At 48.9% G+C, this 269,729-nt stretch overlaps 2 protein-coding genes across 3 annotated transcripts; one reads left to right on the top strand and one right to left on the bottom strand.

Moving 5' to 3' along the window:
• Positions 1–89,686: 89,686 nt before the first annotated feature.
• RPA2 (replication protein A2) lies at positions 89,687–136,496 on the bottom strand. Its single transcript, XM_069760523.1, has 9 exons — positions 136,301–136,496; positions 112,045–112,142; positions 109,244–109,345; positions 101,913–102,026; positions 101,667–101,741; positions 97,446–97,559; positions 95,870–95,989; positions 91,069–91,163; positions 89,687–90,182 (listed from the first exon to the last, which is right to left on the bottom strand). The coding sequence occupies exons 1-9, from the start codon at positions 136,314–136,316 to the stop codon at positions 90,098–90,100; spliced, it is 819 nt and encodes a 272-aa protein (XP_069616624.1). The 5' UTR covers positions 136,317–136,496; the 3' UTR covers positions 89,687–90,097.
• A 412-nt stretch (positions 136,497–136,908) lies between these two features.
• UBXN11 (UBX domain protein 11) lies at positions 136,909–248,386 on the top strand. 2 transcript variants are annotated; one of them, XM_069760522.1, is made up of 14 exons: positions 136,909–137,001; positions 137,579–137,728; positions 189,822–189,890; positions 189,990–190,084; positions 194,932–194,989; positions 197,505–197,584; positions 207,475–207,562; positions 207,665–207,879; positions 207,970–208,047; positions 234,504–234,621; positions 242,670–242,773; positions 245,481–245,551; positions 247,917–248,042; positions 248,117–248,386. In XM_069760522.1, exons 2-14 carry the CDS (start codon positions 137,671–137,673, stop codon positions 248,277–248,279), a joined length of 1,323 nt encoding a protein of 440 aa, XP_069616623.1. In that variant the 5' UTR covers positions 136,909–137,001; positions 137,579–137,670; the 3' UTR covers positions 248,280–248,386. The 2 variants fall into 2 exon arrangements, with proteins under 2 accessions (XP_069616623.1, XP_069616622.1); XM_069760521.1 differs by lacking the exons at positions 136,909–137,001; positions 137,579–137,728 and adding exons at positions 147,589–147,784; positions 147,869–147,909.
• The last annotated feature ends 21,343 nt before the right edge of the window (positions 248,387–269,729 follow it).

Raw genomic sequence — 269,729 nt, 5'->3', positions numbered from 1 at the left:
TTTAGCATTATTTGGGCAACCTCAGTATTATTCGGGATTTCTTTAGCATTGTTATTTTGGCACTCTATTGTTCCATTATTTGGGCACTATTTTAGTACTGCTTTTGGGCTTTCTTTAGTACTGTTATTTGAGCACTCTATTGTATCATTATTTGGGCACTATTTTAGTATTATTATTTGGGCACTCTATTGTAGCATTATTTTAGCATTACTCAGTATTATTTGGACATTATTTTAGTACTATTATTTGGGTACTCTATTGTAACATTTGGGCACTCAGTATTTATGGGGTTTTCTTTAGTACTGTTATTTGAGCACTCTTTTGTATCATTATTTGGGCACTATTTTAGTACTGTTATTTGGGCATTCTTTAGTACTGTTGTTTGGGCACTCTGTTGCAACATTATTTGTTCACTATTTTAGTACTGTGATTTGGGCACTCTATCGTAACATTATATGAGCACGCAGTATTATTTCGACATTATTTTAGTACTTTTATTTGGACACTATTGTAGCGTTATATTGACACAGAATTATTTGGGCATTATTTTAGTACTATTATTGAGCACTATGGATCACTATTATTTAGCACTGTAGTTCTTTATTATTTGAACAGTAAATGGCATTAATGAACACATTATTAATTTATTAATTTAACCAGAGGGAGAAATCTTTCAAAAGTTTCCAATGGAGCCCAGGATTTTCTAGTTCGGCCCCAAATTAATTATATAAAGGAGATCTCTGTCTAGGGTTGCAAAATAATTCAAAAGCAGGTTTGTCTGCAAAAAAATATTTGATTGTAATAATGAATTTTTCATCCTTTTTCCACTGGCAGATATTAATAATGATATCATAATATTCAATGCAAGAAGGTGACAATCACCAGTAAGAAATGGGTTAAAAATCACTGAGGATTAGTTATATTATTTTTGTGATGGCCATTTCCTGAAAATAAGAATTCACCACAGGAAGCCTCCTCCTCACGACTTGAGTAGAGACTACACAGCGCTGATATGATCTGTTACAATGAGGTACTAGTATGTAAGCGCGTGTGACAGCGATAGACCGCGGCTCATCTATAGTAACGCCAACATGATAACCACATAAAAGTCAGAACAAACAGTAGCAACGATACCAGAATATCAAGAGAAGGGCAAACATAAAAGGACCAGTACACAGGCAGCATTAATCAACACAAAGAATTAATGCTCACATTACATTTTATTACATACTATAGAGTGTCAAGTGAAATACATAAAAGCTCATTAGAAAGGAGAAAACGCAGTATGAAAAGGTGGGTCACATCGATTGATACAAACAGATTGATATACGTATATACATAACCTTAAGTGGTCTTAGACCAAATGATCGGTTGAATGTATAGCACAGGCTATGTATAGTAATATCAGTACATTAATCAAATATAGCATACAAGTATAAGAATATACATGTTAAGTAACAATCCTCATCAACAGACATAGGTCACCTATAAAATACATTGTAGTCATAGTAATCATTAGTTTTTAAGCTGCTAAGAGGAAGAAATCATCATTTATGGCACAAATTCATACCCATAATTAAGGCAGATGTATGTACCAATGTCAAGGTCCACCCTAGAGATAATCCCAAGGTGCATTTCGCAATGTTCAGTAACTTGCTTCAACTGAGGGGGTGGATGTTGCACCCATCGCTGCACCCTTAAAGCAAAAATACTATTGATCTTTTCAGAAAAACATCTCAAACATAAATAATACAATATCAGAATGTGAGAAACAAAACTGCAGCGATAAATTGCAGCTGTCCTTGTAGTACACTTTATTAGCTGGTTCGCAAAACATGTATCCTTGGTAACATTTAGGAATTAACAGCATCATTAGTTAAACAATCTCCTAACTTACAGTGAACAGAACAGTCTGTGAACTGGAACAAACACTGAAGTCGCCAATTTTTCCCTTTTAGTGGTGGTGTTCGAATGCCTGATGCCTCCTACTAATAACTTGACTTCTTTGTATCTCTGGATTTTCACTGCTATGGTAAGTCCAGAACTGTCTGCTTTTTTTTTGGCTTACCTAACTTGAAGACCTGATTGACCTAGAGATGATGTGACCAACACACAGGCTCCGCTGCACTTATATACAATACACATGCCAGAAATTGTAGGAGCTGGTAATACCAAGGCCTGGTGACATTGACAAATAATCTAGTAGGCGGCTTTCCATGAGGCGATATGCATTTTTGGCTATGGGATAAATGAGTCTAGAAAGTGTCCTCTCTCATTCATTTTTGCCCTTTTTAGCACCGTCAGTGACTGTCCAGGGATTGTCCTGGAGTAGGTCTTAAACAATCTTATAAAAGTAAATGCTTGGCAGATGCTTCAGGAATACTTCATTTTTGCAGGTCTGAACAGTTCTGCTCATGTCTTGTTTGTTTTTTTGTTTTTTTAAATCTGTGCAATCATATTTCATTTCTATCAATAATATTTTTTGCCTTTTAATATGTTCTAATGTTTTAGTTTTTTCATGTTTTTTGGTATTTTCTCTGTTGATTTAAGTAGAACTAAAGGATATTTAGGGAGTTTCCAACCTATGGGCTGTTTGATGGTCTCGTGAAGAACAGGAATTGAAATATTTGAATCCTTTACCTGCCGCAAAATAAAAGATCAGATCCTGAATCCGTTAGAAAAAAAAAACTAACTGAGCATAGAGGGACTTTAAGAGAATGGTAGTAGATGCATTTATTCAAAGAGGATGCATTCATTACATAACCATTGATGGTAAAACCTCTCACCACTGCACGTAGTGATAATCATAATAATCAAAGGGGAAATAATCCTAAAATATAATTTTTATTTAAACACTTAAAGTTACCATATAATCACAGAACACTCTGTAGGGTCGCTTGTAATTATCAATCTTATTGAAATATCATGCTAGGGAAAAGAAAACTATTTCGAAAGGTATGGTGGAAGTGTACTCGCCCTCATTCGCCCTAACTTGCCGCGGAGGTTGGCACCCTAAGCTCGACACTGCGCCCCCGCTCAAAGTCGGCTATCAATAAGTGACCCTAATAGGAAATAACAATCCAAAATTCCCCCCAAAAACAATAAAGTGTTACAGTGCAATATAATAGCTTATACAGTGAAGGAAATAATTATTTGATCCCTTGCTGATTTTGTAAGTTTGCCCACTGACAAACACATGTACAGTCTGTAATTTTAAGTTTAGGTTAATTTAAACATTGAGAGATAGAATATCAAAAATAAAATCCAGAACATCACATTGTATAAATTATATAAATTAATTTGCATTTTGCAGTGAGAAATAAGTATTCGATCCCCTACTAACCATTAAAAGTTCTGGCTCCTACAGACCAGTTAGATTCTCCTAATCAACTCGTTAGCTGCATTAATGACAGCTGTCTCACATAGTCACCTTTATAAAAGACTCCTGTCCACAGACTCCATTAACCAGTCAGACTCTAACCTCTACAACATGGGCAAGACCAAAAAGCTTTATACGGACATCAGGGACAAGATCATAGGCCTGCACAAAGCTGGAATGGGCTACAAAACCATAATTAAGACGCCGGGAGAGAAGGAGACAACTGTTGGTGCAATAGTAAGAAAATGGAAGAAATACAAAATGACTGTCAATCGACATCGATCTGGGGCACCATGCAAAATCTCACCTCGTGGGGTATCTTTGATCACAAGGAAAGTGAGAAATCATCCTAAAACTACACGGGGGAACTTGTTAATGATCTCAAGGCAGCTGAGACCGCAGTCACCAAGAAAACCATCGGTAACCCATTACGCAATAAAGGTTTAAAATCCTGCAGTGCCGCAAGAAGGCACATGTGCAGGCCCGTCTGGAGTTTGCCAATGAACACCTGGATGATTCTGTGAGTGATTGGGAGAAGGTGCTGTAGTCCAAGGCTGCCACTGGAAATTTCAGGGCCCCATACTGGCAAAATTTCCGGGGCCCCCTTGAGACTCCACCCAGGCTCCACCCCAGCCCCGCCTCCACGCTCCACCCCTCAAACTGTCCACAGTCCCACCACTCTTTCTTGGAAAAACTCCACTTCTCACCTATCACACATTAACAGTTCCCATCACCAGATCACACATACAGCCGGCAGCTTTTGTTTTGACCAAAAGATTTTTTAAGCCACCAAAATGACAAGGTAGACACTTTTGGCCGGGCCCTACTCTACTGTAACCTATTAAATATTTGTTAAAATATGCAAAATAATTTAGGTATATTTTAATTTATTTATCAATTTTTAAAATGACCTATAATACCACATACAAGGAACAAATACCACAGCATCATGACCAGACCACATATTACCACCACCATATAGTGACTGAATACTACAATACTGATCAATAATAAATAAAAACACGATACTATCACCATCAGTGCCATTATACACAGGAGATCTGTACTTAGTATGCAGTGTCTGTGTACAGGTAATACAGTGATCACCAGTGACATTATACACAGGAGCTCTGTATATAGTGTATAGGTAATACAGTGATCACTGGTGACATTATACACAGGACCTCTGTATATAGTATACAGTGTATAGTGTCAGTGTATAGGTAACACACACACTCACCAGTGATGTCTCTAGGTGAAGTTCTTCATCTTTCATCCAGCACAGACCGCCATCACTTCATCCAGCCAGGACTCGTCTCTACAGGAAATAACACCGTTATCTCGAGTTCCACTTGCAGAACACATTACTTAATTTTCCCAACTTCTACATTACACCACATGAAGAAGGCGACATAGTATCACTCTACACAGTAATAGGACCGCCCCCCATTTAGAACAGTATACTAAAAAAATTAAATAAATACATCACTGCAGTAATAATATCCCTAAATTAGCCCCTATGGTAATAATATTCCCCATCCTGGCCCCCGTGTGTCTCATTCCTGGCGTCAGCCATATGTTCTCCCATCCTGCCCTAATGAGTATCCATCCTGCCCCATATTATCTCCCCATCCTGCCCCATCTGTCTCCATCGTATCCATCCTGTCCCATGATCCTGTTCCATCTGTCTCCAATCCTGCCTCCAATGTCTCCAATCATGCCCGTATCACCATTCTGCCCCGTCTCCAATCATGCCCCGTGTCTCCAGTCATGCCCCAGTGTCTCCAGTCACGCCGACATGTCTGTCATCCTGCCCCCTGTGTTTCCAATCATGCCCCGTTTCTCTATTCTGCCCCTGTGTCCAGCAATCTGCCCCTGTGTCCAGCTTTCTGCCCCTGTGCCCAGCTTTCTGCCCGTGTCCAGCTTTCTGCCCATGTCCAGCTTTCTGCCCCTGTGTGCAGCTTTCTGACTGCCCGTGTCCAGCGTTCTGCCCCTGTGTGCAGCATTCTGCCCCTGTGCCCAGCTTTCTGCCCCTGTGCCCAGCTTTCTGCCCCCCCTGTGTCCAGCTTTCTGCCCCCCCTGTGTCCAGCTTTCTGCCCCCTGTGTCCAGCTTTCTGCCTCCCGTGTCCAGCTTTCTGCCCCCCCTGTGTCCAGCTTTCTGCCCCTGTGTCCAGCAATCTGCCCCTGTGTCCAGCTTTCTGCCCCTGTGCCCAGCTTTCTGCCCATGTCCAGCTTTCTGCCCCTGTGTGCAGCTTTCTGCCTGTGTCCAACGTTCTGCCCGTGTCCAGCATTCTGCCCCTGTGCGCAGCTTTCTGCCCCTGTGCCCAGCTTTCTGCCTTCGTGCCCAGCTTGATGCCCCCACTGTGTCCAGACTTCTGCCCCTGTGCCCAGCTTGCCCCCACTGTGTCCAGCTTTCTGCCCCCCCCGTGTCCAGCTTTCTGCCCCCCCCCCGGGTCCAGCTTTCTACCCCCCTGTGTCCAGCTTTCTGCCCCCCTGTATCCAGCTTTCCGCCCCTCCCCTGTGTCCAGCTTTCTGCCGCCCCTGTGTCCAGCTTTCTGCCCCCTGTGTCCAGCTTTCTGCCCCCCCTGTGTCCAGCTTTCTGCCCGTGTCCAGCTTTCTGCCCGTGTGCAGCTTTCTGACTGCCCGTGTCCAGCGTTCTGCCCCTGTTCGCAGCATTCTGCCCCTGTGCCCAGCTTTCTGCCCCTGTGCCCAGCTTTCTGCCCCCCTGTGTCCAGCTTTCTGCCCCCCGTGTCCAGCTTTCTGCCCCCCCTGTGTCCAGCTTTCTGCTCCTGTGTCCAGCAATCTGCCACTGTGTCCAGCTTTCTGCCCCTGTGCCCAGCTTTCTGCCCATGTCCAGCTTTCTGCCCCTGTGTGCAGCTTTCTGCCTGTGTTCAGCGTTCTGCCCATGTCCAGCGTTCTGCCCCTGTGCGCAGCTTTCTGCTCCTGTGCCCAGCTTTCTGCCCCTGTGCCCAGCTTTCTGCCCCTGTGCCCAGCTTGATGCCCCCACTGTGTCCAGCTTTCTGCCCCCCCCTGTGCCCAGTTTTCTGCCCCTGTGCCCAGCTTGATGCCCCCACTGTGTCCAGCTTTCTGCCCCCCCTGTGTCCAGCTTTCTGCACCCCCATGTCCAGCTTTCTGCACCCCCGTGTCCAGCTTTCTGCCCCCCCCAGGTCCAGCTTTCTGCCCCCCCTGTGTCCAGCTTTCTGCCCCCCGTGTCCAGCTTTCTGCCCCTCCTGTATCCAGCTTTCCGCCCCCCCCTGTGTCCAGCTTTCTGCCCCCCGTGTCCAGCTTTCTGCCCCCCCTGTGTCCAGCTTTCTGCTCCTGTGTCCAGCAATCTGCCACTGTGTCCAGCTTTCTGCCCCTGTGCCCAGCTTTCTGCCCATGTCCAGCTTTCTGCCCCTGTGTGCAGCTTTCTGCCTGTGTTCAGCGTTCTGCCCATGTCCAGCGTTCTGCCCCTGTGCGCAGCTTTCTGCTCCTGTGCCCAGCTTTCTGCCCCTGTGCCCAGCTTTCTGCCCCTGTGCCCAGCTTGATGCCCCCACTGTGTCCAGCTTTCTGCCCCCCCCTGTGCCCAGTTTTCTGCCCCTGTGCCCAGCTTGATGCCCCCACTGTGTCCAGCTTTCTGCCCCCCCTGTGTCCAGCTTTCTGCACCCCCATGTCCAGCTTTCTGCACCCCCGTGTCCAGCTTTCTGCCCCCCCCAGGTCCAGCTTTCTGCCCCCCCTGTGTCCAGCTTTCTGCCCCCCGTGTCCAGCTTTCTGCCCCTCCTGTATCCAGCTTTCCGCCCCCCCCTGTGTCCAGCTTTCTGCCCCCCCTGTGTCCAGCTTTCTGCCACCTCTGTGTCCAGCTTTCTGCCCCCCCCCTGTGTCCAGCTTTCTGCCCCCCCTGTGTCCAGATTTCTTTCCCCCCCCCGTGTCCAGCTTTCTGCCCCCCCCCCGTGTCCAGCTTTCTGCCCCACCTGTGTCCAGCTTTCTGCCCCACCTGTTGTGAATTCTGTTGTCGGGCTCCCTCCTGTGGTCATGAATGGTACTTCGGCTGGTTCTGTCCATGGACTTCCTCTGGTGGGTGTTTCTGAGTTTCCTTTCTCAGGTGACGAGGTTAATTCGTTAGCTGGCTGCTCTATTTAACTCCACTTAGATCTTTGCTCCATGCCACCTGTCAATGTTCCAGTATTGGTCTAGTTCACTCCTGGATCGTTCTTGTGACCTGTCTTCCCAGCAGAAGCTAAGTGACTGCTTGTTTTTCTCTGGTTTGCTATTTTTCTGTCCAGCTTGCTATTTTGATTGTTGTCTTGCTTGCTGGAAGCTCTGGGACGCAGAGGGAGCGCCTCCGCACCGTGAGTCGGTGCGGAGGGTCTTTTTGCGCCCTCTGCGTGGTCTTTTTGTAGGTTTTTGTGCTGACCGCAAAGCTACCTTTCCTATCCTCAGTCTGTTCAGTAAGTCGGGCCTCACTTTGCTTAATGTATTTCATCTCTGTGTTTGTATTTTCATCTTTACTCACAGTCATTATATGTGGGGGGCTGCCTTTTCCTTTGGGGAATTTCTCTGAGGCAAGGTAGGCTTTATTTTTCTATCTTTAGGGCTAGCTAGTTCCTTAGGCTGTGCCGAGTTGCATAGGGAGCGTTAGGAGCAATCCACGGCTATTTCTAGTGTGGTTGATAGGATTAGGGATTGCGGTCAGCAGAGTTCCCACGTCCCAGAGCTCGTCCTATATTATCAGTAACTATCAGGTCATTCCGTGTGCTCTTAACCACCAGGTCCATTATTGTCCTGACCACCAGGTCATAACACCCACCGTATCCAGTTTTCTGCCCCCCTGTGTCCAGCTTTCCGCCCCCCCTGTGTCCAGCTTTCTGCCCCCCCTGTGTCCAGCTTTCTGCCCCCCTGTGTCCAGCTTTCTGCCCCCCCCCCCCCTGTGTCCAGCTTTCTGCACTCCCTGTGTCCAGCTTTACTGCCCTGGGCCCCCCCGGATCGCTGCTCTCAATAAAAAAAAACAACAAAAAAAAAAACAAGTTCTGCTTACCTGCCACGCTCCTGCTCTCTCCACGCAGCTGCAGCGTGCACTCGCCGGCGACTGACAAGGACGTCAGACGCCAGCGACCTGCATGCTGCGGCTGACGTCAGCTGCCAGCCTCAGATTGGCTGGCGGCTGTTATCTATTGATGTGCGGGCACAGTAATGCCCTGATGGCGGCCCTGCTGTAGTCAGATGAGACAAAAATTGAGCACTTGGCATTAACTCAACTCGCCGTGTTTGGAGGAAGCAAAATGCTGCCTATGACCAAAGAACACCATCCCCTCTGTCAAGCATGGAGGTGGAAACATTATGTTTTGGGGGTGTTTCTCTGCTAAGGGCAGAGGACTACTTTACCACATCAACGGGAGAATGGATGGAGCCATGTACCGTAAAATCGTGAGTGACAACCTCCTTCCCACCACCAGGACATTAAAAATGGGTCGTAGTTGGGTCTTCCAGCAAGACAATGACCCAAAACATACAGCCAAGGAAACAAAAGAGTGGCTCAAAAAGAAGCACATTAAGGTAATGGAGTGGCCTAGCCAGTCTCCAGACCTCAATCCCATAGAAAACTTAGGGAGGGAGTTGAAACTCCGAGTTGCCAAGCGACGGCCTCAAAATCTTAATGATTTACAGATGATCTGCAAAAAGGAGTGGAGCAAAATTCCTCCTGACAAGTGTGCATTATAGAAGGCAAAGCAAGAATCCAGCTCACCTGATGCGGCTTGTGGTGTGGGGAAGCACGGAGCACATGTAGTTGCACGCTGATAAGATCAAAGTAAAAAAAGGATTGTTCCAGCTTCCAAATAGTCCTAAAAGAGTAATTTATTTGCTTGCATATAAAAACCAGACTTGCAAAGACAAGTTAACATGACCAAATAGCAGCGTATAGCTTTGAAAAAGAACACCCGGTGTGTTTGAAACGCGTAGCTGCTATACGCTGTTATTTGGTCATGTGAACTTGCCTTTACAAGTCTGGTTTTTATATGCAAGCAAATAAATTACTCTTTTTGGACTATTTGGAAGCTGGAACAATCATTTTTTTAAACTTTGAAGTGCACATTGTGTTTGTGGGGCAGAGTTCGTAAAAATATTATATCTGTGAGGCAGGATCAAAAAGAATCACTGTGTGTGAAGCAGGACCAGAAAGGGTCCTTGTGTCTGTGGGTTAGGACCAGGGAGAGTCACTGTGTCTGTGAGGCAGGACCAGGAAGAATCCCTGTATCTGTGGGGCAGGACCAGGGAGAGTCACTGTGTCTGTGGGACAGGACCAGGGAGAGTCACTGTGTCTCTGGACAGTCCCTTTGTCTGTGGTTCAGGACCAGGAAGAGTCCCTGTGTTTGTGGAGCAGGACCAGGGGGAGTCACTGTGTCTGTGAGGCAAGGCATGGAAGAGTCACTGTATCTTTGGGCAGGACCATAGAGAGTCCCCATGTTTGTGAGACAGGGCCATGAAGCGTCCCTGTGTCTATGAGGCAGGACCAGGGAGTATCACTGTGTCTGTGAGGCAAGGTCTGGAAAAGTCACTGTATCTGTGCAGAAGGACCATAGAGAGTCCCCGTGTTTGTGAGGATGGACCAGAGAGAGTCACTGTGTCTGTAGGTCAGGATCAGAGAGAGTCACTGTGGCTTTGGGTTAGGACCAAAGAGGGACAAAGAATGTAGCTGTTAGTTTCTGCTGATTGATCAGTGTGGTTGTAGCGCTGCTGCAATTTAAATCACAGCTACACTTCTATTCAGGTAAATTTTAGGCTTTGGAGAAGTTTAGATATGCAGCAAACCAATTCATTGCAAATAAAACTTCCTAGAAAAATTTGACAAAGTTGGATGTGATGAGACAGCATTTATTCCTAATTATGCCAGATGAATTTTCCAGTAGGTCAAGAGAGGAGCAGCACTTTTAGACCTAATACTATCTAATAGACCTGACAGAATAACAAATCTGCAGGTGGTCGGGCATCTAGGAAATAGCGACCACAATATTGTACAGTTTCACCTGTCTTTCACTAGGGGGACTTGTCAGGGAGTCACAAAAACACTGAACTTTAGGAAGGCAAAGTTTGACCAGCTTAGAGATGCCCTTAATCTGGTAGACTGGGACAATATCCTCAGAAATAAGAATACAGATAATAAATGGGAAATGTTTAAGAACATCCTAAATAGGCAGTGTAAGCGGTTTATACCTTGTGGGAATAAAAGGACTAGAAATAGGAAAAACCCAATGTGGCTAAACAAAGAAGTAAGACAGGCAATTAACAGTAAAAAGAAAGCATTTGCACTACTAAAGCAGGATGGCACCATTGAAGCTTTAAAAAACTATAGGGAGAAAAATACTTTATCTAAAAAACTAATTAAAGCTGCCAAAAAGGAAACAGAGAAGCACATTGCTAAGGAGAGTAAAACTAATCCCAAACTGTTCTTCAACTATATCAATAGTAAAAGAATAAAAACTGAAAATGTAGGCCCCTTAAAAAATAGTGAGGAAAGAATGGTTGTAGATGACGAGGAAAAAGCTAACATATTAAACACCTTCTTCTCCACGGTATTCACGGTGGAAAATGAAATGCTAGGTGAAATCCCAAGAAACAATGAAAACCCTATATTAAGGGTCACCAATCTAACCCAAGAAGAGGTGCAAAACCGGCTAAATAAGATTAAAATAGATAAATCTCCGGGTCCGGATGGCATACACCCACGAGTACTAAGAGAACTAAGTAATGTAATAGATAAACCATTATTTCTTATTTTTAGGGACTCTATAGCGACAGAGTCTGTTCCGAAGGACTGGCGCATAGCAAATGTGGTGCCAAAATTCAAAAAGGGCTCTAAAAGTGAACCTGGAAATTATAGGCCAGTAAGTCTAACCTCTATTGTTGGTAAAATATTTGAAGGGTTTCTGAGGGATGTTATTCTGGATTATGTCAATGAGAATAACTGTTTAACTCCATATCAGCATGGGTTTATGAGAAATCGCTCCTGTCAAACCATTCTAATCAGTTTTTATGAAGAGGTAAGCTATAGGCTGGACCATGGTGAGTCATTGGACGTGGTATATCTCGATTTTTCCAAAGCGTTTGATACCGTGCCGCACAAGAGGTTGGTACACAAAATGAGAATGCTTGGTCTGGGGGAAAATGTGTGTAAATGGGTTAGTAACTGGCTTAGTGATAGAAAGCAGAGGGTGGTTATAAATGGTATAGTCTCTAACTGGGTCGCTGTGACCAGTGGGGTACCGCAGGGGTCGGTATTGGGACCTGTTCTCTTCAACATATTCATTAATGATCTGGTAGAAGGTTTACACAGTAAAATATCGATATTTGCAGATGATACAAAACTATGTAAAGCAGTTAATACAAGAGAAGATAGTATTCTGCTACAGATGGATCTGGATAAGTTGGAAACTTGGGCTGAAAGGTGGCAGATGAGGTTTAACCCTGCTGTTCTGTTTGGTCTGGGGAGACCTATTTTGAACTTTGGTATTTTTTGGGGTGTTCAAGATGCGGTTCTGAAACTTGTGGTTGATTGACTTAAATGAGGATGGGTCGGACGGCCACGGGTTTCAGAGCCGCATCTTGAATATTTTAAAGAATATTGAAGTTCAAAGTCGGTCATTTTTGACCAACAGAACAGCAGGGTTTTAACAATGATAAATGTAAGGTTATACACATGGGAAGAAGGAATCAATGTCACCATTACACACTGAATGGGAAACCACTGGGTAAATCTGACAGGGAGAAGGACTTGGGGATCCTAGTTAATGATAAACTTACCTGGAGCAGCCAGTGCCAGGCAGCAGCGCCAAGGCAAACAGGATCATGGGGTGCATTAAAAGAGGTCTGGATACACATGATGAGAGCATTATACTGCCTCTGTACAAATCCCTAGTTAGACCGCACATGGAGTACTGTGTCCAGTTTTGGGCACCGGTGCTCAGGAAGGATATAATGGAACTAGAGAGAGTACAAAGGAGGGCAACAACATTAATAAAGGGGATGGGAGAACTACAATACCCAGATAGATTAGCGAAATTAGGATTATTTAGTCTAGAAAAAAGACGACTGAGGGGTGATCTAATAACCATGTATAAGTATATAAGGGGACAATACAAATATCTCGCTGAGGATCTGTTTATACCAAGGAAGGTGACGGGCACAAGGGGGCATTCTTTGCGTCTGGAGAAGAGAAGGTTTTTCCACCAACATAGAAGAGGATTCTTTACTGTTAGGGCAGTGAGAATCTGGAATTGCTTGCCTGAGGAGGTGGTGATGGCGAACTCAGTCGAGGGGTTTAAGAGAGGCCTGGATGTCTTCCTGGAGCAGAACAATATTGTATCATACAATTATTAGGTTCTGTAGAAGGACGTAGATCTGGGGATTTATTATGATGGAGTATAGGCTGAACTGGATGGACAAATGTCTTTTTTCGGCCTTACTAACTATGTTACTATGTTACTATGTTACATAGGCCGTTGTCCATAAGAGCCTGGAAGTTGATTCTTGAATTGATATTTGCTGTAATTTATTGTGCTGCTCTCCTTGGAAGAGCAGGAGGAAGGGTAATTGAACAATCGATGTTTGCTAATATGTTATTTATCCATTGTATTAATCCATGCAGCTTCTTGACCTGCAAACAGTGAAGGACAAACTATGCAGATCAATTGAATTCTTGAACACTGAGAGATGACCTCATTCCAGCTGACCTGTGGATGATGGCCAGAAGGACAGTTGTGAATATAAAAGAGGATCTGCCTCTGTTCCCAGGGAGACTTTACAGAACAGCAGCCATGGAACCATTGCTCCAACAGGAGGAATACAGATTAGAAACTCTCTACAGGATGCCAGATTTAGGCCTCTTTCACACTTCTGTCGGTACAGGTCCGTCGCAATGTGTCGGGCCAACGTACCGATGGACGTTGTGAAAGTTTTGCACGATGTGGGCAGCGGATGCAGTTTTTCAACGCATCCGCTGCCCATTCTGCAGTACAGGGAAGAGGGGGCGGAGTTTCAGCCGCGCCTGCGCGGTCGAAAATGGCAGACGCGACGGACAAAAAAATGTTCACTTGAACGTTTTTTTGTGATGACGGTCCGCCAAAACACGACGGATCCGTCGCATGACGGACGCGACGTGTGGCTCTCCGTCGCTAACACAAGTCTATGGGCAAAAAACGCATCCTGCGAGCACATTTGCAGGATCCGTTTTTTGCCCAAAACGACGGATTGTGATGGATGCCAAATGACGGAAGTGTGAAAGAGGCTTAAGGGACCTTAGCCCCAGCTGGAGGAATACAGATCTGGTCCATTGACCATCACTGAACCAATGGAGACTTTCGGAGAAGCCAGGTTGGGACAATCAGGTCATCTAGCCATGTATCACAATGGACTGTCAGCTTCCTAAGCTTGTCGTTACCTCTTCTCTGTGGGTACCCGCCAAAAGTGGGGTGCCGCTGGTGCATGTGTTTGGCCCTGGAAGCCCCAAAGTCGCAATTGCTCTAATCCTGGCGAGTCAGTGGAAGGGTGAAACGCTGTCATTTGCACCATCCTGTGCATTTACTGAGACTGTACTATATGTTATTGTCTGCTGGTGGTTCAATAAAGTATTGCCGCACTGCGTAACCCTCACCCTGCGTTGTCTGAGTAGTATTCTGCCAATGGGAAGGGGGTACAAGCGGACAGTGGGATAAGCCTTGGTCCATGCGGTCTTTCAAAAGACAGCCAGGCCAGGGGACGAGAGCACTCACTGACCCTTGTGTCTCCACACTGGAGAATTCAAATTTCAATAGATTGGCTCATCTCCACCATCCCCGACCTCCGCAGAGATGGTAACACTAAGACCACTCTATCCAGTGATGGCTTCCTCCTCACCGTGACCTCACTGGACAATCTACCAGAATGACTTCTCCACTGAGCACCAGGAGGACGTTTGGTTAATTCATCTTGTTAAAACGTCATCTGACGTGACCTCTGCTAATTTTACGCTTCTCATTAAATACATGGCGACCTCTGTGATGCAGAGCTTCCTCTCCGTCATATACTGAACCTTCTTGCTGCCTCCAGCACATGGACCGACCTGATCTTTATCAAATGTGGACAAGTGGGGAAATAGGACTGTTCATATGAATTTACTCAATCATTGCAGCTTTGTAGTGACCCTCTCTCATCACGTCATCAACATGCTTGAGACAGCACAGAAGAGGAGTGTTTTGATCTTTTAGGATGTCATAGCCTGAGAGTAGTCTATTGAAAAGTGCTGGGGTCCCCAGCAGCACAAAGTATTTAAGCACAGGAATATGCTGATCCTGAGGGTTACAGAGGGGAAGCACTGGAGCAGCACAGAGTATTTCAGAAGCAGAGTGCCCCCTTCATGTCATGCAGCATGTCAGAGAATTATCTGCCTCTAGCAGCAGTGCTGCTGTTAACCTCTTAAATGCTGTCTGTCCAGAAAGTTCGGGCGCCCATTGGCCTCCCCGCAACAAGATCACAGGGAGCTGATGAATTGCTATAACAGCCATCATGTGATCTCTTCTATCTAATTTATCTTTTTAAAAATTAAAAGAAATTATATAGAACTTGAATCTCCCCCTTTTTTCCCAATTAACGTTAAACAAATGTAAAAAAATCTATACATATTTGTTATCACTGCATCCAGAAAATCCAATCTATCAAAATATAAAACTGAATTAAACAGATCGATAAACGCCAGAATTTCGTTTTTTCAATCACAAAAATAATGCAAAAAATGTTATAAAAACTATAAATACATAGTATATATCCAAAATTGTTTATATAAAACCACTAAAACCACCAGTTTGCCACGTGACAAACTGGCCCCTACTCAGCTCCATTGATGGTAATAAAATAAAGCTTTGGGTCTCGGTATATGGCAGAGACACAAAACATTTTTTTCTTTACAAAATTCTGACATTTTTAAGCCAATAAAGTAGTAAAACAAACCTGACGAGTTTGGCATCTATGTAAGTGTCAGACACGGAGAATCACATTTCCATGTCAATTTTACTATACTGTATAATGAATCACGTAAAAATAAAAACCCCAAAAACCAAGGAGAAATTGTGGATTTCATCACCATTTGGATTTTTTTGCAATTTTTCTTTTACTCTATATGGTAAAATAAATAGTGTTATTCAAAGCTACAATCCGTCCCGCAAAACAAAAACTAAATCAGCGTCACACGTCTATGTGAGTGCAACAATAGACAAGTTATGGCTGCAGGAAAAAGTGAAAGAAAAAAAATTAAGATGTAAAAATAAAAATTGGCTGCGTACTTAAACTCTCTTGCAGGGTTGTAAGCTAAATCTTTGTGTCTTTTTACTAATTATTAACTTTTTTTTTTTAAGATATAAAACCACAACCCTCATCGTTCTCCGACATCAAAGTCCATGTAGAATGATAACATCAAAGGCAACAGGAAAGTAAAAGTCAATTTCTGGTAGTTTCGCACATTCTTCGTATCTGACGATAATTCTGCAGCTTCCCCTGTACGTGTCTTGCCTCCCCCGACCCCGTTTGGCTACTACCGAAAAGTTCCTGATGAAATTACAGTTGTAGTTGTTGGCGAAACCCAAAAACCTTTGTAACACCTTCAAATCCTCAGGATGATCCCAATCCAGTACTGCCCAGACTTTCACCAGATCCATGCAAAAACCGTTGGACGATAACACATCCTAGAAAAGGGATCTCCTCAAATGAGAACAAACATTTATCCGTTTTGACAATTATGCAAATTGTCTCTTCAGAGAGGAAGAGAGCTAGAACTCTAGTGCCCCCTATTGGAAGGTAGCAATCCTACAAGTCAATGTTGACTCTTTAAAGAGCCTTGTCACATGACTTAGGATAATAGCCAAACCAGAATCCACAATTTGCAGACACTGTGTTTCGGGGTACTGCCCCTCGTCAGTGAGAGTTCCCATCTCTTCCTCTCTGAAGAGACAATTTGCATAATTTGCATATTACCCAGAGGTACATTGCGGCTTTGAGTCTCCTTATCTCAGCATGCTTAGCATGTTGATCTCCGCAAGGAGAAACAATACTTCCGTTTTGACAAATAACTTATTGTCTGTGAGTATCTGAAAGACCTGCCTGACATGTATCTGATGTGACTCAAGGTCAGGTGAATAAATGAATATTTCATCCAGATAGATAACCACAAATCTGCCTATAAGGTGACTAAAGATGTCATTTACAAAGTGCTGAAAAACGGCGTCAACCCAAAAGGCATCACCAGGTTCTCATATTGTCCCCCAGGCATATTAAAGGCTGTTTTCCACTCATCCCCCTCGTTAATGCGAATGATATTATACATCCCCCCTGAGGTCCAGTTTTGAAAACCATTTGGCTCAAACAATCTGAATAACGAGGTCCGGGATGAGAGGGAGCGGATATGGATCCCAGACTGTGATCTGATTTGAGTTTGCGGAAATCTAGGCATGGGCGTAACCCCCATCTATCTTAAAAAAAACCTCACAACAATGGGGAATGAGGATGGTCTGACATAACCCTTCGCCAAACTTTCCGCGAAATAGTCCTTCATGACCTGCCTCTCTGAACCAGAGATATTATATAGTCTACTCTTAGGCAGCTTGGCACCAGGAACAAGATTAACGGCGAAGTCATAAGGACGACACATCCCCAAAGTCAGACAGGTATTTCAGCACAGACTGGGTATCCACCCTTGCAAGCCGGGTTCCCAAGCAGTGTCCTTGTCAATACTCACTTCACTTTACCACCTCCCGAGTCTTCCAATCAACCACAGGATTGTGCAGAGTCAGCCAAGGAAGTCCAAGAACCACAGGAGAGGGCAGACCCTCTAGCACATAACAGTCAATTACCTCAGGGTGCATGGCCCCTACCTGAAGATGTAACCCTCGGACGGCTTGAGTAAAATACCCCTGTCTCAACGGGGTGGAGTCGATGGCGATTATGGGTATAGGTCTGGACTCTGTATGTGGATTGAAGCACTGGACCTGGGTGAACCTAGCGTTGATCAAGTTAAACTCCACCCCACTGTCCAGAAAGGCTGACACAACCACCTTAATTTCACCCAGATGAATCTCAGCTGGCAGAAAAAATTGTGTCCTACCCACGGAGGTGATGACTACACGCAGATTGCTTACCTCTCTGGAACCCGGGCTTCTTCGTTTTGTGGTGGCTGTTTTACTGTGAGACCAGGAACTACACATGCCCACGAAATGGCCCTTTTTACTGCAATAATAACACACTCTCCTATTGCGCCGAACAACAGACAACTTTCCAGGATATGACGCACCCAACTTCATGGGTTCCTCCGATGACTCAGACCCTATCTCCCTTGGCCCCGGACCTCCCGCACATTGGGGTGTCTTCCTATGTCTCTGGCGATAAAGGTTGATCAACCCAGATAGCCATAGACATGGCCGCCTCGAGGGAGAATGGAATCTAAGACATCCTTCATCCTGTGTCCCTCACAGAACTGGCTACGGAGTGAGGGGTAATTCCACTTAGTGTCTGTGGACTACCTCCGAAACTCAGAGCTATTATCCTTCACCGGCCTTCTTGCTGAAGCTGACGTAGTGTGGACTCTCCACCATCTGTAGCGACTGGGAATCAGATGGGAGAGAGAATGCCCATGCTTGGGGGTCACCTGAAGGAGCGAGATTATTATCCCCACACATTGCCCCTCGGTTCCTGAGGAACCAGGATGTAACCTAAAGTACAGTTTACAGGCCTCCGTGAAAACAACAAACTTGTCACGTCCCCCAAAGAACCTGTCAGACAAAGAGATCTTGGGCTCCACTAAGGGTTGACTGGGAAACATGGTTCACAAACCTAATATGTTAGGATTCTGTAAAGCAACAGTGCGTAGATCTGCCACCTCTAGGCTGAGCTGCTGCAGTTGCCCTGTCAGAGCAGTGATAGGATTCATAATAATGATTTAAAAAAAACGGTTTCGGTGAGAGCTAATGTCACGACTCTGTTGTCAGGTGACCCAGGACGAAGGGCTCCGTCCTTGTCTCTAACACTAGGGGGCACCCAGGCTCGCTCTGTTTCCCGAGTTCCTTCTGAAGGTGAAGATGCCGGCTCCACCTACCTTGCCTTATCTTCTGAATCAGCCCTCCCTCTGCTTCTCTCCTTCAGCCAGGGAAGAGGGGAACAGCTGTGAACCGCAGTACACCAACCAGACAAGGTAACTCAAACAGGGGAAATGGAAAATAGCAGGCATACAAATATACACTCACATGTAACAGAGGAATGGGGTAAAAGCAAAGCAGCAGAAGGAAAGGGAATCATCACACTTACTAAACCAAGCAACAGTCCCTGATAAACCCACCAAACACCTTCTCATATAATAACCAACAACCTGCAGCCATGCAGCATAAGCTAACTCTGACGATGTGTGTGGATAAGTAATGTATGTACACAGTGACTGCTCCAGCAGAATAGGGAGTGCAGCTCTGGAGTATAATACAGGATGTAACTCAGGATCAGTAATGTAATGTATGTACACAGTGACTGCACCAGCAGAATAGCGAGTGCAGCTCTGGAGTATAATACAGGAGGTAACTCAGGATCAGTAATGTAATGTATGTACACGGTGACTGCACCAGCAGAATAGTGAGTGCAGCTCTGGGGTATAATAAAATATGTAACTCAGGATCAGTAATGTAATGTATGTACACAGTGACGGCACCAGCAGAATAGTGAGTGCAGCTCTGGAATATAATACAGGATGTAACTCAGGATCAGTAATGTAATGTATGTGCACAGTGACAGCACCAGCAGAATAGTGAGTGCAGCTCTGGAGTATAATACAGGATGTAACTCGGGATCAGTAATGTAATGTATGTACACAGTGACTGCTCCAGCAGAATAGTGAGTGTAGCTCTGGAGTATAATACAGGAGGTATCTCAGGATCAGTAATGTAATGTATGTACACAGTGACTGCACCAGCAGAATAGTGAGTGCAGCTCTGGAGTATAATACAGGATGTAACTCAGGATCAGTAATGTAATGTATGTACACAGTGACTGCACCAGCAGAATAGTGAGTGCAGCTCTGGGGTATAATACAGGATGTAACTCAGGATCAGTAATGTAATGTATGTAAACAGTGACTGCACCAGCAGAATAGTGAGTGCAGCTCTGGAGTATAATACAGGATATAACTCAGGATCAGTAATGTAATGTATGTACACAGTGACTGCACCAGCAGAATAGTGAGTGCAGCTCTGGGGTATAATACAGGATGTAACTCAGGATCAGTAATGTAATGTATGTAAACAGTGACTGCACCAGCAGAATTGTGAGTGCAGCTCTGGAGTATAATACAGGATGTAACTCAGGATCAGTAATGTAATGTATGTACACAGTGACTGCACCAGCAGAATAGTGAGTGCAGTTCTGAGGTATAATACAGGATATAACTCAGGATCAGTAATGTAATGTATGTACACAGTGACTGCACCAGCAGAGTAGTGAGTGCAGTTCTGAGGTATAATACAGGATATAACTCAGGATCAGTAATGTAATGTATGTACACAGTGACTGCACCAGCAGAATAGTGAGTGCAGCTCTGAGGTATAATACAGGATGTAACTCAGGATCAGTAATGTAATGTATGTACACAGTGACTGCACCAGGAGAATAGTGAGTGCAGCTCTGGAGTATAATACAGGATTAGGGTTGAGCGACCTTGACCTTTTTAGAGTCGAGCCGTGTTTCGCGAAACCCGACTATCTTAGAAGTCGAGTCGAGTGGAATCGGCCGATTATCGCGAAAAGTCGGGTATCGACCGAAACACGAAACCCAATGCAAGTCAATGGTGGAGCATAGTCGGCAGTGAGTGGAGGCCAGGAAAACACCTACACTGCCCATTTTAATGGCAAAACCATCCATTCTTGTTACAGAAGCTTGTCAATCGTAATTTACCTTATAATAATTGGAAGGCATTTGAAATTGGGGGTCATTTGGCTAAAGTTGTGGGGGGTAGGGCTGGTTCAAGTAATTAGTGGGCCCAGGAAATCTGGACCACGTCACGGCAGTGGAGCAGGGAGAGGTAAGTATTTCAACTTTGCAAGTGCTGTGATCCTGAGCAAGCAGGGGGGGCCCACTCGTTGGCATTGGCACCGGCACAGGGCCCCTCAAAGTACAGCGGTGTGTTTGCACGGCGGGGGCGCCTCCCACCGGCAGCAACACTTTTGCGTACTATGAGAGGCCCTGTGCCAGTGATGTCGCCAACTAGTATTCCTCCCCCCACCTGATGAAGGAACCTGCACTTTCATCTGCACCTTCCTCTTTGTCCCCGTGTAAGGTGGTATGGTATGCGGGAAGGGGGACCTGACTTTCAGCAGGGTCACAATCTTGCTGTGTAGCGTGCATGGGGAATGTTGCGTTATGGGTCAATGTACCAGCAGACTCATCTATCACTGGCTGGGCAATGGGCAGGATGAGGAGGAAACACAGATATAGGCCCAAAGAATAAAGTTGGCTAAATGCAGTTCAAAATTGGTAACACAGGACTAACCAGGGGGCATTGCAGTGGAGGACAACTGGAATGAGAGGCTGACACAGAGAGTAGGCCCAAATCAGTAAGTAGTCGAAATGCAGTTCAAAATTGGCAACCGTAGTAAACAGGCGGCACAGCTTTGTTCAGTGGAGGAGAACAGCAAGGAGTGGCAGACACCGATAGTAGGCCCCAACCCAACTAGTAGGCCAAATGCAGTCTAACATTAACAACTACTTAACGAGAGCCTGAAAATGGAATTTCAGGACAGGAAACCAGGAGAACAGCAAGGAGCGGCAGACACTGTTAGTAGGCCCCAAACCAACTAGTATGCCAAATGCAGTTGTTCCATTTAACCACTATTTAACAAGAGCCTGAAGATAGAAGCTCAGGAAAGGCAACCTGGAGAACACCTTGGAGTGGAAGACACCGTCTCTACACCCCATACCCAATTTGTAGGCCTAATGCAGTGTAGTTTCCAACAACTACTAAACGAGAGTCGGAAGACCGAAGCAATGGCGAGGAAACCTGGGGAACACCTTGGAGTGGAACACACCGTCTCTACACCCCATACCCAATTTGTAGGCCTAATGCAGTGTAGTTTTCACCAACTACTAAACGAGAGTAGGAAGATCGAAGCAATGTGGACGAAACCTGGGGAACACCTTGGAGTGTAACACACCGTCTCTCTACACCCCATACCAAATTTGTAGGCCTAATGCAGTGTAGTTTGCAACAACTACTAAACGAGAGTAGGAAGATCGAAGCAATGTGGACGAAACCTGGGGCACACCTTGGGGCGGCAGACACCGTCAGTAGGCCCTACCAAAGTTGTAGCCCCAATGCAGTTTTAAAATTCCTAGAGGCTGAAAACAAGACTATTGACGCTCAGCTTTTTTCAAAGGAACACAGCTGTATTGAGTGGGGCAGACAGACACAGGTAGTAGGCCTTAAACCAAAAATGTGGCTCACTGCAGCTTAAAAAAGGTTACAGGGGTACACAGGCAGCATTGCTCTGGGCAGTGGAGGACAATTTCAATAGTGGACCGCAGACAGACTTTGTACGCCTACTATTAAAAAAAGGATGCTCTATGCAATTAAAATTAGGTTCCAGGGGTACACGGGCAGCAGTGGTCTGGTCAGTGGAGGAGTAGTAGAAAGAACGGGCCGCAGACAGGCTTCGAAGGCCTAACATAAAAAAATATTGGGCTGTAGGCACTTTAACATTGGTTCCAGGGGTACACGGGCAGCAGTGGTCTGGTCAGTGTAGGAGTAGTAGAAAGAACGGGCCGCAGACAGGCTTCGAAGGCCTAACATAAAAAAATATTGGGCTGTAGGCACTTTAACATTGGTTCAAGGGGTACACGGGCAGCAGTAGACTGGTCAGTGTAGGAGTAGTAGAAAGAACGGGCCGCAGACAGGCTTCGAAGGCCTAACATAAAAAAATATTGGGCTGTAGGCACTTTAACATTGGTTCCAGGGGTACACGGGCAGCAGTAGACTGGTCAGTGTAGTAGTAGTAGAAAGAACGGGCCGCAGACAGGCTTCGAAGGCCTAACATAAAAAAATATTGGGCTGTAGGCACTTTAACATTGGTTCCAGGGGTACACGGGCAGCAGTAGACTGGTCATTGTAGTAGTAGTAGAAAGAACGGGCCGCAGACAGGCTTAGAAGGCCTAACATAAAAAAATATTGGGCTGTAGGCACTTTTAAATAGGTTCCAGGGGAACACAGGCAGCAGTGGTCTGGTCAGTGTAGGAGTAGTAGAAAGAACGGGCCGCAGACAGGCTTCGAAGGCCTAACATAATAAATTGGGCTGGCTGTAGGCACTTTTAAATAGGTTCCAGGGGAACACAGGCAGCAGTGGTCTGGTCAGTGTAGGAGTAGTAGAAAGAACGGGCCGCAGACAGGCTTCGAAGGCCTAACATAATAAATTGGGCTGGCTGTAGGCAATTTAAAATTGGTTCCAGGGGTACACGGACAGCAGTGGTCTGGTCAGTGGAGGCCTATTGGAAGGAGGGACCGCAGACAGGCTTCGAAGGCCTGACATAATAAATTGGGCTGGCTGTAGGCAATTTAAAATTGGTTCCAGGGGTACACGGGCAGCAGTGGTATGGTCAGTGGAGGCCTAGTGGAAGGAGGGACCGCAGACAGGCTTCGAAGGCCTGACATAATAAAATTGGACAGGCTGTAGGCACTTTATAATTGGTTCCAGGGGTACACGGGCAGCAGTAGACAGGTCAGTGGAGGCCTAGTGGAAGGAGGGACCGCAGACACGCTTCGAAGGCCTAACATAATAAAATTGGGCTGGCTGTAGGCAATTTAAAATTGGTTCTAAGGGGTACATGGGCAGCAGTGGTCTGGTCAGCGGAGGCTGATTGTAATGAGTGTCTGCCAGTTAGTAGTCCAAAACAATAAATAAATGTGAATGTCTCGCATTAAAACAAAACGAAAACACTAAAGGGTGCAATCATTAGGTACAGGGGTGGGATCCTCTGCGTAGTTTCAGACCTACTAATTTGGCGCAAAGTATTTACTTTGGTAAATAGAGGACACTGCCCCTGACTATGTTAAGTACCATCATAAATGTCAACACAATGGTATTGTCAGTGGCAGGAATGGAAGGATGTCAGCGCATAGACTAAACATTGGTGGAAGTGTGAGAGATAATTGTGGAAGTGGTAGAGCACTGTTTGACCTGGGGGTGGGTGAACTCTCTTGTGGCCGGCGGTACAGGCCCAGGGCCCCTCATGTTACAACAGTGTGTCTGACGTTGGGTGCGCACCACCACCGCCAGAGACACTTTATTGTACTATGAGGGACCCAGTGGCAGCGCTGTCGACCAAAAGCGGGCACACCCACCTCTTCAGACAAACAGCACTCTCACGGGTGCTTGCGCCAAGTCGCGATACCACGGCCCCGTGTGGGGAGTTTGGCCATTTAGGGAGGTGTAAACATGTCATATGCTGGACAATCAGCTGCAGCAAATTAAGACATTAGAAAAGTAATTCACAGTAGTCCACAGGCAAGAGCTTTTCATAGGAAAGCTAGGTGTCGGCCGGGCAAGGTGGGGCAAAAGAATTCGAAATCCAGTTGTGGTTCATTTTAATGAAGGTTAGATCATCTACATTTTGGGTAGCCAGACGAGTCCTTTTTTCGGTTAATATTGAACCAGCAGCACTGAATACTCTTTCTGATAGGACACTAGCTGCCGGGCAAGCAAGCTCCTGCAATGCATATTCTGCCAATTCTGGCCAGGTGTCTAATTTGGATGCCCAGTAATCAAATGGGAATGACGGTTGAGGGAGAACATCGATAAGGGATGAAAAATAGTTTGTAACCATACTGGACAGATGTTGTCTCCTGTCACTTTCAATTGATGGAGCAGTACCTGTCCTGTCTGCGGTCATAGCAAAATCACTCCACAACCTGGTCAGAAAACCCCTCTGTCCAACGCCACTTCTGATGTGTGCACCCCTAACACTCCTGGTCTGCTGGCCCCTGGAGCTCGTGTGAGAACGATCACGGGCGCTGTGTGCTGGGAATGCCTGAAGCAAACGGTCAACAAGAGTTGATTGTTTGGTTGCTAATATTAGTTCCAAGTTCTCATGTGGCATAATATTTTGCAATTTGCCTTTATAGCGAGGATCAAGGAGGCAGGCCAACCAGTAATAGTCATCGTTCATCATTTTAGTAATGCGTGTGTCCCTTTTGAGGATACGTAAGGCATAATCCGCCATGTGGGCCAAAGTTCCAGTTGTCAAATCTGCGGTTGTGATTGGTTGAGGGGCAGTTTCAGGCAAATCTACGTCACTTGTGTCCCTCAAAAAACCAGAACCCGGCCTTGCCACGCCACCAAGTTCCAGTGCCCCCGGGAAAGCTTCCTCATTAAAAATATACTCATCCCCATCATCCTCCTCGTCCTCCACCTCCTCCCTGACCAGACAATGGCTGACTGTCATCAAGGCTTTCCTCTTCCTCTGGTGCAGACGCCTGATCCTTTATGTGCGTCAAACTTTGCATCAGCAGACACATTAGGGGGATGCTCATGCTTATTATGGCATTGTCTGCACTAACCAGCCGTGTGCATTCCTCAAAACACTGAAGGACTTGACACATGTCTTGTATCTTCGACCACTGCACACCTGACAACTCCATGTCTGCCATCCTACTGCCTGCCTGTGTATGTGTATCCTCCCACAAAAACATAACAGCCCGCCTCTGTTCGCACAGTCTCTGAAGCATGTGCAGTGTTGAGTTCCACCTTGTTGCAACGTCTATGATTAGGCGATGCTGGGGAAGGTTCAAAGACCGCTGATAGGTCTGCATACGGCTGAAGTGTACAGGCGAACGGCGGATATGTGAGCAAAGTCCACGCACTTTGAAGAACAGGTCGGGGAACCCAGGATAAGTTTTCAATAAGCACTGCACCACCAGGTTTAAGGTGTGAGCCAGGCAAGGAATGTGTTTCAGTTAGGAAAGGGAGATGGCAGCCATGAAATTCCTTCCGTTATCACTCACTACCTTGCCTGCCTCAAGATCTACTGTGCCCAGCCACGACTGCGTTTCTTGCTGCAAGAACTCGGACAGAACTTCCGCGGTGTGTCTGTTGTCGCCCAAACACTTCATAGCCAATACAGCCTGCTGACGCTTGCCAGTAGCTGGGCCATAATGGGACAACTGGTGTGCAACAGTGTCAGCTGCCGATAGAGTGGTTGGGCGACTGCGGTCTGTGGAAGAGCTCTCGCTTCTGCAGGAGGACGAGGAGGAGGGGGTGCGAACGCCTACAGCCAACTGTTTCCTAGACCGTGGGCTAGGCACAACTGTCCCGAAATTGATGTCCCCTGTGGACCCTGCATCCACCACATTCACCCAGTGTGCCGTGATGGACACGTAACGTCCCTGGCCATGCCTACTGGTCCATGCATCTGTAGTCAGGTGCACCTTTGTACTCACAGATTGCCTGAGTGCATGGACGATGCGCTGTTTAACATGCTGGTGCAGGGCTGGGATTGCTTTTCTGGAAAAAAAAGTGTCGACTGGGTAGCTCGTAGCGTGGTTCAGCGTACTCCATCAGGGCTTTGAAAGCTTCGCTTTCAACTTACCGGTAGGGCATCATCTCTAACGAGATTAGTCTAGCTATGTGGGCGTTAAAACCCTGTGTACGCGGATGCGAGGATAAGTACTTCCTTTTTATAACCAGAGTCTCATGTAGGGTGAGCTGGACTGGAGAGCTGGAGATCGTGGAACTAGCGGGTGTGCCGGTGGACATGGCAGACTGAGAGACGGTTGGAGACGGTATTGTTTCCGCCGGTGCCCTAGAAGCAGTATTTCCTCCTACAAAACTGGTGATTCCCTGACCCTGACTGCTTTGGGCTGGCAAAGAAACCTGCACAGATACTGCCGGTGGTGCGGAAAATGGTGGCCCTACACTGCCGGAAGGGATGTTGCGTTGAGGACTAGCTTCATTGGCCGAGGGTGCTACAACCTTAAGGGATGTTTGGTAGTTAGTCCAGGCTTGCAAATGCATGGTGGTTAAATGTCTATGCATGCAACTTGTATTGAGACTTTTCAGATTCTGACCTCTGCTTAAGCTAGTTGAACATTTTTGACAGATGACTTTGCGCTGATCAATTGGATGTTGTTTAAAAAAAATGCCAGACTGCACTTTTCCTAGCATCGGATCCCTTTTCAGGAATTGCAGACTGAGCTTTAACCGGATGGCCACGCTGTCCTCCAACAGGTTTTGGCTTTGCCACGCGTTTTGGGTCAGATGCGGGCCCGGCAGATGGAACCTGTTGCGATGTTGATGCCTGCTGCGGCCCCTCCTCCACCTCCGCTTCAGAACTACTGCCGCCTGCACCCTGTTCCCCCAATGGCTGCCAATCGGGCTCAACAACTGGGTCATCTATAACCTCCTCTTCTAGCTCGTGTGCAACTTCGTCTGTGTCACCGTGTCGGTCGGTGGTATAGCGTTCGTGACGGGGCAACATAGTCTCATCAGGGTCTGATTGTGGATCAGTGCCCTGAGAGGGCAATGTTGTGGTCTGAGTCAAAGGACCAGCATAGTAGTCTGGCTGTGGCTGTGCATCTGTGCACTCCATGTCAGATTCAACTTGTAATGGGCATGGACTGTTAAGTGTTTCACTTTCTAAGCCAGGGACGGTATGTGTAAAGAGCTCCATGGAGTAACCCGTTGTGTCGCCTGCTGCATCCTTCTCTCTTGTTGTTGTTTTTGCTGAAGAGGACAAGGAAGCGACTTGTCCCTGACCGTGAACATCCACAAACGACGCGCTGCTTTTACATTTACCAGTTTCAGAAGAGGAGGCAAAAGAGCTAGAGGCTGAGTCAGCAAGGTAAGCCAAAACTTGCTGTTGCTGCTCCGGCTTTAAAAGCGGTTTTCCTACTCCCAGAAAAGAGAGCGTTCGAGGCCTTCTGTAGCGACGACGAACCTGGCTCCACAGCTCCAGACTTAGGTGGAATATTTGTTTTCCCACGACCACCTGATGCTCCACTACCACTACCCTCATTACCAGCTGACAATGAACGCCCACGGCCACGACCTCTTGCACCAGACTTCCTCATTGTTTTAAAAACTTAACCAAAGTAACTTTATTTGTTGCTGTCAAACAACTTACACGGTGAGCTATAACTTCAGTATGACTTCGATATCCCTTTACAGGTTGGTGAGACCGCAAGGAAAATCAGGCACAATGTTACACACTCTGTTTTCTGTGGCACCAAATCACAGAGATGCCACACACGCAGTACTGTCACTCAAGCACAAATGTCAATATTAATCTCCCATTTTTTATTTTTTTTTTCAGGGAGACTTTAGAAACAAAATAAAATAAAATGATTTTTTCAGGAAGAATTTAGAAACCAAATAAAATAAAATGATTTTTTCAGGGATAATTTAGAAACCAAATAAAAAAATAAAAATAAAAAAAGGCTTTCTATGCCCCACTGAGTGAGAGATGGCACAGACAGGAGTCAGGAGTGGCACACAAGCCCAGAGGCCAATATTTATCTCCCACTGATTGATTTATTGATTTCTTCAGGTAGAATTTAGAACCCAAATCAACCAAAAAAATAAATAGGCTTTCTATGGCCCACTGAGTGAGAGATGGCACACACAGGGATGGCACTCTAGCAGAAATGTCAATCTTAATCTCCCACAAAAAAAAAAAAACAGGGACTGTCCTACAATTACTATCTCCCTGCAGTAATCTCAGCCAGGTATGGCAGGCAGCAATAAGGAGTGGACTGATGCACAAATTAAATAAAAAGTGTGGACAAACAAAAAAGATAGCTGTGCAGAAAGGAAGGAACAAGAGGATTTGTGCTTTGAAAAAAGCAGTTGGTTTGCACAGCGGCGTACACACAGCAATGCAGCTATCAGGGAGCCTTCTAGGGCAGCCCAATGAGCTACAGCGCTGAGGAAAAAAAAATGTAGCCTCCACTGTCCCTGCAAACAAAGGTGGTGTTGGACAGTGGAAATCGCTACAGCACAAGCGGTTTGGGGGTTAATGGACCCTGCCTAACGCTATCCCTGCTTCTGACGAAGCGGCAGCAACCTCTCCCTAAGCTCAGATCAGCAGCAGTAAGATGGCGGTCGGCGGGAACGCCTCTTTATAGCCCCTGTGACGCCGCAGACAGCAAGCCAATCACTGCAATGCCCTTCTCTAAGATGGTGGGGACCAGGACCTATGTCATCACGCTGCCCACACTCTGCGTTCACCTTCATTGGCTGAGAAATGGCGCTTTTCCCACAGGGGTCGGGTCCGGTTTCATGAAACCCGACTTTGCCAAAAGTCGGCGACTTTTGAAAATGAACGACCCGTTTCGCTCAACCCTATACAGGATATAACTCAGGATCAGTAATGTAATGTATGCACACAGTGACTGCACCAGCAGAATAGTGAGTGCAGCTCTGGGGTATAATACAGGATGTAACTCAGGATCAGTAATGTAATGTATGTACACAGTGACTGCACCAGCAGAATAGTGAGTGTAGCTCTGGAGTATAATACAGGATGTAACTCAGGATCAGTAATGTAATGTATGTACACAGTGACTGCACCAGCAGAATAGTGAGTGTAGCTCTGGAGTATAATATAGGATATAACTCAGGATCAGTAATGTAATGTATGTACTCAGTGACTGCACCAGCAGAATAGTGAGTGCAGCTCTGGAGTATAATACAGGAGGTAACTCAGGATCAGTAATGTAATGTATGTACACAGTGACTGCACCAGCAGAATAGTGAGTGTAGCTCTGGAGTATAATACAGGATGTAACTCAGGATCAGTAATGTAATGTATGTACTCAGTGACTGCACCAGCAGAAAGAGGGGGGGCTGTATGGGGCGCAGCTAAAAGGAGGCCCCCACATGACTGCGTTGCCATGGGAGCAGTGCAGTAGGTTTTCTTTTAAAAAATAAAGGTGTTATTGAGTAAAGGAGCCCGGGGATTGGAAGAGTAGGATTTGGGGTGGGGATTTATGCAAAAAGGGAGGTGGGGGCTTGGGAAAGTGCGGGAAAAGGGGAGATCAGTTACCTTAGACGGGCGAAGTGAGTGGACCTGCTGCCACATCCCTCTCACCATGTCTTCTGTGGACAGCCTGGTAGCTCAGCTTCGTCGGGAGGCCAGTTCCAGGAGGGCCGGATGGCTGGAGGAGCAGCTCACAGGGCTGCTCGGAGGCAGTGGGAGCCAGGACAGCGGGAGCCGGGGCAGCAGAATCAGGCGGTCTAGGCCGCCAGACAGGCTGTCCCCCGACACTACACCGCGCGGCAGGCGCAGGCCGCGGAGCCCCTCCAGGGACCCTGCGGGGGCTGGGGGACGCGGCCGATCCACCTTGCCCGCCCCCTCCCCCGGCAGGAATCCACCTGGCGGCCCTGCCGGCGCGAGGCGGCGCGGTGCTGGGCGAGCGGTGCAGACGCGGCAGGACGCCGGCGCTGCACAGGATGTCAGGGCCGCACTTCCGGTGCGGCCTAGCAGAGGGCGCGGCGGCGCCGCAGCACCGATAGCAGCAGCTTCTACCCGCCGGGGAGCACCTCCCGCGGTGGCGGCAACACGAGCAGGGGGACGGGGAAGGAGCCCAGCGGCGGCGGCAGCATCCACCAGGCAGGAGCCGGGGAGTATCGCGGCGGGCGCAATTGCGGCGGGGGCACCCGGATCCCATCCCCCCAGTGCACCTGGCTCTGCGACAGGACGGCAGAGCAGACTATCGGGCAGGACAGCGGTGGCATCACGGCAAGGAGCGGGTCGCGGTCGGGCCGCAGGAGCGGCGTCCAGAGGAGACAGTCCAGCGGCTGGAGGCAGAGGAATCACGGAGCCGGACAGATCCAGATCCAGCAGGAGGTCGAGGGACCGGTCGCCTTCGCCAGTCTCGGTCCCCCCTGGTGACGTGGAGGCCAGGGGCGCGGGCCTGGGGCAGATGAGCGGCAGCGATGATTCCGGGAACGAACATCGCGACGAAATGGACCAGCAGGATTCAGGAAGCACGGCTGGTGGGGACACAGCACCTGCGCAGCCACGTGAGTACATGTCCAGTCTTTCCCCAGTGCCGGGTGTTTCGGGTGTGGTGGAGCGGGGTGGGGGCTGTAATGAGGTCCCGGGGGTCAGAGAACTTCTAGCGGGTATGTCGCAGATTTTGCGTAGATTGGATGGGGGCGGGGGTAGCTCAGTTGCTAACAGTGTGGGATCGTCGCCCGCTGGTGCCTGGGTGTCAGTTGCCGGGGGCGTAGCAGGGGGTTCGAACGAGATTGCGAGCTCGGGTAGCGGGACACCTGTTTCTGTGGCGGGGGTGTCGGTGTCGGTACAAACGGAAATGGGAAAAGGTGATACCGTTAAGTTAGACGACAGGGCAAAAGGCGAGGTATATGTGTGTTTTGAGGGTCCGCTGGGGGCCCATTTGAAGAAAGAAGTCAAGGAAAAGATTTGGAAAGATGAATACGTAGAGATTTTCTCTCTCCTTCCTTTAGAAAAATTTAACTTGGATAAAGGAAAGAAAGACGACAGCAAAAAGGAAGAGGAAGAAAAGAGGCGTTGGCGCCTTATTCCTCAGACGTTCGTTAACTGGCAGCAGGCCTTTGCCATTCTAGCGAGTGTTATAGGGGAGAAATTCCCCGAGAATTGCTCGGGCCTGTTTTGTTATTTGGATGCTATTGGTGAAGCGCATCGTACCTACGGGGGCCAGGCTTGGCTGAGATACGATGAACAGTTCAGGCAGCGAAAAGCAGTGAGGCCGGAGATAAGGTGGGACCAAAAAGACATCGGGTTGTGGCTGAAGGTGATGGCTCCGGTGCGTTATGGGCAGTCCTTTCAGGGGGGAGGGGGGGTAGCAGTCAGCAGTCAGGACAAAGTGGAGGACACGGGTCTCAGGGTTCAAAGGAAAAATCTGGGACATGCTGGCAGTTTAATGAGGGCCAGTGCAAGTATGGCACCACTTGTAAATTTAAACACGTGTGCTCCCATTGCAACGGGGCCTCTCACGGAGCCGCTAAGTGTTTCAAGAAATCACGTGGTAAGCCATCAGTGGGTGGCGGTCAAGGGGGTGACTCCGGTGAGGGTTCAAAAGATGGCCCCCTATCTAAGTAGATACCCGGATGTTAAAAAGGCGGAGGTTATTAGGGACGGTTTTCTTGAGGGGTTTAAGATCCCTCACCCGATGCATGTTGTTCCTTTTTCTACAAAAAATTTGAGATCAGCTGGCTTGCATGCGGAGGTGGTTTCGGCTAAATTGGCAAAAGAGGTTGAGCTGGGAAGAATGGCGGGGCCTTTTAGTTCGTTGCCCATGGCGGGTGTAATTGTTTCCCCGCTTGGGGTGGTGCCCAAGAAGGAGCCGAACAAGTTCCGGCTAATTCAGCATCTTTCATATCCCAAAGGATCCTCGGTTAATGACGGGATTGCGGAGGAGTTGTGCTCCGTTGTTTACACATCGTTTGATGCGTCTGTTCGGTGGGTGTGAATGTACGGGCCTGGAGCATTACTGGCAAAAACGGACATCGAGTCGGCATTTAGGCTCTTGCCGGTGCACCCGCAGAGCATTCCTTTATTAGGTTGTTGGTGGGAGGGTGGTTTTTACTTGGATAGGTGTTTGCCTATGGGATGTTCTATTTCCTGTGCATTGTTTGAGACTTTCAGTACCTTTTTAGAGTGGGTAGTGAGAGATGTATCGGCCGTTTCTTCTGTCATTCACTATTTGGATGATTTTTTGTTTGTTGGTCCACCGGATTCAGCAGTGTGCTGTCATTTACTTGGGACCATGGAATGGGTGGCCGGACAGTTTGGTGTTCCTTTGGCACAGGGAAAAACGGAGGGCCCCTGCACGGTCTTGAGTTTCTTAGGGATTCTCATTGATTCTGAGAAAATGGAGTGTAGGTTGCCTGATGATAAGTTGGAGTTGCTTAAGCGAGAGGTGAGTCGGATTGGAAAATTGCGGAAGACTTCATTGAAGGAGTTGCAGTCGCTGCTGGGCCGCCTGAATTTTGCTTGTCGTATTATGCCAATGGGCAGGATATTTTGCCGCAGATTGTCCAGGGCGACGGCTGGAGTTCGGTCGGCTCATCATTTTATTCGTTTGGGTAGAGAGCATAAGGAGGACCTTCTTGTTTGGCAACGTTTTTTGGAGGGCTATAATGGCAGGTCGCTTATTCAGCAGGAGGATCTGAATGCTTTTGATTGCGAGATCTACACAGACGCAGCAGGTGGAGTTGGTTATGGGGCCTACTGTGGAGGAAAATGGAGCGTCGGGGTGTGGCCAGAGGATTGGCGAAAGAAGGGGCTCACCAAGAATTTGGCATTGTTGGAGTTGTTCCCGATTGTGGTGTCAGTGTTTGTTTGGGGTGACAGCTTTCGTGATCGGCGAGTACGTTTCCATTGCGATAACTCGAGCGTGGTGGCCGTGATTAACAGCTTATCTTCTTCTTCCCCTCCAGTAATTAGGTTGGTCAGGGAGTTGGTACTGAGATGCTTGGAGTTGAATGCATGGATTACGGCGGTGCATGTGCCAGGAGTTCAGAACAATATAGCTGATGCTTTGTCTCGTTTGCAGTGGGACCGATTCCGGGATTTGGCTCCAGATTCGGAGGCGGCAGGAGCAGCATGTCCTTTGCATCTGTGGCAGGTGGTTACGGAAGGGGAGGCCGATTGATCCAAGCCTCGGTGTCAAACAGGACATGGTCAGATTATGCGGCGTCATGGGCCATGTGGGAAAGTTGGTTGTTTCAATGCGGCTCGGCTGAGTCAGATAGCGACAGGGCAATGGCGTTATTGGCACTGGTAGGTAAGGTCGTGGAGTGGGGTTGGTCCGTGTCTAGGTTAAACAAGTTTATAGCAGGTTTGGCTTTTGGTTTTCAGTTGCAAGGATTGAGGGACGTCACAAAGGACTTTGTTATACGGCAGGCGTTGAAAGGTTTTCGTAAGGGTAATTCGACTTTTGATAAGCGCAGGCCCATTTCTTTTGGGTTGTTGCAGCGGTTAGGGGAGGCCTTGGGCGTAATTTGTTCATCTCAGTTTGAGGTGGTACTGTTTCAATTGGCCTTTTCTCTAGCGTTTTTTGGTGCTTTGCGTCTGGGTGAATTGGTTTCCCCGAGCAAGGACAGGTCAGGTGGTCTTTTGGCGGAAGATGTGTTTTTTTGGGAAGGGGGAGTTGCCTTTTGGATAAGGCGTTCAAAGACGGATCAGCTAGGTAGGGGAAAGAAAGTAGTGCTAGGAAGGGTGGCGGGTAGCGGGATGTGTCCGCAACGCTGCTTAGAGGCATATTGGAATTTGTCATCAGTCAGGTCAGGCCCTCTGTTGCAACACCAAGAGGGGGATTTCTTGTCACGTTTCCAGTTTGTAGCCATTTTGAAGAAGGGCTTGGGTTTGCTGGGTGTTAACCCGGAAAATTTCGGCTCGCATTCTTTTAGGATTGGGGCCGCATCTGAGGCCGATGGTTTGGGCCTTGGGCCGGAGGTGATCAAGAAAATAGGCAGATGGAGTTCTAATCGTTACCTGTCTTATGTGCGGCATTAAATCAACAATGCGGGGTGAAGAGGGACGTCTTTGCGGATTGTTAATTATGGTTGTGTTTTTCAGGTCGTACCCCTCTTTTGGCGTGGATTGTCGGACACTCTTTCGTTTATTGGGGCGCCCTCCGGGCCGATGCGCGCGCGAATGGTAGGCAACTGGGTTTCGGCCGAGAGGCAGTGATCATCCGTTGGATGGGGACTCGTGGTATGTCGTGGCGTAGTTTTTTGCCGGAATTCTCCCGCGCCGCCCGTCTGGATCGCCCTCCGGATATTTTAGTGGTTCACTTGGGGGGTAATGATTTGGGGGCAAAACCCGTGAGGGAACTCATTCGGGATATCCGTTATGACTTGTTGAGGCTGTGGGTATCTTTTCCCGGTATGCTGACTGTGTGGTCAGACATTGTGCCGCGGAAGACGTGGCGGGAGGCCCGTTCCCATAAAGGGATTAACAGAGCCAGGGTAAAATTGAACAGGATGGTGGCGAGTTTTGTGTCCCGGAATGGGGGTATTGCCGTGAGGCATTTCGAGCTGGAGGCCGGGGTCGGTAATTTTTGGAGGGATGATGGAGTGCATCTTAACGAGATCGGGATGGATTTATGGGCGCTCGGTCTACAGGAAGGAGTTGAAAGAGCTTTGGCGGTGGTGGGGCACTCACGAGCCTGAGGTGGTCAGGGCTGTTCGTGTGTGGCGGGGGGTGGGGTTCTTGGAGTTGGTGATGATGCTGATAGGGTTGATCTGGCTTTTGGTACGGGCTCTGGACGGGGTGTTTACCTCGGGAGCTTTGTGGTTGGTTTGCCCGAAATGGGTTACATGGTGCCCTCGAGCTGGTGGTTACGGCTGAGGGTAAATACGTGTTTTTTGTAAAAATTTTGGGTAGGCTCTCTGCCTATTATGAGCCAGATTTTTTAGCTCCAAGAGCCCCCCCCTCGAGGTTTTATATATTTACTGTTTACATGTTGTTATTTATGTATTTGTTTGTTAATAAAATGGCCACTGTGGCCAAATTATCCAAAAAGAAATTAACGTGGTGGTGTGTTTTCCTGGGTAATAGATGGAGGGGTTAAGAGGGGCAAGGTAGTTGGGGGTGGGGGATGCTTTATGGAAAGGATCCTTTATTGGCCATACGCGGTCAAGAGGGGGGGCTGTATGGGGCGCAGCTAAAAGGAGGCCCCCACATGACTGCGTTGCCATGGGAGCAGTGCAGTAGGTTTTCTTTTAAAAAATAAAGGTGTTATTGAGTAAAGGAGCCCGGGGATTGGAAGAGTAGGATTTGGGGTGGGGATTTATGCAAAAAGGGAGGTGGGGGCTTGGGAAAGTGCGGGAAAAGGGGAGATCAGTTACCTTAGACGGGCGAAGTGAGTCCCTCCCACCCTCCCTGTTTTAGCGGTTCTATGAGGCAACGTAGCTTTAGGCAAGATCGGCGAGTTCGTCAATTCTTAAGGTAAAAAAAAAAAAAAAAGGGGTCTTTTGAATTATATTTCTTTTCTGTTGATTTATTGAAGGCAAGCATTCTGTATTATTGTCACAGTGGCGTTGGCGGGGGGTGGGGTTCTTGGAGTTGGTGATGATGCTGATAGGGTTGATCTGGCTTTTGGTACGGGCTCTGGACGGGGTGTTTACCTCGGGAGCTTTGTGGTTGGTTTGCCCGAAATGGGTTACATGGTGCCCTCGAGCTGGTGGTTACGGCTGAGGGTAAATACGTGTTTTTTGTAAAAATTTTGGGTAGGCTCTCTGCCTATTATGAGCCAGATTTTTTAGCTCCAAGAGCCCCCCCCTCGAGGTTTTATATATTTACTGTTTACATGTTGTTATTTATGTATTTGTTTGTTAATAAAATGGCCACTGTGGCCAAATTATCCAAAAAGAAATTAACGTGGTGGTGTGTTTTCCTGGGTAATAGATGGAGGGGTTAAGAGGGGCAAGGTAGTTGGGGGTGGGGGATGCTTTACGGAAAGGATCCTTTATTGGCCATACGCGGTCATAGTGAGTGCAGCTCTGGAGTATAATACAGGAGGTAACTCAGGATCAGTAATGTAATGTATGTACACAGTGACTGCACCAGCAGAATAGTGAGTGCAGCTCTGGAGTATAATACAGGATGTAACTCAGGATCAGTAATGTAATGTATGTACACCGTGACTGCACCAGCAGAATAGTGAGTGTAGCTCTGGAGTATAATACAGGATGTAACTCAGGATCAGTAATGTAATGTATGTACACAGTGACTGCCCCAGCAGAATAGTGAGTGCAGCTCTGGAGTATAATACAGGAGGTAGCTCAGGATCAGTAATGTAATGTATGTACACAGTGACTGCACCAGCAGAATAGTGAGTGCAGCTCTGGAGTATAATACAGGATGTAACTCAGGATCAGTAATGTAATGTATGTACACAGTGACTGCACCAGCAGAATAGTGAGTGCAGCTCTGGAGTATAATACAGGATGTAACTCAGGATCAGTAATGTAATGTATGTACACAGTGACTGCACCAGCAGAATAGTGAGTGCAGCTCTGGAGTATAATACAGGATGTAACTCAGGATCAGTAATGTAATGTATGTACACACTGACTGCACCAGCAGAATAGTGAGTGCAGCTCTGGAGTATAATACATGATGTAACTCAGGATTAGTACATTCTATTAACCATGTCAGTAAGATTCTTACACCATTTATAGATGAATGTAGTTCCCGTTTCCTTTTCTCACATACCTGTTATGGGATTTTGGTGACATTATGTCTTTTCTCAGTGAACTACACATAACATACAGTTTCTCAAAACATTATATATGAAATAGGATAATATTAGACTAAATATGAAATGTTAAAGTTAAACAATATGAAACAAAAAATCAGACTATGAGACTAGTTAATACTAAAAAATACAGACAATAGAGGAAAATATTAACCCTTCAATATCAATTTCCCCCTTTTGTAAATGGTTTAACCTTTACTACAGCCAGGGTCAGTCGGTGTCCACACAGGAGCTCATGGGTCTAGTACCCTTAGGGGCTTCCTGCCTGCTTCGCCCACTCACCCACTCTCCGTCAGCAGTGGTTATCTGGGGTCTATAATACACTACTGATGATTTCGTAGTGGAACTATTAACTTATATATTATGCATTGCTGCAATCTGAGTAGTGACGAGAGCTTCCTGTCGGTCACCGATATCTCAGTAATATCAGAACTTAATGCGGGTCCCTGAGAGCTGCCTACATGTGGTACATCTAACTCTCCTCAGTAGTGGTCACAGTTTCCTTGAGGTTCTCAAAACTTTATTAGTGGCAAGAGCTTTGTGTAGGCCCCTGATATCTCAGTATGACTGAGAGCCTCCTGTAGGTCCTGGCATGCTCAGAAGTGTTGAGAGCTCCATATCGGTCCCTAATGTCTCAGTATTGTGGAAAGTTTCCAGTAGGTCCCTGTAATCTCAGTAGTAATGGTGAGAGTTTTCTGTAGGTCCCTGTAACCTTAGCAGGTCCATGATACCTCAGTAGTTAGGAGAGCTTGCTGTGGGTCCCGTATACCTCAGTAGTTAGGAGAGCTTGCTGTGGGTCCCGTATACCTCAGTAGTTAGGAGAGCTTGCTGTGGGTCCCGTATGCCTCAGTAGTGGTCAGAACAACTTCCTGCAGGTCCCTGATGCTGTAGTACTGGTCAGACCTTCCTGTTGGTTTTTGGTATCTCAGTAGAGGTGTGAGCTTAATGGTGATTAGATATTCCAAGGTAATGTTGTGAGCTTCTTGTAAGTCCTCAGGGGCGTAACGATGGCTGCGAACGGATCCGGCAGATGAGGGGCCTGCCAATGCCAGGCCCTACTTCAGCTGGATGTGTGTCCTCGGGCACACATTCTGCTGAAGTGTATTGCAGCGTACAGACCCTTCAGGTCCGTAGGCCGCAATACACATTGCCAGCCAATCAGAGGCTAGCAGCTGACATCGGCATGTACGTGACCAGGTCACATGGTGGTGACATCATGTGCTCCCATTTCCTGCTGAAGTCAGCTGCCAGTTGCAGAAGCAGATACCATAGAATATCATAGAATCTCACGGCTTTCAGTATCGTCTCTATGCTGATGACACACAGATCTACATCTCTGGACCAGATATCACCTCCTTACTAACCAGAATCCCTCAATGTCTGTCCACTATTTCATCCTTCTTCTCCGCTAGATTTCTGAAACTTAACATGGACAAAACAGAATTCATCATCTTTCCCCCATCTCACGCGACCCCCCCAACGAACCTATCCATTACAGTAAATGGCTGCCCTCTCTCCTCAGTCCCACAAGCTCGCTGCCTCGGGGTAATCCTTGACACTGATCTCTCCTTCACTCCGCATATCCAAGCCCTTTCCACTTCCTGCCGACTTCAACTTAAAAAATATTTCAGCAATCCGTACATTCCTAAACCAAGAATCTGCAAAAACCCTAGTCCATGCCCTCATCATCTCCCGCCTCGACTACTGTAACCTCCTGCTCTGTGGCCTCCCCTCTAACACTCTCGCACCCCTCCAATCTATTCTAAACTCTGCAGCCCGACTAATCCACCTGTCCCCCCGCTATTCCCCGGCCTCTCCCCTCTGTCAATCCCTTCACTGGCTCCCCATTACCCAGAGACTCCACTACAAAACCCTAACCATGACGTACAAAGCCATCCACAACCTCTGTCCTCCATACATCTGTGACCTCGTCTCCCGGTACTTTCCTGCACGCAACCTCCGATCCTCACAAGATCTCCTTCTCTACTCCCCTCTTATCTCCTCTTCCCATAATCGCATACAAGATTTCTCTCGCGTATCACCCTACTCTGGAACTCTCTACCACAACATATCAGACTCTCACCTACCATCGAAACCTTCAAAAAGAACCTGAAGACCCACCTCTTCTGACAAGCCTACAACCTGCAGCTACCACCGATCGACCAAACCGCTGCACGACCAGCTCTACCCTCACATACTGTATTCTCACCCATCCATTGTAGATTGTGAGCCCTCGCGGGCAGGGTCCTCTCTCCTCCTGTACCAGCTGTGACTTGTATTGTTCAAGATTATTGTACTTGTTTTTATTATGTATACCCCTCCTCACATGTAAAGCGCCATGGAATAAATGGCACTATAATAATAAATAGTAATAAACGGGTAATGGTAGGTGACGGTCACAGACATATAAACGCAGGGGTGGACACAGACGGCTTGGGGACCCTGTGCAGGAAATATGCCTGGGTCCCCTCTCTAAGGTGACAAAGCTATTATATATATATATATATATATATATACACACACATACAGTACAGACCAAAAGTTTGGACACATCTAATTTAAAGATTTTTCTGTATTTTCATGACTATGAAAATTGTACATTCACACTGAAGGCATCAGTGAATTAACACATGTGGAATTATATATGGAGCGCTCCGTCAGGGCAAGGGTTACTCGGTACCGGGTCCTGCCATTCACAGGGGGATGTCACGGTGGCTGACCCGGTCCGTGGCCCTGGGAAAGGTCTTTAAAGGGATAAAGTTTATGTTCGTGATACCACCTGTGGTATTCGGTCAGGGTGACCGACGCTGCTTTAAGGGGTCCGCTGGGGTGATGTTATGGCAGCTAGATGGTATACCTTCCCACAGGTGAAGTATGTCCCCAGGGATTTCCGGTGTATAGATGGTGAATGGTGAGAGGTGCAAAGAAGAACGAGGACACAGGGTTGCAGTTTCTTTACCTTTACTGAAGACTTCAGCATCCACAGTCCAGAGCACCAGACCACAGGGCAGGCAGAGTCCGGCCGGTTTGGAGGCAAGTCGAGTCCCTTATCCAGGTGGAGAATAAAAGCCTTTCCTCTAGTGCCGTGGTGGTGTAGTCCCTTACTGCTAAGCTTCTCATAAGGTCCTCACAGATGTTATCTCTCTCTGTCCCCCGGATTGGATAGGACATACCCGTATGACTGGTGACTTGAGGCGGTTTATAGGGACTATAGCACGCCCCAGCCTCTAACGTTGTCAACGTGCCTTCTGGGTGTTAGGTTGGACAGGTAACGTAGAGTTCAGCTGTCCTGCCAGTCTCTGATGAAAGTTATAGAGGTCCTTCCAACCTTGGTGTTCCGGCTACCGGTCTCAGAGCCTCAGAAGGAGGCAGCCTGCTCGGGGCTGGTCCCCTTCTGATATCCTCTCCTGTGCTTCCTCTCCTGCACGCTCGCTGCAAACAATTCGGCGTTCAAAATGTCTCTTTCTGGGAGCTGCAGCTCTTAGGGCATGCACAGCTCCATGGACCCTCTGTCCTCCTCAGACTACCAGTTTATATATATATATATATATATATATATATATATATATATATTAGAGAGAGAGAGAGAGAGAGAGAGAGAGTCAAAAGTAAATAGGATCAAAAGCTCCCCCTGGTGGCCTGGAGTGTGAAATATTGCATGTTTATGGTACCTGGATGCAGTTATCCTTCCTTGCCTCCAAACGTAGCATCACTCTTCCCGGGAGGAAAGCAACACTACTGCGACGACCAGGACCCTGAGGCGCCGCATATATTTAACAAAAAAGTGTGAAACAACTGAAATTATGTCTTATATTCTAGGTTCTTCAAAGTAGCCACCTTTTGCTTTAATGACTGCTTTCCACACTCTTGATATTCTCTTGATGAGCTTCAAGCGGTAGTCACCGGGAATGGTTTTCAATTCACAGGTGTGCCCTGTCAGGTTTAATAAGTGGGATTTCTTGCCTTATAAATGGGGTTGGGACCATCAGTTGTGTTGAGCAGAAGTCTGGTGGATACACAGCTGATAGTCCTACTGAATAGACTGTTAGAATTTGTATTATGCAAAAAAAAAAAGCAGCTAAGTAAAGAAAAACGAGTGGCCAGCATTACTTTACGAAATGAAGGTTAGTCAGTCCAAAAAATTGGGCAATCTTTGAAAGTGTCCCCAAGTGCAGTGGCAAAAACCATCAAGCGCTACAAACAAACTGGCTCACATGAGGACCGCCCCAGGAAAGGAAGACCAAGAGTCACCTCTGCTTCTGAGCATAAGTTTATCCGAGTCACCAGCCTCAGAAATCGCAGATTAACAGTAGCTCAGATTAGAGACCAGGTCAATGCCACACAGAGTTCTAGCAGCAGACACATCTCTACAACAACTGCTAAGAGGAGACTTTGTGCAGCAGGCCTTCATGGTAAAATAGCTGCTAGGAAACCACTGCTAAGGACAGGCAACAAGCAGAAGAGACTTGTTTGGGCTAAAGAACACAAGGAATGGACATTAGACCAGTGGAAATCTGTGCTTTGGTCTGATGAGTCCAAATTTGAGATCTTTGGTTCCAACCACCGTGTCTTTGTGCGACGCAGAAAAGGTGAACGGATGGACTCTACATGCCTGGTTCCCACCGTGAAGCATGGAGGAGGAGGTGTGATGGTGTGGGGGGGCTTTGCTGGTGACACTTTTGGGGATTTATTAAAAATTGGAGGCATACTGAACCAGCATGGCTACCACAGCATCTTGCAGCGGCATGCTATTCCATCCGATTTGCGTTTAGTTGGACCATCATTTATTTTTCAACAGGACAATGACCCCAAACACACCTCCAGGCTGTGTAAGGGCTATTTGACCAAGAAGGAGAGTGATGGGGGGCTACGCCAGATGACCTGGCCTCCACAGTCACCAGACCTGAACCTAATCGAGATGGTTTGGGGTGAGCTGGACGCAGAGTGAAGGCAAAAGGGCCGACAAGTGCTAAGCATCTCTGGGAACTCCTTCAAGATTGTTGGAAGACCATTCCCGGTGACTACCTCTTGAAGCTCATCAAGAGAATGCCAAGAGTGTGCAAAGCAGTCATCAAAGCAAAAGGTGGCTGCTTTGAAGAACCTAGAATATAAGACATCATTTCAGTTGTTTCACACTTTGTTTTGTTAAAGGGACACTGTCACCTGAATTTGGAGGGAACAATCTTCAGCCATGGAGGCGGGGTTTTGGGGTTTTTGATTCACCCTTTCCTTACCCGCTGGCTGCATGCTAGCTGCAATATTGGATTGAAGTTCATTCTCTGTCCTCCATAGTACACGCCTGCGCAAGGCAAGATTAATTTGTGCAGGCATGTACTACGGAGGACAGAGAATGAACTTCAATCTAATATTGCAGCCAGCATGCAGCTAGCGGGTAAGGAAAGGGTGAATCAAAAACCCAAAAACCCCACCTCCATGGCTGAAGATTGTTCCCTCCAAATTCAGGTGAGTGTCCCTTTAAGTATATAATTCCACATGTGTTATTTCATAGTTTTGATGCCTTCAGTGTGAATGTACAATTTTCATACTCCTGAAAATACAGAAAAATCCTTAAATGAGAAGGTGTGTCCAAACTTTTGGCCTGTACATCTAATATATAAAGCTGAATGTGTGTGTGTGTGTGTGTGTGTGTATGTGTGTGTGTATGTATGTCCGGGATTGGCATCTGCACCGTCGCAGCTACAGCCACAAAATTTTGCACAGTCACACGTCTGGACCCTGAGAGCGTCATAGGCTATATTGTGAGGCGAAATTTTAACCCTGCACTTTCCAATTCACCAAACAATTTTGCCCCTATCTACATAATGGGAAAAAATGAAAGGAAAAGTGTAGGAGGCAAATTGACAGCTGCCAGATGTGAACAAGGGGGACTTAAAGAATGAGAGCGATGGCGCAAAATAGTATATACCGTACAGTTGCTAAGGTGGGGCCCTGACATGGGATACTCACCACACACGGGGATATGAACACACACACAAAGTGCGCCACACACTACCACGTGCTTGAACACATATTACCCTCAGCACACATTTCACCACACATACACCAACCTCGCCACATAAAAGTCGAAACACAAAAGTCGCCGCTCAAAACTCACCACACGCAGAACTCACCACATGCAAAAACTAGGCTCTTGCAAAACTCGCCACAAGTGCAAAACTCACCTCTTAGAAAACTCGCCACACGCAAAACTTGCACACGCGGAAAAATTGCCAGATGCACAAAAGTTGCAACACATGCAAAAGTTGCCTCACACAAAACTTGCACACTCAAAAGGCACCACACATAAAACTCGCCACGCGCAAAACTCGCCATGCGCAAAACTTGCTGCACACAACTTGCTACACTAACCTGTCACATGCAACCTGACACACAAAAAGTTGCTACACGCATGTTGCCACACAAAACTCATCTCACAAAAGTCGCTACATGCATGTCGCCACACGCAACTCAACACACACAACTTGACAAACGAAACTCGCCCTAAAACACACACAAGTCTGGTATTAACCTTCAAAAATAAAAATCTGATTAATAAGCAGACAAACTACAACAAATGTACCATATAGGAAATACGGCAGCTGTCAGTCACATGACCTGTCTATTATGTGTATGTCTGAGCTAATATATACTGCCAGGGGGAGGGCTTCCTGTTGGCTGGGGATTTATCAGGCTGCCAATTTAGCTAACAAATACTGAGGTAAAAATACTGAGCAAATAACGTGTGAACGAGGTCTAATACAGGAGGAGATGACACACAGATATGTACTATATACAGGAGGAGATTACACACAGGTATATACTATATACAGGAGAGATGACACACAGGTATATACTATATAGAGGAGGAGATGACATACAGGTATATACTATATACAGGGGAGATGACACACAGATATATACTATATACAGGAGCGATGACACACAGGTATATACTATATAGAGGAGGAGATGACATACAGGTACATATATATACAGGAGGAGATGACATACAGGTATATACTATATACAGGAGATGACACAGGTATATACTATATACAGGAGATGACATACAGGTATATGCTATATATAGAAGATGACATGCAGGTATATACTATATACAGGAGGAGATGACACAGATATATACTATATACAGGGGAGATGACACACAGGTATATACTATATATAGGAGATGACATTCTGGTATATACTATATATAGGGGAGATGACACAGCAGGTATATACTATATACAGGGGAGATGACATACAGGTATATACTATATACAGGAGATGACATACAGATGTATACTATATATAAGGGAGATGACAAACATGTATATACTGAGGTGATGAGGTGAAAATGAGAGGTGTGAGGTGAAAATGAAAAGGTGTGAGTGCAAAATGAGAAGAGTGAGGAAAAATAGTGGAGTGAACAGAAAATGACAGATGTGAGGTTGAAGTGACAAGTGTTAGGGGGAATGAGAGGAGTGAGGGAGAAAATGAAAGATGTGAGGGAGAAAATGAGAGATGTGAGGGAGAAAATGAGAGGCGTGATGGGAAAATAAGAGAAGTGAGGTGCTATAACTAACCACAGATATTTACTATGCCCAGGCAACGCCGGGCTCTTCAGCTAGTATATATATACAGTGGGGCAAAAAAGTATTTAGTCAGTCAGCAATAGTGCAAGTTCCACCACTTAAAAAGATGAGAGGTGTCTGTAATTTACATCATAGGTAGACCTCAACTATGGGAGACAAACTGAGAAAAAAAAATCCAGAAAATCACATTGTCTGTTTTTTTAACATTTTATTTGCATATTATGGTGGAAAATAAGTATTTGGTCAGAAACAAACAATCAAGATTTCTGGCTCTCACAGACCTGTAACTTCTTCTTTAAGAGTCTCCTCTTTCCTCCACTCATTACCTGTAGTAATGGCACCTGTTTAAACTTGTTATCAGTATAAAAAGACACCTGTGCACACCCTCAAACAGTCTGGCTCCAAACTCCACTATGGTGAAGACCAAAGAGCTGTCAAAGGACACCAGAAACAAAATTGTAGCCCTGCACCAGGCTGGGAAGACTGAATCTGCAATAGCCAAGCAGCTTGGAGTGAAGAAATCAACAGTGGGAGCAATAATTAGAAAATGGAAGACATACAAGACCACTGATAATCTCCCTCGATCTGGGGCTCCACGCAAAATCCCACCCTGTGGGGTCAGAATGATCACAAGAACGGTGAGCAAAAATCCCAGAACCACACGGGGGACCTAGTGAATGAACTGCAGAGAGCTGGGACCAATGTAACAAGGCCTACCATAAGTAACACACTACGCCACCATGGACTCAGATCCTGCAGTGCCAGACGTGTCCCACTGCTTAAGCCAGTACATGTCCGGGCCCGTCTGAAGTTTGCTAGAGAGCATTTGGATGATCCATAGGAGTTTTGGGAGAATGTCCTATGGTCTGATGAAACCAAACTGGAACTGTTTGGTAGAAACACAACTTGTCGTGTTTGGAGGAAAAAGAATACTGAGTTGCATCCATCAAACACCATACCTACTGTAAAGCATGGTGGTGAAAACATCATGCTTTGGGGCTGTTTCTCTGCAAAGGGGCCAGGACGACTGATCCGGGTACATGAAAGAATGAATGGGGCCATGTATCGTGAGATTTTGAGTGCAAACCTCCTTCCATCAGCAAGGGCATTGAAGATGAAACGTGGCTGGGTCTTTCAACATGACAATGATCCAAAGCACACCGCCAGGTCAACGAAGGAGTGGCTTCGTAAGAAGCATTTCAAGGTCCTGGAGTGGCCTAGCCAGTCTCCAGATCTCAACCCTATAGAAAACCTTTGGAGGGAGTTGAAAGTCCGTGTTGCCAAGCGAAAAGCCAAAAACATCACTGCTCTAGAGGAGATCTGCATGGAGGAATGGGCCAACATACCAACAACAGTGTGTGGCAACCTTGTGAAGACTTACAGAAAACGTTTGACCTCTGTCATTGCCAACAAAGGATATATTACAAAGTATTGAGATGAAATTTTGTTTCTGACCAAATACTTATTTTCCACCATAATATGCAAATAAAATGTTAAAAAAACAGACAATGTGATTTTCTGGATTTTTTTTTCTCAGTTTGTCTCCCATAGTTGAGGTCTACCTATGATGTAAATTACAGACGCCTCTCATCTTTTTAAGTGGTGGAACTTGCACTATTGCTGACTGACTAAATACTTTTTTGCCCCATATATACACATGGATACACATGGATACACATATACACACACACACACGTATGTGTTTGTGGCTATATATATAGCTCCGCTGCCATTGTCTCTTGCAGGCAGCAGAGCTGCAGGGATTGCTCCCTACCCGCCGCAATCTGGCCAGGGGCCGCGGAGCCTTGGGGCCGAATAAACTGGCCAGATTGCCCTCATTATTAGCCGCCGTGCAGGGGCCCCACGGAGCATCCAGACTCCAGTGCATCCGCAGTGGTTGAACCGCCGGAATCCTTATCCTTTGCAATGTAAAACACGGACAGCAAATGGATGACATACACGTGCGGTCCATGTTTTTTCACGGACCCATACACCTGGATTCCAAGAGCTGTAATGTTATAATTTTTCAGTCAATGGAGCTGTGTGACAGCTTATTTTTAGCAGGGCGAGACAATGTATTATTGATACCATTTTGGGATAGATGACATCTTTATATCTTCTTACAGCATTTTTTGTGATAGTTTTTTGCAGCAACCAATAAATGGTAATTTTGGTGGTCTTGTTTTTTGGGGGGAGTTTTTGGTGTTTACCAATTGGGTTATTTTTATATTTTAATTTTTGTGAATTTTTTTTATCTTTTCACTATTCATAATTGCAGCTGCAATTGTCTGATCGCTTGTGCTATATACAGCGACGCCACCTCATCGCTGCATATAGTGCAAATCATGGTCTCATTGAAACCCGGCTACAGGCAGGGTTACAAAGGAGCTCCATAATGACAAGAATGGAGGTCTTCAGGGGGTCTTCAGGAGACCTTCTGCTGTCATAGCATCCCATTGGTGAGCCGCAATCACATCATTGGATGCCAATGTGCACTTAGAAGGATGGGCCCATCTGCCACCACATGTTTGACGTGGCTGTGAGTTTGTCAGTGGCGTTTAACAGGTTAACAATCGTGGTGGAGCGGCAGGTTCAGCCATTACCTGCTGGGCATGGGGAGAGGTCACAATACGCTCTACTTGGGCTGTACATGCGCAGTGCATGCTATGAAGGGGCTAAAGGGTTGTATATTTGGTCAGTATGAGACCCATGTTCAACAGACAGAAAACGGACCTAATAATCACCAGTGCCCCAGGGGTCAGGAGCGATTCTTCATACGACTTATGGTCTAAGTGAAAGAGATCGCAGCGGACAAAGACCAGGCAGGTGCATGTGACTAGCGGCCACTGTGCCCAGAATATGAGGATATGTCACTTTCCTTAGGTCTCCGGCATTAGTGATAAGCGAACGCGCTCAATTAAGGCATTATCTGAGCATGCTTGTGCGCTGAGTGACTTCGGCGTGCTCGAATAATATGTTTGACTCCCGACCGCTTCATGTCTCGCGGCGGCTGTTCGACAGCTGCCACACATGCAGGGGTTGCCTAATATACAGGCTATCCCCACGTGTTGCCACTGTCAAATAGCCACGAATCATGGAGCAGCGGGGACTCGAACATACTATTAGACTATGCTGAAGATGCTACATTAGCACTTGAGCATGCTCAGATAACGCCTTATCCAATCATGCTCACTCATGACCAGTAACCACTACTCCCAACATCATAGTAGTAGTTCATATATAAATTGTTGTTTCTTTGTTTTTCAGAACAATACTGTATTGTCTGCTTACAAAATGTCCACAAGGCAGCAAAGATCCTGTCCCCAACCACCCCCTATATAGTGGATTAATCATTTTAATACATTTATTCCTGGGGGGCCGGCCCTTCCCCTACCTAGACCAGTGATTCATTCATTCCTCCCCTCACCGCCCCCTATTTTCATGTGTAATGTAAGGACATAGTCCCGCGGATCACGGAGGCTCTGGGAAGAGTGCGTACGTGCACAGCAGCAGTGAGGCACAAGCAGAGCCGCAGCTTCAGTGACTCGCTGTGACTGAGAGTCCGTCTCCCTCCCTCGCCCTCACTCCTCTCTTCCTGTCCCATCTTCTGCCACCCGTCGCCTCACCGCAGACCGCACCAGTGACAGCTGGCCGGACAGCAGCATAATGTATGCTAGCAGGTATTGACTGTTATATCACACTAGATGGTAGCCCGATTCTAACACATCGGGTATTCTAGAATATGTATGTAGTTTATTTATGAAGATTTCAGAATAATGCAATGAATACACAGCATTCGGCCAACCGCGACCAATTAGTGAAGCGTTGATCAACTCCCGCTCCAATTCGCAGCCAGACTGCATCTGTTGCTGATTGTTCACACCCGGCCGGCCGCGACCAATCAGTGAAGCCAGGGCCGGCTCCAGGTTTTTGAGGGCCCCGGGCGAAAGAGTCATACAGCCCACGTAGTATATAACACAGCCACGTAGTATATAACACAGCCACGTAGTATATTGCGCAGCCACGTAGTATATTGCACAGCCACGTAGTATACAGCACAGCCACATAGTATATAACACAGCCATGTAGTATATAGCACAGCCACATAGTATATAGCACAGCCACGTAGTATATAGCACAGCCATGTAGTATATAGCACAGCCACGTAATATATAGCACAGCCACGTAATATATAGCACAGCCCACGCAGTATATAACACAGCCTACATAGTATATAACACAGCCCATGTAGTATATAGCACAGCCCATGTAGTATATAGCACAGCCCACGCAGTATATAGCACAGCCCACGTAGTATATAACAGCCCACGTAGTATATAACAGCCCACATAGTATATAGCACAGCTACATAGTATATAGCACAGCCACGAAGTATATAACACAGCCTACATATTATATAGCACAGCCAACACAGTGTACAACAGCCCACGTAGCATATAGCACAGCCCACAGTGTATAACACAGCCCACGCAGTATATAACACAGCCCACGCAGTATATAGCACAGCCACGCAGTATATAGCACAGCCACGCAGTATATAACACAGCCACGCAGTATATAACACAGCCACGCAGTATATAACACAGCCACATAGTATAGCCTGATAAGAAAAAAACTACAAAGTCCTAGATAACCCCTTTAATGTATTTTCTGCAGCCATAACAAATCCAGCACAGAAATTTAACTAAATGAGAACATGAGTGAAGCGACACTTGGAGAACAAATAACTTACACCCACGAGCCCTCACAGAGCAAAGTTTAATTACTTCTGTAATGGACATTGCTGACACAAAGCCAATTTACAGAGGATATAAAATGTCTACGCTGCCTTGTTAGAATGTCAGGTTTTTGTGATGTCAAAAATCTTTTCAGGTAGAAAAACAAGAATAAAGAGCAAAACAACTATAATTGCATAAATGTGCACACCCTTAAACTAATGCTTTGTTGAAGTTCCATTTGAATATATGAGCGCATTCAGTCTCTTTTGGGTCGGACTCTATCAGCGCGGCACAGTGTACTGCCAAGTTTTTAACACTAAGGTTGTTCTGTCCCCACATGAGGCGAATGGAGGTGTGGTTGATTAATAAGTGTTGTGAGAGAGAAACGTACCTCCGTATTTCTTCGATGTGAGGCAGACAGGACCAATGCTGCTCAGCGTCCAGAGAGATGATGCACTCCAGGGATTGTGCAATCCAGACTTGTTTATTTTGTAGATCTGGACATACAGCGTATAACTGGTAATACAGAACTTCTCCAGAAATGCAGGGTAGACAGGGTACAGTAAGATGTAGCACCAAATGTGTCTGCAAGTGTGAGCAGCATGAGAGAGTGGTCGAAAGACTGATGCCTTCCTAAGCCCAGTTCAAAAGCACGTCCTCTCACAACAGAAAGTAAACTGGAAATGGCTGCCAGAGGAAGAGAAGATTTGACCCCTGAACCGGATGTAAGACATGCCCACAAGAAATACATGAAAAACAAGCTGCCATACAGAAAAAGGCCATTGGGTGGCAGCAGAGTAAAATATAACAACATACATGGAAACTGAGGAATATACATGGAACAGCACACTCCCCGTCTGAAATTCCGAAAGGGATTTCACTATATTAATGTCCGTGAAATAAAGTCCAACCTAGAAAATGAAACCAAACATGCATGCAATGCAACAATAACTTTAAACAAGACATTAAGTCAGTTCCTGAGATAATCCAATGGAAAACCCATCTTCGGATCAGAGAAGCCGCACTAGGCCAAACTATCTCTGACCCACTGTAATCCAATGGACAAATAGTAGTGCAGTGTTCTGTTCATAGTTTATCCTACCGGAATGTCCTCGATTGGTAGTACCAGTACGAGCTCGTGGATAGGCCTCTGAAATGACTTAGGTTCACCTTTCCTAAGGACTTTCAGCTCCACCTTCCGGACCTTACCGTCTTCACTAGGGAAAGTCTTTGTAATGATTCCCATAGGCCAGTCAATCCTTTGAGCTTGTTGTTCCTTCATTAACACAATATCTCCTTCCTTCAAGTTTGGTTTACTCTGTTGCCATTTTCTTCTTCCTTGCAGAACCACAAGGTACTCCTTTCTCCATCGGTTCCAGAAGTAATTGGCGAGGTACTGTACGCGTCTCCACTGCTTCTGGTAGGAGTTTGCGTGAGTAAACTCTCCACTGACTGTTAGCGGGTTCCCGATCTTTTGGGTAAGAAGAGTAGCCGGCGTAAGAATAGTTGGCGTTTCAGGATCCATTGACACTGGGACAAGGGGTCTTGAGTTGATTATGGCAGAAACTTCAGCCAGAAGAGTAACCAGGGTCTCATGCGTAAGTCTTGAAGAGTTTATGTCCATAAGCATAGAGTTCAAGATGTTGCGTGAGATCCCGATCATCCTTTCCCAGGAACCTCCCATGTGAGAACTATGCGGAGGATTGAAGATCCAGGTGCAACCTCTTTCTGCCAGTTGATCCTGAATTGGCTTGATGTCAATATCCAGCTCTCGACATGCACCGATGAAGTTGCTTCCGCGGTCGGACCTTAACTGTTTCACTGGTCCTCTGATCGCTAGAAACCGCCGAAGAGCGTTAATCAGGCTGGATGTGTCCATAGATTCTATCACTTCTATGTGAACGGCACGGACACTCATGCAAGTGAATAGTACGGCCCAACGTTTACTGTTGGCATGACCTCCACGAGTCCTGCGTGCAGATACCATCCATGGCCCAAAGACGTCTAGGCCAACGTAGGTAAAAGGCGGTTTGGTGCTCAGTCTGTCGAAGGGTAGGTCGGCCATTTGTTGATGTACCTGTTTTCCTCTAGTTTTGCGACATTGCACACAGCGATGTATTGATCCCGCTACACGTCTTTTCATGCCTATGATCCAAAGTCCCGCAGACCGTATCTTGCCCTCTGTGATCTGCCTTGCCTTGGTGTTCAGTTTTTTCATGAAAGTGCCGAATCAGTAGATCGGTGATGTGATGTCTACTGGGAATGATGCAAGGATGTTGCTCTGAAAACTCTAGCTTGGCTCCACTTAATCGACCTCCGACTCTCAGCAAACCGAAGCTGTCCATTAGTGGATTCAAATGGGCAATGGGGCTTTTCGGAGGGATCTGCTGCTTGTGGTATAAGCATTCCCATTCGGTACTGAATACACTCTGCTGGACATAAAGTATTATAAGAGACTCACAGTGAGAAATGTCCTCAGCAGAGTGGTTTTTGGCAGACGTGCCAACCATGACAGTCTTTGTCTCCATGTGAATTGTGATAAGATCTCGCAATGTGGACTAACCTTGCAATAGTCCTGACGAGTTTCATCCAATTGGAGAAGCGTTCGAAGCGCTGACAACCGAGGGTGGAGGTTGGTTTTGCATTCGTGGCCAGAGCACTGACCTCGGAGCGGACTTCTGGATCATCATCCGGATCCTGGATGCTGAAGAATTCCTGAACACATTCACTTCCCTTCTGTTCCAGCAGAAACTTTGGACCTGAAAGCCAAGAAGAGTTAGCAAAGGAATTTATAGACATAGGTCTAGTGGCATGGTCGGCTGGATTAAGTTCAGATGGGATATAGTGCCACTGTTCAGGTTTGGAAGACCTTCTTATTCTCTCAATGCGGTTACTGACGTACACGTAGAAGCGCCTTGTTTGGTTGTAGATGTAACCTAAGACAACTTTACTGTCACTGTAGTATTGTACGTCATCTATGTGAGTGTCCAGCTCATGCTGAATAAAGTCTGCGAGTTCTACTGCAAGCACAGCCCCACAGAGTTCCAGCCTGGGAATAGTGTGGTCAGGCTTGGGAGCCAACTTAGCTTTGCCGAAAACGAACCCAACATGATCTTGATTGTCAGATCCCGATACCTTCAGGTAGACAACAGCTGCAATGGCCTCCGTGGATGCATCCGAGAACACATGGAGTTCCGTCCTAGTGCTAGCAGCAAGTGAGATTCCAGCGTAGCATCTCGGTATATGGATTTTATCCAAGGCACACAAAGACTGCTTCCAGGTTTCCCATTTTGGTTCCTTATCAGGAGGTAGAGGGGTATCCCAGTCCTTGACAGTTTCGGACAACTGTCTCAGAAGGGATTTACCTTGTATGGTAATTGGTGCTACGAATCCCAGTGGGTCATACAGGCTATTTACCACTGACAGGACACCACGTTTAGTGAATGGTTTGTCTGTACAGTTGATTTGGAATCCGAAGGTGTCGGCTGACAGGTTCCACCTCAGGCCTAAGCTTCTCTGCACAGGCGGACGGTCTGGTCCCAGGTCTATGTCCTTGAATCCAGGTGCGTGGTCACTTGACTCAAAGGCTCTCATGACAGCCGGGCTGTTTGAAGCAATTTTGTGCAGTCTAAGCTTAGCTCGGTACAGCATATGTTGGGTCCTTTTGAGTAGGTCGATTGCAGCTTCTTCTGTAGGTAGAGATTTTAGTCCATCATCTACGTAGAAGTCTTTCTCTACAAAGTCTCTGGCGTCTGTTCCATACTCGGACTCTCCTTCTTGTGCGGTTCTCCGCAGGCCATATGTTGCCACAGCGGGTGAAGGGCTGTTCCCGAATACGTGCACCCGCATGCGATACTCCACCATCTCTTTGCTGGGGTCATTGTCCTTGTACCACAGGAACCTGAGGAAATTCCTGTGGTCCTCTCGGACTATGAAACAGTGGAACATCTGTTCAATGTCGGCGGTGATGGCAATGGGCTCTTTCCTGAACCTCATCAACACTCCTACTAGGTTGTTTGTCAGATTAGGACCTGAGAAGGACATCATTGAGAGATACGCCTTGATGTTTGGTGCTTGAATCAAAGACAACTCTAATTTGTTTAGGTTTCTTCGGGTGATATACTCCAAATGAGGGTAGGTACCAGCACTCCTCGTTTTCCTTTAAGGGAGACGCTGGCTCCGCATGGTTGTTATGGAATATTTTGCCCATAAAGGTGACAATGTGTTCTTTCATCTCCGGTTTATTGCTTAGCGTGCGCTGGAGAGAGTTAAATCTGGACAAGGCTTGTTCACGATTGTTCGGGAGCCTTACCCTGGTAGCTCGGAAGGGTAAGGGGAAAACCCAGTGATTGGTTTCGTCCTTAAGGAACTCATTGTCCATTATCCTGACAAATTCCTTGTCTTCCATAGATGGGGCTACTTTGTTGTCATCCTTAGTGGTATGAAACACCAATTTTCCCAAGTCGTCTGCATAGGGAGAAGGGATAACATCAGGCAGCTGTACAGAATCTGGAAGCTTTTCCTTCACCTCATAGTGATGAGGACATGGTTTGCAGAAGGTAGTGCGCCCGTCTCGGCGTACGTACATCTTAAAGGAATGGACTCCTGTTTGGTCCAAGCATACATTTCCTATGACTACCCACCCCAAGTCAAGTCTCTGGGCGTAGGGGGCGTAGTCAGGACCATTACACTGTTGGCGGACCTTATGTATCCTCAAATTGTCTCTGCCGAGCAGAAGTAGGATTTCAGCATGTGTCCAAAGGTGGGATAACGCTGGCTAGGTGCCTTAAGTGTGGTTGGTGGAAAGCAGCTTCCGGGGTAGGGATCTCATCCCTTTGGTCTGGTATTTGATCGCATTCAATTAGCGTAGGTAGGGGTATTTCTAAGTCTTCATTGACAGGAGAAGCGATGAAACCTTGTGCTCTTCTGCCGCTAGTCTCTATGCGCCCCGAGCAAGTATTCAGAGTGTAGGGCGTTGCTGGTCCCTTGATTCTAAAGGCTTCAAAGAACTTAGGTCCAGCTAGGGATCGATTGCTCTGATCGTCAATGATGGCATACATTTTTACAGCCTTCTCTGGTTGCCCTTCTGGATAGACTCTGATTAGGCATATCCTGGCACAGCATTTAGCACTTTGATTCTCCCCACATACCTCTGAGCATGAGCAGGACACAGCTGTGGTGGACTTGGCGTGATTCTGTGGCTCCCCGCCATGGTTTGTAGCGGGACCAGAGGTAACTGCGACTGCTGGATCGCTGGTGGCTGAGCCTGGGTGCAAGGCTGATGGGTGTCTGTCGCTATGACACTCTTCACACTTAATGGCAGATTTACAGTCCTTGGCCATGTGTTCTGATGAAGCGCAGCACTTGAAACATACCCCAAGTTCGTTGAGGATTTTCTTGCGCTCCTGCATGGTTTTGGACCTGAAGCCTCTACATTTGTTCAGTGAGTGTGGTTTTTTGTGAATGGGACACTCACGATTGAAAGACTTATCCCTCGACGGAATAGTGTACTGCTTGTCGGCAGGTACTGCAGGTGATGGCAGGTTAGTCTTTCTGACGCTTACACTGTTCCTTGAGTCCTTGCGTCTATGTGCGACGCTTTCATACCTTGATGAAGGTGTTGCTGGAGCTGCAGTGTTAGACTCCAGGAAGTCGAGGCTAGGGTCGTTCCTCATTTGGGCTTGTTCGTCAATGAACTTGCAGAACTGAATGAACGGAGGAAAGGTGACGTCATGTGACCTTTTATACCTGGAGACACACACTGCCCACTTCTCTTGCAGACTATGTGGCAGCTTTGAGACGATTGGGTTCACCCCATGGGCAGTGTCCAGGTAGCACAGTCCTGACAGACGAGGGTCTCTTTTAGCAAGTTCCAGCTCCATAAGCAGATCACTTAAGTCCAGAAGCTTGTGGGCTTCCTTAAGGTTGATCCTTGGAACGTTCTGCAGTCTCTTGAATAGGGACTTTTCTATGGCTTCAGCGCTGCCGTAGGTTCTTTCGAGTCTCTGCCAGGCAGCAGCGAGACCTGCTTCAGCTTGCCCCACATAGACGGTCCTAAGACTCTTGATACGGTTTGTGGATTCAGGACCCAACCATTTTACCATGAGGTCGAGCTCCTGCTCCACGGATAGGTTGAGATCAGCAATGGCGGCCTTGAAGGTTGCTTTCCAGGCTCTGTAGTTCTCTGCACAGTCGTCGAATTTTGAGAGGCTAGTGCTGATTAGCTCCCTGCTCACCATGAACCTGGCAAACTCGGACATGTCTGATCCTTCACTCCTTGTTACCATATTAGCTTGTGGTGCCCCTCGGGCGTATAAGCCGTGTGGCGTGGAAGGGTGAATTGTTCCCGGGTAGAATAATGTCGCTGCAGGGTTGAGCTGTGGTTTAACCTCTAGAGATTCCGATGACTGCTGCTTGAACTGTGGAGGCGGGCTGGAGTGTGCCTTGTGGTCGTCTTGCGATGATGATTGTTCCTGAGGGGGTACATCACGGCGTTGGTCTTGGGTCTCTGTAGGGGCTGTGGGCGATACTGGCACCATAGGTTGGGCTGACTTGGACGTTTCCGCAATGTTGGGTTGAACGTCACTGGAGAAGGTGTGCGCTGCAGGTATCTGTTTCTGCACGTAGTCTCTGGTACGAACAGCTGGGTCGTCTTCTTCCTGTGGTGGCAGGCAAATTGGGTCGAGGTTTTGCTTCAATGCTTGCTCGAGTATTTTTACTTCGGCTAATGCAATTTCTTCCTCCATTTCTGTTTGAAGAATCCTTGCTTGAGCCTCTGCTTCTGTTTGAAGAATCTTTGCTCGAGCCTCTGCTTCTGCTCTCTTCGCTTCTGCTTCTGTTTGAAGAATCTTTGCTCGAGCCTCTGCTTCTGCTCTCTTCGCTTCTGCTTCTGTTTGAAGAATCTTTGCTCGAGCCTCTGCTTCTGCTTTCTTTTCGGTGTATGAACGTCTTAGTTTGGACCGCTCTGCATTTAAACGGGCCTCTAGGATTCTGTCGCTGAGGGCTGAAGTTCTTGAGCAGGATGATTTGTATGACCGAGCAGAGTGTTTAGACGAGGCTGACCTGTGCGATCTAGTTTCTTGCAGATGGGTGATACGAAGCTCCGCTTTATCTTTGGCGTCTTGCACGGCGGCGTCCCTTTCTCTGTCTGTGGAATCTGCCTTGCTTAACTCTGATAGGGCTTCGTCGATTTTAGATTCTTTTAGGAAGGCAGCATACTTTGTGGACAGTCTCTTGTATCTGCCGTGGGCCACGTCTAGCTGTCTTATAGTGTCCTGTAAACCCGCTGCATCATTTTTATGGCGTTGGACGCTTGACATAAGGGAGGCAACTCGTTCCCATAGGTCGTCCAAGTTGTCATTGAACTCATCCCTTGTGGAACAGTAATTCTCGAGGACCTTTAATGTTGGCTTGATGGAACGTACTGGTCGTGCATCTGGGTCTGCTGTGGAAGCGGGCTCTGCTTCCTGGTCTTCATAATGGACAGTATCAGGTTGTATTTGCTCTGTTTAAGCATTGGGGAACTGTGGAAGGTCCTTTTCGGCCATTTTGATTTAAGGTGCGCTGTCCCTTTAAGAAACTGAACCTTTGAATTGGGGGCTGGAAATTGCGGTGCAGCTTAGTTGCGACCCCCTGATAAGATTCCCAAGGTGTTGTTGGAGAATTGTGGGGTTCTGCGGTCCGACGATCTGCAGCAGTGTGGTATAATACACAGAGAGTCTTTATGTACAATGCAGTCTGAGGTGACGCTGCAGGAGATTTCTTAGCAGAGCAGGGCTGCAGTATGTGAGCGGGCAGAGAGCGGGCACGTGAATAGTAATATAAGGGTGATTCTGGCCGGGCTTCAAGGCAGTCTTTCGACTGTTCTGTCTCCACATGAGGTGAATGGAGGTGTGGTTGATTAATAAGTGTTGTGAGAGATAATCGTACCTTCGTATTTCCTCGATATGAGGCAGACAGGACCAATGCTGCTCAGCGTCCAGAGAGATGATGTACTCCAGGGATTGTGTAATCCAGACTTGTTTATTTTGTAGATCTGGACATACAGCGTATAACTGGTAATACAGAACTTCTCCAGAAATGCAGGGTAGACAGGGTACAGTAAGATGTAGCACCAAGTGTGTCTGCAAGTGTGAGCAGCATGAGAGAGTGGTCGAAAGACTGATGCCTTCCTAAGCCCAGTTCAAAAGCACGTCCTCTCACAACAGAAAGTAAACTGGAAATGGCTGCCAGAGGAAGAGAAGATTTGACCCCTGAACCGGATGTAAGACATGCCCACAAGAAATACATGAAAAACAAGCTGCCATACAGAAAAAGGCCATTGGGTGGCAGCAGAGTAAAATATAACAACATACATGGAAACTGAGGAATATACATGGAACAGCACAAAGGTTTGGATACGGCTTTAACCCTCCGTCACATACAACTGATCTGACAGGCGCTTCTCTTTTACTTTCATTTCTCCTTCCTCACCAGATTGTGAGGAAACCCCCTCCCTCCAGGTAGTCTCCTGTCTCTTGAAGGTCTGTGAAACCTGATATCACAGTTGGATTTCAGAGCTTCAGGGGAGAGGATATAGCTGCACAGATCTCTCAGGCTCATTGTATGTGAATACGTCACATTCAGTAAGGTTGGTATTTTATGTTTTTATTCATCACAATAGTTTATTTAGCTTGTTTTATGAATGTATAGCACAAAATGTGAGGATATTTCATAGAAATAAGGGAGATTTTATAAAAGAAAGTGTGCTGCTCAGGCATATACAGTAGTTCCCTAACATATTCCTTCTCTTGCTTCAGATTATCTGCTGAAATGGAGAGGAAAATGTACAATTTATCCAAACAACTTGATGTTGAGGAAGTAACAAACATGCTGTTAGATGATAGAGACCTCACACTGAATGAGGATTTAGGAGAGGAAAGTGAGATTGATTCTCATGATGAGGTGGAAGAATGTGTCCTGGATTCTGAAACAGAGCAAGATGGTGACAGTGGTGAGGATGAAGAAGTTGGATCATATTATATTGGAAAAGATAAAAATACTAAATGGAACAAGAAGCCATTCCAGAAAAAACGTAGGGAACCTTTAACCCCTTCATGACCCAGCCTATTTTGACCTTAAAGACCTTGCCGTTTTTTGCAATTCTGACCAGTGTCCCTTTATGAGGTAATAACTCAGGAACGCTTCAACGGATCCTAGCGGTTCTGAGATTGTTTTTTCGTGACATATTGGGCTTCATGTTAGTGGTAAATTTAGGTCAATAAATTCTGCGTTTATTTGTGATAAAAACGGAAATTTGGCGAAAATTTTGAAAATTTCGCAATTTTCACATTTTGAATTTTTATTCTGTTAAACCAGAGAGATATGTGACACAAAATAGTTAATAAATAACATTTCCCACATGTTTACTTTACATCAGCACAATTTTGGAAACAAAATTTTTTTTTGTTAGGAAGTTATAAGGGTTAAAATTTGACCAGCGATTTGTCATTTTTACAACAAAATTTACAAAACCATTTTTTTTAGGGACCACCTCACATTTGAAGTCAGTTTGAGGGGTCTATATGGCTGAAAATACCCAAAAGTGACACCATTCTAAAAACTGCACCCCTCAAGCTACTCAAAACCACATTCAAGAAGTTTATTAACCCTTCAGGTGCTTCACAGCAGCAGAAGCAACATGGAAGGAAAAAATGAACATTTAACTTTTTAGTCACAAAAATTATCTTTTAGCAACAATTTTTTTATTTTCCCAATGGTAAAAGGAGAAACTGAACCACGAAAGTTGTTGTCCAATTTGTCCTGAGTACGCTGATACCTCATATGTGGGGGTAAACCACTGTTTGGGCGCACGGCAGGGCTTGGAAGGGAAGGAGCGCCATTTGACTTTTTGAATCAAAAATTGGCTCCACTCTTTAGTGGACACCATGTCACGTTTGGAGAGCCCCCGTGTGCCTAAAAATTGGAGCTCCCCCACAAGTGACCCCATTTTGGAAACTAGACGCCCCAAGGAACTTATCTAGATGCATAGTGAGCACTTTGAACCCCCAGGTGCTTCACAAATTAATCCGTAAAAATGAAAAAGTACTTTTTTTTCACAAAAAAATTCTTTTAGCCTCAATTTTTTCATTTTCACATGGGCAACAGGATAAAATGGATCCTAAAATGTGTTGGGCAATTTCTCCTGAGTACACCAATACCTCACATGTGGGGGTAAACCACTGTTTGGGCACATGGTAAGGCTCGGAAGGGAAGGAGCGCCATTTGACTTTTTGAATGAAAAATTATTTCCATCGTTAGCGGACACCATGTCGCGTTTGGAGAGCTCCTGTGTGCCTAAACATTGGCGCTCCCCCACAAGTGACCCCATTTTGGAAACTAGACCCCCCAAGGAACTTATTTAGATGCCTAGTGAGCACTTTAAACCCTCAGGTGCTTCACAAATTGATCTGTAAAAATGAAAAAGTACTTTTTTTTCACAAAAAAATTATTTTCGCCTCAATTTTTTCATTTTCACATGGGCAGTAGGGTAAAATGGATCATAAAATTTGTTGGGCAATTTCTCCCGAGTACGCTGATACCTCATATGTGGGGGTAAACCACTGTTTGGGCACTCGGCAGGGCTCGGAAGGGAAGGCGCGCCATTTGACTTTTTGAATGGAAAATTAGCTCCAATTGTTAGCGGACACCATGTCGCGTTTGGAGAGCCCCTGTGTGCCTAAACATTGGAGCTCCCCCACAAGTGACCCCATTTTGGAAACTAGACCCCCCAAGGAACTTATCTAGATGCATATTGAGCACTTTAAACCCCCAGGTGCTTCACAGAAGTTTATAACGCAGAGCCATGAAAATAAAAAATAATTTTTCTTTCCTCAAAAATGATTTTTTTAGCCTGGAATTTCCTATTTTGCCAAGGATAATAGGAGAAATTGGACCCCAAATATTGTTGTCCTGTTTGTCCTGAGTACGCAGATACCCAATATGTGGGGGTAAACCACTGTTTGGGCGCACGGCAGGGCTCGGAAGGGATGGCACGCCATTTGGCTTTTTAAATGGAAAATTAGCTCCAATCATTAGCGGACACCATGTCACGTTTGGAGAGCCCCTGTGTGCCTAAACATTGGAGATCCCCCAGAAATGACACCATTTTGGAAACTAGACCCCCAAAGGAACTAATCTAGATGTGTGGTGAGGACTTTGAACCCCCAAGTGCTTCACAGAAGTTTATAACGCAGAGCCATGAAAAAAAAAAAAAAATTATTTTCTCAAAAATGATCTTTTAGCCTGCAATTTTTTATTTTCCCAAGGGTAACAGGAGAAATTTGACCCCAAAAGTTGTTGTCCAGTTTCTCCTGAGTACGATGATACCCCATATGTGGGGGTAAATCACTGTTTGGGCACATGCCGGGGCTCGGAAGTGAAGTAGTGACGTTTTGAAATGCAGACTTTGATGGAATGCTCTGTGGGCGTCACGTTGCGTTTGCAGAGCCCCTGATGTGGCTTAACAGTAGAAACCCCCCACAAGTGACCCCATTTTGGAAACTAGACCCCGAAAGGAACTTATCTAGATGTGTGGTGAGCACTTTGAACCCCCAAGTGCTTCATAGAAGTTTATAATGCAGAGCCGTGAAAATAATAAATACGTTTTCTTTCCTCAAAAATAATTATTTAGCCCAGAATTTTTTATTTTCCCAAGGGTTACAGAAGAAATTGGACCCCAAAAGTTGTTGTCCAGTTTCTCCTGAGTACGCTGATACCCCATATGTGGGGGTAAACCACTGTTTGGGCACATGCCGAGGCTCGGAAGTGAAGTAGTGACGTCGTTTTGAAATGCAGACTTTGATGGAATGCTCTGTGGGCGTCACGTTGCGTTTGCAGAGCCCCTGATGTGGCTTAACAGTAGAAACCCCCCACAAGTGATCCCATTTTGGAAACTAGACCCCGAAAGGAACTTATCTAGATGTGAGGTGAGCACTTTGAACCCCCAAGCGCTTCATAGAAGTTTATAATGCAGAGCCGTGAAAATAATAAATACGTTTTCTTTCCTCAAAAATAATTATTTAGCCCAGAATTTTTTAATTTTCCCAAGGGTAACAGGAGAAATTTGACCCCAATATTTGTTGTCCAGTTTCTCCTGAATACGATGATACCCCATATGTGGGGGTAAACTACTGTTTGGGCACATGCCGGGGCTTGGAATTGAAGTAGTGACGTTTTGAAATGCAGACTTTGATGGAATGCTCTGCGGGCGTCACATTGCGTTTGCAGAGCCCCTGATGTGCCTAAACAGTAGAAACCCCCCACAAGTGACCCCATTTTGGAAACTAGACCCCGAAAGGAACTTATCTAGATGTGTGGTGAGCACTTTGAACCCCCAAGTGCTTCATAGAAGTTTATAATGCAGAGCCGTGAAAATAATAAATACGTTTTCTTTCCTCAAAAATAATTATTTAGCCCAGAATTTTTTATTTTCCCAAGGGTTACAGGAGAAATTGGACCCCAAAAGTTGTTGTCCAGTTTCTCCTGAGTACGCTGATACCCCATGAGTGGGGGTAAACCACTGTTTGGGCACACGTCGGGGCTCAGAAGGGAAGTAGTGACTTTTGAAATGCAGACTTTGATGGAATGGTCTGCGGGTGTCACGTTGCGTTTGCAGAGCCCCTGGTGTGCCTAAACAGTAGAAACCCCCACAAGTGACCCCATTTTAGAAATTAGACCCCCCAAGGAACTTATCTAGATATGTGGTGAGCACTTTGAACCCCCAAGTGCTTCACAGACGTTTACAACGCAGAGCCGTGAAAATAAAAAATCATTTTTCTTTCCTCAAAAATTATGTTTTAGCAAGCATTTTTTTGGATTCACAAGGGTAACAGGAGAAATTGGACCCCAGTAATTGTTGCGCAGTTTGTCCTGAGTATGCTGGTACCCCATATGTGGGGGTAAACCACTGTTTGGGCACACGTCAGGGCTCGGAAGTGAGGGAGCACCATTTGACTTTTTGAATACGAGATTGGCTGGAATCAATGGTGGCGCCATGTTGCGTTTGGAGACCCCTGATGTGCCTAAACAGTGGTAACCCCTCAATTCTACCTCCAACACTAACCCCAACACACCCCTAACCCTAATCCCAACTGTAGCCATAACCCTAAACACAACCCTAACCGCAACACACCCCTAACCACAACCCTAACCCCAACACACCCCTAACCATAACCACAACCCTAATTCCAACCCTAACCCTAAGGCTATGTGCCCACGTTGCGGATTCGTGTGAGATATTTTCGCACCATTTTTGAAAAATCCGCGGGTAAAAGGCACTGCGTTTTACCTGCGGATTTTCCGCGGATTTCCAGTGTTTTTTGTGCGGATTTCACCTGCGGATTCCTATTGAGGAACAGGTGTAAAACGCTGCGGAATCCGCACAAAGAATTGACATGCTGCGGAAAATACAACGCAGCGTTTCCGCGCGGTATTTTCCGCACCATGGGCACAGCGGATTTGGTTTTTCATATGTTTACATGGTACTGTAAACCTGATTGAACACTGCTGCGGATCCGCAGCCAAATCCGCACCGTGTGCACATAGCCTAATTCTAAAGGTATGTGCACACGCTGCGGAAAACGCTGCGGATCCGCAGCAGTTTCTCATGAGTTTACAGTTCAATGTAAACCTACGGGAAACAAAAATCGCTGTGCCCATGCTGCGGAAAAACTGCACGGAAATGCAGCGGTTTACATTCCGCAGCATGTCACTTCTTTGTGCGGATTCCGCAGCGGTTTTACAACTGCTCAAATAGAAAATCGCAGTTGTAAAACCGCAGTGAAATGCGCAGAAAAACCGCGGTAAATCCGCCATAAATCCGCAGCGGTTTAGCACTGCGGATTTATCAAATCCGCAGCGGAAAAATCCGCAGAGGACCAGAATACGTGTGCACATACCGAAACCCTAACCCTAGCCCTAACCCTAACCCTACCCCTAGCCCTAACCCTACCCCTAACCCTAACCCTACCCCTAACCCTAACCCTAACCCTATTCTAACATTAGTGGAAAAAAAAAATTTCTTTATTTTTTTATTGTCCCTACCTATGGGGGTGACAAAGGGGGGGGGGGGGTCATTTATTATTTTTTTTATTTTGATCACTGAGATATAATCTATCTCAGTGATCAAAATGCACTTTGGAACGAATCTGCCGGCCGGCAGATTCGGCGGGCGCACTGCGCATGCGCCCGCCATTTTGGAAGATGGCGGCGCCCAGGGAGAAGACGGACGGGACCCCGGCTGGATCGGTAAGTATGATGGGGTGGGGGGGGACCATGGGGGGGGGGATCGGAGCACGGGGGGGGGAATCGGAGTGCGGGAGGGGTGGAACGGAGCACGGGGGGCGTGGAACGGAGCACGGGGGGGCTGGAATGGAGCACGGGGGGGTGGAACGGAGCACCGGGGGGGGTGGATCGGAGTGCAGGGGGAGTGATTGGAGCATGGGGGGGGTGATTGGAGCACGGGGGGAGCGGACAAGAGCACGGGGGGGAGCGGAGCACTGGACGGAGGGGAGCCGGAGCAGTGTACCGGCCAGATCGGAGGGCTGGGGGGGCGATCGGTGGGGTGGGGTGGGGGCACACTAGTATTTCCAGCCATGGCCGATGATATTTCATAGGTGAAATATTACAAATCGCTCTGATTGGCAGTTTCACTTTCAACAGCCAATCAGAGCGATCGTAGCCACGGGGGGGTGAAGCCACCCCCCCTGGGCTAAACTACCACTCCCCCTGTCCCTGCAGATCGGGTGAAATGGGAGTTAACCCTTTCACCCGGCCTGCAGGGACGCAATCTTTCCATGACGCTGCATAGGCGTCATGGGTCGGAATGGCACCGACTTTCATGACGCCTACGTGGCGTCATGGGTCGGGAAGGGGTTAAACATTATTACTCACCTTCCTGCAGTAATAGGAACTGCACGTAATGCAAAAACTGCAGTTGAATGCTGGAACAGTATATTTACAGATGACATTCTGGACTCTATTGTCACATATACCAACCAATATATAGACATTATAAAGGACAAGTACATCTGCAACAGAAACATCAAGCCCACAGATGAAATAGAACTGCGTGCTTTTTTTGGATTACTGTACCTTGCAGGAGCTTATAGGGCAAATAGACAAAGTTTGGAGGAACTTTGGGGTAAAGATGGGGATGGAGTTGAAAAATTTAGCCTTGTTATGTCCATAAACAGATTCAAGATTCTAATTCGTTGCCTTCGGTTTGACGACAGAACTACCCGAACCGAACGCAAAACACGTGACCGACTTGCTCCAATTCGTGATATATTTCAAAGATTTGTTGTAAACTGTAAACAAAGTTATTACCCTGGAGAGAATCTCACTATTGACGAAATGCTCCCTGGTTTTCGTGGTAGATGTGCCTTTCGTCAATATATTCCATCAAAGCCAAACAAATATGGAATAAAAATTTATGCCCTTGTTGATGCCAGTAAGACCTACACTTACAACCTGGAAGTTTATGCAGGAAAACAACCAGAAGGTCCTTACTGTGTGAGCAACAAACCCATTGATGTTGTAAAAAGACTGGCTGAACCCTTATTTGGATCGGGTCCCAATATTACAGCTGACAATTGGTTTACAAGTTGTGATCTGATTGATTATCTGAAAATTCAGACGCTGTCATATGTGGGAACTGTAAGAAAAAACAAAAGGGAATTGTCGCCACAGTTTGTAAGTGTGAAAGAGAGACAACAGTACAGCAGTATGTTTGCATTCCATAATGGAAAGGCTTTAGTTTCCTATGTACCACATGCCAAAAAAATCGTACTTCTTCTATCAACACTTCATGATGATGCTGCCATCGATCCTGGGACTGGGGCAGAAAAAAACCCGGAGATAATTACATTTTACAATGCCACCAAAGGGGGTGTGGATACAGCAGATCAGATGTGCTCCACTTTCAACGTCAGCAGAAACATCAAACGCTGGCCAATGGTCATATTTTTTGCTATGTTGAATTTGGGTGGTATAAATTCACAAGTAATTTATCTTGAAAACAAGCTTGAACCACTCCGTAGACGATTGTATCTGAAAAAATTGGCTCATGAACTAGTACTTGGAGAGCTACGCAGGAGAAGCGTGAAAACAATCGGTATCCCCTCTCGCCTTCAAGTTCAGCTCAAAAGGTTCCGCCCAGAAGATGATGGTGAAAAGTCACCATCTGCACCACCTCACAAAAGAAGGAGATGCACCACCTGCCAAACGGAAAGCGGAACCAGAAGGCTTTCAAATTATGAATGTCTCAAATGTCATAAAGCAATTTGCCTGACACATGCAAAAATGGTGTGTAATTCTTGCTATTTGCTCTGCAAGTGTGACTTTTCTGGGGAAACCTCAGCATCTACTTCTGATTGAATATGTTTTTAATAGTACTTAAGGTACCTTAAAATTAAGTTTGTGTTCAAAAATTTTCTTTGTACATTTTTTTGAGAGAGTCGAACTGGGGACTATTTGGCGGGAGTTTTGAAAAGTTTGTATTTCATAGTTTTATGTTAAGTAAATGTTTTTTTTTGCAACTGATTATGTGTAGTCTCTTTTATTACATCCCTATGAAGGTCACTGATCACTTTTAGAGCACTGAAATTACAAACATTAGATATTATAGGTATTTTTCCAGCAGGCGCCTGACAGGCACATTCTATGTGAACTCGTTGTTCTTCAACTATATCAATAGTAAAAGAATAAAAACTGAAAATGTAGGCCCCTTAAAAAATAGTGAGGAAAGAATGGTTGTAGATGACGAGGAAAAAGCTAACATATTAAACACCTTCTTCTCCACGGTATTCACGGTGGAAAATGAAATGCTAGGTGAAATCCCAAGAAACAATGAAAACCCTATATTAAGGGTCACCAATCTAACCCAAGAAGAGGTGCGAAATCGGCTAAATAAGATTAAAATAGATAAATCTCCGGGTCCGGATGACATACACCCACGAGTACTAAGGGAACTAAGTAATGTAATAGATAAACCATTATTTCTTATTTTTAGGGACTCTATAGCGACAGGGTCTGTTCCGCAGGACTGGCGCATAGCAAATGTGGTGCCAATATTCAAAAAGGGCTCTAAAAGTGAACCTGGAAATTATAGGCCAGTAAGTCTAACCTCTATTGTTGGTAAAATATTTGAAGGGTTTCTGAGGGATGTTATTCTGGATTATCTCAATGAGAATAACTGTGTAACTCCATATCAGCATGGGTTTATGAGAAATCGCTCCTGTCAAACCAATCTAATCAGTTTTTATGAAGAGGTAAGCTATAGGCTGGACCACGGTGAGTCATTGGACGTGGTATATCTCGATTTTTCCAAAGCGTTTGATACCGTGCCGCACAAGAGGTTGGTACACAAAATGAGAATGCTTGGTCTGGGGGAAAATGTGTGTAAATGGGTTAGTAACTGGCTTAGTGATAGAAAGCAGAGGGTGGTTATAAATGGTATAGTCTCTAACTGGGTCGCTGTGAACAGTGGGGTACCGCAGGGGTCAGTATTGGGACCTGTTCTCTTCAACATATTCATTAATGATCTGGTAGAAGGTTTACACAGTAAAATATCGATATTTGCAGATGATACAAAACTATGTAAAGCAGTTAATACAAGAGAAGATAGTATTCTGCTACAGATGGATCTGGATAAGTTGGAAACTTGGGCTGAAAGGTGGCAGATGAGGTTTAACAATGATAAATGTAAGGTTATACACATGGGAAGAAGGAATCAATATCACCATTACACACTGAATGGGAAACCACTGGGTAAATCTGACAGGGAGAAGGACTTGGGGATCCTAGTTAATGATAAACTTACCTGGAGCAGCCAGTGCCAGGCAGCAGCTGCCAAGGCAAACAGGATCATGGGGTGCATTAAAAGAGGTCTGGATACACATGATGAGAGCATTATACTGCCTCTGTACAAATCCCTAGTTAGACCGCACATGAAGTACTGTGTCCAGTTTTGGGCACCGGTGCTCAGGAAGGATATAATGGAACTAGAGAGAGTACAAAGGAGGGCAACAAAATTAATAAAGGGGATGGGAGAACTACAATACCCAGATAGATTAGCGAAATTAGGATTATTTAGTCTAGAAAAAAGATGACTGAGGGGCGATCTAATAACCATGTATAAGTATATAAGGGGACAATACAAATATCTCGCTGAGGATCTGTTTATACCAAGGAAGGTGACGGGCACAAGGGGGCATTCTTTGCGTCTGGAGGAGAGAAGGTTTTTCCACCAACATAGAAGAGGATTCTTTACTGTTAGGGCAGTGAGAATCTGGAATTGCTTGCCTGAGGAGGTGGTGATGGCGAACTCAGTCGAGGGGTTCAAGAGAGGCCTGGATGTCTTCCTGGAGCAGAACAATATTGTATCATACAATTATTAGGTTCTGTAGAAGGACGTAGATCTGGGGATTTATTATGATGGAATATAGGCTGAACTGGATGGACAAATGTCTTTTTTCCGGCCTTACTAACTATGTTACTATGTATGTTACTATGTTAATCCGAATATTGTATGTGACGGAGGGTTAAAGAAGGCTACTATTTGCGATATAAGGCAATTTTATTTCAAAGTACAAAATTAAAGGAATGGTATGATTGAATAGATTGATTGCATACACATTTGTATATTTTAAGATACAAAGTACATATGAGGATTAAATTCATATAATGATTAAGTACATATACAGTGGGGCAAAAAAGTATTTAGTCAGTCAGCAATAGTGCAAGTTCCACCACTTAAAAAGATGAGAGGCGTCTGTAATTTACATCATAGGTAGACCTCAACTATGGGAGACAAACTGAGAAAAAAAAATCCAGAAAATCACATTGTCTGTTTTTTTAACAATTTATTTGCATATTATGGTGGAAAATAAGTATTTGGTCAGAAACAAAATTTCATCTCAATACTTTGTAATATATCCATTGTTGGCAATGACAGAGGTCAAACGTTTTCTGTAAGTCTTCACAAGGTTACCACACACTGTTGTTGGTATGTTGGCCCATTCCTCCATGCAGATCTCCTCTAGAGCAGTGATGTTTTTGGCTTTTCGCTTGGCAACACGGACTTTCAACTCCCTCCAAAGGTTTTCTATAGGGTTGAGATCTGGAGACTGGCTAGGCCACTCCAGGACCTTGAAATGCTTCTTACGAAGCCACTCCTTCGTTGCCCTGGCGGTGTGCTTTGGATCATTGTCATGTTGAAAGACCCAGCCACGTTTCATCTTCAATGCCCTTGCTGATGGAAGGAGGTTTGCACTCAAAATCTCACGATACATGGCCCCATTCATTCTTTCATGTACCCGGATCAGTCGTCCTGGCCCCTTTGCAGAGAAACAGCCCCAAAGCATGATGTTTCCACCACCATGCTTTACAGTAGGTATGGTGTTTGATGGATGCAACTCAGTATTCTTTTTCCTCCAAACACGACAAGTTGTGTTTCTACCAAACAGTTCCAGTTTGGTTTCATCAGACCATAGGACATTCTCCCAAAACTCCTCTGGATCATCCAAATGCTCTCTAGCAAACTTCAGACGGGCCCGGACATGTACTGGCTTAAGCAGTGGGACACGTCTGGCACTGCAGGATCTGAGTCCATGGTGGCGTAGTGTGTTACTTATGGTAGGTCTTGTTACATTGGTCTCAGCTCTCTGCAGTTCATTCACTAGGTCCCCCCGCGTGGTTCTGGGATTTTTGCTCACCGTTCTTGTGATCATTCTGACCCCACTGGGTGGGATTTTGCGTGGAGCCCCAGATCGAGGGAGATTATCAGTGGTCTTGTATGTCTTCCATTTTCTAATTATTGCTCCCACTGTTGATTTCTTCACTCCAAGCTGGTTGGCTATTGCAGATTCAGTCTTCCCAGCCTGGTGCAGGGCTACAATTTTGTTTCTGGTGTCCTTTGACAGCTCTTTGGTCTTCACCATAGTGGAGTTTGGAGTCAGACTGTTTGAGGGTGTGCACAGGTGTCTTTTTATACTGATAACAAGTTTAAATAGGTGCCATTACTACAGGTAATGAGTGGAGGAAAGAGGAGACTCTTAAAAGAGAAGTTACAGGTCTGTGAGAGCCAGAAATCTTGATTGTTTGTTTCTGACCAAATACTTATTTTCCACCATAATATGCAAATAAATTGTTAAAAAAACAGACAATGTGATTTTCTGGATTTTTTTTTCTCAGTTTGTCTCCCATAGTTGAGGTCTACCTATGATGTAAATTACAGACGCCTCTCATCTTTTTAAGTGGTGGAACTTGCACTATTGCTGACTGACTAAATACTTTTTTGCCCCACTGTACTCACATCATCCGTCACCAAGGAGCTTTTAAACATCATCCGTCTGGAAAATCAGAGAAGCAACACCGAGAGAGAACCTCTGGGAGATTACCTACACTGCACGGGTGTCCCCACTTATGCAGCTATATCTCAACACTGTACACATGTAAGTACAGGTACACCAGTTTATGCTTCTGTCTTAGTCACGTTTCTCTGGTCTTATATAGTGATTTGCACTATGTGTAACTTTGGTTTCACCCTGCCCTACAAGTGGCCAGCTTTCAAGATAAGATGAGACCAAGATATCAGTCATACATCAGACAATGGGCCATAAACCCATCTATATATATAATTGTCTAAGGGTCACTTCTGTCTGTCTGTCTGTCCTTCTGTCACGGTTATTTGTTCGCTGATTGGTCTCGGCAGCTGCCTGTCATGGCTGCCGCGACCAATCAGCGACAGCCACAGTCCAATTAGTCCCTCCATACTCCCCGCACTCACTGCCCGGCGCCCGCTCTGTAATCCCCTCCACTCACTGCTCACACAGGGTTAATGGCAGTGGTAACGGCCCGCGGTGTAACGCACTCCGTTACCACTGCTATTAACCCTGTGTCCCCAACTATTTACTATTGATGCTGCCTCTGCAGCATCAATAGTAAAAATATGTCATGTTAAAAATCCCCCCCAAAAAACAAACCTGCTATACTCACCCTCCGCCGCCTTTGCCGCTCCTCGCCACGCTCCCGGGACCTCTCCATTGCAAGCGGCAGCTTCCGGTCCCAGGGCTGGTGTGCGACAAAGACCTGCCGTGACGTCACGATCATGTGACCGCGATGTCATCATAGGTCCTGCTCACACCAGCCCTGGGACCACCGGAAGCTGCCGCTTGCAATGGAACGGTCCCGGGAGCGTGGCGAGGAGCGGCAAAGGCGGCGGATGGTGAGTATAGCAGGACTTCAACGGGCCTTCAGAAGGTGAGTATATGTTTATTTTTTTTTTAAGTTTCTATACTACGTGGCTCTGTGCTGTATACTCCGTCGCTGTGCAATATACTATGTGGCTCTGTGCTGGGCAATATACTACGTGACTGGGCAATATACTACGTAGCTGGGCAATATACTACGTGGCTGGGCAATATACTTCGTGGCTGGGCAATATACTACGTGGCTGGGCAATATACTATGTGGCTGGGCAATATACTATGTGGCTCTGTGCTGGGCAATATACTACGTGACTGGGCAATATACTACGTAGCTGGGCAATATACTACGTGGCTGGGCAATATACTTCGTGGCTGGGCAATATACTTCGTGGCTGGGCAATATACTACGTGGCTGGGCAATATACTACGTGGCTGGGCAATATACTACAGGGCTGGGCAATATACTACGTGACTGGGCAATATACTACGTGACTGGGCAATATACTACGTGGCTGGGCAATATACTACGTGACTGGGCAATATACTACGTGGCTGGGCAATATACTACGTGACTGGGCAATATACTACGTGACTGGGCAATATACTACGTGGCTGGGCAATATACTACGTGGTTGGGCAATATACTACGTGGCCGGGCAATATACTACGTGGCCGGGCAATATACTACGTGGCTGGGCAATATACTACGTGGGCTGGGCAATATACTACGTGGGCTGGGCAATATACTATGTCACTGGGAAATATACTACGTGGCTGAGCAATATAACATAGTAACATAGTAACATAGTAACATAGTTAGTAAGGCCGAAAAAAGACATTTGTCCATCCAGTTCAGCCTATATTCCATCATAATAAATCCCCAGATCTACGTCCTTCTACAGAACCTAATAATTGTATGATACAATATTGTTCTGCTCCAGGAAGACATCCAGGCCTCTCTTGAACCCCTCGACTGAGTTCGCCATCACCACCTCCTCAGGCAAGCAATTCCATATTCTCACTGCCCTAACAGTAAAGAATCCTCTTCTATGTTGGTGGAAAAACCTTCTCTCCTCCAGACGCAAAGAATGCCCCCTTGTGCCCGTCACCTTCCTTGGTATAAACAGATCCTCAGCGAGATATTTGTATTGTCCCCTTATATACTTATACATGGTTATTAGATCGCCCCTCAGTCGTCTTTTTTCTAGACTAAATAATCCTAATTTCGCTAATCTATCTGGGTATTGTAGTTCTCCCATCCCCTTTATTAATTTTGTTGCCCTCCTTTGTACTCTCTCTAGTTCCATTATATCCTTCCTGAGCACCGGTGCCCAAAACTGGACACAGTACTCCATGTGCGGTCTAACTAGGGATTTGTACAGAGGCAGTATAATGCTCTCATCATGTGTATCCAGACCTCTTTTAATGCACCCCATGATCCTGTTTGCCTTGGCAGCTGCTGCCTGGCACTGGCTGCTCCAGGTAAGTTTATCATTAACTAGGATCCCCAAGTCCTTCTCCCTGTCAGATTTACCCAGTGGTTTCCCGTTCAGTGTGTAATGGTGATATTGATTCCCTCTTCCCATGTGTATAACCTTACATTTATCATTGTTAAACCTCATCTGCCACCTTTCAGCCCAAGTTTCCAACTTATCCAGATCCATCTGTAGCAGAATACTATCTTCTCTTGTATTAACTGCTTTACATAGTTTTGTATCATCTGCAAATATCGATATTTTACTGTGTAAACCTTCTACCAGATCATTAATGAATATGTTGAAGAGAACAGGTCCCAATACTGACCCCTGCGGTACCCCACTGGTCACAGCGACCCAGTTAGAGACTATACCATTTATAACCACCCTCTGCTTTCTATCACTAAGCCAGTTACTAACCCATTTACACACATTTTCCCCCAGACCAAGCATTCTCATTTTGTGTACCAACCTCTTGTGCGGCACGGTATCAAACGCTTTGGAAAAATCGAGATATACCACGTCCAATGACTCACCGTGGTCCAGTCTATAGCTTACCTCTTCATAAAAACTGATTAGATTGGTTTGACAGGAGCGATTTCTCATAAACCCATGCTGATATGGAGTTACACAGTTATTCTCATTGAGATAATCCAGAATAACATCCCTCAGAAACCCTTCAAATATTTTACCAACAATAGAGGTTAGACTTACTGGCCTATAATTTCCAGGTTCACTTTTAGAGCCCTTTTTGAATATTGGCACCACATTTGCTATGCGCCAGTCCTGCGGAACAGACCCTGTTGCTATAGAGTCACTAAAAATAAGAAATAATGGTTTATCTATTACATTACTTAGTTCTCTTAGTACTCGTGGGTGTATGCCATCCGGACCCGGAGATTTATCTATTTTAATCTTATTTAGCCGGTTTCGCACCTCTTCTTGGGTTAGATTGGTGACCCTTAATATAGGGTTTTCATTGTTTCTTGGGATTTCACCTAGCATTTCATTTTCCACCGTGAATACCGTGGAGAAGAAGGTGTTTAATATGTTAGCTTTTTCCTCGTCATCTACAACCATTCTTTCCTCACTATTTTTTAAGGGGCCTACATTTTCAGTTTTTATTCTTTTACTATTGATATAGTTGAAGAACAGTTTGGGATTAGTTTTACTCTCCTTAGCAATGTGCTTCTCTGTTTCCTTTTTGGCAGCTTTAATTAGTTTTTTAGATAAAGTATTTTTCTCCCTATAGTTTTTTAGAGCTTCAATGGTGCCATCCTGCTTTAGTAGTGCAAATGCTTTCTTTTTACTGTTAATTGCCTGTCTTACTTCTTTGTTTAGCCACATTGGGTTTTTCCTATTTCTAGTCCTTTTATTCCCACAAGGTATAAACCGCTTACACTGCCTATTTAGGATGTTCTTAAACATTTCCCATTTATTATCTGTATTCTCATTTCTGAGGATATTGTCCCAGTCTACCAGATTAAGGGCATCTCTAAGCTGTTCAAACTTTGCCTTCCTAAAGTTCAATGTTTTTGTGACTCCCTGACAAGTCCCCCTAGTGAAAGACAGGTGAAACTGCACAATATTGTGGTCGCTATTTCCTAAATGCCCAACCACCTGCAGATTTGTTATTCTGTCAGGTCTATTAGATAGTATTAGGTCTAAAAGTGCTGCTCCTCTGGTTGGATTCTGCACCAATTGTGAAAGATAATTTTTCTTGGTTATTAGCAGAAACCTGTTGCCTTTATGGGTTTCACAGGTTTCTGTTTCCCAGTTAATATCCGGGTAGTTAAAGTCCCCCATAACCAGGACCTCATTATGGGTTGCAGCTTCATCTATCTGCTTTAGAAGTAGACTTTCCATGGTTTCTGTTATATTTGGGGGTTTGTAACAGACCCCAATGAGAATTTTGTTACCATTTTTCCCTCCATGAATTTCGACCCATATGGACTCGACATCCTCATTCCCTTCGCTAATATCCTCCCTTAAAGTGGACTTTAGACAAGACTTTACATAGAGACAAACCTCTCCTCCTCTCCGATTTTTACGATCCTTTCTAAACAGACTGTAACCCTGTAAGTTAACTGCCCAGTCATAGCTTTCATCTAACCATGTCTCGGTTATTCCCACTATGTCAAAGTTACCTGTAGATATTTCTGCTTCTAGTTCTTCCATCTTGTTTGTCAGGCTTCTGGCGTTTGCGAGCATGCAGTTTAGAGGATTTTGTTTTGTTCCAATCTCCTCGCTGTGGATTGTTTTAGAAATGTTCTTACCTCCCTTCTGAGTATGTTTTCCTGGGTCGTCTTTGTTCGAGTCTAATGTTTTTCTTCCCGTCCCCTCTTCTTCTAGTTTAACGCCCTCCTGATGAGTGTAGCGAGTCTTCTGGCGAATGTGTGTTTCCCAGGTTTGTTGAGGTGTAGTCCGTCTCTGGCGAGGAGTCCATCATACCAGTAATTCACACCGTGGTCCAGGAATCCAAATCCTTGTTGTCTGCACCATCGTCTTAGCCAGTTGTTTGCATCAAGGATCCTGTTCCATCTCCTGGTGCCATGCCCGTCTACTGGAAGGATAGAAGAAAAAACTACCTGTGCATCCAGTTCCTTTACTTTCTTCCCCAACTCTTCAAAGTCCTTGCAGATTGTCGGTAGGTCCTTCCTTGCCGTGTCATTGGTGCCAACATGTATCAGAAGAAATGGGTGGACGTCCTTGGAGCTGAAGAGCTTTGGTATCCTATCGGTCACATCCTTGATCATCGCACCTGGAAGGCAGCATACTTCTCTTGCAGTTATGTCCGGTCTGCAGATGGCTGCTTCGGTGCCTCTCAGTAGTGAGTCTCCCACCACCACCACTCTTCGTTGCTTCTTGGCTGTACTTTTTGCTGTCACTTGTTGCTGTGTGCCCTTTTCTTTTTTGCTTGCTGGTATTGCTTCATTCTTAGGTGTGCCATTTTCATCCTCTACAAAGATTTGATATCGGTTCTTCAGTTGTGTGGTTGGTGATTTCTCCATGGTCTTCTTGCTTCTTTTGGTCACATGCTTCCACTCATCTGCTTTTGGAGGTTCTCTGACACTTTTTGCACCTTCTGTGACCAGTAGAGATGCTTCTGTTCTGTCTAGAAAGTCTTCATTCTCTTTGATGAGTTTCAAAGTTGCTATTCTTTCTTCCAGACCCCGCACCTTTTCTTCTAAAAGGGCCACTAGTCTACACTTCTGACAGGTGAAATTGGATTCTTCTTCTGGTCGATCTGTGAACATGTAGCACATGCTGCAGCTCACCATGTAGGTTGTCACATCTGCCATGTTGCTCCTAGATCCTGCTGACTTGCTGTGTGTTTTCCTTCTTGTGTAATCTACTCAGCCAAGCTCTCTTGCAATAATGTCCTACAGGCAAAAATTACGGCGCGCGGTTTGGTGATGCTTTCGAAGCAGCTGGTCCCGGCTGTACCCAACGATCTTCTAGCTTAGGGAGACTTCGCTTCTCCCAGAAGGCACCTGGAATATGCAAATTAGCCTCCTGAAGCTTGAATCCCTGGTTTGGTGATGCTTTCGAAGCAGCTGGTCCCGGCTGTACCCAACGATCTTCTAGCTTAGGGAGACTTCGCTTCTCCCAGAAGGCACCTGGAATATGCAAATTAGCCTCCTGAAGCTTGAATCCCTGGTTTGGTGATGCTTTCGAAGCAGCTGGTCCCGGCTGTACCCAACGATCTTCTAGCTTAGGGAGACTTCGCTTCTCCCAGAAGGCACCTGGAATATGCAAATTAGCCTCCTGAAGCTTGAATCCCTGGTTTGGTGATGCTTTCGAAGCAGCTGGTCCCGGCTGTACCCAACGATCTTCTAGCTTAGGGAGACTTCGCTTCTCCCAGAAGGCACCTGGAATATGCAAATTAGCCTCCTGAAGCTTGAATCCCTGGTTTGGTGATGCTTTCGAAGCAGCTGGTCCCGGCTGTACCCAACGATCTTCTAGCTTAGGGAGACTTCGCTTCTCCCAGAAGGCACCTGGAATATGCAAATTAGCCTCCTGAAGCTTGAATCCCTGGTTTGGTGATGCTTTCGAAGCAGCTGGTCCCGGCTGTACCCAACGATCTTCTAGCTTAGGGAGACTTCGCTTCTCCCAGAAGGCACCTGGAATATGCAAATTAGCCTCCTGAAGCTTGAATCCCTGGTTTGGTGATGCTTTCGAAGCAGCTGGTCCCGGCTGTACCCAACGATCTTCTAGCTTAGGGAGACTTCGCTTCTCCCAGAAGACACCTGGAATATGCAAATTAGCCTCCTGAAGCTTGAATCCCTGTGGCTCTGTGCTGGGCAATATACTACGTGGCTGGGCAATATACTACGTGACTGGGCAATATACTACGTGGCTGGGCAATATACTACGTGGCTGGGCAATATACTACGTAACTGGGCAATATACTACGTGGCTGGGCAATATACTACGTGGCTGGGCAATATACTACGTGACTGGGCAATATACTACGTGACTGGGCAATATACTACGTGACTGGGCAATATACTACGTGGCTGGGCAATATACTACGTGACTGGGCAATAGACTACGTGGTTGGGCAATATACTACGTGGCCGGGCAATATACTACGTGACTGGGCAATATACTACGTGGCTGGGCAATATACTATGTCACTGGGCAATATACTACGTGGCTGGGCAATATACTATGTGGCTCTGTGCTGGGCAATATACTACGTGGCTGGGCAATATACTACGTGGCTGGGCAATATACTACGTGACTGGGCAATATACTACGTGGCTGGGCAATATACTACGTGGCTGGGCAATATACTACGTAACTGGGCAATATACTACGTGGCTGGGCAATATACTACGTAGCTGGGCAATATACTATGTAACTGGGCAATATACTACGTGGCTGGGCAATATACTACGTGGGCTGGGCAATATACTATGTCACTGGGCAATATACTACGTGGCTGGGCAATATACTATATGGCTCTGTGCTGGGCAATATACTACGTGGCTGGGCAATATACTACATGACTGGGCAATATACTACGTGACTGGGCAATATACTACGTGGCTGGGCAATATACTACGTGGCTGGGCAATATACTACGTAACTGGGCAATATACTACGTGGCTGGGCAATATACTACGTAGCTGGGCAATATACTACGTAACTGGGCAATATACTACGTGGCTGGGCAATATACTACGTGGGCTGGGCAATATACTATGTCACTGGGCAATATACTACGTGGCTGGGCAATATACTACGTGGCTGGGCAATATACTACGTGGGCTGGGCAATATACTATGTCACTGGGCAATATACTACGTGGCTGGGCAATATACTATATGGCTCTGTGCTGGGCAATATACTACGTGGCTGGGCAATATACTACATGACTGGGCAATATACTACGTGACTGGGCAATATACTACGTGGCTGGGCAATATACTACGTGGCTGGGCAATATACTACGTAACTGGGCAATATACTACGTGGCTGGGCAATATACTACGTATCTGGGCAATATACTACGTAACTGGGCAATATACTACGTGGCTGGGCAATATACTACGTAGCTGGGCAATACACTACAGTGGGGCAAAAAAGTATTTAGTCAGTCAGCAATAGTGCAAGTTCCACCACTTAAAAAGATGATAGGCGTCTGTAAGTTACATCATAGGTAGACCTCAACTATGGGAGACAAACTGAGAAAAAAAAATCCAGAAAATCACATTGTCTGTTTTTTTAACAATTTCTTTACATATTATGGTGGAAAATAAGTATTTGGTCAGAAACAAAATTTCATCTCAATACTTTGTAATATATCCTTTGTTGGCAATGACAGAGGTCAAACGTTTTCTGTAAGTCTTCACAAGGTTGCCACACACTGTTGTTGGTATGTTGGCCCATTCCTCCATGCAGATCTCCTCTAGAGCAGTGATGTTTTTGGCTTTTCGCTTGGCAACACAGACTTTCAACTCCCTCCAAAGGTTTTCTATAGGGTTGAGATCTGGAGACTGGCTAGGCCACTCCAGGACCTTGAAATGCTTCTTACGAAGCCACTCCTTCGTTGCCCTGGCGGTGTGCTTTGGATCATTGTCATGTTGAAAGACCCAGCCACGTTTCATCTTCAATGCCCTTGCTGATGGAAGGAGGTTTGCACTCAAAATCTCACGATACATGGCCCCATTCATTCTTTCATGTACCCGGATCATTCGTCCTGGCCCCTTTGCAGAGAAACAGCCCCAAAGCATGATGTTTCCACCACCATGCTTTACAGTAGGTATGGTGTTTGATGGATGCAACTCAGTATTCTTTTTCCTCCAAACACGACAAGTTGTGTCTCTACCAAACAGTTCCAGTTTGGTTTCATCAGACCATAGGACATTATCCCAAAACTCCTCTGGATCATCCAAATGCTCTCTAGCAAACTTCAGACAGGCCCGGACATGTACTGGCTTAAGCAGTGGGACACGTCTGGCACTGCAGGATCTAAGTCCATGGTGGCGTAGTGTGTTACTTATGGTAGGCCTTGTTACATTGGTCCCAGCTCTCTGCAGTTCATTCACTAGGTCCCCCAGCGTGGTTCTGGGATTTTTGCTCACCGTTCTTGTGATCATTCTGACCCCACGGGGTGGGATTTTGCGTGGAGCCCAGATCGAGGGAGATTATCAGTGGTCTTGTATGTCTTCCATTTTCTAATTATTGCTCCCACTGTTGATTTTTTCACTCCAAGCTGGTTGGCTATTGCAGATTCAGTCTTCCCAGCCTGGTGCAGGGCTACAATTTTGTTTCTAGTGTCCTTTGACCGCTCTTTGGTCTTCACCATAGTGGAGTTTGGAGTCAGACTGTTTGAGGGTGTGCACAGGTGTCTTTTTATACTGATAACAAGTTTAAACAGGTGCCATTACTACAGGTAATGAGTGGAGGAAAGAGGAGACTCTTAAAGAAGAAGTTACAGGTCTGTGAGAGCCAGAAATCTTGATTGTTTGTTTCTGACCAAATACTTATTTTCCACCATAATATGCAAATAAATTGTTAAAAAAACAGACAATGTGATTTTCTGGATTTTTTTTTCTCAGTTTGTCTTCCATAGTTGAGGTCTACCTATGATGTAAATTACAGACGCCTCTCATCTTTTTAAGTGGTGGAACTTGCACTATTGCTGACTGACTAAATACTTTTTTGCCCCACTGTACATGGACATGCATATTCTAGAATACCCGATGTGTTAGAATCGGGCCACCATCTAGTAGATACATAAAAGCCCACAAGGGATAGATAAACCCACCACAGACAGAGGTTAAATAAACCTTGTTTTACAATAACAAACAGAAACATAGAACTGTTTGTGAACTGAAAGGTCTTCAGACAATAAACAGCTCTCAATATTGTGTCACAATGAGCATTGTCGGTCTGTAAATGAATGAAAAGAAATGCTGCTCTGTATGGTCTGTATGCGTTCAGTATATTTCAAAATGGACTCAAAATAGCCATTTTTATATTCACATTACACACAGCTATAACGGAGCACGCTGATAGACCCACTCTTCCTTGTAGTAGCTCCAAGTTTACCAAATTTCAGGAGCGTTTCCTGTGTACAGCACCTTCTTCAGGTCAACCACACATTGTCACTTAGGTTCAGGTCTGGGCTTGGGTTCGGCTGTTCTAGAACTTTCATCTCCCAGAGAAGCCGTTCTTTTGATGATTTGGAGGTCCCTTAGAATTGTCTGAAGAAAGGTGAAATTCATCTTCAGCTTTTTTTGAAGAGGCCTAAAAGGTTTTGTTGCAAAATTTACAAATATTTCGTGCTGTTCACAATTCGCTCCCCCTTGACTAAATGCCAGTTCCAGCTGCCAAAAAAAGCCCTAAGGTACAATTCTACTTCCACCATGCCTCACTGTGGGGATGCTGATCTTCTGGTGATGTGCAGTTAGGTTTGCACCTTTTGGAAATATAGTGGAAACATTCCACTTTGGTCTTATGGGACTAAATACATCCACATGCCTAGGCAGACATGATGGAGGTTTTGGCACGCCCCCCCGAAGAAGCAGGGCGGCGAAACGTGCGCGTCGGGGCGGGAGGTTGAGGTCTTCACAGCGGCTTGGCTAGCGAACATTGTGACATCCAGGTAATAATGAACTGCAGTGTTCTTATTTTTATGTGATGTTTCCCTAAATTATTTCATTTGTACCTGCCATTTTTATTGAATACTGGGATCTATATAACTTCGGGTTGATTGATCTTCTTTAACCCCCTTCATGACCCAACCTATTTTGACCTTGATGACCTGGCCATTTTTTTGCAATTCTGACCAGTGTCCCTTTATGAGGTAATAACTCAGGAACGCTTCAACGAATCCTAGCAGTTCTGAGATTGTTTTTTCGTGACATATTGGGCTTCATGTTAGTGGTAAATTTAGGTCGATAAATTTTGCGTTTTATTTGTGAAAAAAATGGAAATTTGGCTAAAATTTTGAAAATTTCGCAATTTTCAAATTTTGAATTTTTATTCTGTTAAACGAGAGAGTTATGTGACACAAAATAGTTAACAAATAACATTACCCACATATCTACTTTACATCAGCACAATTTTGGAAACAAAATTTTTTCTTTATAAGGGTTAAAATTTGACCAGCGATTTCTCATTTTTACAATGAAATTTACAAAACCATTTTTTTTTTAGGGACCACCTCACATTTGAGTCAGTTTGAGGGGTCTGTATGGCTGAAAATACCCAAAAGTGACACCATTCTAAAAACTGCACCCCTCAAGGTGCTCAAAACCACATTCAAGAAGTTTATTAACCCTTCAGGTGCTTCACAGCAGCAGAAGCAATATGGAAGGAAAAAAATGAACATTTAACTTTTTAGTCACAAAAATGATGTTTTAGCAACAATTTTTTATTTTCCCAAAGTTAAAAAGGGAAACTGGATGGCAAACGTTATTGTACAATTTGTCCTGAGTACGCCGATACCTCATATGTGGGGGGGAACCACTGTTTGGGCGCACGACAGGGCTCGGAAGGGAAGGAGCACCATTTGACTTTTGAATGAAAAATTAGCTCCAATCGTTAGCGGTCACCATGTCGCGTTTGGAGAGCCCCTGTGTGCTTAAACATTGTAGCTCCCCCACAAGTGACCCCATTTTGGAAACTAGACCCTCCAAGGAACTTATCTAGATGCCTAGTAAGCACTTTGAACCCCCCACGCGCTTCACAAATTGATCCGTAAAAATGAAAATACTTTTCACAAAAAATTTTAGCCTCAATTTGTTCATTTCCACATGGGCAACGGGATAAAATGGATCCTAAAATTTATTGGGCAATTTTTCCTGAGTACACTGATACCTCACAAGTGGGGGTAAACCACTCTTTGGGCACACGGCAGGGCTCAGAAAGGAAGGAGCGCCATTTGACTTTTTGAATGAAAAATTGGCTCCAATCGTTAGCGGACACCATGTCACGTTTGCAGAGCCCCTGTGTGCCTAAACATTGGAGATCCCCCACATATGACCCCATTTTGGAAACTAGACCCCAAAAGGAACTTATCTAGATGTGCGGTGAGCACTTTAAACCCTCAAGTGCTTCACAGAAGTTTATAATGCAGAGCCGTGAAAATAAAAAATCATTTTTCTTTCCTCTAAAATTATTTTTTAGCCCGCAATTTTTTATTTTCACAAGAGTAACAGGAGAAATTGGACCCCAAAAGTTGTTGTTCAGTTTGTCCTGAGTATGCTGATACCCCATGTGTGTGGGGGTAAACCACTGTTTGGGCACACGTCTGGGCTCGGAAGGGAAGTAGTGAGTTTTGAAATGCAGACTTTGATGGAATGGTCTGCGGGCGTCACGTTGCGTTTGCAGAGCCCCTGATGTGCCTAAACAGTAGAATCCTCCCACAAGTGACCCCATTTTGGAAACTAGACCCCAAGGAACTTATCTAGATGTGTGGTGAGCACTTTGAACCCCCAAGTGCTTCACAGAAGTTTACAATGCAGAGCCGTGAAAATAAAAAATCATTTTTCTTTCCTCAAAAAATATGTTTTAGCAAGCATTTTTTTATTTTCACAAGGGTAACAGGAGAAATTGGACCCCAGTAATTGTTGCCCAGTTTGTCCTGAGTATGCTGGTACCCCATATGTGGGGGTAAACCACTGTTTGGGCGCACGTCGGGGCTCGGAATTGAGGGAGCACCATTTGACTTTTTGAATGCATGATTGGCTGGAATCAATGGTGGCGCCATGTTGCGTTTGGAGACCCCTGATGTGCCTAAACAGTGGAAACCCCTCAATTCTAACTCCAACACTAACCCCAACACACCCCTAACCCTAATCCCAACTGTAGCCATAACCCTTATCACAACACACCCCTAACCACAACCCTAACCCCAACACACCCCTAACCACAACCCTAACCCCAACACACCCCTAACCATAACCACAGCCTAATCTTAACCCTATTTCCAACCTTAGCCCTAATTCCAACCCTAACCCTATGTGCTCACGTTGCGGATTCGTGAGAGATTTTTCAGCACCATTTTTGAAAAATCCGCATGTAAAAAGCACTGCGTTTTACCTGCGGATTTACCGCGGATTTCCAGTGTTTTTTTGTGCGGATTTCACCTGCGGATTCCTATTGAGGAACAGGTGTAAAACGCTGCGGAATCCGCACAAAGAATTGACATGCTGCCGAAAATACAACACAGCGTTCCCGCACGGTATTTTCCGCACCATGGGCACAGCGGATTTGGTTTTCCATAGGTTTACGTGGTACTGCAAACCTGATGGAAAACTGCTACAAATCCGCTGCGGATTGATCCGCACCGTATGCACATAGCCTAATTCTAACCCTAGCCAGGAAAAAAAAATATATATATTTTATTTTTGTCCCTACCTATGGGGGTGATAAGGGGGGGTTTATTTATTACTCTTTTTTATTTTGATCGCTGTGATAGAACCGATCACAGCGATCAAAATGTACTTGTAATGAGTCTGCCGGCTGATTTGGCGGGCGCACTGCGCATGCGCCCGCCATTTTGCAAGATGGTGGCGCCCATGAAACAGACGGATGGACACCGGGAGGGAAGGGAAATCGGACTGCGGGGGGGAGCGGACAGGAGGACAGCTAATGACCGGACGGAGGAGAGATCGGTGGCGGGGCAGATCGCGATCTCCAGCCATGGCTGATGCTATTGCAGCATCGGCCATGTCTGGATTGTAATATTTCACCAATTTTCATTGGTGAAATATTACTATCGCTCTGATTGAAAGTGAAACATCACTTTCAACAGCCAATCAGAGCGATCGTAGCCACGGGTGGGGGGGATTTGGGGGGGCGAAGCCACCCCCCGGGCTGAAGTACAACTCCCCCTGTCCCTGCAGGTCGGGTGAAATTACAGTCAACCGTTTTACCCGGCCTGCGGGAGCGCGATCCGACCATGACGCATATGCTGCGTCACAGGTCGGATTGCCACAGGTTTTCATGATGCATACGCTGCGTCAAAGGTCGGGAAGGGGTTAAGTATATCTGGCTAGATTTTTTATTTGGCACATGAATAAAGATAGGGATTTACACTAATTTAACTAGCTCTAATGGCAGAGAATAAAATATATTAATGTTATATAAATATAGCGATGCTTGACTCCTAGTGAGCAATACTACCCTCTAGTGGCAATTTGAAATGTTGAATTGGTTAATTAGTGAAAGCGTTTGATACCGTGCCGCACAAGAGGTTGGTACACAAAATGAGAATGCTTGGTCTGGGGGAAAATGTGTGTAAATGGGTTAGTAACTGGCTTAGTGATAGAAAGCAGAGGGTGGTTATAAATGGTATAGTCTCTAACTGGGTCGCTGTGAACAGTGGGGTACCGCAGGGGTCAGTATTGGGACCTGTTCTCTTCAACATATTCATTAATGATCTGGTAGAAGGTTTACACAGTAAAATATCGATATTTGCAGATGATACAAAACTATGTAAAGCAGTTAATACAAGAGAAGATAGTATTCTGCTACAGATGGATCTGGATAAGTTGGAAACTTGGGCTGAAAGGTGGCAGATGAGGTTTAACAATGACAAATGTAAGGTTATACACATGGGAAGAAGGAATCAATGTCACCATTACACACTGAATGGGAAACCACTGGGTAAATCTGACAGGGAGAAGGACTTGGGGATCCTAGTTAATGATAAACTTACCTGGAGCAGCCAGTGCCAGGCAGTAGCTGCCAAGGCAAACAGGATCATGGGGTGCATTAAGAGAGGTCTGGATACACATGATGAGAGCATTATACTGCCTCTGTACAAATCCCTAGTTAGACCGCACATGGAGTACTGTGTCCAGTTTTGGGCACCGGTGCTCAGGAAGGATATAATGGAACTAGAGAGAGTACAAAGGAGGGCAACAAAATTAATAAAGGGGATGGGAGAACTTCAATACCCAGATAGATTAGCGAAATTAGGATTATTTAGTCTAGAAAAAAGACGACTGAAGGGCGATCTAATAACCATGTATAAGTATATAAGGGGACAATACAAATATCTCGCTGAGGATCTGTTTATACCAAGGAAGGCGACGGGCACAAGGGGGGCATTCTTTGCATCTGGAGGAGAGAAGGTTTTTCCACCATCATAGAAGAGGATTCTTTACTGTTAGGGCAGTGAGAATCTGGAATTGCTTGCCTGAGGAGGTGGTGATGGCGAACTCAGTCGAGGGGTTCAAGAGAGGCCTGGATGTCTTCCTGGAGCAGAACAATATTGTATCATACAATTATTAGGTTCTGTAGAAGGACGTAGATCTGGGGATTTATTATGATGGAATATAGGCTGAACTGGATGGACAAATGTCTTTTTTCGGCCTTACTAACTATGTTACTATGAAAGCACTTTATTATATATGAATAACAATGATTTTTTTGCACAATGCACTTACATATATAAATATTCTAGTTTTTTTGCTGCGTAACATTGCTGTATTTAGGAAAACTTAGAAAGAAGAAATATAAGCCAGCTCACCCGTGATGCATAAACCAAACTTCAGGAGCACGGACCCGCTGTGTCCAGGCGTATAAAGTCCAAAAAATGAAGAGAATGTCCAGCTTCACTGAATCCGTAAAAAAGAGTTTTCTTTATTCACAAACTTTAAGCATTGAGGATACAGACTTCAGCACGAACCATATGGGTAAGAATCTCAACGCGTTTCTGGAGACTAAGCTCCCTTAATCCCTTAGTCTCCAGAAACGCGTTGAGATTCTTACCCATATGGTTCGTGCTGAAGTCTGTATCCTCAATGCTTAAAGTTTGTGAATAAAGAAAACTTTTTTACGGATTCAGTGAAGCTGGATATTCTCTTCTTTATTTAGGAAAACTGCCAATTTTATGTCTGCTGTAATTTCCTTTTTGTAATCTCCATTCTTTCCAGTTCTCGTGTTCCTGAATATCTTTTTATGTTTTTTTTTTTTAATTTAATTGAATAAAAACGAATATAGTTTTAAAAATTGATCTGTTGTCACTTCAAATTTTTCTTTGGCACCTATCTCTGTGAACCTGGTGTACAAAGAATATAGTTGTGTTGTCATATGAAGAATATGTAGGAGGGTGGTACTGTTATGAACAGTAACAGCTGTTACTTTAAAAGACTGCACCCCCTTGTCTGGCGTGATGGAATGTTCTGCTTCTCTCCTGCAATAGACTGTGTGAATGGACTGGACTGTGCAGATGGCAGGGGTGGAGCCTGAACTGTGTGTGTGAGCTGAGGCTGCTGCAGAGAGGACTTTGTGCTGGTAGGTGTAAGAGAGCAGAACTGTGTCCTGATATAGCTGCAAGAGAGGATCCCCAGCCTGTAACGGAGTGGACTTGTGAGTTTTGACAGACTTTTCCAGATGAAGCGAGGGTGATTGTCATGTGTTAGTTCGAGGAGCCATGAAGATACCGAGAAAGGGATTTACAGTTTCCAGGAGCACCTCCAGGACCCAGAAGGAGAAGACCACGTTTCACGGAGCTGGCAGAGAGCCATGCGCACCACCGTACTAGACTGCTGGGGGCCCCCGGGACGGATCTGAGTCCCCAACATCACCGTGAGTTTGTTCCTGTTTTGTGCACATGTCAGGGCCTAGTGTAGGCTTCAATAGTCAGAACACGGCAGCCATGTGGCCTGCGTAGTAAAGGCCAGGGAGGTTATATGTAGAGTAGCATAATTCTTTGTTTATTTGTTTGCATTTGGTAAACCACCCCCTATACAGGGAGCATCAGGGGCAGGCCCAGAGGAGACTATTTGTCGCGGATGCTGATACCCGGGGACAGGACGTAGGAGAAGCACGAAAGGCAGGAGACTGGAGATACAAGAGGAACTGTACAAAACAGACAGAGGAGGACGAAGGGAGGAAACTCAGGAGAGACTGGGAAACAAGGAGCAGACTGGGACGGAAGGCACACGGAGAGCACTACTGTGGGGTATCGGGACAGGGAAGCACTGGAAACGACAGTGCAAAAAACACACGACTGAGTGGGAGAGACACATGAAAGCTCAGGGAAGCAAGGGACCTGAAGCTAGAGTGAAGCACAATAGACAATCAGGCAAGGAGCAGGGGGAGAGGCTTCCTGATATAGGACAGGCAGCACAGCACTTCCAGGTCAGGAAACCTCTAGGATCGCGAAGGGGAGGAATGGTGCAACCGAAGACCAGCCTATGGGAGTGCGTGTGCGCCACCAGAGCAGGAAGGTGAAGTGCGCACGTGTCGGGAAGCAGGATCCAGCGAGGAGGCAGGAAGAAAGACCAGGCGGCGCACGGACACCCCAGCAGCACGCAGAGCCGGAAACGCATGCCGGGAGCCGGAAGACCCAGCAGAAGCGGCAGCAGTGGCATGCCGGGACAGGTAATTATGTGAAGAGCCAGAGGGGGATGCGGGAGGCGTGACTGTACACCACTCCTTACGCCCCCCTCCTCCTAAGATTAGAAAGAAACTTCGCTAAAATTCGAGGAGCCTGGATGTTCTCCTGAGGCTCCCAAGATCTCTCCTCAGCCTTTTCCAATCAATTAAAAACAGGGTCCTACCTCGAGATCTCTTCGTAGCCAGAATATCCCTAACTTCAAAGATATCCTGTGCGGAAATGGGTAAAGGCGACTGGCCAGTGGTAGGGTGAAATTGGTTGAGTATGACTGGCTTAAGTAGAGAAACGTGGAACAAATTTGGAATGCGAGGCGGGTAACCTTAACTTGTAAGCATCATCATTAATACGAGCCAACACCTCAAATGGACCGATATACCATGGACCTAATTTATACGAAGGAATCTTAAGACGAATAAACTTGGAGGATAACCATAATTTATCACCAGGTAGAAAAGACGGAGAATCCAGGCGCCTCTTGTCGGCATGTCTTTTAATTATGTCTCCAGCTTGTTCGAGTGTGGTTTTGTTCTCCTGCCAGACCCTGGAAAACTCCTCGGACAGAAGATCGGCCACCGGCACACCCGAGGCAGGGGGTACTGGGAAAGGAACACCAGGATGTTGCCCATAGACAACAAAGAAAGGCGACTTGGAAGAGGATTCACTAATGTGGTTATTGTATGAAAACTCGGCCCAAGGAAGTAGACTGGACCAGTCGTTTTGATGGACGTTAGAGAAATGATGAAGATAGGTGACCAGGACTTGATTTGTGCGCTCTGCCTGACCATTAGTTTGAGGATGGTAGGCAGAGAAGTCCAAAGTCACGTCCATTAGTTTGCATAATGCACGCCAGAAGCGCGAGGTGAATTGAACGCCTCTGTCCGAAACTATGTGTTGAGGAAAGCCATGAATCCGAAAAATATGAGAGATGAAGATTTTTGCCAATTCGGGAGCAGAAGGTAATCCAGGAAGAGGTACAAAATGAGCCATGTTGGAAAATTGATCCACGACTACAAAGATAACTGTCCTGAGGACAGTGGCAGATCAGTGATAAAGTCCATTGCAATGTGTCACCAAGGAGCCGAGGGAACCGGATGCAATAGGCCCGAGGATAAATGCCTAGGAACGTTGTTTTTTGCACAGGACGGACAGGAAGCGACGAAACTTCGGATGTCTTGAGGAAGGGATGGCCACCAGTAGTACCGCGACACCAGAGAAAGGGTTTTCTTGAAACCGACATGGCCTGCCAGCTTGGAAGCTTGACCCAAACGTAAAACTTGCTTCCTGTTGCGCTCTTGAACAAAAGTCTTACCCGGAGGCAATGAAGTCAAGGAAACGGGAGCAACAGAGATGACCTTGCTTGGATCCACGATATGAGACAGTTTCTCCTCAACATTGGCTGTCAGAAAGGATCTGGATAGGGCGTCAGCTGTGAAGTTCTTATTGCCAGGACGAAAATGTAGCAACTGACAGACAGAAGTGACCCTTAGACAAGTCCCTGCTTCTCCCGGCGCTGCAGATTCTTCCTGTACTGAGTGGTCACATGGTACCACTCATTACAGCAATGAATATGCGGCTCCACCTCCCATAGAGGTGGAGCCGCATATTCATTGCTGTAAATGAGCGGCAACTGTGACCGCTCAATACAGGAAGATGCAGCGCCGGGAGAAGCAGGGACCGCGCCAGGAGCAGGTAAGTATACGGGGAGGGGAGCGCTGCACGATATTTACCTGCTCCTCGCTCCGGTGCAGCTCCGTCTGCAGCGTCCTCTAGCACTGACACTCAGGTTAGAGGGCGCGGTGACGTAGTCAGTGCGCGCCCTCTGCTGAGCGTCAGTGCTGGAGACGGAGCCGCACGTGGAGCAGGTAAATATTGAAAGCGCCGGCGTCCTGAGAGGAGAGTATGTGATTTTTTTTTTTGCAGCAGCAGCATTATATATGGAGCATCTATGGGGCCATAAACAACGGTGCAGAGCATTATATATGGGGCACAGCTTTCTATGGAGCATCTATGGGGCCATAATGAACGGTGCAGAGCATTATATATGGCACAGCTTTCTGTGGAGCATCTATGGGGCAATAATGAACGGTGCAGAGCATTATATATGGCACAGCTTTATATGGAGCATCTATGGGGCCATAATGAACGGTGCAGAGCATTATATATGGGGTACAGCTTTCTATGGAGCATCTATGGGGCCATAATGAACGGTGTAGAGCATTATATATGGCACATCTTTATATGGAGCATCTATGGGGCCATAATGAACGGTGCAGAGCATTATATATGGGGCACAGCTTTCTATGGGGCAATAATGAACGGTGCAGAGCATTCTATATGGCACAGCTTTCTATGGAGCATCTATGGGGCAATAATGAACGGTGCAGAGCATTCTATATGGCACAGCTTTCTATGGAGCATCTATGGGGCCATAATGAACGGTGCAGAGCATTATATATGGCACAGCTTTCTGTGGAGCATCTATGGGGCAATAATGAACGGTGCAGAGCATTATATATGGCACAGCTTTATATGGAGCATCTATGGGGCCATAATGAACGGTGCAGAGCATTATATATGGGGCCATAATGAACGGTATGGAGCATCTATTTTTATTTTTGAAATTTACCGGTAGTTGCTGCATATTCCACCCTAGGCTTATACTCGAGTCAATAAGTTTTCCCAGCCGAAAGAATTCGGAAATTGTTTTGTGGGGCTCCTGTGCCCGCATAACCATAATATACCGGCATGTCCATTTGCAGGAGGTACCCGCAAGAACACATACCGGTAGGTCATATGTTGGGAAGGAGTTAAAGGAGTCTCGATACTTCCATAATTTTATTCTGATGCATATATTGTTTGAGCTTTCTTTCAGATGGTAAAATTGTGGTCAGTGGTTTGCATCAGTATATGTAGGAAAACGGAGTGTGGAAAAAACGAAAATAGAAATTCTTGTATTTTGAGCTCAACTCCTAGTTTTAAACTTTCAAATTCTGATGCAAAATATGGATCAAAATTCTGCTGTGTGAAAGCTAAATGGTTGATTGATCATCAACAGAAACAATCGTACCAAATATAAATCCACTGTGTCATTAATTTTGCCCAGTGCAACATTTGTACAATATTTTGTAACAATTTTTATTTGTATACGTGACAAACTATTTACAAAGCATTTAAAGCACTTTTGACAACTAGGTTAAAGAGGTTTTCAAAAGCATTTTGTTTTTTTCTCTTACAGAGGTAAATACCGCTCCCGACCAAAGAAAGAGTCAGAGAAGTGACTGGTCCACAATTGTAGCTGGGCATTTACCTTATTGTATCCACAAAAACACCCCTGCTGTTCGTCTACCTAAAAGCCATTTCAAAACAAAGTTTCCTTGAATCCCAGGGGGAAAAAAAAACAAACAAAAAAAAAAAATAAACAAGGCTGGGTCTGATATGCTTCAAAAAAGGCAGAGCGTAGTAAAGTAAACACTGCTATCCAACTGAGAATTTCTTAATTCTCCATCCGTAACGTGAATTTATTAATCGCCATCTGTTGACTTATAATGGTCATCATCCACAGTTGAATAAATGTGGCCTTCGTTGCTCAGGAAGTCCAAAGCTTGCCTGAAAGAGAAAAAAGTTCATTAAGCAATATTTAAAAAGAAACATCAAACACACAAAAGGATTAAAGAATTTCCAACACGGCCTCCACATTTACAGCGCTGTTTGCTTACTAGGAATCAAATATGGCATGTGATTATATTCGTTCACATTGCGTTAAACAGCAGTACGTTCAACACATACGTGAATGGGCTGATGGAACGCAAGTGCCGGTATTGGCACATCGCTAGCGCATCCCCTAGCTCCATCTGCGCTAGCAGTGACGGAACCGGAAACGCTGCAGTTTGCGTCTCGGGGTCCGTCACTCAATGACGGCACATCGCTAGCGCACGCCCATTGAATTCAATGGTGGCGTTCACGGACTACGTTAACACCGCGTTATGCCGCAGTGTAACGTAGTCCGTCTAACGTGAACCCAGAAGACAAATTCATAGATCCTTCGAGCAGGGTGCTGGGTAGCTGCTGGTCAAGGCTGCTGACCATACTGGAAGCCTTCAGGGCAGACGACGACTATATGGCAATAGACCTAGACAATGCATAGGAAAGACATAGCCTGGATGAGCGCTGGGGGAGAAGGCGAGGGGACGGCACACAGTCATCTGCTTCATGGTGAAAGGACTCTTCTAACATTTAGAGACTGTTACTAGACTATTAGTCGGAAAAATAGCGGAGCTGTGATCTAATATACCTATGTAAGTTTCTGGCTCCAGTTATACAAGAAAACCAATGCTACTTTCCAATAGCTCAGAGGTCATGTCAGACTATAGTAGTTGCACAATCTGCTAGGACCCAAATCTCCTGCTGTCAATGTAAATTAGGAAGATTTGTCCGAAAACAATGATTGGACAGCCAGGAGTTGTCATGAAGTATTCATATACATTTTACTTACTTAATGGTATTAACGTTCATTCCGTGAAGCCTTGTCTTCAGTTCCTCGAAGCCCATGCCTTCATTTCCCTTGCAGCTTTTTATTAGATTCAAAATCTAAAAAGATTAGAGAAAGTGTTTTTTTTTTTTTTTTTTGTTTCATGATTGATTACCGGTTCTAAACGATCAGAAAAACTGTGCTAACAAAGAGTTGCCGGTACAAGTCATCCAAGCACCTTAGTGGAAAGTGAAGTTGGGAACCTGGTTGAGATTTATCGGCTGCTCAAAGTTTAGTGTAAAAGTATAACCAGCGAGTGACGCAGAGACACAAAATTAAACCCATAAATGAAGGCAGGTTTAGAAACATTTCGGCTTTTTATAAGCGGTGGATTATGTGGCTCTAATTTCAACAGAATTCTTTAATAATTAAAATGACTGTCCAGGACTTTCTTATTAATGGCCTATCCTTAGGACAGGTCATCAATAGCCGTTCCCTTGATCAGCTGCTGCCTGGAAGCACTCGGTGGAATAGGTCTGTGAATTGTATAGTGACTGCGACCAGGTGCCGCACATCCACTCCTATTAGAATCAATGGGAGCTGGATGTAAAGTAACAGGCCACTATAGAGCTGATGGAGCTATGATCTGTAGCTTCCAGTGTCTGCTGACACTGGCAGCAACTGGTCGGCAGCTAAGCCGGGCATCCCCCTGAAGAACAATCCCAAGGAGAGGCCAGAAATATGAAGACCTGCCAAAAGGTCAAAAAGTGGCCAGTTTTCTTCCTAATGTATTATTATTTTTAATCCTCCCTTTGATTCCAGAGACGTGTGTCTGCTTATTCAGTTCCAATTTTTAGTCTTTACCGTGGGCATGTGGGTCCCAGGATTTGCTGAAAGGGGAGGATGGGCCGATGTGAATTATTACTCTGAGTAATGCCCCCCTGTAAAGACCATAAAAGTTAGCATATCGAGCACAATAAATAAAAAAAAAGAGCACATAGCTCTATAGTCTGTCCATAGAATGGGCAAACACCGGCCACATTCTTTAGGTCTTTAAGAGTATGTGCACACTAAAGTTGTTTTTTTTTGTTGTTATTTAAGCAGATAAACTCCCAATACCAAAAAATCTTCATACTCCTGTCAAGAGGGGAATCATTTGCTGTTCATATAAAGGATTTTTTTTTATTCCCTGGAAAGGCTCTAAAAATGTCTGCTGAAAATAAAAAAGCATGTCACTTCTTAAAAGTAGATTGTGGAGAAATTTTTTTTAAAGCATCGTGAAACTGTTCCCATTGTAAAAAGCAGTGTTTTTTAAACAACTCAAAAATCTTTAAATTTAAAAAAAAAAAAATAAAAAAAAAAAAATAAATATGAACAAGATTAAGATTTTTTTATTTCAGCAAACATCCCAACTCTTAGGCTATGTGCACACGTTCAGGATTTCTTGCAGAAAATTCCGGACATTTTCTGCAAGAAATCAGCAAGAAAACCGCATGCGTTTTTGCCGCGGTTTTTTCCGGACACTTCCCAATGCATTTTGGAGTGGGAAATCCGCAAAAAAAACCAGAAAATTAATGAACATGCTGCGTTTTTTACCGCGATGCGATCATGTGCACAAAACATGCGGAATTCATTCTAAATGATGGGATGCTTATTGTATGCGGTTTTTTTTGTGGTTTTATAGCGTTTTTATCGGGAAAAACCGCGAAAAAACCGCAACGTGTGAACACAGCCTCAAGTTCAAGAATCTGCACCACGTTCCAAATTATTATGCAAACTAGATGGTGGCCCGATTCGAACACATCAGGTATTCTAGAATAAGTATCGCGAGATCACAATGCATGGAGCGGTCACCGAGGTCTACCGCATGCGTCTTTTAATGCATAGTGGAGACGGGATTTCATGAAATCCCCTTCACTATGCTGTAACATCTGGACGCTGCGTTTTTGACGCTGCGGCTCAACGCAGCGTCAAAAACGCAGCGTTTCCTGAACGTGGACACATATCCTAAGGCTTGCAGTTGTGTAAACCTACTATTTAGCCGCCCTTAAACAATGCTAGCAAGCAGAGATGGTTGCAGTGGGCCCAGACATACATGAAGACTCATTCTAAACAGTCTTGTCTACTGCTGAGTGCAGTGATGAAGGGGGGTTTGATTTACTATTTATATGCAGTTTTACAACGCATCCGCTGCCCCATTGTAATGTCCGGGGAGGAGGGGGCGGAGTTCCGGCCGCACATGCGCGGTCGGAAATGGCGGACTCCACGCACAAAAACGTTACATGTAACTTTTTTGTGTCGATCGTGCGCCAAAACACGACGCATGACGGATACAACGTGTGGTGATACGTCGCAATGCGTCGCTAATGCAAGTCTATGGAGAAAAAAGATGCATCCTGCGGCAACTTTGCAGGATGCATTTACGATAAAAACTTTTATAGAAAAGATTATTATTTTTGCATCACTTTATTCTCGGGACGTTTTCAGCGGTACCAAGGTTATTTATAACCGTCTTTTTGATCGCGTGTTATTCCACTTTTTATTCGGCAGTATGATAATAAAGCGTTGAATTTTGACTTTTTTTGCAGCGTTCACTGAAGGGGTTAACTAGCGGGACAGTTTTATAGGTCGGGGCGTTAAGGACGCGGTGATACTAAATATGTGTACTTTTGTTTTTTTTTATTATTTAGATAAAGAAATGTATTTATGGGATTTTTTTTTTTTTTTACTTTAGAACATTGCCCCAGGGGGGCATCAGGTTATAGGGTCGGATCGCTGATCTGACACTTTGCAGGGCACTGTGTGAGATCAGCAATCTGACATGCAGGGCTGCAGGCTTACCAGTGCTCGCTCTGAGCAGGCGCAGTGAAGCCACCTCCCTGCAGGACCCGGATGTAGCCCCGCGGCCATTTTGGATCTGGGGCATGCAGGGAGGAGACGCTCCCTCCCTGTGCGATGCTTCCCTGTACCTCCGGAATGCTGCGATCATGTTTCATCGCAGTGTCCCGGGGGTTAATGTGCCGGGCGCGGTCCGTGATCTCTCCTGGCACATAGTGCCAGATGTCAGCTGCGATAGTCAGCTGACACCCGGGAGCGCGGCCGATCGCATATGACGTACTATCCCATCGGTGGTCATACGGGCCTACCCCACCTCGACGGGATAGTACGTCATAGGATTAAGGGGTTAACTTGGCCTGTTAAGATTATTTTGATTGAAAAAGCTTTTGATTTCAGTAAACGTAATCTCTATGTTGCAAATTCAACAGATGACCATTTTCAATTCTTTACAACCTATAAAATGTTGGGAAACTCTGCTGTGCATAATTTGGAACAATGCAGTTTGAGTTTAAAGGGATATACCAATCTCCAAGATCCTATACCAATAAGTAGTGGATGTAATAATCTATATATATATATATATATAATTGTCTAAGGGTCACTTCCGTCTGTCTGTCTGTGTAACGGTTATTCGTTCGCTGATTGGTCTCGGCAGCTGCCCGTCATGGCTGCCGCGACCAGTGACGCGCACAGTCCGGAACTCCCCGCACTCACTGCCCGGCGCCCGCATACTCCCCTCCGCTCACACAGGGTTAATGCCGGCGGTAACGGACCGCGTTATGCCGCGGGTAACACACTCCGTTACCGCTGCTATTAACCCTGTGTGACCAAGTTTTTACTATTGACGCGGCCTATGCAGCGCCAATAGTAAAAACATCTAATGTTAAAAATAATAAAAAACGATTAGATGCTCACCTACGCCGCCGTTTCCCGCTCCTCGTGATACAACCGCCACGTTCCGTTGGCAAAGATCGTCTCGCAGAAGGACGTGCCGTATACTGCATGGGCCCGTGCTATATACTGCGTGGGCCCGTGCTATATACTGCGTGGGCCCGTGCTATATGCTACGTGGGCCCGTGCTATATGCTACGTGGGCCGTGTTATATGCTACGTGGGCCGTGTTATATGCTACGTGGGCCGTGTTATATGCTACGTGGGCCGTGTTATATGCTACGTGGGCCGTGTTATATGCTACGTGGGCCGTGTTATATGCTACGTGGGCCGTGTTATATGCTACGTGGGCCGTGTTATATGCTACGTGGGCCGTGTTATATGCTACGTGGGCCGTGTTATATGCTACGTGGGCCGTGTTATATGCTACGTGGGCCGTGTTATATGCTACGTGGGCCGTGTTATATGCTACGTGGGCCGTGTTATATGCTACGTGGGCCGTGTTATATGCTACGTGGGCCGTGTTATATGCTACGTGGGCTGTGCTATATGCTACTTGGCTGTGCTATATTTCTCTGCTGTATCTGCGCATCATGAATCGTGGTATGTGTTAAAGAGGGGGGCCCACAGACTCTTTCGCTTGGGGCACTCAAAAACCTGGAGCCGGCCCTGATTTCACTGACTGTTCACGGCTGGACGTGACCAATCAGCGACAGGCGCAGTACGGCCGCGAATTGGCACGGAATTTGAACCACGCTTCACCAATTGGTTGCGGCCGGCCGAATCCTGTGTATAAATTGCATTATTCTGAAAACTCCATAAATAAACTACATACATATTCTAGAATACCCGATGCTTTAGAATCAGGCCACCATCTAGTAATAATAATAATAATAATAATAATAGCAAATACCTCCACAATTAGAAATGTAGTATAGTTTTTCAGATTCACCTTGTCTCTTTCGTCATGTGCAGGCATTGCAGGACCTTAGGTATCCATGGTTACGACCACTAATACAGTGACCATTAAGCTAGTTGCAAGTGGTCTTTACAACTCTGGCCAGCTTTAGAGATTAGCGGATGGACAAGCTCTTACCTGACTCTGATGCGGTGTCAGACCATTGGTCTGGATATCGTTTCCTCCTGTGAAGCTTCCTCCAGTACTTCCCATTCGGCTGGGTGTACTGAGGACCACCGAAGATCCTCCACCTCCAGGCTACAATAAAAAGGGAGAAAATGTAAAATGTCAATTCATCACAAGATTACAGCAAATAAAACGAAGCAGCAGGTTTTAAAACATTTTTTTTCTGAATATAAGACAGTTTTTAGCAAGATTATCTCTTTCTAAAAATGGTGTGCATCTTATGCATCTCGAGGGGTTCAAGAGAGGCCTGGATGTCTTCCTGGAGCAGAACAATATTGTATCATACAATTATTAGGTTCTGTAGAAGGACGTAGATCTGGGGATTTATTATGATGGAATATAGGCTGAACTGGATGGACAAATGGCTTTTTTCGGCCTTACTAACTATGTTACTATGTTACTATGTTACTATGTTATAGACGGCAGTCAGGAAAGTCTGCTTTGCTAGCAGGTTAGTGAAAGCTTAGGTCTACATGGGGGTCAAATAGGAAGACTCAAAAAGAATATGGTAGTTACATGTAACGGCATAAAAATAACTGCGTGGGCCGTGCTATACGTTCCTAAGAATGCAGTGAATGAAGGACAATGGAGGCAGACACTTGCACCGCTGAGAGCCAGGATCCGTCAGAGGGGTGAGTATATCCATATTTTTTTTTTTTACATGAATATGGATCCCAGGGTCTGAAGGAAAGTCCTCTCCTTCAGACCCTGGGAACCATCTAGGACCACTCCCTGCAGCCGTACCTGGCGTATAAGACGACCCCCAACTTTTGGGACGATTTGTAGGGGTTAAAAAGTAGTCGTATACTCCGGAAAATACGGTAATCTGTATACAGCCCTATGCTGCAGTATATCTCGCTTTTCAGCCTCCACCTGCAATGTGCGTGTCTCCTCTATATACGGCCTATCCTGCAGCACGTCACTTCTTTTAGTTACCAGTATACAAAGCTTCTTCCTGGTATGAGCTCTCTGCATTGTACTAAAGGACATTCCGCGCTTTTCCATGAGATCATCCAACACAGTAGAAAATCCATTCTGGACACAGTACAGCTAGGAGGGCAAAAATACCAGCTGAGACAATGTACATTATCAACCAGGGGGGCCCATGGAACTACAGGCGTTTTACAATGCCAACTAGCAATTAGGAGCCGGAGGGCCATTTTTAGGGTGGTACAGTGCCGTTCAGACCTACAATGTACCCTACAAAAAAAAAAACAAGCATTCATACAGCTATGTCGAAAGAAAATTAAAAAGTTTATAGCTCTTGGAAGAAATAAAACAAAAATTGTCTTTGGCGGTAAAAGGTTAAAGAATTCCCCTTTGCCTAGCATTTCATGATCCATAAACTATTCTCGTCACCTCTTGTAGGAAAATCTCACAGAGCTACTGAGAGGAGGCAGCGCCAAATGAAACGGCCCTTTACAGTTATGTATTCCCCGTCATGCATAACATCAACATGGCGTCAAAAGAACACAACGCAAAACCTCAAACGAACACTTGCTTTGTTTTGTTTTGATAAAGAACTTACTGGACTTTGGGAATTGAGACTCATATGAGCCTGCACGACTTCTAACATATGAGATACAAATTCATTCATGTCTTCAATAGGAGCAATCTTAAATGCAACAACACTTTTCTTATTCTGGGGAGACAAAAAAAAACAAAAACAAAAACGGGAACATTTGTTAGTCAACTCAAAATTAAATCTTTAAGTAGATGAGGAACACAAAAGTAAAATCGGAAATATTACTGGATTGTAAATTAAGGAGTGAGGGAATGTGACTAAATTTAATTAATAACTTTCAGAGCACAGAGGCTCCTTCTTCAGGCATTTGTAATTTTGCCTGAAGGAGGAGCCACTGTGCTCTGAAAGCTGCAAACATTTTCTGGTTCGCCAATAAAGGTATCACTCCTAGAATACTTCTGTCATCATTAAGCCATTGTTCAGCATTCAATAGAATCTTGGCACAGGCTCCACAATACTAACATCAGATTTTAACCCGACAACAAGACCCCAACTCATCAAATCAAATCACGCCAGAAGTTAACTTTGAGAAGTTGAAAAATCTGTGTGAGATGCGAAAATGTGCAATTTTTTTTTTGCCCCTTTTCAAACCAGTTTTGCACAGTGGGCGGAACAATGGTGTAACGTTACAGCTTGTTTAATTCATGAAGAGCTGCAGAGATCACTACACCACAATTCTTATTCCATTTCCTTACTGAATTAAGATTTGTGGTGAGGCACATGCCACTTTACAGACACGCCTGATTACCAAGATCTGTGCCTCTCAATGAATAAGGATAATCAGATTCCTACTGGTCTTAGGCTGCTTTCTCATTTGCGGTTGTGTCCGCAGCGTTTGTGCCGCAATTTTCCGCATGTGTCGTGTATTCCTATCTTTAACATTAGGGATGCAGGTGCCTGCGATAGGTTGCGTTTTGCAGCATTTGATGACGCATGCGTCGTTTCGTTGTCTGTGGCTTGGCGCAGTAAACGCTACATGTAATTTCAGGGGCGTGAATTTGCCGCCTCGAAACGTATGCGGTTGTTAGAAGGAATGAGGCGAAAAAAAGTCTATGAGAACGCATGCGTTTTACCACAGGATAACATGTCTAGACACTGATTAGCCACCCCCCACATACAAAGTGATAAAAGAAGGAGTGGGCATTTGCAGTCCACAACTCTGCAGACTGGACGAAGCTCTTGAGACTGGAAAGAACCTGTGAGAAATCTCCACTTTGGACAATGAGTATCAAAGCCAATGTCTGTATTTTATTTTTTCTCTCTCTATATGTCCTAATAATTTCTGTCTTTTTTCTTGCTGCATGCATCAGAATGTCATCGTCGTCTTCTTCTGAGGAGCGTCTTGGGCCTGAACAAGGTGGAAATGACAGTGAAAGGAGTGCTCACCTCTTCAGATTGGTAAGTATTCTGTCACATCTACAATGTTTTTCTTTTATTTCTTTTTCAGAACAGTTCTTCAACTGTGGCAGAGGCCGAGCAGGAGCAGCGTGGACACGGTCGTGTGGCAAGGCGGCGTGTAAGTATACCTGACTAATTGTCCTCTGTTTAATGTATCCTGACTGTACTACTCTTGACTGTTCATTTCTTTACTTTGCTCTTTCTTTACCTTTTTCATCTAGACTCTTGTTTTACTTTGAATATTCTTGCCTGTTTTCGGTCTGTTTTTTCTTTTCCTTATGTTAATGTCTCCAACATTAATGTATTTATTTTATTTTCTAGGTTCCAGAACGGGACGAGGACCTCATTGATAACGCTATCCTCATCTTCCTGGTCCATTAGCGAGTCCCATTGTGGGACACCCAGGTTCCGCAGCACTCGGACAACGTGATGATCCGGCGGCTATGGAATGAGGTGGCCCAAGCGATGTGAGATGGCTGAGTGACAACGCCCCGGCTCGGGTCCGCAAGGCATTTATTAATTATTGCAATGCGGCGTGCTGCAGCAGTGACCTTGGCCGGGATCACACAACTGTGTGTGATCCCGGCCAAAAGTCCATTGTCTAACCATTATTTTATTTTTCAGCAGGGCTCAAAGTCAGAACACGTTGGCATTCGATGAAGGATCGCTTCAACAAGGACCTTCGTCAAAGAGAGCCGGGTTCCTAGTGGTTCTGGAGCAAGGATCAGAAAATATAAGCATCACCGCATGCTGGCATTTTTGAGACCGGCCCTTGCTCAGAGAACGTACTTTTATGCTGCATTGGATTGTGTTGTATTGCCTAATCTGTATTTTTCAATTCCACAGGAGTTGGTGCTTTTACTATTATAAATGTTTTGTACTAATGTTTTTTTTTTTTGTTCACAGCACCTGGAGCAGCACTCTTGACCCTGGTTCTGGAGCGGTCCTTCATCAAACAGCCACGGACCGGCCCCAGCCATCCAGCAGCGCTGCAGCAAGTGGTCCTGCCACACAGTCTGGAGACCAGGAAGGGGCATCGGTGGGCCTTGAGTGTTGGGGAGAGCTCGCAGCAGGGGAAAATTACAATTTTTGCCATACAAATGTCGGCCCATATCAGAGTTCTTGAATGTCTGGGAGTCATTGCCACGGCCAAAAGCTCCAGTGTCCACGGCGATAAAGCAACAGTCCGCATCTGCTATTGCCATCAGCACTACAGAAAAATATTTCTTGTAGTTCTTGAGACATCCTGGTATATTCCGGGAATTTGGCATTAATCTCGCCATACAGCGTGTGATGGCCTCCACAGCTCTCCCGGAGTTCAATAATGGGGTGTCTCCAAAAACGCCTACGCTGTGTCCTTCTGTCTTTCGCGATTTCTGTGTTGCTCCCAAGCAAACGCACAGGCAAGAAACAGCTTGATGCTTTAATCCAGGCTGAAATAAAAGCTCTCCATGCGAAGATCCATCATGACACAGGAGCAAAATATGAAGATTTCAGCAGTCCTAGGGTCTATATAAAGATATCCCATAATACACGCCCTCTGTAGTCACATTGGCGGTGTCTGGTTATCTAGATTTTTCTCCTGTTAAATTTTCCACCATGTGCACAGAAAACGCAAATGCATGCTGAACGCATGGAAAAGCGTGAAAACGTTGCGTTTTTTTTTATCGCATGCGTTACCTTATGGGTCTAAAAAAATATGCTGTGTTTGAATGCGGTTTATCGTGAGTTTCAGGTTGCGGATTAAACACTGCAGATGCTACCGCAAATGTGAAACTAGCCTTAATGAATAGGGGCACGAGACTTCACACGACTGGGTAATAGATAAGTCACATCTGAGCATTGAAAACCTGTTTCCAGCTACACAGCTTTTCAGTTACTGTCTTCAAGGGAAAAAAACGCTATTAACCTGCAAAGATGGGGTTAATCTGCAGGTTACTAGCGCTATAATGCTGTCCAGAGCCTGAACTTAGCCTAAGGGTAAGTTCACACAGGACTATTTTGCTGCATATTTTTATGCTAATTTAGGTGCATTTTTTGGTGCGTATTTGGTGCGTTTTTTCCAGGCTAATGTTTTTGGATTTTCAGCAGCAAAAACACAACAAATAATGATACCTGCGTTTTTTTTTTTTTCAACACCCATTCAAGTCAATGGGTGAAAAAAAAAAACGCAGCAAAAACGCTGAAAGAAGGGACATGCTCTATGTCAAAAAAACGCAGCAAAGCACAAAATACTGATCACACAAAAAACCAATGTGTGCATGAGATTTCTGAAATCTCATAGGCTTTGCTGGTATTGTAAAAAGCAGCTGAATATTAGCATAAAACAACGCAGCAAAAAAGTCCTGTGTGAACTTACCCTAATTCTGCAGGGAGAAAATGAACCTTATTTTTCCCGGTGGTGTTTCCATTTCAGTTACAGTATGTCTGAGTGTACAGAGCAGCGACTGTAAGCACGCCATCGGCCCTGACTGACAGCCAAGCCCAAAGCAATGGGGGCGTAGTTACAACCGCCACTCTGTATACTCAAAGCGATGACTGTACTCGCTCTGACGCCACCCCCGTGACAAACACGAATGCTGGCAGGGAGAAAAAAAACCAAAACAAACACATGACATGGGGGTCAATGGACATTTGAGCACAAGAGTTGGGATCAACTGACATTTACTGCAAGGCTATCAAAATAGGCAAATTGTTTAATGCCAAGAATTCACTAACAGAATTGATCCTATCCGCACTTCCAAATTTACTAACATTTCTGCTTCCAACATACGAAGTGACGCCTTCCATGCTTTCCCTTCCCTCCCCCCGCTCTAGGATGACTACCTGGAACGAACGAAGATGGCCAGACACCTTCACATAACTCCCAGGCGGCACCACCACATGTTCCTGGTTTCCTTCCTGCGAATATAATAGACTGGAATTAGAATACTCGGCACAGCATACTTTCCAGTGAAATCAGTAACGTCAGATATTAGATAATGAGATTTCTAGTTTATATTTGTGCAAACAGATTCATTTACAAAATACTCTACTTTATAGCGACACTTCAAAATAGAGAAGACAACTTACATCTGTGTCGACCCACTGTCGGACGTCCATGGGAGCAGCCGTCATGTCATCTACTTTATATAGGATGTTCGTTGGAGCCTTTTCTGCGTGCCGTACTATGCCAACAATGGTCACCTGAAGAAAAAGTTCATGATTGGTATTTCAGGCAAGTTCTTTTCCCCACATCATTACCTTTGGACATATTCTCAAGTCACAAAACGCCGAGTTTTTTTTTTTTTAAACATGTCTGCACCAAAATATGTGAATGAAAGAATCGTGTTGTGTTGGGAGCTGCTGATCAAGGTACAAAGACTGAATAACCCAAGCAGCTAGTCAAACTTAATTATGCTTAACCCCTTAGCGACCGCCGATACGCCTTTTAACGGCGGCCGCTAAGGGTACTTAAACCACAGCGCCATTAACGGCGCTGTGCAAAAAGTAAATAGCGCCCCCCAGAGTCGGATTTTCTCCGGGGTCTCGGCTGCCGGGGGTAGCCGAGACCCCAGAGAACATGATTCGGGGTTTTTTTTTTACCGACCCCGCATTTGCGATCGCCGGTAATTAACCGTTTACCGGCGATCGCAAAAAAACACAAAAAAAACCCAAAAAAAACCAAAAAAAAACAAACCGCGATTTCTTTTTAATTTCTCTGTCCTCCGATGTGATCATACATCAGAGGACAGAAATGGGGTCCCAGGTAGCCCCCCAATACTTACCTATCTCCCCCGGTGCTCCTCGTCGCTCCTGGTGGGCGCCATCTTCAAAATGGCGGGCGCATGCGCAGTGCGCCCGCCACCGGGAGAATCTTTGGGGTCTCAGCCGCCGGGGGGCAGCCGAGACCCCAAAGAACATGATCGGGGGTCGGTTCTACCGACCCCTGTTTTGCGATCGCCGGTAATTAACTGTTTACCGGCGACTAGTGTTGAGCATTCCGATACCGCAAGTATCGGGTATCGGCCGATACTTGCGGTATCGGAATTCCGATACCGAGATCCGATACTTTTGTGGTATCGGATACATAGAGATGTGTAAAATAAAGAATTAAAATAAAAAATATTGATATATTTACCTCTCCGGCGGCCCCTGGACTCAGCGCGGGTAACCAGCAGGCTTCGTTGTTCAAAATCAGCGCTTTTAGGACCTGAGAATCACGTCCCGGCTTCTGATTGGTCGCGGGCCGCCCATGTGACCGCCACGCGACCAATCACAAGCCGCGACGTCACCGCAAGCTATTAGCACGCTCATTTTTGAAAAATGAGCGCGTTAATGGCTTTCAAAGACGTAGCGGCTTGTGATTGGTCGCGGCTTGTGATTGGTCGCGGCCGCGACCAATCACAAGCCGCTACGTCTTTGAAAGTCATTAACGCGCTCATTTTTAAAAATGAGCGCGTTAATAGCTTGCGGTGACGTCGCGGCTTGTGATTGGTCGCGTGGCGGTCACATGGGCGGCCCGCGACCAATCAGAAGCCGGGACGTGATTCTCAGGTCCTAAAAGCGCTGATTTTGAACAAAGAAGCCTGCCGGTTACCTGCGCTGAGTTCAGGGGCCTCCGGAGAGGTAAATATATCAATATTTTTTATTTTAATTCTTTATTTTACACATCCCTATGGATCCCAGGGCCTGAAGGAGAGTTTCCTCTCCTTCAGACCCTGGGAACCATGAGAATACCTTCCGATACTTGATGTCCCATTGACTTGTATTGGTATCGGATATCGGTATCGGCGATATCCGATATTTTTCGGGTATCGGACGGTATCGCTCAACACTACCGGCGACCGCAAAAAAAAATAAAAATATCAAAGTGTAATTCTCTGTCCTCTGATCGCACATCAGAGAACAAAGAAATAGGGGGATTCGGGGACCCTATCATACTTACCGGTGTCCCTGGGTCCTCCTGCTGCTCCTCCTGGTCTTCTTGGCAAAAGAAAATGGCGGGCGCATGCGCAGTGCGCCCGCCATCTGTCGCCATCTGCCGGCCGGCAGGAGAAGAGCAGTTGGGGCTAAAATTAGGGTTAGGGCTAGGGGTAGGGTTCGGGTTGGGGCTAAATTCAGGGTTAGGCTTCTTTCACACGTCGGTACGGGGCCGTCGCAATGTGTCGGCCCGACATACCGACGCACGTTGTGAAAATTGTGCACAACGTGGGCAGCAGCTGTAGTTTTTCAACGCATCCGCTGCCCAATCTATGTCCTGGGGAGGAGGGGGCGGAGTTACGGCCACGCATGCTCGGTCAGAAATGGCGGACGCGACGTACAAAAAAAACGTTACATTGAACGTTTTTTGTGCCGACGGTCCGCCAAAACACAACTGATCCAGTGCACGACGGACGCGACGTGTGGCCATCCGTCACGATCCGTCGGCAATACAAGTCTATGGGCAAAAAAACGCATCCTGCGGGCACATTTGCAGGATCCGTTTTTTGTCCAAAACAACGGATGCGAAACGACGCAAGTGTGAAAGTAGCATTAGGGCTAGGGTTAGGGTTGGGGCTAAAGTTAGGGTTAGAGTTGGGATTAGGGTTAGGATTAGGGTTGGGATTAGGGTTAGGTTTGGGATTAGGGTTAAGGTTGTGATTAGGGGTGTATTGGGATTAGGGTTAGGTTTGAGGTTAGGGTTGAGATTAGGATTAGGGGTGTGTTGGATTTAGGGTTATGGTTAGGGTTGACATTAGGGTTGTTTTGGGGTAAGGGTTGTGATTATGGTTAGGGTTAGTGATTAGGATTATGGATCGGGTTGGGATTAGGGTTAGGGGTGTGTTGGGGTTAGGGTTGGAGCTGGAATTGGGGGGGTTTCCACTGTTTAGGTACATCAGGGGTCTCCAAACACGACAGCCAATTTTGCGCTCAAAAAGTCAAATGGTGCTCCCTCCCTTCTGAGCTCTGCCGTGCGCCCAAACAGTGGTTCCCCCCCACATATGGGGCATCAGCATACTCGGGATAAATTGGACAACAACTTTTGGGGTCCAATCTCTCCTGTTACCCTTGTGAAAATAAAAACTTGGGGGCTACAAAATCTTTTTTGTGGAAAAAAAATATTTTTTTATTTTCACGACTCTGCATTCTAAACTTCTGTGAAGCACTTGGGCATTCAAAGTTCTCACCACACATCTAGATAAGTTCCTTAAGGAGTCTAGTTTACAAAATGGTGTCACTTGTGGGGGGTTTCCACTGTTTAGGCACATCAGGGGCTCTCTAAACGTGACATGGCGTCCGATCTCAATTCCAGCCAATTCTGCATTGAAAAAGTCAAAAGGCGCTCCTTCACTTCCAAGTTCTGCGGTGCGCCCAAACAGTGGTTTACCCCCACATATGGGGTATTGGCGTATTCAGGAGAAATTGCATAACAAAATTTATGGTTACATTTCTGTTTTTATACTTGTGAAAATAAAAAAAATGGTTCTGAATTAAGATGTTTGCAAAAAAAAGTTAAATGTTCATTTTTTCCTTCCACATTGTTTCAGTTCCTGTGAAGCACGTAAAGGGTTAATAAACTTCTTGAATGTGGTTTTGAGAACCTTGAGGGGTGCAGTTTTTAGAATGGTGTCACACTTCATTATTTTCTATCATATAGACCCCTCAAAATGACTTCAAATGTGATGTGGTCCCTAAATAAAATGGTGTTGTAAAAATGAGAAATTGCTGGTCAACTTTTAACCCTTATAGCTCCCCAACAAAAAAAAATTTTGTTTCCAAAATTGTGCTGATGTAAAGTAGACATGTGGGAATGTTATTTATTAACTATTTTTCCTGACGTATCTCTCTGATTGAAGGGCATAAAAATACAAAGTTTGAAAATTTCAAAAATTTTAAAAATTTTCGCCATATTTCCGTTTTTTTCATAAATAATCGCAAGTAATATCGAAGAAATGTTACCACTAACATGAAGTACAATATGTCACGAAAAAACAATCTCAGAATCAGCGGGATCCGTTGAATCTGGGTAATTTCGCAATGCATCCTGGGAACGCAAGATGGCGGCAGCCGCGCATCGACAGAGGTTTGCTGGATCCCGCCGGGTGAATATATATAACTATTTTTTATTTTAATTTTTTTTTTTTTTTAACAGGGATACGGTGCCCACACTGCAATATACTACCTGGCCAGTGTTAGATACTGCGTGGGCTGCGTTTTACTACATGGCTGCTATATACAGTGGGGCAAAAAAGTATTCAGTCAGCAATAGTGCAAGTTCCACCACTTAAAAAGATGAGAGGCGTCTGTAATTTACATCATAGGTAGACCTCAACTATGGGAGACAAACTGAGAAAAAAAATCCAGAAAATCACATTGTCTGTTTTTTTAACATTTTATTTGCATATTATGGTGGAAAATAAGTATTTAGTCAGAAACAAAATTTCATCTCAATACTTTGTAATATATCCTTTGTTGGCAATGACAGAGGTCAAACGTTTTCTGTAAGTCTTCACAAGGTTGCCACACACTGTTGTTGGTTTGTTGGCCCATTCCTCCATGCAGATCTCCTCTAGAGCAGTGATGTTTTTGGCTTTTCGCTTGGCAACACGGACTTTCAACTCCCTCCAAAGGTTTTCTATAGGGTTGAGATCTGGAGACTGGCTAGGCCACTCCAGGACCTTGAAATGTTTCTGACGAAGCCACTCCTTCGTTGCCCTGGCGGTGTGCTTTGGATCATTGTCATGTTGAAAGACCCAGCCACGTTTCATCTTCAATGCCCTTGCTGATGGAAGGAGGTTTGCACTCAAAATCTCACGATACATGGCCCCATTCATTCTTTCATGTACCCGGATCAGTCATCCTGGCCCCTTTGCAGAGAAACAGCCCCAAAGCATGATGTTTCCACCACCATGCTTTACAGTAGGTATGGTGTTTGATGGATGCAACTCAGTATTCTTTTTCCTCCAAACACGACAAGTTGTGTTTCTACCAAACAGTTCCAGTTTGGTTTCATCAGACCATAGGACATTCTCCCAAAACTCCTCTGGATCATCCAAATGCTCTCTAGCAAACTTCAGACAGGCCCGGACATGTACTGGCTTAAGCAGGGGGACACGTCTGGCACTGCAGGATCTGAGTCCATGGAGGCGTAGTGTGTTACTTATGGTAGGCCTTGTTACATTGGTCCCAGCTCTCTGCAGTTCATTCACTAGGTCCCCCCGCGTGGTTCTGGGATTTTTGCTCACCGTTCTTGTGATCATTCTGACCCCACGGGGTGAGATTTTGCGTGGAGCCCCAGATCGAGGGAGATTATCAGTGGTCTTGTATGTCTTCCATTTTCTAATTATTGCTTCCACTGTTGATTTCTTCACTCCAAGCTGGTTGGCTATTGCAGATTCAGTCTTCCCAGCCTGGTGCAGGGCTACAATTTTGTTTCTGGTGTCCTTTGACAGCTCTTTGGTCTTCACCATAGTGGAGTTTGGAGTCAGACTGTTTGAGGGTGTGCACAGGTGTCTTTTTATACTGATAACAAGTTTAAACAGGTGCCATTACTACAGGTAATGAGTGGAGGAAAGAGGAGCCTCTTAAAGAAGAAGTTACAGGTCTGTGAGAGCCAGAAATCTTGATTGTTTGTTTCTGACCAAATACTTATTTTCCACCATAATATGCAAATAAATTGTTAAAAAAACAGACAGTGATTTTCTGGATTTTTTTTTCTCAGTTTGTCTCCCATAGTGGAGGTCTACCTATGATGTAAATTACAGACGCCTCTCATCTTTTTAAGTGGTGGAACTTGCACTATTGCTGACTGACTAAATACTTATTTGCCCCACTGTACTACGTGGCTGTGTTCTATACTGCGTGGCCACTGTTAGATACTATGTGGGCAGTGCTATATATTATGTGGCCAGTGTTACATACTACGTGGGCTGTGTTATTTACTGCGTGGCCTATATTAACGTATTGGGTATTCTACAATATGTATGTATATAGCAGCCACATGGTATATACCACAGGCCACGTAGTACTCCTATATACTACGTGGCCTGTGCTATATACTATGTGGCTGCTATATACATACATATTCTAGAATACCCGATGCGTTAGAATCGGGCCACCATCTAGTTCCCAATAATGAGGCAGCGGAGTTACTCTGGACTGTCTGACCTCTGTTCAGACGTACACAAAACCATGGTTGACCATCTCTGTTGTGTCATCTATTAATGAATTCATATTTTTAATCACTAATCATGCCCAAAACACAAGGAGAGCCACCTCTAGTAAAAACAGATGTTACAAAGATAACAAAAACTGCTGCAAAGCAGAAACCAAAGAGTGTGCATCTATATTTGCTCTGTCAGATTACTGGCTTGGCTACAAACAGATGACAATTGAACAACTGAGCCTTAAGGTACCTTCACAATGATATCGCTAGCGATCCGTGACGTTGCAGCGTCCTGGATAGCGATATCGTTGTGTTTGACAGGCAGCAGCGATCAGGCCCCTGCTGTGACATCGTTGGTCGGAGCTAGAAGGCCAGAACTTTATTTCGTCGCTGGACTCCCGCAGACATCGCTGAATCTGCGTGTGTGATGCTGATTCAGCGATGTCTTCACTGGTAACCAGGGTAAACATCAGGTTACTAAGCGCAGGGCCGCGCTCAGTCACCCGATGTTTACCCTGGTTACCAGCGTAAACTTAAAAAAAAACCAAAACCCTACATACTTACATTCCGGTGTCTGTCCCCCGGCGCTGTGCTTCTCTGCACTGGCTGTGAGCGCCGGCCAGCCGGAAAGCAGAGCGGTGACGTCACCACTTTGCTTTACGGCTAGCCGGCGCTCACACAGTGCAGGAAAGCACAGCGCCGGGGACGGACACCGGAATGTAAGTATGTAGTGTTTGTTGTTTTTTTTTTACGTTTACGCTGGTAACCAGGGTAAACATCGGGTTACTAAGCGCGGCCCTGCGCTTAGTAACCCGATGTTTACCTTGGTTACCCAGGGACTTCGCATAGTTGGTCGCTGGAGAGCTGTCTGTGTGACAGCTCTCCAGCGACGCTGCAGCGATCGGGATCGTTGTCTAGATCGCTGCAGCGTCGCTAAATGTGAAGGGGCCTTTACTGAGAAATGTGGAGGTGGTATTTGACTGGGTGCACTAAGATATATCAGTTTATTCTAGTAAGAAACTCCTGGATGCCACCACAGAAGCCATAGTCCAGGATTGGTGTGGTTTGCATTCTGTCTAACAAACCCTCTAATGGCTCACCCCTATAGAGAGCCCCTCTCAATTGAGCATTCGTTTTATTGCTTGAATGTAATTCAGTTACACACTACCAACTACAAAGTGTCTACAAACCTACTCAACATGTAAAAAGTGTATTGTATTACATGTAAATGCGTCACAGACCTGCTGTGGTAATCCAGCCTTGTCAGTATACGTACCTGAGAAAGCTCAACCTCTCCTATCCTGAACAACTCGTCACTCTGAGAAGCGGAAAGTAGATGTGAAACTGTACATGGCACAATTTGTTGCGCCCTTGACCTCTGAAAAAGATAAAATAATAATGCTATATTTATATTATATAACAATTAAAATATATATAACACAAAACTGATATTTTTGTTACACAGGTATGAAGCATCAAACATGTCAACCCGCTAGTGACAGAGCTAATTTTGACCTTAAGGACTAAGACAAATTTTACAAATCTGACCGGTATCACTTTATAGGTCAGCTCTGGAACACTTATAATAATAATAATCTTTATTTTTATATAGCGCTAACATATTCCGCAGCGCTTTACAGTTTTGCACACATTATCATCACTGTCCCCGATGGGGCTCACAATCTAGATTCCCTATCTTTGGAATGTGGGAGGAAACCGGAGTGCCCGGAGGAAACCCACGCAAACACGGAGAGAACATACAAACTGTTTGCAGATGTTGTCCTGGGTGGGATTCGAACCCAGGACTCCAGCGCTGCAAGGCTGCTGTGCTAACCACTGTGCCGCCGTGCTGCCCGACACTTCATTTCAACACTTCAACGGATCCCTTTGATTTTGGAATTTTCAAACTTTTAATTTTTATGCCGTTAACTGATTTTTTTATTGTTAATGTCATACACAATAGTTCATTAATAACATTTCCCACGTCTACTTTACATCAATAGTGCTGAGTGAATCTACTTGTTGCTTCGGTTTTCCCATTTGACTATTTGAACGCAAAATTGTTTGGAATCGAGAGCAAACGTTGTGTCGCGTTTCGAGAGCCCCACAAACATTCCACAAGTGACACCATTTAGGAAACCGCACTGCTTAAGGACTTTATCCAGGGGTATAGTGAGCGCTTTGAACCCACAGGAACGACACAGAATTTGATAACATTAGGGATAAATAAATTAAATGGGTAAAATCACTGAAAAAACTGGCATGGGCTCCCGCGCAATTTTCTCCGCCAGAGAGGGAAAGCCAGTGACTGAGGGCAGATATAAATAGCCTGGAGAGGGTCCATGGTTATTGGCCGATTGTGGCCGATTATACATACTACGTGAGCCCTGGAGGCCAGGTTACATGAGCCTCAGTAGACTTTGCGAAGAAATCGCTGGAACATCACCTGTACAGAAGGTACGTGTCTTTGTTTTATTTTTTACAAGAGGGATTATTTAAATGTAAAAAAGGGTTATCCAGCTAGTGGAAAAAAAACAAAACAAAAAAAACTTACTAGCATCTCCCAGGGCTGAGTTCCAACGCTACGGTTAGAAACCGATGCCGGCTACATAGCAGGCAGCATTAGCTGCGTATTAAGCAGGCTGAGCCTCTCGGTGACCGGTATCGTGGCTGCTGGGCATACGTGAAATAGCCAATTTCTGCACTAGGAACCTTTGTTTTTTCCTATTTTCTAGTGCAGTAATGCAATTCTAATTTCATGCTTGCTGCTCTTAGTATGCGCCTGTTCTCTGGAAGTGATGGTTAGTGTCTGATACCTGAATTAGAATCACACAGCTCATTTCCCCTGTATTGATAAACGACGCTCACTTCTTTATAGCAGATGCTTCCTGATCAGAATTCTCGGGTTTACACACAGACTGACCGCTCAGGAGCACAAACTTATAAACCCAGTACTCTTATGTATCTGTACATTGCATAGATATAGTCTAGAAAAAAAAACTACCAGAAAAGGTCTGTTTGCACCAACGCCAGCTCTTGAGCAGCGTGCAGGCACATGGAAAGGGAGTCTGGTCACTCAGCAATAGATACAGGGAGGAGCTGTGCGGCGCCAACTCACAGCAAGGACCCAAGTGGTGAGCCCTGAGCCACACCAAGTGCGTACCAAGCACCCTAATTTGCATATTAACTAACTTTTCTTTTTATTAAATGAATGCAAGAAATAAAAGGGGTTTTCTTTTCATGCCATGTAGAAAACTTAAGTCCCTCTGTGAGAGCAGAACCGTGACGTCAGCATGTGCCAGTCCGAAATCAGATACGCACGATACCTCCATACAGTCGGCTGAACATGTCCGTATTGGGGGGGGGTTCAGCCAACTAGTCTGATGTGCTTGAAAGGGTTAACGTATGGCTTGCATGAGGGGAGCAATACTCCAACATTTATTCCAAACAAACTACAAAAAATCCTATAGTTGTATCCGACAGACATTACCTAGATCGTTCATAAAAGTAGCACTTTTTGCTATTTTTTTTTTTTTTTTAGTCTATCAATCTGACGCATCTGTTTTTTTTTTTAGGCTGAAGAATCTTACAGATATTATGACAGTAATTATTTTACAGGTTAATGCAGCCGATGTCCTCAGATCATAACTGTGGGCTCCTCAGATCATAACTGTGGGCTGCAGATATGTCTCACTTATGACTAGTGATGAGCAAGTATACTCGTTGCTCGGGTGACCAAGTATTTGTGACTGCTCGGAGATTTAGTTATCCTTGCCGCAGCTGCATGATTTATGGCTGCTAGCCAGCCTGAGAAGATGCCTGCTTGCTAGCCGTGTGCTCCCCACATTTACTCAGGCTGGCTAGTAGCTGTAAATCATGCAGCTGCGGCGAGGATAACAATCTCCAAGTACTAACAAATACTCACCCGAGCCTCGAGTACTCGCTCACCACTAAGAGCAGGGGCGCCCAGAGTTCTAGCAGGACACATCCTAGCACCACTGCGCCTACAGCCCATCCCCATCAGCACCAGTGTGCGGGCAGCCGGCGCCAGCAGTACATGACAGGCAATATACGTACAGACTTCTTCTCTCCCTGTGTAGGAGCAGGAGACCCGAAGCCTCCAGGTGACTGCATGTAGCCGCCTCCTCCCATCCCAGAGCCGCCATCAAAGCCTCCTGCAAAAACAGACAAGGAGAAATGGACTGAGATAGTGGCCATTAGAGAAAACAGTGAAGGACCCTCACAAAACTAGGACCCCCAGCATCAGGTACATGGGGACACAGCAGGGTGCAGGGCTCCTCACACTACTAGGGGCCCCAGCATCAGGTACATGGGGAGACAGCAGGGTGCAGGGCTCCTCACACTACTAGGCCCCAGCATCAGGTACATGGGGAGACAGCAGGGTGCAGGGCTCCTCACACTACTAGGCCCCAGCATCAGGTACATGGGGAGACAGCAGGGTGCAGGGCTCCTCACACTACTAGGCCCCAGCATCAGGTACATGGGGGGACAGCAGAGTGCAGGACTCCTCACACTACTAGGCCCCAGCATCAGGTACATGGGGAGACAGCAGGGTGCAGGGCTCCTCACACTACTAGGCCCCAGCATCAGGTACATGGGGGGACAGCAGAGTGCAGGACTCCTCACACTACTAGGCCCCAGCATCAGGTACATGGGGAGACAGCAGGGTGCAGGGCTCCTCACACTACTAGACCCCCAGCATCAGGTACATGGGGAGACAGCAGAGTGCAGGGCTCCTCACACTACTAGGACCCAGCATCAGGTACATGGGGAGACAGCAGGGTGCAGGACTCCTCACACTACTAGGCCCCAGCATCAGGTACATGGGGGGACAGCAGAGTGCAGGACTCCTCACACTACTAGGCCCCAGCATCAGGTACATGGGGAGACAGCAGGGTGCAGGGCTCCTCACACTACTAGGCCCAGCATCAGGTACATGGGGGGACAGCAGAGTGCAGGACTCCTCACACTACTAGGCCCCAGCATCAGGTACATGGGGAGACAGCAGGGTGCAGGGCTCCTCACACTACTAGACCCCCAGCATCAGGTACATGGGGAGACAGCAGAGTGCAGGGCTCCTCACACTACTAGGCCCCAGCATCAGGTACATGGGGAGACAGCAGAGTGCAGGGCTCCTCACACTACTAGGCCCCAGCATCAGGTACATGGGGACACAGCAGGGTGCAGGGCTCCTCACACTACTAGGCCCCAGCATCAGGTACATGGGGAGACAGCAGAGTGCAGGACTCCTCACACTACTAGGCCCCAGCATCAGGTACATGGGGAGACAGCAGAGTGCAGGGCTCCTCACACTACTAGGCCCCAGCATCAGGTACATGGGGACACAGCAGCGTGCAGGGCTCCTCACACTACTAGGGCCCCAGCATCAGGTACATGGGGAGACAGCAGGGTGCAGGGCTCCTCACACTACTAGGGGTCCCAGCATCAGGTACATGGGGGGACAGCAGGGTGCAGGGCTCCTCACACTACTAGGGGTCCCAGCATCAGGTACATGGGGGGACAGCAGGGTGCAGGGCTCCTCACACTACTAGGCCCCAGCATCAGGTACATGGGGAGACAGCAGAGTGCAGGGCTCCTCACACTACTAGGGGTCCCAGCATCAGGTACATGGGGACACAGCAGTGTGCAGGGCTCCTCACACTACTAGGACCCCCAGCATCAGGTACATGGGGAGACAGAAGGGTGCAGGGCTCCTCACACTACTAGGGGTCCCAGCATCAGGTACATGGGGACACAGCAGGGTGCAGGGCTCCTCACACTACTAGGACCCCCAGCATCAGGTACATGGGGACACAGCAGGGTGCAGGGCTCCTCACACTACTAGGTCCCAGCATCAGGTACATGGGGACACAGCAGTGTGCAGGGCTCCTCACACTACTAGGACCCCCAGCATCAGGTACATGGGGACACAGCAGGGTGCAGGGCTCCTCACACTACTAGGCCCCAGCATCAGGTACATGGGGAGACAGCAGGGTGCAGGGCTCCTCACACTACTAGGCCCCAGCATCAGGTACATGGGGAGACAGCAGGGTGCAGGGCTCCTCACACTACTAGGCCCCAGCATCAGGTACATGGGGAGACAGCAGAGTGCAGGACTCCTCACACTACTAGGGTCCCAGCATCAGGTACATAGGGAGACAGCAGGGTGCAGGGCTCCTCACACTACTAGGGCCCCAGCATCAGGTACATGGGGAGACAGCAGGGTGCAGGGCTCCTCACACTACTAGGGGTCCCAGCATCAGGTACATGGGGAGACAGCAGGGTGCAGGGCTCCTCACACTACTAGGGGTCCCAGCATCAGGTACATGGGGAGACAGCAGGGTGCAGGGCTCCTCACACTACTAGGACCCCCAGCATCAGGTACATGGGGACACAGCAGGGTGCAGGGCTCCTCACACTACTAGGGGTCCCAGCATCAGGTACATGGGGAGACAGCAGGGTGCAGGGCTCCTCACACTACTAGGACCCCAGCATCAGGTACATGGGGAGACAGCAGGGTGCAGGGCTCCTCACACTACTAGGACCCCAGCATCAGGTACATGGGGGGACAGCAGGGTGCAGGGCTCCTCACACTACTAGGACCCCAGCATCAGGTACATGGGGAGACAGCAGGGTGCAGGGCTCCTCACACTACTAGGACCCAGCATCAGGTACATGGGGAGACAGCAGAGTGCAGGGCTCCTCACACTACTAGGACCCAGCATCAGGTACATGGGGAGACAGCAGGGTGCAGGACTCCTCACACTACTAGGGGCCCAGCATCAGGTACATGGGGAGACAGCAGAGTGCAGGACTCCTCACACTACTAGGGGCCCAGCATCAGGTACATGGGGAGACAGCAGAGTGCAGGACTCCTCACACTACTAGGGGCCCCAGCATCAGGTACATGGGGAGACAGCAGAGTGCAGGACTCCTCACACTACTAGGGCCCCAGCATCAGGTACATGGGGAGACAGCAGAGTGCAGGACTCCTCACACTACTAGGGGCCCCAGCATCAGGTACATGGGGAGACAGCAGAGTGCAGGACTCCTCACACTACTAGGCCCCAGCATCAGGTACATGGGGAGACAGCAGGGTGCAGGGCTCCTCACACTACTAGGACCCCAGCATCAGGTACATGGGGAAACAGCAGGGTGCAGGGCTCCTCACACTACTAGGACCCCAGCATCAGGTACATGGGGAGACAGCAGAGTGCAGGACTCCTCACACTACTAGGCCCCAGCATCAGGTACATGGGGAGACAGCAGGGTGCAGGGCTCCTCACACTACTAGGACCCCAGCATCAGGTACATGGGGACACAGCAGGGTGCAGGGCTCCTCACACTACTAGGACCCCAGTATCAGGTACATGGGGAGACAGCAGGGTGCAGGGCTCCTCACACTACTAGGACCCAGCATCAGGTACATAGGGAGACAGCAGAGTGCAGGGCTCCTCACACTACTAGGGCCCCAGCATCAGGTACATGGGGACACAGCAGGGTGCAGGGCTCCTCACACTACTAGGACCCCAGTATCAGGTACATGGGGACACAGCAGGGTGCAGGGCTCCTCACACTACTAGGCCCCAGCATCAGGTACATGGGGAGACAGCAGGGTGCAGGGCTCCTCACACTACTAGGGCCCAGCATCAGGTACATGGGGGGACAGCAGGGTGCAGGACTCCTCACACTACTAGGACCCCAGCATCAGGTACATGGGGGGACAGCAGGGTGCAGGACTCCTCACACTACTAGGCCCCAGCATCAGGTACATGGGGAGACAGCAGGGTGCAGGGCTCCTCACACTACTAGGCCCCAGCATCAGGTACATGGGGAGACAGCAGGGTGCAGGGCTCCTCACACTACTAGGGCCCCAGCATCAGGTACATGGGGGGACAGCAGGGTGCAGGACTCCTCACACTACTAGGACCCCAGCATCAGGTACATGGGGAGACAGCAGGGTGCAGGGCTCCTCACACTACCAGACCCCCAGCATCAGGTACATGGGGAGACAGCAGGGTGCAGGGCTCCTCACACTACTAGGGGCCCCAGCATCAGGTACATGGGGACACAGCAGAGTGCAGGGCTCCTCACACTACTAGGCCCCAGCATCAGGTACATGGGGAGACAGCAGGGTGCAGGGCTCCTCACACTACTAGGACCCCCAGCATCAGGTACATGGGGAGACAGCAGAGTGCAGGGCTCCTCACACTACTAGGGGCCCCAGCATCAGGTACATGGGGAGACAGCAGGGTGCAGGGCTCCTCACACTACTAGGACCCCCAGCATCAGGTACATGGGGACACAGCAGGGTGCAGGGCTCCTCACACTACTAGGGGCCCCAGCATCAGGTACATGGGGAGACAGCAGGGTGCAGGGCTCCTCACACTACTAGGACCCCCAGCATCAGGTACATGGGGAGACAGCAGAGTGCAGGACTCCTCACACTACTAGGCCCAGCATCAGGTACACGGGGAGACAGCAGGGTGCAGGGCTCCTCACACTACTAGGGGTCCCAGCATCAGGTACATGGGGACACAGCAGGGTGCAGGGCTTCTCACACTACTAGGACCCCAGCATCAGGTACATGTGGAGACAGCAGGGTGCAGGGCTCCTCACACTACTAGGGCCCAGCATCAGGTACATGGGGAGACAGCAGGGTGCAGGACTCCTCACACTACTAGGGGTCCCAGCATCAGGTACATGGGGAGACAGCAGGGTGCAGGGCTCCTCACACTACTAGGGCCCCAGCATCAGGTACATGGGGACACAGCAGGGCTCCTCACACTACTAGGGCCCCAGCATCAGGTACATGGGGAGACAGCAGGGTGCAGGGCTCCTCACACTACTAGGCCCCAGCATCAGGTACATGGGGGGACAGCAGGGTGCAGGGCTCCTCACACTACTAGGGGTCCGAGCATCAGGTACATGGGGAGACAGCAGAGTGCAGGCCTCCTCACACTACTAGGACCCCCGCATCAGGTACATGGGGGGACAGCAGGGTGCAGGGCTCCTCACACTACTAAGGCCCCAGCATCAGGTACATGGGGGGACAGCAGGGTGCAGGGCTCCTCACACTACTAGGGTGCAGCATCAGGTACATGGGGGGACAGCAGGGTGCAGGGCTCCTCACACTACTAGGGCCCCAGCATCAGGTACATGGGGAGACAGCAGGGTGCAGGACTCCTCACACTACTAGGGGTCCCAGCATCAGGTACATGGGGAGACAGCAGGGTGCAGGGCTCCTCACACTACTAGGCCCCAGTATCAGGTACATGGGGACACAGCAGGGTGCAGGGCTCCTCACACTACTAGGACCCCAGCATCAGGTACATGGGGGGACAGCAGGGTGCAGGGCTCCTCACACTACTAGGCCCAGCATCAGGTACATGGGGAGACAGCAGGGTGCAGGGCTCCTCACACTACTAGGACCCAGCATCAGGTACATAGGGAGACAGCAGGGTGCAGGGCTCCTCACACTACTAGGGCCCCAGCATCAGGTACATGGGGAGACAGCAGGGTGCAGGGCTCCTCACACTACTAGGCCCCAGCATCAGGTACATGGGGAGACAGCAGGGTGCAGGGCTCCTCACACTACTAGGACCCCAGCATCAGGTACATGGGGACACAGCAGGGTGCAGGGCTCCTCACACTACTAGGACCCAGCATCAGGTACATGGGGAGACAGCAGGGTGCAGGGCTCCTCACACTACTAGGACCCCAGCATCAGGTACATGGGGAGACAGCAGGGTGCAGGGCTCCTCACACTACTAGGCCCCAGCATCAGGTACATGGGGACACAGCAGGGTGCAGGGCTCCTCACACTACTAGGACCCCAGCATCAGGTACATGGGGACACAGCAGAGTGCAGGACTCCTCACACTACTAGGGCCCCCAGCATCAGGTACATGGGGACACAGCAGGGTGCAGGGCTCCTCACACTACTAGGGGCCCCAGCATCAGGTACATGGGGACACAGCAGGGTGCAGGGCTCCTCACACTACTAGGACCCCCAGCATCAGGTACATGGGGAGACAGCAGGGCTCCTCACACTACTAGGGCCCCAGCATCAGGTACATGGGGAGACAGCAGGGTGCAGGGCTCCTCACACTACTAGGGGCCCCAGCATCAGGTACATGGGGACACAGCAGGGTACAGGGCTCCTCACACTACTAGGCCCCAGCATCAGGTACATGGGGAGACAGCAGGGTGCAGGGCTCCTCACACTACTAAGCCCCCAGCATCAGGAACATGGGGAGACAGCAGGGTGCAGGGCTCCTCACACTACTAGGACCCCAGCATCAGGTACATGGGGAGACAGCAGGGTGCAGGGCTCCTCACACTACTAGGGCCCCAGCATCAGGTACATGGGGAGACAGCAGGGTGCAGGGCTCCTCACACTACTAGGGCCCAGCATCAGGTACATGGGGAGACAGCAGGGTGCAGGGCTCCTCACACTACTAGGACCCAGCATCAGGTACATGGGGAGACAGCAGAGTGCAGGACTCCTCACACTACTAGGACCCAGCATCAGGTACATGGGGACACAGCAGGGTGCAGGGCTCCTCACACTACTAGGGGCCCCAGCATCAGGTACATGGGGAGACAGCAGGGCTCCTCACACTACTAGGGCCCCAGCATCAGGTACATGGGGACACAGCAGGGTGCAGGGCTCCTCACACTACTAGGACCCCCAGCATCAGGTACATGGGGAGACAGCAGGGCTCCTCACACTACTAGGGCCCCAGCATCAGGTACATGGGGAGACAGCAGGGTGCAGGGCTCCTCACACTACTAGGCCCCAGCATCAGGTACATGGGGAGACAGCAGGGTGCAGGGCTCCTCACACTACTAGGGCCCCAGCATCAGGAGACAGCAGGGTGCAGGGCTCCTCACACTACTAGGGGTCCCAGCATCAGGTACATGGGGAGACAGCAGGGTGCAGGGCTCCTCACACTACTAGGACCCAGCATCAGGTACATGGGGAGACAGCAGGGTGCAGGGCTCCTCACACTACTAAGCCCCCAGCATCAGGAACATGGGGAGACAGCAGGGTGCAGGGCTCCTCACACTACTAGGCCCCAGCATCAGGTACATGGGGGGACAGCAGGGTGCAGGGCTCCTCACACTACTAGGGCCCCAGCATCAGGTACATGGGGGGACAGCAGGGTGCAGGGCTCCTCACACTACTAGGGCCCCAGCATCAGGAGACAGCAGGGTGCAGGGCTCCTCACACTACTAGGGCCCCAGCATCAGGTACATGGGTGGGACAGCAGGGTGCAGGGCTCCTCACACTACTAGGCCCAGCATCAGGTACATGGGGACACAGCAGGGTGCAGGGCTCCTCACACTACTAGCGGCCCCAGCATCAGGTACATGGGGAGACAGCAGGGTGCAGGACTCCTCACACTACTAGGGACCCCAGCATCAGGTACATGGGGACACAGCAGGGTGCAGGGCTCCTCACACTACTAGGACCCAGCATCAGGTACATGGGGAGACAGCAGGGTGCAGGGCTCCTCACACTACTAGGACCCAGCATCAGGTACATGGGGAGACAGCAGGGTGCAGGGCTCCTCACACTACTAGGACCCAGCATCAGGTACATGGGGAGACAGCAGAGTGCAGGGCTCCTCACACTACTAGGACCCAGCATCAGGTACATGGGGAGACAGCAGGGTGCAGGGCTCCTCACACTACTAGGGGCCCAGCATCAGGTACATGGGGACACAGCAGGGTGCAGGGCTCCTCACACTACTAGGGCCCCAGCATCAGGTACATGGGGAGACAGCAGGGTGCAGGGCTCCTCACACTACTAGGGGCCCCAGCATCAGGTACATGGGGAGACAGCAGGGTGCAGGGCTCCTCACACTACTAGGACCCAGCATCAGGTACATGGGGACACAGCAGGGTGCAGGGCTCCTCACACTACTAGGACCCAGCATCAGGTACATAGGGAGACAGCAGGGTGCAGGCCTCCTCACACTACTAGGGGCCCAGCATCAGGTACATGGGGAGACAGCAGAGTGCAGGGCTCCTCACACTACTAGGACCCCAGCATCAGGTACATGGGGAGACAGCAGGGTGCAGGGCTCCTCACACTACTAGGGCCCCAGCATCAGGTACATGGGGGGACAGCAGGGTGCAGGGCTCCTCACACTACTAGGCCCCAGCATCAGGTACATGGGGAGACAGCAGGGTGCAGGGCTCCTCACACTACCAGACCCCCAGCATCAGGTACATGGGGAGACAGCAGGGTGCAGGGCTCCTCACACTACTAGGGGCCCCAGCATCAGGTACATGGGGACACAGCAGAGTGCAGGGCTCCTCACACTACTAGGCCCCAGCATCAGGTACATGGGGAGACAGCAGGGTGCAGGGCTCCTCACACTACTAGGACCCCCAGCATCAGGTACATGGGGAGACAGCAGGGTGCAGGGCTCCTCACACTACTAGGACCCCAGCATCAGGTACATGGGGAGACAGCAGAGTGCAGGACTCCTCACACTACTAGGCCCAGCATCAGGTACACGGGGAGACAGCAGGGTGCAGGGCTCCTCACACTACTAGGGTGCAGCATCAGGTACATGGGGAGACAGCAGGGTGCAGGGCTCCTCACACTACTAGGGCCCCAGCATCAGGTACATGGGGAGACAGCAGGGTGCAGGGCTCCTCACACTACTAGGACCCAGCATCAGGTACATGGGGGACAGCAGGGTGCAGGGCTCCTCACACTACTAAGGGTCCCAGCATCAGGTACATGGGGAGACAGCAGGGTGCAGGACTCCTCACACTACTAGGCCCAGCATCAGGTACACGGGGAGACAGCAGGGTGCAGGACTCCTCACACTACTAGGGGTCCCAGCATCAGGTACATGGGGAGACAGCAGGGTGCAGGACTCCTCACACTACTAGGACCCCAGCATCAGGTACATGGGGAGACAGCAGGGTGCAGGGCTCCTCACACTACTAGGACCCCAGCATCAGGTACATGGGGAGACAGCAGGGTGCAGGGCTCCTCACACTACTAGGACCCCAGTATCAGGTACATGGGGAGACAGCAGGGTGCAGGGCTCCTCACACTACTAGGGCCCCAGCATTAGGTACATGGGGACACAGCAGGGTGCAGGGCTTCTCACACTACTAGGACCCAGCATCAGGTACATGGGGAGACAGCAGGGTGCAGGGCTCCTCACACTACTAGGGCCCCAGCATTAGGTACATGGGGAGACAGCAGGGTGCAGGGCTTCTCACACTACTAGGCCCCAGCATCAGGTACATGGGGAGACAGCAGGGCTCCTCACACTAATAGGCCCCCAGCATCAGGTACATGGGGACACAGCAGGGTGCAGGGCTCCTCACACTACTAGGGCCCCAGCATCAGGTACATGGGGAGACAGCAGGGTGCAGGGCTCCTCACACTACTAGGCCCCAGCATCAGGTACATGGAGGGACAGCAGGGTGCAGGGCTCCTCACACTACTAGGGGTCCGAGCATCAGGTACATGGGGAGACAGCAGAGTGCAGGGCTCCTCACACTACTAAGGCCCCAGCATCAGGTACATGGGGGGACAGCAGGGTGCAGGGCTCCTCACACTACTAGGCCCCAGTATCAGGTACATGGGGACACAGCAGGGTGCAGGGCTCCTCACACTACTAGGGGCCCCAGCATCAGGTACATGGGGAGACAGCAGTGTGCAGGGCTCCTCACACTACTAGGCCCCAGCATCAGGTACATGGGGAGACAGCAGTGTGCAGGGCTTCTCACACTACTAGGGGCCCAGCATCAGGTACATGGGGAGACAGCAGAGTGCAGGGCTTCTCACACTACTAGGGGCCCAGCATCAGGTACATGGGGGGACAGCAGTGTGCAGGGCTTCTCACACTGCTAGGGGCCCCAGCATCAGGTACATGGGGAGACAGCAGTGTGCAGGGCTCCTCACACTACTAGGCCCCAGCATCAGGTACATGGGGAGACAGCAGGGTGCAGGGCTCCTCACACTACTAGGGCCCAGCATCAGGTACATGGGGAGACAGCAGGGCTCCTCACACTACTAGGCCCCCAGCATCAGGTACATGGGGACACAGCAAGGTGCAGGGCTCCTCACACTACTAAGGGCCCCAGCATCAGGTACATGGGGAGACAGCAGGGTGCAGGGCTCCTCACACTACTAGGGGCCCCAGCATCAGGTACATGGGGAGACAGCAGTGTGCAGGGCTCCTCACACTACTAGGCCCCAGCATCAGGTACATGGGGAGACAGCAGGGTGCAGGGCTCCTCACACTACTAGGGCCCAGCATCAGGTACATGGGGAGACAGCAGGGCTCCTCACACTACTAGGCCCCCAGCATCAGGTACATGGGGACACAGCAAGGTGCAGGGCTCCTCACACTACTAGGCCCCAGCATCAGGTACATGGGGAGACAGCAGGGTGCAGGGCTCCTCACACTACTAGGGGTCCCAGCATCAGGTACATGGGGAGACAGCAGGGTGCAGGGCTCCTCACACTACTAGGGCCCCAGCATCAGGTACATGGGGACACAGCAGGGTGCAGGGCTCCTCACACTACTAGGGCCCCAGCATCAGGTACATGGGGAGACAGCAGGGTGCAGGGCTCCTCACACTACTAGGGGTCCCAGCATCAGGTACATGGGGAGACAGCAGGGTGCAGGGCTCCTCACACTACTAGGGGTCCCAGCATCAGGTACATGGGGAGACAGCAGGGTGCAGGGCTCCTCACACTACTAGGGCCCCAGCATCAGGTACATGGGGACACAGCAGGGTGCAGGGCTCCTCACACTACTAGGGCCCCAGCATCAGGTACATGGGGACACAGCAGGGTGCAGGGCTCCACACACTACTAGGGCCCCAGCATCAGGTACATGGGGAGACAGCAGAGTGCAGGACTCCTCACACTACTAGGGGTCCCAGCATCAGGTACATGGCGACACAGCAGGGTGCAGGGCTCCTCACACTACTAGGCCCCCAGCATCAGGTACATGGGGACACAGCAGGGTGCAGGGCTCCTCACACTACTAGGACCCCAGCATCAGGTATATGGGGGGACATCAGGGTGCAGGGCTCCTCACACTACTAGGACCCCAGCATCAGGTACATGGGGGGACAGCAGGGTGCAGGGCTCCTCACACTACTAGGACCCAGCATCAGGTACATGGGGAGACAGCAGTGTGCAGGGCTCCTCACACTACTAGGACCCAGCATCAGGTACATGGGGGGACATCAGGGTGCAGGGCTCCTCACACTACTAGGACCCCAGCATCAGGTACATGGGGAGACAGCAGGGTGCAGGGCTCCTCACACTACTAGGACCCCAGCATCAGGTACATGGGGACACAGCAGCGTGCAGGGCTCCTCACACTACTAGGACCCCAGCATCAGGTACATGGGGAGACAGCAGGGTGCAGGGCTCCTCACTACTAGGGGCCCCAGCATCAGGTACATGGGGACACAGCAGAGTGCAGGGCTCCTCACACTACTAGGACCCCCAGCATCAGGTACATGGGGAGACAGCAGGGTGCAGGGCTCCTCACACTACTAGGACCCCAGCATCAGGTACATGGGGAGACAGCAGGGTGCAGGGCTCCTCACACTACTAGGGGCCCCAGCATCAGGTACATGGGGACACAGCAGGGTGCAGGACTCCTCACACTACTAGGACCCAGCATCAGGTACATGGGGAGACAGCAGGGTGCAGGGCTCCTCACACTACTAGACCCCCAGCATCAGGTACATGGGGAGACAGCAGGGTGCAGGGCTCCTCACACTACTAGGACCCCAGCATCAGGTACATGGGGAGACAGCAGGGTGCAGGGCTCCTCACACTACTAGGCCCCAGCATCAGGTACATGGGGAGACAGCAGGGTGCAGGGCTCCTCACACTACTAGGACCCAGCATCAGGTACATGGGGACACAGCAGGGTGCAGGGCTCCTCACACTACTAGGACCCCAGCATCAGGTACATGGGGACACAGCAGGGTGCAGGGCTACTCACACTACTAGGACCCCAGCATCAGGTACATGGGGACACAGCAGGGTGCAGGGCTCCTCACACTACTAGGCCCCAGCATCAGGTACATGGGGAGACAGCAGGGTGCAGGGCTCCTCACACTACTAGGACCCCAGCATCAGGTACATGGGGACACAGCAGGGTGCAGGGCTCCTCACACTACTAGGACCCAGCATCAGGTACATGGGGAGACAGCAGGGTGCAGGGCTCCTCACACTACTAGGACCCCAGCATCAGGTACATGGGGAGACAGCAGGGTGCAGGGCTCCTCACACTACTAGGCCCCAGCATCAGGTACATGGGGACACAGCAGGGTGCAGGGCTCCTCACACTACTAGGACCCCAGCATCAGGTACATGGGGACACAGCAGAGTGCAGGACTCCTCACACTACTAGGGGTCCCAGCATCAGGTACATGGGGAGACAGCAGGGTGCAGGGCTCCTCACACTACTAGGGCCCCCAGCATCAGGTACATGGGGACACAGCAGGGTGCAGGGCTCCTCACACTACTAGGGGCCCCAGCATCAGGTACATGGGGACACAGCAGGGTGCAGGGCTCCTCACACTACTAGGACCCCCAGCATCAGGTACATGGGGAGACAGCAGGGCTCCTCACACTACTAGGGCCCCAGCATCAGGTACATGGGGAGACAGCAGGGTGCAGGGCTCCTCACACTACTAGGGGCCCCAGCATCAGGTACATGGGGACACAGCAGGGTACAGGGCTCCTCACACTACTAGGCCCCAGCATCAGGTACATGGGGAGACAGCAGGGTGCAGGGCTCCTCACACTACTAAGCCCCCAGCATCAGGAACATGGGGAGACAGCAGGGTGCAGGGCTCCTCACACTACTAGGACCCCAGCATCAGGTACATGGGGAGACAGCAGGGTGCAGGGCTCCTCACACTACTAGGGCCCCAGCATCAGGTACATGGGGAGACAGCAGGGTGCAGGGCTCCTCACACTACTAGGGCCCCAGCATCAGGTACATGGGGAGACAGCAGGGTGCAGGGCTCCTCAAACTACTAGGGCCCAGCATCAGGTACATGGGGAGACAGCAGGGTGCAGGGCTCCTCACACTACTAGGACCCCAGCATCAGGTACATGGGGAGACAGCAGGGTGCAGGGCTCCTCACACTACTAGGGGTCCCAGCATCAGGTACATGGGGAGACAGCAGGGTGCAGGGCTCCTCACACTACTAGGACCCCAGCATCAGGTACATGGGGACACAGCAGGGTGCAGGGCTCCTCACACTACTAGGACCCCAGCATCAGGTACATGGGGAGACAGCAGGGTGCAGGGCTCCTCACACTACTAGGACCCAGCATCAGGTACATGGGGAGACAGCAGGGTGCAGGGCTCCTCACACTACTAGGGGCCCCAGCATCAGGTACATGGGGAGACAGCAGGGCTCCTCACACTACTAGGGCCCCAGCATCAGGTACATGGGGAGACAGCAGGGTGCAGGGCTCCTCACACTACTAGGGGCCCCAGCATCAGGTACATGGGGAGACAGCAGGGCTCCTCACACTACTAGGACCCAGCATCAGGTACATGGGGAGACAGCAGGGTGCAGGGCTCCTCACACTACTAGGGGCCCCAGCATCAGGTACATGGGGAGACAGCAGGGCTCCTCACACTACTAGGACCCAGCATCAGGTACATGGGGAGACAGCAGAGTGCAGGACTCCTCACACTACTAGGACCCAGCATCAGGTACATGGGGACACAGCAGGGTGCAGGGCTCCTCACACTACTAGGGGCCCCAGCATCAGGTACATGGGGACACAGCAGGGTGCAGGGCTCCTCACACTACTAGGACCCCCAGCATCAGGTACATGGGGAGACAGCAGGGCTCCTCACACTACTAGGGCCCCAGCATCAGGTACATGGGGAGACAGCAGGGTGCAGGGCTCCTCACACTACTAGGGGCCCCAGCATCAGGTACATGGGGGGACAGCAGGGTGCAGGGCTCCTCACACTACTAGGCCCCAGCATCAGGTACATGGGGAGACAGCAGGGTGCAGGGCTCCTCACACTACTAGGACCCCCAGCATCAGGTACATGGGGAGACAGCAGGGTGCAGGACTCCTCACACTACTAGGGCCCCAGCATCAGGAGACAGCAGGGTGCAGGGCTCCTCACACTACTAGGGGTCCCAGCATCAGGTACATGGGGAGACAGCAGGGTGCAGGGCTCCTCACACTACTAGGACCCAGCATCAGGTACATGGGGAGACAGCAGGGTGCAGGGCTCCTCACACTACTAAGCCCCCAGCATCAGGAACATGGGGAGACAGCAGGGTGCAGGGCTCCTCACACTACTAGGCCCCAGCATCAGGTACATGGGGGGACAGCAGGGTGCAGGGCTCCTCACACTACTAGGGCCCCAGCATCAGGTACATGGGGGGACAGCAGGGTGCAGGGCTCCTCACACTACTAGGGCCCCAGCATCAGGAGACAGCAGGGTGCAGGGCTCCTCACACTACTAGGGGCCCCAGCATCAGGTACATGGGGACACAGCAGGGTGCAGGGCTCCTCACACTACTAGGACCCCCAGCATCAGGTACATGGGGAGACAGCAGGGCTCCTCACACTACTAGGGCCCTAGCATCAGGTACATGGGGAGACAGCAGGGTGCAGGGCTCCTCACACTACTAGGGGCCCCAGCATCAGGTACATGGGGAGACAGCAGGGTGCAGGGCTCCTCACACTACTAGGACCCCAGCATCAGGTACATGGGGAGACAGCAGGGTGCAGGGCTCCTCACACTACTAGGGGTCCCAGCATCAGGTACATGGGGAGACAGCAGGGTGCAGGGCTCCTCACACTACTAGGACCCAGCATCAGGTACATGGGGAGACAGCAGGGTGCAGGGCTCCTCACACTACTAGGGCCCCAGCATCAGGTACATGGGGAGACAGCAGGGTGCAGGGCTCCTCACACTACTAGGCCCCAGCATCAGGTACATGGGGGGACAGCAGGGTGCAGGGCTCCTCACACTACTAGGGCCCCAGCATCAGGTACATGGGGAGACAGCAGGGTGCAGGGCTCCTCACACTACTAGGGACCCCAGCATCAGGTACATGGGGAGACAGCAGGGTGCAGGGCTCCTCACACTACTAGGACCCAGCATCAGGTACATGGGGAGACAGCAGGGTGCAGGGCTCCTCACACTACTAGGACCCCCCAGCATCAGGTACATGTGGAGACAGCAGGGTGCAGGACTCCTCACACTACTAGGCCCCAGCATCAGGTACATGGGGGGACAGCAGGGTGCAGGGCTCCTCACACTACTAGGGCCCCAGCATCAGGAGACAGCAGGGTGCAGGGCTCCTCACACTACTAGGCCCCAGCATCAAGTACATGGGGAGACAGCAGGGTGCAGGGCTCCTCACACTACTAGGACCCAGCATCAGGTACATGGGGAGACAGCAGGGTGCAGGGTTCCTCACACTACTAGGCCCCAGCATCAGGTACATGGGGGGACAGCAGGGTGCAGGGCTCCTCACACTACTAGGGCCCCAGCATCAGGTACATGGGGGGACAGCAGGGTGCAGGGCTCCTCACACTACTAGGGCCCCAGCATCAGGAGACAGCAGGGTGCAGGGCTCCTCACACTACTAGGGGCCCCAGCATCAGGTACATGGGGGGACAGCAGGGTGCAGGGCTCCTCACACTACTAGGGCCCCAGCATCAGGTACATGGGGAGACAGCAGAGTGCAGGGCTCCTCACACTACTAGGACCCCAGCATCAGGTACATGGGGAGACAGCAGGGTGCAGGGCTCCTCACACTACTATGGGCCCCAGCATCAGGTACATGGGGAGACAGCAGGGTGCAGGGCTCCTCACACTACTAGGGCCCCAGCATCAGGTACAAGGGGAGACAGCAGGGTGCAGGGCTCCTCACACTACTATGGGCCCCAGCATCAGGTACATGGGGAGACAGCAGAGTGCAGGACTCCTCACACTACTAGGACCCCAGCATCAGGTACATGGGGAGACAGCAGGGTGCAGGGCTCCTCATACTACTAGGGGCCCCAGCATCAGGTACATGGGGGGACAGCAGGGTGCAGGGCTCCTCACACTACTAGGACCCCCAGCATCAGGTACATGGGGGGACAGCAGGGTGCAGGACTCCTCACACTACTAGGGCCCCAGCATCAGGTACATGGGGAGAAAGCAGGGTGCAGGGCTCCTCACACTACTAGGGTGCAGCATCAGGTACATGGGGACACAGCAGGGTGCAGGGCTCCTCACACTACTAGGACCCCCAGCATCAGGTACATGGGGAGACAGCAGGGCTCCTCACACTACTAGGGCCCTAGCATCAGGTACATGGGGAGACAGCAGGGTGCAGGGCTCCTCACACTACTAGGGGCCCCAGCATCAGGTACATGGGGAGACAGCAGGGTGCAGGGCTCCTCATACTACTAGGACCCAGCATCAGGTACATGGGGAGACAGCAGGGTGCAGGGCTCCTCACACTACTAGGACCCAGCATCAGGTACATGGGGAGACAGCAGGGTGCAGGGCTCCTCACACTACTAGGACCCAGCATCAGGTACATGGGGAGACAGCAGGGTGCAGGGCTCCTCACACTACTAGGCCCCAGCATCAGGTACATGGGGGGGACAGCAGGGTGCAGGGCTCCTCACACTACTAGGGCCCCAGCATCAGGTACATGGGGGGACAGCAGGGTGCAGGGCTCCTCACACTACTAGGGCCCCAGCATCAGGAGACAGCAGGGTGCAGGGCTCCTCACACTACTAGGGGCCCCAGCATCAGGTACATGGGGGGACAGCAGGGTGCAGGGCTCCTCACACTACTAGGGCCCCAGCATCAGGTACATGGGGAGACAGCAGAGTGCAGGGCTCCTCACACTACTAGGACCCCAGCATCAGGTACATGGGGAGACAGCAGGGTGCAGGGCTCCTCACACTACTAGGGCCCCCAGTATCAGGTACATGGGGACACAGCAGGGTGCAGGGCTCCTCACACTACTAGGGGCCCCAGCATCAGTTACATGGGGAGACAGCAGGGTGCAGGGCTCCTCACACTACTAGGGCCCCAGCATCAGGTACATGGGGAGACAGCAGAGTGCAGGGCTCCTCACACTACTAGGGCCCCCAGCATCAGGTACATGGGGGGACAGCAGGGTGCAGGGCTCCTCACACTACTAGGGGCCCCAGCATCAGGTACATGGGGGGACAGCAGGGTGCAGGGCTCCTCACACTACTAGGGGCCCCAGCATCAGGTACATGGGGAGACAGCAGGGTGCAGGGCTCCTCACTACTAGGGCCCCAGCATCAGGTACATGGGGAGAAAGCAGGGTGCAGGGCTCCTCACACTACTAGCGGTCCCAGCATCAGGTACATGGGGAGACAGCAGGGTGCAGGACTCCTCACACTACTAGGCCCCAGCATCAGGTACATGGGGAGACAGCAGGGTGCAGGGCTCCTCACACTACTAGGACCCCAGTATCAGGTACATGGGGAGACAGCAGGGTGCAGGGCTCCTCACACTACTAGGGCCCCAGCATCAGGTACATGGGGAGACAGCAGGGCTCCTCACACTAATAGGCCCCCAGCATCAGGTACATGGGGAGACAGCAGGGTGCAGGGCTCCTCACACTACTAGGACCCAGCATCAGGTACATGGGGAGACAGCAGGGTGCAGGACTCCTCACACTACTAGGACCCAGCATCAGGTACATGGGGACACAGCAGGGTGCAGGGCTCCTCACACTACTAGGGCCCCAGTATCAGGTACATGGGGAGACAGCAGGGTGCAGGGCTCCTCACACTACTAGGCCCCAGCATCAGGTACATGGGGGGACAGCAGGGTGCAGGGCTCCTCACACTACTAGGGGTCCCAGCATCAGGTACATGGGGGGACAGCAGGGTGCAGGGCTCCTCACACTACTAGGCCCAGCATCAGGTACATGGGGGGACAGCAGAGTGCAGGGCTCCTCACACTACTAGACCCCCAGCATCAGGTACATGGGGAGACAGCAGGGTGCAGGGCTCCTCACACTACTAGGGTGCAGCATCAGGTACATGGGGACACAGCAGGGTGCAGGGCTCTTCACACTACTAGGACCCCAGCATCAGGTACATGGGGAGACAGCAGGGTGCAGGGCTCCTCACACTACTAGGGCCCCAGCATCAGGTACATGGGGAGACAGCAGGGTGCAGGGCTCCTCACACTACTAGGGCCCCAGCATCAGGTACATGGGGAGACAGCAGGGTGCAGGGCTCCTCACACTACTAGGGGTCCCAGCATCAGGTACATGGGGAGACAGCAGAGTGCAGGGCTCCTCACACTACTAGGGGCCCCAGCATCAGGTACATGGGGAGACAGCAGGGTGCAGGGCTCCTCACACTACTAGGCCCCAGCATCAGGTACATGGGGAGACAGCAGGGTGCAGGGCTCCTCACACTACTAGGGGCCCCAGCATCAGGTACATGGGGAGACAGCAGAGTGCAGGACTCCTCACACTACTAGGGGCCCCAGCATCAGGTACATGGGGAGACAGCAGGGTGCAGGGCTCCTCACACTACTAGGCCCCAGCATCAGGTACATGGGGAGACAGCAGGGTGCAGGGCTCCTCACACTACTAGGACCAAGCATCAGGTACATGGGGAGACAGCAGGGTGCAGGCTCCTCACACTACTAGGCCCCAGCATCAAGTACATGGGGGGACAGCAGGGTGCAGGGCTCCTCACACTACTAGGGCCCCAGCATCAGGTACATGGGGGGACAGCAGGGTGCAGGGCTCCTCACACTACTAGGACCCCCAGCATCAGGTACATGGGGAGACAGCAGGGCTCCTCACACTACTAGGGCCCTAGCATCAGGTACATGGGGAGACAGCAGGGTGCAGGGCTCCTCACACTACTAGGGGCCCCAGCATCAGGTACATGGGGTCACAGCAGGGTGCAGGGCTCCTCACACTACTAGGCCCCAGCATCAGGTACATGGGGAGACAGCAGGGTGCAGGGCTCCTCACACTACTAGGCCCCCAGCATCAGGAACATGGGGAGACAGCAGGGTGCAGGGCTCCTCACACTACTAGGCCCCAGCATCAGGTACATGGGGAGACAGCAGGGCTCCTCACACTACTAGGGCCCCAGCATCAGGTACATGGGGAGACAGCAGGGTGCAGGGCTCCTCACACTACTAGGGCCCAGCATCAGGTACATGGGGAGACAGCAGGGTGCAGGGCTCCTCACACTACTAGGACCCCAGCATCAGGTACATGGGGAGACAGCAGGGTGCAGGGCTCCTCACACTACTAGGGGTCCCAGCATCAGGTACATGGGGAGACAGCAGGGTGCAGGGCTCCTCACACTACTAGGACCCAGCATCAGGTACATGGGGAGACAGCAGGGTGCAGGGCTCCTCACACTACTAGGACCCAGCATCAGGTACATGGGGAGACAGCAGGGTGCAGGGCTCCTCACACTACTAGGCCCCAGCATCAGGTACATGGGGAGACAGCAGGGTGCAGGGCTCCTCACACTACTAGGACCCAGCATCAGGTACATGGGGAGACAGCAGGGTGCAGGGCTCCTCACACTACTAGGCCCCAGCATCAGGTACATGGGGGGACAGCAGGGTGCAGGGCTCCTCACACTACTAGGCCCCAGCATCAGGTACATGGGGGGACAGCAGGGTGCAGGGCTCCTCACACTACTAGGGCCCCAGCATCAGGAGACAGCAGGGTGCAGGGCTCCTCACACTACTAGGGGCCCCAGCATCAGGTACATGGGGGGACAGCAGGGTGCAGGGCTCCTCACACTACTAGGGCCCCAGCATCAGGTACATGGGGAGACAGCAGAGTGCAGGGCTCCTCACACTACTAGGACCCCAGCATCAGGTACATGGGGAGACAGCAGGGTGCAGGGCTCCTCACACTACTAGGGCCCAGTATCAGGTACATGGGGACACAGCAGGGTGCAGGGCTCCTCACACTACTAGGGCCCCAGCATCAGGTACATGGGGAGACAGCAGAGTGCAGGGCTCCTCACACTACTAGGACCCCAGCATCAGGTACATGGGGAGACAGCAGGGTGCAGGGCTCCTCACACTACTAGGGCCCAGCATCAGGTACATGGGGAGACAGCAGGGTGCAGGGCTCCTCACACTACTAGGGTCCCAGCATCAGGTACATGGGGGGACAGCAGGGTGCAGGGCTCCTCACACTACTAGGGTCCCAGCATCAGGTACATGGGGGGACAGCAGGGTGCAGGGCTCCTCACACTACTAGGTCCCAGCATCAGGTACATGGGGGGACAGCAGGGTGCAGGGCTCCTCACACTACTAGGACCCAGCATCAGGTACATGGGGACACAGCAGGGTGCAGGACTTCTCACACTACTAGGCCCCAGCATCAGGTACATGGGGGGACAGCAGGGTGCAGGGCTCCTCACACTACTAGGCCCCAGCATCAGGTACATGGGGGGACAGCAGGGTGCAGGGCTCCTCACACTACTAGGCCCCAGCATCAGGTACATGGGGGGACAGCAGGGTGCAGGGCTCCTCACACTACTAGGCCCCAGCATCAGGTACATGGGGAGACAGCAGGGTGCAGGGCTCCTCACACTACTAGGCCCCAGCATCAGGTACATGGGGGGACAGCAGGGTGCAGGGCTCCTCACACTACTAGGCCCCAGCATCAGGTACATGGGGGGACAGCAGGGTGCAGGACTCCTCACACTACTAGGCCCCAGCATCAGGTACATGGGGGGACAGCAGGGTGCAGGGCTCCTCACACTACTAGGCCCCAGCATCAGGTACATGGGGGGACAGCAGGGTGCAGGGCTCCTCACACTACTAGGCCCCAGCATCAGGTACATGGGGGGACAGCAGGGTGCAGGGCTCCTCACACTACTAGGCCCCAGCATCAGGTACATGGGGGGACAGCAGGGTGCAGGGCTCCTCACACTACTAGGCCCCAGCATCAGGTACATGGGGGGACAGCAGGGTGCAGGGCTCCTCACACTACTAGGCCCCAGCATCAGGTACATAGGAGACAGCAGGGTGCAGGGCTCCTCACACTACTAGGCCCCAGCATCAGGTACATGGGGGGACAGCAGGGTGCAGGGCTCCTCACACTACTAGGCCCCAGCATCAGGTACATGGGGAGACAGCAGAGTGCAGGGCTCCTCACACTACTAGGCCCCAGCATCAGGTACATGGGGAGACAGCAGGGTGCAGGGCTCCTCACACTACTAGGACCCAGCATCAGGTACATGGGGAGACAGCAGGGTGCAGAGCTCCTCACACTACTAGGGCCCCAGCATCAGGTACATGGGGGGACAGCAGGGTGCAGGGCTCCTCACACTACTAGGACCCAGCATCAGGTACATGGGGACACAGCAGGGTGCAGGGCTCCTCACACTACTAGGACCCCAGTATCAGGTACATGGGGAGACAGCAGGGTGCAGGGCTCCTCACACTACTAGGACCCCCAGCATCAGGTACATGGGGAGACAGCAGGGTGCAGGGCTCCTCACACTACTAGGGCCCAGCATCAGGTACATGGGGAGACAGCAGAGTGCAGGGCTCCTCACTCTACTAGGCCCCAGCATCAGGTACATGGGGAGACAGCAGGGTGCAGGGCTCCTCACACTACTAGGACCCAGCATCAGGTACATGGGGAGACAGCAGGGTGCAGGGCTCCTCACACTACTAGGGCCCCAGCATCAGGTACATGGGGGGACAGCAGGGTGCAGGGCTCCTCACACTACTAGGGCCCCAGCATCAGGTACATGGGGGGACAGCAGGGTGCAGGGCTCCTCACACTACTAGGACCCAGCATCAGGTACATGGGGACACAGCAGGGTGCAGGGCTCCTCACACTACTAGGACCCAGCATCAGGTACATGGGGAGACAGCAGGGTGCAGGGCTCCTCACACTACTAGGCCCCAGCATCAGGTACATGGGGGGACAGCAGGGTGCAGGGCTCCTCACACTACTAGGCCCCAGCATCAGGTACATGGGGGGACAGCAGGGTGCAGGGCTCCTCACACTACTAGGCCCCAGCATCAGGTACATGGGGGGACAGCAGGGTGCAGGGCTCCTCACACTACTAGGCCCCAGCATCAGGTACATAGGAGACAGCAGGGTGCAGGGCTCCTCACACTACTAGGCCCCAGCATCAGGTACATGGGGGGACAGCAGGGTGCAGGGCTCCTCACACTACTAGGCCCCAGCATCAGGTACATGGGGAGACAGCAGAGTGCAGGGCTCCTCACACTACTAGGCCCCAGCATCAGGTACATGGGGAGACAGCAGGGTGCAGGGCTCCTCACACTACTAGGACCCAGCATCAGGTACATGGGGAGACAGCAGGGTGCAGAGCTCCTCACACTACTAGGGCCCCAGCATCAGGTACATGGGGGGACAGCAGGGTGCAGGGCTCCTCACACTACTAGGACCCAGCATCAGGTACATGGGGACACAGCAGGGTGCAGGGCTCCTCACACTACTAGGACCCCAGTATCAGGTACATGGGGAGACAGCAGGGTGCAGGGCTCCTCACACTACTAGGACCCAGCATCAGGTACATGGGGAGACAGCAGGGTGCAGAGCTCCTCACACTACTAGGACCCAGCATCAGGTACATGGGGAGACAGCAGGGTGCAGAGCTCCTCACACTACTAGGGCCCCAGCATCAGGTACATGGGGGGACAGCAGGGTGCAGGGCTCCTCACACTACTAGGCCCCAGCATCAGGTACATGGGGAGACAGCAGGGTGCAGGGCTCCTCACACTACTAGGACCCCCAGCATCAGGTACATGGGGAGACAGCAGGGTGCAGGGCTCCTCACACTACTAGGGCCCAGCATCAGGTACATGGGGAGACAGCAGAGTGCAGGGCTCCTCACACTACTAGGCCCCAGCATCAGGTACATGGGGAGACAGCAGGGTGCAGGGCTCCTCACACTACTAGGACCCAGCATCAGGTACATGGGGAGACAGCAGGGTGCAGGGCTCCTCACACTACTAGGGCCCCAGCATCAGGTACATGGGGGGACAGCAGGGTGCAGGGCTCCTCACACTACTAGGCCCCAGCATCAGGTACATGGGGAGACAGCAGGGTGCAGGGCTCCTCACACTACTAGGACCCAGCATCAGGTACATGGGGAGACAGCAGGGTGCAGGGCTCCTCACACTACTAGGGCCCCAGCATCAGGTACATGGGGAGACAGCAGGGTGCAGGGCTCCTCACACTACTAGGGCCCCAGCATCAGGTACATGGGGGGACAGCAGGGTGCAGGGCTCCTCACACTACTAGGACCCCAGTATCAGGTACATGGGGACACAGCAGGGTGCAGGGCTCCTCACACTACTAGGCCCCAGCATCAGGTACATGGGGAGACAGCAGGGTGCAGGGCTCCTCACACTACTAGGACCCCAGTATCAGGTACATGGGGAGACAGCAGGGTGCAGGGCTCCTCACACTACTAGGACCCCCAGCATCAGGTACATGGGGAGACAGCAGGGTGCAGGGCTCCTCACACTACTAGGGCCCAGCATCAGGTACATGGGGAGACAGCAGAGTGCAGGGCTCCTCACACTACTAGGCCCCAGCATCAGGTACATGGGGAGACAGCAGGCTGCAGGGCTCCTCACACTACTAGGGCCCAGCATCAGGTACATGGGGAGACAGCAGGGTGCAGGGCTCCTCACACTAGTAGGCCCAGCATCAGGTACATGGGGGACAGCAGAGTGCAGGGCTCCTCACACTACTAGGGCCCCAGCATCAGGTACATGGGGAGACAGCAGAGTGCAGGACTCCTCACACTACTAGGCCCCAGCATCAGGTACATGGGGGACAGCAGGGTGCAGGGCTCCTCACACTACTAGACCCCCAGCATCAGGTACATGGGGAGACAGCAGGGTGCAGGGCTCCTCACACTAGTAGGCCCAGCATCAGGTACATGGGGAGACAGCAGGGTGCAGGGCTCCTCACACTAGTAGGCCCAGCATCAGGTACATGGGGGACAGCAGAGTGCAGGGCTCCTCACACTACTAGGGCCCCAGCATCAGGTACATGGGGAGACAGCAGAGTGCAGGACTCCTCACACTACTAGGCCCCAGCATCAGGTACATGGGGGACAGCAGAGTGCAGGGCTCCTCACACTACTAGGGCCCCAGCATCAGGTACATGGGGGGACAGCAGGGTGCAGGGCTCCTCACACTACTAGGCCCCAGCAGACCACTATCCTGCCCGCCTGGACGTCCTCGGTCTGTGTCGCGGTTATTCTCACCGTGGTTGTTCCACATATTTCTCCGTCTTCTACTGTCTGGTACTGGACACTTCACTGGGCCTGTTGGCGCTAAGAGTTATTAGCCAATCACAAGCCTCAATGGCGCAGCACCAATCACAAGCCTCCCCCAGAAGGCGCCAATCTTTCCAGACTAATCAGCCGCTTTTCACCTCAGGACGACGTCGCTCTCTAAAGCGCGCACGCGCAGTGAGGGAGACGAGGGGAAGACGATCATGACGCGAGCTCGACTGACTCAGTATGCAAATACCTCCAGGACACGCCTGCAAGCGACCACGTGACTGGGCATCAGCCACTGTAGGCAGGACCTGAGCGGTGCGCTCTGTACACTCTTCTTATGCTATTAGTTACCATGGAGATATTAAACGTCACTCTCGTAGGGCAAGCGAGCAGCGAGTATTGAATTCGCAGGCTGAATGTGTTGTGGGCGTGTCAGGGGAGTGTCAGTCTTTGTGAGCTGCAGCGCTGATTGGTTCATCAGGGCAAAGAAGGCGGCGCGTTTAGGAGCGCGCTCTGTTCTCAGACAGGTTTGGAAGGAGGAGGCTGAAGTTGGTTTCTATCCTGCAATTTTTAATGCGCATGCGCGGCCGGAAATTTCCTCTTCCTCCTCCCTGGGACTTTGGACAGCGGACGCGTTGAAACGCTGCTGCTGACGTCACTCAAAATTTCACACACTTCCGTCGGTATGTCGCGCTGACGCTTCGTGACGGCCCCGTACCAACAAGCCTTTGGCTACTTTCACACTAGCTTTTTTTTCCATCGCAATCCGCCGTTTTGGCCAAAAAAACGGATCCTGCAAATGTGCCCGCAGGATATGTTTTTGCCCATTGATTTGTATTGCCGACGGATCGCGCCGGATTACCATACATCGCGTCCGTTGTGCACTGGATGCGTCGTGTTTTGTCGGACCGTCGGCATGAAAAACGTTCAAGTGAACCTTTTTTCGTACGTCGCGTCCGCCATTTTCTACCGCGAATGCGCGGCCGGAACTCCGCCCCCTCCTCCCTGGACTTCAGAATGGGCAGCAGATGCGTTGAAAAACTGCGTCTGCTGCCCACGTTGTGCATTATTTTCACAACGTGCGTCGGTACGTCACGCTAACCTACGGAGCCGTACTGACGCAAGTGTGAAAGAGGCCTTAGGCTACTTTCACATTTCTGTCTTCAAAATCTGCACAGGATCCGTCAAAAAGTCAAGATGATGAAAATATGCCTATTTTACCTGATAACCATTTATTTCCTAAGGATGATGTGTCCACAGGTGCAGGCGTGCCCAGCCACGTCGCTCTGCGGAGTGAGACGGCTGAGGAACCTCTAACAGGAGCCAGTGATGGTGCTCAGGGAAATGGGTAGATGCATGGGAACCGTGAGGAAGGTGATGCCATGCAACTGACCAGTGCCACCGAGGAAGGTAACTGGCCCATAAGTAGCACAGCCCCTGGAGTGTTGGGGGTGGATGGGGAGGTAGAGCCCATAGCAGCGCCGGCTGATGGGCCTGTAGAAACCCCCGGGGAGACAGCCTATGTAGCTGCTGTCACCCGCAGTCAGAGTGCCCGGAACACAGATAACTGTCAGCCTTCTGGATGCTCCTCAGTCACAGGCGTGACTGAACCAGAGGTGGACCCAGAGCAGGTCCAAGAGGGTTCCCGTGGGGAAGGGACCCTGACATCGCTTCTGGCTTCCCCTAGCCAGGAGTTTCAGGCCGCTCTGCACACAGATGCGAGCCTAGAGAGTTTGAGACAACTTGCCGAGACGCCCACCTCCGGGACTGATAAGGAGAGGGTGTTCTGGGAACGAGGAAGGTTGTACCGGGAGACAGTACCAGGAAAATCGCAAAGGGAGTGGTTGAGGGAAAGACAGCTGGTCGTCCCGCAGCAATTCCGGGGTGAGTTGTTGCGGATTGCCCATGAGATCCCGCTAGCTGGACACTTGGGGATCAGCAAAACTAAGGCCCGGCTGTCTCAACACTTCTATTGGCCTAAGATGGGGACAGATGTGTCAAACTACTGCCGCTCCTGTATCACTTGTCAAAGAGTGGGGAAGGTGGGGCCTGCTATTAAGGCTCCCCTGATCCCGTTGCCAGTGATAGAGGAGCCTTTCCAGAGGATCGCGGTGGACATTGTGGGCCCGCTGGCCGTCCCCAGCAGCTCTGGAAAGCAATACATCCTTACTGTGGTAGACTATGCTACCTGGTACCCAGAGGCAGTGGCTCTGTCAACTAGGGCAGATAAGGTGGTGGATGCCCTGTTGGCTATCTTTTCACGTGTAGGGTTTCCCAGGGAAATGCTTACTGATCAAGGGACCCAATTTATGTCTCGCCTAATGGAGGCTCTCTGTAAAAAAATGCAGGTGAAGTGTCTGGTATCGAGTGCGTATCACCCACAGACCAATGGCTTGTGTGAACGCTTCAATGGTACCCTCAAACAGATGCTACGCATGCTGGTTGAGACCCAAGGGCGCGACTGGGAGCGGTACCTCCCACACCTGCTAGTCGCTTACCGAGAGGTTCTGCAGGCCTCAACGGAGTTCTCCTGTGAGCTCCTGTACGGCAGGTGAGTACAGTGACTCCTTGGGTTGGTAAGAGAATCCTGGGAAGAGGAGCCGAACCCTTCTGAAGTGTCCATAGTGGAGTATGTCATGCGCTTCCGTGACAAAATGCAGACCTTGATGCATGACAACATGACGCAGGCTCAGGCTGATCAGAAGCACTGGTACGACCAGAACGCTCGGGTGCGGACCTAAAACGGTCAAAAGGTGTGGGTGCTGGTCCTCGTACCAAAGGATAAGCTTCAGGCAGCCTGGAAGGGCCTGTACGTCGTCCACCAACAGCTCAACCCGGTCACCTACGTGGCCAAGCTTGACCACGCTCGGGGTAGGCGAAAGGCCTTTCATGTCAACATGATGAAGGCTCATCACGAACGTGAACCTTACTTTCTACCGGTCTGCAGCTTGCCCGAAGACAGGGAGGAAAGCCCTCTCCTGAACATGCTGGCTCCAGCTAAGGCTGGTGGGTCCATTGAGGACATGGAGGCAAGCTCCTCACTAACCTAACCCCAGCGTTCGCAGTTGCGGACCACCCTGGAACCCTTCCGGGTCGTGTTTTCCAACTGACCTGGAAGGACTATGTTAGCGGTCCACGAGGTGGACACCGGGAATCACACCCCACTACGGCGAACACCCTATCGAATCTCTGACCAGGTGCAGCAGGTTATGCGCCAGGAGATCGATGAGATGTTACAGCTGGGTGGGCCTCACCTGTAGTTCTCGTGCCAAAGAAGCATCGGACTACCTGGTTCTGCGTGGACTACAGGGGGCTCAACGCCATCACAGCCTCTGACGCGCACCCAATGCTGCGCATCGAGGAGCTGCTTGAGCGGCGTTTAAGTGTTCACATTTGGAGTACTGGTTGTTTTTTTTTTGTCTATTTAGTTACTGGATGCTGGCTGCCTCCAGACTGATCTTGTACTCCTCCCATTGACCTTGCAGGTGGCCGTAATCAGCTCTACCTGCCCATAAATTATAGGTTTTGACCAAGAGTGACATGTTTTGTCCATAGTTGTAGGCTGGTGGCCCAAAAGTGGGATGTAGAGTAGGACCCATCAGAGGGAGGTCACCTTGCCGTGGTTGATGGGCATACATGAATTGGCCAATTTATGCGCTAAGAACCTTCATTTTCATCTATTACTATAAGTTTTATGAAAAAATAATTTGTGAAAAAATATTTTTGAGAAGTATAACCTATATTGAATGTTTGTCTGTGTTTTCACATGGCCTAAATTCATGCACATGTGCTGCTGTGTTCTTTTTTGTCAAGATAGATCTATAGATAGATTATACCAAGCCCGATGTTTAGTAATAAACATAATAAAATGGTTCATAAACAGTTTAAGACACACATACAAAATCTGCGTTAGGCCGGGGTCACACTTGCGAGAAATATGCACGAGTCTCGCACCTCAGTACCCGGCATTGCCGCCGCCATCTGGGACCGGAGCGTTCAGCTGCATAGAAATATATGCAGCCGCACACTCCGGTCCCAAGTGCCGGGTATTGAAGTGCGAGACTCATGTGAGTTTCTTGCAAGTGTGACCCCAGCCTTTTATGCAATATGTTTAAATTAAAAAAATGGCGTGGGCTCCTGCGCAATTATCTGCGCCAGCGAGGGAAAACCAGTGACTGGGGGCAGATGTATATAGCCTGGGAAGGGGTTAATACAGATCTTCCAAGGCTATCAATATCAGCCCGCAACTGTATATTTAGCCTTTACTGGCTAATAAAATAGGGGGATACCCCCAAAAATTGACATGAGGTCCCCTTATAATTAATAGTCAGAAAAGGCTATGCAGACAACTGCAGGCTGATATTCATAGCCTAGGAAAGGGCCATGGATTTTGCCTCATTAAGATGCGCCAATTCTGGCACTTAGCCTCTCTCTTCCCACTGCCCTGTAGCAGTGGCATATGTGGTAATAGGGGGTTAATGTCACCTTTGTATTGTAAGCTGACATCAAGTCGGCTTAGTAATGGAGAGGTGTCAATAAGGCACCTATCCATTACTAATCCTATAGTTGGGAAAGGGTTAAATAAAGACAGAAAATACCCCAAAGTGACACCATTGGAAAAACTGCACCCCTCAAGGTCCTCAAAACCACATTCAAGAAGTTTATTAACCCTTCAGGTGCTTCACAGGAATTTTTGGAATGTTTAAGCCCTTAATGACCGCCGATACGTCTTTTAACTGACCTGAGATATAAGAGAATAGCCTCCCCATACAGGAGACAATCCAGTAGCTGTCAGCTGTACACTATAGCTGACATCCTGCTGCATCAGCCACAATCAGTGTTTGCACTGTTGAAATCTGTTTAACCCCTTAGATGCTGCTGTCAATAGTGCCCACATCATATAAATGGTTAACAGAGTGTGGGGGGCTCCCTCTTTATCTCAATTGGTGCCGTCAGATCATGATTTTGTGGTTCTGATGTTTGCGATGGCAGTTCATGACCAAATAGCGGCATCATAGTCTGCCGGCTGTTGTAACCTGTTCAGAAGTTAGCGGCATTTAGGTGGTAAAAATACACATTTTCATTTCTGTCATGCCAGTTTGCATTAATTCCTGAAAATCACCTGAAGGGTAAATAAACTGCCTGACTGCAGTTTTCAATATGTCAGGGGGTGCTGTTTTTAAAATGGTATAACTTTTGGGGGGTTCCCAATATATGGGACCCCTAAGGGCACTTCAAACATGGATCGGTCCCTAAAAAAATACATTTTGTAAATTTCCTTGAAAAAATGAAAAATTGCTGCTACATTTTTAAACCTCCTAAAATGCTAACAAAATAAAATAACATTTTACAAATGGTGCTGATGTAAAGCAGAGATGAGGAAAATGTTATTTATTAATGTTTTGCTGTGGTATGACCATCTGGATTAAAGGGATAATCATTCAAACTTTGAAAATTGCTAATTTTGTAACATTTTTCTCAAATTTCTGATATTTTTATAAATAAACACAAAACATATCGACTTAAATTTACCATTATCATAAAGTATAATGTGTCACGAAAAAACAGTCTCAAAATCACTGGGATTTGTTGAAGCGTTCCAGAATTATTACCACATAAAGTGACGCTGGTCAGATTCCAAAAATTTGGCTCCGTCACTAAGGGGTTAAAAAATAATAATGAATATTCAACTTTTTTTCACAAAAAAATTACTTCAGGTCCAATTTGTTTTATTTTACCAAGGGTAATAGGAAAAATTGGATTACAAAAGTTGTTGTACAATTTGTCCTGAGTACGCTGATACCCCATATGTGGGGGTAAACCACTGTTTGGGCGCATGGCAGAGCTCGGAAGGGAAGGAGCGCCACTTGACTTTTCAATGCAAAATTGGCTGGAATTGAGATCGGACACCATGTCACGTTTGCAGAGCCCCTGATGTGCCTAAACAGTGGAAACCCCCAACAAGTGACACCATTTTGGAAAGATGACCCCCTAAGGAACTTATCTAGATGTGTGGCAAGCACTTTGAACCCCCAAGTGCTTCACAGAAGTTTATAATGTAGAGCTGTAAAAATAAAAAAATAAATCATATTTTTTTCGCAAAAATGATATTTTTGCCCCCAATTTTTTATTTTCCCAAGGGTAACAGGAGAAATTGGACACCAAAAGTTGTTGTACAATTTGTCCTGAGTACGCTGATCCCCCATATGTGGGGGTAAACCACTGTTTGGACGCATGGCAGAGCTCGGAAGGGAAGGAGCGCCATTTGACTTTTTCAACGCAGATTTGGCTGGAATTGAGATTAGACGCCATGTTGCGTTTGGAGAGCCCCTGATGTGCATAAACAGTGGAAACCCCCCACAAGTGACCCAATTTTGGAAACTAGACCACCTAAGGAACTTATCTAGATGTGTGGTGAGCACTTTCAACCCCCAAGTGCTTCACAGAAGTTTATAATGTAGAGCTGTAAAAATAAAAAAATCATATTTTTTTCACAAAAAAATGATCTTTTCACCCCCAATTTTTTATTTTCCCAAGGGTATCTGGAGAAATTGGACCCCAAAAGTTGTTGTGCAATTTGTCCTGAGTACGCTGATACCCCATATGTGAGGGGGAACCACCATTTGGGTGCATGGCAGAGCCCAAAAGGGAAGGAGCGCCATTTTGGAATGCAGACATGGATGAAATGGTCTGCGGGCGTCACATTGCACTTGCAGAGCCCCTGATGTACCTAAACAGTAGAAACCCCCCACAAGTGACCCCATATTGGAAATTAGACCCCCCAAGGAACTTATCTAGATGTGTTATGAGAACTTTGAACCCCCAAGTGTTTCACTAAAGTTTATAACGCAGATCCGTGAAAATAAAACAATCGTTTTTTCCCACAAAAATGATTTTTTTGCTCCCGAATTTTTATTTTTCCAAGGGTAACAGGAGAAATTGGACCACAAAAGTTGTTGTCCAATTTGTCCTGAGTACGCTGATACCCCATATGTGGGGGTAATCCACTGTTTTGGCGCACATCAGGGCTCGGAAGGGAAGAAGTGGCGTTTTGTAATGCAGACTTTGATGGAATGGTCTGTGGGCGTCACGTTGCGTTTACAGAGCCCCTGATGTGTCTAAACAGTGGAAACTCCCCAATTCTAACTCCAACCCTAATCCCAACACACCCTTAACCCTAATCCCAACCCTAACCACACCACTAACCCCAACACACCCCTAATCCCAACCCCAACACCCCTAACCCTAAACACAACCCTAACCACACCCCTAAACCAACAGTAAACATAATCCTAACCCCAACCCTAACCCTAACTTTAGCTCCAACCCTAATGGGAAAATGGAAATAAATACATTTTTTTATTTTATTATTTTTCCCTAACTAAGGCGGTGATGAAGGGGGGTTTGATTTACTATTTATAACGGGTTTTTATGATTGGCAGCCGTCACACACTAAAAGACGCTTTTTATTGCAGAAAATATTTTTTGCGTTACCACATTTTGAGAGCTATAATTTTTCCATATTTTGGTCCACAGAGTCATGTGAGGTCTTGTTTTTTGCGGGACGAGTTGACGTTTTTATTGGTAACATTTTCGAGCACGTGACATTTTTTGATCGCTTTTTATTACGATTTTCATTAGGCAGAATGAACAAAAACCAGCTATTCATGAATTTCTTTTGGGGGGGGCGTTTATACCGTTGTGCGTTTAGTAAAATTGATAAAGCCGTTTTATTCTTCGGGTCAGTACGATTACAGCGATATCTCATTTATATCATTTTTTATGTTTTGGCGCTTTTATGCAATAAAAACTATTTTATATAAAAATATAATTATTTTTGCATCCCTTTATTTTGAGGGCTATAACTTTTTTTTTTTCACTGATGATGCTGTATGGCGGCTCGTTTTTTGCGGGAAAAGATGACGTTTTCAGCGGTACCATGTTTATTTATGTCCGTCTTTTTGATCGCATGTTATTCTACTTTTTGTTCGACGGTATGATGATAAAGCATTGTTTTTTGCCTCGTTTTTTTACGTCGTTCACTGAAGGGGTTAACTAGTGGGACAATTTTATAGGTCGGGTCATTACGGACACGGCGATACTAAATATGGGTACTTTTATTGTTTTTTTATTTACATAAAGAAATATATTTATTGGAACAATATTTATTTTTCCTTATTTAGGAATTTAAAAAAAAAAAATTTTTACAGTGTGATTTTTTTTTTTTTTTTTACTTTTTCACATTGTCTCAGGGTGGGACATCACTGAATAGTGTCAGATCGCTGATCTGATACTTTGCACAGCACTGTTCACGTTGTTCCGATGGTGTCAGGGAAGCACGCAGGGAGCCCCCTCCCTGTGCGATGCTTCCGTATACCACCGCAACGTTGCGATCATGTTTGACCGCAGTGTTCCGGGGGTTAATGTGCCGGATGCCAGCTGTGATAATCAGCTGACACCCGGCCGCGATCCCCCCGTGAGCGCAGCTGATCGGTTATGACGTACTATCCCGTCTTTGGCCATATGGGCCCAGGCCACCTCGACGGGATAGTACATCTGTCAGAAAGGGGTTAATAACGAGTGTCCCCTGACGATCTCCCCTATAGAGAAGTCACATCAGATGTGACCGCTCCAGTGCCTCCAGTGACACACTGACAGGAGACAATGGCTCCTGCAGTGTTATCACTGAGGGTTTAATGAGTTCATGTTCTCACTTTACGGCACTGCTGCGTGTGAATTTTCCCACAGTGGTGGCACAAGTGACAGCGTCAACGCCAGTGACCTCTGACAGCAGAGTGATCCACGGTACCTGCCGTCAGTGTATCACCGGAGCCCCTGGAGAGTGGTTACATCTGCCGATGTGACAGCTCTCCACGGGAGATCGTTGTGGGTCACTCGTTATGAAATGGATTACGTCGGACCAGGGAGCACACTGTTGGTTTATTATTTTATTTTTACAGGTGATCGAGGGCGTCGGGGACTAGGTGATTGGTGAGGATGTACTGTATGTTTTTGTTTTACACTTGAACACAGTAGCCGGATGATGGGACTACTATTGTCCCATCATCGGCTAACTGTCACTGTAGCAGGCATAGCAGGATGGGACTAGTAGTCCCATCGGATGATGCCAGCCTACATACTGACCTGCACACACCCGCAGACACACACAGATACCCGCACACATACACATTTTCTCCGCACAGTCTCCACTCACACACTCTTCCTCCTCCCGATCTGCAGCGTTTCTCGCATGCAACTCTGCAGCAAAACCGCAGATCTTTTTAAACCTGCAGATTTGACTGAATCAATGGAAGTCAAAGGGAGCAACAACGCTGCAGATCCGCAAAAAAATAATTGACATGCTGCGGAAAATAAAATGCTGCAAATCCGTGCGTTTTTTTTCCACAGCATGTGCACAACAAATTTCAATATCCCATTGACTAACATTGCTTGGGCACTACACAGCGGATTTAATGCAATTCCGCGCGTCCAAAACCGCTGCGGAAACGCATCAAAATCCACAACATGTGCACACAGCCTACGGGTACGTCCCCACGGTCAGTGATCTGCAGCGCTTTGAACGCGGGATGATTCAGCAATGTGGTCATTGAACCGTGCGGAATCACCGCGTCCAATACATTGTACTCGACGTGGCTCCGCAAGATAAACAGACATGCTGCTTTCTGGAAAGATGCGCCGCATGTCCGTCTCCGCAGGGAAACGGCGGGCATCGATGCATGCATGCATGGAGGCACTGTGGAGCGGTCACATCTCCTGATGTGACTTCTCTATAGGGGAGATCGTCGTGGGACACTCGTTATTAACCCCTTTCTGACATTAGATGTACTATCCCGTCGAGGTGGCCTGGGCCCGTATGACCACCGACGGGATAGTACGTCATCACTGATCAGCCCTTAAAACCATGTTACTTATTCAAATCTGTGAAAATCAGCTGTTCGCCCACTTTGATGCCAATTCAGGCGCCCAGAACCCATTTGGGCCAGGCTCGAGGGACCTGGGTTTGATGCAGGGCATCACTATCTGTGAATTTTCAGTGTCAGGTCAGTGGCCCAGTCATTTAACCCCTTAAAAACATCAGTTACTTATTCAAATGGCCAAAATTGACTGCCCACTTTGATGCCAGTTCTGATGCCCAGAACCCATTTGGGCCAGGCTGGAGATACCTGGTTGTGATGTGGGGCGCCCTGTTCTATATGTCTGCAGTGTGAGATCAGTGACCCAAAGGCATTTAACCCTTTCTTTAACACTCTTTGGTGCCCATTTTTGTGCCAGTTTTATTGTTTTTTAAGTGCATTCCCATCAGGGCTCTTCGCTGCATTGCTTGTTATTATTGTGATGCTTAGTTTTTGGTATTAAACCTATAAAAAACAGAAAAGAAAAAATCGCTGAATAAGAAACTGACGAATAAGAAACCAACTTGCGCCTGGTTGCACGCTGTAGATGGACGCAGCTCCCCCAGCGCTTATCACTGACCGTGGAGTAACTGCAGGCACTGAGGCTCTGTAGCCACGACACCCCGGGGGGCTGCGCTTCCAGGCGGCCACACACCCGTCAGCACACAGCCGTCACCACACACTGGTCACCACACACCGCTCACCACAACTGTCACCACACACCAGTCACCACACACCGGTCACCACACACCGGTCACCACACACTGGTCACCACAGCCGTCACCACACACCGGTCACCACACACCGGTCACCACACACTGGTCACCACACACCGGTCACCACACACCGGTCACCACAACCGTCACCACACACCGGTCACCACAACCGTCACCACACACCGGTCACCACAACCGTCACCACACACCGGTCACCACAACCGTCACCACACACCGGTCACCACAGCCGTCACCACACACCGGTCACCACACACCGGTCACCACACACCGGTCACCACAACCGTCACCACACACCGGTCACCACAACCGTCACCACACACCGGTCACCACACACTGGTCACCACAACCGTCACCACACACCGGTCACCATAGCCGTCACCACACACCGGTCACCACAACCGTCACCACACACCGGTCACCACACACCGGTCACCACAGCCGTCACCACACACCGGTCACCACAGCCGTCACCACACACCGGTCACCACAGCCGTCACCACACACCGGTCACCACAGCCGTCACCACACACCGGTCACCACACACCGGTCACCACAGCCGTCACCACACACCGGTCACCACAGCGCCACCTGCCGCACTCCCCGCCGGAGCCCTGTCGCCTAGCAACCGGCTGCACACAATATGGCGGCGCAGTGTGCAGGATGAGCGCTCCGCTGGCCACATTGGGGAGAGCGCAGAGGAATAAGAGCCTGGGCGGCCACCCGGATCCCGGCGCCGGACACATGTCCCAGGCCGGGCCCGCACCGGAGCTCTCGAGGTCTCCCCGTAACACGATGCCCGGAGCGGCCGCAGCCGGGTAGGCGCAGCTGACACTTCTTCCCCGCACATGCGCTCTCGCCTTCCTCCCGCCGCTCATCAGTGTGGATTTCTTTTCTTCTAGGAGAAGAGCGGCGCCATATAAAGACAACGCTGCAAACCTGGGTGAGTGTCAGAGCCACAGCCCCGTATAGCCAGGGGCGACACACTATACAGGGGGCGACACACTATACAGGGGCGACACACTATACAGGGGGGACACACTATACAGGGGGCGACACACTATACAGGGGGGACACACTATACAGGGGGCGACACACTATACAGGGGGGACACACTATACAGGGGGCGACACACTATACAGGGGGCGACACTATACAGGGGGCGACACACTATACAGGGGGGACACACTATACAGGGGGCGACACACTATACAGGGGGGACACACTATACAGGGGGCGACACACTATACAGGGGGCGACACTATACAGGGGGCGACACACTATACAGGGGGCGACACACTATACAGGGGCGACACACTATACAGGGGGCGACACACTATACAGGGGGCGACACACTATACAGGGGGCGACCCACTATACAGGGGGCGACACACTATACAGGGGGCGACACACTATACAGGGGGCGACACACTATACAGGGGGCGACACACTATACAGGGGGCGACACACTATACAGGGGGCGACACACTATACAGGGGGCGACACACTATACAGGGGGCGACACACTATACAGGGGGCGACACACTATACAGGGGGGACACACTATACAGGGGGGACACACTATACAGGGGGCGACACACTATACAGGGGGCGACACTATACAGGGGGCGACACACTATACAGGGGGCGACACACTATACAGGGGGCGACACTATACAGGGGGCGACACACTACACAGGGGGCGACACACTATACAGGGGCGACACACTATACAGGGGGCGACACACTATACAGGGGGCGACACACTATACAGGGGGCGACACACTATACAGGGGGCGACACACTATACAGGGGCGACACACTATACAGGGGGCGACACACTATACAGGGGGCGACACACTATACAGGGGGCGACACACTATACAGGGGGCGACACACTATACAGGGGGCGACACACTATACAGGGGGCGACGCACTATACAGGGGGCGACGCACTATACAGGGGGCGACGCACTATACAGGGGGCGACGCACTATACAGGGGGCGACGCACTATACAGGGGGCGACGCACTATACAGGGGCGACGCACTATACAGGGGGCGACACACTATACAGGGGGCGACACACTATACAGGGGCGACACACTATACAGGGGGCGACACACTATACAGGGGCGACACACTATACAGGGGGGACACACTATACAGGGGGCGACACACTACACAGGGGGCGACACACTACACAGGGGGCGACACACTATACAGGGGCGACACACTACACAGGGGGCGACACACTATACAGGGGGCGACACACTATACAGGGGGGACACACTATACAGGGGGCGACACACTACACAGGGGGCGACACACTATACAGGGGCGACACACTACACAGGGGGCGACACACTATACAGGGGGCGACACACTATACAGGGGGCGACACACTATACAGGGGGCGACACACTACACAGGGGGCGACACACTACACAGGGGGCGACACACTACACAGGGGGCGACACACTACACAGGGGGCGACACACTACACAGGGGGCGACACACTATACAGGGGCGACCCACTATACAGGGGGCGACGCACTATACAGGGGGCGACGCACTATACAGGGGGCGACGCACTATACAGGGGGCGACGCACTATACAGGGGGCGACGCACTATACAGGGGGCGACGCACTATACAGGGGGCGACGCACTATACAGGGGCGACACTATACAGGGGGCGAGACACTATACAGGGGGCGACACACTATACAGGGGCGACACACTATAAAGGGGGCGATACACTATACAGGGGGGACACACTATACAGGGGGGACACACTATACAGGGGGCGACACACTATACAGGGGGCGACACACTATACAGGGGGCGACACACTATACAGGGGCGACACACTATACAGGGGGCGACACACTATACAGGGGCGATACACTATACAGGGGGCGACACACTATACAGGGGCGATACACTATACAGGGGGCGACGCACTATACAAGGGACGCACTATACAGGGGGCGACACTATACAGGGGGCGACACACTATACAGGGGGCTACACACTATACAGGGGGCGACACACTACACAGGGGGCGACACACTATACAGGGGGGACACACTATACAGGGGCGACACACTATACAGGGGGCGACACTATACAGGGGGGACACACTATACAGGGGCGACACACTATACAGGGGGCGACACTATACAGGGGGGACACACTATACAGGGGCGACACACTATACAGGGGGCGACACACTATACAGGGGGCGACACACTATACAGGGGGCGACACACTATACAGGGGGCGACACACTATACAGGGGGTGACACTATACAGGGGCGACACACTACACAGGGGGCGACACACTACACAGGGGGCGACACACTATACAGGGGCGACACACTATACAGGGGGCGACACACTACACAGGGGGCGACACACTACACAGGGGGCGACACACTATACAGGGGCGACGCACTATACAGGGGGCGACGCACTATACAGGGGGCGACGCACTATACAGGGGGCGACGCACTATACAGGGGGCGACGCACTATACAGGGGGCGACGCACTATACAGGGGGCGACGCACTATACAGGGGGCGACGCACTATACAGGGGCGACACTATACAGGGGGCGAGACACTATACAGGGGGGACACACTATACAGGGGGCGACACACTATACAGGGGGCGACACACTATACAGGGGGCGACACACTATACAGGGGCGACACACTATACAGGGGGCGACACACTATACAGGGGGCGACACACTATACAGGGGCGACACACTATACAGGGGGCGACACACTATACAGGGGCGATACACTATACAGGGGGCGACACACTATACAGGGGCGACACTATACAGGGGGCGACACACTATACAGGGGGCTACACACTATACAGGGGGCGACACACTACACAGGGGGCGACACACTATACAGGGGGGACACACTATACAGGGGCGACACACTATACAGGGGGCGACACTATACAGGGGGGACACACTATACAGGGGCGACACACTATACAGGGGGCGACACTATACAGGGGGGACACACTATACAGGGGGCGACACACTATACAGGGGGCGACACTATACAGGGGGCGACACACTATACAGGGGGCGACACACTATACAGGGGGCGACACACTATACAGGGGGCGACACACTACTATACACACTATGGCAGGGGTGACACACTATACAGGGGGCGACGCACTATACAGGGGACACACTATACAGGGGGCGACACACTACTATACACACTATACAGGGGCGACACACTATACAGGGGGCGACACACTATACAGGGGGCGACACACTATACAGGGGGCGACACACTATACAGGGGGCGACGCACTATACAGGGGGCGACGCACTATACAGGGGGCGACGCACTATACAGGGGGCGACGCACTATACAGGGGGCGACGCACTATACAGGGGGGACACACTATACAGGGGGCGACACACTATACAGGGGCGACACACTATACAGGGGGCGACACACTATACAGGGGGCTACACACTATACAGGGGGCTACACACTATACAGGGGGGACACACTATACAGGGGGCGACACACTATACAGGGGGCGACACACTATACAGGGGGCGATACACTATACAGGGGGCGACACACTATACAGGGGGCGACACACTATACAGGGGGCGACACACTATACAGGGGGCGACACACTATACAGGGGGCGACACACTATACCGGGGGTGACACACTATACAGGGGGCGACACACTATACAGGGGGCGACACACTATACAGGGGGCGACACACTATACAGGGGGCGACACACTATACAGGGGGCGACACACTACACAGGGGGCGACACACTATACAGGGGCGACACACTATACAGGGGGCGACACACTACACAGGGGGCGACACACTATACAGGGGCGACACACTATACAGGGGGGACACACTATACAGGGGGCGACACACTATACAGGGGGCGACACACTACACAGGGGGCGACACACTATACAGGGGCGACACACTACACAGGGGGCGACACACTATACAGGGGGCGACACACTATACAGGGGGCGACACACTATACAGGGGGCGACACACTATACAGGGGGCGACACACTATACAGGGGGCGACACACTATACAGGGGGCGACACACTATACAGGGGGCGACACACTACACAGGGGGCGACACACTATACAGGGGCGACACACTACACAGGGGGCGACACACTATACAGGGGGCGACACACTATACAGGGGGCGACACACTATACAGGGGGCGACACACTACACAGGGGGCGACACACTACACAGGGGGCGACACACTACACAGGGGGCGACACACTATACAGGGGGCGACACACTACACAGGGGGCGACACACTACACAGGGGGCGACACACTATACAGGGGGCGACACACTATACAGGGGCGATGCACTATACAGGGGGCGACGCACTATACAGGGGACACACTATACAGGGGGCGACACTATACAGGGGGCGACACACTATACAGGGGGCTACACACTATACAGGGGGCGACACACTACACAGGGGGCGACACACTATACAGGGGGGACACACTATACAGGGGCGACACACTATACAGGGGGCGACACTATACAGGGGGGACACACTATACAGGGGCGACACACTATACAGGGGGCGACACTATACAGGGGGGACACACTATACAGGGGCGACACACTATACAGGGGGCGACACTATACAGGGGGCGACACACTATACAGGGGGGACACACTATACAGGGGGCGACACACTATACAGGGGGCGACACACTATACAGGGGGCGACACACTATACAGGGGGCGACACACTATACAGGGGGGACACACTATACAGGGGGGACACACTATACAGGGGGCGACACACTATACAGGGGGCGACACACTATACAGGGGGCGACACACTATACAGGGGGCGACACACTATACAGGGGCGACACACTATACAGGGGGCGACACACTATACAGGGGCGATACACTATACAGGGGGGACACACTATACAGGGGGCGACACACTATACAGGGGGCGACACACTATACAGGGGGCGACACACTATACAGGGGGCGACACACTATACAGGGGGCGACACACTATACAGGGGCGACACACTATACAGGGGGCGACACACTATACAGGGGCGATACACTATACAGGGGGCGACACACTATACAGGGGCGATGCACTATACAGGGGGCGATGCACTATACAGGGGACGCACTATACAGGGGGCGACACTATACAGGGGGCGACACACTATACAGGGGGCTACACACTATACAGGGGGCGACACACTACACAGGGGGCGACACACTATACAGGGGGGACACACTATACAGGGGCGACACACTATACAGGGGGCGACACTATACAGGGGGGACACACTATACAGGGGCGACACACTATACAGGGGGCGACACTATACAGGGGGGACACACTATACAGGGGCGACACACTATACAGGGGGCGACACACTATACAGGGGGCGACACACTATACAGGGGGCGACACACTATACAGGGGGCGACACACTATACAGGGGGCGACACACTATACAGGGGGCGACACACTATACAGGGGGTGACACACTATACAGGGGCGACACACTACACAGGGGGCGACACACTACACAGGGGGCGACACACTATACAGGGGCGACACACTATACAGGGGGCGACACACTATACAGGGGGCGACACACTACACAGGGGGCGACACACTATACAGGGGCGACCCACTATACAGGGGGCGACGCACTATACAGGGGGCGACGCACTATACAGGGGGCGACGCACTATACAGGGGGCGACGCACTATACAGGGGGCGACGCACTATACAGGGGGCGACGCACTATACAGGGGGCGACGCACTATACAGGGGCGACACTATACAGGGGGCGAGACACTATACAGGGGGGACACACTATACAGGGGGCGACACACTATACAGGGGGCGACACACTATACAGGGGGCGACACACTATACAGGGGGCGACACACTATACAGGGGCGACACACTATACAGGGGGCGACACACTATACAGGGGCGATACACTATACAGGGGGCGACACACTATACAGGGGCGACACTATACAGGGGGCGACACACTATACAGGGGGCTACACACTATACAGGGGGCGACACACTACACAGGGGGCGACACACTATACAGGGGGGACACACTATACAGGGGCGACACACTATACAGGGGGCGACACTATACAGGGGGGACACACTATACAGGGGCGACACACTATACAGGGGGCGACACTATACAGGGGGGACACACTATACAGGGGGCGACACACTATACAGGGGGCGACACTATACAGGGGGCGACACACTATACAGGGGGCGACACACTATACAGGGGGCGACACACTATACAGGGGGCGACACACTACTATACACACTATGGCAGGGGTGACACACTATACAGGGGGCGACGCACTATACAGGGGACACACTATACAGGGGGCGACACACTACTATACACACTATACAGGGGCGACACACTATACAGGGGGCGACACACTATACAGGGGGCGACACACTATACAGGGGGCGACACACTATACAGGGGGCGACGCACTATACAGGGGGCGACGCACTATACAGGGGGCGACGCACTATACAGGGGGCGACGCACTATACAGGGGGCGACGCACTATACAGGGGGCGACGCACTATACAGGGGGGACACACTATACAGGGGGCGACACACTATACAGGGGCGACACACTATACAGGGGGCGACACACTATACAGGGGGCTACACACTATACAGGGGGCTACACACTATACAGGGGGGACACACTATACAGGGGGCGACACACTATACAGGGGGCGACACACTATACAGGGGGCGACACACTATACAGGGGGCGACGCACTATACAGGGGGCGACACACTATACAGGGGGCGACACACTATACAGGGGGCGACACACTATACAGGGGGGACACACTATACAGGGGGCGACACACTATACAGGGGGCGACACTATACAGGGGGCGACACACTATACAGGGGGCGACACTATACAGGGGCGACACACTATACAGGGGGGACACACTATACAGGGGGCGACACACTATACAGGGGGGACACACTATACAGGGGGCGACACACTATACAGGGGGCGACACACTATACAGGGGGCGACACACTATACAGGGGTGACACACTATACAGGGGTGACACACTATACAGGGGTGACACACTATACAGGGGGGACACACTATACAGGGGGGACACACTATACAGGGGCGACACACTATACAGGGGGGACACACTATACAGGGGGGACACACTATACAGGGGGCGACACACTATACAGGGGGCGACACTATACAGGGGGGACACACTATACAGGGGGCGACACACTATACAGGGGGGACACACTATACAGGGGGGACACACTATACAGGGGGCGACACACTATACAGGGGGCGACACACTATACAGGGGGGACACACTATACAGGGGGCGACACACTATACAGGGGGGACACACTATACAGGGGGCGACACACTATACAGGGGCGACACACTATACAGGGGGGACACACTATACAGGGGGCGACACACTATACAGGGGGCGACACACTATACAGGGGGCGACACACTATACAGGGGGCGACACACTATACAGGGGGCGACACACTATACAGGGGGCGACACACTACTATACACACTATGGCAGGGGTGACACACTATACAGGGGGCGACGCACTATACAGGGGACACACTATACAGGGGGCGACACACTATACAGGGGGCGACACTATACAGGGGGCGACACACTATACAGGGGGCGACACACTATACAGGGGGCGACACACTATACAGGGGGCGACACACTATACAGGGGGCGACACACTATACAGGGGGCGACGCACTATACAGGGGGCGACGCACTATACAGGGGGCGACGCACTATACAGGGGACGCACTATACAGGGGGCGACACACTATACAGGGGGCGACACTATACAGGGGGCGACACACTATACAGGGGGCGACACACTATACAGGGGGCGACACACTATACAGGGGGCGACACACTATACAGGGGGCGACACACTATACAGGGGGCGACACACTATACAGGGGGCGACACACTATACAGGGGGCGACACTATACAGGGGGCGACACACTATACAGGGGGGACACACTATACAGGGGCGACACACTATACAGGGGCGACACACTATACAGGGGCGACACACTATACAGGGGGCGACACACTATACAGGGGCGACACACTATACAGGGGGCGACACACTATACAGGGGCGACACACTATACAGGGGGCGACACTATACAGGGGCGACACACTATACAGGGGCGACCCACTATACAGGGGGCGACCCACTATACAGGGGGCGACCCACTATACAGGGGGCGACCCACTATACAGGGGGCGACACTATACAGGGGCGACACACTATACAGGGGCGACACTATACAGGGGGCGACACTATACAGGGGGCGACCCACTATACAGGGGGCGACCCACTATACAGGGGGCGACCCACTATACAGGGGGCGACACACTATACAGGGGCGACACACTATGGCAGGGGCGACACACTATACAGGGGACACACTATACAGGGGGCGACACACTATACAGGGGACACACTATACAGGGGGCGACACACTATACAGGGGGCGACGCACTATACAGGGGGCGACGCACTATACAGGGGGCGACGCACTATACAGGGGGCGACGCACTATACAGGGGGCGACGCACTATACAGGGGGCGACGCACTATACAGGGGGCGACGCACTATACAGGGGGCGACGCACTATACAGGGGGCGACGCACTATACAGGGGCGACACTATACAGGGGGCGAGACACTATACAGGGGGGACACACTATACAGGGGGCGACACTATACAGGGGGCGACACACTATACAGGGGGCGACACACTATACAGGGGGCGACACACTATACAGGGGGCGACACACTACTATACACACTATGGCAGGGGTGACACACTATACAGGGGGCGACGCACTATACAGGGGACACACTATACAGGGGGCGACACACTACTATACACACTATACAGGGGCGACACACTATACAGGGGGCGACACACTATACAGGGGGCGACACACTATACAGGGGGCGACACACTATACAGGGGGCGACGCACTATACAGGGGGCGACGCACTATACAGGGGGCGACGCACTATACAGGGGGCGACGCACTATACAGGGGGCGACGCACTATACAGGGGGCGACGCACTATACAGGGGGGACACACTATACAGGGGGCGACACACTATACAGGGGCGACACACTATACAGGGGGCGACACACTATACAGGGGGCTACACACTATACAGGGGGCTACACACTATACAGGGGGGACACACTATACAGGGGGCGACACACTATACAGGGGGCGACACACTATACAAGGGGGCGACGCACTATACAGGGGGCGACACACTATACAGGGGGCGACACACTATACAGGGGGGACACACTATACAGGGGGCGACACACTATACAGGGGGCGACACACTATACAGGGGGCGACACACTATACAGGGGGCGACACACTATACAGGGGGGACACACTATACAGGGGCGACACACTATACAGGGGGCGACACTATACAGGGGGGACACACTATACAGGGGCGACACACTATACAGGGGGGACACACTATACAGGGGCGACACACTATACAGGGGGCGACACACTACTATACACACTATACAGGGGGCGACACACTACTATACACACTATACAGGGGGGACACACTATACAGGGGTGTCACGATTCCCCTGACCGCTGTCACCACTGGGTCAGGATTCACACCGTGACCGTCACCCCTACGTCACGGATCAGGGTGACTTTAGGCCAACAGACGGCTATCACATGTGCAGGGGGGCTTATCTTAGTTATCCCTCCACTGCTAACAATGTGATGAAAAACCACACACAAGGCTATTGACCTCTTAGTTTACAGCAGGGGCTTATTCTAGGTATCCCACTGCTTTTCTATATACCACGAACTGCAGGGATTTATGTATATCCCGCTTACAGTTCCACTTAACACTTGCAGCTCTCTGGCGCCCCCTTACTCTCAGGTCAGATTAGGTACTGCACCCTGGGTAATTAGTCGCCAGAAAGGCTGCCTGCTATGTACTGGCTATTGGGCACGCTGCAGCGACGCGATAACTACTCCCACACAGGCAGGAACAATAATTATCAAACCCGCAGTTGCTTCAGCAGAATCCAACCGTCAGCACACTTTCGCTGCCACCAGCTTCGATTAAACGGGTCCGAAGCTAACCCAACACAACAGTAACAGTAGCGTATTTTCCCTTCAAGAGACTTAGGGTACGGTTTAGAGCAGGAGAACGAACTAATATATAATAGTATATCCCATTAAAAATAATTAGGCAATGCTTTATCAAAAATAGTTTATAAAGAGGTTATAAATGAGACAATTGCAAATATGTACATGGGTAATTATAACATAAAGGGAATAAATGAGAAAAGCAACACTTACATGTTTAAAGCATGACAAGCAACCAGGCTAGTGCAGTTTCCATACATCCCAGTCCATGGGATGTACCAGCTCTTCCAGGACAATAGGACAAAGCAGTCCAGAAGGAGAAATCAGCAAAAAGTGACTCCTCAGAGCCTGCCAGACACTTAAAACATTAAGGCTGTGACATCACAGAAAGGCTGGCTTATCCAGACCCTCCTCTCTCTACATTCTGCATAAACTTTAAACTATTCTCTCTGATTTCTATAACTTCACTACAAAACATGTCAGCGTCCTAAAAAGCTCATCATTCATCTCAGATTAACGTGAGCATTCTAATGAGATCAAATATGTCCTATCTGGGATACATATTTACAGAGAAAACCCTACTTCTTTACCAGATGGAGTTAGAAACTCGTGTTTCATGAGATGTGTAGCTACACCGAGTGGGACTACGAATATATATTTTCGTATTTCTAGCTTAAATCGTTTGCCTAATATCTAACAAAAACTAAACAAAGAATCTTTCATGGATTTTTGGAGCCATTTTTCCTGTTCTAGCTGGACAAAGCTTACACAGGAAATGCCAGTCGTAAATTCCGTTCGGCCATAAAACTTCTAACCCCCACACTCTCTGAGAAGGAAAGCCAGGAATTTGCAGCTACAACTGTTACTCCAAGAAGGGGGGGCTTAGCCCACACAGGCTAGAGAACTACTTATGATATTTCATACCATATCGTGACACCTCCCCCTTTTGGTGTGCGCTAGGGAGGCAGTACCCCACGGTATGCCTCCATGGGCACCTCAGTAGGTTCACCCTGGCGGGAGAGTCCATCTGCATTCCCATGCTCTTTGCCCGTTTTATGTTCAATGGTGAAGTCAAACTGCTGAAGGGCAAGGCTCCAGCGTAGCAACCTGCCGTTGGTTCCACACATGGCGTTTAGCCAGCGCAGAGGGTTGTGGTCGGTCACCACAGTGAAGGTGTGACCGTACAAGTAGGGCTGCAAGCGCTGCAGGGCCCAGACTATGGCCAGGCACTCCTTCTCGATGGTGGAGTAGGCCACTTCCCTCGGCAAAAGTTTCCGACTCAGGTATAACACGGGGTGCTCTTGGTCCTCCGAGTCAACCTGGCTGAGTACAGCACCAAGGCCAAACTCGCTGGCGTCGGTCTGCACCAAGAACGGTCGACTGCTGTCGACTGCTTTCAACACAGGGGCGTTGCACAGTGCGGTTTTCAACGCCTTGAAAGCCCCCTCACAGCCATCTGTCCAGTTGACGATGTGGGGTAGCTTCTTCCTGGTGAGGTCCGTCAAAGGTTTTGCCAGGCTACTATAGTGCGGTACGAAGCGCCTATAGTACCCTGCAGTGCCCAAGAAGGACATCACCTGTTTCTTGGTCACGGGAGTGGGCCAGTTCACGATCGCGCCCACTTTCTCCGGCTCTGGCTTCAGGGTGCCTCCGCCTACCCGGTGTCCTAGGTAGTGAACCTCCCTCTTGCCCATCTGACACTTCCCCGGCTTGATAGTCAGTCCTGCTTGGTGAATCCGCCTGAGCACCTCCTCGAGATGCTGCAGGTGTTCCCTCCAGGAGGGACTGAAGATGGCAATGTCATCCAAGTACGCCACGGCGTACGTCTCCAGTCCCTGAAGCAGGCGGTTGACCATCCGCTGGAAAGTGGCAGGGGCATTCTTCATGCCGAAGGGCATGACCGTGGACTCGTACAGTCCAAAGGGTGTGATAAAGGCGGACTTCTCCTGCTCCTCAGGGCTCAGGGGAATCTGCCAGTATCCTCGACTCAGATCCATTATTGTCAGGTATTTTGCGCCAGCTAACTTCTCAAGCAGCTCCTCGATGCGCGGCATTGGGTGCGCATCCGAGGCTGTGATGGCGTTGAGCCCCCTGTAGTCCACGCAGAACCGTGTGGTCCGGTCCTTCTTTGGCACGAGGACTACAGGCGATGCCCACGCGCTCTTTGACCGTCGAATCACCCCCAGCTGTAACATCTCATCGATCTCTTGGCGCATAGTCTGCTGCACCTGGTCAGAGATTCGATAGGGTGTTCGCCGTAGTGGGGCGTGATTCCCGGTGTCCACCTCGTGGACTGCTAACTCAGTCCTCCCAGGTCGGTTGGAGAACACGACCCGGAAAGGTTCCAGGGTGGTTTGCAACTGCACCCGCTGGGGTTCAGTTAACGAGGCGCTTACCTCCACATCCTCGATGGACCCATTGGCCTTGGCTTGGGCCAGCAAGTCCAGGAGGGTGTCTTCCTCACCGTCTTCGGGCAAGCTGCAGACCGGTAGGACGAAAGGTTCACGTTCGTGATGAGCCTTCATCATGTTGACGCGAAAGGCCTTTCGCCTACCCCGAGCGTGGTCAAGCGTGACCACGTACGTGACCGGGTTGAGCTGTTGGTGGACGACGTACGGGCCCTCCCAGGCTGCCTGAAGCTTATCCGTTGGTACGGGGACCAGCACCCACACCTTTTGACCCACGTGGTAGGTCCGCTCCCGGGCGTTCTGGTCGTACCAGTGCTTCTGATCAGCCTGAGCCTGCGTCATGTTGTCATGCACCAACTGCGTCAAGGTCTGCATCTTGTCACGGAAGCGCATGACATACTCCACTATGGACACTTCAGAAGGGTTCGGCTCCTTTTCCCAGGATTCTCTTACCAACCCAAGGGGTCCCCGGACTCGCCTGCCGTACAGGAGCTCGAAGGGGGAGAACCCCGTCGAGGCCTGTGGAACCTCTCGGTAAGCGAACAGCAGGTGTGGGAGGTACCGCTCCCAGTCGCGCCCTTGAGTCTCAACCAGCATGCGTAGCATCTGTTTGAGGGTACCATTGAAGCGTTCACACAAGCCATTGGTCTGTGGGTGGTACGCACTCGATACCAGGTGCTTCACCTGCATTTTCTTACAGAGAGCCTCCATTAGGCGAGACATAAATTGGGTCCCTTGATCAGTAAGCATTTCCCTGGGAAATCCTACACGTGAAAAGATGGCCAACAGGGCATCTGCCACCTTATCTGCCCTAGTTGAGGACAGAGCTACTGCCTCTGGGTACCGGGTAGCATAGTCTACCACAGTAAGGATGTATTGCTTTCCAGAGCTGCTGGGGACGGCCAGCGGGCCCACAATGTCCACCGCGATCCTCTGGAAAGGCTCCTCTATCACTGGCAAAGGGATCAGGGGAGCCTTAAGAGCAGGCCCCGCCTTCCCCACTCTTTGACAGGTGACACAGGAGCGGCAGTAGTTTGACACATCTGTCCCCATCTTAGGCCAATAGAAGTGTTGAGACAGCCGGGCCTTAGTTTTGCTGATCCCCAAGTGTCCAGCTAGCGGGATCTCATGGGCAATCCGCAACAACTCACCCCGGAATTGCTGCGGGACGACCAGCTGTCTTTCCCTCAACCACTCCTTTTGTGATTCTCCGGGTACTGTCTCCCGGTACAACCTTCCTTGTTCCCAGAACACCTTCTCCTTATCAGTCTCGGAGAAGGGCGTCCCGGCAAGTTGTCTCAAACTCTCTAGGCTCGCATCTGTGTGCAGAGCGGCCTGAAACTCCTGGCTAGGGGAAGCCAAAAGCGACGTCAGGGTCCCTTCCCCACGGGAACCCTCTTGGACCTGCTCTGGGTCCACCTCTGGTTCAGTCACAGTGGTGACTGAGGAGGGTCCGGAAGGCAGACAGTTATCTGCGTTCCGGGCACTCTGACTGCGGGTGACAGCAGCTACATAGGCTGTCTCCCCGGGGGTTTCTACAGGCCCATCAGCCGGCGCTGCTATGGGCTCTACCTCCCCATCCACCCCCAACACTCCAGGGGCTGTGCTACTTATGGGCCAGTTACCTTCCTCGGTGGCACTGGTCACTTTCATGGCGTCACCTTCCTCACGGTTCCCATGCATCTCCCCATTTCCTGTAGCACCGACACTTGCCCCTGTTAGGGGTTCCTCAGCCGTCTCACTCCGCAGAGCGACGTGGCTGGGCACACCTGTACCTATGGACACATTAACCTTCACAGAAAAATCATTATCAGGTTCAGCTGGCACAGGTACAACATTTTCACCATCAATCCTAGGGAAAAAATCATTAGTAGATGCATCAACACAAGATAAAGCATGGTCAGGTAACACATGCGATTTCCCATCATCATCATCATCAGGGTTAACTTTACCCTCATTAGTAGATTGGGGAGGGGTGTCAGGGACGTAGTATGCATACATCCTCCCCAAATCAGTCCCCAACAAAACATCAGTGGGCAAATTATCAGACAGCCCCACTTCCTTCACCCCGCTCCCAGCACCCCAATCAATAAAAACCCGGGCCATCGGTAAGGGACAGCTGATGCCCCCAATCCCAGTGACAGTTAGGGTTTTCCCCGGAATGATTTCTTCAGGGGCCGCCAGTTCGGGTCGGATGAGGGTTCGTTCAGCCCCGGTGTCCTTGAGGCCTGTAGCAACATGGCCCCCCACAGTGACGGGCTGTACGTTGTCACACACCCTCCCAACCACACCACCCACAAAAAGAACTGCTGCATTAGGCCCTGGGGCCTTGGCTGGGGTGTTCTTCGGCCTGTCTGGACAGAAGGTACTGATATGCCCAGGCCGCTTGCAGGTGTGACACGTGCGAGGTTCGGTGGTAGGTCTGGTGCTGTTGGCCACAGGGCCAGGACCTCGGGTGTGCTGGCTGGCAGGGGTACTGGCGTTGGTTGCAGGCTTACCCCCTCTCCAGCTGGTGGTGACTGGCTTCCGCACTTCCGATCTACGGTTGGCCTCATAGGCATCGGCAATCTGCGCTGCTTTCGTCACGTCTTTGGGTTCTCTGTCCATCACGAACTGTCGCACCTCAGCTGGGCAAAGATGAAAGAACTGGTCTTTGATCATCAGGTCTCGCAGCTGCGCAAAGGTGGTCACTGACAGTCCTTGGGTCCACTGGTCAAAGTGGGTCCCCAGTCCATGCACCACATCACTGTAACTGTCGTGTGGGCCACGTTGGAGGGTCCGGAACTTTCTACGGTACACCTCGGGTGTAAGCTGGTACTTGGCTATCAGAGCCTGCTTGATGGCCTCATAGTCTCCATCTTGTTCTTGAGGGAGGGCAGCAAACGCCTCCAGAGCTTTACCTTTCAGCCCTGGTGTCAGGTATCGGGCCCATTCATCTGTAGGCAGCCGGTACTGTCTGCAGGCTTTCTCAAAGGCCCGCAGAAAAGTGTCCAAATCTCCGTCCTTCTCCATAACAGGAAAGTGATCAGGCCGGGGCTTCGGTGTCTGAGCGCTGCTAGGCTCACGGTTGGTCTGAGACAACCCCTGCATTTGCAGTCGGGCTAACTGCAGCTGGTACTCCCGCTCAGCTTGCCGCTCGGCTCGGGCCTCTTTCTCGGCTTGCTGGGCCTGGGCCTCCTGCCGGTATTGCTGAATCAGCTGCCGACGTCCCTCATGGTCGTCAATGGGGAATTCTTTCAAGGCCGCCTGCAGGTGGGGGTCCAATTCGCCCGGATTGCTAACAGGGCCAGCATTCAGTGGTTGGACCTCTGCTGCAGCACCATGTTCGCTGGTGCTGGCTTCTGCGGCCTCTGAGCTCTGAGATTGGTCTCGAGCGGCTTCCCATTGCACCAGATCTGCGACCAGTTGGGCTTTGTTTTTGCTTGCAGAGTCAATGTGCTGTGACTTGCATAAGGCGACAAGGGTGTCTCTGGTCTGCTGCTCATAGAAGGTTTCTCCCAGCACAACCATGGTTGCCAAATAAAAGATAGGATAGAAAAACGAAGAGAAAGGGAGGGGATAATTACCAGTACGCAATTGTCTCACAACTAAAAAGCACTGAGTTCGTTCTCCAAACTTATTTGCGCAGAGTCCTCGCAAGAACTTTCTGCAAGTTTTTAGTGAGAGGAATGATTACTCAAACCAAATCACTAATGCTCTAAGATATCCCACCGCCTTGCCACCAATTGTCACGATTCCCCTGACCGCTGTCACCACTGGGTCAGGATTCACACCGTGACCGTCACCCCTACGTCACGGATCAGGGTGACTTTAGGCCAACAGACGGCTATCACATGTGCAGGGGGGCTTATCTTAGTTATCCCTCCACTGCTAACAATGTGATGAAAAACCACACACAAGGCTATTGACCTCTTAGTTTACAGCAGGGGCTTATTCTAGGTATCCCACTGCTTTTCTATATACCACGAACTGCAGGGATTTATGTATATCCCGCTTACAGTTCCACTTAACACTTGCAGCTCTCTGGCGCCCCCTTACTCTCAGGTCAGATTAGGTACTGCACCCTGGGTAATTAGTCGCCAGAAAGGCTGCCTGCTATGTACTGGCTATTGGGCACGCTGCAGCGACGCGATAACTACTCCCACACAGGCAGGAACAATAATTATCAAACCCGCAGTTGCTTCAGCAGAATCCAACCGTCAGCACACTTTCGCTGCCACCAGCTTCGATTAAACGGGTCCGAAGCTAACCCAACACAACAGTAACAGTAGCGTATTTTCCCTTCAAGAGACTTAGGGTACGGTTTAGAGCAGGAGAACGAACTAATATATAATAGTATATCCCATTAAAAATAATTAGGCAATGCTTTATCAAAAATAGTTTATAAAGAGGTTATAAATGAGACAATTGCAAATATGTACATGGGTAATTATAACATAAAGGGAATAAATGAGAAAAGCAACACTTACATGTTTAAAGCATGACAAGCAACCAGGCTAGTGCAGTTTCCATACATCCCAGTCCATGGGATGTACCAGCTCTTCCAGGACAATAGGACAAAGCAGTCCAGAAGGAGAAATCAGCAAAAAGTGACTCCTCAGAGCCTGCCAGACACTTAAAACATTAAGGCTGTGACATCACAGAAAGGCTGGCTTATCCAGACCCTCCTCTCTCTACATTCTGCATAAACTTTAAACTATTCTCTCTGATTTCTATAACTTCACTACAAAACATGTCAGCGTCCTAAAAAGCTCATCATTCATCTCAGATTAACGTGAGCATTCTAATGAGATCAAATATGTCCTATCTGGGATACATATTTACAGAGAAAACCCTACTTCTTTACCAGATGGAGTTAGAAACTCGTGTTTCATGAGATGTGTAGCTACACCGAGTGGGACTACGAATATATATTTTCGTATTTCTAGCTTAAATCGTTGCCTAATATCTAACAAAAACTAAACAAAGAATCTTTCATGGATTTTTGGAGCCATTTTTCCTGTTCTAGCTGGACAAAGCTTACACAGGAAATGCCAGTCGTAAATTCCGTTCGGCCATAAAACTTCTAACCCCCACACTCTCTGAGAAGGAAAGCCAGGAATTTGCAGCTACAACTGTTACTCCAAGAAGGGGGGGCTTAGCCCACACAGGCTAGAGAACTACTTATGATATTTCATACCATATCGTGACAAGGGGGGACACACTATACAGGGGGCGACACACTATACAGGGGGCGACACACTATACAGGGGGCGACACACTATACAGGGGGCGACACACTATACAGGGGGGACACACTATACAGGGGGCGACACACTATACAGGGGGCGACACACTATACAGGGGGCGACACACTATACAGGGGGCGACACTATACAGGGGGCGACACACTATACAGGGGGCGACACACTATACAGGGGGCGACACTATACAGGGGGCGACACTATACAGGGGCGACACACTACACAGGGGCGACACACTATGGCAGGGGCGACACACTATACAGGGGGGACACACTATACAGGGGGGACACACTATACAGGGGGCGACACACTATACAGGGGGCGACACACTATACAGGGGCGACACACTATACAGGGGGGACACACTATACAGGGGGCGACACACTATACAGGGGGCGACACACTATACAGGGGGCGACACACTATACAGGGGGCGACACACTATACAGGGGCGACACACTATACAGGGGGGACACACTATACAGGGGGGACAGACTATACAGGGGGCGACACACTATACAGGGGGCGACACACTATACAGGGGCGACACACTATGGCAGGGGCGACACACTATACAGGGGACACACTATACAGGGGGCGACACACTATACAGGGGACACACTATACAGGGGGCGACACACTATACAGGGGGCGACACACTATACAGGGGGCGACACACTATACAGGGGGCGACACACTATACAGGGGGCGACACACTATACAGGGGGCGACACACTATACAGGGGGCGACACACTATACAGGGGGCGACACACTATACAGGGGGCGACACACTACTATACACACTATGGCAGGGGTGACACACTATACAGGGGGCGACGCACTATACAGGGGACACACTATACAGGGGGCGACACTATACAGGGGGCGACACACTATACAGGGGGGACACACTATACAGGGGGCGACACACTATACAGGGGGCGACACACTATACAGGGGTCGACACACTATACAGGGGGCGACACACTATACAGGGGGCGACACACTATACAGGGGACGACACTATACAGGGGGCGACACACTATACAGGGGGCGACACTATACAGGGGGCGACACACTATACAGGGGGCGACACACTATACAGGGGCGACGCACTATACAGGGGGCGACGCACTATACAGGGGGCGACACACTATACAGGGGGCGACACACTATACAGGGGGCGACGCACTATACAGGGGGCGACACACTACACAGGGGCGACACACTATACAGGGGGCGACACACTATACAGGGGGCGACACACTACTATACACACTATGGCAGGGGTGACACACTATACAGGGGGCGACGCACTATACAGGGGACACACTATACAGGGGGCGACACACTATACAGGGGGCGACACTATACAGGGGGCGACACACTATACAGGGGGCGACACACTATACAGGGGGCGACACACTATACAGGGGGCGACACACTATACAGGGGGCGACACACTATACAGGGGGCGACACACTATACAGGGGGCGACACACTATACAGGGGGCGACGCACTATACAGGGGGCGACGCACTATACAGGGGACGCACTATACAGGGGGCGACACACTATACAGGGGGCGACACTATACAGGGGGCGACACACTATACAGGGGGCGACACACTATACAGGGGGCGACACACTATACAGGGGGCGACACACTATACAGGGGGCGACCCACTATACAGGGGGCGACCCACTATACAGGGGGCGACGCACTATACAGGGGGCGACGCACTATACAGGGGGCGACGCACTATACAGGGGGCGACGCACTATACAGGGGGCGACGCACTATACAGGGGGCGACACTATACAGGGGGCGACACTATACAGGGGCGACACTATACAGGGGGCGACACACTATACAGGGGGCGACACACTATACAGGGGGCGACACACTATGCAGGGGGCGACACACTATCCAGGGGGCGACACACTATCCAGGGGGCGACCCACTATACAGGGGGCGACCCACTATACAGGGGGCGACCCACTATACAGGGGGCGACCCACTATACAGGGGGCGACACACTATACAGGGGGCGACCCACTATACAGGGGGCGACGCACTATACAGGGGGCGACACACTACTATACACACTATACAGGGGGCGACACACTATACAGGGGCGGCGCACTATACAGGGGGCGACACACTATACAGGGGCGACACACTATACAGGGGGCGACACACTATACAGGGGGCGACACACTATACAGGGGGCGACACACTATACAGGGGCGACACACTATACAGGGGCGACACTATACAGGGGGCGACACACTATACAGGGGGCGACACACTATACAGGGGGCGACGCACTATACAGGGGGCGACACACTATGGCAGGGGGCAGGGGCCGATACACTATGGCAGGGGGCAGGGGCCGATACACTATGGCAGGGGCTGATACACGGGGGGCAGGGGCCGACACACTATGGCTGGGGTCGACACACTATGGCTGGGGCTGACACACTATGGCAGGGGGCAGGGGCCGACACACTATGGCAGGGAGCAGGGGCTGACACACTATGGCAGGGGCTGACACACTATGGCAGGGGGCAGGGGCCGATACACTATGGCAGGGGGCAGGGGCCGACACACTATACAGGGGACACACTATACAGGGGGCGACACACTATACAGGGGGCGACCCACTATACAGGGGGCGACCCACTATACAGGGGGCGACCCACTATACAGGGGGGACACACTATGCAGGGGGCGACACACTATACAGGGGCGACACACTATACAGGGGGCGACACACTATACAGGGGCGACACACTATACAGGGGGCGACACTATACAGGGGGCGACACACTATACAGGGGCGACACACTATACAGGGGGCGACACACTATACAGGGGGCGACACACTATACAGGGGGCGACACACTATACAGGGGGCGACACACTATACAGGGGGGACACACTATACAGGGGTGACACACTATACAGGGGGGACACACTATACAGGGGGCGACACACTATACAGGGGGCGACACACTATACAGGGGGCGACACACTATACAGGGGGCGACACACTATACAGGGGCGACACACTATACAGGGGGGACACACTATACAGGGGGCGACACACTATACAGGGGGCGACACACTATACAGGGGGCGACACACTATACAGGGGCGACACACTATGGCAGGGGCGACACACTATACAGGGGGCGACACACTATACAGGGGGCGACACACTATACAGGGGGCGACACACTATACAGGGGCGACACACTATGGCAGGGGCGACACACTATACAGGGGACACACTATACAGGGGGCGACCCACTATACAGGGGGCGACCCACTATACAGGGGGCGACCCACTATACAGGGGGGACACACTATACAGGGGGCGACACACTATACAGGGGGCGACCCACTATACAGGGGCGACACACTATACAGGGGCGACACACTATACAGGGGGCGACACACTATACAGGGGCGACACACTATACAGGGGGCGACACACTATACAGGGGGCGACACACTATACAGGGGCGACACACTATACAGGGGGCGACACACTATACAGGGGGCGACACACTATACAGGGGGCGACACACTATACAGGGGGCGACACACTATACAGGGGCGACACACTATACAGGGGACACACTATACAGGGGGCGACACACTATACAGGGGACACACTATACAGGGGGCGACACACTATACAGGGGACACACTATACAGGGGGCGACACACTATACAGGGGGCGACACACTATACAGGGGCGACACACTATACAGGGGACACACTATACAGGGGGCGACACACTATACAGGGGACACACTATACAGGGGGCGACACACTACACAGGGGGCGACACACTATACAGGGGCGACACACTATACAGGGGGCGACACACTATACAGGGGGCGACACACTATACAGGGGGCGACACACTATACAGGGGGCGACACACTATACAGGGGGCGACACACTATACAGGGGGCGACACACTATACAGGGGGCGACACTATACAGGGGGGACACACTATACAGGGGGCGACACACTATACAGGGGGCGACGCACTATACAGGGGGCGACACACTACTATACACACTATACAGGGGGGACACACTATACAGGGGGGACACACTATACAGGGGGGACGCACTATACAGGGGGGACGCACTATACAGGGGGCGACACACTATACAGGGGGCGACACACTATACAGGGGGCGACACACTATACAGGGGGGACACACTATACAGGGGGCGACACACTATACAGGGGGGACACACTATACAGGGGGCGACACACTATACAGGGGGCGACACACTATACAGGGGGCGACACACTATACAGGGGGCGACACACTATACAGGGGGCGACACTATACAGGGGGCGACACACTATACAGGGGGCGACACACTATACAGGGGGCGACACTATACAGGGGGCGACACACTATACAGGGGGCGACACTATACAGGGGGCGACACTATACAGGGGGCGACACTATACAGGGGGGACACACTATACAGGGGGCGACACACTATACAGGGGGCGACACACTATACAGGGGGCGACACACTATACAGGGGGCGACACACTATACAGGGGGCGACACACTATACAGGGGCGACACACTATGGCAGGGGCGACACACTATACAGGGGACACACTATACAGGGGGCGACACACTATACAGGGGACACACTATACAGGGGGCGACACACTATACAGGGGGCGACCCACTATACAGGGGGCGACCCACTATACAGGGGGCGACCCACTATACAGGGGGGACACACTATGCAGGGGGCGACACACTATACAGGGGCGACACACTATACAGGGGGCGACACACTATACAGGGGCGACACACTATACAGGGGGCGACACACTATACAGGGGGCGACACACTATACAGGGGCGACACACTATACAGGGGGCGACCCACTATACAGGGGGCGACCCACTATACAGGGGGCGACCCACTATACAGGGGGCGACCCACTATACAGGGGGCGACCCACTATACAGGGGGCGACGCACTATACAGGGGGCGACGCACTATACAGGGGGCGACGCACTATACAGGGGGCGACACACTACTATACACACTATACAGGGGGCGACACACTATACAGGGGCGGCGCACTATACAGGGGGCGACACACTATACAGGGGCGACACACTATACAGGGGGCGACACACTATACAGGGGGCGACACACTATACAGGGGGCGACACACTATACAGGGGCGACACACTATACAGGGGCGACACTATACAGGGGGCGACACACTATACAGGGGGCGACACACTATACAGGGGGCGACGCACTATACAGGGGGCGACACACTATGGCAGGGGGCAGGGGCCGATACACTATGGCAGGGGGCAGGGGCCGATACACTATGGCAGGGGCTGATACACGGGGGGCAGGGGCCGACACACTATGGCTGGGGTCGACACACTATGGCTGGGGCTGACACACTATGGCAGGGGGCAGGGGCCGACACACTATGGCAGGGGGCAGGGGCCGATACACTATGGCAGGGGGCAGGGGCCGACACACTATACAGGCGACACACTATACAGGGGGCGACCCACTATACAGGGGGCGACCCACTATACAGGGGGCGACCCACTATACAGGGGGCGATCCACTATACAGGGGGGACACACTATGCAGGGGGCGACACACTATACAGGGGCGACACACTATACAGGGGCGACACACTATACAGGGGGCGACACACTATACAGGGGCGACACACTATACAGGGGCGACACACTATACAGGGGGCGACACACTATACAGGGGCGACACACTATACAGGGGGCGACACACTATACAGGGGGCGACACACTATACAGGGGCGACACACTATACAGGGGGCGACACACTATACAGGGGGCGACACACTATACAGGGGGCGACACACTATACAGGGGGTGACACACTATACAGGGGGGACACACTATACAGGGGTGACACACTATACAGGGGGGACACACTATACAGGGGGGACACACTATACAGGGGGCGACACACTATACAGGGGGCGACACACTATACAGGGGGCGACACACTATACAGGGGGCGACACACTATACAGGGGCGACACACTATACAGGGGGGACACACTATACAGGGGGGACACACTATACAGGGGGCGACACACTATACAGGGGGCGACACACTATACAGGGGGCGACACACTATACAGGGGCGACACACTATGGCAGGGGCGACACACTATACAGGGGGCGACACACTATACAGGGGGCGACACACTATACAGGGGGCGACACACTATACAGGGGCGACACACTATGGCAGGGGCGACACACTATACAGGGGACACACTATACAGGGGGCGACACACTATACAGGGGACACACTATACAGGGGGCGACACACTATACAGGGGGCGACCCACTATACAGGGGGCGACCCACTATACAGGGGGCGACCCACTATACAGGGGGGACACACTATGCAGGGGGCGACACACTATACAGGGGCGACACACTATACAGGGGCGACACACTATACAGGGGGCGACACACTATACAGGGGGCGACACACTATACAGGGGCGACACACTATACAGGGGGCGACACACTATACAGGGGGCGACACACTATACAGGGGGCGACACACTATACAGGGGGCGACACACTATACAGGGGGCGACACACTATACAGGGGGCGACACACTATACAGGGGGCGACACACTATACAGGGGCGACACACTATACAGGGGGCGACACACTATACAGGGGGCGACACACTATACAGGGGCGACACACTATACAGGGGGCGACACACTATACAGGGGGCGACACACTATACAGGGGGCGACACACTATACAGGGGGCGACACACTATACAGGGGGGACACACTATACAGGGGTGACACACTATACAGGGGGGACACACTATACAGGGGGCGACACACTATACAGGGGGCGACACACTATACAGGGGGCGACACACTATACAGGGGGCGACACACTATACAGGGGCGACACACTATACAGGGGGGACACACTATACAGGGGGGACACACTATACAGGGGGCGACACACTATACAGGGGGCGACACACTATACAGGGGGCGACACACTATACAGGGGCGACACACTATGGCAGGGGCGACACACTATACAGGGGGCGACACACTATACAGGGGGCGACACACTATACAGGGGGCGACACACTATACAGGGGCGACACACTATGGCAGGGGCGACACACTATACAGGGGACACACTATACAGGGGGCGACACACTATACAGGGGGCGACACACTATACAGGGGGCGACCCACTATACAGGGGGCGACCCACTATACAGGGGGCGACCCACTATACAGGGGGGACACACTATGCAGGGGGCGACACACTATACAGGGGCGACACACTATACAGGGGGCGACACACTATACAGGGGCGACACACTATACAGGGGGCGACACACTATACAGGGGGCGACACACTATACAGGGGCGACACACTATACAGGGGGCGACACACTATACAGGGGGCGACACACTATACAGGGGGCGACACACTATACAGGGGGCGACACACTATACAGGGGGCGACACTATACAGGGGGGACACACTATACAGGGGGCGACACACTATACAGGGGGCGACGCACTATACAGGGGGCGACACACTACTATACACACTATACAGGGGGGACACACTATACAGGGGGGACACACTATACAGGGGGGACGCACTATACAGGGGGCGACACACTATACAGGGGGCGACACACTATACAGGGGGCGACACACTATACAGGGGGGACACACTATACAGGGGGCGACACACTATACAGGGGGGACACACTATACAGGGGGCGACACACTATACAGGGGGCGACACACTATACAGGGGGCGACACACTATACAGGGGGCGACACACTATACAGGGGGCGACACTATACAGGGGGCGACACACTATACAGGGGGCGACACTATACAGGGGGCGACACTATACAGGGGGCGACACTATACAGGGGGGACACACTATACAGGGGGCGACACACTATACAGGGGGCGACACACTATACAGGGGGGACGCACTATACAGGGGGGACGCACTATACAGGGGGCGACACACTATACAGGGGGGACACACTATACAGGGGGCGACACACTATACAGGGGGCGACACACTATACAGGGGGCGACACACTATACAGGGGGCGACACACTATACAGGGGGCGACACACTATACAGGGGGCGACACACTATACAGGGGGCGACACACTATACAGGGGGCGACACACTATACAGGGGGCGATCCACTATACAGGGGGCGACACACTACTATACACACTATGGCAGGGGTGACACACTATACAGGGGGCGACACACTATACAGGGGGCGACACACTACTATACACACTATGGCAGGGGTGACACACTATACAGGGGGCGACACACTATACAGGGGGCGACACACTATACAGGGGGCGACCCACTATACAGGGGCGACGCACTATACAGGGGCGACGCACTATACAGGGGGCGACCCACTATACAGGGGGCGACCCACTATACAGGGGGCGACGCACTATACAGGGGGCGACGCACTATACAGGGGGCGACGCACTATACAGGGGGCGACGCACTATACAGGGGGCGACGCACTATACAGGGGCGACACTATACAGGGGCGACACTATACAGGGGGCGACACACTATACAGGGGGCGACACACTATACAGGGGGCGACACACTATACAGGGGGCGACCCACTATACAGGGGGCGACCCACTATACAGGGGGCGACCCACTATACAGGGGGCGACCCACTATACAGGGGGCGACCCACTATACAGGGGGCGACCCACTATACAGGGGGCGACCCACTATACAGGGGCGACCCACTATACAGGGGCCACGCACTATACAGGGGGCGACCCACTATACAGGGGGCGACCCACTATACAGGGGGCGACACACTATACAGGGGGCGACACACTATACAGGGGCGACACACTATGGCAGGGGCAACACACTATACAGGGGACACACTATACAGGGGGCGACACACTATACAGGGGACACACTATACAGGGGGCGACACACTATACAGGGGGCGACCCACTATACAGGGGGGACACACTATGCAGGGGGCGACACACTATACAGGGGCGACACACTATACAGGGGGCGACACACTATACAGGGGCGACACACTATACAGGGGGCGACACACTATACAGGGGGCGACACACTATACAGGGGCGACACACTATACAGGGGGCGACCCACTATACAGGGGGCGACCCACTATACAGGGGGCGACCCACTATACAGGGGGCGACCCACTATACAGGGGGCGACCCACTATACAGGGGGCGACGCACTATACAGGGGGCGACGCACTATACAGGGGGCGACGCACTATACAGGGGGCGACACACTACTATACACACTATACAGGGGGGACACACTATACAGGGGCGGCGCACTATACAGGGGGCGACACACTATACAGGGGCGACACACTATACAGGGGGCGACACACTATACAGGGGGCGACACACTATACAGGGGGCGACACACTATACAGGGGCGACACACTATACAGGGGCGACACTATACAGGGGGCGACACACTATACAGGGGGCGACACACTATACAGGGGGCGACGCACTATACAGGGGGCGACACACTATGGCAGGGGGCAGGGGCCGATACACTATGGCAGGGGGCAGGGGCCGATACACTATGGCAGGGGCTGATACACGGGGGGCAGGGGCCGACACACTATGGCTGGGGTCGACACACTATGGCTGGGGCTGACACACTATGGCAGGGGCTGACACACTATGGCAGGGGGCAGGGGCCGATACACTATGGCAGGGGGCAGGGGCCGACACACTATACAGGCGACACACTATACAGGGGGCGACACACTATACAGGGGGCGACCCACTATACAGGGGGCGACCCACTATACAGGGGGCGACCCACTATACAGGGGGGACACACTATGCAGGGGGCGACACACTATACAGGGGCGACACACTATACAGGGGCGACACACTATACAGGGGGCGACACACTATACAGGGGCGACACACTATACAGGGGGCGACACACTATACAGGGGGCGACACACTATACAGGGGCGACACACTATACAGGGGGCGAGACACTATACAGGGGGCGACACACTATACAGGGGGTGACACACTATACAGGGGCGACACACTATACAGGGGGGACACACTATACAGGGGGCGACACACTATACAGGGGGCGACACACTATACAGGGGGCGACACACTATACAGGGGGCGACACACTATACAGGGGGCGACACACTATACAGGGGGCGACACACTATACAGGGGCGACACACTATACAGGGGGGACACACTATACAGGGGGCGACACACTATACAGGGGGCGACACACTATACAGGGGCGACACACTATACAGGGGGGACACACTATACAGGGGGGACACACTATACAGGGGGCGACACACTACAGGGGGCGACACACTATACAGGGGGCGACACACTATACAGGGGCGACACTCTATGGCAGGGGCGACACACTATACAGGGGGCGACACACTATACAGGGGGCGACACACTATACAGGGGGCGACACACTATACAGGGGCGACACACTATGGCAGGGGCGACACACTATACAGGGGACACACTATACAGGGGGCGACACACTATACAGGGGACACTATACAGGGGGCGACACACTATACAGGGGGCGACCCACTATACAGGGGGCGACCCACTATACAGGGGGCGACCCACTATACAGGGGGGACACACTATGCAGGGGGCGACACACTATACAGGGGCGACACACTATACAGGGGGCGACACACTATACAGGGGCGACACACTATACAGGGGCGACACACTATACAGGGGGCGACACACTATACAGGGGGCGACACACTATACAGGGGCGACACACTATACAGGGGGCGACACACTATACAGGGGGCGACACACTATACAGGGGGCGACACACTATACAGGGGGCGACACACTATACAGGGGGCGACACACTATACAGGGGGCGACACTATACAGGGGGGACACACTATACAGGGGGCGACACACTATACAGGGGGCGACGCACTATACAGGGGGCGACACACTACTATACACACTATACAGGGGGGACACACTATACAGGGGGGACACACTATACAGGGGGGACGCACTATACAGGGGGGACGCACTATACAGGGGGCGACACACTATACAGGGGGCGACACACTATACAGGGGGCGACACACTATACAGGGGGGACACACTATACAGGGGGCGACACACTATACAGGGGGGACACACTATACAGGGGGCGACACACTATACAGGGGGCGACACACTATACAGGGGGCGACACACTATACAGGGGGCGACACACTATACAGGGGGCGACACACTATACAGGGGGCGACACTATACAGGGGGCGACACACTATACAGGGGGCGACACTATACAGGGGGCGACACTATACAGGGGGCGACACTATACAGGGGGGACACACTATACAGGGGGCGACACACTATACAGGGGGCGACACACTATACAGGGGGGACGCACTATACAGGGGGGACGCACTATACAGGGGGCGACACACTATACAGGGGGGACACACTATACAGGGGGCGACACACTATACAGGGGGCGACACACTATACAGGGGGCGACACACTATACAGGGGGCGACACACTATACAGGGGGCGACACACTATACAGGGGGCGACACACTATACAGGGGGCGACACTATACAGGGGGGACACACTATACAGGGGGCGACACACTATACAGGGGGCGACACACTATACAGGGGGCGACACACTATACAGGGGGCGACACACTATACAGGGGGCGACACACTATACAGGGGGCGACACACTACTATACACACTATGGCAGGGGTGACACACTATACAGGGGGCGACACACTATACAGGGGGCGACACACTATACAGGGGGCGACCCACTATACAGGGGCGACCCACTATACAGGGGCGACGCACTATACAGGGGCGACGCACTATACAGGGGGCGACCCACTATACAGGGGGCGACCCACTATACAGGGGGCGACGCACTATACAGGGGGCGACGCACTATACAGGGGGCGACGCACTATACAGGGGGCGACGCACTATACAGGGGGCGACGCACTATACAGGGGCGACACTATACAGGGGCGACACTATACAGGGGACGACACACTATACAGGGGGCGACCCACTATACAGGGGGCGACACACTATACAGGGGGCGACCCACTATACAGGGGGCGACCCACTATACAGGGGGCGACCCACTATACAGGGGGCGACCCACTATACAGGGGGCGACGCACTATACAGGGGGCGACACTATACAGGGGGCGACACTATACAGGGGGCGACACTATACAGGGGGCGACACACTACTATACACACTATACAGGGGGCGACACACTACTATACACACTATACAGGGGGCGACACACTATACAGGGGCGGCGCACTATACAGGGGGCGACACACTATACAGGGGGGACACACTATACAGGGGGGGACACACTATACAGGGGGCGACACACTATACAGGGGGCGACACACTATACAGGGGGCGACACACTATACAGGGGGGACACACTATACAGGGGCGACACACTATACAGGGGGCGACACACTATACAGGGGGCGACACACTATACAGGGGGCGACACACTATACAGGGGGCGACACACTATACAGGGGGCGACACTATACAGGGGGGACACACTATACAGGGGGCGACACACTATACAGGGGGCGACGCACTATACAGGGGGCGACACACTACTATACACACTATACAGGGGGGACACACTATACAGGGGGGACACACTATACAGGGGGCGACACACTATACAGGGGGCGACACACTATACAGGGGGCGACACACTATACAGGGGGCGACACACTATACAGGGGGCGACACTATACAGGGGGCGACACACTATACAGGGGGCGACACACTATACAGGGGGCGACACACTATACAGGGGGGACGCACTATACAGGGGGGACGCACTATACAGGGGGGACGCACTATACAGGGGGCGACACACTATACAGGGGGGACACACTATACAGGGGGCGACACACTATACAGGGGGCGACACACTATACAGGGGGCGACACACTATACAGGGGGCGACACACTATACAGGGGGCGACACACTATACAGGGGGCGACACACTATACAGGGGGCGACACTATACAGGGGGGACACACTATACAGGGGGCGACACACTATACAGGGGGCGACACACTATACAGGGGGCGACACACTATACAGGGGGCGACCCACTATACAGGGGCGACCCACTATACAGGGGCGACGCACTATACAGGGGCGACGCACTATACAGGGGGCGACCCACTATACAGGGGGCGACCCACTATACAGGGGGCGACGCACTATACAGGGGGCGACGCACTATACAGGGGGCGACGCACTATACAGGGGGCGACGCACTATACAGGGGGCGACGCACTATACAGGGGGCGACGCACTATACAGGGGCGACACTATACAGGGGCGACACTATACAGGGGGCGACACACTATACAGGGGGGACACACTATACAGGGGGCGACACACTATACAGGGGGCGACACACTATACAGGGGGCGACACACTATACAGGGGGCGACACACTATACAGGGGGCGACACACTATACAGGGGGCGACACACTATACAGGGGGCGACACTATACAGGGGGGACACACTATACAGGGGGCGACACGCTATACAGGGGGCGACACACTATACAGGGGGCGACACACTATACAGGGGGCGACACACTATACAGGGGGCGACACACTACTATACACACTATGGCAGGGGTGACACACTATACAGGGGGCGACACACTATACAGGGGGCGACACACTATACAGGGGGCGACCCACTATACAGGGGCGACCCACTATACAGGGGCGACGCACTATACAGGGGCGACGCACTATACAGGGGGCGACCCACTATACAGGGGGCGACCCACTATACAGGGGGCGACGCACTATACAGGGGGCGACGCACTATACAGGGGGCGACGCACTATACAGGGGGCGACGCACTATACAGGGGGCGACGCACTATACAGGGGGCGACGCACTATACAGGGGCGACACTATACAGGGGCGACACTATACAGGGGGCGACACACTATACAGGGGGCGACACACTATACAGGGGGCGACACACTATACAGGGGGCGACCCACTATACAGGGGGCGACCCACTATACAGGGGGCGACCCACTATACAGGGGGCGACCCACTATACAGGGGGCGACCCACTATACAGGGGGCGACCCACTATACAGGGGGCGACCCACTATACAGGGGGCGACGCACTATACAGAGCGCGACACTATACAGGGGGCGACACTATACAGGGGGCGACACTATACAGGGGGCGACACACTACTATACACACTATACAGGGGGCGACACACTACTATACACACTATACAGGGGGCGACACACTATACAGGGGCGGCGCACTATACAGGGGGCGACACACTATACAGGGGACACACACTATACAGGGGGGGACACACTATACAGGGGGCGACACACTATACAGGGGGCGACACACTATACAGGGGGCGACACACTATACAGGGGGGACACACTATACAGGGGCGACACACTATACAGGGGGCGACACACTATACAGGGGGCGACACACTATACAGGGGGCGACACACTATACAGGGGGCGACACTATACAGGGGGGACACACTATACAGGGGGCGACACACTATACAGGGGGCGACGCACTATACAGGGGGCGACACACTACTATACACACTATACAGGGGGGACACACTATACAGGGGGGACACACTATACAGGGGGCGACACACTATACAGGGGGCGACACACTATACAGGGGGCGACACTATACAGGGGGCGACACACTATACAGGGGGCGACACTATACAGGGGGCGACACACTATACAGGGGGCGACACTATACAGGGGGCGACACACTATACAGGGGGCGACACACTATACAGGGGGCGACACACTATACAGGGGGGACGCACTATACAGGGGGCGACACACTATACAGGGGGCGACACACTATACAGGGGACACACTATACAGGGGGCGACACACTATACAGGGGGGACACACTATACAGGGGGCGACACACTATACAGGGGGCGACACACTATACAGGGGACACACTATACAGGGGGCGACACACTATACAGGGGGCGACACACTATACAGGGGGCGACACACTATACAGGGGGCGACACACTATACAGGGGACACACTATACAGGGGGCGACACACTATACAGGGGGCGACACACTATACAGGGGGCGACACACTATACAGGGGGCGACACACTATACAGGGGGCGACACACTATACAGGGGGGACACACTATACAGGGGTGACACACTATACAGGGGGCGACACACTATACAGGGGGCGACACACTATACAGGGGGGACACACTATACAGGGGGGACACACTATACAGGGGGCGACACACTATACAGGGGGCGACACACTATACAGGGGGCGACACACTATACAGGGGGCGACACACTATACAGGGGGCGACACACTATACAGGGGCGACACACTATACAGGGGCGACACACTATACAGGGGGCGACACACTATACAGGGGGCGACACACTATACAGGGGGCGACACACTATACAGGGGGCGACACACTATACAGGGGGCGACACACTATACAGGGGGCGACACACTACTATACACACTATGGCAGGGGTGACACACTATACAGGGGGCGACGCACTATACAGGGGACACACTATACAGGGGACACACTATACAGGGGGCGACGCACTATACAGGGGACACACTATACAGGGGGCGACACACTACTATACACACTATGGCAGGGGTGACACACTATACAGGGGGCGACGCACTATACAGGGGACACACTATACAGGGGGCGACACACTATACAGGGGGCGACACTATACAGGGGGCGACACACTATACAGGGGGGACACACTATACAGGGGGCGACACACTATACAGGGGGCGACACACTATACAGGGGGCGACACACTATACAGGGGGCGACACACTATACAGGGGGCGACACACTATACAGGGGGCGACACACTATACAGGGGGCGACACACTATACAGGGGGCGACACACTATACAGGGGGGACACACTATACAGGGGGGACACACTATACAGGGGGCGACACACTATACAGGGGGCGACACACTATACAGGGGGCGACACACTATACAGGGGGCGACACACTATACAGGGGGCGACACTATACAGGGGGCGACACACTATACAGGGGGCGACACACTATACAGGGGCGACACACTATACAGGGGCGACACACTATACAGGGGCGACACACTATACAGGGGGCGACACACTATACAGGGGCGACACACTATACAGGGGGCGACACTACACAGGGGGCGACACACTATACAGGGGGCGACACACTATACAGGGGCGACACACTATACAGGGGCGACACACTATACAGGGGCGACACACTATACAGGGGGCGACACACTATACAGGGGCGACACACTATACAGGGGGCGACACACTATACAGGGGGCGACACTATACAGGGGCGACCCACTATACAGGGGCGACCCACTATACAGGGGGCGACCCACTATACAGGGGGCGACCCACTATACAGGGGGCGACACACTATACAGGGGGCGACACACTATACAGGGGGCGACACACTATACAGGGGCGACACACTATACAGGGGGCGACACACTATACAGGGGGCGACACACTATACAGGGGGCGACACACTATACAGGGGGCGACACACTATACAGGGGGCGACACACTATACAGGGGGCGACACACTATACAGGGGGGACACACTATACAGGGGACACACTATACAGGGGACACACTATACAGGGGGCGACGCACTATACAGGGGACACACTATACAGGGGGCGACACACTACTATACACACTATGGCAGGGGTGACACACTATACAGGGGGCGACGCACTATACAGGGGACACACTATACAGGGGGCGACACACTATACAGGGGGGACACACTATACAGGGGGCGACACACTATACAGGGGGCGACACACTATACAGGGGGCGACACACTATACAGGGGGCGACACACTATACAGGGGGCGACACACTATACAGGGGGGACACACTATACAGGGGGGACACACTATACAGGGGGCGACACACTATACAGGGGGCGACACACTATACAGGGGGGACACACTATACAGGGGGCGACACACTATACAGGGGGCGACACACTATACAGGGGGCGACACACTATACAGGGGGCGACACACTATACAGGGGCGACACACTATACAGGGGCGACACACTATACAGGGGCGACACACTATACAGGGGGCGACACACTATACAGGGGCGACACACTATACAGGGGGCGACACACTATACAGGGGGCGACACTATACAGGGGCGACCCACTATACAGGGGCGACCCACTATACAGGGGGCGACCCACTATACAGGGGGCGACCCACTATACAGGGGGCGACACACTATACAGGGGGCGACACACTATACAGGGGGCGACACACTATACAGGGGCGACACACTATACAGGGGGCGACACACTATACAGGGGGCGACACACTATACAGGGGGCGACACACTATACAGGGGGCGACACACTATACAGGGGGCGACACACTACTATACACACTATGGCAGGGGTGACACACTATACAGGGGGCGACACACTATACAGGGGGCGACACACTATACAGGGGGCGACACACTACTATACACACTATGGCAGGGGTGACACACTATACAGGGGGCGACGCACTATACAGGGGGCGACACACTATACAAGGGGCGACACACTATACGGGGGGTGACACACTATACAGGGGGGACACACTATACAGGGGTGACACACTATACAGGGGGCGACACACTATACAGGGGGCGACACACTATACAGGGGGCGACACACTATACAGGGGGCGACACACTACTATACACACTATGGCAGGGGTTACACACTATACAGGGGGCGACGCACTATACAGGGGACACACTATACAGGGGGCGACACACTATACAGGGGGCGACACACTATACAAGGGGCGACACACTATACAGGGGGCGACACACTACTATACACACTATGGCAGGGGTTACACACTATACAGGGGGCGACGCACTATACAGGGGACACACTATACAGGGGGCGACACACTATACAAGGGGCGACACACTATACAAGGGGCGACACACTATACAGGGGGTGACACACTATACAGGGGGGACACACTATACAGGGGTGACACACTATACAGGGGGCGACACACTATACAGGGGGCGACGCACTATACAGGGAGCGACCCACTATACAGGGGGCGACCCACTATACAGGGGCGACCCACTATACAGGGGCGACGCACTATACAGGGGCGACGCACTATACAGGGGCGGCGCACTATACAGGGGGCGACACACTATACAGGGGGGACACACTATACAGGGGGCGACACACTATACAGGGGCGACACACTATACAGGGGGCGACACACTATACAGGGGGCGACACACTATACAGGGGGCGACACACTATACAGGGGCGACACACTACACAGGGGCGACACTATACAGGGGGCGACACACTATACAGGGGCGACACTATACAGGGGGCGACACACTATACAGGGGGCGACACACTATACAGGGGGCGACGCACTATACAGGGGGCGACACACTATGGCAGGGGGCAGGGGCCGATACACTATGGCAGGGGGCAGGGGCCGATACACTATGGCAGGGGGCAGGGGCCGATACACTATGGCAGGGGCTGATACACGGGGGGCAGGGGCCGACACACTATGGCTGGGGCCGACACACTATGGCTGGGGTCGACACACTATGGCTGGGGCCGACACACTATGGCAGGGGCTGACACACTATGGCGGGGGCAGGGGCTGACACACTATGGCAGGGGCAGGGGCTGACACACTATGGCAGGGGCAGGGGCTGACACACTATGGCAGGGGCAGGGGCTGACACACTATGGCAGGGGCAGGGGCTGACACACTATGGCAGGGGGCAGGGGCCGACACACTATGGCAGGGGCTGACACACTATGGCGGTGGCAGGGGCTGACACACTATGGCAGGGAGCAGGGGCTGACACACTATGGCAGGGGGCAGGGGCCGACACACTATGGCAGGGGCGACACACTATGGCAGGGGGCAGGGGCCGATACACTATGGCAGGGGGCAGGGGCCGACACACTATGGCAGGGGCAGGGGCTGACACACTATGGCAGGGGCGACACACTATGGCAGGGGGCAGGGGCCGATACACTATGGCAGGGGGCAGGGGCTGACACACTATGGCAGGGGCAGGGGCTGACACACTATGGCAGGGGCGACACACTATGGCAGGGGGCAGGGGCCGATACACTATGGCAGGGGGCAGGGGCTGATACACGGGGGGCAGGGGCCGACACACTATGGCAGGGGCTGATGCACTACGGCAGGGGGCAGGGGCTGACGCACTATGGCAGGGGGCAGGGGCTGACACACTATGGCAGGGGGCAGGGGCTGACACACTATACTGGGGCTGACACACTATGGCAGGGGGCAGGGGCTGACACACTATGGCAGGGGGCAGGGGCTGACACACTATGGCAGGGGGCAGGGGCTGACACACTATGGCAGGGGGCAGGGGCTGACACACTATGGCAGGGGGCAGGGGCCGACACACTATGGCAGGGGGCAGGGGCTGACACACTATACAGGGGCTGACACACTATGGCAGGGGGCAGGGGCTGACGCACTATGGCAGGGGGCAGGGGCTGACACACTATACAGGGGCTGACACACTATGGCAAGGGGCAGGGGCTGACGCACTATGGCAGGGGGCAGGGGCTGACACACTATACAGGGGCTGACACACTATGGCAGGGGGCAGGGGCTGACGCACTATGGCAGGGGGCAGGGGCTGACACACTATACAGGGGCTGACACACTATGGCAGGGGGCAGGGGCTGACACACTATACAGGGGCTGACACACTATGGCAGGGGGCAGGGGCTGACACACTATGGCAGGGGGCAGGGGCCGACACACTATGGCAGGGGGCAGGGGCCGACACACTACGGCAGGAGGCTTAAAATGAACTATGGACTCATCCACGCAGATGTCCCTTTGGGGCACGTACCCTTCAGCAAACTTTTTTTAAAGTGTTCGATGACCGGCCGAACTTTGAACAGACGGTCAAAGTTGGGGTCATCTCGTGGAGGGACACTGTGCATTATCGGTATAATGCAGGAATTTTGTGGATGGCCTTGAAACGCGTACAGGCTATGACCATTCGGAACACTGGAGTGTTGTATAAAATATCAACACTCCAATATTGCAGAAGTTCTGGCTTCATCAGGATCCCCATGTGAAGGACCAGGCCCCTAAACTGCATCATTTCAACTGTGTCTACAGGAGACCAGTTAGAAAATGATAAACCGGGGTTTTGTGACAAAAATTGACGAGCATATAAATTAGTTTGGCCCACCATGAGGTTAACGAAATCCTCAGAGAAAAAGAGTTTGAAAAAGTTTATTTCTGTGAGGCTGGTGGTGTCAAACTTGATTCCTGATTCTGCCAGAAAATCAGGAATCAGTGACTTGTCCATAAGGGGTCCGCAGTGGGGTGCTCTGGTTCATCTTCATCTTCTGGAATGGTGGGTGCTGCCTCATCTTCTGTCCTGGGACGTCTGAGTGGCGGTTCTTCAGGACCGAGGAGGAAGAGGATGAGAGTGAACATAGTAACATAGTTAGTAAGGCCGAAAAAAGACATTTGTCCATCCAGTTCAGCCTATATTCCATCATAATAAATCCCCAGATCTACGTCCTTCTACAGAACCTAATAATTGTATGATACAATATTGTTCTGCTCCAGGAAGACATCCAGGCCTCTCTTGAACCCCTCGACTGAGTTCGCCATCACCACCTCCTCAGGCAAGCAATTCCAGATTCTCACTGCCCTAACAGTAAAGAATCCTCTTCTATGTTGGTGGAAAAACCTTCTCTCCTCCAGACGCAAAGAATGCCCCCTTGTGCCCGTCACCTTCCTTGGTATAAACAGATCCTCAGCGAGATATTTGTATTGTCCCCTTATATACTTATACATGGTTATTAGATCGCCCCTCAGTTGTCTTTTTTCTAGACTAAATAATCCTAATTTCGCTAATCTATCTGGGTATTGTAGTTCTCCCATCCCCTTTATTAATTTTGTTGCCCTCCTTTGTACTCTCTCTAGTTCAATTATATCCTTCCTGAGCACCGGTGCCCAAAACTGGACACAGTACTCCATGTGTGGTCTAACTAGGGATTTGTACAGAGGCAGTATAATGCTCTCATCATGTGTATCCAGACCTCTTTTAATGCACCCCATGATCCTGTTTGCCTTGGCAGCTGCTGCCTGGCACTGGCTGCTCCAGGTAAGTTTATCATTAACTAGGATCCCCAAGTCCTTCTCCCTGTCAGATTTACCCAGTGAAGAATCTAAAAAGTAAAGAAATGTGGGATCTTCTCCCTTGCCATCAGTGTCGAAGGCAAGGAAAGCATATACCACCTCCACCAAATAACACGTGGCATGTGTTATATACTACGTGGGCTGTGTTATACACTGGGCTGTGTTATATACTGTGTGGGCTTTTATATACTACGTGGGCTGTGCTATATACTACGTGGGCTGTGTTATATACTTCGTGGGCTGTGCTATATACTTCGTGGGCTGTGTTATATACTCCGTGGGCTGTGCTATATACTGCGTGGGCTGTGTTATATACGGCGTGGGCTGTGTTATATACTGCGTGGGCTGTGTTATATACTGCGTGGGCTGTTCTATATATTGCGTGGGCTGTTCTATACACTGCGTGGGCTGTTCTATACACTGCGTGGGCTGTTCTATATACTACGTGGGCTGTTCTATATACTGCGTGGGCTGTGCTATATACTGCGTGGGCTGTGCTATATACTGTGTGGGCTGTGTTATATGCTACTTGGCTGTGGTATATTTCTCTGCTGTATCTGTGCATCATGAATCGTGGTATGTGTTAGAGGGGGGCCCACTGAGACACTTTCTCCCGGGGCCCTAAAAAATCTGGAGCCGGCCCTGGCTTCACTGATTGAAGTGAACGCGAACCGTGGCTGCGAACAATCAGAGACAGGTGCAGTCCGGCTGCGAATTGGCGCGGAATTTGAACCACGTTTCGCTAACTGGTCGCGCCCAAGCGGCCAAATCCTGTATATAAATTGCATTATTCTGAAAAATTCATGCGTAAACTACATATATATTGTAGAATACCCGATGCGTTAGAATCGGGCCACCATCTAGTATATTATACTGTATATGCCCGTTGCCCGGGCATAGTAACTAACTGTGGTTCGTTATAACAAATTGTAATGATTATATTGCACATAACAACATTTCAATTTTACAAATTTCCGTAACTAAACGATTACCCAAGTGTTGATAGTATTTTATTTTCAACTCATTCAAGAGCCTTTTGATAAACAACATTTTTGTTTTTTCCTTCCAATGCAAAGATGATCGCAGTAGCCTCTATCGGCAAGCAATGCTCCCAATCTGCACGAGCGCAGCCCGAGGACCAGTGTGGGAACACAAGAAAAGGAAATTGTCGCTGTTGACCATAGCAATGTTCCCGCACTGGTACACGGAGCACAACCGGAGCCATTTTATTGAAGCAAAAGGTTTTTGCTAACACAATATTAACCCCTTAACGACTGCCAATACGACTTTTAACCCCGGCAATTAAGGGGCCTTATTCCTCCTGCACCTCTCGCTCCTCCTTTATACACAGCATTTTTCTGCAGCACAGCGTTTTTCCTTTACAGTCTCCTCCTCCGGCACCACCTCGCACTGGAAGAAGATTCCACATACAATTGGAAACACTTGATTCCGAGAGAAATTGCACTAAAGTGTGTGGTATACACAGCCTACTTCTTATGCAGCACCGCCACACTTTTCTCCTTTAGACCTTGTTCACACGTTATTTGGTCAGTATTTTTAACTCGGTATTTATAAGCTAAAACTTGGAGTATCAATCAAAGGAAAAGTATATTAGAAACACGTCACCACTTCTGTATTTTCTCGCACTCTCGTGTGTTTGGCTTATAAATACTGATGTAAAATACTGACCAAATGGACATACACACACGTACATACACGCACATACACACACGCACATACACACACGCACATACACACACGTACATACACACACGTACATACACACTCACACATACACACTCACCTACTGTATTCTCACCCATCCCTTGTAGATTGTGAGCCCTCGCGGGCAGGGTCCTCTCTCCTCCTGTATTCTCACCCATCCCTTGTAGATTGTGAGCCTTCGCGGGCAGGGTCCTCTCTCCTCCTGTACCAGTTATGACTTGTATTGTTTAAGATTATTGTACTTGTTTTCATTATGTATACCTCTCCTCACATGTAAAGCGTCATGGAATAAATGGCGCTATAACAATAAATAATAATAATAAATAATAATACACACACATACACATACATACACATATACACACGTACATACACACATACGTACATACACACACTCAGCTTTATATATATAGATTAGTGCTGGACAGGAAAGGCTTGAAGTATGATACGTATAACCATATTTAATATATAATCAGATTTACATTTGTACTTTACATTCTCTTTTATTTTCTTTTTGTCAGTTGCAAGTCTTCCATCTGGCAGCAGTTTTTCGGAACAGAAGACGCACTATGCCCTTGGGAAGGAACAAGGTGGTAATCTCGAGAAAGATATCTACGGTTACAGATGTGTGATTTCTAGGATTTGGTTGTGTGGTTGATCTATTGACAAGAATTGACATCTTGTTGCAGGTCTAAGTGACTTTGATCTCCTAAGTAGCACTGTGAGAAGAGTGAGTGAGTTGGAGAACAGAGTGAAGCTACAAGTGCGGGAAATCCATCTGAAGGTTTGATGTGCTCCGTCTTCTATAACCTTACCTGCCAGGACAGAGTCATTAGGAAGAGCGGGACAATTTCTGTAATTCAGACATTTAGCTATGTCAGGACAACATTACGGCCCTGATTAATCATTTGCTTTTTTTTTTAATTCTTTTCAGCCATCGGACGTACTATCCCGCCCATGTGACCTGGAACTTAATTCCCATGGACTGGATAGTACATCATATGCGATCAGCTGTTCTTACGGGGGAGCGCGGCCGGGTGCCAGCTGATTATCACAGATGACATCCGGCACTGTGTGCCAGGAGCAGTCACGGACCGCTCCCGGCACATTAACTCCCGGAACACTGCGATCAAACAAGATTGCAGTGTTCCGGTGGCATAGGGAAGCGTCGCGCAGGGAGGGAGCTCCCTGCGTGCTTCCCTGAGACCCTCAGAACAACGCAATGTGATTGCGTTGTTCCGAGGGCTCATACGTTCTCCTCCCTGCTGGCCCCGGATCCAAGATGGCCACGGGGCTCTTCTGGATCCTGCAGGGAGGTGCAAAAAGTGGAATAACACGCGATCAAAAAGACTGATTTAAATAACCATGGTACCACTGAAAATGTCATCTTGTCCCGCCAAAAAGGAACCACCATACAGCATTAGCAACAAAAAATAAAAAAGTTATAGCCCTCAGAATAAAGCCATTCAAAAATAATTATTTTTCATATAAAAGTTTTTATTGTACAAAAACACCAAAAGATAAAAAAAAAATATAAATGAGGTATTGCTGTAATCGTACTGACCAAAAGAAACTGCTTTATCAATTTTACCACACGCGGAACGGTATAAACGCCCCCCCAAAAGAAATTCATGAATAGCTGGTTTTTGTTCATTCTGCCTCCCAAAAATCGTAATAAAAAGCGATTAAAAAATGTCATGTGCCCGAAAAATAGTATCAATAACCACACATCTAGAGAAGTTCCTTAGGGAGTCTGCTTTCCAAAATGGGGTCACTTGTGGGGGGTCTCAATGTTTAGGCACATCAAGGGCTCTCCAAACATGACATGGTGTCCGATCTCAATTCCAGTCAGTTTTGCATTGAAAAGTCAAACAGCGCTCCTTCCCTTCCGAGCTCTGCCATGCGCCCAAACAGTGGTTTACCCCCACATATGGGGTATCAGCGTACTCAGGACAAATTGCACAACAACTTTTGTATTCCAATTTCTCCTGTTACCCTTGGGAAAATAAAACAAATTTGATCTGAAATAAATTTTTTGTGAAAAAAGTTAAATGTTCATTTTTTTTTTTTTTTTTTTAAATATTCCAAAAATTCCTGTGAAGCACCTGAAGGGTTAATAAACTTCTTGAATGTGGTTTTGAGCACCATGAGGGGTGCAGTTTTTAGAATGGTGTCACACTTTGGTATTTTCTATCATATAGACCCCCTCAAAGTGACTTTAAATGTCAGAATCATCAGGATCCATGCACGTGTTCCAGAGTTATGACCTCATAAAGGGACAGTGGTCAGAATTGTAAAAATTGGCCCGATCATTAACGTGCAAACCACACTTGGGGGTTAAGGGGTTAAAGGGAACCTGTCCGGTGACGCATGCTTCCCAAATCGTGGGCAGTGTATATCAGCCACTGGCTGTACAATCACAACCATGTATGTTTGTCTCTGAAACTTTAAAAACTTACTTGTAATAACTGTCGGGGACAGAGATGCGCTATGGACTAGTCATCCAGGCGGGTCCCTGGCAGCTTCTCCCCAGCCGCTGACAGTGACTGGTTAGGCTACTTTCACATTAGCGTCGGTACGGGGCTGTCGCGCTGCGTCGGCCCGACGTACCGACGCATACTGTGCAAGCGCCGCACAACGGAGGCAGCGGATGCATTTTTACAGCGCATCCGCTGCCCCATTGTGAGTTGCGGGGAGGTGGGGGCGGAGTTCCGGCCGTGCATGCGCGGTCGGAAATGGTACAACGCAGCAAAAAACGTTACATGTAATGTTTTTTTGCTGCCGACGGTCCGCCACAACATGACGCAACCGTCGCACGACGGTTGCGACGTGTGTCAATGCGTTGCAATGCGTCGCTAATGTTAGTCAATGGAGAAAAAACGCATCCTGCAAGCAATTTTGCAGGATGCATTTTTTCTCAAAAACGACGCATTGCGACGTGCAGTGCACGACGCTAGTGTGAAAGTAGCCTTAGTCTCTGCACGCACGCACACGCAGCCAGAGACTGTCAGCAGGTGGAGAGAAGCAGACAGGGACACCCTGTACGACTAGTGCACAGTGCAGCTAACTCCAGGGCGGCTACTAAAAGTATGCATGGCTGGGATACTACCGCCATGGTTTGGGCAGCATGTATCAGCTGACGGGTTCCCTTTAACCCTTTGTTTTCATAAAATGTTGTAAAATTGCACCAAAATAACTGGTGTGCGTAAAATCTCTCAAGGTACGAACTAGAGTACGTTTGCTCCCAGTTTTACTGCCTTTTAAATAGTTGCAATTGATGGATCAGCCGAAAACATCTGGAAACCCCAAACTCTGTAAGCGATGGTGAACATAAGAAAAGACAAGCAAATTAAAATATGAAAACTAGACAAAAAAGAAGTTCAAATATGATAATAACCACACAAATCCCACTGACCCAGGTCTCGGGGATAAAAACCCAGTGCACATACTGTTAAATATGCATATTTCGCACATTTATTTAATCAGGACTCTTTACCAAATGTCTCATAAAAAATATAGCGACTTATTGGATTGTCCACCAAAAAGCATCATTGCAGCAAAACATGATATAGGTGAAATAGTTACAAAGAGATTGTCCATTTGTCCATATCAAAGTTTGTTCCCCATCTTTCCTGAGATTCTGAATGGTAAAAGGCGTCTGTCTCTGTCATAGAGTCTTGTCATTAAGAAACACATGGCTAACTCACATACCAGCTGGTCATCCCGTCTGTGTGAAGTCTGTAGTCCATAGAGAGGGAAGGAGAAGGCACAAATGATCGCCCCCACCCTCCTAAGAACCGTGATTATATATGTCACATAGACCACGTGTTTTCTCTATATGGTGTTAACTTTTACTCTGAGCTAAATATACAGGAACAGCTTTTGTAATGTCAGCAAAAGGCAATGTGCTCAGTACAGAATTCAATAATTAATATTCAACACATACCATGCCACTTTTACTAAAAACAACGTTTCCATTAGACATTTCTAGAAAACATAATTAAAAAGTAAGAATTCCTCTGTTAGGTGTCGAGTTCCCGCCGCCGCACAGGGGGAATCTTGAACCTTGTCCACTGCGGTTTCCCATTCTTCTCCAGCCGCAGTGGAGCCTGCTCAGCAGAGACGTCGGTCCCAGAGTCTGGCTCAAGCTGATACTGTGCGACTGGTTACTGCTGCCTCTCCAGGCTCTGCCTTTGTAGCCAGCACTGATCAGCAGCGAGCAGGCCTTTCTGGGACTAAGTCCTGCTTTTCCCATACTTAACATGCCCAAGGGACGACCTCCCATTGGAGGTCGGGGGTCACATGCTCAGGTCCTGTTGGAGCTCCTATTGGACCATCAGGAAGGTCCCGGAGCACTACTGCTATAAAAGGTTTGCATGGCCGCTCGGCCATGCGCTAGTGTATACTTACTAACGTGTGTGTGTGTAGATGAATGTCTGTCGATGGATGAAAGCTCCTTAATCATTCCCATTCCTTGTATTGATGACTGCTCGCGAATGGTGGAAGCTACCTAGGGCCCGACAGTGCTATCCTGCACACCTAGCACACATTACAGCGTCTCTTCGCAGTGCCTGCCAGTGCGGCGCCGTGCGCTATCAGTGCGCTTTCCTGACAACCGATCAGTGTAGGTTGGGAATTCCCGCATCTGACTCAGGGCGTCCTCAGGCGTCCCTCAAGCCACCGAGGGTCAGAGCGAGTCCAATCACCAGTTTAGTGGGGGTGATTCATAGGGATCCCACTAGTGTCTCTCCGCTGCATCCTGTGACTGCTAACAGGGCGCAGCGTATATTGGCGACTCTGTGAAGCAACATAGTTCACTTCTATTCACTCTGGATGAGGTCTAAACCCACATGTGAGCAAGCGTCCATCCGCCATTACTGAGCAGCAGGTGTCATCTCTGCACGGTGGACCCTGGACTGCGAACGCACCTCATATTCTCTATTATCATTATTTGGTGCGTTCCGCCAGTCCGAACAGCCTCAATGACAGATACTGGGCCATATAAAATGTAGGTATCACTTTGTAAAAAATAACCAACCAATCACATTGTGACCACGTGGCTTCATATCTTCTAGACTGGTTGGTTATACTATTTCTTGTCATTTTTTTAGTAAGTGATCCCTACATTTTATATGGGTCTCTTGCCCAGTCTCTTGCCCAGTATTAATAGTAGCATGGTATGTGCCCTGGGTTCTTATCCCCATATACGGAATATTGATGGCATTAAATACAATAATGAATTCACCTCCGTGTTCTTGAATATGAGACTCAAGGACTCACAGCTTAGTTTTTGCACAAACAAAGGTATCTGTGACCTATTGACAAACTGTTTTCCTCTTTTGGCATTGATTGTAAATTGTACAGAAGGTCTGAATGTTTGTCCCCTTTACTAGTACCACGTTGATCACATGGGTGTAGTCAACCCCTATATGGCCGATATACAGGCAGTATATAGTATTCTTCGGGAGATGCTGATACAGCATCACATTTGTCTGGGGATTGTTGTAGATGGGACCATTGTTGCTGACCTAATGAATTTGAAGGTGTTGGTCAAACTGATTGGTAAAACCACTGGACATAGGAGTTTGATACAACTTGCATTAATGTGCAGTGACTCAACTCATATTTTAGGATCAAGAGATTTCTGCCTTGGAACAGAAGATTAAGAAATTACAAACACGGAGGGCAGGTGAGATATTTGTTTATTCAGATCTATGAATGGGGCGACTGATGAGGTTATTGACCAGTGTAAGATTGCACTTACTTACGGGTTGGGGAATACTCGCATGGCCGCGATATTCAGGCACACGGGCACGGTTTTTCACACAAAACAGTCTATTTGGTTTATTAAAGACTCATAAACCATATCATGAACAGTCCATTACACATTCCATCAGGACATCACATTAAGTCCGCGGCAACTAAACACGCTGGTCCTCTTCTGACCAGTTGCCGTGGGTTACCACACAGTTCATGGAACACCATAAGCACCAACAGTCTATTGAGGTACCTTACAGGAGCTCTTGCTCCACCTTGTCAGTCCACTCTCCTGGGGAAACTGCCTTACGGGGATCACCAGCTTGCTTGGCCAGCACACACTAGTCAGTTCCAGACCCACCGAAGAACTGTAGCTTCCCCACACAGTAGACGTAACTGGCTCTGCAGATCCCTGCCCTCACCTCGTGCTGTTCAGGGATCCAGTCCTACTCCCAGGACCTCCCAACACCCAGGTTACTTGGAATCACACAGGTGGCCTGTCCGGGTACTATTCAGGACGTCCATCCCTGGCTGGGACCGTACAATACCCAGGCCACCAGTAGCAAAGTTCCACCACGTGCTCTTCAGGGCTAGCACACCCAACACCGAGGTTTCTACCAGGACCTTGCACATGGACCATTCAGGCCCCCTCACTGAGACCATGTGACCCACACCCTGGTCACATTACATACCTGTAACCACTCCCCTGGGTGGGAGTTTGGGTGTGTGGCTAGTTTGACCCACCCAACTCTCATAACTAACCCTGCCAGCCTCCCTTAAGAACTACACAACATTGCTTCAGGCTGACAACACAGAGTTCCTTCCTCTGCGACACACATACCGACCAGAAACAAAGAGGGATGTGGATGGCACCACCATGTATATATCTACGAGGGGTTCACCATGGCCAAAGAATGCAACAGTCAAAAAACTAAAAAGAGAAAAAGCATGCCCATATAACAGGGAACACCCAAATTAATTAAACTTGCCAAAAGATTTTTTATTTCAAATGCACAAAAGTACATAAGACGCACTAACAATTAAAAACACAATGTGAAATACTCACTGGCCAGGCCTTATAATAAAGTCCATGATCCACCGTAGCTGCTCAAACTCAAACTGCTGATATCCGCTCCAGAACATGCGTGTGAAAACCCTGTAATGACAATGAAACTGCAGATATAATGACAAACCTCGGATATAATATTATACATCCCATAAACACATGCAAGTTAATCCACTGACCTAACTATTCACAGTACCATGTAACCAGTAAGGTGGAAGGAACATGGTCAGTCCTGAACAAAGCTTTAAGTTTAGTCTCGCCTGAGAAAACCAGGCGAAGTAAATCTGTGTTTCCGAGATCATGTGGTCCCTGTTCAGCAAGTAATGATAATGGGACCCCGGCTATAATGGCATATAAAACCAGGAAAGGTAAAGGAAAGGACGGCCGATACTCAGACCCCACGATCGGGGTGTGCACAAGTCCAATGGAGCGTCATTTGAGCTGAGGTCAGGTGCCGGTGAAGACCCCACGCGTATCTCCACCACAGCTGTGGCTTCTTCAGGGGTAGAAGTGAGTGTGTGCTGTGTCCAACAAGTGCAGAATATGGCGGTCATGATTGATTATCTAACTCTACAAATCTGGGAGCATATAACCAGGGAGAAGGTAGAGCATACGAGCCGAATCTAATCCCGGCCATCGTGTCAGGAGTGATCTGTCAGTGACAATAACGTTTTACATAGACTCCTATTGCGCAAGCGTCAAAAAGTCTGCTCATTATTGTATTCGGCTCGTATGCTCTACCTTCTCCCTGGTTATATGCTCCCAGATTTATAGAGTTAGATAATCAGTCATGGCAGCCATATTCTGCACTTGTTGGACACAGCACACACTCACTTCTACCCCTGAAGAAGCCACAACCGTGGTGGCGATGCGCGTGGGGTCTTCACCGGCACCTGCTCTCAGCTCAGATGACGCTCCATTGGACTTGTGCACCCCCGATCGTGGGGTCTGAGGATCGGCCGTCTTTTCCTTTTCCTTGCCTGCGGTGAAAACAGGTTTTGTGTCCCATTATCATTACTTGCTGAACAGGGACCACATGGTCTCGGAAACACAGATTTACTGAGCCTGGTTTTCTCAGGGGAGACTAAACTTAGAGTTTTGTTCAGGACTGACCATGTTCCTTCACACCTTATTGGTGACATGGTACTGTGAATAGTTAGGTTGGTGTATTACCTTGCATGTGTTTATGGTATGCATAATATTATATACGAGGTTTGTCATTATATCTGCAGTTTCTTTTTGTTTTTTTGACACATACCGACCATTCTCCACAATGCCAGACACTGTCGTACTATCCCCATTACGCCTCCATGCGTGTACTGGGGAGCACATACAGCGCCCCCTAGCTGTAACCTGCATCACACTAGTCTTTTGATTATAGACCATCCTGAAGGGAAAAATCAAGTTCAAGACCTTGAGAAAAAATGCCAGAATCTGCAGAAGAAAGTAGATGAGATGGAGGTATGTCTATCACTGTTCCTCGAGCCCAGTGTTTCCCAAACTCCAGTCCTCACGGCCCCCAACAGATCATGTTTTCAGGATTTCTAGTAAGGCACCAGAAACGGCCACAGGTTCTCTTCAGTGTGCACTACTAAGGCTACGTTCACATTAGCGTTGCGCCGCTGTGCGTCGGCGACGCAACGCGCGACGCACGCTAAAACGCGCGCAAAAACGCGCGCGTTTTGCGACGCGTGCGTCGTTTTCCGACGAAAATCGGACGCACAGAAAATGCTACATGTAGCGTTTTCTTGCGTCCGACGCTAGCGTCGGAAGCGACGCACGTGGCGAAAAACGCCACCAAAACGACGCACGCGTCCCCTATGTTAAACATAGGGGCGCATCGCCGCTGCGTCGCCGCTGCGTCGCCGCTGCGTCGCCGGCGCAACAGCGACGCACATTGGCGGAACGCCAATGTGAACGTAGCCTAAGGAAACCCTGAAAACATGATGTGCTGGGGGCCGTGAGGAGGGGGTTTGGGAAATTCTAATCTAGCTTTACAGTATTGGTGTTTTTTTCTGTGGAATCCAATAGACATTATTCAAAGAAAAACAACTTATATTTATAAAGTACTTTTCCTGAGCTAGACAATGTAATAACATTACGCTGCAGAGTGGAATAAAATGTTTTAAGTTACATACACTGCTCAAAAAAATAATGGGAACACTTAAAGGGACACTGTCACCTGGATTTGGAGGGAACAATCTTCAGCCATGGAGGCGGGGTTTTGGGGTTTTTGATTCACCCTTTCCTTACCCGCTGGCTGCATGCTGGCTGCAATATTGGATTGAAGTTCATTCTCTGTCTTCCGTAGTACACGCCTGCACAAGATAATCTTGCCTTGCGCAGGCGTGTACTATGGAGGTCAGAGAATGAACTTCAATCCAATATTGCAGCCAGCATGCAGCCAGTGGGTAAGGAAAGGGTGAATCAAAAACCCCAAAACCCCGCCTCCATGGCTGAAGATTGTTCCCTCCAAATCCAGGTGACAGTGTCCCTTTAAGCAACAGGATATAACTCCAAGTAAATCAAACTTCTGTGAGATCACACTGTCCACTTAGGAACAACACTGATTGACAATCAATTTCACATGCTGTTGTGCAAATGGAATAGACAACAGATAGAAATTATTGGCAATCATCAAGACCCCCTCAATAAAGGAGAGGTTCTGCAGGTGGGGACCACAGACCACATCTCAGTGCCAATGCTTTCTGGCTGATGTTTTGGTCACTTTTGAATGTTGGTTGTGCTTTCACACTCGTGGTAGCATGAGACGGACTCTACAACCCACACAAGTGGCTCAGGTAGCGCAGCTCATCCAGGATGGCACATCAATGCGAGCTGTGGCAAGGTTTGCTGCGTCTGTCAGCGTAGTGTCCAGAGGCTGGAGGCGCTACCAGGAGACAGGCCAGTACACCAGGAGACATGGAGGGGGCCGTAGGAGGGCAACAACCCAGCAGCAGGACCGCTACCTCAGCCTTTGTGCTAGGTGGAACAGGAGGAGCGATGCCCGAGCCCTGCAAAATGACCTCCAGCAGGCCACAAATGTGCATGTGTCTGCACAAACGGTTAGAAACCGACTCCATGAGGATGGTCCGAGTGGCCGACGTTCACAGATGGGGGTTGTGCTCACAGCCCAACACCGTGCAGGTCACTTGGCATTTGCCACAGAACACCAGGACTGGCAAATTCACCACTGGCGCCCTGTGCTCTTCACAGATGAAAGCAGGTTCACACTGAGCACATGTGACAGACGTGACAGAGTCTGGAGACGCCGTGGAGAGCGATCTGCTGCCTGCAACATCCTTCAGCATGACCGGTTTGGCAGTGGGTCAGTAATGGTGTTGGGTGGCATTTCTTTGGAGGGCCGCACAGCCCTCCATGTGCTCGCCAGAGGTAGCCTGACTGCCATTAGGTACCGAGATGAGATCCTCAGACCCCTTGTGAGACCATATGCTGGTGCGGTTGGCCCTGGGTTCCTCCTAATGCAGGACAATGCCAGACCTCATGTGGCTGGAGTGTGTCAGCAGTTCCTGCAAGATGAAGGCATTGAAGCTATAGACGGGCCCGCCCGTTCCCTAGACCTGAATCCGATTGAACACATCTGGGACATCATGTCTTGCTTCATCCACCAACGTCACGTTGCACCACAGATTGTCCAGGAGTTGGCGGATGCTTTAGTCCAGGTCTGGGAGGAGATCCCTCAGGAGACTATCCACCGCCTCATTAGGAGCATGCCCAGGCGTTGTAAGGAGATCATACAGGCACGTGGAGGCCACACACACTACTGAGCATCATTTCCTTGTCTTGAGGCATTTCCACTGAAGTTTCCACTTTGATTTTGAGCATCTTTCCACCTCCAGACCTCCGTGGGATATTAGTAGTGATTTACGTTGATCATTTTTAGGTTTTGCTGTTCTCAACACATTCCACTATGTAATGAATAAAGATTTACAACTGGAATAATTCATTCAGTGATATCTAGGATGTGGGATTTTAGTGTTCCCTTTATTTTTTTGAGCAGTGTATATTTTGCCTCTCCGTTGTGGAGATATTAGCAATCCCAAGTACTTGGCACCTAATCAGTTAACTTTTAAGTGCAAGTAGAAGTTATTATATGGTTTTCACTGTGGTGTGTACTTCTCCCATTTTGAAGATGACCAATAATATGCAGGCAGCAACATGCTAAAGAAAGAACACTCCCCGGCTATAGCTTAGAGCTTTGGGGTCTACGTAGCCGCGGCTTCTACCCTCACCTGTGCCAAAGATGTATTTAGGTTTTCTGGCACCCAAAGCAAGAATTTAGTTCCTTCCTCACCCCCACCAAGCATAAATGCGATTTTCACACTTGGTCACATGCAGAGAAGCTGCTCTCCCTAATTTACTCAATGTTCAGTGAAAAAGTGAGCGAGGCAGGAAGAAAAGCAAGTCACATGACTATAAGTATGAAAATTGCATATGAGTGAAGTGGCCATGTGATGACTGCTGGAGCCAGCGAGCAGAGCTGAATCCTGACACTGAGTATATGACACACTGTTTGGATTGGAATGCTACAGGGCTTTATTTTATCAATAAATGGCTTGTCCAGGTTTGAGATGAAAGTCTGCAGTCGCTCTGTGTCTGCAGGATTCTGAATTTTCAAAGCAATGGAAAATCCTAAAAGTGTGCAGTGCATGTGGACGGTCTAGTCAGCAGAAGTATGTGATCTGTACACTTCTTCCCACATTCCTACTAGGCATGACCGGCCTCCCTCAATTCATTTTCATTGAGTGCTGCCACACGTCTAGTCGGCACATGACCGCATGTATGAAAATCGCCGGCACAGGAGAGTCCTGACAGCGTGTAGTGTGCGCTGTGAGAATTCAGAAGTCTGCAGTCACATAGATTGACTGCAGACTCATCCCAAACTTTGACAACTCCTTTAATGCTCCTAACATAATTAAATATGAGAATTGGTCAGTATAAAAAAAAGTCCTTATGGTATATGCTCTCGACACTGCCCTCAACTTTCCATACTGGGCCCCCTCATCACACTGTCCTCACACACTGTGCCCCCCCCATTGGGCTCAGTCTCTATACTGTACCCTCATCACACTCCCTCTCCTGACTGTGCCCTTACACTGTCCCCCATGCTACGCTCCCCCCTCACATTACTCAGTCTTTATTCTGTGCCCCTCACACTTTTTTCCCTGATACTGTCACCTTGCACTATTTCCCTCATATATTTACCCCCTCACTCTCCATACTGCCTTCCCACCCATCCTCATGACTCAACATACTGTGTTCGCACACATACCATCACCATTGCTCCCCATACTGTGTCTGCATACATTTTTCCCCATTCTACTCCTACTGTTTTCACACCCATCCCAGAACTCTCTCTTTATGCTGTCTCCGCATACATTACCCTTTTGTTCTCCATACTGCGTTCACACCCATCCTTCCCATTCTGTCTGCACCATACTGTGCCGGCAACCACCTCTCACTCGTATATCCTACCCACCACCTGTTCCTCATACTATGTCCGCACCCCCCACTCAACATACTGTTTCCTCACTCATCCCCCCCATACTGTTTCCTCAAAACATGCCCCCCATCTCCCCCTTATTCCTCATACTGTCTTCAACTATGTCTCTCGCTCCCTAGATTGGGGAGCAAGTAAGGGACAGATGCAGAGAATCTTGTATCCTCAAATCTCCCAAACCTCTGCCACCTCTCCCCACACACTAAATCTTCCTCGCAAAGTAAATCTCCCACCACAGAGTAAATCCCCCCCCACAAAGTAAATCTCCCCCCTCCACAGAGTAAAGGTACCGTTACACTAAACGACTTACCAACGATCACGACCAGCGATACGACCTGGCCGTGATCGTTGGTAAGTCGTTGTGTGGTCGCTGGGGAGCTGTCACACAGACCACTCTCTCCAGCGACCAACGATCAGGGGAACGACTTCGGCATCGTTGAAACTATCTTCAACGATGCCGAAGTCCCTGGGTAACCAGGGTAAACATCGGGTTACTAAGTGCAGGGCCGCGCTTAGTAACCCGATATTTACCCTAGTTACCATTGTAAAAGTTAAAAAAAAAAACCAGTACATACTCACATTCCGATGTCTGTCACGTCCCCCGCCGTCAGCTTCCCTGCACTGACTGTCAGCGCCGGCTGTAACAGCGGTGACGTCACCGCTGTTCTCTGCTTTACGGCCGGCAGGGAAGCTGAAAGCGGGGGACAGACACCGGAATGTAAGTATGTAGTGTTTTTTTTTTTACTTTTACAATGGTAACCAGGGTAAATATCGGGTTACTAAGCGCGGCCCTCAGCGATGTCAGCGGGTAATCAGCGACCAAAAAAAGGTCCTGATCATTCCCCAGCGACCAACGATCTCCCAGCAGGGGCCTGATCGTTGGTCGCTGTCACACATAACGAGATCGTCAGCAGCGTGATCACGTGGTCATATTGTGAATTATACTCCATTGCAACTGATCAATGGGAGCCAGCACACTGCACCTTCTCTGAGCCGGCTGTCCGCTTGGCAACCAGCCCAGAGAATGTCCGACTCCAAGTCTGGGGGCGTCAAAATGCAGTCACCGGGGGGAGACGCCTCGTATCGCTGCACTAGGCAGCTCTAAGACGCCCCTCTGCCGGCTTCGCCCAGGCGCCTGCTCCCCCTAGATATGCTTCTGCCCTGTGCTCCTGGTAAATCTCCAGTCAGCTACTTAGTTTGCACCAGAGGGGAAGGGGCTTCTGCCCCCCATTTGTAGGTCAGGGGCACCTGAGCACACAAAGTACGGTCTGCACTGAGAATACGAGCACTGTATTATCTCCATGGGTAGAAGTGCAGAAGAACCTGTTATATGACTGCCGTCCGCAGGTCTTTCTGCCAGTCTAAATAAGTCCTCACCAGCAGTACTTCATAATACACCTCAGATGCTGCAGAACCTCATTGTAGCCTGCAATCAAGAGTTTACTGCAAAATGATGTCACTGAATCAATGTCATTACAGGGTTTATAGTTCATTTTGATTAATTAAACATTTTGATAGAACATGCTTTTACTACCTTAATGATGGCATGGGTAATTTTTTTAATGGGTGAAAAGATTGGTTATTTGAGCTTCTTTTTATTTATTTTTTTAATTTTTTTTTAAACATTTTATATTCACCTTTCCATGTATTGACTCTTAGGGGACTTGAACCTACTATAGTCTGATCGATTGCACTATACATAGCGATGCTACAATACTGCACAAGTCAGGGTCATCAGCAGACCCCTGGTCATCATGGAGGCCATGGGCACATAGAATGATTTGCCCTCTCCTGCCGCTGCAGCTTAGCAAATGTTGCTATCAGAGATTGACAGCAGCAAGTAACAGCTGTGGGTGGAGTTCTGCTCCACCCGCCGCTGTTAGCGGCAGATCATGGCTGAGCTTGTGAGACCACCATGTACGTCCTGTTGCGGGAAGAGCTTAATATCCACCATTGCAACAAGAACAGGACAGCCGTTCTCAGGAGCGCAGAAGGAGAACACAGGCACCAGGTAGGGTAAAACCACAACGCGTTTCAGCGGCGTGCGCCGTCTTCTTCAGGTGGATATTTATTAATGATATGCAAGGAAGCCGTATTTAACCTTACAAGGACAAATCACAGAACAGTGGTAATTACATATGCAAATGTAACATCCAAAAAGTGGGCATGTGTTATTTATTACAACATTAAAGCAGCAAATATAACGTACAGAAAGTGGGCATGTGTCATTGGTTACAAGATTTTAGCAGCAACAAAACCAATTAAAAGAAAAATAAGAATAAAAAATAAAAATAATCACCAAAGTAATAATAAAAAATCAGCATAAAAAATTCTCATGAAAAAAATACAAATAGACGTCTAGTTAGTAACTTTCTCAATCATGAGGTTCAGACCCTCAGGGGCCAGTGTGCCAAGCTTAAAAATCCAGAAGATTTGTTTTTTTATTAAACTACTCTGTTACATACTCAAGTATATGGTCAATCATTGTTAGTTGCATCGCTTTCCGATTTTTTTTTTTTTTTTTGGTGCATCAATAAAAAATGCTTCGATAAGCTGTGTAGCATGAAGCCATTTTATGTTCTGTCTATGTTTATTTAGTCTCACATGCATCGTTTGTATGGTGCGGCCTAAATATTGTAGACCGCAGCCACATCCAATCAGATAGACGACATGAGTAGCTTGGCAGTTAACAGAGGAATTGATTAGAAAAAAAGAAAGAATTGATAAAAAAAGAAAGCTGGATTTTTAAGTTTGGCACACTGGCCCCTGAGGGTCTGAACCTCATGATTGAGAAAGTTACTAACTAGACATCTATTTGTATTTTTTTTCCTTATTTTTTTTATGATAATTTTTTTATGCTGATTTTTTTTATTATTACTTTGGTGATTATTTTTATTTTTTATTCTTATTTTTCTTTTAATTGGTTTTTATTAGGCAATTTGTTGCTGCTAAAATCTTGTAACCAATGACACATGCCCACTCTCTGTACGTTATATTTGCTGCTAAAATGTTGTAATAAATGATACATGGCCACTTTTTGGATGTTACATTTGCATATGTAATTACCACTCTTCTGTGATTTGTCCTTGTAAGGTTAAATACTGCTTCCTTGCATATCATTAATAAATATCCACCTGAAGAAGACGCCGCACGTCGTTGAAACGTGTTGTGGTTTTACACTAAGTGGTGTCTGTGTTCTCCTTCTGCGCTCCTGAGACCGGCTGTTCTGTTCTTGTTGCAAGTCTTTCTCCCCCGTTGTGGGGTATCCGCTGGAGCTGCGGGGACCTGCGCACTTATTTCCTCCTCATTGGGCCGGCCGCCAGCGCTCCTTCTACAAACCGCCATTTGTTGTTTAATATCCACCATTGTCACAATTCTGATCTTTTCATCTCCAGTTAATGGCTCCATGGCTTCTGTGTAATGTATGGGAAGGGCTTCTTTAGACCCCACACTCGGGCTGGCAGAAGGACCTGTGGACATCATGATTAGTCCTTCTGCTCTTTGAGACCTCACAGATACTGCAGTGCTAGTATTATCCGTGCAGTCTGCACTTTATGTATTCAGGCGCCAGGAGGTCGGTGCAGACTAAGGCGCTCTCACATTCCGTTTTGCCACCCTTGTCCGCCTCCAGGAAGCATACACGCCGCAAAATTATGCGAGTCAGAATCCCGGTTTGTGAAGTTTTCGGACATAAGCCCCGACGAGACCAGCGAACAAGTGGCAAAACGGAATGTGAAAGCAACGCGAGGAGCTGACTAGAGATTTACCAGGAGAACAGGGGAAGGGGAGAAGTCGGCGCCTACACGCCATTGCTCTAAGCTATAGCGGTTGTTTTCTTTCCTTTGAGTGTTGCGGCTGCTTATGATTGGTCAGCATCACTGTAAATATTCAAAAATCTCACTAAATAATTTGTCTATTATGCAGTAAATTGACAAGACAGTCTATTGCTGTCTCTGTGCCTCTGAGAGTGTGAAACTTATGCTGTGAGAGGGGAGAGGGGGCTGTAGGTGGAAGGTAGCTAATTTATCAGAGTTCCAGACCAGGAAGAGTCTGTACATTAATCACAGTCAAATTGTTTAGCATCCGTTCCTTAAAACGAATCTCGAAACCATTTTCATTGGCAATATTGCTTGTAATGGCAGAACGATTCATTGTAAAGTCTTACACGGTAGGCTTCATTTTTACCGACGTACAATTGTATTACATTTTACAGAACTAATGATGAAAGTCTAGAACACATTATTAGACCATGCAAAATTAAAGTGATTTTTAAAGGGAACCTGTCACCCCCAAAAATTGAAGATGAGCTAAGTCCACCATCATCAGGGGCTTATCTACAGCGTTCTGTAATGCATTCTGTAATGCTGTAGATAAGCCCCCGATGTATCCTGAAAGATGAGAAAAACAGGTTAGATTATACTCACCCAGGGCCCCTATTGAGGGCAGAGCAAAGTACTGCAGTGCGCAGGTGCTGGGCCTCTCAGACCTTTCCTGGCGCCTGTGCACTGCAGTATTTTGCTCTGCCCTCAAGAGGGAGATAAAGTACGCCTGCGCCGGAGCCGCAGCGTGAAAACAAGAAGAGGACGTCATCGTAAGAAGATGGGAGGCCCCGGACCGGACCGCGACGCCCATTGGACTGGACCGCAGCGGGACCGCCCCGGGTGAGTATAATCTAACCTCTTTTTCTGATATTTCAGGATACATCGGGGGCTTATCTACAGAATGCATTACAGAATGCTGTAGATAAGCCCCTGATGCCGATGAGCTTAGCTCATCTTCGATTATTTTGGGGGTGACAGGTTCCCTTTAAAAAGGTTTTGCCTCCTATCTGATATTTTTTCTCTGTAACTGGAGATACACTTTAAAGGGGTTATTGAAGACTAACAGGTAGGTTGGTGCTATCTAACTACCTGTTGTCAGGCACCGATCGCTGTCGGCACAGAACGACCTCTTTTCTGCTCTTCTCTGTTGATGGGGCATGACTGCTTGCTGATGTCCTGCTGATTGACAACTGTCTCCCACCTGCCTAACTGTGGGAAGCATATAAACATAAGGATGAATGACCTCGGGGAGATCAAAACATCCAACACCGCGGAGACACCGTCACGTGTTTCTCAACGCAGTGAATCCAGAACACACAGTTTCCTACTCCACACTGATGAGGCGCAAATACCCCAAAACAGCTGTCTGTGGATGGATACCATGTTTTGGTATAGGTGGTTTTCCTTTTGGATGCTGCCCTTCCCATGGTTGTTCCTTCCCGGTGAAAGACCTGGCTATTTATTGCTTGCGTTGAGAAACACGTGATGGTGTCTCCGCGGCTTTTCTACATGCATAACTGTGGGAAGCAGGCTGCTCATAACCATGACATCGGCAGTTGCGCGCTGTCGACAGAGCAGCCAAGAAGAACTGTTCTGTTGACGTGGAGCAACTAAATCTCTAAAAGGAGCGGTTGGTGGCCACGCTAAGCCAGCACAACAGGCAGTCACTTACCAACTACTAGACCCAGACAACCTCTCTAAAGTTCTCTCTGTGCCTGTGGCGAGTGTGCTGGCTCTTTCTAGTGCGGAGCTCTCAACAATTTACTTCTTCTTTTCCTTCCATCTCACACCATGAGGTTATAGGGCAGGAACGCCATAATATCGCCAGAAATGATGAGTATGGATAGAGACCAGAAATACTTCGGTTAGACACATTTCTGGATGCATGAATTTAAATACACCTTTCCGGTTGTATAAAGATTGATTTTTTTTTTTTTAACCATATATACATTTTAGCCCTGGGCAGTCTTTTGGATTAAAGATTTATCTTTTTGCCTTTTTGCATTCAGCAATTTCTTAGTGATTATGGACTTATTTGGGTCGGAGACGATGGTTCCTCCGAAGCTTCTGAACAGGAGACCCTCGATAGCAGTGCAGGTGACTAATGTTCTCTTGCAACCTCCAAATTCTGGAGCACAAGAAGTTGGAAACTGAAATATTTACATTTAAAAATGTTTTTTTTTTTGTGTAAATGCACAGGACCTTCTTCCTCCACTTTCCAACCAGATTTTGATCTGGTCCTTGAGAATCTGCGAGACTTGAATCTCCTGGGGGCAGAAGGCGTATCACATATCGAGTATAAAGAAGGGGCCGCACGTCTGAGGCTTCCTGAGCCCGTACCACTCACTTTATATAAAAATGGCATCATCTTGTTCAAAGGGCCATTTCGCTCCTACCAAGAGCCATCAACACAGGTACGAGAATTCCAGGCGAGTCAAATAAACGCCGGAGAAAAGAAGAGGCCGCCTGACTAACAAGCGCTGATGGTTCTTTATATATTGCAGCAATGTCTGAGAGATATCATGGACGGATACTTTCCTTCAGAATTACAAACACGCTTTCCTGATGGAGTTACTTTTCAGGTAAATAAGTGTGAATTATTTCCAAAATTACATTTCACCTAGGTGTTAAAGAGGTTGTTGAATGATTTTTTTAAAATATATTCATGGGGAGCAAAAATGTTAAAATAACAAATTCCAGTACTTCCGGATTCAAGAAGTATCGTTTCTCCTTGCGGAGAGTGATATGTTAAGCATGTCGAGGTGAGGAGACTTAAAGCCGTAATGCTCCTCTGGGAAATATGCAAATTATCTCTTCAGAGAGGAAGAGGACTAGAACTCTAGTGCCACCTATTGGAAGTAGCAATCCTAACAGTCAATGTCGACCCTTTAACGAGCCTTGTCACATGACTTAGGATAATAGCCAAACCAGAATCTCAATTTGCAGACATTTTATGTCTCCTCACCTCAACATGCTTATCTTGTCACTCTCCGCAAGGAGAAATGATACTTTTTGGATCCCGGTCGGACGCCTCTCAATCAGCCAAACCAGATCTCCACGTTGCACTGACGAGGGGCAGTACCCCGAAACACAGTGTCTGCAAATTGAGATTCTGGTTTGGCTATTATCCTAAGTCATGTGACAAGGCTCGTTAAAGGGTCGACATTGACTGTTCGGATTGCTACTTCCAATAGGTGGCACTAGAGTTCTAGTCCTCTTCCTCTCTGAAGAGACAATTTGCAGTACTTCTGTATGAAATCTCCGCTCTGCTCTGGCAGTGTCTGTGCATCCTGCAGTAATTCCCGCATGTCTATCATTCACACGACTGCAGCCACTGGTTCATTATTCACCCACATCACCGCTGAGTCTAGTAATTGGTTGCAACAGGAACATAAACGATAGATATGATTGTTGCAGGATCGGCAAAGACCATTGATTAAGGTAAGAAATGGAGCTGCCGGGTACATGAGTCGGCCAACTTATGCGCTAAGCATTCTCAATCTTTCGTATTTTATAGTGAAGTATTGCAACTCCCGTTTCATATTTCATGATTGCGTGCTATACCGCTACAGAGCGCTGCTGTATTTCTTGGTTATAGATGGTGATGGCTACTCTTATTAAGCACCTGTTCACACCAGTTTTCTGTTTGGATGTATCGGTCAGTCTTTTGATATTGCCATTGCTCCCTGTGGGGGTCACCATAGCAGCCGGTTTACTACTCATACTGACCACTTCATACATGTGGGTACATCACAGTGGGGGGTCGCAAAGCAAATGGGAGGAAGACAATGTCAGCTGTTCATTCCATGGCCAGAATGTAGAATTCAGAATGAAGCCGTGCTCCCATGTTCAATGTTTGGGTGACACATTGTTTTCTGGTTAGAGAGGTTGATGGTATTTTGATAGGCAGTAGAAATAATAGTAGGCGTTATCTATGGAGGGACGCCGGGGTGACAGAGAAGAGGTGGGACAGTGCTCAGCTTGGGTTTTGGTTTTCTAGAACCAGGGCTCTAAGGTTTAGCAGCAGATCTATGGATTAGGTAGGGCAATAAGGTAAGGAGAAATAAATATTTGCTAGTAGGTTGTTGCGGTTTGAGGATCGTAAAGGATACTAAGGACTAGGAGAGTAATAAGTGTGTGGGCAAACGTGAGCGTGGGGGAAAGGTCACCAAGCTGGGAGATGGAAGGATCTCCTTTATTACGACTTTCTTTCTTCACCTCCCCTTATATTTACCTTATCCATTGATTTATTTTTACTTACTTCTTTACACTCACACCCTTCTTTCTTTCTTTTTTTCTACTATCTCTTTATTCTTTGGTTAATTCTTTCTTTATTCTTCCTTTCCTGGTTTGTCCATGGCAATGGTAGTAGGTGGTACAATTATTTTGTCTAACTATGGTTAAGAATACAAGTGGAAATACGTTGAAACCTAAAGTGGACATTGACTGGTTATTTCCATTTTGAACTATATCGAGTGGGTGATGCACAATTGTTCTGGATTTTTTCTATTTGTTTTTTCTTTTATGCTTATGTGTTTTTAATATTAAAGGGAATCTGTCAGCAGTTTTTTTCCTATGTATTCTGAAAGCAGCATGATGTAGGGTGGGGGGGGGGGGCACAGATTCCCTCAATGTGTAATTTACACCCCAGGATTATCACTACAGGATACCCTGCCTCAGATTTCTGGAAAACGTCTAATGTGCATGTAACTGTCCTTAAAGTAGCCGCACTCATAGACCTTCATTTGTATACAGTCATGGCCGAAAGTGATTGAACAGCACACAAAAAAAATATCACCAAAAAAGGCAAATTGGGACATAATTTTATACAAAACCCCAAAATAGGTTGGACAAAATTATTGGCACCCTCAACGTAATATTTGGTTGCACAGCCTTTGGAATAAATAATTGCAATCAGTCTCTTACACCTCTCAAAAATTTGGAAATTTGGACAACAAACTGCTCCCGGTCTCTCATATTTGAAGTTAAGTAAATAAGGCAGCACACTGCAGCGCTAGAACATACAAACTTGAAAAACGAAATTTGAACTGCATTACTGCACTAGAAATATGAAAAATGAGAGCTTTTAGCGCATAAAAATGGCCAATTTTATGTGTACTTGGTAGCCCCGTTACGGCATCTCTCTTATACCAGGTCCTAAACTTGCCTTACCTCGCTGAGAATAAACGTCTCCATCTGAATGGGTACATGTGAAAACCTCTTACTGAATGTACCCATTCAGATGGAGACGTTTATTCTCAGCGAGGTAACGCAAGTTTAGGACCTGGTATAAGAGAGATGCCGTAACGGGGCTACCAGGTACACATAAAATTGGCCATTTTTATGCGCTAAAAGCTCTCATTTTTCATATTTCTAGTGCAGTAATGCAGTTCAAATTTCGTTTTTCAAGTTTGTATGTTCTAGCGCTGCAGTGTGCTGCCTTATTTACTTAACTATATACGAGTTGGCGACTCTAGGTTCAGCACCTGTTCACACTGAGTCTATGTTTGGATGTGCAGGTCAGGTTTTTGAAATGTATTCTCATATTTGAAGGGCACCTTCAACAATCTTAAGCTCGCTCCACGTGGGTTCAATGGGATTTAGATCCGGACTCATTGCTGCCACTTCAGAAGTCTCCAGCACTTTGTTTCCATCCATTACTGGATGTTTCTTGAAGTGTGATTGAAGACATTGTCCTACTGGATGGCCCCTGTTATGGACCTGGTGGTTAGGAGCACCCGGAACGACCTGATGGTTAAACTCACACAGGACAAGCTCTGGGAAGTGGGAGCTCTGCTGACCGCAACCCCTAATCCTATCACACAACTAGAAATAGCCGTGGAGCGTACCTAACATTGCCTAGACGCCTCTTCACAGCCTAAGAGCTAACTAGCCCTAGAGATAGAAAAAAAAAGCCTACCTTGCCTCAGAGAAATTCCCCAAAGGAAAAGGCAGCCCCCCACATATATTGACTGTGAGTAAAGATGAAAGTCACAAACACAAAAATGAAACAGGTTTCAGCAAAGGGAGGCCAGACTTACTAAACAGACTGAGGATAGGAAAGGAATCTTTGCGGTCAGCACAAAAAACTACAAAAGACCACGCAGAGTGTGCAAAAAGACCTCTGCACCGACTCACGGTGCGGAGGTGCCACTCTGCATCCCAGAGCTTCCAGCTAGCAAGGCAAAATCATTATAGCAAGCTGGACAAGGAAACAATGAACAAATAATTAACTAGCAGGGACTTAGCTTCTGCTGGAGTAGACAGGTCACCAGAAAGATCCAAGAGCGAACTGAACCAGTACAAGAACATTGACAGCTGGCATGGAGTAACGATCTGAGTGGAGTTAAATAGAGCAGCCAGCCAAAGAATAAACTACGTCACCTGTGGAAGGAACCTCAGAAGCAGCAGCTCCACTCACAGCCACCAGAGGGAGTCCATGGACAGAACTCGCCGAAGTACCATTCATGACCACAGGAGGGAGTTCGATAACAGAATTCACAACAGGCCCCATGACCTAGAACGCAAACCTGACTTTGACAATGGACGCTACATTGTGACCCAAAATCCTTTGGTAATCTTCAGATTTCATCATGCCTTGCATACAGTCAAGGCAGCAAAACAGCAAAACATTGTTGAACCTCCACCATATTTGACTGTTAGATACGATGTTCTTTTCCTTTTAGGCCTCATCCCGTTTTCCCTGTGTGCTCTATCAAATAGCTCTATCTTTGTCTCATCTGTCCGCAAGACTATTTCTTAGGATTTTACTTACTCTGGTACATTTGACTGGGGCGGCTTATCCACCATCCAGACTATTCTGCGTTGCAACGTCTCTTCAGTTTTTCTCTGCCGTCCACGTCCAGGGAGATTAACTACAATGGCATAGGTTGTAAACGTCTTGATTATGTTGTGCACCGTGGACAAAGGAGCATCAAGATCTCCGGAGATGGACTTGTGATCTTGAAATTGTTATTATTCAACAATTTTGGTTTTCAAGTCCTCAGTTTTCTTCTCCTGTATCTGTTCTCCAAAACATAATGCAAAGATTGAGTCAACTTCTCCCCTTTTTATCTGGTTTCAGGTGTGATTTTCATATTGTCCACACCTGTTATTTGCCACAGGTGAGTTTGAACGAGCATCACATGCTCGAAGCAAAGTTGTTTATCCTCAATTTGCCTTTTTTCTCTGTGTGCATTGGAACAACACAAAGAAACAAAGGAAATAAACATGTGTATAACAAAACATATGTAATGACAATAATTTTGTAGGAGAAATACTTCATTTTCTGCAACAATTTGAAGGGTGCCAACATTTTCGGTCATGCCTGTAGGAACCATATCCCCCATAAGGCTATGTGATCAGCTTAAACTATCAATTGGGATGATAGACTCCCTTTTAAGAACTGCCTTCAGTGTAAAAAACAAAAAAAAGTCCTGAAAGCGATGATATCCCAACAGAGCCCTGATCTTAACGTAATCTAGTCTGTGTGGGATTATATGAAGAAGACAGAAGGATCAGTACAAACCTACATCAACAGAAGATCGGTGATTAGCTCTCCAAGATGTTTGGAACCATCTCCCTGCCGAGTTCCTTCAAAAACTGTGTATAAGTGCACCAAGAAATATTAATGCTACTTTAAAAGCAAAGAGCGCAAAGAATGGTCACACCAAATATTAATTAGGTTTAGATTTCTCTTTTATTCATTCACTTAGCATTTTGTTAATTAATAAACATACCGTATATACTCGAGTATAAGCCGACCCGAGTATAAGCCGACTCCCCTAATTTTGCCACAAAAAACTGGGAAAACTTATTGACTCGAGTATAAGCCTAGGGTGGAAAATGCAGCAGCCACCGGTGAATTTCAAAATTAAAAATAGATGCTCCATACCGTTCATTATTGCCCCATAGCTGTGCCATATAGTGCTCTGCACCGTTCATTATGGCCCCATAGCTGTGCCATATAGTGCTCTGCACCGTTCATTATGGCCCCATAGCTGTGCCATATAGTGCTCTGCACCGTTCATTATTGCCCCATAGCTGTGCCATATAGTGCTCTGCACCGTTCATTATTGCCTCATAGATGTACCATAGAAAGGTGTGCCATATAGTGCTCTGCGCCGTTCAGTATTGCCCCATAGCTGTGCCATATAGTGCTCTGCACCGTTCATTCTTGCCCCATAGCTGTGCCATATAGTGCTCTGCGCCGTTCAGTATTGCCCCATAGCTGTGCCATATAGTGCTCTGCACCGTTCATTATTGCCCTATAGCTGTGCCATATAGTGCTCTGCACCGTTCATTATGGCCCCATAGCTGTGCCATATAGTGCTCTGCACCGTTCATTATGGCCCCATAGCTGTGCCATATAGTGCTCTGCACCGTTCATTATTGCCTCATAGATGTACCATAGAAAGGTGTGCCATATAGTGCTCTGCGCCGTTCAGTATTGCCTCATAGCTGTGCCATATAGTGCTCTGCACCGTTCATTCTTGCCCCATAGCTGTGCCATATAGTGCTCTGCGCCGTTCAGTATTGCCCCATAGCTGTGCCATATAGTGCTCTGCACCGTTCATTATTGTCCCATAGCTGTGCCATATAGTGCTCTGCACTGTTCATTATTGCCCCATAGCTGTGCCATATAGTGCTCTGCACCGTTCATTATGGCCCCATAGCTGTGCCATATAGTGCTCTGCACCGTTCATTATTGCCCCATAGCTGTGCCATATAGTGCTCTGCACCGTTCATTATTGCCCCATAGCTGTGCCATATAGTGCTCTGCACTGTTCATTATTGCCCCATAGCTGTGCCATATAGTGCTCTGCGCCGTTCATTATTGCCCCATAGCTGTGCCATATAGTGCTCTGCACCGTTCATTATTGCCCCATAGCTGTGCCATATAGTGTTCTGCACCGTTCATTATTGCCCTATAGCTGTGCCATATAGTGCTCTGCACCGTTCATTATGGCCCCATAGCTGTGCCATATAGTGTTCTGCACCGTTCATTATTGCCCCATAGCTGTGCCATATAGTGCTCTGCGCCGTTCATTATTGCCCTATAGCTGTGCCATATAGTGCTCTGCACCGTTCATTATTGCCCTATAGCTGTGCCATATAGTGCTCTGCGCCGTTCATTATTGCCCTATAGCTGTGCCATATAGTGCTCTGCACCGTTCATTATTGCCCTATAGCTGTGCCATATAGTGCTCTGCACCGTTCATTATTGTCCCATAGCTGTGCCATATAGTGCTCTGCACCGTTCATTCTTGCCCCATAGCTGTGCCATATAGTGCTCTGCACCATTCATTATTGCCCCATAACTGTGCCATATAGTGCTCTGCACCGTTCATTCTTGCCCCATATATGCTCCTTATAAAGCTGTGCACCGTTCATTCTTGCCTCATATATGCTCCTTATAAAGCTGTGCACCGTTCATTCTTGCCCCATATATGCTCCTTATAAAGCTGTGCACCGTTCATTCTTGCCCCATATATGCTCCTTATAAAGCTGTGCACCGTTCATTCTTGCCCCATATATGCTCCTTATAAAGCTGTGCACCATTCATTCTTGCCCCATATATGCTCCTTATAAAGCTGTGCACCGTTCATTCTTGCCCCATATATGCTCCTTATAAAGCTGTGCACCGTTCATTCTTGCCCCATATATGCTCCTTATAAAGCTGTGCACCGTTCATTCTTGCCCCATATATGCTCCTTATAAAGCTGTGCACCGTTCATTCTTGCCCCATATATGCTCCTTATAAAGCTGTGCACCGTTCATTCTTGCCCCATATATGCTCCTTATAAAGCTGTGCACCGTTCATTCTTGCCCCATATATGCTCCTTATAAAGCTGTGCACCGTTCATTCTTGCCCCATATATGCTCCTTATAAAGCTGTGCACCGTTCATTCTTGCCCCATATATGCTCCTTATAAAGCTGTGCACCGTTCATTCTTGCCCCATATATGCTCCTTATAAAGCTGTGCACCGTTCATTCTTGCCCCATATATGCTCCTTATAAAGCTGTGCACCGTTCATTCTTGCCCCATATATGCTCCTTATAAAGCTGTGCACCGTTCATTCTTGCCCCATATATGCTCCTTATAAAGCTGTGCACCGTTCATTCTTGCCCCATATATGCTCCTTATAAAGCTGTGCACCGTTCATTCTTGCCCCATATATGCTCCTTATAAAGCTGTGCACCGTTCATTCTTGCCCCATATATGCTCCTTATAAAGCTGTGCACCGTTCATTCTTGCCCCATATATGCTCCTTATAAAGCTGTGCACCGTTCATTCTTGCCCCATATATGCTCCTTATAAAGCTGTGCACCGTTCATTCTTGCCTCATATATGCTCCTTATAAAGCTGTGCACCGTTCATTCTTGCCCCATATATGCTCCTTATAAAGCTGTGCACCGTTCATTCTTGCCCCATATATGCTCCTTATAAAGCTGTGCACCGTTCATTCTTGCCCCATATATGCTCCTTATAAAGCTGTGCACCGTTCATTCTTGCCCCATATATGCTCCTTATAAAGCTGTGCACCGTTCATTCTTGCCCCATATATGCTCCTTATAAAGCTCTGCACCGTTCATTTTTGCCCCATATATGCTCCTTATAAAGCTGTGCACCGTTCATTTTTGCCCCATAGATGCTCCATATAAATCTGTGCCATTGCTGCTGCGGCTGTTGCAATAATAAAAAAAATAGCCATACTCACCTCTCTTGATTGCAGCTCCCGGCGTCTCGTTCCGGCGTCTCGTCCCGGCGTCTCTCTGCACTGACTGATCAGGCAGAGGGCGCCGCGCACACTATATGCGTCATCGCGCCCTCTGACCTGCACAGTCAGAGTGCAGAGACGCCGGGAAGACAGCGGCGCCGGGAAGATGGAGCGACGCCCGGCGTGTGGAACGCGGACAGGTGAATATAAAATACTCACCTAGTCCTGGCGCTCCTGACGCTGCCCCTGCCTGTCACACTGTCTCCGGGTGCTGCAGCTCTTCCTGTCAGCGGTCACTGGCACCGCTCAGAGGAATGAATATGTGGCTCCACCCCTATGGGAGTGGAGTCCATATTCATTTCTCTAATGAGCGGTCCCACGTGACCGCTGACAGGAAGAGCTGCGGCACCCGGAGACAGTGTGACAGGCAGGGGCAGCGTCAGGAGCACCAGGACTAGGTAAGTATGCCTCAGCGCCCTCTCCCCCTCACCCGCCGACCCTGCCGCCCACCGTGACTCGAGTATAAGCCAAGAGGGGCACTTTCAGCCCAAAAATTTGGGCTGAAAATCTCGGCTTATACTCGAGTATATACGGTAACTATTTAGGCTATGTGCACAAGTTGCGGATTTTGTTGCGTATCCGCAGCGTTTTTGAATGCGCGGAATTGCACCAAATCCGCAGTGTAGTGCACAATCAATATTAATCAGTGGGAAATCTAGAATTGGTGTGTGCAGATGCTGCGGAAAAATCAGCGCGGATTTGCAGCATTTTATTTTACGCAGCATGTCAATTCTTTTTGCGGATCTGCAGCGTTTCTGCACCCATTGACTTCCATTGAGTCAGTCAAATCTGCAGCAAATCCGCAGGTATAAAAAGGTTTTCGGTTTTGCTGGGGAGTTGCGTGCCAAAAACGCTGCAGGTAGGGAGGAGGAAGAGTGTGTGGGCGGAGACTGTGTGTGCATAGAAAATGTGCGTGTCTGTCTGCGGGTGTCTGTGTGTATCTGTGGGGGTCTGCGTGTATCTGTGTGTGTGTTTGTCTCTCTGTGTGTGCGGATCTGTGTAGGCAGCATTGTCTGATGGGACTACTGCTCCCATCCGTCTGTGTCTGCTGTCACTTATAACAGTGACAGCATTAGCCGATGATGGGGCTGTAATCCCATCAGACGATGCCTGTGTTCAATTGTAAAAAAAAAAACCATACAACATACAGTGCATACTCACCAAACACCTAGTCCCCGAAGCCCTCGTTCTCCTGTAACAAAAATAAAACAATAAACCAACAATATATTCCTGATCCGATGTAATCAATTTAATAACGAGTGTCTCATGATGATCCCCCATGTAGAACAGTAACCTCGGGAGATGTCACTGTTCTACAGGGCCTCCGGCGATGTACTGACAGGAGGTAATCCTCCGCAGTGTATCCCTCCGCCGCCGGGAGAGAGGTCACCTGAGCTCATGCTGTCACCGGCAAGGCTGTGTGAGAAAATTCTCACGCAGCGGAGCCGTAAAGTGAGAGCACAAACTCCGGTGACCTCTTCAGTGATGTACTGTAGGAGCCATTGTCTCCTGTCAGTGCATCGCAGAAGGCCCTGTAGAACAGGGAGAAGTCATCATGGAACACTCATTATTAAATTAATTACATCAGAACAGTTAGTATATGTGTTGGTTTATTTATTTTTTCTCAGGAGATCGAGGGCGTCACATGGTTTAGGTTTATAATAAACTAGCTGAAGAGCCCGGCGTTGCCTGGGCATATTAAATATCTGTGGTTAGTTATAGCACCTCACTTCTCTTATTATCCCATCACGCCTCTCATTTTCCCCCTCACATCTCTCATTTTCCCCCTCACATCTCTCATTTTCCCCCTCACATCTCTCATTTTCCCCCTCACTCCTCTCATTTTCCCCCTCACTCCTCTCATTTTCCCCCTCACTCCTCTCATTCCCCCCTAACATTTGTCATTTCGACCTCACATCTGTCATTTTCTGATCACTCCACTATTTTCCCTCACTCCTCTCATTTTGCACTCACACCTTTTCATTTTCACCTCACACCCCTCATTTTCACCTCACACCTCTCATTGTCCCCTCAGTATATACATGTTTGTCATCTCCCTTATATATAGTATACACCTGTATGTCATCTCCTGTATATAGTATATACCTGTATGTCATCTCTTCTGTATATACTATATACCTGTATGTCATCTCCTCCTATATATAGTATATACCTGTATGTCATCTCCTGTATATAGTATATACCTGTATGTCATCTCCCCTGTATATAGTATATACTTGCTGTATGTCATCTCCTCCTCTATATACCTATGTGTCATCTCCTCTTTTATATAGTATATACCTGTATATCATCTCCTGTATATAGTATATACGTGTCATCTCCTCCTATATATAGTATATACCTGTAAGTCATCTCCTCCTGTATATAGTATATACCTGTGTGTCATCTTCTGTATATAGTATATACATGTGTGTCATCTCTTCCTATATATAGCATATACCTGTATGTCATCTCCTCCTGTATATAGTATATACCTGTGTCATCGCCTCCTGTATATAGTATATATGTGTGTGTCTTCTCCCCTTTATATAGTATATACCTGCGTGTCATCTCCTGTATATAGTATATATCTGTGTGTCATCTCCTCCTGTATTAGACCTCGTTCACACGTTATTTGCTCAGTATTTTTACCTCAGTATTTGTAAGCTAAATTGGCAGCCTGATAAATCCCCAGCCAACAGGAAGCCCTCCCCCCTGGTAGTATATATTAGCTCACACATACACATAATAGACAGGTCATGTGACTGACAGCTGCCGTATTTCCTATATGGTACGGTTGTTGCTCTTGTAGTTTGTCTGCTTATTAATCAGATTTTTATTTTTGAAGGATAATACCAGACTTGTGTGTGTTTTAGGCTACGTTCACATTAGCGTTTTGCGGGGCTGCGTCGGGCGCAGCCACGGCGACGCATGCGTCATGCGCCCCTATATTTAGCATGGGGGCGCATGGACATGCGTTGTCTTGCGTTTTGTGACGCATGCGTCATTTTTGGCGCAAGCGTCAGGGCGCAGAGGACGCAGCAAGTTGCATTTTTTTTGCGTGGTATATGTGTTCAAGCACGTGGTAGTGTGTGGCGCATTTTGTGTGTGTGTTCATATCCCCGTGTGTGGTGAGTATCCCATGTCGGGGCCCCACCTTAGCAACTGTACGGTATATACTCTTTGGCGCCATCGCTCTCATTCTTTAAGTCCCCCTTGTTCACATCTGGTAGCTGTCAATTTGCCTCCAACACTTTTCCTTTCACTTTTTCCCCATTGTGTAGATAGGGGCAAAATTGTTTGGTGAATTGGAACGCGCAGGGTTAAAATTTCGCCTCACAACATAGCCTATGACGCTCTCAGGGTCCAGACGTGTGACTGTGCAAAATTTTGTGGCTGTAGCTGCGACGGTGCAGATGCCAATCCCGGACATACACACATTCATTCAGCTTTATATATTAGATATACCTGTAAGTCATCTCCCCTGTATATAGTATATACCTGTATGTCATCTCCTCCTGTATATAATATATAGCTGTATATCATCTCCCCTGTATATAGTATATACCTGTATGCCATCTCCTCCTGGCTGTCAATTTGCCTCCAACACTTTTCCTTTCACTTTTTCCCCATTATGTAGATGGGGGCAAAATTGTTTGGTGAATTGGAACGCGCGGGGTTAAAATTTTGCCTCACAACATAGCCGTGTGACTGTGCAAAAGTTTGTGGCTGTAGCTGCGACGGTGCAGATGCCAATCCCAGACATACACACACACACACACACACACACACACACATACACATACACACACACACATACATACACACACACATTCAGCTTTATATATTACATATGGGAAACTGTGGTGTTTTATTTCATTAAAATACTTTATTCTGGCTGTGTCTTTATTTAACCTATAACAACTATTACAACTATATTATTAGTAATGGATAGGTGTCTTATTAACACCTCTCCATTACTAAGCAGGGCTTGATGTCAACTTACAATACAAAGGTGACATCAACCCCACAACACTTACCCCACTTGCCACTGCTACAGGGCAAGTTGTAAGAAAGAGGCTAAGTGCCGGAATTAGCGCATCTTAGAGATGCGCCATTTCTGGGTGGCTGAGAGCTGGTGTTTGTATCCGGGGGGCAATATCCATGGCCCCTTCCTAGGCTATTAATATCAGCCTGCAGCTGTCTTCATAACTTTTCTGGTTAATTATAGGGAGACCCCACAACATTTTTTTGGGGGGCTTCCCCTATTTTAATAGCCAGTAAAGGTTAAATATACAGCTGTGAGCTGATATTAATAGCCTGGGAAGCTCCATGGGTATTACACCCTTCCCTGGCTATAAACATCTGCCCCAGTCGCTGGCTTTCCCTCTCTGGTTTGGAAAATTGCACGGGTGCCCACGCCATTTTTTTTCTGTTATTTTTTTTTTTAATTAAACAGATATTGTGTTTAAGGCCAGGGTCACACTTGCGAGAAACTCACACAAGTCTCGCATCTCAATACCCGGCACTGCCGCCAGTAATCGGGACCGAAGTGTGCGGCTGCATGTATTTCTATGCAGTTAAATGCTTCTGTCCGAATGACGGCGGCAGTGCCAGGTATTGAGGTGAGAGACTCGTGAGAGTTTCTCGCAAGTGTGACCCCGGCCTAATGCAGATTTTGTGTGTGTGTGTGTCTTTATTTAACTCTTTATGTACCATTTTATTAATGTATATACTTGAGTATAAGCCGACCCCCCTAATTTTGCCACAAAAAAACTGGGAAAACTTAATGACTCGAGTATAAGCCTAGGGTGGAAAATGCAGCAGCTACCGGTAAATGTCAAAAGTAAAAATAGATACCAATAAAAGTAAAATTAATTGAGACATCAGTAGGTTAAGTGTTTTTGAATATCCATATTGAATCAGGAGCCCCATATAAAGTTTATGATGGCCCCATAAGATGCTCCATATTAAAATATGCCCCATATAATCCTGCATAAAGGTTAATAATGGCCCCATAAGATGCTCAATAGACACATTTGCCCAATATAATGCTGCACAAATGTTGATTATGGCCCCATAAGATGTTCCATAAAGACATTTGCCCCATATAGTGCTACACAAACGTTATGGCCCCACAGATGCTCTATACAGACTCTTGCCCCATTTGCTGCTGCTGCGATAAAAAAAAAAAAATAAATCACATACTCACCTCTCCGTCGCTCAGGCCCCCGGCACTTTCAATAGTCACCTGACTTCGTTCCGGCGCCGCTCCATCTTCAGCGTCTTCTGCACTGACGTTCAGGCAGAGGGTGCGCACTAACCACGTCACCGCGCACTCTCAGCGCCACTGCAGAAGACGCTGAAGATGGAGCGGCGCCGGAACGAGGACAGGTGAATATCGCGCAGCGCTCCCCGTTATACTCACCTGCTCCTGGCGCGGTCCCTGCTTCCCCGGCGCTGCAGCTTCTTCCTGTATTGAGCGGTGACCGTTACCACTCATTACAGTAATGAATATACGGCTCCACCCCTATGGCTACCCCTATGGTAGGCTTCATTGCCTACCAATCCACGTTGAGACAACATAAGGCTGGGCTGAGTGTAATCCTCCTGTATGTTTCCTTGTTCCATGTCCTCGTGCTCCGCCTACAATGCATCCTCTTTTATTGTGAGCAGAGAGTTTTTCAGTATGCAGAGAAGCGGGATGGTGATGCTAATTATGGCGTCATCGCCGCTCACCATCTTGGTTGAGTCCTCAAAGTTTCGGAGGATTTTACATACCGTATATACTCGAGTATAAGCCGACCCGAGTATAAGACGACCCCCATTCCCTAATTTTGCCACAAAAAATTGGGAAAACTTAATGACTCGAGTATAAGCCTAGGGTGGAAAATGCAGCAGCTACCGGTAAATGTCAAAAATAAAAATAGATACCAGTAAAATTAATTGAGACCTCAGTAGGTTAAGTGTTTTTGAATATCCATATTGAATCAGGAGCCCCATATAATGCTCCATAAAGTTTATGATGGGCCCCATAAGATGCTCCATACAAAATACGCCCCATATAATCCTGCATAAAGGTTAATAATGGCACCATAAGATGCTCCATAGACACATTTACCCCATATAATTGTTATCATCCACCTCTCGTGTCTCCCCTTTTCCTCATAGTTTGTAGCTTGCGAGCAGGACCCTCATTCCTCCTGGTATCTGTCTTGAACTGTATTTCTGTTATGCTGTAATGTCTATTGTCTGTACAAGTCCCCTCTATAATTTGTAAAGCGCTGCGGAATATGTTGGCGCTATATAAATAAAAATTATTATTATTATTATATAATGCTGCACAAATGCTGATTATGGCCCTATAAGATGCTCCATACAGACACTTGCCCCATATACCGTAATGATCCACAAACGTTAATTATGGCCCCATACAGACACTTGCTATAGTGCTGCACAAACGTTATGGCCCCATACAATGCTGCACAAAAGTTATGGCCCCATACAGTGTTGCACAAAAGTTATGGCCCCATATAGTGCTGCACAAACGTTATGGCCCAATATAGTGCTGCACAAATGTTGTGGCCCCATATAGTGCTGCACAAACGTTATGGCCCCATACAGTGCTGCACAAACGTTATGGCCCCTTATAGTGCTGCACAAATGTTATGGCCCCATACAGTGCTGCACAAACGTTGTGGCCCCATATAGTGCTGCACAAATGTTGTGGCCCCATATAGTGCTGCACAAACGTTGTGGCCCCATATAGTGCTGCACAAACGTTATGGCCCCATATAGTGCTGCACAAACGTTATGGCCCCATATAGTGCTGCACAAATGTTATGGCCCCATACAGTGCTGCACAAAAGTTATGGCCCCATATAGTGCTGCACAAACGTTGTGGCCCCATATAGTGCTGCACAAACGTTATGGCCCCATATAGTGCTGCACAAATGTTGTGGCCCCATATAGTGCTGCACAAATGTTATGGCCCCATATAGTGCTGCACAAATGTTATGGCCCCATATAGTGCTGCACAAATGTTGTGGCCCCATATAGTGCTGCACAAAAGTTATGGCCCCATATAGTGCTGCACAAATGTTATGGCCCCATATAGTGCTGCACAAATGTTATGGCCCCATATAGTGCTGCACAAATGTTGTGGCCCCATATAGTGCTGCACAAAAGTTATGGCCCCATATAGTGCTGCACAAATGTTATGGCCCCATATAGTGCTGCACAAATGTTGTGGCCCCATATAGTGCTGCACAAACGTTGTGGCCCCATATAGTGCTGCACAAACGTTATGGCCCCATATAGTGCTGCACAAACGTTATGGCCCCATATAGTGCTGCACAAATGTTGTGGCCCCATATAGTGCTGCACAAACGTTATGGCCCCATATAGTGCTGCACAAATGTTGTGGCCCCATATAGTGCTGCACAAATGTTATGGCCCCATATAGTGCTGCACAAACGTTATGGCCCCATATAGTGCTGCACAAATGTTGTGGCCCCATATAGTGCTGCACAAATGTTATGGCCCCATATAGTGCTGCACAAATGTTGTGGCCCCATATAGTGCTGCACAAATGTTATGGCCCCATATAGTGCTGCACAAACGTTATGGCCCCATATAGTGCTGCACAAATGTTGTGGCCCCATATAGTGCTGCACAAATGTTATGGCCCCATATAGTGCTGCACAAATGTTATGGCCCCATATAGTGCTGCACAAATGTTGTGGCCCCATATAGTGCTGCACAAATGTTATGGCCCCATATAGTGCTGCACAAACGTTATGGCCCCATATAGTGCTGCACAAATGTTGTGGCCCCATATAGTGCTGCACAAATGTTATGGCCCCATATAGTGCTGCACAAATGTTGTGGCCCCATATAGTGCTGCACAAATGTTATGGCCCCATATAGTGCTGCACAAACGTTATGGCCCCATATAGTGCTGCACAAATGTTGTGGCCCCATATAGTGCTGCACAAATGTTATGGCCCCATATAGTGCTGCACAAATGTTATGGCCCCATATAGTGCTGCACAAACCTTATGGCCCCATAGATGCTCCATACAGACGCTTGCCCCATTTGCTGCGATAAAAAAATAAAAATAAATCACATACTCACTTCTCCCACATCACGTCCAAGGGACGCTTCTATATCTTCCTTATGGAAATTGTTACTGAAGAAGGCCAAGCATTGAGGCCGAAACGTTTATTTTGATGACTACAATAAATTACAAAAAACTCCATTTAAGTTGAGTGCCTAAGTTTATCTTTCACTATATTTCTGGCAATTGTGTCTCATCATCGTCCACCTCTTGTGACACTTTTCCACCATCGCCTTCATGTGACTGGGGGCTGGTCAAAGCTTTGGGCAGCTCGACATGTGATCTCATCTTTCCCCACTTGAAGTTGACCGGCAGAGATTTCTGAATCTTGAAATAGAAAACCGAACAGCTCTTCAGAGTGTCCAAGTGTGGGATCAGTTGTCTCAGGGCACTCGGCATGGTGGGAGGAAGGAGGATCAAGGTGAGGAATATCCTGGCTACTCTCACGGCTACTCAGACTTGACTGTGTGGAAGACAAGGTGGTGGTGATGGCTAAGTGACTGGAAGCATAATCCGCTGTCCAACCAACAACCGTTTCACACTGCTCTGGCTTCAGTAGTGATGTGCTGCGGTTCCCCAGAAACTGGGACAGGAAGGTCGAGCGAGAAGATGTGGGTCTTTGTTGTTGTCCACTTTCACCTTGCCCACGGCCTCGTCCTCTGGATGCACCATCAGCATCACGTCCACTTCCCCGTCCCTTGCCCCTTGCCTTAACCATTTTAAATGGACTACTGCACTTTTTCAAATGCTCAACACAAATGTCTTTATTAGTAGCGAAATAATATGTGATCAGTATGCCTGCAAATCTACGATTTTTCAAACCCAAACACCAGGCAGGCCTCAGCCTGACCTAACAGACTGTATTCATTTTTTTTCGGTGAATTTAAAACACCAAAAAAAAAAAGAGGCACAAGGGTAGCACACACAACTATGCTACATATGCTTGACAAACTATCACTTTTCAACAGGCCTCAGTCTGACAGAACAGACTGTATATTTTACCGAAGAGTGACCATCAGACACTCCACCGGATACGTAGCCCTCCGGATTAGATGTCCAATTCAGTCCACCAATAGATCGGAGTTCTCCGCTTTCATCCGCACATATGAGAAAAATTTCTCTGGGTCTCCTCGGAGCTCAGCTCTATGTGCAGTGTAGAAAACACCCCACGTGTCATTCTCTGTGCAGTGATGGGGTGGATGCACAAACGCTGTCGGTGCAAACGCATGATGCGTTGTCTCTCTCGCTCCTTCTCCAGAACAATTATTTTCAAGCGATTCGCCTCCATAGTGAAATCCACGTTGATCTTCAGAATATTTGCAATAGCGACATCCATCTTGCTCTCCAAACACTTGCTCCTCTACAACCTGTCACTGATGGGCTATAGGAAAACTGTATATATAGTTTTCAGGGGGCCAATCACATTTTGGAGCCTTCCAGGGGCGTTTTTAAAAACCGGATCCGTTCCATACGGTTTTCACAAATTATGCCAGATACGCGGCGCGACGCCGGAATCGGCAAGGTGCCAAAAACCTGATGTGTGAAAGTAGCCTTAAACAGCTGGTGCAAGCCCAGCAGCAGCAACAACAATAGCTGGCATGGCAGAAGACGAATAAGCTGCTTATACAACAGATCCAGCAGCAGCGCCGTCAACAGCAGCAGTTTGATTTACTCGCACAGTTGGTTTGTGCCACGGCCGCAGCTCCGACTTCAAGGTCAGTTGATGATTTTTCCATTCAGAAGGTGGTAAGGAGAGCCCTGCAGAAAATGACCGAGGGTAACAAAATAGTCCAATGGGTGCTAGACTCAGGGAATTCGGTGACCTTCATGGGGGCCACACTTCCTCTTCAGCTGATCTCTGGGAAGAAGGATTGCATCCACTGCATTCTCAGTGATGCTAAACACTATCCAGTGGCCAGAGTGGACATTGAAATGGCCCAAGTTACTGAGTCCCATGAGGTCGGGTTGGTCCAGGACATACTTCACTCCATTATCATAGGTTGGGACTTTTGTTTGTTTTGGGATTTGTGGGAGAAAAGACAGGGCTCGGTTGTTCCAATGAGTGATGGATCACCCCTAAGGAATTGTCACCACACCCAGAGTCTGACGACTTTCCCTTCTGTGTCTTTGTGAGGGATGAGGAGTTAGTGTCCCCAGAAACCAACATTCCTGGATTAGGGGTGACCGGTGAAAATTTTGGGTTCCTCCAACATAGAGACCTAACTCCAAAGGAGGCGTTCAATAATGTAACTGTCTTTAACAACATAGCACATGAGCCAGAGGCTGACACCAGATTTCCCTATTTTATGTTGAGTGGGGACCAGGTTACTAAGGTGAGGGAACAAATAGTGGAAAAATTGTTGGTAGCAGGACCCTATAGATGGAGGGTGTTGGACATTGCCAATTCACATGTCGTAAGTGGCCATCTGGGGATAGACAAAACTCAAGAACGGGGCATGTGGAGGTTCTATTGACCCGATTGTCACAGAGAATCCTTAGTTTTGCAGGTCCTGTCCCACCTGCCAGAAACCACTTCCACCTCTCACTTTCTAAGTCCCTTAGTGCCATTACCCATCATAGTAGTTCCATTCAAGTGAATTGCCAAGAATTTGGTTGGTCTCCTGGTTAAATCTACTTGTGGCCATCAATATATATTGGTCATCCTTGACCATGCTATGGCAGACCCTGAAGCAATTCCCCTGAGAAACTCCTCTGCAAAAAGTATATCCCGTAAGTTGGTCCACTTTTTTTCCCAGACAGGATTACTGAGGGACATCAGGACTGACCAAGGAACACCCTTTTATGAGTAAGGTGATTAGGGAACTGTGTAAGACCTTGCACATTATACAACTGAAGACATTAGTGCACCATCCCGAGACGGATGGCCTTGTGGGAAGGTTCAATAAAATATTGAAGAGTATGCTTAGGAAGGTCCTAGAAAAAGACGGTAGAGACTGGGACTCCTACCATATCTGTTGTAGTCTATCCGGTAGCTTCCACAATCCTCTACCGCATTCTCTCTGTTTGAACTTTTGTATGGCTTGACATCTGCAGGTTCTCCTTGATGTAGAACCTGCAGATGTCAAGGAACCCAGGGAAGCTGAAGTCACTCCCCACCAAAGCATCATCATGCACATTGCCCAGATGCAGGAGAGGATTGCAAAAGCGATGCCCATCGAAAAAAGACATCGCCTCCAGGCACAAGAGGCTCAAGCTAGGATCTACTACGGGTCAGCCAGGGTGGGGCAGTTCAGCACTGGGGACCGAGTCCTCATACGAATTCCCACTGTGGAGAGTTAAGTTCTTGGCCAAATGGCAAGGCCCCTATGAGGTGGTGAAGTGAACAAGGTTACAACCAGGAACACAAAAACCATACCAAGTGTACCACGTCAATCTTAGCAAGCTGTGGCAAGACAATGAGCCCTTTGAAGCTTCATATTTGCTGGTTAATCCTATAGCAAATGAAGGAGTCACAATATTGGAGATGCTGTTGAAAACCCAAAAAACAGCAGTGTTGGAAGTTGCAGCAGTACAGGGACCCGTTCGCAGATTTGCCAAGGTGTACAAGGGTCATAGAACTTGAGGTACTGATGGAATCCTATGTGCAGGTGAACTTGAAACCCTATCGAATGCCCGATTCCTGGCGAGAGCTGATCTCCAAGGAAGTAAAGCTTATGCTGAATCTCGGAGGCATTGAGGAATACAAGATCAGGCGCTCTAACCCGATTGTCCTGGTTCCAAAACCTGATGGCGAATGGAGGTTCTGTAATGATTATTCGATTCTGTGTGTTGCTTGGCTGATCGAGAGACTTACCACCTTGGATTTAATGAAAGGATATTAGCAAATCCCCATGTTTCAAATAGCCAAGGAGAAGACGGCTTTCTCTACACCCAACGGTTGCTTCTGGATGGTGTTTGGACTGCATGGAGCCGTGGCCACCTTCAAGAGGCCATAGACTGGATCCTCGCACCCCATATGAGTTATGCCACGGATTACCTAGACCATATTTTAATCTTCAGTCTGTATTGGATAAGTCATCTTTGCGAAAGATCCAGGCGGTGTTTGATGCTTTCAGGAAAGCTGGATTTTCTATAAATAAGAAAAAAATGTGCCATCGGGAAAGAAGAGGCCGGATACCTAAGATATGTAGTAGGTAGTGGCGAGATCAAACCCCAGATCAGTATAATGGACACAATCCAAAACTGGCCAAGACCACTCCCAAAGGAGCAAGTTAGAGTCTTTCTGGGAATCGTGGTGTACTATAGGAGGTTCATGTCAAGCTTTGCCATGATGGCCGCAACTCTGACTGACCTCCTTAAGGGGACGAAATCTGCTATGGTCAAATGAACTGCAGAGGCAGAGAAGGAATTTGTACTCTAGACATACGCCTTCACAAGTCGGTTTAGGAGCAGTAATTTCTCAAAGATAAACGGAGAGGATCATCCCATTTTCTACCTGAGTAGGAAGCCGTTGGCATGTTAGAAAAATTATTCCATTGTAGAAAAAGAATTTTTGGCCATAAAGTAGGCGGTGGACTCATTACGATACAATCTGTTAGGGCAAAAATTTATATCAGACCATGCCCCACTCAAGTGAATGATGGAGACAAGAGGAAAAGTGCTCTACTTACCCTCTGGTTTCTAGTTCTGCAGGATTTCAGCTTTGATGTGGAACATAGAGCCGGAAAGCTGCATGGTAATGCCAATGCCCTCTCAAGAACCATGTGTCTAGTGGTAGAAGGAGCCAAGCCCAATGGCTTTAGGTAGAGGGCTAGGTATGCAAGGTGGCTACTGGACACATAGTTGAATGGAGGTGTGTATCATTGAGGTGGTTGTCCTCTGTGATGTAAAACTGGAGTAATGCTCTAGTGCACATACAGTAGTGTTCAAAATAACAGCAGTCTGTTCAAAAATATGAGTTCATCACAAAATCTTATACTACTTTTTATTTCCATGCATTGGAAACATTGCACGCTGTTTTCTAATTCCAAACATGATGAGAAATGTATATAATTTACTTTACAGAAAATCACAAAAAATGAACATTGGGCTGTTCTAAAAAAAATAACAGTATCTGCTAACGCGCTCCGTTACCGCTGCTATTAACCCTGTGTGTCGCCAACTATTTACTATTGATGCTGCCTATGCAGCATCAATAGTAAAAATATATCATGTTAAAAATAATAAAAAAACATAAAACCTGCTATACTCACCCTCCGCCGCCTTTCTCGCTCCTCGCCACGCTCCCGGGACCGCTCCATTGCAAGCGGCAACTTCCGGTTCCAGGGCTGGTGTGCGACAAGGACCTGCCGTGATGTCACGGTCATGTGACCGCGATGTCATCATAGGTCCTGCTCACACCAGCCCTGGGACCACCGGAAGCTGCCGCTTGCAATGGAGCGGTCCCAGGAACGTGGCGAGGAGCGGGAAAGGCGGTGGAAGGTAAGTATAGCAGGACTTCAACGGGCTATAGGTGAGTATATGGTTATTTATTTTTTTAAGTCTCTATCCTACGTGGCTCTGTGCTGGGCAATATACTACGTGACTGGGCAATACATTACGTGGCTCTGCTATATACTATGTGGCTGGGCAATATACTATGTGGCTGGGCAATATACTACGTGACTGGGCAATATACTATGTGGCTGGGCAATACGTCACTGGGCAATATACTACGTGACTGGGCAATATACTACATGACTGGGCAGTATACCGAACTACGTGGGCTGTGCTATATACTATGTGGCTGGGCAATACGTGACTGGGCAATATACTACGTGGCTGGGCAATATACTACGTGACTGGGCAATATACCGTACTACGTGGGCTGTGCTATATACTATGTGGCTGGGCAATACGTGACTGGGCAATATACTACATGGCTGGGCAATATACTACATGGCTGGGCAATATACTACGTGGCTGGGCAATATACTACGTGGACATGCATATTCTAGAATACCCGATGCGTTAGAATCGGGCCACCATCTAGTATTTATATAATTGCCTCGTAATGTTTTAATTTCCTGTTCTGTCCAGATGTCACCGTATCCCAGAATTTCACTCGGAGGAAGTTCACCGACCGCCATACTGGGACACCCAAGTGATAGGTGTCTCAATATGGAAACTGCTGCTGGTACCAACCTATTGCGCGGAACACCATTGCACCGCACACAAACCCACACACTCACGCAGCCTCTTGTGCAGTATCACTAGCGGAACACAGTCGCAAACACGCCGCCGCTGGGATCAGCCGAATGATTCACTAACTGCCGCCATCTTTGTACAGGAGGAGCGCAAGCGCAGTTTTAATGTGACCGCCGCTATCTGCACAAAGATGGCGGCGGTCTGATTTACTGCGCCTTCGCGAATTATGCGCAGGTGCAGTGAATCATTCAGCTGATCCCGGCAGCAGATGTGCAACGTGTCTACAGGCAGAGGAAGCCGGTCACATTAAAGGGATTTTCCCACGAACGAAAGTACATTTTAAAAATTGACTGTGTCTGATCGTGTACAGAGCATAGCACATCTCCTGGGCAGGGGAGGAAGCAAAAGACAATACTGACATTACATCAGGAGATCGCATAGGATACAATTTGTGAGGTAACATATTTCACTGACTGTTTTTAAAAAATATTTTTAAAAAATGTAAAGTTTTTAAAAAATTTACATTTACCGTACATGTGTAAAAAAAAAATAAAAATAAAAAAAAATTTCCTAAATAAAGAAAAAAAATATTGTTCCAATAAATAGGTTTCTTTAGCAATAAAAGTACACATATTTAGTATCGCCGCGTTCGTAACGACCCGACCTATAAAACTGTCCCACTATTTAACCCCTTCAGTGAACACCGTAAAAAAAAAAAATGAGGCAAAAAATGACGCTTTGTTATCATACCGCCAAAAAGTGGAATAACACGCGGTAAAAAAGACGGATATAAATAACCATGGTACCGCTGAAAACGTAATCTTGTCCCATAAAAACGAGCCTCCATACGGCGTCATCAGCAAAAAATAAAAAAGTTATAGTCCTCAGAATAAAGCAATGCAAAAATTATTATACAATAAAAACTATTTTATATAAGAAATAACAGCGCCAAAACATAAAAAAATATAAATGAGGTATCTCTGTAATCGTACTGACCCGAAGAATAAAACTGCTTTATCAATTTTACCAAACGAGGAACGGTATAAACGCCCCTCCCCCTCCCCCCCCCAAAAAAAAAAAAAGAAATTCATGAATAGCTGGTTTTTGGTCATTCCGCCTCACAAAAATCAGAATAAAAAGTGATCAAAAAATGTTACGTGCCCAAAAATGGTACCAATAAAACCGTCAACTCGTCCCGCAAAAAACTAAACCTCACATGACTCTGTGGACCAAAATATGGAAAATTATAGCTCTCAAAATGTGGAGACACAAAAACTATTTTTTGCAAGAAGAAGCATCTGTCAGTGTGTGACGGCTGCCAATCATAAAAATCTGCTAAAAAATCTGCTAAAAAACCCGCTATAAAAGTAAATCAAACCCCCCTTCATCACCCCCTTAGTTAGGGAAAAATAATCAAATTTAAAAAATGTATTTATTTCCATTTTCCCGTTAGGGTTGGGGCTAAAGTTAAGATTAGGGTTGGGGCTAAAGTTAGGGTTTGGATTACATTTACGGTTGGGATTAGGGTTAGGGGTGTGTGTGTGGGTTAGAGGTGTGTTTAGGGTTACTGTTGGGATTAGGGTTAGGGATGTGTTTGGATTAGGGTTTCAGTTATAATTGGGGGGTTTCCACTGTTTAGGCACATCAGGGGCTCTCCAAACGCGACATGGCGTCCGATCTCAATTCCAGCCAATTCTGCGTTGAAAAAGTAAAACAGCGCTCCTTCCCTTCCGAGCTCTCCCAAGTGCCCAAACAGGGGTTTACCCCAACATATGGGGTATCAGCGTACTCAGGACAAATAGGACAACAACTTTTGGGGTTCAATTTCTCCTGTTACCCTGTTGGGAAAATACAAAACCGGGGGCTAAAAAATAATTTTTGTGGAAAAAAAAAGATTTTTTATTTTCATGGCTCTGCGTTATAAACTGTAGTGAAACACTTAGGGGTTCAAAGCTCTCACAACACATGTAGATAAGTTCCTTAGGGGGTCTACTTTCCAAAATGGTGTCACTTGTGGGGGGTTTCAATGTTTAGGCACATCAGGGGCTCTCCAAACGCAACATGTCGTCCCATCTCAATTCCAGTCAATTTTGCATTGAAAAGTCAAACGGCGCTCCTTCGCTTCCGAGCTCTGCCATGCGCCCAAACAGTGGTTTACCCCCACAAATGGGGTATCAGCGTATTCAGGACAAATTGGACAACAACTTTTGGGGTCCAATTTCTCCTGTTACCCTTGGTAAAATAAAACAAATTGGAGCTGAAGTAAATTGTTTTGTGAAAAAAAAGTTAAATGTTCATTTTTTTGTAAACATTCCAAAAATCCCTGTGAAACACCTGAAGGGTTAATAAACTTCTTGAATGTGGTTTTGAGCACCTTGAGGGGTGTAGTTTTTAGAATGGTGTCACACTTGGGTATTTTCTATCATATAGACCCCTCAAAATGACTTCAAATCTGATGTGGTCCCTAAAAAAAATGGTGTTGTAAAAATGAGAAATTGCTGGTCAACTTTTAACCCTTATAACTCCCTAACAAAAACAAATTTTGGTTCCAAAATTGTGCTGATGTAAAGTAAACATGTGGGAAATGTTACTTATTAAGTATTGTGTGTGACATATCTCTGTGATTTAAGGTCATGAAAAATCAAAGTTGGAAAATTGCGAAATTTTCTACATTTTTGCCAAATTTCCTTTTTTTTTTACAAATAAACGCAGGTAATATCAAAGAAATTTTACCACTATCATGAAGTACAATATGTTACGAGAAAACATGGTCAGAATCATCAGGATCCGTTGAAGCGTTCAGAGTTATAACCTCATAAAGGGACAGTGGTCAGAATTGTAAAAATTGGCCCGGTCATTAACGTGCAAACCACCCTTGGGGGTATAGGAGTTAAAGGGGTCCCACTGAGACTCTTTTGCCCGGGGCCCTCAACAAAATGGAGCCGACCCTGGCTTCACTGATTGTTTGCGCCTGGCTGTGCATGACCAATCAGCGACAGGCGCAGTCCGGCCTCGAATTGGCGCGGGATTTGAACCACGCTTCGCTGAATTGTCGCGCCCGGCCGGCCGAATCCTGTGTATTCATTGCATTATTCTTAAATCTTCATAAATAAACTACATACATATTCTAGAAAACCCAATGCGTTAGAATCGAGCCACCATCTAGTGCATGTATATGTACCCTGCTGTATATATACAGATAGGAGGGTCCTGGGTATGCAGGGATAGTGGGCAGCACTGACCGATACCAAGTGATATACTGCTCTGGCAAAAATTAAGACACCACCACATCAAATCCCTGTCATGGCCACCCAAGGTCCAGACCTGAACCCCATTGAGAACCTCTGGAATGTAATCAGGAGGGTGACGGATAGTCACAAGCCATCAAACAAAGAAGAACGGCCGACATTACTGTACCAGGAGCAGTGAGAAAGACTGGTGGAAAGCTGCCGAGACGCAGGAAAGCTGTTATTAAAAATCATGGTTGTTCCACAACATATTGATTTCTGGGTTAAAACATTAGTATTGTTATTTCTAAATGATTATGAACTTTGTTTTCTTTGCATTATTTGAGATCTGGAAGCACTGTGGGTTTTTTTTTTTTATTTTGACCATTTCTCATTGTCAGAAAAAAATACAAAAGTTATTGCTTGGAAATTCGGAGACCTGTTGTCAGTTTATAGAATAAATGAACAATTTACATTTTACTCAAAAATATAAAGAGAAAAATCAGACAAACTGAACATTTTGTAGTGGTCTCAATTTTTGCCAGAGCTGTATGTTGAGTGCTGCCCACATGCTAAGCCATGCCTACCCATCTGACACAGCCTGCCAGCCCACAAGCCCCGCCCATTTGACACAGCCTGCCAGCACACAAGCCCCACCCATTTGACACAGCCTGCCAGCCGTCCATTAGCAAGACGGAGGCCAAAAGACTATTAGTATAAAATAATTAAATGAACCAGCAGCTTATTATCTGTTCTTCTCAGGTTACAGATATGCGCAGCGTTGTATTCCGTGAACGGACATCATGGGATCTGTTTCCGGGTCAAGGTCAAAGTGTTGGGCGTGCAGAGAAGAATCAGCCTGAGACTAGTGAGATTCCAGGTATGGTAAAATTAATATTGTTAATAAAACTGAAGCGCGTCAGTGCATCTGATTGGTTGAAAAGTTCCGGGCTCCGTCCTTACCATAAGTTATAGTGTGGCGACTGATCGCAGCACTTTCGTAATGTGAGCTGCGCTCCAGTTAATTCACCTACAAATAAATGTCTCCTGTCGTTATCGCTCGACCCTCAATTCCATACAACTCTGCTATTCGTTAATTAAGATTATCGTACTAATTCCTGAGATTTTTGTGACATTAATCCTAATAATGGCCTCCATGTCCGCCATATACAGCGGTCTATCGGATTCCTCCAGGAGCAGGGGCTACCGGTCGGTCAAATACTGACGGGCCAACATAGATGACATGGTGTATTACCAATGAGATCAAAGGAGCGCATGCGCAACTCTCCTTATAGGGCTAGTAAGTATTGTAAAAAAAAAAAAAAGGAAGTGTACAAAAAAATAACACAAGTATAAAGAAGAAACAAATCACAGTTTTAACGAGAAATGGTTTTAGTTTTAAAAAAGTTTAAAAAAAAAGAAGAAAAAAATCTACAAAAAGACATATTTGTTATTTCTGCTTCCGTAACAACTTGTACTATAAAGCTACGAGCTGTTGAACCCGTTCTATGCCGGGGTGGCTCGCATTTTTATTGGGACATTTTCGGCACAATTGTTTTTTAAATACACGCGTGAACTCTGGCGCCATTTTATTGAAGTAATGTATTACAGTGTCAACATATAACTAGTTACCAAAGGAAACAAAGATGTACTAGTCCAATTTTTGAGTCTAATTTTTCACATGGGGTCCATATATATTTTAATAGTGGTTTCTGGACTTGATATCATGTGGCTTTGTTGGTGGAGGATTTTGGATATAACATCAACATAGCAGTGCGCAGGCATTGGCGATAGTGGCGATGGGCGGTTCATGTGCGCTGCCATGTGGACATTGTAGAACATTACTGTAATAAAATAGCGCCAGAGTCAGCGCATGCGCATACCGTGCCATTTTATTGAAAACACTGTATATGCAATGTTGCTGACACGGTGTCTTAAAAAAAAATGGCGCCAGATAGAGCTGTAAGTGCATACGCTGACTCCGGCGCCATTGGATTGAAGTATTATACTACAAAATTAAAGGGATCCTGTAATCAGAAATAACACTTATAACCTGCAGATATGCGGATAATCTTCAGGTTAATGGTGTTATTATGCTGCCCGTCGCCTGCGCACAGCTGAATGCAGTCGGAAGACAATGATCTTTATTCTTCCCTCCAGCGTTCAGTTTCAATCATGGAGGTGGGGGGGTGGTGCTCTGAGCGTGCAGAGCAGCTCCTGTAACCGTACCCTCGGCCCTAACACATGGTTACAGCAGACGCTCTGTATTTTCAGAGCGATGACTGACCGGCGCCGCCCCCTGACTGAAACCGAATGCTCCCCCATCTTGGTATATGCTACCCCATCCTGGTCCCCCATCCTGGTATATGCTCCCCCATCCTGGAATATGGTCCCCCAAAAAACAAGACACTCTTACTCACCTTTCCCCTGCTTCCTTGCTTGACTTCGGTCTGCATTATTTAAAGGGAACCTGTCACCCCCAAAATCGAAGATGATCTAAGCCCACTGGCATCAGGGGCTTATCTACAGCATTCTGTAATCCATTCTGTAATGCTGTAGATAAGCCCCCGATGTATCCTGAAAGATGAGAAAAAGAGGTCAGATTATACTCACCCAGAGGCGGTCCGGTCCGGGGCCTCCCATCTTCTTACGATGACGTTCTCTTCTTGTCTTCACGCTGCGGCTCCGGCGTAATTTTTATCCTGTTGGGGGCAGAGCAAAGTACTGCAGTGCGCAGGCGCGGGGAAACGTTAGGCCTAGCACCTGCGCACTGCAGTACATTGCTCTGCCCTCAACAGGGAGATAAAGCACGCCTGCGCCGGAGCCAAAGCGTGAAGACAGGAAGAGGATGTCATCGTAAGAAGATAGGAGGCCCCGGACTGGACCGCCCATCGGACCGCACCGCCCGCCCAGGTGAGTGTAACCTCTTTTTCTCATCTTTCAGGTTACATCGGGGGCTTATCTACAGCATTACAGAATGCATTACAGAATGCTGGAGATAAGCCCCTGATGCTGGTGGGCTTAGTTCAACTTCAATTTTGGGGGTGACAGGTTCCCTTTAAATAAAATATCTATCCGGCGCCATTTTGTTGAAGACACTGTGTGCAAACTTGTCTTTGGCAAAATGGCGCTGGAGATTGCGCTATGTGCAGGCGCTGACTCCGGTGCCACAATACTCCTCCTGCCTCGCCAGAGATCGAGGTATGTCCCTCGCCAGAGATCGAGGTATGTCCTCTTAACGAAGGCAGATTGTGGTATGCGGTCAGTGCCTACGCATACCGCGACCTCTGGCACCACACTTTTCCATCCTCGTCCTCCTCCCTGTCACTGGATGTGTCCTCCTGAGTCCTGCCACTCTGTCAGGTGCAGTCTGTAGGGGCTCCGGACAGGTGGACGCATCCAGCATTATATTATAGATGTAATTATTTACCTCAGTTGGAGAACAATGCAACAAAAATACCCAAATTTTTTTTTTGTGTTTTGTTTTATCCTGCCTCTCATTTAATAGATCATTTAAAATTTAATAAATAGTGATTAAAAAAAAGTTGCCTGCACCCTACAATGGCAGCAATAAAAAGTACACCTCATTACGCAAATACAAGACCTGTAAAGCTCTCAGAATATAATGTAAAATCATGCCCAAAAATATTATGTAGAGAAAGTCAACACTGCAGCGCTGGAGTCCTGGGTTCAAATCCCACCAAGGACGACATCTGCAAAGAGTTTGTATGTTCTCTCCGTGTTTGCGTGGGTTTCCTCCGGGTTCTCCGGTTTCCTCCCACATTTCAAAGACATACTGATAGGAAATGTAGATTGTGAGCTCCTATGGGGACAGAGCCAATAATGTCTGTAAAGCGCTGCGGAATTAATGGCGATGCATAAGTGAATAAAATATTTCCATATTTGTTTTTTTTTTTGTTTCTTTTTTTAAATTAATTTTTGTGATTAAAAAGTTGTATGCAGCACCCAAAACGGCTTTGTGTGTAGACAAACTAAAGTTATGGGTCTAAGAGTATGATGACCAACAAACTTTAAAAAAAAAAAATTGTTTTACTATGCAAAAGAAGTAAAACAAATAACATAAATTAAATGTGATAGTTTTGTAATGACATTACATGTTAAGTTATTCAGAACAGTAAACCGTGTTTAAATGGAATATGTCAGATATCCATGTTTTTTCCAATATGGAAATGAACTGTTGAGATCTATGGGCTGGACACTGATCTACATGAGAATCTGCCTTCGGATCTTGTGTTATATGCAAGGAGGGTGTTACTAGTGTGATTTATGTAACTAACACAGAACAGTAGAACTGAACTTTGTCTCATAACAACCGTCCCGGATCCAGCGAGACTGTCCCGATTTTGACAGTCAGCCGGATCACGGGCGGGACATTAGTTTTCCCATACTGGTTGGGAGGTGTGTAATATCAGCCGGTCAGCCTCATCTCTGCACCCGCAGAGCAGCACACCACATATATCGCTGCGCTGTGCGCACAGGACCTGTGATGAGGTCACAGGAGGGGAGGAGTCAGGGGTCACATGATCGGGACCTCCGTGTATGCAGGACTCTGCTGCTTGTCACGGTGCTGGACGAGGGTAAGCTTATGTGTGGAGTCAGGAGGTGTTTACAGTGTGGATGTAGCAGAGAGTGTGTGTACGAGGTGTACGGAGTGGAGCCGTGTGTGTACGAGGTGTACAGAGCGGAGTCGTGTGCGTGTATGAAGCGGAGCCGCGTGTGTACGAGGTGTACAGAGCGGAGTCGTGTGTGTGTACGAGGTGTACAGAGCGGAGTCGTGTGTGTGTACGAGGTGTACAGAGCGGAGTCGTGTGTGTGTACGAGGTGTACAGAGCGGATCCGCGTGTGCAGAAGGTGTACAGAGCGGAGTCGTGTGTGTATGAAGTGTACGAAGCGGAGCCGCACGTGTGCGAGGTGTACGAAGTGCAGCGGTGTGTACGAGGTGTACGGAACGGAGACGCGTGTGTACGGAGCGGAGAAGTATGTGTACGAGGTGTACGGAGCGGAGACGCGTGTGTACTAGGTGTACGGAGTAGATATTGCTCCTCCCTCTGACACTGACTGGCACAGGAGACACGGAGAGGTCTTTTCCAGTGGCGTACCGGAGCTGCAGCGACGTGAACCGTCAGCGGCACGACTGGATACCATCATTCAGCACCGCGGGAGTGGAAGCTGCCGACTACTGCGAGTGAGCGCGGTGAAAGGTGTGTGTGTGTGGTGATGGAGAAGGCAATGATGGGGGTGGGGTAACCATGTGGGGCCATTATACTGTACCCAGCATCCTGTGGGCTCATTATACTGTATGGAGCATCAAGTGTGGCCAGTATACTGTACGCAGCATCATGTGGGCCCATTATATTGTATGGAGCATCACTTATGGCAATTATACAGTATGGGGCATCATGTGTGGCCATTATACAATATAGAGCACAGTGTGGGGCCATTATACAGTATGGAGCATCATGTGTGGCCATTATACAGTATGGAGCATCATGTGTGGCCATTATACAGTATGGAGCATCATGTGTGGCCATTATACAGTATGGAGCATCATGTGTGGCCATTATACATTATGGAGCACTATGTGGGTACATTACACAATATGGAGCATCATGTGTGGTCATTACACAATATGGAGCATCATGTGTGGTCATTATACAGTATGGAGCACTGTGTGGCTATTATACAGTATGGAGCACTGTGTGGCCATTATACAGTACGGAGCACTATGTGTGGCCATTATACATTATGGAGCACTGTGTTGTCATTATACAGTGTGGAGCACTATGTGTGGCCATTATACATTATGGAGCACCATGTGGTCATACAGTATGGAGCACTGTGTGGTCATTATACAGTATGGAGCACTGTGTGGTCATTATACAGTATGGAGCACTGTGTGGTCATTATACAGTATGGAGCACTGTGTGGACATTATACAGTACGGATCACTGTGTTGTCATTACACAGTATGGAGCATCATGTGTGGCCATTATACAGTATGGAGCATCATGTGTGGTCATTATACAGTATGGAGCATCATGTGTGGCCATTATACAGTATGGAGCATCATGTGTGGCCATTATACAGTATGGAGCATCATGTGTGGACATTATACAGTACAGATCACTGTGTTGTCATTATACAGTATGGAGCATCATGTGTGGCCATTATACAGTATGGAGCACTGTGTGGACATACAGTATGGAGCACTATGTGTGGCCATTATACATTATGGAGCACCATGTGGTCATACAGTATGGAGCACTGTGTGGTCATTATACAGTATGGAGCACTGTGTGGTCATTATACAGTATGGAGCACTGTGTGGTCATTATACAGTATGGAGCATCATGTGTGGTCATTATACAGTATGGAGCATCATGTGTGGCCATTATACAGTATGGAGCATCATGTGTGGCCATTATACAGTATGGAGCACTGTGTGGCCATTATACAGTACGGAGCACTGTGTTGTCATTATACAGTATGGAGCACTATGTGTGGCCATTCTACAGTATGGAGCACTGTGTGGTCATTATACAGTATGGAGCACTGTGTGGTCATTATACAGTATGGAGCACTGTGTGGTAATTGTACAGTATGGAGCATCTTGTGTGGCCATTATACAGTATGGAGCACTGTGTGGACATTATACATTATGGAGCACTGTGTGGCCATTATACAGTATGGAGCACTGTGTGGTCATTATACATTATGGAGCACTGTGTGGCCATTATACAGTATGGAGCATCATGTGTGGTCATTATACAGTATGGAGCACTGTGTGGTCATTATACATTATGGAGCACTGTGTGGTCATTATACAGTATGGAGCACTGTGGTAATTGTACAGTATGGAGCATCTTGTGTGGCCATTATACAGTATGGAGTACTATGTGTGGCCATTATACAGAATGGAGCACTGTGTGGACATACAGTATGGAGCACTATGTGTGGCCATTATACATTATGGAGCACCATGTGGTCATACAGTATGGAGCACTGTGTGGTCATTATACAGTATGGAGCACTGTGTGGTCATTATACAGTATGGAGCACTGTGTGGTCATTATACATTATGGAGCACTGTGTGGTAATTGTACAGTATGGAGCATCTTGTGTGGCCATTATACAGTATGGAGTACTATGTGTGCCATTATACAGAATGGAGCACTGTGTGGACTTACAGTATGGAGCACTGTGTGGCCCTTATACAGTATGGAGCACTATGTGTGGCCATTATACATTATGGAGCACTGTGTGGACATACAGTATGGAGCACTGTGTTGTCATTATACAATATGGAGCACTATGTGTGGCCATTATACATTATGGAGCACTGTATTGTCATTATACAGTATGGAGTACTATGTGTGGTCATTATACAGTATGGAGCACTGTGTGGTCATTATACAGTATGGAGCACTGTGTGGTCATTATACAGTATGGAGCACTGTGTGGTCATTCTACAGTATGGAGCACTGGTAATTGTACAGTATGGAGCATCATGTGTGGCCATTATACAGTATGGAGCACTGTGTCGCCATTATACAGTACGGAGCACTGTGTTGTCATTCTACAGTATGGAGCACTGGTAATTGTACAGTATGGAGCATCATGTGCGGCTATTATACAATATGGAGCATCATGTGTGGCCATTATACAGTATGGAGCATCATGTGTGGCCATTATACAGTATGGAGCATCATGTGTGGCCATTATACAGTATGGAGCATCATGTGTGGCCATTATACAGTACGGAGCACTGTGTTGTCATTCTACAGTATGGAGCACTGGTAATTGTACAGTATGGAGCATCATGTGCGGCTATTATACAGTATGGAGCACTGTGTGGTCATTATACAGTGTGGAGCATCATATGGGGCCATTATACAGTATGGAGCATCATGTGTGGACATACAGTATGGAGCACTGTGTGGTAATTGTACAGTATGGAGCATCTTGTGTGGCCATATTTTTTGGTTTATATTTATTGTTTATGAAACAGTGTGATCAGTAGTGCTAAATGGGTGTGGTTGGGACATGGATATGGGTGTGACTAGTTGTGAAATGGGTGTGGTCAGAGGCGCGGCCTTAATTTTGCCGCCGCGCGCTGTGCACTCCGCAACCTTTGTCCCTCTTTCCTGTCTTCAAAACTTGGGAGGTATGCAAACACGTTAGCAACTGCAGCTCTCACAGCTCTTCTGTACTGCAAGAATATTGCAACACTGGCTGCTTGTGTTATAATTAGTGATGAGCGAGTATACTCGTCGCTCGGGGTGGTCTCCGAGTATTTATGACTGCTCGGAGATTTAGTTTTCCTCGCCGCAGCTGGATGATTTATATCTACTAGCCAGCTTGAATACATGTGGGGATTCCCTAGCAAACAGGCAACCCCCACATGTAATCAAGCTGTCTATCAGCCATAAATCATCCAGCTGCGGCGAGGAAAACTAAATCTCCGAGCAGTCATAAATACTTGGAGATCACCCGAGCGTGCTCTGGAAAACCCGAGCAACGAGTATACTCGCTCATCACTAGTTATAATCCTACTGTACTGTTATTACCTAGCTCACACTGGTAACTCCCTCTTTTTTTAAATAAGCTCTGAAGGCTTAGTTTCATGCAGATCAGTGTCCGGATGATAACCTGGAACATCTTGTTTACATATACGAAAAAAGTGGATTTCTCTGGAATAAGACATCAGATCGCAGATATCAAGATATCCTTTTATTGAGCTTTATACGACCTGCATTCCCATATAAAAGGCTTAGGAGGCTTGATTCTGACAGATTTGTTTTTTAAGTCTGAGACTGTCTTTTCAGAATACAACCAATGTAATTAATACCTTTCTCTCATCATCGATCTGATATTTATGGAATTAAATAATCCCATTGGTAGTTTTAGGTCCTCGGCTTTCTGTACAACAATTCCTAAACAGACTTCCTAAATCTGTTATCCAAGGTGGTCGCGTCATAGACATCCAGGGTCCAATTAGATACAACCTGCTGGTACGTATGTTGTCTTGTTTGGTAATCTCATGATTAAAGTTTTCCTCTCTTATCCATTTTATTTAGTAAATTGTATTCTCTCTGATAAAACATTTTAAAATGGGACACATAAGGCCCTCATACACATTAGACACTGAAACCGACTGGTTCGGCACACTGCCTCATGTAGGCTACTGGCTGACACTAGAGTTGAGCGACTTTTACTTTTTTAGGATCGAGTCGGGTTTCGCAAAACCCAACTTTGTCAAAAGTCGGGTCAGGTGAAATCGGCCGATTATTACGAAAAGTCAGGGGCCAACCGAAACACGAAACCCAATGCAAGTCAATGGGGAATCAAAGTCGGCAGTGAGTTGAAGACAGGAAAACCCCTACAGTGCCCATTTTAATGCCAAAAACATCAATTCTTATTTCTTAAGCTTGTCAATCTTAATTTACTTTATAATAATAGTTAGGCATTGAAAACAGGGGGTCATTTGGCTAAAGTTGTGGGGGAATAGGGATGGCTCAAGATTTTCGTGGGCCCAGGAAACGCAGAATACGTCACGTCGGTGGAGTAGGGAGAAGTAAGTATTTCAACTTTGCAAGTGCTGTCATCCTGAGCAAGCAGGGGGGGCCACTAGTTGGCACTGGCACAGGGCCCCTCATATTACAACGATGTGTCAGACGTTGGTTGTGCACCACCACCATCAGAGACACTTCATTGTGCTATAAGGGACCCTGTGCCAGTGCCGTCGCCCAAGAGGGGGCCCACCCACCTGTCCAGGTAAACGGCACTCGCATGGGTGCTTGCGCCAGGTGGTACCACGGCCCCGTGGGGGGAGTCAGCCCATTTAGGGAGGTATAAAAATGGCCTATGGTGGACATTCAGCAGCTGCAAATGGAGGAATTGGAGAAGTCTGTAAGAGGAGGCCAAAAGCAAGACATTTTTCAGGCAAGCTACGTGTCAGCAGGGGAACGTGGGGCAAAATAATTTGAAATCCATGATTGGTTCATTTTAATGAAGGTTAGATCATCAACATTCTGGGTAGCCAGACGAGTCCTTTTTCTGGTTAGTATTGAACCAGCAGCACTGAAGACTCTTTCTGATAGCACACTAGCAGCTGGGCAAGCAAGCTCCTGCAATGCATATTCTGCCAATTCAGGCCAAGTGTCTGTTTTAGATGCCCAGTAATCAAATGGGAATGACCTGTGAGGGAGAACATCGATAATGGCGGAAAAATTGTTGGTAACCATACTGGACAAATGCTGTCTCCTGTCACTTTGAATTGATGCAGCAGTACCTGTCGTGTCTGCGGTCATTGCGAAATCACTCCACAACCTGGTCAGAAAACCCCTCTGTCCAACGCCACTTCTGATTTGTGCACCTCTAACACCTCTGCCATGTTGCACACCGCTGTGTGCTGGGAATGCCTGAATCAAACGGTCTACAAGAGTTGCTTGTTTGGTAGCCAATATTTGCTCAAGGTTCTCATGTGGCATGATACTTTGTAATTTGCCTTTGTATCGTGGATCCAGGAGGCAGGTCAACCAGTAATCGTCATCGTTCATCATTTTGATAATGTGGGGGTCCCTTTTTAGGATACGCAAGGCATAATCCGCCATGTGGGCCAATGTTCCAGGTGTCAATTCACTGCTTGTGCTGGGTTGAGGAGCACTTTCTTGCAAATCAACATCACTTATGTCCCGCAAAAACCCTGTACCTGACCTTGCAACGCCACCAGTTTCTATTGCCCCCTGAGAAGCATCCTCCTCCCATAAATATTCATCCCCATCATCCTCCTCCTCTTCTTTCGCCACCTCGTCCCGGAGACTTCCCTGACCAGACAATGGCTGACTGTCATCAAGGCTTCCCTCGTCCTTGGCTGCAGACGCCAGCTCCTTTATGTGCGTCAAACTTTGCATCAGCAGACGCATTAGGGGGATGCTCATGCTTATGATGGCGTCGTCTGCACTTACCAGCCGTGTGCATTCCTCAAAACACTGAAGGACTTGACACAGGTCTTATAGCTTCGACCACTGCACACCAGACAACTCCATGTCTGCCATCCAACTGCCTGCCCGTGTATGTGTATCCTCCCACAAATACATGACAGCACGCCTCTGTTCGCACAGTCTCTGAAGCATGTGCAGTGTTGAGTTCCACCTTGTTGCTACGTCAATGATTAGGCGATGCTGTGGAAGGTTCAAATACCGCTGAAGGTTCTGCATACGGCTGGAGTGTACGGGCGACCGGCGGATATGCGAGCCGATACCCGATATTTGCAGTATCGGAATGCTCAACACTAGTTATGAACCGATCACGTGGTTCAGCGATTACAGGAAACTGCATACAGACTATAAAACGAGTACCCCTTTTAGCAAGAGTTTTTATTATGAAAAAAGGATGCCTTACTGTCTGAAAAATTCCCTTGACTGTTTCACGCTTGCTAGGATCAACCAACTGGGCCTATTTATTGCCATAGAGAGAGTGAGATTAGAAATTTCCAAACACATATGAAGCCAATAATATATTTTGAGGTGGAGAATTCCGGATCTAACCATGTCACATTTTTAGTTAATGCATTACACATTTTAAAGAGATTGTTTCTGTCTAGAATTGCTGTTTACCATGTTCCGGTATATCACTGACCACTGTCATTCTTGTTGTAGATATCTCAGTACGCCAGGAGATTTGTCTGATCTGTCTCTTTTTATGCGCATATTTCAGGGACCCAAAGCCGATGAGAAAACACAAGAAACCCTCGTAGAGTCTCCACTCCTATTGTCAATGAACAAGGGGTAATTTATTTGAAATTAGAACATATTTTGGGATTTTTTTTTTATAATATAACATTTCATATTTGCATCAAAACAATCTTTTCTGAATTAATCTAGAGGCTGTGTTGAGCGTTAGTAACTTTATCTTAAAGGAAATGTATTGTCAGAGTATGACCTATTGTTTCAATCAAGGTTTTATGTTTCAAGAATTATCTCTAATTTCCCATAAAAAAAAAAAAAAAAGTTGCAATATTGCAGTTTTCACATTGGCCAATAAGCCTAATAATTACCGTATATACTCGAGTATAAGCCAAGATTTTCAGGCCTTTTTTTGGCTTATACTCGAGTCATACCCAGGGGTCGGCAAGGGAGGGGGAGCGGGGAATATCTAATTATACTCACCTACTCCTGGCGCGGTCCCTGCAGGTCCCTGCTTCCCCAGCGCTGTATATTGTTCCTGTACTGAGCGGTCACATGGTACCGCTCATTACAGTAATGAATATGCGGCTTCACCTCCCATAGAGGTGGAGCCGCATATTCATTACTGTAATGAGCTGTAACGGTGACCGCTCAATACAGGAAGAAGCAGCAGCTCCGGGAAGCAGGGACTGCACAGCACCAGGAGCAGGTGAGTATAACGGGGAGGGGAGCGCTGTGCGATATTCACCTGCTCCTCGTTCCGGTGCCGCCCCGTCTTCAGCGTCTTCTGCAGTGACGCTCAGGTCAGAGTGCGCGGTGACGTGGTTAGTGCGCGCCCTCTGCCTGAATGTCAGTGCAGAAGACGCTGAAGATGGAGCGGCACCAAAACGAAGTCAGGTGAATATTGAAAGTGCCGGGGGCCTGAGCGACGGAGAGGTGAGTATGTGATTTATTTTTTTTATCGCAGCAACAGCAGATGGGGCAAGTGACTGTATAGAGCATCTGTGGGGCCATAACGTTTGTGCAGCATTATATGGGGCAAATATCTCTATGGAGCATCTTATGGGGCCATTATTAACCTTTATGCAGGATTATATGGGGCATATTTTAATATGGAGCATCTTATGGGGCCCATCATAAACTTTATGGAGCATTATATGGGGCTCCTGATTCAATATGGATATTCAAAAACACCTAACCTACTGATATCTCAATTAATTGTACTTTTATTGGTATCTATTTTTACTTTTGACATTTACCGGTAGCTGCTGCATTTTCCACCCTAGGCTTATACTCGTTTTCCCAATTTTTTTTGTGGCAAAATTAGGGGGTTCAGCTTATACTCGGGTCGGCTTATACTCGAGTATATACGGTAGCTCATATTTCAGTCATGTGGAGATCTCTTCTCAGCCACTATTTCATTATCAGCACAAGCAGGATTACAATGAAGAGTGACATCTGTATAATTAGTCCTAGGCCGATAACAGCTCATGTCCTCCCCTTCCCTGCACATTGTAGAATTGTTGTTGTGCTCACTTATATAGCACCATCATATTCCATCCACAGCACTTTACAGACATTATTATTACTTTTCTCAATGGGGCTCACAATCTAGAATCCCTATTAGTATGTCTTTGGAATGTGGGAGGAAACCGGAGAACCCGGAGTAAATACATGTAAACAAGGGAAGAACATGCAGACTCCTTGCAGGTTTAGTCCTTGGTGGGATTTGAACCCAAGACCCCAGTGCTGCGAAGCTGCTGTGCTAACCACTGCGCCACCGTGCTAACCACTGAGCCACCGTGCTAACCACTGAGCCACCGTGCTAACCACTGAGCCACCGTGCTAACCACTGAGCCACCGTGCTAACCACTGAGCCACCGTGCTAACCACTGAGCCACCGTGCTAACCACTGAGCCACCGTGCTAACCACTGAGCCACCATACAGTGCTAACCACTGAGCCACCGTGCTGCCCACTGAGCTCCATTGCTGTCTTGTTGACTTCTGCACAGATTACAGAGCATGCCCATAGAATGTATTGAGCATATACAGTACATTTTTTTCTATGGTCTATGTAAATTACATCTCTGAACCGCTAGCCCCTAGCTGCACTATGACATGCATGTGGCGTGTTTATTGATTAGCGCAAGCGGTCATTTCTCAAGTTTGCTGAGGCTGCCCGTGTTGGTCAGGCAATTTCGGCCCCCGCAAGACTCGATGCCTACCAGAGCACTCTCAGCAAACTCGAGTAGCGAACACTTGTGCTCATCACTAGTTTTTTTTAGTTTCCCTACTTAGAAATATACATGAGAAACATTTTACATTTTGTTTTTTTCAGTTTGTACTGTTTAAGGTCATTGCTTCTATTTAAGACATTATTTAAAAAAATAACGCAATTTTTTTTTGTTTCTTACTGAATACTGAGAATTGGATTGGCTTTTCTAAACACATTTTTATTAACGTCAGATCCCAGTCAAATGCAGTTGTGTGCACCCTACGAATCAAGTCTGAGCCTGGAGATCGCACTTACAAGGTGCAAATGTCGCCCGCTGAGACCATCGGGGACCTGCGCGCCCTCCTTTCACTGCACGAGTGAGTACTGCTCCTGAATACGCTGCATTTGCTCAATTGCTGCATCACCAAAGCTTTTCATTTTTTATTGACAGATCTTGTGATGTTTCATCCTGTGATATAATCAGTGGATTCCCTCACCGTGTTTACGACAATTACTCTTGTACTCTTCAAGATGCAGGACTTGTACCAAACGCATTGCTCCTACTGAGAAGAAAGAAGCCAAAAGACGCTGAAAACACAAGAAATTTCTCATGACAAAACAACTGTGTGTTTTAAAAGTTTTTTAAAAGTGTTAATGTAACACATAAAACAGATAATTATTACACGTGCATTCATTACTAATAAATAATGTTTTATCTGAATGTACTAATGTATGCAGGAAAAAAAAGGAGCATAAGTAATAATCTGATCATACCGCAAATAAGTTGATTTGACAAAGTTGAAGCAATCAGGTAATTCTGCCGTTACTCACATGCACAAAGGTCGGCAGCTCACATCTCTCGTCTGCCGTGTTATTCCTATAGTAAGTATTCTGTGTGTACCAGGGTCATTCGTAGGAATTCCCACAGGAAAATGTACCATTGCGCATAAGAAGAACCTCTTCTATCCTCCAATAACCAGAGCAAAGAAACTTGCTAAAAGCATCTTACGTTCTGATGGACTTGATCCAGCCCTTTAACATTTTGTTGCACATGAATGGCTGGCCTATAATGGTTCAAGCTTGGCCAATTGTTTCAGATGCTCCATCTCCTCTTCTGTTTTCCTATTTTGCGAGAACCCCGTTTACATAGTGCAGAAAAATCAACACAAAATATTAGAACTCCATGCTTGAGATCGCAGGTCAATCCTGACAAAATAAACGTTTAATAATAATAGTAAAGTTCCCCAATTCACTTCAGGACTACAAGATCCCAGGTACCTTCAGCTGCGTCACTTCTAATGTGGTGTACCTAATTATTTGTACTAAATGTCCAGCTGGGGGTCTGTATGTAGGGGGAGACACTGCAGAAACTGAGAACAAGGATGAATTCTCATCGCCATACAATAAGAGAAAAAAGAATGGATCTACCTGTGGCAATACATTTCTGTCTCCCTAATCATAACATTATGGACATGAAATTACTTGTCTTAAAAGGTAGCTTCAAATCTAAGAGAGACAGAAGAGTCTGGGAATATAAACTGATGACGACCTTTGACACTCTCAGTGCAGGAATGAATGTGTCGCATGTATTTATCCCTTTTTACATTAAGGAATGTGCTCCTGAGACCTTTGGGGTCATCATAACAGAACCAGACCCCAATCAGAGGACAATAAAACATTCCTTATTTGTGAACTCCTCCAATATTTATGGGCATAACTGTTTATCACTCACACAATGGTAATTCTGCTTCACATCACCTGTCTTATCTATGGCATTTTTCTGTGATGTGTTGTGTATAAATATGTGATTCTTCAGAATTTCTTTTAGTCTATGACTGATGGAGAGACCTGAGTAGTCTTGAAAGCTGCAATTTGTTACCATCTTTTCAGTTCGCCATTAAAAGGTATCAACCACTGAGGACTCTCAATTCTACATATTTTTCTATCCACTGGCTAACACTGTACCCAGATATCTATCTTTCCTGTATCACATCAGCATAGAGAGTTGTCTGGGCATATATTGAGGGTTTTTCGTGGGTCAGCGATTATTTGGTGATCGGATCTTACATCCAGCTGCCACCGGAGTTAGTACAAGTTGTTCGGCTGGGGGGGACCTGGTCTAAGACCTCCACCAATCTTATATTATTGACTTATCATAATGACCGGTCGACAATATTATATGTCTGGGCAATCTCTCTGAATATTCATTTTTTGCTAGCTTTATCATCAGTATATCTATACATCCGATGCCTTCCTGACATGTTATTTCTAGAGCTACTGCCAAAATAACCTAATCCAGACGACAAATTAGGGAATCTTCTTTCTAGTTTCTAGCTCGAGTTCTCCTCTCATGGGGAATTTAGACGAGCACACCAGCAAACATTTTTCTTTTGCTTACCATCAATAGTCTAGTTGTTGAATTTATTTACCCCACCTCAGTTCCATCCATACATCCTTCCTCTCCTAATCCCCTTCATTTTAAGAAGTTGGATCATCTGATCTCCAGTTTGACATCCTGTTCATTACACACATTAATCTGTAGGCAAGATGTCAATCTTTGGCCTTTTGTGAACTACAGGATCAGCATTACCTCTAGCTCTTGAACTCTTCTCCATGATTCCCCCCTCCCTGATCATTAATATTTCATTCAGTGCAGCTAAAGGTCTTTGTTAAGCCTTAAGTCTGTTGTCCGAATACCTAAAATGCCATTGTAAATATCTACACTTTTGTAGCTTGCTTTATTTTAAAATGCCCTACTCTTCTGACTATACAGCTATTTTTTACTATTTTACTGCCTGTGACATTTGTGGAGTCCGAGACAAGACCTCATCCAGAGGATGTCCCTGCACTCGGAGGATGTCCCTGCACTCGGAGGTTGTCCCTGCACTCGGAGGATGTCCCTGCACTCGGAGGTTGTCCCTGCACTCGGAGGATGTCCCTGCACTCGGAGGTTGTCCCTGCACTCGGAGGATGTCCCTGCACTCGGAGGATGTCCCTGCACTCGGAGGATGTCCCTGCACTCGGAGGTTGTCCCTGCACTCGGAGGATGTCCCTGCACTCGGAGGATGTCCCTGCACTCGGAGGATGTCCCTGCACTCGGAGGTTGTTCCTGCACTCGGAGGTTGTCCCTGCACTCGGAGGTTGTCCCTGCACTCGGAGGATGTCCCTGCACTCGGAGGTTGTCCCTGCACTCGGAGGATGTCCCTGCACTCGGAGGATGTCCCTGCACTCGGAGGTTGTCCCTGCACTCGGAGGATGTCCCTGCACTCGGAGGATGTCCCTGCACTCGGAGGATGTCCCTGCACTCGGAGGTTGTCCCTGCACTCGGAGGATGTCCCTGCACTCGGAGGATGTCCCTGCACTCGGAGGTTGTCCCTGCACTCGGAGGTTGTCCTGCACTCGGAGGATGATGTCGCTGCACTCGGAGGATGTCCCTGCACTCGGAGAATGTCCCTGCACTCGGAGGATGTCCCTGTACTCGGGGGATGTCCCTGCACTCGGAGGATGTCCCTGCAGTCGGGGGATGTCCCTGCACTCGGAGGTTGTCCCTGCACTCGGAGGTTGTCCTGCACTCGGAGGATGATGTCCCTGCACTCGGAGGATGTCCCTGCACTCGGAGGATGTCCCTGCACTCGGAGGTTGTCCCTGCACTCGGAGGTTGTCCTGCACTCGGAGGATGATGGTCTGCACTCGGAGGATGTCCCTGCACTCGGAGAATGTCCCTGTACTCGGGGGATGTCTCTGCACTCGGAGGATGTCCCTGCAGTCGGGGGATGTCCCTGCACTCGGAGGTTGTCCCTGCACTCGGAGGTTGTCCCTGCACTCGGAGGTTGTCCTGCACTCGGAGGATGATGTCCCTGCACTCGGAGGATGTCCCTGCACTCGGAGGATGTCCCTGCACTCGGAGGATGTCCCTGTACTCGGGGGATGTCTCTGCACTCGGAGGATGTCCCTGCAGTCGGGGGATGTCCCTGCACTCGGAGGTTGTCCCTGCACTCGGAGGTTGTCCTGCACTCGGAGGATGATGTCCCTGCACTCGGAGGATGTCCCTGCACTCGGAGGATGTCCCTGCACTCGGAGAATGTCCCTGCACTCGGAGGATGTCCCTGTACTCGGGGGATGTCTCTGCACTCGGAGGATGTCCCTGCAGTCGGGGGATGTCCCTGCACTCGGAGGTTGTCCCTGCACTCGGAGGATGATGTCCCTGCACTCGGAGGATGTCCCTGCACTCGGAGGATGTCCCTGCACTCGGAGGATGTCCCTGCAGTCGGGGGATGTCCCTGCACTCGGAGGTTGTCCCTGCACTCGGAGGATGATGTCCCTGCACTCGGAGGATGTCCCTGCACTCGGAGGATGTCCCTGCACTCGGAGGTTGTCCCTGCACTCGGAGGTTGTCCTGCACTCGGAGGATGATGTCCCTGCACTCGGAGGATGTCCCTGCACTCGGAGAATGTCCCTGCACTCGGAGGATGTCCCTGTACTCGGGGGATGTCCCTGCACTCGGAGGATGTCCCTGCAGTCGGGGGATGTCCTTGCACTCGGAGGTTGTCCCTGCACTCGGAGGTTGTCCCGCACTCGGAGGATGATGTCCCTGCACTCGGAGGATGTCCCTGCACTCGGAGGATGTCCCTACACTCTGAGGTTGTCCTGCACTCGGAGGATGATGTCCCTGCACTTGGAGGATGTCCCTGCACTCGGAGGTTGTCCCTGCACTCGGAGGTTGTCCTGCACTCGGAGGATGATGTCCCTGCACTCGGAGGATGTCCCTGCACTCGGAGGATGTCCCTGCACTCGGAGGTTGTCTCTGCACTCGGAGGATGATGTCCCTGCACTCGGAGGATGTCCCTGCACTCGGAGGTTGTCCCTGCACTCGGAGGTTGTCCCTGCACTCGGAGGATGATGTCCCTGCACTCGGCGGATGTACCTGCACTCGGAGGTTGTCCCTGCACTCGGAGGTTGTCCCTGCACTCGGAGGATGATGTCCCTGCACTCGGCGGATGTCCCTGCACTCGGAGGTTGTCCCTGCACTCGGAGGTTGTCCCTGCACTCGGAGGATGTCCCTGCACTCGGAGGTTGTCCCTGCACTCGGAGGATGTCCCTGCACTCGGAGGTTGTCCCTGCACTCGGAGGATGTCCCTGCACTCGGAGGATGTCCCTGCACTCGGAGGATGTCCCTGCACTCGGAGGTTGTCCCTGCACTCGGAGGATGTCCCTGCACTCGGAGGATGTCCCTGCACTCGGAGGATGTCCCTGCACTCGGAGGTTGTTCCTGCACTCGGAGGTTGTCCCTGCACTCGGAGGTTGTCCCTGCACTCGGAGGATGTCCCTGCACTCGGAGGTTGTCCCTGCACTCGGAGGATGTCCCTGCACTCGGAGGATGTCCCTGCACTCGGAGGTTGTCCCTGCACTCGGAGGATGTCCCTGCACTCGGAGGATGTCCCTGCACTCGGAGGTTGTCCCTGCACTCGGAGGATGTCCCTGCACTCGGAGGATGTCCCTGCACTCGGAGGTTGTCCCTGCACTCGGAGGTTGTCCTGCACTCGGAGGATGATGTCCCTGCACTCGGAGGATGTCCCTGCACTCGGAGAATGTCCCTGCACTCGGAGGATGTCCCTGTACTCGGGGGATGTCCCTGCACTCGGAGGATGTCCCTGCAGTCGGGGGATGTCCCTGCACTCGGAGGTTGTCCCTGCACTCGGAGGATGATGTCCCTGCACTCGGAGGATGTCCCTGCACTCGGAGGATGTCCCTGCACTCGGAGGTTGTCCCTGCACTCGGAGGTTGTCCTGCACTCGGAGGATGATGTCCCTGCACTCGGAGGATGTCCCTGCACTCGGAGAATGTCCCTGCACTCGGAGGATGTCCCTGTACTCGGGGGATGTCCCTGCACTCGGAGGATGTCCCTGCAGTCGGGGGATGTCCTTGCACTCGGAGGTTGTCCCTGCACTCGGAGGTTGTCCCGCACTCGGAGGATGATGTCCCTGCACTCGGAGGATGTCCCTGCACTCGGAGGATGTCCCTGCACTCGGAGGTTGTCCTGCACTCGGAGGATGATGTCCCTGCACTCGGAGGTTGTCCCTGCACTCGGAGGATGTCCCTGCACTCGGAGGTTGTCCTGCACTCGGAGGATGATGTCCCTGCACTCGGAGGATGTCCCTGCACTCGGAGGTTGTCCCTGCACTCGGAGGATGTCCCTGCACTCGGAGGATGTCCCTGCACTCGGAGGTTGTCCCTGCAGTCGGGGGATGTCCTTGCACTCGGAGGTTGTCCCTGCACTCGGAGGTTGTCCCGCACTCGGAGGATGATGTCCCTGCACTCGGAGGATGTCCCTGCACTCGGAGGATGTCCCTGCACTCGGAGGTTGTCCTGCACTCGGAGGATGATGTCCCTGCACTCGGAGGTTGTCCCTGCACTCGGAGGATGTCCCTGCACTCGGAGGTTGTCCTGCACTCGGAGGATGATGTCCCTGCACTCGGAGGATGTCCCTGCACTCGGAGGTTGTCCCTGCACTCGGAGGATGTCCCTGCACTCGGAGGATGTCCCTGCACTCGGAGGTTGTCCCTGCACTCGGAGGATGTCCCTGCACTCGGAGGATGTCCCTGCACTCGGAGGTTGTCCCTGCACTCGGAGGATGTCCCTGCACTCGGAGGATGTCCCTGCACTCGGAGGTTGTCCCTGCACTCGGAGGTTGTCCTGCACTCGGAGGATGATGTCCCTGCACTCGGAGGATGTCCCTGCACTCGGAGAATGTCCCTGCACTCGGAGGATGTCCCTGTACTCGGGGGATGTCCCTGCACTCGGAGGATGTCCCTGCAGTCGGGGGATGTCCCTGCACTCGGAGGTTGTCCCTGCACTCGGAGGATGATGTCCCTGCACTCGGAGGATGTCCCTGCACTCGGAGGATGTCCCTGCACTCGGAGGTTGTCCCTGCACTCGGAGGTTGTCCTGCACTCGGAGGATGATGTCCCTGCACTCGGAGGATGTCCCTGCACTCGGAGAATGTCCCTGCACTCGGAGGATGTCCCTGTACTCGGGGGATGTCCCTGCACTCGGAGGATGTCCCTGCAGTCGGGGGATGTCCTTGCACTCGGAGGTTGTCCCTGCACTCGGAGGTTGTCCCGCACTCGGAGGATGATGTCCCTGCACTCGGAGGATGTCCCTGCACTCGGAGGATGTCCCTGCACTCGGAGGTTGTCCTGCACTCGGAGGATGATGTCCCTGCACTCGGAGGTTGTCCCTGCACTCGGAGGTTGTCCCTGCACTCGGAGGTTGTCCTGCACTCGGAGGATGATGTCCCTGCACTCGGAGGATGTCCCTGCACTCGGAGGATGTCCCTGCACTCGGAGGTTGTCTCTGCACTCGGAGGATGATGTCCCTGCACTCGGAGGATGTCCCTGCACTCGGAGGTTGTCCCTGCACTCGGAGGTTGTCCCTGCACTCGGAGGATGATGTCCCTGCACTCGGCGGATGTCCCTGCACTCGGAGGTTGTCCCTGCACTCGGAGGTTGTCATGCACTCGGAGGATGATGTCCCTGCACTCGGAGGATGTCCCTGCACTCGGAGGTTGTCCCTGCACTCGGAGGTTGTCCCTGCACTCGGAGGATGATGTCCCTGCACTCGGCGGATGTCCCTGCACTCGGAGGTTGTCCCTGCACTCGGAGGTTGTCATGCACTCGGAGGATGATGTCCCTGCACTCGGAGGTTGTCCCTGCACTCGGAGGATGATGTCCCTGCACTCGGAGGATGTCCCTGCACTCGGAGGATGAACCTGCACTCGGAGGTTGTCCTGCACTCGGAGGATGATGTCCCTGCACTCGGAGGATGTCCCTGCACTCGGAGGTTGTCCCTGCACTCGGAGGTTGTCCTGCACTCGGAGGATGATGTCCCTGCACTCGGAGGATGTCCCTGCACTCGGAGGATGTCCCTGCACTCGGAGGTTGTCTCTGCACTCGGAGGATGATGTCCCTGCACTCGGAGGATGTCCCTGCACTCGGAGGTTGTCCCTGCACTCGGAGGTTGTCCCTGCACTCGGAGGATGATGTCCCTGCACTAGGCGGATGTCCCTGCACTCGGAGGTTGTCCCTGCACTCGGAGGTTGTCATGCACTCGGAGGATGATGTCCCTGCACTCGGAGGATGTCCCTGCACTCGGCGGATGTCCCTGCACTCGGAGGTTGTCCTGCACTCGGAGGATGATGTCCCTGCACTCGGCGGATGTCCCTGCACTCGGAGGTTGTCCCTGCACTCGGCGGATGTCCCTGCACTCGGAGGATGATGTCCCTGCACTCGGAGGATGTCCCTGCACTCGGAGGATGTCCCTGCACTCGGAGGTTGTCCCTGCACTCGGAGGATGATGTCCCTGCACTCGGAGGATGTCCCTGCACTCGGAGGATGTCCCTGCACTCGGGGGATGTCCCTGCACTCGGAGGATGTCCCTGCAGCCGGGGGATGTCCCTGCACTCGGAGGATGTCCTTGCACTCGGAGGTTGTCCCTGCACTCGGAGGTTGTCCCTGCACTCGGAGGTTGTCCCTGCAGCCGGGGGATGTCCCTGCACTCGGAGGATGTCCCTGCAGCCGGGGGATGTCCCTGCACTCGGAGGATGTCCCTGCACTCGGAGGTTGTCCCTGCACTCGGAGGTTGTCCTGCACTCGGAGGTTGTCCTGCACTCGGAGGATGATGTCCCTGCACTCGGAGGATGTCCCTGCACTCGGAGGATGTCCCTGCACTTGGGGGATGTCCCTGCAGTCGGGGGATGTCCCTGCACTCGCTTCTCCCTTTCATCACCCTGCTTGGAACAAGACATCATCAGGCAGCATTGCTGATGTCAGTTACCACATTTTCGTTCATAGTCGCCCTCTCAAGACAGCCAGAGGCAATAGCTATGAAACTAAAAAAGGTCACCTCCGTGGCGGATCCCTTCTGTCACTGCTGACCAGTGGTGTGCTTATGTGAAACAGATTTTCCGGGGTCGGTGATAGCAGTGTGTGAACCCCGATGTTGCTCCCTGATGATGACGCATATCAGGGTGATGATAGAAGCAGGATAAGTGAAGGCAGTGCTGTCCCGCACCGCCGCTGTGGTCACCTCTTACACAATTTCTGTCGGAACTTGGCTATAATGGAAGGTGTGGTAAGTGACCTGATTCAGGACAAGATGATAGAAGGGAGAAATGAGTGTAAAGCCATACTACTGATTACGTCTCCCCTCAAATTTAATGTCACAGGAGGGGGGGGGGGGACACATATAGGCAATAGCTGAATAGGGAGTAGATTTGAACATTTTAAAATAAAACAAATCACAAAAAGTAGTCAGAGGTTAAAAATAGATATTTATAAAGGGCATTCTAACCTCTTAATGACTTATGACCAACTATGCTGGGAGGCTACCTGTTAGGGCTAGGGGAACGCACCAAATAATTAGGGAAAAGGAATAAGGTGCGTTCGCAGCCCGGGGTCCACCGTGCAGAGATGGAACCTGCTGCTAAGCAATGACGGACTATATGGCGGTACAATGAGGATACACACACGGGTTAGCTTCACCATGTGTGAAAGAAGCGAACCCTGTTGTGTCACAGGGCCGCAGCACCGCACGTAACAGAAATAATAAAGTAGCACGAGAGTGCATGCGATGCCGCACTGGCGGATGCCACTAAACACCCAGACTTGGGTTTGGAAAGCGCGGTGATAGCGCACGGCGCCGCACTGACGGTCACAGCAATAGACGCTGTTTGTGTACCAGTGTTGGTTACAAGTCGGGCGCTAGATTACAATCATCCTCCTTACGCGAGCATTCAAACACAAGGGAGGGGATGATTAAAGAGTGACTTTCACTCACAACACACACACATAAACAAGTGTATACTAGCGCATGGCCGTGCGACCATGCGAACCTTTTAAAGCTGCAGCAAGTTCAGGACCTTCCTAGAGGACCAATGAGAACTGCTACAGTAACTGAGCAGCTTCAGGACCTTCCTAGAGGACCAATAGGGGCTGCTGCAGTACCTGATCATGTGACCCCAGACCTCCACTGAGAGGTCTTCCTTTGGGCATGCTCAGAAGGGGAAAAGCAGGACTTAGTCCCAGAGATGTCTGCTCGCCGCTGATCAGTACAGGCTACAATGGCAGTGACTGGAAAGGCAGCAGTAACCCTTTGCACAGAACCAGACTGAGTGAGACGCTGGGACCGACGTCTCCACTGCGCAGGCTCCACTGCGGCTGATGCAGAATGAGAGACCGCAGCGGACAAGGTTCGAGATTCCCCCTGTGTAGCGGCAGGAACTCGACTCCTAACACTACATACCTTTGATACGGGCTCCTACTCTGAGCCCGCATCTTTCCCTGCAGGTAATGGCTGCGATATTCATACATCATTTGCCTCTAGCAGCCTCAGGTGGAGTGGACTTCTGCCTATGGCTCTTAAGCTGTGTCAATCTATGACAGCGGCATTTCCAGTGTAACAGCAGAGAGCGCACTGCTCTATCCCCTCATCAGCGTTCCCGCGATGCACCGATATGTTGCCATGACAGCCAGGGGTTTGCTCAAGACCCCTGTGTCTGTTATCACTGTACTCGTGTGAAAGCTGGCGTGCAAAAGGAGACCATGATTTCTGCTAATGCTGTGACATTGCTGTGTACAGCGCAAATGATCAGATGATCACAACAGCTTCGAGTCCCCTAAGGGGAATAACAAATACAGTAAAAAGTAGAAAAAAAAAATAGTTTTAAATATTTAAAAAATAAAAGTTCACATCACCCAGGGATTCAAGCTTCAGGAGGCTAATTTGCATATTCCAGGTGCCTTCTGGGAGAAGCGAAGTCTCCCTAAGCTAGAAGATCGTTGGGTACAGCCGGGACCAGCTGCTTCGAAAGCATCACCAAACCAGGGATTCAAGCTTCAGGAGGCTAATTTGCATATTCCAGGTGCCTTCTGGGAGAAGCGAAGTCTCCCTAAGCTAGAAGATCGTTGGGTACAGCCGGGACCAGCTGCTTCGAAAGCATCACCAAACCAGGGATTCAAGCTTCAGGAGGCTAATTTGCATATTCCAGGTGCCTTCTGGGAGAAGCGAAGTCTCCCTAAGCTAGAAGATCGTTGGGTACAGCCGGGACCAGCTGCTTCGAAAGCATCACCAAACCAGGGATTCAAGCTTCAGGAGGCTAATTTGCATATTCCAGGTGCCTTCTGGGAGAAGCGAAGTCTCCCTAAGCTAGAAGATCGTTGGGTACAGCCGGGACCAGCTGCTTCGAAAGCATCACCAAACCAGGGATTCAAGCTTCAGGAGGCTAATTTGCATATTCCAGGTGCCTTCTGGGAGAAGCGAAGTCTCCCTAAGCTAGAAGATCGTTGGGTACAGCCGGGACCAGCTGCTTCGAAAGCATCACCAAACCAGGGATCCAAGCTTCAGGAGGCTAATTTGCATATTCCAGGTGCCTTCTGGGAGAAGCGAAGTCTCCCTAAGCTAGAAGATCGTTGGGTACAGCCGGGACCAGCTGCTTCGAAAGCATCACCAAACCAGGGATCCAAGCTTCAGGAGGCTAATTTGCATATTCCAGGTGCCTTCTGGGAGAAGCGAAGTCTCCCTAAGCTAGAAGATCGTTGGGTACAGCCGGGACCAGCTGCTTCGAAAGCATCACCAAACCAGGGATCCAAGCTTCAGGAGGCTAATTTGCATATTCCAGGTGCCTTCTGGGAGAAGCGAAGTCTCCCTAAGCTAGAAGATCGTTGGGTACAGCCGGGACCAGCTGCTTCGAAAGCATCACCAAACCAGGGATTCAAGCTTCAGGAGGCTAATTTGCATATTCCAGGTGCCTTCTGGGAGAAGCGAAGTCTCCCTAAGCTAGAAGATCGTTGGGTACAGCCGGGACCAGCTGCTTCGAAAGCATCACCAAACCAGGGATTCAAGCTTCAGGAGGCTAATTTGCATATTCCAGGTGCCTTCTGGGAGAAGCGAAGTCTCCCTAAGCTAGAAGATCGTTGGGTACAGCCGGGACCAGCTGCTTCGAAAGCATCACCAAACCAGGGATTCAAGCTTCAGGAGGCTAATTTGCATATTCCAGGTGCCTTCTGGGAGAAGCGAAGTCTCCCTAAGCTAGAAGATCGTTGGGTACAGCCGGGACCAGCTGCTTCGAAAGCATCACCAAACCAGGGATCCAAGCTTCAGGAGGCTAATTTGCATATTCCAGGTGCCTTCTGGGAGAAGCGAAGTCTCCCTAAGCTAGAAGATCGTTGGGTACAGCCGGGACCAGCTGCTTCGAAAGCATCACCAAACCAGGGATCCAAGCTTCAGGAGGCTAATTTGCATATTCCAGGTGCCTTCTGGGAGAAGCGAAGTCTCCCTAAGCTAGAAGATCGTTGGGTACAGCCGGGACCAGCTGCTTCGAAAGCATCACCAAACCAGGGATCCAAGCTTCAGGAGGCTAATTTGCTTATTCCAGGTGCCTTCTGGGAGAAGCGAAGTCTCCCTAAGCTAGAAGATCGTTGGGTACAGCCGGGACCAGCTGCTTCGAAAGCATCACCAAACCAGGGATTCAAGCTTCAGGAGGCTAATTTGCATATTCCAGGTGCCTTCTGGGAGAAGCGAAGTCTCCCTAAGCTAGAAGATCGTTGGGTACAGCCGGGACCAGCTGCTTCGAAAGCATCACCAAACCAGGGATTCAAGCTTCAGGAGGCTAATTTGCATATTCCAGGTGCCTTCTGGGAGAAGCGAAGTCTCCCTAAGCTAGAAGATCGTTGGGTACAGCCGGGACCAGCTGCTTCGAAAGCATCACCAAACCAGGGATTCAAGCTTCAGGAGGCTAATTTGCATATTCCAGGTGCCTTCTGGGAGAAGCGAAGTCTCCCTAAGCTAGAAGATCGTTGGGTACAGCCGGGACCAGCTGCTTCGAAAGCATCACCAAACCAGGGATCCAAGCTTCAGGAGGCTAATTTGCATATTCCAGGTGCCTTCTGGGAGAAGCGAAGTCTCCCTAAGCTAGAAGATCGTTGGGTACAGCCGGGACCAGCTGCTTCGAAAGCATCACCAAACCAGGGATCCAAGCTTCAGGAGGCTAATTTGCATATTCCAGGTGCCTTCTGGGAGAAGCGAAGTCTCCCTAAGCTAGAAGATCGTTGGGTACAGCCGGGACCAGCTGCTTCGAAAGCATCACCAAACCAGGGATTCAAGCTTCAGGAGGCTAATTTGCATATTCCAGGTGCCTTCTGGGAGAAGCGAAGTCTCCCTAAGCTAGAAGATCGTTGGGTACAGCCGGGACCAGCTGCTTCGAAAGCATCACCAAACCAGGGATTCAAGCTTCAGGAGGCTAATTTGCATATTCCAGGTGCCTTCTGGGAGAAGCGAAGTCTCCCTAAGCTAGAAGATCGTTGGGTACAGCCGGGACCAGCTGCTTCGAAAGCATCACCAAACCAGGGATCCAAGCTTCAGGAGGCTAATTTGCATATTCCAGGTGCCTTCTGGGAGAAGCGAAGTCTCCCTAAGCTAGAAGATCGTTGGGTACAGCCGGGACCAGCTGCTTCGAAAGCATCACCAAACCAGGGATCCAAGCTTCAGGAGGCTAATTTGCATATTCCAGGTGCCTTCTGGGAGAAGCGAAGTCTCCCTAAGCTAGAAGATCGTTGGGTACAGCCGGGACCAGCTGCTTCGAAAGCATCACCAAACCAGGGATTCAAGCTTCAGGAGGCTAATTTGCATATTCCAGGTGCCTTCTGGGAGAAGCGAAGTCTCCCTAAGCTAGAAGATCGTTGGGTACAGCCGGGACCAGCTGCTTCGAAAGCATCACCAAACCAGGGATTCAAGCTTCAGGAGGCTAATTTGCATATTCCAGGTGCCTTCTGGGAGAAGCGAAGTCTCCCTAAGCTAGAAGATCGTTGGGTACAGCCGGGACCAGCTGCTTCGAAAGCATCACCAAACCAGGGATTCAAGCTTCAGGAGGCTAATTTGCATATTCCAGGTGCCTTCTGGGAGAAGCGAAGTCTCCCTAAGCTAGAAGATCGTTGGGTACAGCCGGGACCAGCTGCTTCGAAAGCATCACCAAACCAGGGATCCAAGCTTCAGGAGGCTAATTTGCATATTCCAGGTGCCTTCTGGGAGAAGCGAAGTCTCCCTAAGCTAGAAGATCGTTGGGTACAGCCGGGACCAGCTGCTTCGAAAGCATCACCAAACCAGGGATCCAAGCTTCAGGAGGCTAATTTGCATATTCCAGGTGCCTTCTGGGAGAAGCGAAGTCTCCCTAAGCTAGAAGATCGTTGGGTACAGCCGGGACCAGCTGCTTCGAAAGCATCACCAAACCAGGGATTCAAGCTTCAGGAGGCTAATTTGCATATTCCAGGTGCCTTCTGGGAGAAGCGAAGTCTCCCTAAGCTAGAAGATCGTTGGGTACAGCCGGGACCAGCTGCTTCGAAAGCATCACCAAACCAGGGATTCAAGCTTCAGGAGGCTAATTTGCATATTCCAGGTGCCTTCTGGGAGAAGCGAAGTCTCCCTAAGCTAGAAGATCGTTGGGTACAGCCGGGACCAGCTGCTTCGAAAGCATCACCAAACCAGGGATCCAAGCTTCAGGAGGCTAATTTGCATATTCCAGGTGCCTTCTGGGAGAAGCGAAGTCTCCCTAAGCTAGAAGATCGTTGGGTACAGCCGGGACCAGCTGCTTCGAAAGCATCACCAAACCAGGGATCCAAGCTTCAGGAGGCTAATTTGCATATTCCAGGTGCCTTCTGGGAGAAGCGAAGTCTCCCTAAGCTAGAAGATCGTTGGGTACAGCCGGGACCAGCTGCTTCGAAAGCATCACCAAACCAGGGATTCAAGCTTCAGGAGGCTAATTTGCATATTCCAGGTGCCTTCTGGGAGAAGCGAAGTCTCCCTAAGCTAGAAGATCGTTGGGTACAGCCGGGACCAGCTGCTTCGAAAGCATCACCAAACCAGGGATTCAAGCTTCAGGAGGCTAATTTGCATATTCCAGGTGCCTTCTGGGAGAAGCGAAGTCTCCCTAAGCTAGAAGATCGTTGGGTACAGCCGGGACCAGCTGCTTCGAAAGCATCACCAAACCAGGGATTCAAGCTTCAGGAGGCTAATTTGCATATTCCAGGTGCCTTCTGGGAGAAGCGAAGTCTCCCTAAGCTAGAAGATCGTTGGGTACAGCCGGGACCAGCTGCTTCGAAAGCATCACCAAACCAGGGATTCAAGCTTCAGGAGGCTAATTTGCATATTCCAGGTGCCTTCTGGGAGAAGCGAAGTCTCCCTAAGCTAGAAGATCGTTGGGTACAGCCGGGACCAGCTGCTTCGAAAGCATCACCAAACCAGGGATCCAAGCTTCAGGAGGCTAATTTGCATATTCCAGGTGCCTTCTGGGAGAAGCGAAGTCTCCCTAAGCTAGAAGATCGTTGGGTACAGCCGGGACCAGCTGCTTCGAAAGCATCACCAAACCAGGGATTCAAGCTTCAGGAGGCTAATTTGCATATTCCAGGTGCCTTCTGGGAGAAGCGAAGTCTCCCTAAGCTAGAAGATCGTTGGGTACAGCCGGGACCAGCTGCTTCGAAAGCATCACCAAACCAGGGATTCAAGCTTCAGGAGGCTAATTTGCATATTCCAGGTGCCTTCTGGGAGAAGCGAAGTCTCCCTAAGCTAGAAGATCGTTGGGTACAGCCGGGACCAGCTGCTTCGAAAGCATCACCAAACCAGGGATTCAAGCTTCAGGAGGCTAATTTGCATATTCCAGGTGCCTTCTGGGAGAAGCGAAGTCTCCCTAAGCTAGAAGATCGTTGGGTACAGCCGGGACCAGCTGCTTCGAAAGCATCACCAAACCGCGCGCCTTACGGCGCGCGAATTTTTGCCTGTAGGACATTATTGCAAGAGAGCTTGGCTGAGTAGATTACACAAGAAGGAAAACACACAGCAAGTCAGCAGGATCTAGGAGCAACATGGCAGATGTGACAACCTACATGGTGAGCTGCAGCATGTGCTACATGTTCACAGATCGACCAGAAGAAGAATTAAATTTCACCTGTCAGAAGTGTAGACTAGTGGCCCTTTTAGAAGAAAAGGTGCAGGGTCTGGAAGAAAGAATAGCAACTTTGAAACTCATCAAAGAGAATGAAGACTTTCTAGACAGAACAGAAGCATCTCTACTGGTCACAGAAGGTGCAAAAAGTGTCAGAGAACCTCCAAAAGCAGATGAGTGGAAGCATGTGACCAAAAGAAGCAAGAAGACCATGGAGAAATCACCAACCACACAACTGAAGAACCGATATCAAATCTTTGTAGAGGATGAAGATGGCACACCTAAGAATGAAGCAATACCAGCAAGCAAAAAAGAAAAGGGCACACAGCAACAAGTGACAGCAAAAAGTACAGCCAAGAAGCAACGAAGAGTGGTGGTGGTGGGAGACTCACTACTGAGAGGCACCGAAGCAGCCATCTGCAGACCGGACATAACTGCAAGAGAAGTATGCTGCCTTCCAGGTGCGATGATCAAGGATGTGACCGATAGGATACCAAAGCTCTTCAGCTCCAAGGACGTCCACCCATTTCTTCTGATACATGTTGGAACCAATGACACGGCAAGGAAGGACCTACCGACAATCTGCAAGGACTTTGAAGAGTTGGGGAAGAAAGTAAAGGAACTGGATGCACAGGTAGTTTTTTCTTCTATCCTTCCAGTAGACGGGCATGGCACCAGGAGATGGAACAGGATCCTTGATGCAAACAACTGGCTAAGACGATGGTGCAGACAACAAGGATTTGGATTCCTGGACCACGGTGTGAATTACTGGTATGATGGACTCCTCGCCAGAGACGGACTACACCTCAACAAACCTGGGAAACACACATTCGCCAGAAGACTCGCTACACTCATCAGGAGGGCGTTAAACTAGAAGAAGAGGGGACGGGAAGAAAAACATTAGACTCGAACAAAGACGACCCAGGAAAACATACTCAGAAGGGAGGTAAGAACATTTCTAAAACAATCCACAGTGAGGAGATTGGAACAAAACAAAATCCTCTAAACTGCATGCTCGCAAACGCCAGAAGCCTGACAAACAAGATGGAAGAACTAGAAGCAGAAATATCTACAGGTAACTTTGACATAGTGGGAATAACCGAGACATGGTTAGATGAAAGCTATGACTGGGCAGTTAACTTACAGGGTTACAGTCTGTTTAGAAAGGATCGTAAAAATCGGAGAGGAGGAGGGGTTTGTCTCTATGTAAAGTCTTGTCTAAAGTCCACTTTAAGGGAGGATATTAGCGAAGGGAATGAGGATGTCGAGTCCATATGGGTAGAAATTCATGGAGGGAAAAATGGTAACAAAATTCTCATTGGGGTCTGTTACAAACCCCCAAATATAACAGAAACCATGGAAAGTCTACTTCTAAAGCAGATAGATGAAGCTGCAACCCATAATGAGGTCCTGGTTATGGGGGACTTTAACTACCCGGATATTAACTGGGAAACAGAAACCTGTGAAACCCATAAAGGCAACAGGTTTCTGCTAATAACCAAGAAAAATTATCTTTCACAATTGGTGCAGAATCCAACCAGAGGAGCAGCACTTTTAGACCTAATACTATCTAATAGACCTGACAGAATAACAAATCTGCAGGTGGTTGGGCATTTAGGAAATAGCGACCACAATATTGTGCAGTTTCACCTGTCTTTCACTAGGGGGACTTGTCAGGGAGTCACAAAAACATTGAACTTTAGGAAGGCAAAGTTTGAACAGCTTAGAGATGCCCTTAATCTGGTAGACTGGGACAATATCCTCAGAAATGAGAATACAGATAATAAATGGGAAATGTTTAAGAACATCCTAAATAGGCAGTGTAAGCGGTTTATACCTTGTGGGAATAAAAGGAGTAGAAATAGGAAAAACCCAATGTGGCTAAACAAAGAAGTAAGACAGGCAATTAACAGTAAAAAGAAAGCATTTGCACTACTAAAGCAGGATGGCACCATTGAAGCTCTAAAAAACTATAGGGAGAAAAATACTTTATCTAAAAAACTAATTAAAGCTGCCAAAAAGGAAACAGAGAAGCACATTGCTAAGGAGAGTAAAACTAATCCCAAACTGTTCTTCAACTATATCAATAGTAAAAGAATAAAAACTGAAAATGTAGGCCCCTTAAAAAATAGTGAGGAAAGAATGGTTGTAGATGACGAGGAAAAAGCTAACATATTAAACTCCTTCTTCTCCACGGTATTCACGGTGGAAAATGAAATGCTAGGTGAAATCCCAAGAAACAATGAAATCCCTATATTAAGGGTCACCAATCTAACCCAAGAAGAGGTGCGAAACCGGCTAAATAAGATTAAAATAGATAAATCTCCGGGTCCGGATGGCATACACCCACGAGTACTAAGAGAACTAAGTAATGTAATAGATAAACCATTATTTCTTATTTTTAGTGACTCTATAGCAACAGGGTCTGTTCCGCAGGACTGGCGCATAGCAAATGTGGTGCCAATATTCAAAAAGGGCTCTAAAAGTGAACCTGGAAATTATAGGCCAGTAAGTCTAACCTCTATTGTTGGTAAAATATTTGAAGGGTTTCTGAGGGATGTTATTCTGGATTATCTCAATGAGAATAACTGTTTAACTCCATATCAGCATGGGTTTATGAGAAATCGCTCCTGTCAAACCAATCTAATCAGTTTTTATGAAGAGGTAAGCTATAGGCTGGACCACGGTGAGTCATTGGACGTGGTATATCTCGATTTTTCCAAAGCGTTTGATACCGTGCCGCACAAGAGGTTGGTACACAAAATGAGAATGCTTGGTCTGGGGGAAAATGTGTGTAAATGGGTTAGTAACTGGCTTAGTGATAGAAAGCAGAGGGTGGTTATAAATGGTATAGTCTCTAACTGGGTCGAAGTGACCAGTGGGGTACCGCAGGGGTCAGTATTGGGACCTGTTCTCTTCAACATATTCATTAATGATCTGGTAGAAGGTTTACACAGTAAAATATCGATATTTGCAGATGATACAAAACTATGTAAAGCAGTTAATACAAGAGAAGATAGTATTCTGCTACAGATGGATCTGGATAAGTTGGAAACTTGGGCTGAAAGGTGGCAGATGAGGTTTAACAATGATAAATGTAAGGTTATACACATGGGAAGAGGGAATCAATATCACCATTACACACTGAACGGGAAACCACTGGGTAAATCTGACAGGGAGAAGGACTTGGGAATCCTAGTTAATGATAAACTTACCTGGAGCAGCCAGTGCCAGGCAGCAGCTGCCAAGGCAAACAGGATCATGGGGTGCATTAAAAGAGGTCTGGATACACATGATGAGAGCATTATACTGCCTCTGTACAAATCCCTAGTTAGACCGCACATGGAGTACTGTGTCCAGTTTTGGGCACCGGTGCTCAGGAAGGATATAATGGAACTAGAGAGAGTACAAAGGAGGGCAACAAAATTAATAAAGGGGATTGGAGAACTACAATACCCAGATAGATTAGCGAAATTAGGATTATTTAGTCTAGAAAAAAGACGACTGAGGGGCGATCTAATAACCATGTATAAGTATATAAGGGGACAATACAAATATCTCGCTGAGGATCTGTTTATACCAAGGAAGGTGACGGGCACAAGGGGGCATTCTTTGCGTCTGGAGGAGAGAAGGTTTTTCCACCAACATAGAAGAGGATTCTTTACTGTTAGGGCAGTGAGAATCTGGAATTGCTTGCCTGAGGAGGTGGTGATGGCGAACTCAGTCGAGGGGTTCAAGAGAGGCCTGGATGTCTTCCTGGAGCAGAACAATATTGTATCATACAATTATTAGGTTCTGTAGAAGGACGTAGATCTGGGTATTTATTATGATGGAATATAGGCTGAACTGGATGGACAAATGTCTTTTTTCGGCCTTACTAACTATGTTACTATGTTACTATGTTACCCCACTTTTTCCCCATTTAAAAATTAATGAAAAAATGTGTATTATTGCATTCAAAAAAGTCTGATCTATTATAATACAAAATAAATTAAGTTAACGACATAATGAGAAAAAAACGGCAGAATTTCAGTTTTTTTGGCCATTTCAACATAAAAAAAATATATAATAACAGGCGATCAAATCATCGTGTATATACCCCACCATGATGTCAATAAAAACTTCAGCTTAGGTAGCAAAAAAACAAGCCTCCACACAGCAGTATGTCCTGAAAATTGAAAACGTTACGGTTCCTGGAAAGCGGCAACATAAGCAATTTTTTTTTGCATGTTTGGCATCTGCATACACTCGTACTGACCTGGAGAATCATATTACCATGTCAGGTTTACTGGAAAATCAATCGCAGGTTTTTTTTGCCACACTTTGATTTTTTTCCTGCTTTCCAGTACATCATATGATAAAATGATTGTGTCATTCAAAACAACTTCCCTTACTCCCATATGACGTACTATCCCGTCAAGGTGACCTGGGACTTAATTCCCAGTGACGGGACAGTACGTCATACGCGATCGGCCATGCGTAATAATGCATACTCACTGCCAATGCTGGAGCCGTTGCAGTGGTGTAGACACTGCTTCTCCCAGGGATCATGTGACATTGTTAGTCTATCCCTGTGGACAATCCGCTCTGACCTCACTCTTCCCTCATTATATGGGGCAAATATCTGTATGGGGCCATGTGCAGTACAATTCAAGACATTTGAGAGTATAGGGTCTATCCAATGGTGCTGAGATTTGGATAAACATGTTAATGTTTCAAGGATGACAGGTGTAAAAATGTAGTAAACCATTCCAATTCTGCATGTTTTAGATATTGTGGCAAGTTTGAAAGCAGTGAGGAAGGTACCAGAAGTTGGGGATAGGTTGGAGAGATGGGTTAGGGATGGGATTAGTGTGGTGGTGAGGTTGGGGAAGAGGTGGGATGGGGTCAAGTGCACAAGTGGTGAGGTGCGATTTGGAGAGATGATGAGCAAGCTCCCCTTCAGTGATTTTGGAGAGGGAGGTTATGGGGTTTGGGCATTGGTCTCCCATATAAAGGGGTTGAGGTGGTTTGACAACAAAGACTTGCCTTGTTTGGTCGATCTTATTTTTGAAGTGCGTGGCAAAGTCCTTGGCAACCATTAGGGAACTCGGAGGGGGCAGTGGGGGGCGGAGGAGGGAGTTAAAAGTGTTGAACAACTGTTTGGGGTTGTGGGATAAGGAAGATACGAGGGTTGTGAAGTCGCCTGTTTAGCAGAGGTGAGAGCTGATTTGAATGCCAGTGTTGCTTATTTGAGTGTAATGAAATCATCTTGCGAATGCGTTTTCTTCCAACTTGCCGGAGCTTTTTAGTGATGTTATTGTGCCAGGGTTGTCTATTGGTTCATCGCACTCTGCCATGAATGAGAGGGGCAACCGAGTCAATAGCTGATGCGAGAGTGGCATTGTAGAAAGCAGCGGCACTGTCTGTGTCGTGGAGTGAGGATATGGACGACAGCGGTAGGAGAGAGTCAGTGTGCGAGTGTCTAGATGTGCGAGGTTCCTGCGTGAGTGAGCATGGTGCTGGACATGGGTGATAGGTGAGGAGGAATTCACAGCAAAGAAACACCATCAGCCCTCTGATTTAGACCTGTGGTACCGGATGGACACTTCCCCACCGCACATTAATGGCTTAGAGTGTGATTTTTATCCTCCTGAATCATCACTCAGATAAGTTCTCTTAATGCTCATAAGTATGTCTCCTGATGAACTGATTTCAGGGAAACGCGTCGAGATTTTCATACTTTAAAGAGAATTTCATATTTGAAAGCTAAACATTTGGATTTTTCCTATTTATCGATACTGTTTGGTGTGTTGTGTTGGGCCTTATTGTGTATCATTTCTATTCTGATTGAAGTGTTATTTTTGCCCCTATCCATATGTGTTGTATGGTATCTTTTGTTATCCCCTTGCAAGTAGCCTAGGGTGTTACCAGGGGAAGACTACGTGGAGTGGGGGCGCCATCTGCGCAGGATTCTAGGGTGCTAACCCCCACTGGCAGGCAGGGGCATACTAGGGATCTGATACAGGTTTCCCTAGTATGTTGCTTATTACTCCTAATGCAACATCCAAACGTGTGTTATGATATGCACTTTTGT

Source organism: Ranitomeya imitator, chromosome 3 (genome assembly GCF_032444005.1).
Source record: "Ranitomeya imitator isolate aRanImi1 chromosome 3, aRanImi1.pri, whole genome shotgun sequence".
Taxonomy (NCBI): domain Eukaryota; kingdom Metazoa; phylum Chordata; class Amphibia; order Anura; family Dendrobatidae; genus Ranitomeya; species Ranitomeya imitator.
Note: the sequence above shows the minus strand (reverse complement) of the source record. Positions and strands in the feature narration are given on the sequence as shown.

Bases quoted from the DNA above. Each gene is read 5' to 3' on its own strand.
- RPA2 (XM_069760523.1), bottom strand. The intron at 95,990-97,445 runs GTAAGTTCTTTA...TTTTTATTGTAG, and splicing joins GTCTCAATTCCCAAAGTCCA to CCTGGAGGTGGAGGATCTTC. The intron at 91,164-95,869 runs GTAAGAGCTTGT...TAATCTTTTTAG, and splicing joins TGACACCGCATCAGAGTCAG to ATTTTGAATCTAATAAAAAG.
- UBXN11 (XM_069760521.1), top strand. From the start codon at position 147,630: ATGAGCGCTCCGCTGGCCACATTGGGGAGAGCGCAGAGGAATAAGAGC. The intron at 194,990-197,504 runs GTGAGATATTTG...TTTTGATTATAG, and splicing joins ATTACAAACACGGAGGGCAG to ACCATCCTGAAGGGAAAAAT. The intron at 248,043-248,116 runs GTGAGTACTGCT...TTTTATTGACAG, and splicing joins GCCCTCCTTTCACTGCACGA to ATCTTGTGATGTTTCATCCT.